Source organism: Lichenostomus cassidix, chromosome 9, assembly GCF_008360975.1.
Source record: "Lichenostomus cassidix isolate B80296 chromosome 9, HeHo_3.0, whole genome shotgun sequence".
In the NCBI taxonomy this organism is placed as follows: Eukaryota; Metazoa; Chordata; class Aves; order Passeriformes; family Meliphagidae; genus Lichenostomus; species Lichenostomus cassidix.
This window is the reverse complement of record NC_139490.1, coordinates 17,250,094-17,538,451: the sequence shown is the minus strand read 5'-3', so window position 1 is coordinate 17,538,451 and position 288,358 is coordinate 17,250,094. Positions and strand designations below refer to the sequence as shown.

At 41.6% G+C, this 288,358-nt stretch overlaps 1 protein-coding gene and 3 long non-coding RNA genes across 8 annotated transcripts; all 4 read right to left on the bottom strand.

Moving 5' to 3' along the window:
- Positions 1 to 43,813: 43,813 nt before the first annotated feature.
- On the bottom strand, positions 43,814 to 64,810 carry LOC146433385 (uncharacterized). The gene is made up of 5 exons (XR_014853940.1): positions 64,748 to 64,810; positions 64,465 to 64,593; positions 54,846 to 54,941; positions 52,686 to 52,811; positions 43,814 to 45,155 (listed from the first exon to the last, which is right to left on the bottom strand). It is a non-coding gene; the product is annotated as an uncharacterized LOC146433385 (long non-coding RNA).
- A 13,807-nt stretch (positions 64,811 to 78,617) lies between these two features.
- LOC146433384 (uncharacterized) lies at positions 78,618 to 124,880 on the bottom strand. The gene is made up of 7 exons (XR_014854096.1): positions 124,754 to 124,880; positions 111,963 to 112,069; positions 104,242 to 104,338; positions 102,856 to 103,009; positions 102,354 to 102,447; positions 82,571 to 82,636; positions 78,618 to 82,177 (listed from the first exon to the last, which is right to left on the bottom strand). It is a non-coding gene; the product is annotated as an uncharacterized LOC146433384 (long non-coding RNA).
- Positions 124,881 to 136,919: 12,039 nt separating this feature from the next.
- Positions 136,920 to 155,844, bottom strand: LOC146433383 (uncharacterized). Of its 4 annotated transcripts, XR_014854095.1 has the most exons (7): positions 154,969 to 155,842; positions 154,039 to 154,374; positions 153,641 to 153,740; positions 153,099 to 153,163; positions 152,899 to 153,000; positions 144,885 to 144,995; positions 136,920 to 140,203 (listed from the first exon to the last, which is right to left on the bottom strand). It is a non-coding gene; the product is annotated as an uncharacterized LOC146433383 (long non-coding RNA). The 4 variants fall into 4 exon arrangements; XR_014854094.1 differs by having other exon boundaries at positions 152,899 to 153,163; positions 154,252 to 154,374; positions 154,969 to 155,844; XR_014854093.1 differs by having other exon boundaries at positions 152,899 to 153,163; positions 155,051 to 155,841.
- Positions 155,845 to 157,844: 2,000 nt separating this feature from the next.
- On the bottom strand, positions 157,845 to 261,942 carry EPHA4 (EPH receptor A4). 2 transcript variants are annotated; one of them, XM_085069670.1, is made up of 19 exons: positions 261,783 to 261,942; positions 260,788 to 260,855; positions 256,143 to 256,451; positions 255,788 to 256,052; positions 220,762 to 220,917; positions 205,594 to 205,932; positions 185,237 to 185,361; positions 183,881 to 184,040; positions 182,698 to 182,809; positions 177,487 to 177,545; positions 176,598 to 176,711; positions 176,232 to 176,417; positions 172,290 to 172,351; positions 171,538 to 171,747; positions 168,895 to 169,044; positions 166,316 to 166,509; positions 163,729 to 163,884; positions 162,562 to 163,439; positions 157,845 to 160,298 (listed from the first exon to the last, which is right to left on the bottom strand). In XM_085069670.1, the coding sequence occupies exons 1-18, from the start codon at positions 261,871 to 261,873 to the stop codon at positions 163,325 to 163,327; spliced, it is 2,871 nt and encodes a 956-aa protein (XP_084925796.1). In that variant the 5' UTR covers positions 261,874 to 261,942; the 3' UTR covers positions 157,845 to 160,298; positions 162,562 to 163,324. The 2 variants fall into 2 exon arrangements, with proteins under 2 accessions (XP_084925796.1, XP_084925795.1); XM_085069669.1 differs by having other exon boundaries at positions 255,788 to 256,451.
- Positions 261,943 to 288,358: the final 26,416 nt, after the last annotated feature.

Genomic DNA, 288,358 nt, shown 5'->3' with positions numbered 1-288,358 from the left:
GAATATAACCAAGGAAAGCAGGTGTTTGTTTTGGAGTTTCATCATCTCTGTCTTCCTAGACAATGTCTAGTTTTTATGTTTCAAACTGACTGGGAAAAGGTTGGCTTGTCCAGACAACTTCTTCTTTCCTATGAAGCCTAGATTTTAAAAACCATATCTGAAATCAGCTAGTTCCTGATGTTTAAACTTTCTGCTACTCCCAGCAAAATTATATTTCTCATTATTCTGTGAGGTTTAATAGCTGGTCTACTGCTGAACTCATTCATCAATCTACCTTGGATTTAATAGGAGGACCCAGCTGTGCTGCCACCAAATTCAAGGCACAGCTCTCAATGATGGACACTGCTGGTTGCCAAGGAATGCAATGTGCTTATAGCAGATGCCATTAGAATCATTTGGAGCTTTGCACACATACATTTATATAATGTATAGCATTAATTTCTTAGCACTGGTAGACATGAGCCTAAATATTGTCATTCCAAAGCCACAGTAATCAATAATGATGATAAATGAATCACATAGAACTTAATTCAGGAGGTAATGCTTATGGAATTTTCACAAGGAGAGCTTGAATTATTCAAATACACACTGGTACATGGAAAACAATGTGTTTGTAGCATCAGCCAAATACTCAGAACCCAGGCTGTCTTTGGTTTTGAGCAAATTAATTACACAGTTCCTTACAGAATGAGCATCCTAAAGCCTTTCCTGTAAATCTCTCGCAGACAAACATAATCATGGAATGACAGAATCACAGAATCCTTTGGGTTGGAAGGAGCTATTGAGATCAGGAAGTCAAACAACTGACCCAACACTGCCAAGTCCGCCATCAAACCATATCCCTAAGCACCACATCTATAGGTTTTTTAAACACTTCCAGAGACAGTGACTCCCCCATTTCCCTGTTCCAATGTTTGATAACCCTTCCTGAGGATAAATTTTTTCTAATATCCAAGCTAAACGTCCCCTGGCTCAACTTGAGGCCATTTCCCCTTGTCCTGTCCCTTGTTACGTGGGGAAGAGAACAACCCCCACCTGGCTATACCCTTCTCTCAGGTGTTTGTTAATGATTAGATAAGAGAATGATTAGTTCCCCCTGAGTCTCCTTTTCTCCAGCTATACATCCCCAGCTCCCTCAGCTGCCCTTGTGCTCCAGAGCCTTCCCCAGCTCCGTTCCCTTCTCTGCACTTACTCCAGCCCTTCAACATAATTTTTGTAGTGAAATGCCAAAAACTGAACAAAGTATTCGAGGTTCAGCTTCACCAGTGCTTATAACTGGAATTAATTCCATTTTTCTCTAAATCTGGTAACAACTTTTAGAACTTTCCTGTTGCTATTTGGGTCCCTTGCAGACTGGATTCTGGGTTTTTTCTTGAACAGATTTTAAATAAAGTCAACTACTGTAATCCAAGATTTTCTCTTACCTGACTGCATGACACATGACAGGAGAAGGATGAAGGTGCCCCAAAACTGTCATTCCTCATTGTTCTCCCTCCTTTGTTTCCTCACCCCTCTTGTAATCCACAATAAAACCCCTATTGAGAGCCTTTCTTACACAGTTCACAAGTCCACCTCCAAAGTTTGTCTGAAGCTGTGGCTCAAACAGCTAATTAGAGATCTCACCTTTCATAGTCTCCTCTACCCTGTAGTTTGCTAACCCTAATCAGCTTTGCCCATTTCAATGCTCTCCCACATCCTCCACTCCAACTTAGCTGACATTTTGTCAGGCTGGGCAGCTTCTTACCTTCCTTTCAGTCAAACTTGATAATTTGCTCACACAGTCAAGATACAATTACTCTGCAGGCAGGAACTGCAACCCTTCCACAGTTTACTTTGTCCAAAAAATACCAGTATTTGAAAAACCTTTTAGAATGGGTGAGATTTTCGTATGACTTAAAAGTGAAAGGCAAGAAAATATTTAAGAAACAATCAAGAAAAATCCTGTTCTGAACCCACTATTAGTTCAGACACCATTTCAATTTATTAATTTTATACTTTCATCATGCCTAGCTCAAAGAGGAATACAGCTCTAAAATTTGACTGCGAGACTTCTTATTTCCGTACACTTCCTTTCAGAGAAAGACAGTTTGAACCAGAATCACACATCAGAGGAAAAACTATTAAAGAGGTTGGCACAATTTAGTAGCCAGGCTAAGTTTTTCTTATTGTCAGTATGAAATAATTTCAATTGAATTTTTCAGAACTGTTAAAAATTAGCAACTCCCCTGCTTCCCTAAAATAGCCTCTAGAATCCCAGACAATATGAGCCAAACATTTAGAGCAATTGATTTGCATCGTTTCTGCAGAGGAATGTGACCACTGAGACATTCCCTCTCCTTTATTTGGCAGACAAGGACAGAGCTTTTAGACAATTGTCTTCATCTATGCAGATTACTGACAAAGGATGTTAAAAGGTCACTCTAAATGGTGTCCCTTCAGGCCATGTGGGCTTGAGTGGCTCTGTCCACAACTTATTTGCTATAGCCCACTGCTTTTAGGTAGATATGAAAAGAGCTTTGTGCAAAGCTCATATTAAGACATCTCTGCATGACCTTCCTTTACTTTTTTCAAAGATTCTGGACAGACCTCATCTTTGTGGCAAAGGTCAAATGGGAAACATCTTGAAAAGAGCTACTGAAGCAGCAAGTGAATGTGAATCTCTGTGCTCTTCTGCTCTCAGCCATGAAGCTACTGTACCTTATGAGTAAGTTCATGGTTCTTTGTTCCTTTGAGACTATTTATTAAAAAATAAGCCTTTGAAAGCCCTCTTTATTTTCAGTTTGAATCACATAATTAAGGGGAGTAGGTGGAAGCACACTTAAAATATTTTCACTGGAGTCACCTTTGTTGGTTGAGGGGAAGGATCTGTATTTACAAGAGATGAAATACAGGACTGTGAAACATAATCACAGAGAATGTATTGGTATTTGAAAATGACAGTTGTACTGAGAAACTTCATCTAGAGTTACATTTTATTACAGGAATCTGACAGTTCAGAAGGCTTGATCACTTGTGAAGCTTTTCATACTACATTTCTATTCTCTTCTAGCATCCAAGACAAATAGAAAAAGAGACAAATCACTCCAAGCCTTCCCAGCTTCACAGATTGTAGAACATTGCATTATTTTTTATAGTTTGAGATCTTATTGATTGCCTTGATACATCCTCATATCCATTCCTTTTCAGAGCAATCAGTTGTTTTGCTGTTACAATTTTGCTCTCAGTCTCAGAAGAAACCCCCCAAACCTCTTTGAGATAAGCAAGCTATAACGTCACACCCCAAGAAACACTGCATTTATAGGAAATATGCTGCTATTAAAGATACCCCAAAAAAGCTCAGCTATGAAAACAAGAAAACAAGCAGCATTTCCATCGCTGGCCTGCCTGAAATGTTAAAGGCAGGGAATGTTGTTAAAGGCAGGGAAAGCACTTCAACAAGAAGAAGAAAGTTGCTGCCCCAGGCTAAGGGCAGCTTGACAGAAGTGGCCATGGGAGAGACTTTTGGGTGACAAGATCTGTCCTCCCCTGGCCAAGAACCACCAGCCTGGTTCTCACCAGAGCTTCATTTGCAGGCTGAATAGGAACCTGTTGTGCCAAGTGAGAAATATATTTGGAAACATCTGTCTGAAATGGACAGGTTTCTTTTGAAATTTCTGTACCTTTCAAACAAATTCTTGCTGTCACGTGAAGAACAGGCAGCCTTTTGAAAAACAGGGGTAGGCCTTTTTGTAATTTGCAAAATACACAGTGGTGTTTGTGATTTCCATTTTGTAACACACACAGAGAATATTTACTTGATGTAATGTCAAATGTGAGCTCTGCAAAATTTAGCAGTTGTAGAAATGTGTCAAGAAAATGTGCTCATCTCAAAAATCCAGCTGGAAAACCATGATCTGGCTTTTAAGAATCTGCCTGTGCCAATAACTCAAGTTCTTTTTCCAGTATGAAAAGCAGGATGTGCCTATTTAGTATGATATGACCATAATGTTATCTAACAGAAGTTCACAAAACACATGAAACATTTGTCTTACAGTCCCTAGGTGAACACATTATCATTTTCTTCTTGTCACTCAACACTGAGCATGTTAGATAACAACCTATAATAGAATTTAATATAATGGTTTCTCCAGTCAATACTGGGATGAAGACTGAGATTTTTCTAATGGGATCTGAGTAGCCAAATCCCCTGGGTAGCATGGATGTTCACATCAGCCTTAAAATTCAGTCAAGCAAAAACATAGTGTCAACATAATTTTAATATTGGAAAACAGTCCTTGCCTTCACTACCTCAAAATGAAAATTCTCACAAAGAGATGTATATTCAATAGAAGGTTTTTGACAGAAACATTCTTTCCTCAAGGAGTTTTTTAAAAGAGAAATATCTTCCCAATTCACCTAATGACACTTCAAGGTTTTGCATCTCCCTTCCTTTTTCTATCTTGCTAGGAAAAGGGCAAAGAAACAACAAAATATAAATCTGAAATTAAAAAGTTACTTTGATTTTTTGTTTTGTATCATTGAAATGGGAGGAGGAAGGGAGATTTTCTTCTTCACATAAGCCCCACCAGCTCAAAACAAGTAAGTATATTAAAAAAAAAGTCCCACCAAGGGTTTTTTAATGGGAAAAACCATATACCCCTTCTGTAACAATGTCCAGCATGAGCCTGCCCAGGGCTGCACCAGCACTGCTCAGGTAGCAAATCCAACGTGCAATTAGTTAGCAAAAGACTGCAGATCCAGGCTTTGACTTCAGGCACCCATGAGGAACCAAACATCCTCTTTGTCTCTTTGATCTAGTCCTTAAAAATAAGCAGGTGATGATAGTACAGTCCCACCTATTGTTGCCTTTCCTTACACAACAATCAGTCACTCTAACAGAATTCAAGCTGATAAGGCAACTTTTATCCTCAACTTTTCTGGTTCAATTAACTTGTAATAACTAAAACTCTCAAGGCAGCTGAAAACCAGTCAGGAATGATCTTTCATGTACACTAACATCTGATTCCTGGGAAATGAACTGTAATTATTGAAAATAGCTCTCCAGCCGAATCCATATACTGACAGGAGGCAAATATACATTAAGAAGTTAATTTAAAAGTACCAGGGACACGGAACCATAAGCATAAATTGATTTATGTGAATTTAAATGTCCCTCTGCACATTATAGCTTGCTTTCCCTGATATGTGTGTAGAAACATCTTACTGACAGTATTTTAATAATGCAAAGATGTAATCAAAGTTCTGACACTTGAAAATTTTGAATTATTCATATTAGTTATTGTGAAAGTAAGCATCACTCAAAAATCTCTATGCATTTATACTTACTTTTCATGTATAATATACAAACAATAGTGATTCTATTACATTATAATGAATAAATACATGCTATAGTATATAAACCTCTACATGCAAATATTTTTGTTGAGACCCCACTTTCAGACTGGAAAAACACCAACACCCAGTTGTTAAAATGATGTCTTCCAGTAAGACCTTACAGTATAAATGGACAGTAAAGACAGGGAATGGAACAAAAGAAAGCCTTGTTATGAACACTTTATGATCTGAGGCACCGAGGGAGTAAAAGATTTTCCCCACAACACCATAAGAAGCTTCTAACAGAGAAAAGAATCAAACCAGAGCTCTTAAACTGCAGTCTTGTGCTATAACCACATGGCCAAAATGTCTGTAAAATATTAAAGGTTTAGTACAAAACTATGTTGTGAATTAACATGAGGAGTTGCTAATACAATAATTGAGTTTATTTTGCATATCTGCCTTCTGAACCCCTGGGCATAGCAAAACCCTGCAGGGTGTGGGTGACTATGCCAACAAAAAGAGTAGACAAGTGTATTTCAGAGACATCTTTTCAAATCACATGGGTTATTTATTTTTTTCCCACTGACCTTCCTGAAGGTAACTTAGTGCTGACGTGTTATTGTTGAATGGTTTTCTATGAGAGAGAGAACAAAGCAGAATCTGGATTGATGAAAAAATAATTTGCTTGAGGACTGAGTACCACAGGAAACAAGACTACCTCTTAGCAATTTGCAAGAGATTTTACTCTGGAGAAAAACAAGTGAAAAATAAAAGAGGAGGATTCTGGAAGGGGTGAGTACCCCACAACTGTAATGGGTTAATGACACAAATAGGCACCTTTGTGACTAACACTGCCCACTAAATGCAGCTGCTAGAAGATTTCCTGGCTCCCCTTTGGGTATGTTACATTTGACCCACATTGCTGAAATGCTGTTCCAAAATGAGTCATGTCTTATGGACCTCTTACAGGTTAGTCTTAGACCAAAAAGCATCACTAAAAGCAGTGATGAGTTGTACCAAAATAAGAAGATAAGTGAATGGAATCAGCTCCTTCCCCCTCTTCTCTGTCACAGAGACACACACAAAATCCAAACCAAAACTCACTGCTGTAGAGGAGATCCATGTGGCTGTTAAACTCTGCATCCTCTAGTCACAGGGGCTAAAGCCCAGCCACACCTCAGCAAAGTCCCTGTCCAGCTTTCTCCTGAAAAATCAGCCAGTTTGCTCCTCAGGCTTCTCCTGGCTCTGGCTGTGTACACCTCAAATTCCCTTCTCTGGGCTCCAAAACCAGAACAAAATTTTATTAGCATGAAATGGAAAGAAAAAGACTACAGGAAACATTAAAAGGCTGGGTGTAACCAAACTTAAAATAATCTTTTTGTTCAGTTTAATTACTGTGCTGGTAGAATGCATTACTGTGCCTTGTGAGTACAGTGCTGAGAAAATGAAAAAAGCCCCCAAAACTACACAATAGGAGTGCAGGAGGAGGAACAGAAACCAGATGCTGAAAAAAGTACAAGTAAGAGTATAATTTGTGGCACCATACAGTTATCCTCTGCAGCCTCAAGCCTCACTTGCCTCACCAGGTCAGTGTAATGCGATTGTCGCCTATAAAAATCACAGTAATCTTGGGTTTATACCTATCTCATTGCTCCAGGTTGTAGCTCTTTTCAGCCAAAATAACTTCTTTCACAGCATACCACAACAGAGATCGACTCCTCCTACATGCATCACTACCATTCCCAGTTATTTTAGGTTCAGTTTAATTTACAGACTTCTTGGAACAGAATAACACTAAAAACCAGCAGGTTTTTAGTGATTGTAGCACGTGTTTGTCTGTCTGACACTGAACAAACAATGTAATCTTAAAGCACCATATTTTCTCCAGCCTTTTATACAGGGGCTGAAGGGCTTTCAACTCCTCTTTACTCCCAATTTCTCACACAAGAATCACAGTCCTGTAAGTTGCCCACAAATTGCTGCTTGTAGAGAGCATAAAGCATCATACTCTAACAATAAATTGACCTAAGTAACACACTTAAGCCTGTATGTTGGCAAATATTCTAGCAGTTATTTTTGAGCATTCAGTTCCTCAGCAAAGCCTCCTGTCTGACAAATGAGAGGGGCTTGCAGTGGGGATAGGTTTAATGTTATCCCCTGCTTTTAGTGTTTAACTGGAAGATTTGTTTGTGAAATAATTTTGGGCAGCTTAAGCAGAACTCTTCACAGAACTAAATGTTTCTGAGGAGTCCAGAAGTAGCATCCATAAATTATTGCAGGACACAATTCTGCCAAAGTGGCTGATGGGCCACCAAAGCCTTACAATGATCAAGAAAGGAAACAAATTGTTTTGTTCTTTAAGCTTAGCAAATAATTGAACCATCAGAGTTAAGAAAAGTGGTATCTATCCCTGAAAAAAATCTATCTCAATCTTCTATCTTGTTCAAAAGCAGGCATAGAATATGTAAAGATTTCTTGATTAGCACACATAACCAATCCTCATGTCCTATGCATTTTCACATTAACTAAAATTCCTAATCTCACTGTACAATGATAAAGAATACACACAACATACTTTAATCAAAGCCTCGTGCATGCTGATAATGATCCTTAATTTTATGAGCAGTCTTAAGACATTTCAAAAAACTTCTTACTCTTTCCTTCTGCAGTAACCATAGTTCAATGACAAAAATTATTAAACTTGTCATAGAACCATTTGGTGGATTTAACACATTAAATTCTTTTTCATGTAAACTCACCCCAGAGGAAGAGACAATGGGATTTAACATTAATACAACACCAGCCTTCTCCAACTCTTTCCAAAACTTTCTCCTTGCCTTTCACAAAAGCAACAGATTTTGTCATTTTTCCATCTATCCTCCTTTTCCAGATCAGCTCTAGCCCTACCACAAAACTTTGTGATTTCCAATATAAAAGTTCACCTTTTATTCTCCCTACTCACATATTTTGTCTCACATGGTCTTTTGATGAATTACTGTACTTTGACTTCCTCACTTCTCTTTTCCTCCAGTCTCTTGTGATTTTACCTCTCAAAAACCTTTTGAAATATAAACAAGTTATACAGAATGCCTTCCTTGTCCACTGCTGCATGGATTCCTTCCACCCACACTAACAAATAGTGCAGCACCATGTTCTTTAGCTGAGCCTGTGGTAATGCATCAAATTTAAGGAAATGATTTTGAAAAATCTGAGTTCAAAACAGGGTAGGTTTTAATTATATAGGAGACATGCACTTAACTGGGTTTACTTTCTGTATATGATAAAAAGCTCATTAAAATATAGAAATTCAAACCTAAACAGATGGAATTTCCACTTACTGCCACTCATAGGGATATAGGTATCTGCATGTGTGTGTAGAAGTGTATCACATTTTGTTCAGCCATGGTTCCTCCTGCAATATGAGAATTTATTACAGGGAAATATATGCTCTCAGACTGACCATCAATCTTTAACCAATGTCATAAGTTACTGCTTCTTCTTTGGTAGAAGAAAGGAAAGTTGGTCTTAGCATTTGTTCTTAATTCTTGTTTTATGGAGGTTCAGTATCCAAAAATGCAAAGACTTTTCTTCTTCCTCCTTTGATTATAGGGTAAACTCTATTGCATCCATATTTGCATCTTCTCCCCTAGCCCATATCAAATGTTACAGCTTAAATACATCTCTGACAGAGATCTGGACTCTCAGCCTTCAGAAGTGAATTATTAGTCAACTATTCTTTTGTGGAAGGAGAGGCATATTGCTATTTGACATCTGGCAGTCATTTAAAGCACTAGCAACTCCTCATTCAGAACACTACACATATCTGATTTGCTTTCAATATTTTCTTGGTCTAAATGCCACCCTATTGCTTTTCTTGGCAAAAAAAAAAGATTAAAAAAATCTGTTGGGTGGAGCTAGATTTCCCCTGCTAGATTTTCTGTTATACTTCATACTATAACAGATCCTTTAGAACCATCTAATGTGCAAAATCTGTTGTTTATACAGATCTGCAGCTGGCTTTGTCCCAGTTGCTCGAGAGTGATATCTAAACATAAAATAATCTCTGTATAAACTGTGGGTTTGTAAAATATGTAAGCTCTCTGTGTTTGTTCAGCCCAGGTCGCTCGCTGAAAATGAAGGTTATGCCTGGGTGATAACAATCAGATGTCAGTTCAGAAGGGAGGGAGTCCAAATTTTTTCCAGAGTTTAATTATGCTCAAGTCCCAAGGACGTGAGCTGGGGACAGGTCGGGCAGAATTTTAAAGCATGCCATCAGCACATGCAAAAACTTACCCACGGTAACTTCACTTCCTTGAATTCTGTGAAGTCAAGCAAAGTAAACAACTTCTAAAGACACAGCTAATTATGAGATTGCACCCTTGGAATCATTAGAGCTGCAATCAGGAACAATGCCTCTTTTCTGCTCCCACAGAGCGATGATCCTGCTCTAATGATCCCGCTCTGATGATTAACTGCTGCTGAAGGGGAGCACAAGGTAAGGTTAAAACTGCTCTCAAAAAACTGAGGCAATGGTATGGACGTGACTCTTGAGCAGCACAACTTATCACATTAAGGGTCTTGTCTTGAGAAAAGTAGGTAAAACAGTCATTCTTTCAGTTCTGGTACAAGGTAATCTCACCTATCAGCCATAAAATCCCACACTGCCGCTGCATTTGGGGTTTGAAAAGTCAATCTTAGGATAGAAGAAACACATTATTTACATCAAGGTTTAAAAAAGCATCTTTCTGTATTAGAAGAGACTGCCATGTTAAGCAAAATATTACCTGGAAAAAAAAAAAGTATACATGCTCTGCTATTAATGCCTGCTTTATAGGAAAAGCAACCAGAAGGTCAGTAGGTAACTTTTGGTGAAATTATTATTTTAGGATTTTCAATGCTTTTAATCTGATATAACTAAATATATCACCCCTATGTCACCCACATAGATCAACATTTACTAGAGCACATTCCCTGCTATTAGTGGAGCTCACTGATCAAAACTAGCACATACAGCTTGGCAAAATTAATCCTTTCTTTCCTGATCCCTTCCCATAATCTTCTGCAAGCTCCAGAGACCGGAATCTCTTCTTATGTAGATGCCACTGTACAAAATACAGCAATAATAAATATTGTTTGTTGCCTTTACAACTGAAACTTGCTTCCCAGACTGTGCTATTTAACCCTCCAAAAAAGGATACCCAAAGTGTGCAATGGCCTCATTCCAACAGCTCACCTATTGCATCCATATTTGAAAACCTTTGGGATAAGATATTGATCTCTCTTCCATCTGTGTTCTCCCTACTTGCTGGAGTGATTTGCTCTTGAGGGAGCAGGAAGCTGAGGTGACCCAATTTTTGTTTCCATTTCCCAGTTAGGTTCAGAGTCAAGGTTACTTGAGTGACAATAACTGTATTTTGTACCATGTCATAAGCTTAACTATTTTGGGTTTTTTTCCTAAAAGCTACTCAGGTTTTCTTTAATGGGATTTGAAACACTACAGCATTTCTCTAAGGATTCATACAGGGAGCAGAAAAAAGGCTGAGGCAATCAATATTTTGTCTCAAAAAAAAGGAGGGGAAGAATATGTCTCCATTAACCTAAGAAATTTTGGAATCAGGTAGCTTGTTAGTGAATAAGGGAGTCAAGATTACAGTTGAGTTCCCTGTTTGGGAATTTCTAATATTCTCAGGTGGCTGTGGTTAATTCTGAGTTTTTACTTCATCCCCTCAGCCAGCAGCTGGCACAATTTCAAACAACAGAAATCCACAACTCTCAAACAAAAAAACAAGATTGACCATGATAATCAACACATTGCAAGTATAGTTAGAGTTCAGCGCTTGGATCAGAGAGAGAGCAACATCCTGACATGGCAGAGGTGCCTGTTGGGACAGCTGCTGCACCTGACAGCCTGTCCTTTGCCAGCTCCTGCCTGCCCTGAGCCTGATCCCCTTTGCTGCCCTTGGAGCTGTGATCTGTGCCTGCTGAGAGGAGGCCAGGCCATCTGCACCAGCTCTCCTCTGCACGAGTGCTCAGCCCTCACAATGAGCTCCTGATTTTCCAGAGGCTCTGGCACCTATTCAGCCATCTCAGCCCACCAACATTTGCAGAAGTGCTTGGCCACGAGCAGTTCCTGTTGACATCAAGCAGGTCTGGGTGCTTATCTACAGCTGTCCCCTCTTCTGCAGGTCCTTTAGCACCTCCTTTCCCTGGGCCTGTGTCAGCACAAAGGTCTATCCCATTGTCAGGCACATCTTTAGGATGTGAAGTCCCACAGAGGGGAGCAATCACAGTCCCAGCCAGCTGGTGGGGTCTGCTCTGCCTCACTGGGGTTCTGCCAGCAAAGGTGGCACAGCCTCAGCTGCAGAACAGTCCCAGGGATCTCACATTGCAGAGCAGTCCCATGGATCTCTCACACCACAGAGCAGTCCCAGGGATCTCTCACACCACAGAGCAGTCCCATGGATCTCTCAGAGAGTCCTGGTGCTGGAAGGTTCCTGGACTCTCCTCCCATTGCTCTGAAATGAGTGAGCCAGGTCTCAGGATAGAAGAGGCCAAAGAATGCAAGGTTAAATTATGTGTGGATCACAGGCTCAGCATTTGACATGTCCATAGCATCAGTTAAACCTTGACTGCCTCTAACCACTTGCAACTTTGCTCTTTACAGGATGACTTGATGGCCATTTGAAAATGGGTGTTAGCCTTGAGATGAGGTTCACAACAAATTGTCCACATTTATCCCTTCTTTGGAATGCCCAGTGCAGATTTTCTTCACACTTGTACCATGGATGTAGCACACAGGGCTCTCCCCAGATTTCTGAACTTTGCCCAGATAAAGCCAGCTTCTCCAGAAATTAATCATTTTTTTGAAATATTTTCACTGTATTTGTTAGGAGTGAGATTTCCACCTACCTAAACAAAAGCACAAGGAAATAAAGCCAAATTCCCTACTCCTCACAGGTAGAATGGGCATAGGCCACTACCTTATTGTTTAGAGATAATATTTTCCTTGCAAATGTGCCTCTCATAGTCTTGAAAACACGGAACCTCATTCCCTTCCAAATGCAATTAACATTGGTTTGATACTGCAGGTATAATGATGATCTGCTTTCCTGACTTTTCACAATGCACGGTAGTTTGGAAAATGCCAGTCTAACTCATAGGAAACAGAGAGAATACATAGATCCACTCAGAAAAGTGGACCAGGAAAGGGTGGATATGTAGGTAAATCTATTGTTACAACCCACAACAACAACTGAGCCAGCCTGCAGGACACAAAGTCTGCTGAGGAGCAAAAATACTAAACTACAAGATATAAACAACAACAGATCACTGAGTCCTCTGAAAAAATCTACACCAATTTTGTCTTCTAAAAAGCCATTTACTTACCTTCATCTTTGCATTTTCAAAGGTTATCCTTTTGTACAATGAGTAAAAGGAACCTCTTTAAAGTGATTAATCTGACAGTGTCATTTTTAACTTTCACAGCATCCCATGCTGTTATGACAAACAGTGTGCAGTTCAAAAGAAAGGAATGTTTCTATCAAAGTATTCTACACACAAAGAATACAGAGCCCAGCATGGAATAACTAATGGGCCAAACTACAAACTAAAGCAATAGTTGTTTTTTTTTAAGTTCTTCAACCTGAGAAGCATTCAGGTTTATCAAGCTGTGATCCAAATCTTTTCTATGCACACAGTGTCCCTCTGTCTGACTTAATGCTTGACTTTTTTCTAAGCACATCACATAGCCACACAGAGGTGGGGTTTTTTTAAGGGCTCCCCATTCAGCACCATCAAAATATGGCTTCAGAAATGCCTTTGCTTGTAGCATGTATTTGCTGATGATTGTTCAAACAGGCTACTAATAAAGGGTGCAGATTGAAAAGCAATTATGGAGGACGGTCCTCTCAGGACGATCTGCTTGAAAATAGTCATCAGTTTGAAGGGAGCTTTGAGGGGCAGCTATCTTTCAGTGTGGATTATAAAGGACAGCAAGCAGGAGCCTCAGTCACTGAGGGAGGCTCTTCATGCAAGGAATTGCTGGGAGAGGTCATGCACTGTTCAGGGATCATGGAGGTCCCTAACATCCCAGGTTGTCCTGCCAAAATCAGCTCTACAAATTCAGTTATTTCGGTAGGAACATAACATGATTTTGCCATGTAAAGCCTTAAAGATTGAAAACTATTCCTTGATTTAGTGCCTATTTTCAGACCACTTGGATAGTAGGTCAAATGCTAGAACTCCACACTTGGCTCTGGTACCACATTACTTTCCTAATGTGCTCAGCTATGCTTAGCTGAAGAAAAAGGAATCAATGGTCTCCACTCCTAACTAAACATAAAACATGCAGATGCTCTTCCTTGAAAAATCCCCTTTCTTTTCTCATGACATGCCCACTTTCTATCTGTGCAGTTCTGGAGATTTGTCCAAACCCCACTGAAATCAGCTCATTCTATTTCATCAGAGGGCCTATTTCTATTCTGACTAGCAGCACTTTCAGTAGACAAAATTAGAGCCACAGCACTAGAAAACATGTCAAATGAAGTTCCATATTTTCAGCTTTTCAATGACAGTGTCTTTTCAGCATTAAAAAGAGCAAAAGGAGTAATAAAGTTTTGCAAATACTAATATAAGGAAAAGGGGACTTAAAGAAAATGGGTTTAGTTATAGTTTATCAAAACATAAAATGATGATATTTTGCTTCTTTACTTGTTTTTATAACCAGTTCCACAAAAACAGAATCAGGAAATGAAGCTAAGGATTCCAAAAGAGAAAGTAGCAAATAGACTCAAACTGCAGATAATTTCTTCCCTACATTATTTTTCCTCACTTCCCCTCTCCCAGACAGCCAATTTTTTTACACTGGAAATCATTCCAATATAGGTCAAAGAGATCACAGACTAGTGCACTATGACTTACAAAAAGAAGGAAATGTTCATTGCTTTGTTAACATGCTATTGCCAGAAATACATTTCCAGCACGGCATTAAATCAAGAATTACCAGAATTGTTTTCTTATTGTCCTGATGCTCAGGTAGAGAGTTGCTTAAGTGGCCAATAAATAACTCCTTTTAATGAAAGCTGCACTGACCCATGTGCCATCGAGTGGTGCCCTACCAACCTCTCACTCCAGACCTGCAGCTACACTACACTACTAGAAAGCATTCCAGAAGTTTTTGTACATGTTTTAGGGCCACAAGAAATCTGATTGTGCAAAAATAATCCTTTGCATGTGGTTTTAAAGACAATGATGTTTCAGACAAAATGAGTAAATACAAGGCTGACTGATGACTTCTAGGAACTTCCAGAGTCTGGGGGAAATGGGTGAGCTGGGGTGAGCTTTGGATCCAAGGATGTAGTGAGGAGGTGCACAAGACAGTCAGAAATTTTACATTATTGAACACCTCAAGGGGCTACATGCTCTTGCCACAAGTTCCAGGCAAAGCCACAGAGTGATTTTCAGCCAAAAACTCCTCCCCACACTGGCCTACCAGAGTTTGTATTTGCCCTTCCCTGGATCCAATGTACCCTCTATTCTTTCCAGTGCAGGTGCTAAATTAAATTTACCCCTGTGCCAGCAGATGAAAAGCTGTATATTTTCTTTCACAAGTAGTGAAGACTTGGAAAGGAAGGCTGGATATTCAGGATACTGGAAGCAATCCAGAAGGAGGACATCTCCTGAGGCTAATGCAATTATGATTCCATTTTGGTTGGCTGTGTGAGCAGAAGGGATCATCTAACTCCGAGGAACACCAGGCAAAGGTTACAGTCCTAAGTCTGTACAACACGGGGTCAGTCAGACTCTGATTTCGTTAGTCAGTGAATTTGTGTAGGAGTAGTTAGAAAAGAGGGATAATCCTGACACTGATGAATCTGCAATCAGGGCAAGGGCTGGGAGTTCAAACACACAGTCTGAGCTGGCACAGAGCAGCTGCATGGGGACACACCTCTGCATCTCTGCAGAGCAGCCCGCTGAATCAAAGCTGAGTTAGTTTAGTTCATGGATTATACATGTATTTAATTAAATTTCTAGATAAATATTTGTAGCAATATGTTTTTGAAGTACTGCAAAGTTACATTGTATTAAACATTTATTGCAATCTTATGAAATATTCCTTGTGTTAAATATTTACTGTTATTTTCCAGATATTGGAATTGAGCTTATTATAAACATGGCACAAATGCAAAGCCATCTTTCTCAGAGCAATATACTTCCTGAGTTGCTTTTAGACTTATTTCCTGATGGATATTTGCCATTAATGTACTATGACTTTTTCCTTTATGAAAAAAGGCTCCAGCTCAAGCTAAGAGAAAGTTGTAATTTAAAAGATAGTTTCCACTGTGCTCAGCATTCTCCCAGTAATAACAGTTTGTCCTTTTTCTTACTGCAGCTACTGTATTAAATATTTATATTGATGTTGATTTTGTAAACAAAGAAACTGAATTAGACTAGCACAGGAAGAGCCCATCATGTGTTTTAATATCTGTATTTGTTTTATGTTGTGGCCATTTATGCAATTGATTCCATGGATGGTGTTAAATAATAAGTAACATATTTAAAATTACATGAAAGTATTTTTGTTTATTTGTTAGAGAAGATCCATTTTTAAAAAATTAAAAATTAGAAGTACATGCTGTGGAGAATATCCAGTCCCTAACTGTTTTATATGAAGTAACGGTAGTGGAATTACCAGTAAGTGTTTGGCTTTCTTGAAGACAGCATGAATGTCACAGTGTCCTTTGGAATTTGACCTAAAAGCCTCAACACATTAAGACTAGAGAAAGCAAAAAGCTTTTGTTCTGACATTTTTTGTGAGATTTTCCTCCTGATCAATAATTGAACAGTCCAGCCAACTCAAAGGTGCTACATGTAGAACAACCACTCACATTTATTTAGTTCATTATGTTTCCCATGTTATCTTGGGATTTCTAGAGAGTTTGTTTCCTATATAACTCTCCTGCTGCTTGCAGTTGTGCAGAATAGTGTGTTCTGGTTGGGCTGTGAGCTGGAGTGGGTATTAGGGAGGAGAATTCACCTGGCCAGACTTACAGCCCTGGGATTTGTGCATATCAGTTTCTTTGGCAAATTTTGCACAGCAGGGTCTTACCTTGACAGGGATAACTCCTCTGCACCCCTTGACATTGGTGTTAACACAGTCACCACTGCCCTATAAAATCTCTGGCCATTCCTAATCCATAGAGCACTTAGAAGGTGTCCTGCTGCCAGTTTTCTCAGTCATCCCTTCAGCACAGGTCGAAAGGTTGGATTTTCTTTTTCTCAATTATCTGAGGAATCTGACACTAAAAAGGTAAGGGAAATAAAAAAACAACCAAGAAACTCAATAGGGACAAACTGAGGAACCAAAGCATTTATTATTCTTCAGATAAGGTCGGTAAAGACTATCAATGCACCAACTGTTATCAGAGAAAAGGTGCTTGTGTTTTCCTGTCTAGTTAAAGCTGTCAGAACTCCTGACATAATGCACATTCCTCAAGCTCAGTTATCAACACAGCTCAGATAGACTTGTATATTTTTATGTTCCTGCTTTAGCATGATAGTGGTCTTTTGCTGTACATTCTTTAGATTTTGCATGCATCTGTTGGAAGTGTCAAATATTAGTTTAAAATTCTTAGATCTGTGTTCCTTCTCTTTTCAATCTGATGCTTAGTGAAGTACTGAAGCAACTGCAGTTACGTGTTTCTCCAAAGCTGACTTGAAAGGGGAAAATTAAACTTTAAAGATGTATCAAACCTGGGATGAAATAAATGACTCCAGGATTAACATTCACCATTTTTCAAGGTCTGAGATAAAGACAGTCCTTATATACAATGTACGTTACCTGCATGCCTACAAAACTCTTATATAAATGCTTTCAGAAACAAGAGAAAGATTTTATTCAATGAGTAGTAAGAGATGTGAAATGTTTCTTTTAGAGGTGATAGAATAACATTTGTCTGAAAATCCTGCACTTCTAGAGAAGTAATCTTGAAGTTCTTACATGTCTTCTGGTACAAAATTAATGTAATTTAAAGGAGAATTTCAGTGAATGTTCTCAGAATCATTGTGTGCCATGTACATGAACATTCAACTACCTGTGTGGTTTCTAATTAATTCATAATTAATTATCCCTTGTTGTAAAATATTGTTTGAATTCCCCAAGCACTTGTTGATGGCAGTTGGTTCATCTTGCTCAGTGCTGTCTTTGATGCCATTTTGCTGAATTCCACTGAAGAAATGAAGGCCCATTTCCCCTGTTAATATCGAAGTCAATCATGGGGGCTTCATACACTATCCAGTGAGAGAGCATCATAATCTTCTCAAATAAAAATAATGGATTGGGGTTTATGATGCTTTATCTGTTTTTGATCTTCTGTTAATCATTGGGCAGACCCAAGCTCCTACCTTCAAGCACTCTTTTGCTTGTGTCCCAATTTGCCAAAAAAATGCTTGTTCTTTTAAAAAGAAACTATAGATTAAATCAGAAATCTGTCCAACAGGAGTTAGCAGACATCACTTGCTCTGTAAAAAACATGAGGACAGAGGATTTTCCTCAGCTGAATGAAAGATACAGAAAGATACATAAACAAAATCACAGGCATTGTGTAGGTAAGGCACAGCACATCAGCAAGCTGCTGAATTTTAATTTGTACAATGTTTTACAGACCAGACTAAAATAAGAATCATTCATTTCCATTGACTATCAAACAGGACTTCTTTTAGCAAGATGTAACTTTTAGCCATTCAAAAATAGCCATTGCTTCTGAAGCAAAGCTAGCTTTATTAAGGAAAGGAAAGTGCCAGCTTTGTGCTTGAATGTAGGCCTCAGATTTCAGTAGTATCCTTTTGTTTAAAAAGGTATCCTTCCTGGTCCCATAGACTTCATTCACCCAGGAGTGAAATGAGCATCATGAGCAGGTTTAGCATGTGGAGTTAATCAGTTAGTTTCAAGGTCTGATCAGGAAAAAAAGTCATTGAAACTAAAATGAATTGGACTACAAACAAGGAATACTGATCCTGCTGTAAGTTCAATACACTCCAGAAAATTTAAAAAAAAAGCTTAGGCTTAGAACTGGTCTCTATCCACTGATCAAGGATTTCTGGGTAATTCCTTATCATTTTAAAGTTCAACAACAGCCTGACAGACTAGCCTGGCCTGTTAGCAGCAGTACCAGTGGTTTGCTTTAGTTACAATTTATTCTCATCATCTTCACATGAAACAGCCCAGGACCACCCACAAACATTTCAGTGTATACAGTGCATGAATGTTAAAGCAATTCATGGTACAAATTGAAATATCAACCTGCGACCCCAAGCTTTATGCATGAATTCCACTGACTGACAAGTTTAGGATTTGGGGTTGTTTTAGTATTTTGTTATCCATGTAAAACCACAAAGTTCCCTCAAGTGCTCATTATTCCCCTATCAGTAAAAACCTACAAATTATTAAAATATGAATTTCATACTACATATTTCAATCAAAATGTAATTCATGAGCTAAAAAATATGCAGCATATTGGTGATGTTCTTACCTTGCAGAGCACAGACTTCACACCTTCTCCAGTCCCAGGGATACACACTCAGCCTCACCAGAGAACCAAAGGGCACAGGCAGAAGCTGGATCTTCTTATAATCTGACACAAACCTGAGAAAACACTCAGGGCACTGTTGTACAGGTAACTGACTCCATTTGGAATGACAGGATCCTGGTGGACTTGGGACTTAGAAAAAGATCTGCAAGCACCAAACATCAGGCTAACTTGCACTTTTGACTACAAAAGTCTGAAGTGGTGCCTTTTTAGCCAGCAAATATTTAACTCTTAACTTTTATTGTTTCGTCTTGATGCATAAAAAGACAGATTTTTTGGTATTTCTGCTTTCTTGGATGCATTGGCACAGTTATTCAAGTCTCTTATGGATCTTCTATTGATTAGGCCTTGGACAAGGATCTTTCTACCCTGAGCAGATGAAATTTCGTAATAAAGAGAAGACACAGCCCGTCCTCAGGCAGCCCATTATCCAGATGTAGGAAATAAAGTAGCAGGCTAAATAAAATTAAAATGTTGTAAAGTGTATTCAAACAGCTTCCTGAAATATATTTAAAGATAAAAGAGGTCATACCTTGTCCTGCTCTATTAAGAACATATCAGCAATGAATGGGATGGCAGAATTTATGCAGAGAAGTATTTTTACACATATTTGTTTTAAACTTTACATGCTTAATTCTCCTTCTGGCTCGTTCTACAGTGAATTGCAGAAGGAAAAGTCAACTCCAGTGATAAATTGCGTAAGATACAATGAAGAGTATTCACTCCAAAAATGCTAATAGGGAAACCACCATGTTCCAAACACTTCTGTAACTAAGCCTCAAGGAAACAGCTCTTGCTGAACAATGTTGTTATTCAACATCAGACTCTGCATCAGAAACATTGGCAGTCAGGCAGTTCCTGCAGTGCTGATGTGCTGATAAAGTCATTCTTGCTCTTGGCTGGGCCAGGGCCCTAAAACAACATCACTGGCACTCAGAGGTAAACTCATGATGTGAAGGTAGAAGATAATGTTGTACCTACTAAATCACAATTTTCAACACAAGTCACTTTATGTACTCAAAGTTCAGTTTCCCTGTAAAGGAGCCAACAGGCAGAGCCATGCTCTGGATTCCTTTATTGCTTCCCAGTGGGTCCCAAATAAGTATGACACACTCCCATTATCTTTCTCCTGACCTTAGCCACGAATCTGTCTCTTTCCTGCAAAAGTACAAGGAAATTATACACTGCCAGGTAGCATTGTCTGATCCTAACAATGCTCTGGGAACAAATTTGCTCATCCACCCTAGACAACATATACTTGTGGTGCTCTTGCTTGTGATATGAAAAACACAATCATGAGAAACACAGCAAAGAGTGAAATTATATTAGCTTGAAGAAGTTTTTACAGAATTCTCAACTGCCTGATCTGACACAGTAGGTTCATTTTAGACTCTGATTTTCAGAAAATACCAGATGGAGCCTTTTCCCCCAAATTAGTCGCTGGTATCTCTTTTGAGATCCATCAAAATTCACCTTGCACAAGTCAGTTTAGAACTGAGATACCAATACTAGTGTGAAAACTGTGATGCTCCTTTTCTGAAAACAAGAATAAGGCATATAAAAGAAATCTTAACAGATTAAGAGAGCTCATTATTGCAGTGAATTAATGCAGGTCAGTTGTCCTGGTATTTCCCACAAAATCCTTGATCTGATAGTGATGAGATACTGAGAACGGCCTTGATTTTTTAGTTCAGAGTACCAGAGCTGACTAAGAAATGTGATGCTGTCTAAAGAGTCTTTCCAGATGATGACTGGAGAACAACCTCTCAAAATATTTAGAAGGAAGCCAACTGCTAGCACCATGTTGCAAGTTTTATTTCTTAACCGAATAATGTCTAAAAGAACATTTTATGCATAAGAATAAAACCAGAAAGAGAAGATAAAGGTGAAGAATGGGACAAAGAATTTCCTACAACTTTCTGCCAAGCAGCTTTACTCTGTTTTTCCTGTAGCATTCACTCAGTGGTTCTGCATCTTGAAATATGACACTAACTTAAAATGATGATTGTAATTAAAATACGTAGTCTCCATAAAATGAGATTTCTTATGTTTTGCATCCATTGTGTTCTGAAATAACCAGAAAACTAAAAAGAAAATTCTCTTCACCCTCTGCTATTCTTTTTTGTTCGAACAGCTCAAGAGTGATAACTGTGCACTTGACTGGGCATTTAATATTAGGAAAGTTTTTAAAGTATTCTGGTGCAGAGAAGAAATTGCTCAGAAAGTTTCATCATTGCAAAGATGCATAACTACATGAATTAGTTGCCAGCAATAAGAAAGGGGGAAATGTTGGGTGAAATTGAATGAGACAGAGCAATAGAGGGAAAAAGGAAGATGCTGGAGGATAAACAAGGGGTAAAAAAAGTGTCCTTGGTGCACACAGGGCTGCAGAGCCAACCCCTGCAATGCTGGCAGCAGCATGACAAAATCCTGCACGTGCAGGAGTGTGGAGGAAACATCACACTGGGCTGTGTGCTGGAGCCCAGGCTCAGCCAGAACCAGCAGCCTTGATTCCAAACTTTTAACATGCAAAGCAAAGAGAAAAGATCATCTTGGACACATAAAAGAAACAGAACTTTATTCTCAGCTGAATTTAGGGAGCTCTGGATAGGAATGGGTAGAGAAGACAGAGAGTGTTTTCCTGCTGGCTCAGGCTGAGCTTTGGGGGCTGCTGCAGATGGTTGCTGAGCTGTTGCTGTGTGCAGAGCACACACATTACTCCTCCACAGGGCCCTTGCTGCTGCCCCAGCAGCCCTGTGAGCCCCTCAGGGCCTGGGCTTCCCATCCAGGCACAAAACACACCAAAGCAGGTGCTGGGAGATGAGCTGATGCTCCATATCTCAGGATTGCTTTTAATAAGAGCAGACAAGGCGGGGGAAGAAGGGGGCAAGCTGTGAAGGGAAAATCACACAGCTAATTGAGGAAAAGATTTTCTTTTAATGCTAAACAACCTTGAAGAAACACGATGCTGGTTTAGCTGATGATAACACTAAATGCTGGTTAAGGGGAAGGAAAATGTTGTAAATACAAAGTGAGAGCAATAAAGTTCAGGGCAACTTGAGTAGATTAGTAGCACAGTTTTAAGTAACTGCAGCTCCAAGATGAAAGAGGCAATTTAATGAGACAACAAGAGAAGAAAATCGACATTGTCCTCTCTTGCAAAACACTAAGCATGAAAAGGCCCTTAGCCTGTTCATGAAAAAGTCTTCTTCATGTCTTCCACAGGCTGCTTGGTGGCAGAAAAACCTCCTATAGCATAAGCTGAACAAAATATTCATGAAAGGAATAGACTCAGGAGAGTTTAGTCCAATTCTATAAAAATGAGTGAAGATTCATTTGAAGTGCAATAAAAAATAACTGAGAGAATGTAATTTCTCATATTATGAACAGTGGAAATAGCAAGGCTGCTAAGGGTCAAGGTATGTATTTGGGAGAAGTAAATAGTGGAGTTCATAAATGGTAATGCATGAGGGGGGTGGGAAAAGCTACTTCTGTGTCCTAACTCATGTAAATGCTTCTGTATAAGCACAAAGCAGACCTTCAGACCTCAAGCAACATTTGTGATAATATCCAGATTGCAAAAGACATGTAGGTTTTGATGGATAAATGTGAAATATAAGAATATAAATCTAATAATTTGTCTGGCTTTCTGAAATTTATCAGTGCATAAGTTGAAATACTGTGCCTAACATAAATTAACTTGACACTAAAATATTACACAAATTAATATTTTGCTATGATGGGTAAGCAAATCTACAGTTTCACTGAAATGGATTGTTTTCCATTAGCTTTACTTTTTCTTAGCAAATGAATAAAGGCAGTAGAAAACTGCAAGCTCAGACACTTTAAGACTTTATTAACCACACGATTACTTATGGTATTTGTGAAGAAACGAGAAAAAACATCCATAGAAAATGCCAAATAACCTTAAATTATTCCAACACTTACCTATATAGTCCATCTCTCTCCAACACCACATTTAGTTAGATTTATACCTGCAGTACAGTAATACCAAAAGCTTTTAATTTCATTGTGTTGCATAAAATTATTCACAGTGCTTTTCATCATCTCACGTTATGAATGATGGAAGGGGACACACACACAGTATTTAAAATGCTGACTGAATAAACCCCATGAGTTATTGCAGGAGGAAAAGAAAAGTAGGGCTAAGGCTGAGAGACCTTATTCAGACTTAATTTTGGAGACAGTAATGCAACATGTCTTATTTGCAGCTGTATGAAAAGGCAAGATATATGTCTTCCAAACTTGGCATCTGACATGCTGGTCAAATCCCTAGAGATGAGCAAAGGGATTTTTTGGAATGAGATTATCAACATATTTAATGTCCTGAATCTGTATACATCTTAAGAATAAACTTTAGCATTTAGGGGATTATTTAAAACATCTGGTCTTTCCTTTGGTGTGCAGAGTCCACGTTTGCCTTGCAGTTGTTGATCCCAAACACAGGAGCAATGTGGGAGCTCCAAACCCCAGTGCCCAGGGCTGGGCTGGCTGGGGGACATGGCTGAGGCCACAGAAAAAGCCAATCTTTTCTAACCAAACATTGCCAAAACCATGAAAGACAGTGGGGTTGGGGTGGAAGAGGAAAGTGTTCCAAAAGAGCTATTTCAGAAGTTCCCACACATTCCGAATTAACAGCTTTTACTGTCTTTTTTCATATGGAATTTTAATTATTACATTTTTATGGGCTCTTGTGACTCATAAGTAGCATTACTACATATAGACTATATCATACTACTAAGTCAAGTTGTTAGGATGTTCCACATTAAATCTTTTTAAAAAAATAAATGCAGCTGCTCTTTCCTGCTGCTTGATACAACTTGTCTTTTCAAGTGTCCTCTATGTGTGTGGGAACAAAGTACTATCAGATTTCAGAATTACACAATAAAGAATTTCTAGGCCACAGACTGCAGAATACATATGTATATTCTTATTCTCATCACTAGTGAGGGGGAAAAGAAAACCAACACGTTTTAAATCAAAAATTTTTAGGTTTAGTCATAGTATTCATGCAGCTCCCAGGATGTCATACATTCTGTTTATTAGACACTGGGAAAGGGCTGGTGAATCCAAGCATCAGTAGATTTAGCAATAATATCCTAGATAGTAATCCTTCAAAAATTATTGTAATAGTAACAGCAGAAATAAAACCAGCAGCCCTTTTTGCTTCCCCCAATCTGCCAAAAAAACCACCAGTCTGTCTGAAGAATGTGAATACATAATCTGTCAAGATACAGAAGATCATGTCCAAATTATTGATTTTGATTCATTTCCTTCTGCAGCAAGAGATCTACAACTTGTATACATTGACCAAGTCCTGCAGGTCATTCAGATTTACAATTCTTTTTTCTTAAGCAATGTCCCATGTACCATCATGCACAAGTGATAAACGGCGCTTGTCAAACACCCAATTGGCAATTCTCTTTTTGACTTTAAGGGTCACACTGCAAGCACCTGGAGTAAAATTCTTCAGAAAACTCAGCCAGCCCTCTATTGCATTTCCAGTTACGTTGGAGTAATTCAGACAAGGAGAAATCTAAATCTGTTCTGAGCAGCATGAAAATGATACTACTGTGAAACACCCATGTGCACTGAGCTCTATTTGACAATCAGTGTGCTATTTCAGGGATTCATGGTGGGAAGAAAAGGAATGGGGAGGGTGTAATCAGTTATGAAGGTAATTTAAAAGTTATATATATATGCCATAGACAAAGACTTGGCAACAGTGTAATGCAGACATCTATGCTGAACCTTTAAAAGAAGAAAATGCCAGATCTAGCCGAAGCTACATGTTGTTGGAAGGTTGTCACTAACCTCATTATAAAGGCTGATACCTGCAAAGCTTGAACTTTTCTCGGTAAAGTAAGCTAGGAAGCTTAAATCATGACCTTTCAGGGCATCCTTATAAAGGTCACTATTTTGTAGCTCTGCAAAATCGATTGGTTCATCTGGTTCCCTAAAATGCATTACAACTGATGTCACATGGACCAGGGCAGAGCCAGGGACACAATAGCTTTGGCAAATGTTGTTAAAGTCCCCCTGTTTTCTAGGAACCATAATAGATGAAGTGTGAAAGAGCCAGCTCCCTCAAATCTGCCTGATTTCTCATTAACTCATTTCTTTGGCTGATTGGCAACAGCCCAGTTTAGCAATGGTTGTGTTATCATGCAAAGTCAAAACCTAAGGGCTGAGCTTGCCAAGAAGGTTTTGAATAAGGAGGTGGGAGAATGGGCAAAAAGGGCCTTTGTTCTACACCAAAATTAAATTAAAATAAAACATTCATATCCCCTGAAAGTAAATTTTCTCTTTGTGCCTTTCTCATAGTACAATATTTGTAAAACACAACTTGGAACAAAGGCCTTGCATGAGATGATTAGTTTTCTAAATTGAAAAACAATGTTTCATCTTTGTTTCTTCATACTCTCATATTATTTCTAGCAGTAGTTCAACATGGCAGATTGGGTATGTAAACTGAAAGGGAATTACAGATATTCTCACTCTTAAAAAGATGTACAAGTATTTCATGTAAAGACTAACACTCATGGGAGCATAAATATCAGTTCTGTGAAGATGCACAGACAATATATTCAGGGAACTCACTGTGTTATCAAGAAACCTCTTCATTAAAGGGACACATTTGTTTGGATTAGATTCTGCCAGCTGAACAGAGAGTTTTCTTCCTGAGAAATCCCCTTCATTCCCTGACATTTGTAAAGTGCTATAAAATGCTAATTGGTCTCATCAGCAAACAATTAACATTCTGTTTAGTTTTATTCTCAATACAAAAATTATAGTATGAAATAAAATGTCATAGAGCAAAGGGATAGCTGAAGACTCTAACAGGAGGCAATTTTATCTTCTTTTAGATGTGAAGTTAACCTGCATATGACCACTTGTTCTTCTGCCCTTCCAGCTATCCACAGCCTTAGCAGCCAAAAACAGTAAATGCTTCTGACAAATTGACTCTGGCCAGTGAAGTTTGCTGCTGAAGAAAAAATTAATATTCTAATAAAATATATGTCTTTTTTCTTTAACCTCTGTGTCCCTACCATTTCTTGCCAACCCACAGAGAGGCCTCAGCTGACCAGTTTGCTTCTTTGCCCCAAATTCTGCTTCCTCTTGTATTAATAAGCCAGGTCTATCCTTTCCTCTCTCCACCACCAGACCTTGGAAAGAGAAGCCTGTCTGCTTTACTGTTTTAGTACAAGATGCCTTTCATAGCTCTGCTAGGCTAAATACTGCAGAGTTCAAGCACAACATGGTATTTGAATTAAGCTAACATGTAAAAACATTTCTGGATAAAAAATACTTTATTGCCACCAATTTAAAACCATAAACATGCTTTGAATCCAATTCAATATATTTCTTATTTGTTCCTGATTCTCTCTTGTTATTATTATTAGAAGGCATAAATTTCCAGCAAGGCTTGTGCTTGACAAGGCTCCATTATTTGCACATGACAAGGTTTATCAAAAACAGTTGGATTTTTATGAGGAGTCTTTTATGTTTCCTTCATAAAATATAAATAAATGAAAAGGATTAGATGGAGGAAGCAGAGTGTAATTCATCACCAACGTGAAGCAGAAGGAGCAGGCTGCAGATGGATGAACTGAAGAACAACTTGGTGACTGGAAATCACTCTCTCTCAAATGTCGGGGAGCAAAAAGCATTATAAAGGAACATTGACTCTCCTTACCATTTCAAGGTGTCCCTAATTGTACAAAGTACAGAATCTGTCTCAGATGCAAACACACACACACACAAAAACAGTAGTACAGTTGTCTATTTGTTTGGCTGATATTTGTTTCGTGGTTGCAGAATAAATTCAAACACCAGAAACTTAAATTTGCTCCCTGTAGTTAAAAAAAGAAAAATAGGAGGAAAAAACCTTTTATAAGGTGGCAGTGTCTCACTCTGTTCACCATTATGCTCATGTCAGGCAGACAAAAATCCATTAAACTGCCTCGTATTCCCATCACACATTCCATGCCACACGAAGAACCTCCAGGAATGAGGTTGTTCTCTTACACAATTAGGCAACTGCATCACCTTCTGTGCCTCTGTAGGAATGGTATATACTAATTAGGCGCAAGGTAACTGTGTTTATTTGGAAAGAATTTACAGAGCAAACAACAAAAGTCTGATAAGAAAGGGGGACAAAAGCTTCAAGCATCAAATGGCTCCAAAATGCATCTTTCCAAGCCCAGTCGTCTCCTTCCAGCACAACTGAACTTCTGTTTCTCTTGAAACTAAAATTTGGGCATTCACTTTCGGTGGAATTCAGAATGAAAATATTTTTGCATATGGTAAAAATTCTAATATTTTGATTTAGTGAGGTAAATACAAAAGCCAGCTCACACACAAAATATTTTAATATAGCAGAAAGTCAAGATACCCCATTATCCAAAAAAGAGTAAAAGATATATTTATAACTAATTATTCATGGACTTTCTCCTGGCCAATTTTGTAACAGTAATTTTGTTCTCATAGAACATTTCTCTTTGGTGAAACTTCAGTGAAAAAGTTCTCAAAATGCTACAGTTTGAAGTGGGCATTTCCAAGAACCTTCCTGAAATAAAAGCTGATGTTCATCACAGTTATTTGGAGTGAAAAACAGGCAGTTCTTAGATGCAAGTGCTATGTAATCCTTTGGCAGATGAATTATGAAAACACCATCTTACATTAAACCATTGCAGGGTTTTATGTATTTTTTCCAAAGCAAGTAGAAAGACCCTCCCTCCCCTGAGCTAATCTCTTACTACCCCATAACCTCACCTATAAAAACTTCTGGTTTTTATCTATATGAGGTGTGTCTTTCTTCCCACACCTACACAGGACTCTGCCTGTCAGTACTAAATCTGTTTCCAGCAACAAAGGACTCGAGGGAGAATGTCCTTAGAGACAAAATGAATTATCCAGAATAAGTATGAAAGCTTAAGTTAAAATAATGGCTTAGAGAGTGATGGCTACAAGATGGAGAGAGACTGTCTCAAGGAGATAAATTTTGCTAACAGTTTTTCCACAGTGAAAAGGCATATATTATATTTAAACAACCCTCTGATTCAACTGTGTGAGAGCTGCAGTAGAAATCCAATAGAGAAACCTTTTCTGGCACTTTTACATCACACCCTCAAAGCAGGAGTTAACTCACAAGTGTTAATGTGCAAGCTAAAGAAAAACATTTTATTACTATACTTTAGACTTAGTTCAGAAAGATTACTTATATATTATATATTATTATATATATATTATTATTACATATTTTATACATATTATATTTTATATGTGTTAAATAATATATGTATTATATATTATCTATATTATAACATATTATATATATTTTATATATATTATATATATTATATATATTATATATATTATATATATTATATATATTATATATATTATATATATTATATGTTTTCTTCTCTCCTTCATTTTAGTATTCTCAATTTAGATCTGGGTCCTGCAAGCTTTTGTATATGTGATTTGCCATACAAGCAAAGCTTGTATGAAATTGAGAAATTACCTTATACTTTGCAGGATCTTTGCCTTACATTTCCAGTTCTTCACACGCTCTTCCACCATTGCTAAAGAGAGAAATAATTAATGGGACACAGGAAAGATTCAGGTGCCACTTAAGGTAAACTCATTCCCAGGAATTTCTTTTGAAGCAGGCTATGTAGCATTGCATTGCACTGACTAACTAAATCTCTGCATTAATCAAGTCTATCTTTTATTCATGGGTCTGAACGTTTTCATTTGTTGGAAATGACTTGTGACCTCCTGGTACCTCTCCCTCTACCAGGCCTTGTATTAAATGTGTTGTATATGCCCTGATTTAATCAAGTTGCACAAATCTGATTCAGATGATGATAGAATCTGACCAGATAGCCTCATTATTTGTTTTGGACTGTTGACTAAATCTTTGGCACACCCTGTCCAGGATTGTGCTATGGATCAAAACAGGGGGAAAGAAATGGTGCCATGAAATGATATTTCAATATATGGGAGAGCACCTTCATCTGATTTGCAGACATGCTGGTTATAAACACATGGCAAAATCCAGCTCTGGGCAGTGTGGGAAAGCTTTCCTGTGTGCCATACACAAAGGCATCAGCATTACATTAGTTCTTGCTTTTCCTCCTGATCATTCTAAACAACATGAGGCTGCTACAGTTTAGCTCCTCTGACTTGTTTCTGGATATAGAGCAATGATTTTCATGAAATCAAAATTAATGAACTCACAGAAAACTGATATTTAAAGAAACATGCAATGAAGACATATTAGCGGTATTAATGTCTGCAATCTGGGATTCATTCCCATTCAAATGAAGCAACTAATTAATTGAGAGAAGTCAGCAGACAGAGTCCAGCAAAAAGTAATTGTTATTCTACAGGTGACTAGAGCTGTCCTTGTGACTCTTTGATAAAAAAGGCAACTCAGTCACCATCTTTAATTTCAGCCTCTGCTGACATTCTGTGTGTCAGGAAAGTGCCATGTGTGATGTCTCTAGAGCATCTGAATCCCTGGGGCAGGGAGAGACATGCAGAAGTGACAAGGGGAGAGCTGATTTATGCACTTGCTCTCTCCCCCACATCAGACATTAACAGATTGTGCCCACTCCTCACCTTGTACCAGAGACAAATAACAACCACTGAAGCACCAAAACAGTCATCAGAGGAATAAAGTTAAACCAGAGCAAGCTCGAGTGTCCTCTGTGCTCTGCACTGAGATTTGTCACAGCAAGAAGGGCTTAGATAAAAAGACTGTTCTTATAGCATGGGCAGAGCGTGTTTGAAACAGTGGAACAGAGAAAAGGGGACAGGCAGAACTGAGACAAGTGGGCATCTACCTCTGTCACAGAAAAGGACGAGAAGGGATCAGTTCTGAGGAGCTACAGTTAAAGTTGGGTTTTTCTATTTGAACTCAGCTGAAGTGGTTTTCCAGAGCCAGCTCAGTACATTGCACAAGGTGAGCATTGCCATTCCAGGACACGGAGGACAGGGACTGAGCCAGTTTGTGCAAGTTCTCCTCAGACACATGGAGTCACTGCTGAACAGGACCAACCAGACACACAGGAAGCAGGCTGCAGGTGCTACACACACACACCAACATCATCACCTATTGCAGAAGGCTTCTGCTATCTCTGAATATCTGAATGTGTCTGAATACCACAGCTGATGAGCAGCTACTGGGCTGTGTCCCCTCCTGTGCCCATCCTGCCACACTGGGGCCATAAGGTAAGGAGGTCACCTAACAATGAGCAGAACTTAGAGCAGCAAATCTGAAAGCTTCATAAAAATGATTACCCTGTGAGCTGACTTCCTGATGCTTCAGTTTGCCACAAGAGCACAGGAAGGATCTGGAATAATTCTGGTACATTTCTTCTGAATCCTCATCACATCAATGGCTTTATTGCACACCAGGACAAGCCACCTCTGAGACTACCTCTCTGTTTGTGGCTGTGATTTGTCACTGCTTTCATTCTTAATAACAGCTTCACAGACTGAATCAGGGAATACAGAAAAACATCTCAGACCATCTGTTTAGAAGGTATATTTCACACCCTAGGGCTGATTCAAGAGCTAGTAAAAAGGTGACAACATCAGTCTAGTTCTTAGGATCTTCCTGTATTGCTTTAATGTTAACCAAAAGCAGCCTTTAGCTCCAAAATATTTCCTCAGTCTGAAATGCAGGGGTGATAGTCATGTATTAGGGCTCAGATTCTTCCCCACTAATCACACCAGATAGCAGCTCATTCCTGGCATAGGCTGTTATTTGAAGGGGATTCCTTATCAGCTGCTCCATTGTCATGGGCAGGATGGGAATACTACACACTCTAAATTCAGCCCATTAGTATGGACTAAAGAGGAAATGCATCAGAAACCACTATTATTATTATTATTATTATTACTATTATTATTATTATCATCACCTTCATCCTGCTTACTGAGAAACATAAAATGACATATTCCACTACTAAGAAATTCCAAATCATCAAACCCAAAGAAATAAGTAAGAGCAAAGAACTAATTAAAAATAAAAAATAAAAAATCCTAAGGTAATTGATCAGAACATCACTATTTCCTGTCAAAAAAAGTAAAAATTGCTTTTCCTCTCTAAGGATTGATTAACTTTTTGCAAATTTTGTACAGAGCTGTATCTGGTCTGTGGACACATTTCCATAACTTGAAAGTGTGTTTTTAAATAATAACTGTGGTTATTTTCATTAGCAGTCTGGTAAACAGGGATCATCTGCCGGAACAACAAGAAATTATTTGATTTAGGACAGCGATTGTTCACCTTGGAAACACAATTGTGCACTGAAGACATCCAGTCATGGCAAAGTCATCTGTCCCAACAAGACAGCTTGCTTTGCATATTGCTGCTACTTTAAATGTGCCAAAGGCACTTCTGAGCACGCCAAGCAATGTCCAAGGAGCTCCATTCCACGGAGAGTTACGGCAGTGCTCAGCTTCAAATGAGGGCAGATTTGATTTACTGATGCCCTGGCTGCCAGACAGAAGCTGCCCAAGAGATCACTAACATACAAAGTTTTGTAAAATGTTTCTCTTAAAAGCAAGCTTCCAGGAGGAAAGGGGGGGAAAAAACCCAAACTGTAATAATAGTTGTTCAATTAAAACATCCAGGTAACACTTTGCAAACTATTGAACAGCTGTCCTGCAGTGACTCAGAAAGCTGCCACTGCAATTTGCCCACTCCTAAAAATCTTCTTCTACACAGGCAAACTTAAGGGAAAATGCAATTGGTTCAGAGTATGTTCTCATTCATTTTGGAGTTTGACAATTAAACGTCATCACTATAAGCCTGTTGAACAGAGTGCTGCTTTCATTGCCTCATCATTTTCGGAAACCTGCATCAGAACAACCCCGAAATGAAGCAGTTTCACCGCAGCAGTATCGCCTGCTGTGCATTCAGACTAGTTTGTGTGGCTTTGCTCGGAAGGCTGTGCTCACATCTCAAGCCTGGAGCCTTGGCTCAAGAAGACACATAAATAAATGGCATGTGCTCCCCCCCAGACTGCTGGCTGGAGGGAAACCATCGAGTGCTTTGAAGTTTCTTAGAAAATGTAGAGAGCAGTACCTGACTCAAAGTGGGAATATGCAGATTAGAATTCCTCAGGTATTAAACTCTTCTGGCTCACAAATTGTTTGTGTTTGAATGCAGTCTAAAGGAAAGGAAAATAAAAAGAGCTGTACCATAACACTTTTTTATGACACAGTTTTGGAAACCATTCCAAATTCCTGGGTTTTTACCTAACAAGGAGTCCTTTTAGCATATGTTGGAAGCTGTTGTTTGATATCAGTAGATTTTATGCTAATTTTCTGCAGAGAACAAACTATGTAGTCATAATTTTTATAAGAATTTTAATTACCTGTCAAATTATTTTGTGTTTCACCTAGGGCAGGTGTGAAGGTATTTTTCATCTTACTTTTGGTGCTGTTCTCAAATTCTGGTTGCCACCATTTAAGAAATGTTAATGATGCAAATGAACACTAAAGGTCAGACACTTAACTTGTGTAAATTATTACAGCTCCGTTGGTTTCTGCACTTCTACTGATTTACAGTTACTGAGGACCTTAAGATCCTGGCATGGCAATTTATTAATCTTGGCTATGGATTTTATTCCATACATTCAGCTGTTTAGAAGTACTTACAGGGTCAAGTGAAAATGCAGGTTGATGCAGTGAATGTCAGTCAATGTGAAAAAACAACTTTTCACATTCATTTCCACTAGCATTCATGGCTACATAGTTTTGACACCAGTTTTGGGCAGGATTTTTTGGGTTATTTTCGATTTTTAATATGAACACACTCAAAGAGGTAAACCTCAGTTTAAACCCTTCAAGTCTGCAACCAAAGAATGAACAGTGCTTCACACATGGCTTCAGCCAGCGAGCCCCAAACTCAGTGGTTTTGATTTGCACACCCCTACACCTTGATATCAGACCAATCCGTAATTTCAGTATAAAATCATCATATGGCAATCTCACAACTGAGGCAATATGTTAAAAAATAGAGTAGATAAACCCTTTGGAGGAATGTAAATGGCACTGTATTTTAGCAAAACTCATAAACTATTTCATCCTTGTTTCTAGTTTCACCCTCGTTCCTGGTTTCACCGTGTGTGACTCCCCCAGAGATGTGGGGTTACCCTCATGCAGGACATCTGTGTCATGTGTTGGGTCATGATTCCAGTCCCCAGGCCAAAGTCCACTGCACTGACCAGAGTGACCAGGACCTCTGTTCCCTGTGCTACTGATCTCCCACAAAATTAGAGTTCTCCAGGACAGGGCTGTCCAGCCTTTCCAAATGAGTCTCTTTTTACAGCAGCTCTCAGCCACCCCCATGACACAGTTACCTGAGAGAAAATTCCTCTTTGTTTGCTCTTCAGCAGGAAGTAGAGGAGCAACACACAACTCTGCTAAGCAAAACAGTGAGTCATCTGAAAAAACAAGCAGACAAGTAAAGAAAGACTGTTGGCTAATTACTCTGCATGACATCCACACTTTCTTGAAATGGTCATCCAAAAGCATCACTAGATAAATAAGTATAGCCTAAACAAGACTAGAACAAGACTAGCTCTTCTGAGGACTAAAAAAAAAAAAAAAAAAAAAATCAGACATTTTACCATCAAGCGAAAAATGTAAAACAATTGCCCTGAAATATTCATAACAGGACAAAATATAAAATGACAATGATAACTTCCCTTTTACATCAGGATACACTGAAAATGATAGTAAATTTTCTCTCCTACTCTCATCAAATAATGAAAGCGTTAAGTCAGAAAAGAAAATAAGACATTCAATGTGAGATGTTTTAAAGTCACTGATTTGACTCTGACAGAAAAAGGATTTGGATACAGATCAAATACCTGAAAACTAAGACAAATGTTTTACTGTAGGGGCTAAGGAGGAATAATGACTGTGTAACACATTCACAAATTTATTTCTGGAGAAATGAAAGCAGAGTTTTGATGAAAAGTATTTGAACAAGCATTTGTCAAGAAATATACATTTTCCAATCCAAAAAGACACCCATCCAACCCTTCAGCCCCACATACTTTTGCTGTTTTCATTTTTACAGAGACATGTCCAGCTCTAGTTCTTAAACACCAGAGTCCCCAAGTGCACCTCTACAGCCCTTTCCAGGATGGTTCAGGTAGGGAGGAAGCAGTCACTGCTCCACTTGGGTATGGACAGTGAGTCTGTGAGTCTTCTGCCTCCCTTATTGCCTTAGCAGAATGTTATGGTATTACTGGCCTGGGTCAGAAAAGGCAATTAAGGTAGCATTCACTTTAATCAGCACAATTAGCTTTTCTAAAGAATATTCAAAGTTATATTTAATATTTTAAGCCCCCAGATGGAAGCTGGAGGAATCAATTGTTTGTCTTGCTCTTTTTGTTGATTTCATTTTCTTTATCCCCAGCTTAGGAATATTAGCCTGCAGCAGGCTGTGGTAATATAAAATGTATTGGTTCCCCCAGTGCAGGAACACTTCAGAAAAAAAGAAACATAACACCAAGAAGAATGTGCTCAGCAAAGGAGCAATGAGTCTGGGTGGATGTGTTGGTGTTTTTAAGGGGGGCCTGACATAACCTGGTGCTAAGGATACACCCAGTATGCTGTGAGAGGGATTTCATAACACAACTTAGAGATCAATGAAGGCAACCACCCCTTTTTCTGAAGGCATCAGAAATCCTGGAGGAGAAAACATTTTTAGCACAAGCAAATGGGAGATGGGGAGGATCAGACAAAACTCAGATGGATCCTTAAAATATTTTTTTCAGGGGAATTATCCGTATTACTCAGTTCAGAATTATACCAAAACAGGTTTATAAGCTGAACAGCAAAACACTCCACTTTTTAGAATTAAATAATTTCAAGGGGACCTTGGTTAGAACAGTGTAATGTGCTTGAAAAACTTCTTTCATAACTTTTAGAATTTGAGAACCCAATTTTGTAAAAGATGCCCCCTATTTCCCTCTGAGACAAGCCTTGACCCACCTGCTGACTGTGGAATCTGCCACCAACTCTGCATCTTGTACAGAAACTGTTGTACCTAACAAGTATTTGGACTTTTGTTACTGTCCCTAACAAGGAAAGCACATTAATTTGGAATATGCATTTTAAACCAGCTTCTCTCTCCTCTCCCACAAGGAAAGCACAAAGCTGCATTTTGCACTATCTCAGGGAAGCTGCAGGAACCCTTGAGCTGTGGACAATTTGACTGCTATATGTATTACTGTTGTCAGAGCCATGAACAGTTTTTGACTCCTCTTTTCAGTTTTTTCACCCTAAGAAGGTCTTTTTCCTGTCTCTCCCAAAGCTATGCAACACAAGAATTATGGTGGCAGTTAATTTTCCTTAGCTGCCTTTCGTCCTTAATCTGCATAACTGCTACCAAACAGTGGAAATGCACATTGTCCTGTGGCACCCATGACAGTCTGCTGGAGCTCTTCTTTCATTTCTATCAGTTTTAGATGAATAACACATGTTAGTCAGACTTCCATGCCTCCCACTGTCATTCCTACCTTGCCCTCCCCGAGCTCCTGCTGTGAGGCAACATGGCACAGGAAACTTTGGTACACTCACACATCATCTTACCACAGTGCAATAGTGCAAAATTAAAGCAAAAACCTGTCATTGCAGACAATTCTAACGTAAACAAAAAGAGCTGGCAGCATGATGTATAGATGACAACAGACAGGATTTGAAGGTTGAGCTGTATCAGACTGCGGATGCTCAGGGAAAGGTAACAAGGAGAGAGCAGACACCAATTAATCCTTCCCCAACACACCGCCAGCATATTGCAGTTGTTGAATATGTTCTACCACTAATAATCTCTTTAAATGAAATGCTGTGCTACACGTAGAGAGACACCAGGCAAATATAGCAATAGCAGTTTGACCCTAATTATTTCAAGGAAATCCCAAGCCTAGGCCTCTGCCACATGACACAATGTAAAATACACACAGGAGGAAACCAGGGAAGGAAAACGGGGAGAGTTTAACTTATTTGGGCACAGCCAGCACAACTAGGTAACTTTTGGACCAATCCCATCTGTCAGTCCAGAGCAAGGGCACAGTGAAATACCTGTGTCTACCCCCGGCACTGTACATCTCTCTTAAAATTGCACTCAATCCTTCTATTTCTTTGGCAGATAAACCAAATTTTCTCACACTGAGGAAGAAACACCTGCTGTGCAGCCTCTGCATTAATCCCTGCCTTCCTTCCCATGCATGCTCAGAGCCAGGAGGAGCCTCAGCTAACCCTACAGCATGGTCACACATGAAGCAACCTCTAGTCCAAGGTGGAATTCTGTGATGGCAAGAACAGGATGTTTTACTCTTCCTTCTAGTCAGGACATTGTGGCCATAATTATTATACATTACCCTTTCTGATACAAATCACTACTTACCCATGTTGCCCGGGGGAAAAGTTTTGGATAGAGAATCTCCAACATATCTGCCTGTACTTATTGCCATTACAAAGTTCACAGCGAGAGGAGGAGGCCAGAGCACCTCTGAGGGTTCTCAGGGCTGGTTGCACAAACGCTAATGAAATCCCATTAATCACAGCCCCAGCATGGCAGACTTGTCAGCACAGGAGGTTGCAGGCTACCCACAGCAGGTAGAGAGGTTAGAAAAACATGTCACGAGAAGGTACATGTATGACCTTTCCTGAGTCTGCAGTGTTGGTCAAAATATTTTTGTGCTGTGGCTAAACCGGAGATGGGAGGAAAATGCCATAGGGAGAACATCTGCAAAACTTAAAATGACACGGTCCAGGGAAATTCCATGGCTCCACTCTCCACCTTTCAAAGACTTGAATGGGAGGTATTTCGCCATCCACTCGCCAGGCAGGTAATTGTTGGTACTGCTGAGTACCCCTATTAACTGCACCTGCAAAGGAGCATTGCTGTTTTGTAAGTATTTTGCATGCAAAATGCAGCAGAGACAGAACTATTTCTCACCGCCCGCAGTAAAGCTCAGGTAAAAGTCTTAAAAGCAGGAGCTGCAAAACCATGATGGGCAATAGCTTTACTTATCTGTTCAGGCTTCTGTGCACTGCCTGTCCCAGCTGTGGCAGACACAGCAGCCCCACACCTGGCCAGGAGATCTGGCACCTGATAAGGTTTCACTGCTCACCCCAGGCTCAGGTTCGCTCAGGTGCACTGCTGAGCATTTGCCCACAGTCAGCAGATCCTCCAGCACAGCCTCAACCAAAAGCACTCTCCTGGCCTCTTGTTACTATTCTGGACACCTCATTATCATGAAGGAATTTAGTATCTCTGGAGCAGATCTGGTACGAGAAGGAAGCCTTTACTGTTCTCCTGTGCCAGATAAAGTGTCCTGGAACCTTCTCACAGATGCAGACTCCATCAGATAGAAGCTGCACCCCCGGCCCAGGTTTTCCCTGACAAACACAAGCAGATGTAGATGGCTGATTGAAAGCGTAATTTAATACCAGGGCTCTTTCCTAGTGTTCCCATAACAATATTTGAGGGCCAATTTAGAAGCTGTGGAGCATACAGCCGGGAAGTCACACAAAGGCTATTTTGGGAGCCTGAAAGACGCTTGATTTGTCTGTATAACAAGTCAAAAGTAGCTATTTTATAGCAAATATGAGTTTCTGGGTTTGTATCTCGATATTTAACAAGTTTGGGTTTTCTTTTTCTATCAGAATGGCCTGTACTTTTCTTTTGTCCCCAGACAGCCATATTCTGAAAACCTATGAAAAAAAAAAGAGTTACGCACTTTCCCTCCTATATATATTTACAGTGGGGAAAAGGGTATAGTGAAATGCAAGATAGTGAGGAAAATATATATTTTTGTAAATCACGTTTCTAAGTAATTCAGGGACCTTTGTTAACAAGAGACAGTGCTCAGTAATATATTTTATTTCTTTAAATTTATTGTGGTGTAACTTCTTTTGGTTAAAAAGGCCAAATTTACAGATTTTTTTTTTGTACAAACTTTCAAGTGATCATTCAATAAAGGTTTCAAAAAGAAACAGAAAGGCTGTATTCAAAGATTGTGCACAAGTGAATTCAGTATTTCATGTGGGATACTAAGACAGTAATTTGTAAACTGTGAGATAAAAAAAGAGATCAAGGGAAGAGGGATTGCCTTATATAACAAGCTTTGATTGTAAATAAAATGTCTGGGCAGGATGTTTAACTGTAATAAATTGGCTGTTTGGGTCTTTGCTGACATATCTTTCTAGCTTTATTGACATTAGCTATATTTGTATGGAACTTTATTGTATGGGAACTTTTTTGTTTGGAATTTGAAAAACTAGCTTACAATAGAGGCATCTTGAAAGCACAGAAGATAGTTTTGGAAAGAGACTGAGAAAGCAAGAAGAAAAGAGCTGAGTTTCTTGCATGCAAGTAAATGACAGACAAGACAGGAGATGGAATGTGGATATATTTAATTGCATTTCAAGCAGGATCAGCATTTGGTTAGATTTCTTTCACTGGCCATTTGTAATGCAGTAAGAGAAGGGTGGAGGGAGAATGAACCCTCTCCGTATTGAATTATGGAAATCTGAGCCACCAGTGAAACCAAAGGATTAGTCTTCGACTTTAGGAATGACATTCCTTCCATCCAGCCCTAGCATTTACTGCTAAATGAACAACAGCTCTGCCCTCAAATTCCAGGAATATGGAAGCAGTTCTTCAACCAGGGTCTGGAACAAGCCTAAATGTTATATAAAAGGATCAAAATTTTCCAGCCTGTTCCATTCAGCTCTTTGAAGAAATCTAGCATTTTCATATTCTTTTTCTTCTTGGCCATTCCTAATTGAAGTTTCCCCCTCCCCTTGTTGAATTCTTTTATGTTCACCTAGCAAGGTTCAAGAACATACACTTGGACAATGGCAGAGTTCCTTCCTACAGGATTTTAAGTATTTTCTCAACTCTGAGGCGAGAATTTTCATGGCAAGCCTAAGGAAACGATGGGAAAATCTCAACACTCCAAAACACAGAATATACATCAAATACATCGGGAAAGAGATCAGTGCTACTTCAGTGGGTCCTGTGTCACAGTAGCTTCAGTTTCTAAAATGAAATATTAGGGGCCTGAACAGATTAGAGAAGACTTATGGGGAAAGAAGGATCAAATTACTAGAATTTCTACCATTTTTTCTTTCAAAACCCACACTTTTTCCTTGCAAACAGGATGGCTAGAAATTTATCCCCAAATGTAGTAAGCACATGAAATGCACAGCCTTTAATGTGCAAATTCTATACTGCACAAGGGAATAACTAATGAGCCACTATTTTAATGAATCAAGTAAAAATGGCAAGGTGACATATCTCATTTAGGGGAATGAATTCTTAATGTCACTGTAAGATGAGCCCCTCCTTCTCCTGGGAAGGCAAGGCTATATTGGTTTGGGTTAAAGTCCTGCCTTTTCTGTGTTTGTTGCAGATTTTCCACAGTCCTTGGAAGCTCTCCATGGATTGTACCCTGCTGAAAAACAGTGGCAGTTTTTGATCAGGGAAGTTGATGAACATAATGAACATAAAACAAAGCCAAAAAATGAACATAACAAACAAAGCTGAACAGAACAAGCCCTGCCATGGGTGCCCAGAACCCTGAGGGAGCAGCAGAAACCTCTCATTTCTTTTACCAAACATTTCCTGCTACCAAAAACCTTCACGTGTCCCTGTGCTCCTCACATGACTCTTCCTAACCCACAGGTATTCCCAGAAGCAGGTCTTTGCTCCCCAGAATGGGACTTCATGCCAATCTTCTTAGTGGTTGGCAGAAAATCTTTAAATCTATGGTAAAAAACACTCCTCACCCTAATCCTTACCATCTCTTTCCACGTTTCTAAGTTGCACTGGGAGTGGGTGGCCAGGAGCTGTGGGGCTGCCTGGCCCTCAGGAAATTTGGTGCTGCCCATGGGAAAAGGCATCGAGGACAGGGTGGAACACTGCTTGGCAACTAAGGAAAAGGTTTCTCACAATGTGAGCAACTTACTCCTGTCTGACTCTGAGCATCACTTAAGACAATGATCTCCCCAGTTAATTAACCCAGAAATCCGAAAGGATCTGCACTAAATTCCTGCTCAGGCTCCCATAAATTCTTGATTCACATTGGCAGGTCTGATCCAAATCCCAGTAAAGTCAATATGAATCCTTCTATCAACTTCCCTGCGCTTTCTGAGTTATTTCAAAAGTCCACTGACCACACAAGTTTTCTCAAAGCAGTATTTGAAGAAAAAGTGTATTTGTACCATCATGCTTTCAATCTCCCACCCCCAGTAACTATAGAAGATTACCACAGAAACATATATCACTCAGTTTACTGAGCTGCTTGCAGACAATATTGCAAGAAACATCTGATACAGAAAATTCAAATATTTCTCTCCTAGTCCTGGCTGGTTAGCAAGGCTCTGAGCAGGCAGTAATGCACAGGATTCCCAGTGCCCAGCAGCAACACATGACTGTCACTGGCTGAAGGAAAGCCATCCCTCAGGATTGTGTAAACACTGTTCAAACGTGGCAAGGTGCTAGGGACAAGTATTTAAGTAATCTCTCCTGCTGGGAAGTAAAAGAGCCTGGAATCATCTGTCTGTGAAAAGGGACGAGGGAAGAGCAAGGCTTTGATTTACTGAGTGGGAAGGGCTCTGCAGATAGCAGATAGCTGATAACCTCTTTATGCAAAGCCCACAAGCTACAAAGATGGAAGAAGCAATGAAGGGGCATCCTGGAAATGGGAAAATAATTTATTCATAACCAATTGTCCATTGCTGTTCACAAAGAAATTGTCAGTCCTAGAGTCCTAAATGTATTCATTATTTCAAATTGTTCCATTTATTTCTTCAGCAAATAAGCTATATATTCTGAAGGTACTGAAGTTGTGAAATGTACCATTGACTATTCCATTCACAATCTGCTTTGTCTTGGATAGCTGAATTATTTGCATAGTTTAATTACATAACACAGGGCAGGAAAATTGAGCCTTTAATCACCATGAGTAATGCTTACTCAAGGAAGAAGTCCTATTGAAGTCTGAAGTGTAAAGACTTTTCAACATTAGAAAATGAGTCAGAATCTGGCCTTATTCACAGTTTGTGCTCTGAGATAGTTTTACTCCTTGCTTTTCAAATATGTATTTATTATACACAGTATTGCCAGGGAGAAGCAATAAATTCCTTTAGACTTGCTTGGCCAGCCAGCATAGCACCAATCCAAAACTGAAATGCTGAGAAGGATCTGAAGTCCAAAAACTCAGGTAGAGGAAGGAGAGAAAGGAAATACTTCTTTCTGCAGAGCCTCTATGGTCACAAAGTACGAACACTCCTGTTTAAAAAAAAAAAAATTATACAAAAAACCCACAAAAGAACTGGTATTCAAAGGTTGTTTTGAAATTTAGATAAATATTGGTAGGTCAAAGTCTAAAATATCATGCAGCAAATGAAAAATAAGACAGAACTGCACATGATTAGCTTTCAGAACCACCAAAGAAAATTATGAGCTGTTCTGTCATCATTTCTGGAGGTCTTTAGGAGGGATCTAAATTGCTATTGTGGGAAAAGCACTAATAGAAAAAACTACAAACATATGCTAACTTGCGGTGGTTTGTTTGCCAATTAACAACACACCAACACTCCCCAACAAATTAGACAAAGTCAACAAGCAATATTCTTTATTAAGACAAGTGTTTTAAGGAGACAGCAGCACAATGAGCTGACAAAACCCCTCTGTACCCTAATGAAAGTGGCAGCACAAATCTGAGGTGAAGCCATGGTGGAAACACTGACCAGCAGAGAGAGCACAAAGGACACTGCCCAGGTCCAGGGCATCTGTAATCTACATGTGAACCTGTAAAGGGAGAGCTGAAAGAGAAAAATAACCAAAACTAAGTTTTTCTATGAGTTTTTTCTTTTTACTTAAAAGACCATATTTTCCTAAAACTGTGCTTTCAGCAACAAGAAATTTGAGCTGAATCAGAATTCGTTTTATCAGCCATTTCTGTTAGATATCTCCAACTTTACTTGAGAAAAGGTGAAGAAAAAGTTCAAACCTACTTTGTTCCATTCAGAGATTGAGCCAAAGCAACACCAAAAGCTGGTCTAGCCAGTAATTTGAATGTCAAGGTATTTGCCTACCTACATTATTATTTCAGTGTGTACCTGCTTAGTAGAGTTTTGCCCACATCTGATGTGCTTGGTTCATTACAAGAGCTTGCTAATAAATACACTGTTTTAATAATAGAGTTTTGTGTCTTACACTACAACAAAGTTATCACTTATATCTTGGGCCTTTTATCCTCCTTTTATGTGGAGGATGGAAGTTGCTTTTGTGGAGGATTTCACAATTTCATTTTGTTTTCCTTGGGAAAAAACACTGTGAATTTGCAGACTTCTCCAGATATTGAAAGAATTCCTCTGGATCAAAATGTTTCAGTGTTGCTGGACTCAATGGGAGATGTTATTCAATAGGAGAAAATAGAGGACAAGAGGCAAAAACATTGTCAGCTGTTCAGATCCAGACACTACTCTCTCCAAAGCATTGAGGGAATGTGGCTTTTCTGGTGGCAGCAGTGGTTTGGGGTTTGTTTTTGTTTTAACATATTCCATCTCTTAGATTAAGCATTCAGACTTCAGGTCTCTGAGCGCTTCAGTCAGGCTTGTGCAAACGTACCCAGACTTTTTATGCTCTTCCCCTTCCCTCCTCCTCTTTCATTTTCCCTTCCTGCTTCCCCATCCTCGCAGGGAAGCCTCTCAGACTTGGCAGGAGCTGCTGGGCTCCAGCCAGCTGCTGCTCCAGACTCAGGTCGTGCTTTCAAGGCACAGTGCTGCAGCAGGGTGGGGTTGGATTGCAGAGAAGCCAAACTGTGCGAGGCCCTGGAGAGAACAACACACAGCTGCTGCTGCTGCTGCTGCTGCTGCAGGACCAGGAGCCTCTCCATGGTCACCACCCACACAGGGGACAGGGGACAGGGAGCTGACCCAAGCAGCTCAGACACCTGAGCAGCATTGTCAGCACCACCCTGTGCCAAAGAGAGCACATCCCATTTTGATAAAGCTGGACCAGACAATGATTTTCCACTGAAATCAAGCTAGTGTTACTTTTGCTTTATTTATGAATCTCAGGCAATGGTTGTATAGTTCAGGTCCTCAGTACTCTACCCCATTTAAAATGTCAACTTTTCTCCAAGATCTAAGGGAATAAACCTAGCTACAGGTGTTGCCTTTCAGCTGGTCTTAGAATTATGAGGCAGACACAGTTAAAGGGATAAAAGGGTTTTACCTTGGTATTTTAATAGGGTCCTAGGTGCACAGCTCTTCAAAGGTGGAACACACTGAGATGCACATGCCATGTAACATACATACAATTCTTATATACCTTACAAATTAGCATATCTACCTAGAAGCCCCCAATAAGAAACTTAATAAATGAAGTAATGTTCCTCTTTTCTAAAGAACCTCACCCCAAATAAGCTAGAGCCCAGCTTACAAGATATATTCCAGAGAGAAGGTTTCAACCGAGGTTAAAACTTCGAGTTTGAGATAGCATAGGGCTCTCTGGCCTCCTACTGTGGATGTTTGGTTTTTCTGCCTTGCAGAACCCCAAAACTAAGCTCGAATATTAGGCTACAAAAATTACAAGCATGTAGACTAAGGGTACAAAGAATGTATAAAGGGTACAGAAAATATATAAAAGGGTATATAAAATATATGTAAGGGTATCTAAAAAAAAAAGGCAAAAATCATCAGGCATCACAGGGAACAGAGGAAGCCATTCCATTTCCCTGGCTCTTCATCTGGCAGTGTTAAACCTCAAGGTCTGCTTGTTAAACCTTAAGAGTCACAAGTGCACTGCTCTCACAGGTATATTGCTTGTATAAGAAAGGAATGGTCAGATTTGATGGGGACAAATGGCAGATCTGCATTAAGTTCAGTCAAGCAAAACAAACCTATTTCTTAGCAACTCAATTACATTTTATCAGCTACCCTCTTCTTTAAGACAATCGAAATTAGCCACAGCAGAAAGCCTGGTGCAGAGAGGTGTCCTCACAGGAAAAATAACACCCAAGCCTGATGGAAATGTTCAAGAGCAACTGTCCCACCTCCTGACAGTTGGAATGCTAAAGAGTCAATCAAGTTTCTAAGATTTCAGTAAAGGAAATCACAGACTGGCTGTACAAGTGAATACACGAGATCAACTTCACCCTTTCAATGGAGCAGAATGAAAGAGTTAAAAGTTCCTGCACACATTCTACACAAACTTACATGCCCAAAGGCACTGCATTTGGCTTCCTGTAACTTATGTTTTTCCTTTTTACTTATCCCTGGTGGTTCATTATTGCAGGCCTTTCGACTTGTGAGAACAAGACTCACCATTCCCTCTGGGAGTTTCGCCGCTGCCCTCTCGCTCCCTGTTCCTCCCGGTTTTGTTTATCATCTTCCAACTACCTCTCCCATTCAGGTTGGGAAAGAAGGCAAAAGGCAAAATTTATATCATGATTTCTCCCTCCTCCACAGACTCATTTCAAAATAATTTTGCTCTTAACAAGAGAAGTGCCACCATGATGTGAAGGCACCCTGGTGTCTCAAGCCAGGCAGATTCATTCAGAAAGCAGAGAGAAGGAAACCACAGCCCGAGCCAACAGCAGAGATCCTCAGCTCCCTCAGACTGAAATTCTGGCTCTAACCCACCTGAGACTCCCCCTCCCTGTGAATAAGGCTGTATTTTAACCAAATCAGGCCTCCAATACTTCATGCCTGCAAGTCTCCTACACTTGCTTGCAAGATTCACATCCCTAAAAGAATCAGAGGCTGCTTTCGTACAGTGTTTGTGTTTGCAAACACTTTGTTGCACCCAGAAAAAACCCTCTTTTCTAATACAATCATTCAGCTGTTAGACACACTCACAGTAAACTAGGTTATATTTGCTGATTTACTCCTTTAGCACAGCTTTTCACCCTGCCAGTCTTTGTGTCTGTCTTACTGGTTGAAGGAACCGATTAGTGAATCTAGCAACTCCTTCTATAATTGCTGAAAAATATTTTAGTATTTCAGACCTTATTAGGGTAACAGGAGCTTCTTCCACTTTTGACAGGAAGCTGTGACACAAGGTTGAGTTGCATCCTTCTCTCATTTGTCCAGCCACCTTTAACTTCCACACAGGACAGAACGGCTGAACTGAAAGAGCACAGGAGGCTGAGCTCAGGAAAGATGGAAGTGCTTGAAGGAAAAAGATAAGAAATACAAAAATAATTTACTGCAGGATTTTTTCAAAGGTATCCATTTTTCTTGTGGATGCAAGAGTGTGTGCTGCACATGTTTTCTTTTCTTTTTTGAAAATAAATAATTTGCAGGTGCGTGAAGTTCTGCTACAACAAATATTTCAAACTGAAGCTACATTCTCTTCATATGATTAATACGTTACATTACAGCTTGCTTATAAATTAAAGGAGCAGAATATGATGTACTGCAAAGGAGTTGTATATTTCCCCTGCTAAGCTGCAGTGACTATAAATCATTTCCATCACACTTCATTTTTAATTTGAATTCATAAAAGGTTGTACATTTCTTTGTGGTTTTAAATAAAAAAAAGATTAAAGGCTGTAAACTTAAGTGTTTATTAAAGGAAAAAATATGCTGATCTGAAACTTCAGGAATTAAAATATATGTAAAATATAAGAAAGGAGAACAAGTAAAATTTCTAGTTAAGCCCTGGGAATTTAATGTGAAATTTAAGGTCTTCCACTATAAATGCATCTGTATTTGGTCAGGTGAGGGTGGTAGGGGAAGGCAAGGGTGAGGAAATGGAAGGTCTAGGACAGGAATGTCCCCAGCTCCACCCAGGCCAGGGATTTTGTGAAGTCAGGTCCCATGGCAGCTAAATACTCAAGAAGCAGAAGCACTACAGAAACAAAAAATATGCAAAAATAAAGTTTATTTCCCACAAGATGCTAAACCTCATTCCTGCCCATGTGTAAGCATAGACCTCCAGATGGGCTGGCCAAGTTGGACTTTGAGACTTCACCACAACCTCATGGGGCCAAACCCCAAGGGAACACTCAGATACCATTTTTGGCAGCATCAAGGTTATGCCTACAGAGAAAAGGCTCTGAGGTAGCCTCAGTGATGATTTTTAGGTGGAGCATCAGTTTTTCTGTAGAGATCATGCTTCTGTTCAGTGATCATGCTTCACCAATACAATACTGTATTGGTATTTGCTTATTACTGCTCATTTAATTTATGGAGAGATCACCATCACTAATATGATGACCAGCAGGGGGAAGTCACTTTAACCACATTAACAGCAATGAAATCAACATGGCATCAGGCTAAAATTTTGCAAGTACAGCAAACTAGATTAAAACTGTTTTTAATGCCTCTTTCAATAAGATGTTTTGCCCATCTGTAGCAATCTCACAGATCTACTGTTAATGGAAGCAATAGCCCTGGTGCCACACATAATAATTTATAATTCCACAAAAATTAGCAGCACCCCTGCCTCACCTCTCCATTGATTGATTTCAGTGGGAACATGCATTTAAAAGAAAGCATATAGCTTTTTTTATTGTGAGAGAACTCAGGTAAGTAGTTCAAGATCCTTCTTGTGTCCCACATGCTTTAATACAGACAGTAGTAGAACAAACTTTCAGAACAAGCTGGAAGGCTACATTTGAAATGGCACACCACTTTTTTTTCCAATGGAAACAGTCCCAGTTCACACTGTAGCTGCTGGGAGTTCCCAGAGAGCCCAAGTGCAATGGGGAAGCCTCAGGACTGCCTTGTCTTCAGAGCATGCAGAGAGTGTAACCCACGTGAAATAAAGTTTGAAATTTGTACTCTGTACAAGATGAGGATTGTCAACCCTCAGCCAGGATCACTAACCCTGCACTTGGTGTCCAAAGCAAGTGCAGGGAAACCCCAGCCAGCAGGACCCAACAGGCTGCTTGGAGAATCATATTTATATCAGGCACCCAAAGAATGTTGTTTGGCTTGGCATTTCCTGCTTGACTGGTTCTCTTCCTAACAACCAAACTTTGTTTGTCTTAATTGAAGATGTTTACTTTTGCTGTGATTACAGTAAAAGCCCATGCCCTCATAAGCCACAATTTGCAGAAAACAATGCAGGGCAGGAAATCAACTCCTGACAGTGTCCAACAAACCGAGCCTGTAACATTTCTGCTGGGGACAGTGGCAAATTAATGACCAATCTCCTAATTACTCAGGAGGTATTTAAGTAAGCACATTACCCCAGATGATGCTAAACTGACACCTCTTACAGGCAAACTGCTTAGTCACAATTTAACACAGGCAAGAGAGGCAAACATACGTAGGCTGTTCAGTCAATAAGCTTTCGTCAGTGATGAAAAAAAGGCAGACTTTTGTTCTTTTTATAGATGAAGTTTGTTTTGTCTTCCTTTATAGATCTATCCTGCTGTAAAGTCTGCCTTCCCAGCCAATTAAAGCCTTCCCCTGAGAGCAGTGGGCACCAGTGGGAAGAATAAAATCAATTCCTAAACTGAGGTCCAGACCCAGCAAAGTTTCACAGTAGCCCTCATTTGTTGCAGAGTTTATACATTTACTTCTGAAGACCACTTCTGTATTGAAACACCCTGCCACAGTTCAGAATTATTTAAATATTGCAGGGAGTACAAAAAATTCAGCCTCTTTTTTATAATCTGCCCACCACAGAAGGTGCCCTCTGTGCCACCACACAGGTCATTTATGAAGATGTCAGACAGGGTGGGTCCCAGCTCTGCCCTCAGCCATGGCAAACACTACCAGTGACCAGATCCAGATGGACTTTGTGTCCCTGGTCACAGCTCTGAGCCAGGCAGAGCAGTTCATCTCCAGCCCACCTCACTGTCCCTTGCTCTAGTCCATATTTTGTGGGTTAGCAGTGTGGATATTATGGGACACCGTGTCAAAAGCTTTGCATAAGTCAAGGCAAACAATACCCACCATTCTCCTCATCCCCTCAAAATGCTACTTTTCTGCACAGTTTCCAGAGAATACAGGATTTTTCCTACCCTCTCTTCTTTCCTTAAGCTTGATGTAAGAAAAGCTTTATCTGTCCACCATTAAAAAAAAATTATTGTATTTAAAGGGAGCTTGAATTATTTAAGATGCATAACTGAATATGTGCATTTTTAATCCTAACTACAAAATCAAATAATACAGATTATATAATACCAGTTCTAGTTTGGAAGTTAAATTGAAAATTAAGCATGAAATTAATATACTGACTTTCTCCATGTTCTACACTTAATATCTGCTGAAAGATCTAGTGCAAAATGTTCTCTTATTTATTTCCATGAGCTCAGGACCAAATCCTCAGCCTTCATTATCAAGCAGCTATCAGAAAATACTGAGTTCTTTACACACCAACTTCTAATAAAGATGGGGGACACTCTGGTCAGGAAACCCAGGCTGCACTCTAGAAATGGAAATGAGATCTATAAGTGATGACTTTTCTCCACAGAAACTGCAAAGTTCCAGCTGAATTGTGTTCAGCTACAGCCTGCTTGACAGGGCTGGAGTATCTAAGGAACAAGACAGGACATTGCCAGGGATGAAAAAAAATTGGATATTATCCAGCATAACCTGAAAGTATCTCCTCCTTTTCCAAAGTCCAGCCAGAGTGGAACATAAGCCTAAGTAAATCTGCTCACAAAGACAAGACCATAATAACGAAAAATGATAGATACGCTATTAAATTAATATTTGCTTCCCTTGCTTTGCAATTAAGCATTATTTACTAATAATTCTACACCATATACCCTGGCCCCTAAATGTGGATTAAAGTACCTTTAATTGCACACTGTCCTTGGTCATTCTTTTTACTACTTTCCTAAAAGCCAATGTTCAAAATAATTGTCTCCCTGAGATAGAGTGACTCACAGTATGACTCAGTGTTTTCTTTCATAAAAGGACTGCATTCCACTTGTTCCCTGTTTTAAGTTTTGTAATAGACTGTGATAGAGCTAAGATATGCATATTGTATAGTCACCACTTTGCAAGTTGATTTACTACCACACAAACCATTTAGAGTCCTCCAAAGAAGCTTTGAAGGCTTTAATATCAGAATCTTTCTCCAAGGCCTGCTTTGGTACCAATATTTGATTAAATTAAAGCCTAATTATAGTCTAAAATGAATGATGTGCATTTTCTCTCCATTAGACAGACCTATTTGCATTCCATGAAGACCATTGGCATGGCAGCGTGCCATTCGATTCCGTTTAAATCAAAGATGTCCCTGTGGAATTCTCTTTTTCCCTACCAGCTATATTTGTCTTTTCTAACGGGTGCCCAGGGCCTAAAGGTTTAGCCAGACCTCATTACCTGAGGTAGACAGTGCATGAAACCATTTAATTGGCAGTAGCCAGTCCAGTGAGCCATTCCTTTGCTTTGCTCTGTGCCCCCCTCCACGGATGCTGTTTACCAGACATTTTGCCCAGGTTTTGTTTCCAAGTGAGAGAGGCATTTCTCGGTACCTGAAACCCACCATTAACTGTCTTCCCCTTCAGGTGTTCTCTTACTTGTTCCCAGCTATTTTGTTGAGCAGAAACTCACTAAAGCATAGCAGCGTTCACAACAATTAGGGAAATTTAATTATCTTCATCCGAGAAGAGCTGTTCTTAAGTTGCAACCAGAACAATTATGGTGTTTTAGCTGAAAACAATGGGATGGTATTTTGCTATTTATTGCAGGTACATTTCCAAGGGGTTTCTTGTTTTAAAGCATGAATCCCTATTGAGTCGGTATTGATTCAGTGAGGAAAGCTCATCTGTGGCATAAAAAGCAGCACTGTTGTCTGTTTTGACAGAAATAATTTTAATTTCAAAGAGAATGGAAGTGGCTTGGTCATTTATAATAAGAGAAAGCAAACAAGGACAGAAAAGCAAAGCCCTGATCACTCTATGAGCCTCCCACACTCAGTCTTTGAATTTGTGAAAAAAATATTAACGCAATGAACATAAGTGAGTATGAGATTTAAGAGCCCACCAAAATTGCCATTTGTCTTCAGGTATTTTCTGCTTCTTTCCTTGCTCCTGGAGCACAACAGTTCTGTCTCTAACATGTTCTGGATGTCTGCTCACCACTGCAGGAGAGACTCCCCAGCCTAGCCCTTCTCCAGCCTTGGGTCCAGAACCTCTACACCCAGACACAGTTCCTGAGATGTTCCCAGCGCAAGTTTGCTTTATCCTAGCCATGATCCTTCTTTGTTTCTGCCTTCTACACATTTTTACCATTTCTTAGAAGAGAGACAGTGGACCTTTCCAAGCCACTTAGTCCTGCTTTTTTCCCTGTGTATCCTCACAAAGTGCAAAGAGGGGTCTCTTCCCTGTCCCAGTATAAGGGGCTGTGTCAGGCTGTAAATTTGGACCAAGCACAATGCTTTCCCTATAAGTCACAAACTGAACATCTAAGAACAATTTTCCTATTTTCCCTTCAGATTACACCTCCTGCAGAGCTTGCTCTAAGAGGCCATTGCAAAGCCTAGGGACCCTCCTACTGCGTCACATTGAAGCACAGGGATTTGTTGATGCACTTTGGTAATAAATATTTAGATAGGAATATTCCTCATTGCCTCTCTCAATTGAAGTTATAAACAAACTTTACACCAACTTAACATATTTCAAAATTAATCTATTAGGAAACTATTTATTTGTCTAATTCCTTCCATATAGGCTATAAAAGCTATATAAAACCTATACTGAAAGGACAATTGATTCTCAGCTAATGATTTTTTTTCTTCATACAAGTCACTGGAATTTTTCTGAATTGTACCTGCTTAGCCTGTGATGGAAAACAGTCAACTGAGAAAAATAAATATTTTTCTGTTAAATCATATCTTTTAAATCTCTATTTATTCTGCATCTTTTCTGAAAGGAAATCCATTGGTAACTCTTCTATGGTTTCTTCTTATAATACAGGCAAAATCTTCTTACTACTACCTGTTGCAATTCTACTTGTGAATCCAAAGTGTTACACATTGTTTTCTTTCAACATTTCTCTGCTGTAGGAAAGAGTTACTGCCCCCATTTCAGGTATGGAACACCAAGGCCCAGACAGGCCAGGTTAGATATCAGCCAGACACCAACTCAAGCTCCTGCATTGTTCAGAAACCAACAGAGTGGGAATTCCCTTAAAGCACTGCCTGCCACGGAAGGGCTGATTTCCATTAACAGCCTTATGCCAATCATCTAATCAGCTGTCGCGCTTTCCCTCACTGTGTGATAGCTTTCTCACATCAAGGAACGAGATTATTTGCAGGTTTCCAAGTTCATTTCGCTTTTTCTGCAAATCTAAATTATGACTGACTAGCAGGATCACAGGTCCTGGCTGGGACTGGGTGTGGAACAGGGCTAAGCCCTTTGAGGTGTCATAAAGATATAGAAACTGAGTGAGGAGCCAGACATGGATGGCTACTGGCAGCAGAAAGCCAAGAGGAACACTGCTATTTGTGGAGGGCTAAAGTTCATTTGGCAGCAGAGGGAGTTTCCAGGTTCCTGAGGGATGAGCTGCTGAGTGGGATGGGAAGGGAGAAAGGCAGACGTGAGCCTCTCACCTTGCACTGCCACTTTGACTGCCACGGCCACAGCAGACATTCTCCCTGGCCTTCATCCAGCAGAGGCAGTGTGGGAACGTTTCCTGGGCACTGCTGAGACACCTCCCGGTGTCTGTAGCACATCCTCAGCTCAGCTGAGTATGTGACACCTCAGCAGAGAGGCAGGGATGCGTGACTGCTGCGTGAGGAACGTGACAAGCTCTCCATAACATCCCCTCCATTCATTTCCGCTGCAATGGCTGACCTTTCAGGGGTTAAAGAGCCTTATTTTCCCTGCTCATCTCTCCTCCTGTCCTTTTCCCAAGGTTATCCGTGAAGGTGATTCTGCTTTCTTGCTTACACAACTTTTTCCGTGGTGTCCAGTCTTTCCTGAGCACTGCCATGGCCAGACCAGCTGATATGGGTGAGTGCTCCTAACACACAAAGGACACTCTGAGCCTGCTTTGTCACTCAGGCTCTTTGCCTGGCTGCTGTTAGGATTAATATAAATATGCCCTTGAGAAGCTAGAAAATAGCTGTGCCTGGTATGATTCAAAGAATACATAATTTTCTCTTATTCACTGGCCAGGGTTATGAACAAATGGCTGTATGTAGAGGAGGAATTAGATTAAGCTCATTAAAAATAATTTCACAGGAAAGAGAGGATTCACTTCCACCAAACTGGGCCATGAGTGAAATAATAAAACATACAGGTTATTGTTTAACAATTCAATGTAATTTCTGTTCTATTGCTGGAACGTTTTTGATACAGCACATGTATCTTGACAAAAAGCTCTGTCTTACGAGCATGCTCAGCATTTGTTCAAAACAAAGAAAGTAAAGACAGCATTTTCCTCTACACCTGGGCATGCTCTGTACAGGAGTCACCAAATATAATTATTTAGTTATTTTAGACTATAACTGATAGAAAAAACCCATAACTGGTATTTAAACTAATTCTGTAGGTAGTGTTTATTTAAATATTATCTGCCCAGGATGACCAGTTAGTTTTTACTTTTAAACTCTTGTATGAAGGCTAAAGTATTATATATTTAGTTATTTATATCTGATTCATTAGTCTCTCTTTCAGTTTGATAGCTGATTTGATATTCAGTGTATCAGAGATAACCATCTTGTTATAGCTAAATGAAATGTGCATTTGGAAAAGTTCATTAATACCATTATCATTAATTGGTTCTTACCTGAATCTCAGTGCTGCAGGTACTCTTCAAATTAAATGACAGATTGCAGCTAGCTTTATTAAATACAATTTTAAGAGCCTCCACACATTGCAGATGAAGTCTAATGGGCCAAATCCTGTTCTCCTACTGATCACAGAACAAAAAGAAAAAATAAGTTATAGTGCTTAGTCTAAAGTTACTTTACATGAAGATGTCAGGGTTTGGAATTGATCCCAGTTTGCTTTTTAGTGTTCAGTGCAAAATCACTTCTTAATCTTTGGGGGGAAGAGCATGCACAGAAATTAATCTCCCTTTGCCTTTTACCAAGCTCAGTTGCTGAGATGCACACGGGAACATGGAGGGAAAGCCTGAGCTGAGGTGAATCAGCAGCAGCCTCACACACCTGGAGTACTCTCTCATTCCAAAATCCCCCTGATGTCCTTGTGACTCCTCTGAGCATAGCTGGCATCTGCCAGCACAGTCCTGGCACTGAATGGCCCCTGAGGTGCTGCTGAGAGCAGGGAAAGGTGTGTTTTTGGGGATGCACAGGTGTGTTGGGGTGCTGTGCACACATCCTGCATGTACAGCGCCTTCCCACCTGAGCTGCACCTGCAGGGCTGCTGAGCTGCCAGGCTGTGACACAAACAGCACAGCCACTGCAACAGCAGCTGCCTTGTGACCCACCAGTGCTCCCTCTCCACAGCTCACCCTCCCCAGATTGTTCCTGAGCATCTCAGTGAAACACTTTCTAAAAGGACAGGCAAAGGAAACCACAGGAGTCAGGCTAAATCCCTGGAATACTGAATTTATTCACTTCTGCCAGCATTGAATGAGTCCTCAAATCACAATGGCTTTTGGACTCCCAGCCTCCCCACCAGAATGCAAAAGATTAAGCAGTATTTCCTCATACACAAAGCTATATCCCATCTGATTAAAAGCAAATTAGATTCCTGATCCAACTTGTAGGATTAAGTATCTCCTAGAGAGATGACATGAGGCCTACAACATACTTATTATTAATAATTTTCTCATAAGAGAGTCCACACTGGGATTGACTATAGGTGCAAAGAACTATTTTGTCTTGGTCAGCATATTAATTGACTTTTTGACTTCTCTCATGCAATGTAAATCAGCTTGCAGGCTGCAGCAAAGGCAAGGCAGTTAACCACCCAGCTGGTGAAGTCCTGCCTGGCAGACACCTGCATTTGAACAGCATTTTCAAAGAGTGCAGCAGGCATTCACAAAACTGCAGCAAAGGAGATTTGTTGAGAAACTGGTGAGTGCTGGTAGAGGGAAATGGGTGTTTGTGAGGCCAAGTGCATGAATGTAAAAGGAGGAAGGAGAGTCTTTTAATTGTTTTAATCCTGCAGGAATTCTCTACAGGACTTTAGCACATATTTTTATTTTCTTTTTCTTAACTTGGCAGATTTTATTCTGCCAAAATGACACCTGAAGCAGCATTTGAACACAAACCAAAACCAAAACAATACAAACAAACACAACAACAAACAGAAAATCAACTAAAAAACCACACACACAAAAAAAAGGAAAAAAAAACCCACCAACCCACAAAGAAAAAAAATCAAACCCCCAAAACTAATCAGCAAACAAACAAACAAAAAAAAAAAAACCCACACAAAACACTCTTCTTTCCCTTCCAAAACCCAGTCCTAGATTTAGAAAAGTCAAACCATTTACCATGTAGGTAAAATGACACAAATTAGTCACTTTTTCCAAATAAGAAACACTTCACTGATGGCAACAAAATGTAATTGAGAGCACTAAACATGTTAGGTACTGCACAATATGGTCTTTTAGACTCTATGAGAAAATCTAGTCCTAGGGTACAATATATAAATATGCCTGACACACAAGCACTATTATTTCCAATGAAAAAACAATAATAATAAAAAAGCCTTTCCTCTAATAAAATTACTAGTAAAAAATACCATTAATGGCAGGCTTTCTAACAAATTCTGTTGCCCTCCTGCTGTCCTCTGCACCTGCTTACTGTCTGCAGTAGCCTGCCTGCCTCCTGCCTTGTCCAGCTGTTTTAAACGATCCTTCATTCAACAATGCCTTTAATGACAGCAGTTCTGGGAGGCTGATCCTCCACGATGGCTGCTCGGTGTAAAACTGCCCCTCTTCGTCCTTATGGCACATAAAGGAAGCCAGACTCACCTGTTTGCTCCAATTCCTCGTTTATTTGCAGCTCTTTGCAGCCCCATATCATCCCAAATCGGCAGTAAACACAGCGCAGTTCATCACAGAAGCATTCTGCCAAAACAACTTTGGATCAAATTATTTTAGTGATTCCTACCTCGTCCTTGCTACCGCAATGAGTGTAATTGAAGAAAGAAAAACACGGTTTCTCAGGCTTTGCTGCTCCCCGGGCACTACAAAAATTAATTGGCCAAGCAGTGCTCTCAGCCTAGGTTTTGGCACGTTCAGACCAGGAGGGTGAAGGGAATAGTGAGATTCACCTTGTTGAACACAGCCAGTCAGTCTCTTTGTTGCTTTATTGCTGGTAGAAATATGACACAGGCACTGTTAAAAGGGGCTAAAAGGGTTTTACCTCAGTATTTTATAGGATATTAGGTGCACAGCTCTTTGCAGGTGGAACACAGAGATGCACACTTCCTCTGTAATGCATATACAATTTTATGGACTTTGCAAATTAGCATATATACTTAAAATTTCTCAATAAGAAACTTAATAAATGAAGTAATTGTCTCCCTATTCTAATCACCCCCACCTAAAAGAGGCTAGAGCCTAGTTTACAAAATACGTTCTAGAGAAAAGGCTTCAACCAAGGTTGAAACCTCAAGTTTGAGATAGTATAGAGCTTTCTGGCATCCTACTCTGAATATTTTTTTTTTGCCTTGTAGAACCCTAAACTAAGCTAAAATATTAGACTGCAAAAATTACCAGCATGCAGGGCTAAGGGTACAGAAAATAGGAAAAGGGTATAAAAATGTATAAAAGGTTATATTAAAGGGAAAAAAATCACCAGGCATCACCTTTAAAAGGAGCAAAAGGGCAGACTCAGAACTCAGCAGCTGGCTCTGAAAAAGTGAATGCTGAAGTCCCCCTTTGGCTGTGGTCCCTGGGGGTTTGTGCCCCACCAGGGAGCCCATCCAGTGCAGCACTGCTCTCACATGGGCCACAGCCAGCCCAGAGCTGGGCTCACTGCCACCCGACAGTGGGGAACACAAATTGCACCAGAAAATGGCCTTTTTAGCATCAACTGTCCTTCCAACCTGCTCTGATTCTGCTCTGCACTAATCCATAGTTAACAGCTTGGGGGACTAATTCCTCCCGATTTCCTGCCACTCTTTGCACCTCTGCAGCTGCCTTTAGAGATGTGCAATGAATTGCATGAAAATAGAGAAAGAGTGTATGAAAAGGATATGGAAACTACGACAGAGCAAGACCCACATTACAGGTGTCTCTTCCTCATTCCTGAGTGCCTGACACAGACTGTCTTTGTTTCCCAGACTGTGCTGATATGGCACAATCCCAAACTCATTTGAGAGGACAGCAACCCTTCTGTTGGCTTCAGCACATTTCAGAGCAGACGGAAGGCAGGAGAAGTGGTCATTTACAAAACAACGTCTTACTATCTAAAAAGGAACTCCTCAAATCCCACTTTCAGCAGAACTCAAGGAAGAACAATCTGTGCTGTACAGCCCTTTCCTCCTGAGGCCACTGCTTTATTTTCCAAGGCCCTTTAATCTTTATTATCTTTGTTTCAGATCATTCAAGATTTGATCTTAGATGTTGTTTAGGCTGGGAAGAGCCAGGAAATATAACAGTGTATTCCTGTATTAAAATGTAAGTTTGGCCTCCTTGCTCCTCCCAAGTTTAAAAGCTTTCCTTCTAAATTTTCTACTAAATTTCCCTCTTAAAAAGGCTGCTGCTGACACTTAAGGAAAACAAGCAATTATGCACTCTTATAATACTTGAAAGATGTAAAGCTAATCAAACATTATCACAGTATTTTCATGAAAGATCAGCTGACTTTAAGTGTGCATGTGCAATTTGAGTGCTCTAGGAAATCTTATCATCCTTCTTAGGGCTTCAGGAAAGATTCAGCTGCAGAACAGCCTGAATTTTTCTGTGCTCCAACTGAGTTATCAAGTATTGTTTTGGAAGCTAGAATTCCCTGGTGTGAGTTTTGATCAGATATCAGCCAATTTTTTGGTGATGGTCAGCTGAAACCACATGACAGCTCATACATTGTTGACACTGAATTTCCAGTGCTATTTCAGTTCTTACTTCTTGTAGTATTTTCTTTTTGTGAAGCCAATGTGTGTCTATTACTTTTAGCAGTTAATAGGTGTAATTTCAATATAATTTAAATGTGCACATCAAAATATTACTTGTGGGAAGAATAGGATTTTATTCCTCCCGGAAACGTGCCTATAAAAAATAACATTGTCTTGATTGTATCCCTTTCATAAACACAGCAGGATTGGGAAAGCATTCCAGGATATATATCTGTCACTGTAGCTGGTATCACCCTATAACTCTGCTAGTTAAAATCACTCTCTAATCAGAAAGGGTAATGGATTTCTTCTGCTGGCACTGGAAGATGATTGTGCAAGTGACAGATGTCAAAAACATCATTCTTTCTGAACACTCTCTTCACAGCTGAGATTAAATAGAATAGCTGAATTGCACTGCAGACTCATTTAGACTTCTTGGGAGCAGGTAGGATTTTAAGACTACAAGAATGTAGAATAGACATTAAGCTTGAGCATTGGTAGCTCGAGAGAGACAAAATGCAGATTCATTTGCTACCTTCTAGGGAGATTTTCAAAGCCCAATAATTTAACCAGGAGAATCTGCACATGGGGTTAAAATAATATGGCTTGAATAAAGGTCAGGCAGAAACATGACCTAACATTAAGGTCCCCCAAGCTCCAATGCTGCCCAAAAACTCGAAGCAGTGTCAAGGGCTGACCCTGAATAGGGGAAAGAACAGCAGTTTGGCTCTGCCATCACCTGCATGGTGGGCAGCAGCCCAGGCAGCTGCCTTTCTCCTGCTTGTGCACAGCAGGCTAAGAGCTGTGAAGGAAAGAAAATTAAGACCTATCAAGTTAGTTCCAAGGCAGTCAGAGCAGACAAAGGATCAGTTTAGTGCCTTTTTTTCTCCGCTGCAGTTCTGTGTGATGTCTGGGAAATTCCTGTTGGCCTCCCAGTCACAGAGAAAGACACTTCAGGTACATAAGGCACAAGTGTAATGTTCCTTTTTTATGGATTACATTTACCTGCAGGCTTTGGCTATCCTATAAACTAGCATTTAAGGATATCCTCAAGGACTCTCTAATCAGAAAAGAGAAACATATATAAACTTGTAGCTTGCTTGGTTTCTGCATTCTCTATCAGAGGAAACAAGCTGCCTCAGTCACACAAAAGGTAAATAGGTATTTCATTGTCGTGTCACTGTTAGCTAACACTGAGTTTTAAAATTCAACTACATGATCATACTGAGAGGAAAGAAAGAGGAAAGACAAGAATTCATGTTCTCTGAACCTAGAAGTCTTGAATTTCTACAGAGGAATGGGAGAAAGGGATTTGAATTAAGTCTTTCACCCAGAATTTACAGCATTCAGGCTTTGAGGTAACAATGAAAGAAAACACTTCTACAGACTGGTTGGAGTAAGGGGAGGAAAAAATATGAGAAGTCTGCACAAGAAAACAAATACCTTGCACTAAGTCATCAAGTTTATATCCTGTTAGCAGCCAAACAACTTTATTTTATTTTACAATTACTGGACGAGCTCATTTATGGAATAGCATGAGCTTTGCCTTCCTACAGTTTTTCGCATAACACAAAACTAACCAGAGAAAAGTGGCAGATGCAGTTTTTATCAACAAAGCTCTGCTTAGAGCAGTTGAAAATCTTTTCCTTTCATGCTTTCAAGTTCTTATTGCATACAATTGTTTTCCTCAGGGGATTATACCTGATCCCATGAAGCTTTCCCTGCCAAGACAGTCCAGCCTTTTTGTGGAATAAGAGCAGACATTGATCGGCAGGGACCACAAGGGAGACCGGGCAGCTCTGGGCCCCTCTCTCCCAGCAGGGTTTTGCTGCTCAGCCTGTAAGGGTCACCTGAGCATGGCTTAAAGGATCTGGAAAGAAGAGGATATCTGAAGGCCAAATATTTTAAAAATGCGAGCCCTTTGCCATTTCTTTATGAACCTCGCCCATCAAATAAAGTAGATTCAACATTGTTTGTTTCTAAATGTGCTGGAAATGAAAATAACTGCAGTTATTGAAGCTGTGGGAGGTTCAATGGATATTTCAGCTGTAACGGGATGAGAATGCCCGTTCAAAAGTTCCCTTCATGCTCTTTATAGCAGACAAATCCGCAAAAGAAAACATACTTTGTTAACTTTCATTTGAATACATCCTGCTCCAGCCAGACAGCCCACTTAAAATGACACAGAGGTAGTAAATTGTTCTGCTGATTGGTGAGCTAGAATTTAACAGCTTGAGCTTATCAGGAAGTGATAGGAACAAAAGTGTCAGGCATACATCGTTCAGGCAATACCTCCTTCCACTCTTCCTGAACCTCCGAGGTGAAGGCCTTTAATTACTCTTTGCAGTTAAAGATGTGTCAGGAAAACACTGGGAGATGGACAGAGGCCACCCAGGAGGGATCTTGCTCAACAAGCCTTGCATACAACATCCCACAAGAAACCCTGTAAATGTGAATTATTTCAATAGCTGCAGTGGTATATGGGTCCTTGTTTTTCCAAGGTAGTGTTTTCCTCAAAAGGTCCCTCATGAGAAAGAAACAACAGGAGATCTTGTCCTCAAGACTCTTCCAATATCTAGCAACCGAGAGATGATGAGAAGCACAGATTTCCTGTTATTTTGTTCTGAGAAATGGCACCCCAAGGCATTAAAATGCCCATGGAAATATGGAGGGCCAGCATTTCACAGGCACTCCCAGCCCACAGTGCTGAATGGAGAAATGCTCAGCTCCTGTTTTCTGGCCAATCCATTTAGGCTGCCGACTTTTGGCTCTGAATCCCCTCCAGAGCTCCATGGCTTGTTCCCAATAACACACACATGCCACTAAGCCCAGCATTGTCAGACAGCTAAAAGCTGATCAGAAGCATTTGTGGGTTTGGTGATTTGTTTGATGCTACAGTCAACCTTAGAATAATTGCCTCTGAAGAAACAGGAGTAAATAACACACATCCAGTCTGGCCAAAAGCACTTTATCAGTGCCAAAATCTCCACAATGTACAAGACTGTACAACAGGCAAGGACAATCCCTCAAAGGCAACTGTGATTATTGCATGAAAGGGTAACAAAGCTCAATTAACCAATTAAATTGTCTGCCAAGAGACTAAGGAATTCACTGTTCAAACATATACAAAATTAGGCTAAATGGGAAGTGTAGAGGTCTGGTGAGATAAGGTGGCCTTACAGGAAAGCAAATGCTATAGGTATTCATTGGTAAGGCTAATCAAACCCAAAACTGAAGGGTCATGAAAGGGCTGGAGAGACACACATTTGGTACATCTCAGTGATGTTGTTCATTTAATGCTCTGAAATAAAGGACAATATGGAAATCCACCAGCCAGGTATGAGCTCTCAGAGAGGCACGAGGGCAGGCTAGAGGAATGAGCCCAAAGGAATCTCATGAAGTTCAACAGTGGAGGATAAAAATTCCTGCCCCTGGGGAGCAATAATCTCCTGCACCAGAGTAATCTGGGGACAAGCTGGATGAAAAACAGGTTTTTAGAAAAAGTCCTGGGGCTCCTACTGGACACCAAGGTGACCACATGCCAGCAGTGCCTCTCTGCAGCAAAGGAGACAGCAACCTCCTTGGCTGGAGTAGGATAAACAGTGCCAGCACATTTTTGGGGCTCTGTGCCCAGTGCTGAGCTCCCCAGCACAGGAAAGAGAGATGCAGGGGCAGATCTAGGAAAAGGCCACAAAGAGGATAAGGCCTTGCAGCATTTGACTGATAAGACGAGGCTGAGAACATTGGGGTTGTTCAATGTGGAGAAGAAAAGGCTTTGGAGGTGGGGGAGGGTGGTGGAGGCAGAGAGAGCAAATAAAAATAAATACCTGATGGGAGGGATTAAGATAGAGCCAAGTTCTTCTTGGTCATATCCAGTAACAGGTGGCAGGACAGCAGGCAATGGGCCCAAAGTGAATAGAAGAAAATCCCATTCAAACATAAGAGAGGACTGTTTCTGGGAGGGGGGCAGACAGCACAAGAGGCTTCCCAGAGAGGTTGTGGGGCCTCCGTTCTTGGAGATAATCAAAATCCTGATTACAAATGGGCAGCCTGCTGCAGCTGATCGTGCTTTGAGCAGAGCTGAACTAGAGAGTCTCTGGACATCTCTTGCAACCTCAATTATTCAGTGAGAACATGCCAATCACAGTTAGAATCTATCAAAAATAGAGGGATTCGTAAAGACTCAAGTTTCTGTGCACATTTACTAAGAATGTATTTACTGCAGGTTTCACCTTTGCCTTGAGGCTCTCTGCAACTTTTCATCAAAGTGAATAACTCAGACACAGATACCAAAAGAGAAGCAAATCTTATGGCTGACAAGTGTAGCATTAATGTCCATGATGCAGGAGGTGATGGTGTTAAACTGAAAAGTTTTCAATGCAGCTTTTCCCTCCAAAGCATTTCCACTATCTTGAGCCTCACCACATATAGGAAATTGTATGTTTGTATACATTCACATACAGATCGCTGTGTATTTTAAAAAGGCTATGCTCCTCTGTGGGTTATGTAATTTGCTTGCTATTTTTGGCAAAATCTAGGAGGTATTTGACACTTCATTTCTACCAATATTCTCCCAGCTTACCCGTCCTTGTATAATATCTCTTTGCTTCTGATTTTTCTCTTTCACCTTTTGCTCTTCCCAGTGTGTGATTCCCAGCTAGCTGACATCTCACGATAGCCATAACACATCTGAAAACAATCCAACAGTCCCAGTCCTGTCAGCTCAGTGCCAAAGACAGCCACTCTGTGTACAATTTGGCAAAGGCTAATCTAGCTCTTCCCTTTTTTTCTGAGACAGGGGACTTGAAATAGGTACCTGTGAATCAAACTTCAGAAAAAAAAGAAACCAGAACCTCTTAAGCTAATTTACTGAGGTCCAGAAATGCAATCAAACTTCAGAAAAAAAAGAAACCAGAACCTCTTAAGCTAATTTACTGAGGTCCAGAAATGCATAATTGCCTGTTGCTGCTATTCTAATTCCAGACCTGGCAGTGCAGCAAGTCAAACCATGGCAGCTCAAGCACACAGAGTGATATAGAGAGACTCCAAGATGTCATTTATCCCCCAAACCAGTTGCAGGTATGTAGGTCAGGCTGGCTGTAGGTCTGTAAACAGTGCCTCTCTTAGAGGGAAACTCATCCCTAAACTCCAAACCAACCTTCAGAAATAAATTGATTGGAAGGATATGAGGCTAAAGGAAAATCTACTGGAGTCTGACCATTCCAGTACATGCAATGGTTGTAATAAATCCTCCAGCAATTTCTACTCTTCATTGCAGATGTCCATGAGCTATTTGCTTGTTTTCCCAAGGTATTCAAGATATCCAAACAGCTTTTATTTTTTTTCCGGAAATGCTGATATGAATCGTATGGACAAAGTAAACAGAGTACTCTGCTAGAGTTTCCCTTTTTACAAATGAGCCATAACATTGTCCATTAATCAGCCTTGCTTCCCCAGGGGTTGGGCTGCATTGTTGAGGTTTCCTTTTCCATTTCTGATCCTTGTTTAGCTGAGGAGATTACAAAAAGGAAAAAAAAAGAATAGGGCTTTGAAAACTGCCCTGCTCTCCACAGCCCTTGGGCAGAGCTGGAGTGTGTTCAGTGGTGGAGAATTCTAAATTTAAACATTGCCTGTTTTCCAGCCTCTACCTTCGAGTAAAATAATAGCCCTATCATGGCTCCTTCACCTCCTATCCAGAGAACACGGTGTTCCTATCTATTTAAATTACTCCAACAAGTTCCTTAGAACAATAAAAAGGCCCTTTAAGGTCTCCTGGGGTAAGTATCTACAGCCAGGGAATTAATGAAAAGCTGAGAGAATTTACTGGGAATCTGGCATTTCAGAGCTTTGCCTCCTGTTAATTCCTGAGAAAGGTGTCAGCTCTGACAGTGCCTGAATTTACCTGGAGGGCACATCCTTTTAATACAGGGCAGGAAGGAGTGCACATCTATTGTAGCTGTCACTCCTCCACAGGAGCAGCCAGCAGCTCCACTGGATCTCTGAAGATCCAACTCATGGCCCAGGACAGCCAGGGCTGCACCTGGTTTGGAAGGTGGGAATGGGGTGAGAAGTCAATCTCAGGCACCACAAGTTTTATACCTGACTTAGCTGAGTTTTTTTAAATAAGTAGAAAGCTCGTGAGGTTGACATGTGAGCATTGGAAGTGGTGTAAAACAGCACAGAATGAACAAAGTTCCCCTAACTGCACAGCCTGTAGATCTGGCCTCTAGCTGTCATAGATTTGTCATCTAAAAGCTAAAGCCTTTGTCTTCTAGGCATTAGATAATTTCAAACAAATTTACCAATTCATCCTGACAAAAATTAAAACTTGGTTTCTTACATTGCCTCTTCTGCCTTGCCTGTCTTTCACTCCCTGTCACACATTTGGGGGGAGATGACATAAGCTCCTTGCGGGGGTATATTTTTAGCTGAGCAGCTTATTTAGCATGCAAACCAAATACATAATCAAAGTGGTTTGGGCTTTTTTAAAGGGAAAGTCATCTCAAGGTTGACTGAAAAGCCAAACAGCTTTATCTCACCAAAGTCTCAGTTAAGTGCTGCAGTGTGCAGCCCGATGTGTAAGACGAGTGCTTTTTCCAGTGAGGCTGTGTTGATCTATGATCTAATCTAGGCTCTTTAAATAAGCTTTTAAGTATGTAACTAAGAACCCCTTTATCTGTTATTAATATCTCCTTCTGTTATCACTGCAAGCAATTTAAATATACTGGTCATATTTGATGAATTCCTCTACATATTTCCTTTCCCCTCAAAAACATACAAAGCTTGGTAAGGAATTTTTTTCCCTCTACATTCCTTATGAGCTCAGTAGCACTCTAACAACATTAGCCTCATGCACATAAAACCCTGCAATGTCTGGACATGCATGCAATGTGACTCACTCACACCTAGTGAACAAGTTCTCTCATTCAAAGGCTACAGAAGTGTGAGTTTCTTGAATCACTGGTTTTATTAGTACAAACATGTTGAACTTTACTGACATACCTTTTGACTTTATTGGTGTACCTTATTTTATGCATCTTAAAGACCTTGGCAGGTTTTCCACAGTTAATTTAATCAAGATAGCATTCGGGGCAGAAAATAGGATACCATGCTAAATCATAAAGGGAATTTCTCCTAATCTCTCTCATTTTAGTGGTGGCTGGCCCAAGAAGGTACCTGCCACATAATCTGCCTTTCTCTCATGGGGGTTAATTTATTCTTGTCTATAGCCAGCTTTTACCACAGCTGTGACTCCAGCTCAGTCTGAGCTGTGGGAAATGTCTGGAGTTTTCACTTACTGTAATACTAAAGCCCTGTGTCCTGAAAGAAACCTAAAGCAATACTCATTATGCATATTTGTATTGGCTTCACTGTCACCCAGGAAAAACGTTCTTAAAAAAGAGCAAATAAAAGAAAAGCTGCTGGAAACAATTAACTGCCTTGGGAACAGTACCTGCCAAGTCAGCTCTTAACTGGTGCATCCAGTTGCCACAGAATTTGATCAGCTCTGCAGCACATTGCATCTGACTTACCTTGTTGCATCCCAGAACTGCTGAGCCTTTTGTTGTGGACAAAAAGAAAGGTATCTCAAAGGTCACAGCTTCCCTTTCTAAATTTTCCAGCCCAAGAAAAGGTGCTTCTTTTCTTAAACACAGAGCCTTCTGCAATGACAGATATTTAGCTTAGTGGTGAGATAAATTAATATGCAAAAGTTAAAATCAGGATCACAGTTCTATTCTTGCTTAAATAAGACTACCCAATGAAGTATTTTATTCTGATCTTCAGCTGTCTTATCCACAATTGACTTAGCCTCACACTCTTTCAGCAGGTATTAAGTGGATGAGAACTTTCTGTGCCAGCTGGGAAGGCTTGAGCAAGTTTTGACTTCTTTGTTAACAAGGAAGTGCCTTTAGACAATTTCAGTCACAGCCCCCATTCCTCCCTCCAGCAAACTATTGCAAAACTGGCTGAGCAGTATGATCCTGATGCCTTATTTATGCCAAGGCAGTGACAAAAGGCAGCTCTAAAGGCAGTTAAACTGAACGAGCAGGTGTAGAGCATGCGGAATGAACCCGAGCATCTCATCCTACCATGTTTTTATATGGAGATATAAATCCAGTCAGGAATTGTCTGAAGGCTGTAATTCAGCGATATCTGGTTTTCCATTGCTTAGAGATTCAAGAGGAGCCATTTCATGTTGTTCACACTGACATACATATGCATGCACACATCCCTATACGTGCATGCACACACCCACAACAGAAAACATGGTTTAAAAAAAAAACCTCAATATGACATCAATAAACAGAAGGTGCAGAGCTTGGAAATGCTAAGCCCTGTGCTAACAGAGTTTATACTCACCCCTTTGTGAAAAAAACAGACCTGTGAATACTGTACCACATTTCTAAGGCACATTTTTGTCTCTTACTTTATAACCCTGAGTCAAAATTGTATCATAAAGGTTCCTATCACAATTTAATGTACCACCAAATGGTGATATGTCAAACTCCAGACAAGAAAGCATTGAAACCATAAATTCCTGCTATACTAAGTCTGACGTTTCAGAGAGATATTTCAGCTCATTCCATCCTAATACATAAACTCTAAGCAGTAGAAAATATAGTGTACGTTATAGTACAGACTTCTGAAGCAAGCCTTAGAAAAAGACCCAAGGATATAGCTAATTCTTCCTGATAGTCACCAGGAATGAGTGAATTCTGTACCAACATGTCTCTCCTCTTTCTAAATCCATTTTATAACTGTAAAGATCTCCTTCAATGCCCTCTTGCTTCCAGTGATTACTTGATTTTTTTGCTTTTTTTTCCCTTCTCTTTTTTTTTTTTTAATTCCTTGCTTTGTTAACAACCTTTACAATGCAGAGGGTCTTGCTGGAAAAAATACGCCTGGAGCTTTCATATCATTTGCATGTCATTTTAAATACATTTACATCACATTTTAATCAAGGCAAATGCAAACACATGGTTATAACTTTTTATTTATAGAGTTCTTATAAAGCACTCAGCAAAACATACAGACAAAATATGACCTCAGGGCTGAAAGGGAAAAAGTATCAGTGAGCAGACTGTCAGTATGTCTTGAAAATCCATCTGATAATTGTCCTGCTTTACATATAGCTATTATTGTTTGAGGCTATTTAGGAACTTGTAATGTTTTGATTGAATCAGTTTTGTGATGGAAAAATCTGTCTACAAGCACCCACAAAGTAGCTCAGGCACAGAGCACACATGACTCTCACTCCATTCTGGATGTCATCTGGCTGGGACTGAGATGCTCTGAGTCATGGGCAGATCCTTGACAGATCTCTCATGATCCTCACCCTCACATTTCAAAGTTCTGCTGAAAATAACACCCAAGACACCCTGACATCTATCGCATCTCCTCGGATTGCTGAGGTATGGTTCACCCAGCTACAGCTCACATTTCCTGCAAAGATGCTGCTGGGGAGGGCAAAGGGTCACAGGAATGAGGGTGACCAGGAAAAAGGTGTTCTGTTCTGCCTCACACCAGAGAGCTTCTCACCCCCAAGTCTGCCCACCCGACCCCTGCAGCAGCAGAAACCAGGAGCTCCACTCTTCCCCTCCCCACCTCCCACCCTGAAACCTGCTGAGGGTTTTTAAAGGAGGAAGAAAAAAACCAAAACCAGAAAACAACCGCTTGCCACAAGTGGAAAAGGGAGCTCTTAGAAAATAAATGTCATGAAGGATAGCTCATAACTCATCCCCTGTGTCAGTACCACATTATCCACTTTTTCTGACATTTTTCCCCCCTTCAAGGACCAATCCAGCAATAAATACTTTCAGAGTTCAGCTACACTTGATGATCACTGGAATGTCACTCTGCTCAAATATCTTATTTGCAGCTCTTAGGATGTTGTTCTTTTCCCAGCTGCATTATTCACTCCCAAGTAAGCTATGTGAGTGACCTCCACACAGATATGTGGAGAGTTCTTTGGGCTGCTGAGGGGAAACCTTCATTCAGGTATCATGTGACAGCAGCTGATGGTAGGCATGATGAAAAGAGCCATGAAAAAGAAAATATGTCAATATTTTCTTGAATTACCCCCTATTTTCTACAGTTACAAACCACTTTTAGGTTATAAAAACTTGGAAGATAACAGGTCATTCATTTTTTTTTTAATGTCATGTTGTTACCTGGGAATTCTTGCAGAAAATTCTACCTCCATGTGAAAGAGTTTGGAAAAAAGGACATATCTGGCATTCCATATTTTCTGAGTGGAATAAAAATTCATAAGAGATGTGATACAGTTCACCTACAAGTCAGTATTTCAAACCCAGCTGAGGCTCATAATTATGAGTGAACTTTGAAAAGTCACTTGAAATAACCAGATAGGCTCCATCCTGTTCCAAGTGGATATTCAAGCATCTAAACACTACTGCTGTATAATACTTACATATTATTAACTGTTAAAAAATGCATGGGCTGATCAGACAGTATAACATTGTCAGCACACAATTTTATCACAATATTCACTGTTTTGGGTGCTTCTCTTCAAAATCCCAGTTGTGACCATATTTGAAGGTCAGATTTCAAAACAATTTCTTACCTCTGCTTTTAAGCGAAACTTCATAGCTGAACCCTGTCAAAAAAAGCTCAGAAACCACCAAATGAGATGCTATAAAAACATATTGTTTTAAAATCTCTCTTGAAGGCAAAGACAATCTGATGATTATTATTAATAACACTACATGAGTGTAGATCAAACTTAAGGACAAGACTGCATTTTAAGTTGTGAAAGGTCACATTGATCTTGGTACCTGTACTTGCCAGGTTTATTTATATTTAATGCCACCCTGACTGCAACTTGTAAAGGGCATCTATCTTTTTCTCATATAAAAATATGAATGTAGTTTCAAGATTTATATAGAAGAGAAAGAAAATAGAAAAGTGTGCAAAACTTTGTGATTCATAAAAATAGGTTTATATTGCAAAATTAATTATATGAGTTGTAGTAAAAAAAAGTTGTATTTTATCCTGCATTTCACTACAATTTTTTTTCTGTGATTAATCAAAAACAGAAAAAACCAGAGCTTGCTACATTATCCTTGTTCGGTAAACTCCTCATGGTTTGGGTTTCTGAGCAAAAAGGTTAGATTAAGGGTTATAATAAAAATGTGAAATAGCATGAACTGGGCAGGGAAAGGATTTGCAACACCAACAGATAATCCTCTATTCAGTAATGGTAGAGGTAAAGAATCATCTCTGTCATCAATAACACTGTGGTGACATGGGGAAGGTCACTTTTACCAGAATTTTCATTTCTGCCTCCAGGGAACACGAAACACATATGGACATGATCACCTACTCTGCCTGTGATCAGTCATCCTTTCTGTCTCTTGAGAGGAAAGTGAAATTTTCAGGAGTCAACAAAGTCAAAAAGCAATTAATTCACGTACAGGTCAAGAATTGTGACCATTGGCATTATAAGTAAAGTGTGAGGGACTGTTCAAGAATCATTGAACAATTGCCTGTGCCAAAACATGGCAATTATTCTGAAGGTCTCCTTAAGCAAAATTGTCAATAACAACAATGTAGAAGACAAACACTGGATCCTTTCTTGTCTCTTACCTGTTGAAATGTGAGCTGCTTTTCTGTATTTCTGAATTTAGTCATTCAGTGACTTCTCCTGAAATTTCTCTTGTTCCAAGGGGTGCGTTTTTTACAAGTATTTTGTTCTAGGTGTGTATTCCTCATCCTTCAAAGTGGCTCTGATGTAAGAATTATCTACAGAAATGTTACCAAAATTACTTTCTTTTCTTTCTGTAACATGGTTCACTTCTTTTCAAGATCTCCAAACCTCAGTGATGGGCTTTGTCACAATTTAGAGCACAGCTCAAGTCAAGCATCGTGAAATAGGAAGAAACAGAAGTGAAATATGTCAACCAAAAAGCCTAAAATGTTTTTATATGTCTTGCTATCTATATTTGGTCGAAATATGCCATTTTGTTTAATATTTCAGCATGATCATATTGGCATGTTTTCCTTCACTTGATTGAAGAATTTTAAACTACAGGCAATACAGAATGTTAAACACAAGAAGCTTACATTGTCAAACACCACGAAAAATATATACACATGTACACATATAAAGCTCCTATTTCAATTCCACTTTAAGAAAAAGCCAAGCACATTTAAAGCCTGTTTTAATTATTTTTTGCCTTCTTGTTTTCTTCCTGAATTATGTTGAGAAAGAGAAAATGTACCTCCAATAATACTTTAATGCCATCATTTAATGTTCTGTCATACATCACCACATATTTCAGTTCCCAGATCATTCAGCACTTATACAGCTGTTATTTATGGCATTGCTACCGGTTTTATATGTTGATTATCAGAAAGGGAATAGAAGTTGGGCTTTTTTTTTTTTCTCTGGATTTTGTCTCTTCAAGAATGAAATCAGGAAAAAAACTTGGGTACAAATAAAGAGAGAAAGTGTTGCCCTGCCTTTGCTTAGTTGGGGTTATTTTTCTTTCACGTTCTCTTCCCTGGACTCCCACTGAAAACACATCTCTGAGGAGCATTTGCTAAGGCTAAACTGACAGGTTACTGGTGGCCTTGGTCTTCCTGTTTTTAACTGTTTTAATTCTTCCATTATGCCAACCACCAAAATATTCTTTCTGTATTTATATGCTGGTGTCAGGTCTCATACAGCTACACAAAACTGAAGTAGCATTTAATTATCTCTTTCTTAACAGCTCCCCTCTATCAAGCACCTAAGATAAGTACAGCTCCAAAGAAAACATAGTACAATATTAAGTGAACTTTAATAGTAAAGAGAAGATGGCAAGTGTTCTCCCTCCCCACCTGTCAAGGAAAAATAAACATTAAAAGAAAAGTATAATCATTTCAATTTAACAAAACATGAACAGTGACACTACATTGCAACATCAGCAGGCAATCATTAGCACGGAGGCCAAGTTAGCATAGGAGAAAGGAAAAGAGATAAATCATTTAAAAGAAATGGCCTGTTACTGGAAACACAAACTCATATGTGACAACAAGTGGCATCACAAGAAAGATCAAATTGCCATGCTCACAAGCAGAGGTTGTGGAAGAAAAATGGAAGCGAGACACTCTTAATGATAGTAAAGAACTGAAACAATCATGTCGTAAATATTCATTATAGAAAGATAGCTTCACTCCTTAGAAAACATTTCCAGGTTGCAAATGTGTAATTGAGTTTTTTCTTCCTTGTTATGAAGGATGAAAGACCCCAGCATCTGTTGTACTGCACAATCGGTCTGTTCACAACACTGAAGAGTTGGGCACTTAAAGGTGAAAATATGCAAGAGGCTTTTTTCTCATTACTCACTTCTGCAGGTCTGTAAAACTGAAAGGATTAAAACTTCACATCCATTGATTACAAGCCTAGGGAAAAGACTGCAATGGTGCAGTTAATACCCAGCTTCTTTTTAAATAGAAAGCCACAATGACTTACTCTGCCTACAGAAATAAGAGAATCTGGCTGGAAGATGATCTCCAAAATGTGAAGGGCAAATCTTAACAATGAACTTTCGGGGGGATTTCTATTCCCATGGTGAGAAAACAGCAGAGGTGTTAATTGTGAACTACAGTTCAATGTAAAGGCCCCACAGAGCACTTGGTACTCAGTTTTGTTTCTCATGAAAGGCCCATTTTTTTTTTCAGCTAAAAATTCAATCTCCAACCTCTCTGTTCCACTCAGAATTCATAGTTATGCCTAATCTGCTGCTTTTCTGGCTCTCTTACAGGCCCTGTTGGCAGGTAGTGAATGCAAAATAATTTTAATGGGGGAACCCCTGGGAACGGGAGCAAAACTTTTGAGCATTTGCAATTTTACAATGACGTCCAGCCAGCTGTTAGATAAAATAGGTCTCCAGCAGTGGAGCCCACTGCAATGGGAACATTTGCGTGGATGTTTGCAACTCAGCAGTCTGCTAAAGGAGGAAACTAGATCATCCAAACAGCAAAAGGACAGGACTGGCCTGGATGGATCGTGAGGACATATGGTACTTGTTAAACACATTGCACAAGGAGAATTCCTTCCCCAGTTTGAGGACCACAAACTGTCAAGGCCACAGACAACATCAGGGCCCACAGAGATTGAAAGCCAAGGGGATGGAAAAGCAAATAAAAGGGCTCAGAATGGCAGCAAGCAAAGGAAAGAAACCACTGGACAAGGACAATTGGATAGGTTGGACAGTTTGTGCAAATATGAAATTAATTTGGATAGAGTCCAGAGCGTATTTAGGGCAACACAATCAGACACTAATTCCCATCTTTTCTATTGCTTACCGTCCCCTGAACAATAGCTCTAAGTGATGACAACTGGTGCCAAGTTTAAAGAAAATGGACTTAATTCATTTCCCACTGAAATCAATAGAAATGTCTCCTTGTCTTCAGGGGAAGCCAGATTAATCCATTTATGAGCAAGAGTACCTGCTCATAGCAATCCTATTATAGAACAATTGGAAAAATTATAAAAAACTGAAGAATAAGCACTGAGGATAAGAAATAATAAAACCCCCTATTTTTAAATATGCATCATTCTCCCTTTGATACAAAAACTAGCCATTATACTCTATTTTACATTCATTTCTTCCCACTCATTCAGCAGACCTGTGGTTCCCAAGGTACCTGTTTACCTTGTTTTCCTCTACTTTGGTCTTCTCCAAGGAATTGTTCCCTCGATTCTTTCAAGTAACACAAATATTATTTTCATTCCAGTGCCTCCTAAAACATCCACAGGAACGTTAAAAGCAAAAACTATGCCTGAAAAATCTTGTCTTCATTTGTGTGTATCATTTTGTAAAGGGAGGAAGTGGCTTATAGAGCTGACCTCTCCTGAACTCTTTTGCAGGGGGTTCAGTTGCACTTGGACAGGGAGGAGAATGAACATTTATCAGGTGGGAATCAGCTGGGAGATGGAGGGACCAGCAGCTATCTGTGTATCTTCATCCTTGGAGGTTTTCAAGACCCAAAGGTTTGAAGCCCTGGGTAATCATGCCTGATCTCACAGCTGACCCTGCTTGGAACAGGGCTGGCCAAGAGAATTCCTGATGCTCCTTCCCATTTGATTTCTCTTGGGATCTTACTGAATGCACCTTCTTAAGCCCTATCTCCCAGCTGAGAGGGGGAAAAAAAGAGAAAAAAGTCAGCCAAACAGAGTTACTTCAGTTAAAAAAATAAAATGGAATCTCTCTCTCTAGTGGACATGAGAAATCCTGTAGCCCACATCCATTCCCCAAGGGAGAACTATGATATCTATATGATTCCTGACAGATCTACAGTTTGAATGTCTTAAGATTTCTTCTGCAGAGCCATGGAGTCTCAACGACCCCTACTAGCAATTCATTCTGCTATGCCACTATCCTTGTCAGGAAGGTTATCTTAACACTGTGTCTAAATATGTTTTGCTGCAATATAACTCCATAATTTCTTGTTGCAACTGCTAGACATGGAGGGCAGATTATTCCCTCCCTCTTTGCAGTATCTTGTTCTGCATTTCTAAATGAATCTCAATCTTTTATTCAGTCTGAACAACTCCTTGTTTCAATCCAAGTCAACCATAAGTCTAAGCCAGATGGTTTCCTTCAGAATTGGTACTATAATAATTTCTACACCAAATACTATTGCAGATGATTAGATCTGCCTAAATGTTGAACTTCCACTCTTCCTTTCTGGACAATATACAGACTTTTCCAAGTCCCATCTTCAGCTTTCCAAATAATTTGATTTCTAATTCAAATCTGAAAGAACTTCCAAGTCCTTCACAAGTCTATCAATCTCTCTATTGCATCACCTGAGTCTTTAATGAAAATATTGACCAGAACTCCAGAGCTGTATAACTAGGAGGAAGCTGTTATTTCCTGAACCTCTTTCCCAACTTCCTTCCTTCCTTAATTTCAAGTTCATTTCCCTCCTCCCTCCCTGGAGCTTCTACAGAGAACAGGCAAAGAACTAGAGAAGGCAGAATTCAGCCAGTTCAGCAGATGGAAGTGTAATTTTGAAGCAATAAAAGCCAAAATTCTAACTTATTCTGAATGAAAACAGAAACCTTGACAACATTCAGTTGTGTTTGAGTGCCTTCAATTTTGTGGTACTGCCAAAAAGCAATACCCCATTTCTAATTCTGTAATGTCCCTTGTAAGACAATGCCAGAGTCAAAGCCACAGCCAGGAGTCTTAATGGGAAGGTTTAAAAATATATAGATATATATGGGAATTATTACGACTATTAAAAATTAAGATATTGCTAACATAGTTCAAAATGGGAACTCGGCCCTTTGGAATAGAGATTGTACAACTGCAAATCACCCAGAGGTCAAGTTATAGGTAGATGCAGTTGACCCTGGCTCTGGTCAGCAGCTCACAATGATAACGTATCTCTAATTAACTGAAAAAAAAAATAAAAACAATTGAAAAAAACTCAGAGTGTTCCTGCAGTATTCCAATTTTAGGTTAGGTTTAAAGTAGTTTAATATGGTTTTATCAATCAGCAGTTCAACTACCCCAGTATGATGCTGGAGAAAAAGAGGATCACATAGGTGGAGACCTCTTGAAACCTTTACATAAAGATTTAATTACATTTCCCGTAAATATCTATCAAGGATAGCAAAACATCTTTGCTATTTTCCATCCTATTCAGAGCTAAAAAGGAAATAGTATTGCTTTCTCTCCTCATCAGAAACTGAGTTTTGTTCTCTGCACCCCAGTCAGGATTGGCTGTCTCAGATGGTCCATAGCATATATAGCATTACTGCAGGTGCATTGTTTTCCTCTCCAACAAAAAACATCTTCATGTTCCCTGAGTGTATCCTGTGCTAAAAGGCATCTGCAAAATCTCAGTGCAGGAAAACACAGAGGTCTAGAGAAAAAATATTCTTAAGACACAACTACAAGGTGCTCAACACTAGGCAAAAATAATTTTTTTTAAATGATTTTAAAACCAGAAAGGAGGAAGATTTCTGAGGCTTTCAGACCAAGGAATCCTTTTCCACTTAGTTTCAAGGATTGCAGGCTTGTCCCGGAACCTAGTAGTAGCATACAGGCAAAACATCTCAAGGTATCTTCTCCCTTTTCACAACATTTTCACAGCAATTCTGGGGTGTAAAAATGACAATATCCCTTCCCTATTGCCACTTCTTACCCATTGTACCACAGCATTAAAATGATTTAGCAGCAATTCAACAAGCAAGAACTAAAAACAATTCAGCCGAAAAACAAAGTTTACCAGATTCTTTTGAAGCCAAATCAATTCTTCAGTCAGGTTTACCACTTTCCTGTGCAAGAGCTGGTGCTAGAATAGCAGTCATGGACACAAGGCTGAAGAGTGTATGGGTTGTATTATTAGCCAAACTCTAACTGCAGTGTCAGAATCCCAGAAGACACATTAGCATATTTGGAACAGTAGGTTGGTGGGAGGCAGGAATCTGTCACTGAATTTAAGCCTGGTCTCACTCACACTAGCTGCACACCAACATGCTGCTCTCAGTTTTCATCCCTGTAACAGAAAAAAAAAATCAAGACCAATGAGTTAATGAAATGTCGGGTGAAGAATCAGCTAAACATGTCAAAATGCCACAAAAAATATTGCTCCCAGAAGAGAAAGAATCAAAAGTTCACCAGAAATGGCATATGGCTGGCAAGCATTATTAATAACCAATGAAAGGGGAAAAAAAATCTTCTCCCACCCCACAATTCAGTCAGATCCTTTCCCAGCTACCACCCTAAAGTGATAAATTACATACACTACAAAAGATTCCAAAATACATATGTCAGTCTCTCTACTTCAGGTTTATTGACAGTCTTCTCAAAGATGCAGACAACTGAGGAACCTCCCATATAGGTAAACCTCAATTATATTGAATCATTAAAAGTAACAGCAACTGATACAACAACAAATCCAAATCTCACCTCATCTTAAATGCCATTCTGTTATCATTCCTCTCTTCATTATTTTCTTCTTCCATGTCATGTTTTTCATTATGAATTCTCTTCAGTGAGCATAGTTCTGCAATTAAATTTACAGTGTTTTAGTTGATTTTCTTCCCCCAGCCCAGAATCACATATAGTGTGTCTTTCAGTAAGAAACCAACTTAACAGGGTTAACAGACACCAGGATGACACATCACGAGTGTGGAATCCAAATACCTAACAGGCTGTTGTATGACTACAGAAAAAAAAAAAAAAAAATGTAGCCTTCTCTCTGTATAACCTTATTACAAGACAGAACTGATAGAAAATGAAACGAGATGAATTTTAATATGCAGAAGACATTCTCTCTGCTGGGTTACAGCCTTCATATTTAGAAATCAAAATAGATTTCAAGTGGATAATCAAACTCTGAAGTTTAATCTTTTTATAAAAGGTCAGTTCACTAGTGATGTAAATCAGCTGAATTGTATTTCATACCATAACGTTTATCTGCATCAGTGGAGGGTCTGCAAACACAGGGAGAGTAGTCTTTAGTCTAGGAACGAGGAGCTCAAAATTTAGTTCCCAGCTGTGCCAACACTTTTCTGCATGAACTTCAAATGCAAATCCCCAAACATCTATTTTTGTTCCATAAAAACGAAACAAAACTTTTCTGGATAGTGTATTTAAATCGTAAGCCACATGAGGCAAGACAAACACTGTTGTTATCAAAATGATAGAAACATAGTACTCATCCCTTTTTGTCTCCAGCTACTAATCTGGTCTCTGTGGGCTAGTCAAATAAACTCTGTGATTCACCCTGGGACTCTGCCTGCACCAAAAGAGATTTCAAGTAAAACCATCTAAAAAACTTTCTCTAAGTTATTTCCAAATCCGTGAACCTCTGAACCACGAAACACTTCAGAACCAGCATGGGAATGGTGACATTTGTGTTTTCCCCTGTGCTTACTTGTCAGGTAGCACCTCAAGCAGTTTCTGACACAACTGATATGCACATGTTGAATAAATGCTGTTCAATAAATGCAGCCACCCACCTTTTTGATGTCAAATCTGCTTCATCACTGTCCAAAGCCATTCCACATGACATCTAAGCTCCTTCTGAGATCCTTCACAACTCACTCCCATCTTCCCTCTGTTCATGCTCCTCAGTTATTTGTTTGACTACCTGTTTCCTTTTCAGCTCCAAGATTTCAACTAACACAAGATGTAGCCCTCAGGCATGATTTACAGTTTAAATTCTCTCCAAATTCCTTAGCCAAAATAATAATGCTACTCTGAACCTTATGATTTTATTGCTACTATCTCCCTTGAGTGCTAGTCATTTTTAACTTCCATTAAAAGCTGTCTCCACAAGAAAAAACAAAAAGGAGAGTGCAAATAGTCCTTTAAGCACTGGAGAAGGAACTACTGTGACAAATGCAAACACAACAACAAAGCCTACAAATAGGAAGGCCAGTGAATTAATTTTAGATTGCTCATAGGCCCAAAACAGCGGTTTTATTCAGTCTGAGATGAAAAAGACACTGAAAAATATGTAGTTTTTCTCCCAAAAAAGCAACATTTTAAAAGACACTTATATGAAATAGCTTGAGCTCCTGATCTGGGGCTACAGAGATTAAGAAAATTATATCCACCTTCAAAGCTAAGGCACCCAGGGGAATTCGATAAACCAGTCAAAGATCTGACAGATCTTTCTAACAGGGTCATGTGAATGAATGCACTTGCAATCAGATGGCATAACTGTGATAGCAGAAAAAGGAAACTCAAGTTTCCTGAAAGCTTAAATCATATCTTCCTCCAGATAAAGATCCAGGAGAATTTGAACACCAGGTCCATGTGTCCTAGTTTTTTTCTTAGGACAAGACCAGGGAGAAATATTAAAATCAAACTTCCAAGATTAACTCATGTTCTACTTTTTCTCTCTCCCTTAGCCTGAGAGAACAAAGCCCCTGTACTAAACCATTTACAACGCTGCATTAGAATTAGAAAAGAGCAGATTGCCAGACAGTCTTGGTAAAAAAACCAATGTGAATGTCATCTACATGGAGCAGATTGTTAAAAATCAATCGGCCTGAACTTGTTCACACAGAAAAAAACTACATAATAAGAAAAACTAGGCAAGCAAATTGCAGCAAAAGATGCTTAAAGTATTTGCACAGAAAAAGGGGTAAAAATCTCTTAAATTTTCTGCTGTGAATGGCTCTGCTCCCAAGTTTCATCACCGCAGTATGTTCTACTGTTTAAGCAGGAAAAATAATAAGATTTCCAAAGTAATTCTTACATACCTCAGTAACCTTGTACTAATATGCAAGGTCTGGAAATCAAGCTGAGATCTCATGGCAGGACTGGTATAAATAGAGGAAATATTTAATGGCTGTAATGATTGGCTATATTGGTAGGGATTAATCAACAGTGAAACTTCATGAGCTTACTTCCAGTTCTGCAAGAACTTACATAATGCACCACACATCTATAGCACAATGGGACGAACCTCCCCTTATCTCATTCCTTTTAACAGAGTTAAACTCAAACTGATTTCCCAAATGTCTTGGATTATGTCATCCACAAAGCATTATATGCACAACTACTTTTTTGAGAAAAAAAGAGATTCCAAGGAGGTGAAGACATATCAGTGCAGCTGCAGGTGAGGTGTAAGACCTGGCTCCTCCTAACAGATGTACTCAAACAACAGTGACTTACACGTTTGCAGAATAATCTGACCCAACCAGATGACATAAGTAAAACATTTTATTGCTGCATTTTCCAGCAATAATAACCAAACCAACTCGCTGCAGCCCAGCATGTGCTTCTAGGGGTGATTCAGCCAGGTGAAGCTGTAAAGGAAAGTATATATGAGTAAAGCCTAAGAACAGAACTGTGTAAGCAGGTTCTTCAACAAACTAAAAATTGCTTTCATGTAATGAAATTCATGTCATTTTTTGTCAGGAACCCCACTTGCAGCCCCTCTCCTGCCCTGCAGCAGCCCTCCTTCCCTCCTGTTTTTGGGAACTGGAGGCAGAGACATCACCTTCTCCAGGACGAAAATGTTCATCTCAGCACTCAGGAATCAAACTCATCTCTTTTTCAACTTTTATCTAAAATTGCTGCATAAATCCTAGTCAAACTCAGAAACAATTTCAGAATGATTGAATTTGCATTGCTTTGGGAATTATTTTCTGGGAAAAAGTTAAATTAAAAATTAACAGTTCCCCTCTAAATAAAACAGCCCTGTATTCTCTTTCTGGCTATGCCACAAGCTTTTTTGTCTGCTTAGTTATTCAAATTCTCTTTGCCTGACTTGTCTTATTGTTCAGACACTGATCATGATGCTGCTGGTCTCTAAGGATGCTGCAAAGCTGCATCACTAATATCGAGGGTCTTTGAGACTTCTCTATGGAAGATATCATTGAAATGAAAAAATTAAGATTTTGCACTGAACAGCAATAATTTCTTTTACTCCTTTGACAATGAGACAGAGCGAAGAATCAAATATACAGAGTGACATTTAATTCCAGATAAAAGAAATTGAGAAAATAAATGCTCTAAAGAGTGTAACTCTATAAGGAGGATTGCTGTATCTCATAAACATTGAAATTGTCCTCCTGTCCAAAACTATCATTCCATCAAGCTTTTAACCCTTGCTGGAGAAACTTAAAATATTTATTTTATGATAACTTAACATTTGGTGACAACAAGCAACAATCTCATTTTAAATGGTATAAAATGAGTATTTAACTTAGATTTAACCAGAAATACACATGAGAAGTGATTGCTATGTTTGTTGCCAAAGGCCCCATCTAGCAGCTCTACCACCAGAGCATACAAAAATCAGCAGCTGGGGAACCATGATGTTGTGCAGAGCTCACTGAACTGCCTGTAAGGAGTCATCCAGACTATGAATATTGATACTTTTTTCTTTTTTTTCAGATTAATCCCCAACAGATCACATTTTTCCCCCAGGCTGACCCATCCATTCTGCAGGGGTGGATGGTGCTCTCGACTGGCCACGTTTCTCCCGGAAGGTCAGGACAGCCTGACGTCAATCTCCAAGGCTCTGCTCTCCCTCCACAAATGTCAGCCCGGGCAGGCAGCAGGGATGCAGCAGGGCTTGCACATTAGCACATGGCTGAGCTGATGCAGGTGGTCATAACTTATTGCAGATGGAGATATAAATTGCTGACATCTCTCCCAGGACCACAGCATTAAGTGTGTGTGCACAATACCATATGTAAGAGTTTGAAGCCGCAATGACTTCCTCAGGAGAAGCATCGTTTGGGGAGCTGAATGGTGGAATTTTTTCCTTTCATCTGGAGGGAAAGGGCCCAAAGGAAAAGAGCGATGAGATGTTGGTTTATCATTTTTAAATGAGCTGCTAGGAAAGAAGGCTGAAACATTTTTGTTCTGGAAACGAGAGACATTGTCTATTTTTTACTTTTGTCCCTTAGCAAGCCAATGGCACAAATACAGTAAGGGATCTTCACCATGCACCAAGACAATGGAGGTGCTGCAGGAAGAGGAAATGTGTCTCTTACCCACAGTTTAAATGAGGGAGAAAGCTGGTGGATTCTACAAGGCCTAAGTTATAATGTCATTATTTAAATTGTAACCATGCCCTTCCAGTTTGAAATGTAACAGGCTTCACAAGCTTCATAACTTAAACTGAGGAAAATTAACCACCCATAGCTTCAATCTGTGATTTCAGGGAAGAAATTATTGGAGACTGTGAACATAAGCACATCCTTTTGTGATTCCAAGGATCTCTACAGACCCCCTTAACCCCCCAAACGCTAAATAGTGAAGAAAGTGGGGATTTCCAGCTAAGCTGGAAAGAGAGATTTTACCCAGCTGTTAGTGATTTAGGAATGCAGCAGTCCTACAGGAAAGGTTACCAAACTGTCCATTCAGTTTCTCCCTGTACCCTCTGACTGTATCCTGCCTCCCAAATCCTGCTGAGTTCTCCAGACACCACCCCAAGTGCACAAAGATTGAATCTGCTTTTCCAGGCTAGAGAGCCTCTGTAGCATCACAGGGGTAATGCCTGGATTTGCTGCAAGAGCAAAGGAAGTTGTTCTACAGTTAACAAATATATTGGTATTTAATCCACCAAACATCGTAAACACTAGTGCAAATATTTTAATAAGCTACTGTGTAGTCATTAAATATTGAAATCTGTTCTTAATTAAGTGCTTGGTTTGACATAATAATCCTCATTCTCAATGCAAGATTTAGCTGTGTTCCAACACAAGGGCAGCAGCATGACATGATGTGTTGGACCATCTGTGTTTACAATCACTGACTTTTCTAATGTATATATGAAAATGAGGTCAAGCCTGGAACAGGTTGCTTTATTTAGTTGGAAGATAGCTCAGGCTGTTACTAGATACCAAATCCATGACTTTTCAGAAGTCTGACCAATTACAGAAGCAAACTGCTCTGTTGAAATAACACTTCTGAAAGTTTTTCACATTTCTTGGAAAATGATGCAGTGCTGCAGAAGTACTTAAATTTATCCAATTTTTTTGCTGCTACAAGTACCTGTGGCAATATGTGTGCTGAAAATTAGAGGAAAATAAAACAGCCATTTTCAGGATTTTATAAATTCTAAACCATGTCCTCCAAGGACTTTTTCCCCACTTTGTTCAGTAGAGCTGTACCTTCAAGCAGAATTTAGACAATGTACAATTTCACTTTAAAATTACATCTCCAGGCCCATTCAACTTTTAAATATCCTCTTACTAGTATTATTATTATTTTTAAACAAAAGGCTAATTGCTGACAGATTAATGGAAGATGATATTCAGCTGCACAGTCATTACCAAAAAAGACTTATACCATCCCAAGTTTTACTTACTTTGCATTAGTAAGGATATCACTGCTGAAAGAGGCCAAAGCAGTGGATGAGGAAGAGGTTTGGCATGGGAAGAGAAGGAGGACAAAGACATCAGAGCACTGTGGAGAAGTGTTCATGCTAATACCTACAACAAAACAAAGCCACTCCTTGTGAGAACTGCAGCCACAACCACAGCAGGCTGTGGGAATTCACATGGCAGGCAGGAGCTCTCCATTTCCTGTGGACTAAAAGTACCCTGGAAAGATTGTGCAATCTAAGGGATCACTTCCTGCAAACATACCTGTGTTGCTCAGCACTACAACTCTTCACTAGGGGCCATAAACCTCTCACAAGAACAGCAATTGAAACTGGGAGAAGAGTTTTCAGTGTTTACAAGACCCCCACACTGCCCAGGAGCTGCATTTCATGCTGGGCTTCTGAAACCCAGCACATGAAATGTGGAGGTGGCTCACTATTCACTCACAATGTTTGGTGGTTTTCTCTAAAATCATCAGTGCCTGCAGCCACGTGATAATTTGGCATTCTTTTAGAAAAACAGTTGTGCCTCTAGCTTTCGAAGTCTCAAAATAATGAAAAAAAAAAAGCTATACTGGCTTGCATAGCCAGATGGCAAATAAAATCTAAAGAAAGCAACTGAAATTCATTTAGAATCTCTAAATATACTGGGCTTGAATTTTTATCACTGTGGCTGGCAAAGCACTAACTTCTATAAATGCATGAAAGGTTGGGGTATCCAGGATGGTGAAGAATTACCCACAGTGACTCCTAAAATTATAACTAGCAAAAGCTGCATTAAATCAAGGTAAGAATACTTAGAAAAATAATGCCAAAATGTGAAAGATTGCAGACATCATTCTTAGTCACCATTTTTCTTTTCTTCTTCCTATGCCTTTGATCTAGAGAGAGGCAATAAAAGTAAAATGAGCTATGAAAGGAAAATCATATAAAAGGAGGCATCAGAGGCCCATTAAACACAATCAGTTACAGGGGATGAAGGACAATGCATGAGCAAATTTGAAAAAAAATTCAAATTTAGATTTTTTAATCATGACTTTTTCAAATAATTTCAGGCTAGTTTCTTCAGAACAACTGTGGTTTCTTGGAATATTTTTGTCCATTTCTAGACCTTGCTATATATTCTATCTCAAAATGCTTTACTATTGCACAAAGACTTTTCCCAAGCAATTTCTGGCCCATCAACTACTTGTTCCAAACTAGTAATTATAAAAAGTCTTTTTGCATTGCTTAGCATTGAACTTCTGACAGTGAAAGATAAAGAAGGAAGTACTTGACAATAGATCCTCAAACTATTGTTTTAGAGTGACCAGGCAGGGATGAATTTGCTTAACTGACAGCGCAAATAATCAAAGTAATGATTTATAGGAAAGATGTTCTACAGATGGCAACCAAATTTCCCACTGGGGAAAAGCAAGTATTTTCCTGTAAAAAAATAGAAAAAAAAAATTTTATCCAACAACCTCAGCTATGCTCACTAACAAGACACCTAAAAAATATTAAGACCAATCAAAGCAATCATTTATATATGAGACTCCTGCATTTAAGAACTCATATAATCTGCAAATGTAAAGACAGATCTTCCTAATACCAGTGTGTGTTCAAGAGGCTGATCTAAAAATACAATTTGATATTGCAATCATTCCCTCCCTATAAAGGCTCAGTAATATATCACATACATTGTTGAATAGGGTTTCTGAAATTCAAGCACCTCTGCTGTAAGAAGCAGCCTGAAACAACCACCTTTGTCAACATCCATGACAACTACATGAGAATGTTAGAAATCATGCTTGGTTACAAGAGAATTTTTAAACTTACCTGAGAGAAATTAATAGAGGAGAAAAACAGGTATGGAGATTCTGATGTGCAACTGACCCTGTAAATCTGAAAAAAAAATAAAGGAAGAAAAAGGAAAAAAAACAAACAACAAGCAAACAAACAAGACTTGCTGAGATTCACCTTTCTCACCTACAAAAAGAAATTAATTTAAAAATTAATAAATACATACATGCACATTGGTAATAAACTGATCACCATGAGCACTTAATCTATAGAACAGACCGTAAACATAGGTCCTGTTGGATTGCAGAGCTTCTCCTCCTTAAAGAAAAAAAAATATGGTGCATGGAACCACCACTAAAATATTAATTTTCTCAAACAGTAAAAGCACAAAGGTTTTACTCTTTCATTTGCTCATTTTCATATGCTACATTTAATTACAACGGAGCTTGAACTACTTATTAGTTTCTGTTGGATATGACCAGTCTGGGAATTCCCAAGAAGTGCCTGAATGAACACATCCCGTTCAATATTGGTGTTCAGCAGAGTGCAGAGCACATCCACACACAGCTTCTCCTCCTTTGTGAACTGAACAGCCATGGTCCCTGCAGGAGGATCAGTGGGAGCACCTCAGCCATACATTAACAAACAGAAACCAAAGTGGCAACTGAAGAAGTGAAATCAGGAGGTAAAAGCCACTTGTTGTTGTTCCCTGCACTCTATAGCACAACACAATTATATCATAGGCACAGTTCATTTCAGGCATCCCAGGTACAGGGTGGCTATCAAATCACATTCACACCAAGTGCTAAATTATACTGTGAGACGCCTCAGCACTTTCAATAGCATCATTAGTTGGATAAATGCTGCATAATACAAGCATTATTATTCAAATCTGCCCATAATTTCTAAAATGAGAAGTGATCACTTCGGGTACTTACTTGAAGCAAAACTTATTATGGTTAGCTGTTAGTATTACTAAAACTATCACTGAATATATACATATCATTTCATTTTAAAAAAATGTATATGTACAGCACGAATCTGTCATTTATTTGTCCTAAATGGTCTTTAAAATTCTTATTCAAAGCACAATTGACAAACACTTGGAGCAACCTTTGTGATAAATATATTTTGAAAAGTGGAGATCCACATCTAGAGTCTGAACTTTTATTCAGTGAACCTAATGAAACTTTTGTCAAAAATGTTAATGGCAGAAGAATCTGCTTTTTATAATGCATTGTCACACAAGCACTCTTAAGGAGGGATTGTGTTCCTAGGGACTGAAACTTCAGCTGCAGCAGCATGCTGCTCTTGTCTGAGCTCTGAGATTGCTTCCCTATCCCTCCCCCGAGAGTTCCATGGATTTGGTTCAAGCACCATTGAACGTGATGCTGTATTAATTGCCCTGGAGGGTAGCAAGGCCTTTGAACTGTGGCTGTGAGTGATATTTTGCTATAAGACATGTGTCAGCACTTGCCTGGTTAACTCTAGGGCTGGGTTGTTCAGCATGCTGGGACCAAGTATCTGGAAAACTACTTTGCATCCTAATCTTACATCTGTTTTCTATCATGCTGTGAGATTGACTGGCCATTCTATCAGAGAAGCATCATTCTGGAATAGACAGTCTAGGTGAAAATATTGTACTGTCAAAGAATATTAAGGATATGCCATCATCTGTTGTAGTTGATAAAACCAGCTGGCAGAAGGAGACTAAAGCTATGCTGTGGTTGATATGCTGTCCTTTCCCCCATGAGAAGAACAGTCTGGGCCAAACTTGGTACAGGAGAAACTAGAGTTCAAACAGTTCCACAGCCCTGCTTGTCTCTGTTTGGGAGCATAAATTTTCTATCACACATATCCCCAGCACATAATCCATTACCATCTGGATGAGAACATCACCAAGAGGTCACAGCAGAGCTAGGGCAAAGCAGACATGGTCATGCACAAAAGCAGGAATTGTAGGAGCATGAGGGATTTGCAGCAAAGCAGAACCATTTTCATGGCTAGAGGCATGTATGGAGGATAGAGGGACTTAAACTAACTTGTGGATTTAGTCAGGATTAAGATGTCAATTCCCACTTTCAGTGCCTAAATATTTTTTTCCTATTTTCTCTACCTTTTTCCTTCCTTTTTTCCTCTCTCCCTGCTTTTCCTCCTTTTTTCCCCTGCTTTCCCTTCACTTCCCTTTCTGCTTTAGCCCATTAGGAATTCTCTGACAAAAGAGGGAGCTAAACTTGCCACTGTTATCAAACAAAACTCTCTCTCTTCCCACAAAATAACATGAGCTACACCTTATTCCATCTCTGCTAACAGTAATGTTCAGTAGCAATACTTAAGCTCTTTAGTTTAGAAAGCTTACCTGGCATTCAAGGGGGGAAAAAGCAACCCTAAATTCACAAGATCTGCTAACAATGGTGCCATGCAGAAATCTACATATTGACCTGTAAATCATCAATTTCTTGTATAATTTCTTGTATAAAATAATAAACTTCCCTAGTAATTTATTTGATATTCTAAAATATCAGTCAAATGAAAACACTTAGTACCATATTAAATACTAAAACATGGACTCTTTTTTTCTTTTTTTGTTACTTCTTTAACCCATCACAGCAGAATATTTAGGAGAAAGAGATGTTGATGTCTGAAGCTGAATGTTTAACAAGAATGTCAATTTAGGATTAAAAAGAGAATTTTTTTTAAAATGTAAGATGAAGTATTTCAGATTTCACAGTCTGACAGGGTGCCAGAAAAAAGTACAAAGTATATCCACAGTCTTTTGATCTAGGACAAAGAGCTGTCCTTCACATTGCTGGTAATGACCTAATGATAAGATAATATTGCTCAAACACCTGCAGCTTCAACCAGTGGAGAGATGTGTGACTTCTCAGGATTTTATTCACTATGAGGTTGTAACTGTGCCTCTATGAAACAGTGCAAGAATTTGGGTGGAATCTTCAGTGGAAAGAGGTAATACCATAGACACAATTATACTTGGCCATTAAAAAGGTAAATAATAATCCCTTCCTAAGTAAAATGCCTTAAAGCCCACACTTATCTGCTTTGTGCAATTATTGAAGCTCATGGAGAAAGCTCCCATTAAAGCCAATGTTGCAGCAGAAATGATAATAATCTCCTTAAGAGGAGCAAGGGGTTCACAGCACAGGACACTCAGTGCCATTGCATTTCCTCCCCTGGCCCAGATCCCTGACTGGTGAGCAATTATCACATATCACAACTCATCTATTGACCTCTAGAGTCCATCTGTATGTGTAAGGAGTACTTTTTTATGTCCTAAGTTGTGTTTAGTTTCAAAGGGAAAAGAGCCTGGCTGGAAGCCTCTAAATCTGAACTGTCAAACAAGAAAGTTTTTGCACTAAGTAGAGTTTGTAGGGATTTATCAAGATAGCCCATCAGATTGACACTTGACATGTAAATTGAATAGCAAATCTGACAGCTCAAATATTAATGCATCCACCTAGCTCTGTCTTACACAGCTACTACTGCAATAGGCTTTTTGAAAGCACCCTTGATATCCATTTCAAATCTAGCTGATTTTTAAAGCTGACATCATATCAACCCGGTTTGTTTAGAACTAGCTGTTTAAAGACAGCTCAGTCTGTGATTATTAATTACTGATTCAAGTGACAAGTAATATTTGGTATTCATATGCCTCATTAGCTTTTAATCAGATGAAGAAAGCCCTCAACCCATTGAATATATTTGATTATTTCAACTGAAATCATTACCATGCTTGTAGGCCAAAGGATTGCACTGAACTCCCCCTCTGTTTGTTTGCTCTGCAGGACATGTTTTCTCCCCAGAATAATCTGATATCCAGAGAAATAATGAGTTAAGGCCTCCAAGGCCAAGTCAAACACTTGCATCCATCCAAAGGATCAGTTCTGCTGCGCTGCAAACAATGGGATTGGTCCTTTCAAAGCACTGGGGATATTTACACTTTCGTGTGCTGTGTGTGAGCTGGGGACTGCAAAAACAGAGCTCTTGCCATCCTTCTGGGTGCTGAGAAGTTTCATTTCTTGCTGGGAGCTGCAAGAACTCCTTGCAGCACCAGCTCTGCATTTTGCAGAGTAGATCAGAGTAGATTGGGTTTCTGAGCTGACCATAGTCTGGATATCTCTGAGTTCTGTTTTGACTGCAAGAGTCCTCTATAACAGTCAAGTTTAATGTTCCCTAGGAAGAATGGAAACAGCATTACTCTTAAATATGCCATGTAAATAACAAATTGTAGGCTGAGGGAAGATACAAAATGGGAAGTTTGAGGAAGATACACAAAGCTATTCTGCTGAATAGGAATGACTCTGGCCTTCTTTGAGAATAGTATTTATATTTATCACCAGACTGGACAAAAGAAACATAACTACCACTTTCTGTTCCCAGAACATGTCTTGAGTGCTGTCTTTAAAAACATTTTGACACCTACCTTAGACTCATTCTTTCATTTTTCAATTACAATTTCATAGAACTATTCTCCAGGAGTCATTTGAGAGATGCAATGATAAATAAAAATAGCTCCCACTGATCTCACTTATAACTTTTAAGTCTCTTCCAACCCAAGTAATTCCTTTGATTCTATGATTCTAATTGTATGAGACTTTTATTTTCTAGTTTCCTGTTTATTTATTTCAATTCTCTGACTCATTTCATATCTAGGACAGACATTATCATGAAAAATATATATTGCCTGTGATTCTAGACATAATCCACTTTCCCATGTTATTTACCAAATTACTCCATCTGCTTCTTAAGAGATCTTCCTACCCAAAGAAACATGGATAGAAATAAGAAAAAATATTTCTTGCCAATCCCATTTTGTTTTACCTTACAAATAATTGGAAGATACATAGAAAATGAACAGGTAGAAAACGGTATTTTAAGGGATCGCTATACCTTTAGGATATAATCTAATGCCAGGACACAGAAAAAAAGCAGGAACAGGCTTTAGGAATGCTGAAACACCAGCAGGCCACTGAAAACCTGCAGCCATGGATGAAGGTCTGACAGATCAGTGTGTTCTAGCTCAGGTCAGGTCCTCAGAAACTGTAATAGTGAGACACTAAATTTACTAAATTATTTGTGACCAGAAGTATTATACTTATGGCCACAAAATCATTTGTTTCACATATAAGAACCTCACCCATTCAATTAAAAAAAGATGAATTGCAACTATTAAACACCACTTTTCTCAGAGAGGGGATATAATTTCCTCTCTTCTGGAGTAAATATTGGTCATTCTAACAAATACAATAAATACATTCACAGAATAAATGTAATGTTGATCTGCAGTAGATACAACAAGCTCCCAGTTACAATAAATGTTAACTTCTGGCTTTTAGGTCAAGAGCTTCTGATGTGCCTAAACTAAGATTTCAATGCAGTTGGACTCCAAATATTATGTCACATGTGCTGCTTACCTTCTCTCACACCTTGACACTGTTTCTGTCCAGTCTGCTTACTCTCCTGCATTTTACAGGAACTTTCTTTTGCTGCTTGAGTAAATACAAATATTTATCTGGCAGGACCAAACTGGCTGTGAGCTTTCATTCCAGTTAATTCAGTTTAACCTCTCTTAAAGGAAGAAAGGTTGGTGGCAAAGTCTACCTCTTACCACCAAGGAAAACAGGGGGGAAAAAAGAAATATCTCCACTTTTCAGTTCTGGTTGATTGAGTCCCCCTTCCCACCATGGTCATGGGAAAGGCACTGCCTTGCTGTGTCTCCACACCATATGGCTGAAAGGAGGGCGATAACTGCTCACTGCAGAGAAGCAGCAGGCAGCGCCTGGAAGACAGAAAAAGGAGGAGGGAACAGCAGAAACCCCAAATATCAGCCAAGGAAACAAAATATGGCAATTAGGTTGAAGGCCTCAGGATCATTATTTAGAAGAATGCAATTTCTAAGTACAAATATAAAATAATTAGCATGTTAGAAAAACTGTTGCCAAGAATGAGGTAAACCTTAAATTATTTGGCTGGATTAGCAGGTAGGAGTAAACTTCTACTAATAAAAATTATTTTTGTGATGATATGGTGAATTCTGATGACAGTGGCAATTTTCTTGAAAAATTACTCTTTTTGTTTCAGTATCAATATTTGAAAAAGATGATCTATGTGCTATTGCCTCGTACAAGGCAGTCCAGCAAGGACCAGAGAAATATTTAACTCTCCTTGCAGAAGTCAGGTTGTTTCTCTGTTTGAAAGAATAAAAAAAAGTCTCAAATTTCAGGATTTATGCTATTTCGTGTGTGTACTTCCAACTTATTGAGAAGTAGCTCCAGATTCTGGGATAAAGGCTCCCAACAACCTTCAGAAATTGTCCTACTGAAAGCATTCAGAGCCCATCCTACCCTACTCTTGTCATCCCTGAATGACACAGATAGTTAATCCCATACCTATTTATCTGCATTTTGATTATAAACACAGTTGGGACAACTGGGACACTGAAGCAAATATAACCAATAAGACATTTCTCACGCTTTAGCCTGAATTTGTAGTGCCAATGACTCATGAGTACTAAACAACTTTTCTTCTATCCAATCAAGCACCAAATCTCTTCCTGCTTCAGGGGGTACACAGGAGAGTTTAGGAACATTTCACAGGCAGCTACTACAGTTTTCATCTCAACTATTGTATTCTGGTAGAAAGACAAGTACTTCTTTTCCCAATTTCTGCTTTTTAGCAACCCATTTAAAACAAGGTACTTAGGGATCTTGGGAAGAACTTGCAACTTTCATATCATCCTAATCCAGCTCAGTAAAATGCTCAAGCATGTACCTTTGGAGTCAGTCCTGGGGGCTTCTGTGCTTCCTTTGAGTACCAAGGCACAGCAGGAAGCAAGGATGGATCTCCTCTGCCCCTGGGGCAATGTGTGTATGAGAAATGCCCAAAGGAAACACTCACCCATGTTGCAAATGGATGAGCTCTTAAAGATGCACACATGCATCTTTGAAATTCACCGTGGGGATGGTAACTACAGAAAAACAAGGATAAAGTCTAACTCATTTGTTGCTTGTTGTTATTCTCATTTTCAAAGGCTCAGTATACCAATGCATTTTTTAGGTGTGCTTAATACAGCACAGCTAAAAATAAACACAGTGAAGTGAACAATGTCCTTCTAAAGTTGAAAAGTATATGACTCCATCCTTCTGGATTTTTGCTTTCAGCCTGAAGCAGATATAAGAAAAAGACCATTTCTAATGTAGTAACAGAAACTTCAGAGGGAACTTGATATCACAGGGCTTCTAGACTGTATCTGACTCCCATTCTAAACCTCAAGATTTAAAAGCTGACCAATTCACTGTCATCAAAGCAAGTCATGAAAGCACTGTCATCAAACCAAGAATTTTAGCTAATAAATTGACCTGACCTGAAGATACCTGTCCATTTAATTTATAATTTACAAAATCCTGTAATTGCTCTTTGTATCAAAGGTATATTGATAAGTGAGCTCACTATAAATGCCCATAAATGCAGTAGATACAAACTACCTCTAGTTAAAGGGCAGGGCTTCACACTGCCAGACAAATTACTACCTTACCATAGAAATCTTTACGAAACAAGAATTTATACTGAATTCACCTGCAGTGATGCAGGTTAAAGTAGGTCTACGGTGTATGCTGTGGGCAAATGCAAGCTTTGCCTCACCTATGCTGCAAGGCAAAAGCCATAAATTAGCCACTGATTAGGTACAATTAGTAGAGACTGACTGCTTTGCCTAATATATTCTCACGTCTGATCTATTCCACAATGCAGGTACTCAGTCTGCAGCTTATTCATGTCCCACAGGATATCAGCAGGGACAGAAAAAGTGATGTGCTGTATATTTCAGATGGATAACAGCCTTCAAGGGCAGCTGTCTAGCAACCTGCAGAAAGTACCAGCTTAGGAAACTTGATAATAGTGCAAGAAAACAATGGTGAAATTAATATCTGGGAAGAGGTTCTCTCATTTATCAATCAACATGTATTGATATCAGGCATGGAAGTTTAACTAGTGATGAAGAGACACTCAAAGACAAGTGTTTCTTAAAAGGAATTAAATCACAGATCATCAAGATAATGAATTAGGAAAAGTTCTGCAGTCAGCTCAACAGCTTAGTTACAAAACTCTTTACAGCAACGTCTTGGAAAAAACCTCAAACTTCCCTTGTGCCATGGATTCCTGAGCTAACAGAGTCAAATGTCTGAATCCAGGAAACAGACTGAGGCAAGAATTCATTCTGTGAGAATGTAATAGTGGAATTGGTACTTGAAATGGAAAGAGAAAATCTTTCTAAAACAACATCTTTCTGAGTTTGGAACACTGCTTATGAAAGTTGTGATGTCCTTCACTTTGACTTTCTCTCTTACCAAAAGTACATTACTTATGATCAAATGTCAGATTGACATAACTGAGTTGTGCTGATCTGCCAATATTACCAGCTTTCCTGATCTGATAAGATGTTCATTTCAAAAATACTTTACTTTATCAAAGAAAGATGAAGGTCTCCATGTCCTTTCACCATGTTATTTAACACTGAACATGCCCATGAATTCTTCAATATTGTTTCACTCTAAAGGCTGCTTTGCTCTCAAGATACAAAGATACCGCATTTTTTAAATAGAGATATTACTTATTTGGTGCTTTTTATTAATTTCTACCTGGTTTTAAAATAAGGATGAAAACACATCACTCACACTAGTTCACTTTGTTATTCCTTAAAATCTTTTCACGTCATTATTTGGCTTGCAAATATATAGGATAATACCAATGAAAGAATTTGGTGTTTTAAATTATCAAACTACTAGCTAATATACTAGAATGAAATTTTTTACTAGATTCAACTCACCAGTAAAAGGGCCACTCTGCTTCCTTAGTCAAGGGCAGAATGAGTGACCCTCACTCATCTTTCCATCCAGTTTAAGTGTACAGAATAACATACTTTTCCCCCAGGGTAATGTGATAAAGCAGCTCATCACGGAGAAGAGAGCCTAGAAGATTTACAAAAAAAAAAAAAAAAAAAAAAAGGCAAATCCTTGAAAAATGTGAAATAAAACCTCTGGGAAATCTACATGCCTACACAGTGTGTGGTTTTGTTGCTCATAACTCAGAAGTACAAGCTAGAGACTACAGGAAGATAAAAAATTTTAATAAAGACAATTTTAGAAAGTTCCTATTTCACTCAGCCTTGTTTCCAGCTGGTACCCATCAGCATAGCTAAAGACAATGAGTGTGCCAGAGAAATTTAGCACTAAACTCAGTGAGATGAGCTTCAGGTGGGATGAACCTGAGATATGTGACACAGAGCTGAGCATGGCTTTAATGGCCCCACCTGTCTTTCCTAACAGCTCTGTGCTCACTGAAATCTTTGAATAAACTCCATCTCTACTCAAGAAACTAAACCAGATTTGATTAAAACCAAACAGGAACTCGGGAGTTATTGCAGGGTCCTGTTTACTTAACTCTGCTGCAGGCCAGGCTCTGTTCCCAACGCCCTCCCAGCCCTCCTGGCCAACGCAAACCACGAGCTGCTGGTGACAAGCGCAGGGTGCAACCTGATCACAGCCTCCTTGTGTCCCTCTGCATCCTGAGCGCAGCCTGGAATTTACAGGAGGCACAAACACAGTACAGACGAGCTGGAAATTAACTGCAATTTCCACATCTCCAAGGTACGAGCAGCACCACAGCTCCTCTCCTAGCAGGAAGCAATCAACAGCCAGAGAGAGAAGCCGCAGAGCATTTTAATCAGTGGCATCAGGGCTGGTAATTAGTGCTGACTGCTCATTTTAAGTTTCTAAAGACAGGTGATATAGTTTTCTGGAAAAGGCTGAGCATGCAGGTGTTCAGAAAATATGAATACATTTTTAAAATGCATTCAAATATTTATAAATTTAAAATACGTAAATGCAGTCCAACAACATTGGACTTGAGGGACATAAAGTGTATAATAAAATATGACACATTCATACAATGAAAACTCCTTAAATTAATTTTTTTTTATCAGCCTCTATTTTCTGTAAGAGCATATTGATCCTAAATTAACTTTCTTTCAACCATATCAAGTAATTACAGCTTCTCTTTCAAAATTACATTCCCATGACTATCTCAGTTGAATCAAGAAAATTTTAGGTATGTATTTTGGGGAAATATTCTTGTGCTTCTGATTATTCATTAAAAATGAAAACAAATTCCAAAATATCAGGATGTTTTTAAAAAAAAAAAAAATCACACAAATTCCTTGTTTTACTGGCTCTAGTATTTGGAATTGTTTATTTCTGCACAATATAGAACAGCAGCTTAAAAAAATTAAAGGTTTTTTTTATGCAGATTATTTCGGCAGATTATTCCTCACTATGGAAATGCCAGTAATTTTTTTTTTACATTTCAGTGTTGCATTAAAAATTTAAAAGTCGTAAGGCTCTACTGGCAGAAATCTTGTTATATTCCTTTCATATGTAAGGACTCATAACCAAAAGAGTGCTACTTCACATAAAGCAATACAATTTCAAGGACCTCATTCTAATATCAATTTGCCATTATATCAGAAATTAATTACTATATAATTAGAACGACACAAAATGCAAATGGGATTTCTTAACACTATCAACAGCTGTTTGAAATGGCATTTATTTGAAAATGCTGGGAAAGCAGAAATGCTCCTTCACAAACATTGAGTTTGTCAGCTTTTTGTCAAAGTTTAGTGAGACCTCTGTTTCTTACATAAGCTGATCTGTTATAAAACAGACAAAACCAGGAATTCGCAGCCTGACCAAGCCAGCTCTTTCCCCCAACTCCTGCTAAGTAAGCAAGGACATGCAAGGGAAGCACGTCTGAAAGAATGCCAGCACTCATGACCCCCTCCGTGCTGGGAAATTATCAGAAATATCTGCCACGGGGAACCACTGAGCTAATGAAAACAAAAATGAATTGAACCTCAAGGATAATGATAGCTCAATGTCTAATTATCTGAGATGAATTTTTGATGACACCTCCTCTGGCCAATTAGTTTGCCAGTCGCCAAAGAGTGCTTTTGGCAAAGAGGGTGAGACAGAAGGCTGGAAAAACAGAAAGAGAAAATAGGAGTGAAAATGCCCAATTCTTTGGCCACTTCTCTCTGCAGCAGAGGCAGGCTCTGTGGGAGCCAGGAGAGTTAAAACAGGTTTAAACCAAGGTGAGGAGGAGAGGAGAGGAGAGGAGAGGAGAGGAGAGGAGAGGAGAGGAGAGGAGAGGAGAGGAGAGGAGAGGAGAGGAGAGGAGAGGGAGAGGAGAGGGAGAGGAGAGGAGAGGAGAGGAGGAGGAGAGGAGAGGAGAGGAGAGGAGAGAGGAGGAGAGGAGAGGAGAGAAGGAGGAGAGGAGAGGAGAGGAGAGGGAGAGGAGAGGAGAGGAGAGGAGAGGAGAGGGAGAGAGAGGAGAGGGAGAGGAGGAGAGGAGGGAGAGGAGAGAGGAGAGGGAGAGAGGAGAGGAGAGGAGAGGAGAGGAAGAGAGGAGAGGAGGAGAGGAGAGGAGAGGAGAGGGAGAGGAGAGGAGAGGAGGGAGAGGAGAGGAAGGAGAGGAGAGAAGGAGAGGAGAAGGAGAGGAGAGGAGAGGAGAGGAGAGGAGAGGAGAGAGAGGAGAGGAGAGGAGAGGAGAGGAGAGGAGAGGAGAGGAGAGGAGAGGAGAGGAGAGGAGAGGAGAGGAGAGGAGAGGAGAGGAGAGGAGAGGGAGAGGAGAGGAGAGGAGAGGAGAGGAGAGGAGAGGAGAGGAGAGGAGAGGAGAGGAGAGGAGAGGAGAGGAGAGGAGAGGAGAGGAGAGGAGAGGGAATCACCAGACTGGCAAGCCTCCCACAGCATTGAGGGTGAAACCCGGTCTGAGCTGAGAGCTGCAGCCTTTCCCTGTGACCCACAGCATCAGTGCCACTGCTGCTCCCTCCGTGAGCCACAGCATCAGTGCCACACTGCTGCTCCCTGTGACCCACAGCATCAGTGCCACACCGCTGCTCCCCCTGTGACCCACAGCATCAGTGCCACACTGCTGCTCTCCCTCTGACCCACAGCATCAGTGCCACATGCTGCTTCTCCTGCTCCCCCTGTGACCCACAGCATCAGTGCCACATGCTGCTCCCCCTGTGACCCACAGCATCAGTGCCACACTGCTGCTCCCCCTGTGACCCACAGCATCAGTGCCACATGCTGCTCCCCCTGTGACCCACAGCATCAGTGCCACACTGCTGCTCCTCCTGCTCTGCCCCCAGTCTGAGGACAATGCCCAAGAGCCCCCTGCTCCCAGGTGCACCTCACTGGGAGCTGCTCATGGCATCAGCACAGCCCTGGGGCTCTGTCCATCATGACAACCCATGACACTGAGCTCAAGCTTTGGCCAGAAAAAGATGAAAGGAAATCACTTTGGCTGGCAGTCAGCAATAAAATAAAATTTAAAAAAAGGACCTATAAAACAGTAGAAACTAGACATATGAAAGGCCTTGTACTCCACATGTATAAATCAGCATAGCTCCATTAAATTCCTCCATAACCATCCCAAATGCCAGCACGAACATCACTCAGAATTTAACTTGCACAGCCCTCCCAGGCATTCAGGACACCATGTGGCAATAGCATTAGTTCACTCTTAAAATCCTGCTCCTTGTGCTGGAGAAATAGCTGGGAAAAAGTGAAATGGCAAGTGCTGGAAAAGACTGATAGAACTTTCATTTACTTGGATTTAGAAGCCAGATTGGTGTAGAACAGTTCTTGTGCCCTAAAGAACACCCCTTTGCAAACCATTATGCTTGTGTGAGAAGCTGGAAGAATGGGACAAGGCAGGCAAGCAGAGAAAAAAAACAGCTATGTTTTTTCTTGATTTTTCTTCTTCCTCTTCGAGTTTTACAAGTTTGCGACAAGCAAAGGCCTGGTTTTTGATCTAGAGCCAGATAGACAATCTTTTTAACCAGAGCCAGCATTCACCATAATGAAAAAATATCCAGCAGAACCTTGTATCTTGTCATTTCCAATAATCCTACTATATCCTACCAGGATTATTTTTTCCTAGGCCATAAATTTGTTCTCACCCAGTAACCCACCACCCGCAGATCCCCACTATTTTGGAAGCCTGTTACAGACAGATTTAGTTACATTTTTTTCCCCCCTATTTCATGAAACAGAAGCACTATTTCCTACCTGCACAATGCATTGCTCATTCCCTCTAAGAAACTACTGAAACATCTGGTACCTCACTGAGATGTTTATTTTAGATTTTTCTCTAGCAGATAAGAGCAGTGCAGCAAAGGAGAGGCATACAGGAGATAAGGGTGAGAACACACTAAAACAAGCCTAGAGAACATCTGAGCATAACCTGTTCCTCTGTGCTGGAGAACATAAACAAATCAGCTGTGTTAGATTTAGACTTGCTTGGCTTCAAATTAATTTCTATTTTATTTAGAAATAGAATACTAGTAGATAGTATTTATTTCAATACTATCAGGTATTCGTGCTGTGATTTCATAGTGTTTGAGGTGCTCTTTACATCTTGCACACTAGACATAACCAGAGATTTTATTTACCTTCAATACATGGAGCTGGTTGCTCATTTGGGAAGCCAAGGTGAGCCAGTGGAGACAGTGTCACCTTATAATATTTGAAGGTTACTGAACAACCACTGCAACACCAAAACAACTCCAGAGCTGACTGACCTGACTGCAGCCACCACCTGTATTAGAAGGACTCAGTGCAGCTCTGTACTATAGCTTTTTATCAGCCATCTCATGCCTCATAGGCTGGCTGTGTAGTTTGGCCATATAATGCAAAAAAATACAACAGTTTAGGTTGGAAGATGCCCTGAAGGGCAACATCTTCCTCAAAGCAGAACTAACTTCAGTGTTGGATTGCTCAGGGTTTAGTGCAGGTGAGTTATGAGCAGCTCCAAGGATGGTGGTTGAACAGCCTGGTGGGGCTCTGTCCCAGTGTTTGACCACCCTCATTGTAAAAAACAAACATTTCTCATGGCCATCCTTAGGAAATAACCTAGTGACAGCAAGACCTAAGAAAGAGCAACAAACCACGTCAAAAGCTGTGAATAATTTCATGATATAGAGCAAAGACTCTGCTGGTAAGCAGTGGCAGTAGAATGACTTCAGGGTTAGTTGATGTTTGCCCTGCTGTCACTGAGCACAAACACAATAATTATGGCAAGTTCATGCTCAACTGTTCATTGAACAGCACTCGTGGAGTCACCATTCTCCCATTCTCAGCTGGGCCATCCCACATTTCAGTGCAGCTGCAACTCAAAATATTCTTCTTATAGTTTCACTATCAAGGTTCTGCCTTTCAGCTTTCCACATTTTAAAAATTATTTTCCCTCTTCCAGACATGGGAGTATGCTAACTTCCCTCAGGCAGCAGGCAAAAGCTGGATACCATTGATATGTTTATAATCTAACCTTACACCAACAAGAAAAAGCAAATTAACTATTTGGAAAAGCAGTTATTTGATACAACTTGATTCAGTTGTGTTTATTTCCAAAGAATGCCTGGAGTAGGGCTGATCCAAACCAGTGACAAGCCCTGCTTTCTGCTGTATACCCAAACTAAGGCTAAATTAACAAACTCTTTCAGTTTGTAATCAGGTTATAAAAATAAAGTGCGTCAAACAGAAACCAACCTGTTTGTTTTGCAGAGTAATGTATGTGCTGTATCCAGGCCTTAATTAGACCACATAGTAAGAGACTTTTATAGATGGATTTTTATAGACACTTTTCCAGACATGCTGCGCTCTTGATATTCCTCCCCCAAGCCCCAATCCACACCTTGCTAAATAACTTTTATAGGTCTAATTAAACAGGCTGGTGATTCAGTAGTAATCCTATTAAAACAACAGTACCTGAGCACTGGCATTCTTACTACAGCATCCCTCTTTCTTTCAAGTAGCATTCCATAAAAAGAGCTGCTGGTAAGATCTCAGAGCATTTCTATCTTGCATAATCTGATGACATCTTTGAGCACCACACCTAGGTCTGTGTGAGCTGGATTATCAGCCCAGCACCAAAAAAGCCCCATTAACTCTCCTGCCAGGAGCACTGTGGCAGCAGCAGCAGCGTGGCTCTGCACCAAGGTAATTACACTCCTCCTTCTTCTGGAACCAAGAGAGCAAGCATTATTCATCAGAGACACCCCCTGAGATCTTTTATGTCTAATATCATTGAAAGACGAGATAAACCTCCATCATTGAAATGTTGCCTAGAATTTAATAGGAAACTATAAAAATTACCCTCCAAAATAGAAGAATTCAATTGAGGGTGTTTTATTTCATTTTATTCTAGTATTATTAAATTTAAGGAACTATTCCATAGAAGGCATGCAGGCCCATAAAAGTTGATAACAGAGCTCCTGTTATTGGAATTGAGGCCACAATTCCCTAAGATGACTCAGAAATCTCAGAGACTGGTTATGATATTCTATTTAACTCCACAGGCATTTTCCGTGAAGAATGAAATATTGGAAAGCCCTCAGAAATTATTACAAAAAGCTGTTCATGCTCCAGGATTACCACTTTTCTAAGAACTCCCTTCAGCAGCAAATATGCCTCTCACCTAAGGGTTTATGTCTGCTGAATACTCCACTGGCATTATCCAGGTAATGCTGGGACTCCTGGAAGAAGAGAGGTGGTTGCTGTCAGTCAGTCCTGCTCTGACCTTCCATCACATTCCACGTGGAACCTCAGGAATGCTTCTTCTAAATCTGGTCCTATTCCCAAGCTCTTAGTGCACTTCCCACAAAAAGATTTTTCTGAGCTCTGTATTAAATACAAAGTTACATGCCAAATTTTATTCGCTGTTTATATATGGGTGGCTTTAATGTTCATATGTGTAATTTTTTTGCTATTCTAATGGAATAATTTCAATGCTGTGAGAGATTGAAGAAGGCTTCCTTTCATGTTTCCAGCAACATCTTTAAATATGTTGAACTCATCATCATGCTTATCCCTGTAATAAGTTTTTTCCTGCATCAATTTTATCAGTAATTTTTATGCCAGAAGTTGAAAGAGCTTGAATACAATAAAATACTTTCACCCAAAACTACTTCCATATTTATAAAGGAAATCTTGTAATTCTAATTTTAATTATAAGATACTTGTTTTACTGTGGTTGAAACAACAGTGGATTTCTTCACTGCCTTTCTGAATATAGCTGGTAGATGCCGCAGTCTAGAAATTATTTGAGTAATTTGAAGAAAACAAAGTTGAAGAGATGATTTGGGGCATTAGCCACCCCAAAAATGCACTACTCCCTCATCTTGAGTCAAGAAATAAATATGTTTATTCATAATCTCCTGCAAAATCCAATGCTAATCCTAATTTGCAGTTGGCAACTAAAATTAGAGGCTGGTCTGCAGCAACCCCAAGATCACAAAACAAACTCTACATTACCCAGTTTTCTGAGCAAGCTCCAGCCAACGCAGGGTTAAGCACAGTGGCAGCAAAACACTTCCTATCCAGGCAATCCATGCCACTAAAATAACAATTCCTCTTATTTCCACCCTGCTTCCAGGGAACCAGCAGGCCTTTTGCTCATTATTATTTATTTCTTTGATCTTCCTCCCCCTCGAACCTCGCTGCACTTCCTTTTACAAGCTCCGCGGCTCTTTGGCCAAGGTGTGCATATCAACACCATCTGGCTGCAGGCAAGGCGACACCACTGCACACATCCCTGCAGACAAGCCTGCTGTGCCAACCCTGAGCCACTGACATGATTTCCAGCTCAGCACTCCACAAGAGCTCCCCTCCAGCACCATCGCTTACATTTCCGCACACAAGTGCAGAGGGAAAAAAGCTCAGCCCTCCGCGGGATCTGTCATGGTGGGGAATGTGTGTCTTGTGTTTTATGACACCAAATTCCAGGCTCAATCCCTTGGTACCACCATGAGCTCTGCCTGCAAGCCACTGCTCTGTTTCTGATCAGCAGGCAGAAATACAATGAAGGACAAGCTACTGGTGTTCTGAGCTGCCTTTTCAGTACTGCTTTCTGCACACCAGGACCATCATGGGAAAGGCTTTGCATCTCAGGAAGCTTGTTGGCAAACCTAGTCCGTTGTTACTAAGTTCTACCAAAATATTTAGCCAACTGAGTAATAATAACCTCTGTTTATCATATCCACAACTGGTGAACAATTCCTGCTTTACAGCTGTGGATTTATGACAAAGTAACGTTAGAAGCAGCATTCTTAAACCAGAGCCTGTGCTTTGTTAGTTAATTTCACATATTTGTGTGTCTAAATATAAAAGTCAAGCACATATTTATGTGTCTAAATATTGTAGGCAGGACTGCCATGACAAATTCAAGTTAAGGAAATTGTCTGTATATATCTCTTAGGTTTTGCAATTTAAATAATATTAGCACTGCACACAATGCTGAATGAAAATTCACTGGGAGCCTTTTGAGTGCAGCCCTTTCTGCAGCTGGCTACCTTTGGCTATGCAGATTATATTCAGAAACTACCCTTCATTAGGCCATTTTGACTAATTAACCTAACTATTACATTGGTTGAAATGTCACAATCTGTTCAAGGCAAGCTCAGCTTAGCCTGAGACTGCTGATGGGGATCTTCGGGTGAATACTCTGAAAGAAATGTATTTCCATCAGAAGATATTTGTTAAAAAAAACAAATAAACAAAATATTTTGGAGAAAAATTGCAATATACTGGCTGGATGTGCATCTTGGGGACTGCGTTTTTTTTACAGAAAAACAATAATTCAGGGTTTTGCTCCTCTATGCCAAACTGTCCATGACCCAGGAGCACGCTGCACTCTCACACTAGCTTGGTGTAATTCCAGTTAATAAATTTTGGAGAGCAAAGGTCAGCATGGGATTCAAAATTAATCTTCTGCTCCACTCAAATATATCCATAAACATTCCTCTGCCTGTACATACAAAGTAGTAAGCAAAGTAGGACAGAAAATTCCAAACTAGTTTAAAACCTAACTGCACAAGTTGGGTTCCTGAAACCTGATAACCACCAGAAATGCAAATAAACTTCCTCAACCATAGAATTTTCCAATAAATTGTGTTTAAATTTGCCATTTGTATTCTTCTAAAGCTAGAAACCTGATACTGTACATGCTTTATAATCATACTGAAGAAATATAGACCTGTGCTTAAGATGTGCAAGCCAATGTATCCTAAATAAAAAGACATAAAAAGGCTCCACATTAATAACCCCGAAGACAGATATTACCTTATTACATTGGGCAGAATCAAGCACAACAGACTCCCATAAAAATGCTATAAAAATATACTTTTTATTGCAAGCCTAGTCATTGACAGTGAATTTGAATGCCAGCTATGCACAAGTCATATCAATACTCTTTAATATCTTGTTTTTACACTACATTTCTGTGAAGTTTCAAGCTTCTTACTAATTCTTTAAGCATAAAAACACCACCAGGCGCCAAATTAAATTATCAGGCAGCAGGTTTAAAGCAAACAAAAGGAAGTACTTTTTCACACAATGCATAATTTAATTGTTGAATTCCTTGCCACAGGATGTTTTGTGTGCCAAAGTCATAGGCCAGTTTAAAAAAAAAAAAAGCATCCAAAAAAAAAAACCAAAAAAAACCAAAACAAAACAAAAACCTACTACAAAAACCACCACACAATTTAGAGAACAGATTTTCACCAAGGTCTATTATATAAATAAAGCAAATATTATCTGCAGCTCTGGATTTGCCAAAACCACAAAATACAGGAATTTGGAAGACTAAATATGGAGAAATGTCATTGCACTCTTTATTTAGTTTACTCCCCAACCCCTGTCAAAAAAACCCCAAAGCTTCTCTTATAGGTACCATTGGAGGAAGGTTTTTGGTGCCACATTTACTGTGGCAATTGGAAGCTCAGGGCATGATTGGCTCCCAGCTCACTCATCATTTTTGCCGCAGCAGATGCTGCCGTAATTCTTTTTCATAGCATCACCTTCCCTGTTTTATCTGCAGAGATGACTGTCAAATTTATCTTCTGTTTAGATCATCAGCAACAGAAATCAGATGCTTTTTGACAAAAAGCCAACTTTTTGAGCCAAGTGAAGCTTGAACATGCTTCAAGCTTGTTTTATTTTTCTAGCAGAAAACTACGAGTACACACATGTACTTTATAAAATCATGAAATAGCATAATTCAAATTCTTTGCATTTTGTCAAGTTTTCATTTTTTACCGAAGTTTCAAAGTTAGCAAGGTTAAACTGCTATGTGGAAGCTCTCCTTTAGAATTAATACAAAGTAAACCAAATGTGTTTTAATTTACTTCCATTTCTAACCTAAATTAAAGCAGCTTTAATTTTGAATGAGGCTTGCGAGAAAGAACTGTTGTCATTTATGCAATCTACATTTAATTCCAATTTAATTCCAAGTCTCAGCTTAACTTTCCTAATACACACATATCAAAAGGTCATAGCTGCTTTTGAAAAAGTAATGGACTTTAATAGTGACATAGTAGATTTTTCTCCAGATTGTTTTTCTGCTACTTTGTTCAGATTTTTAGCATATGGGACTGCAAACCAACCAAGTTAGGTGTAATTTAGTTCTGATTCACTTGCCCAAGCCATGCCTGCTTTCCAGTGAAAATTCTGCCTGCATGAATTTGTGGTTCACTCAAATATTTCACTCAGTGACTATTTTTGTGTGAAGAGCTTCAAGTGATACAACTGCTGACTGATACACTTGGGATTTAGGTAGTTTTCAGTCAAACCAAGAAAACCATATTAAAAAAACCTTTAACTATATGTTTTTGTCCACAGTGAATAGCTGGATTATTCATTCTCTCAGCACAGTTAAGAAGAGAATATTGCAAGCTTTAAAAACTTACCAGTGAATGATGATGTCTACATTCCCAGAAGAAAATCATCATCTAGTCCACATGTTGCAAACTGTATGGGCATTTTTAAAGCCAGATGGACTTCCTGTGATTTAAAACAGTAGAATTCTCTCAAGAAGAGGATATAACTCATTCATAGACACAGGGTATGATTTGAGCTTTTCTAAAAGTGAGGATAAGAAAATTAACAGAGTTTAAATAAAACGAAAAACAAAACAACAAAACAAAACCCCAAACTTGAAGGGAGTGCCCTGTATCCAAACATCCAAATGATAAGTAAATTGATTGGAGCCAAACAAATCTGAAATATAGTGAAATCTGAAAGGTGTTGGGTTAAAAAGTAGGAAAAATAAGACTCTCCTTCTGTATTCTTCTCCCATGTTTCTGAACGTGTGCATACAACCAAAAACATAAGGATTGACAAAGGGGTATTTTTAGTTGATTTTCTCTTTCTTAGCAAGAACAAAATCAGAAGAGGAGTTTTCCCACTCACCTGCAATCTTCAGAGTCTGTAATTGCTTGTCAGCTCTTGCAGATGTGACCTCCTCAGCAAGGTTTTGGTTCACCACAATGCCCCAGTACAGTCAGTGCAGACATTCCAGCTGATTTTTAGGGGTCCTGTGAATGTCAGCCTCTCAGGGAGGGACCTGAGAGAAAGAAAAATTTCACACATATTTATAGGACACAAAACTCCTACAGAAATTCTTCAATACCAGCGTAAAAAAGCTACTTTTTGTTTTTAAGTGGGCAGCTACAACACAGCTCGCTCACGTTGTTAAATGTAGAGTCTGCAGAATTTTACAGTGTACACATCTTTTAGCAACGTTTTATATGTATGTGATTATTGTAGTTTAAACACTGCATGTGAATTTAGCCTCCATGAAAATGAAGAGGCTGTTAAAAAGGCTGGAACCCACTGGTCTTTGGGGAAGCATCTCTTTATGACACTCCTCCTCTGCAAATGGCCAACTACTGCATTATGGAGCCTTTCTTGAATTCCTGCCAGCGACACTGGATCCTGTAATGGGTTGGTAATGAGGCTAAAATCAACACCTTTAAACTAAATGGGGAGAAGACAAAGGAACTGGGACATGGTGAGAGGAAATAGAGAGAGGACAAAGTCGTTTAGAAGGTCAGAACAATGTCCTGTCACAGTGAACAGCAAAAACACCCCCATGCTAAGCTACTGATTAGGAGCAGAACCGCAACATCAGGAATCCAGAGGGAACACAGTCTGCCCTCCCATTCAGAGCTTCCTTACCAAAACATTGCTCTCAGAAAAGGTTAGGAGGAGAAAAATGGTTTGTTGTTATGATGATGATTATGGTTCACCTATTTCACAATCACACTCTTCTAATAAGAGAACTAAGAAGGAAGAATGTATTCTTCAGCAAATCTAAGCACAAGGATGGCTGTCAAACACACTCTTCAGAAGCAGTTTTGTTGCTATAAGACAAAAATTCGGCTTATACTGTATAAGTCTGTTAGAATTTGCACAAAATCAAACTTTTCTTTGTTAGGAATCATCTTCTCCAGCTGCTTTCTATTGCACCTGAGGTTATGATCTTCTTTTCCCATCCTTATGCTCAGGGGACTGTAGAGAGGAGAGGGTAAAGTTTTCAGGCAGCAAGAGAGTTTAAATCTCTTCTCACAGGAAATACCTATTTTTCTCCAAGAACCATAAACTAGAACTAGATTAAAAAGCAGGATTAAGACATTCATCACAAACATGTACAATGGTGGTCAACAAAGTCACTGGAGACAAAGCCACAGAGAAATCATAATGGAAAGAAATACTGTATACTGACAAAAATTCATTGCACAGGAATGTGGTGCTAGTTTGGGGAAGAAAAGGAATTTGGAAAAGAACAGTTTTTACATTCTTGTTTCCACTTGTGGCACTGTTTTTCAGGATGGCTGACCCTTCTCCACTTCTCTAGTCCCTGGTTTGTGCAGAGTGAAGACAATACTGGGATCTGGGAAGAATAAAGTATGATTAGATAAATAGCAACATCACATTTAAGCACTTCCTTCTAACTCTAACTTTTCTCATATCATCATCCTCTACAAAAAGTCACCTCGAACAGTTTTATTTCAAAAAAAAAAAAGCAACAGTTTCAAGTGATTACATTTATAATTTTAATAATGTAAGAGGTTTACAGTAAGACACCATGCAACCAAGAATTCATTACTTTTCCTTTCAGATTTTAATAAAAGTACAGTATGAATTATTTAAACTATATGAAATTTGTCAAGATAAATTAATTTAGTACGTGCTGTGATGCAGTATATTCTGGCTTTAATTGTGTTTGCTGCTTACTGAGTATAGCAATTCAGAAAGCCAAACAATATATTTTCACAGCTATTAAAAACAAGAACATGACAGTGTTGTATCATTTTCCACATTTTTTTCTCAGAGATTTTCTTTACTTATTTTTTGATGAAATTTGAAGTTAGGTTATTGCATTAAAAGGAACAACTTATGAAAAAAATAGTGAAAACAATGAAAGATTCAGGGGATTTCTCATATACCACTTCTAATACAACCAAAGATAACCTCCCCTACTACGCAGGCAAAAGTCATGCAAATCTCATTTCCAAAACGCTTTGCAGCATAAATTTCTTGCAAGATCAAGTTGCAGAAAGCAAGATGCTCCTTTGGAAGTTCCATACCTTCCTGAGAATAATATTTGCTTCTAAAAAAAGTAACAATCAAAAATTCTCATGAGGTCTTGTCTCACTGTGAGCTTGTGGAGAGATGCGCTTGTCCACTTTTACTAGAGTAGGATACTGCTCTAGATTTTTCACCTTTTAATGGAAGCTGTGAGTTCTGTACATGTCTAGAATCCAGACTAAATGTACTTTCTGGTTTGTGCTAAAAATGATGGCTGTATTGAAATTTCTAGGGGAATTCATCAAGAAAATATTATCAGGGAGGAAGCAAGCTCAGTTTAAGAAGAACCGTGAAATAACCTTCCAAAGTCAATTAACACTTGCTATCCACAACAATGACATTTTAAATTGCCACAGTGCTAAAAAGCTAGAAGCATATTGAAAATAGAAGCTCAAGTGTATTATCAGATTTTTCACAAGAAGTTAAGAATAGTTCTTATAGCACATATCATCATAATTTTAAAATTAAATTTAAGCACTACATGCTGTAACAAGTCTATACATAGAATAGTCACACAGCACTTTCTGAATTGTTCCCAAGGCATTAGCTTGTGTTTACTTATAGACCACACCATTCAGAAAGACTGACTGGGGTCTTGATACAGTTAGAAATTTCACCACTTTGGCAGAAAAACACAACATTTCAGCCTTTGCAAGCAGCACATATATATTTAAAGGTACTGAACAGGCTCTCTGCTCACTGCAGTTGTCTCTGTGGTGGCTGATAGAAGAGTGACTGGTGTGGTACAAGAAAGAAAATCTTCCCTGCATCTCAGGGAAGAGACAAACACCAGGATATTTCATACTGAATTAAAGGTTGGTCATAACAAGCTCACATGCCAGGAAAGGGGAGGATGAACAAAGTGTGATTCAGAGCAAAACAACTTTCTCCAATATACTGGGATCCCACAGAGGGGTGAGCACTGAAGGGACTGCATTTCCTTGCAAAAGGTATGTCAGGAAGTACTTGTGCTATGACAACAAAAATAACTTTTAGCATTTATTTATTTTGGAGAATCCCCAAGTTCTGCTCCTGGACTGGGAAACAGTAGCCCCAGTACATATTGGTGTATGAGAGGGAAGAGAAGAGAGAACACCATATCAAATTGATACTTCAGGGAGATTTGAGGGAGAATGAACACATATTTGGAGATGGGCCAGGACACTGGGGCTGCTGTGCCCTGCCCTACACAAAGAGCCATTGGATTGTTAATAACCATGAGCAATCAGGCTCTTCGTTTTATGTCTCATCAGCAAGACTACATATCCATTTAACTCACACTTGCTTTTAAGTTCTCTCAGCTTCTATTGCTTGTGGATTTAATTCTGTCATAACAATAAAGTGCTTTCCTTTACTTTTTGTTCACTGGAAATCTGTGGGTGACTCATCCAGTGCCACACTGATGAAATTGTAAATGAAGAAATCTTGCACTGACAGAAAAAACACACATCAAGTACTTTAATGTGTTCTCAAGTTTTCTGATGTTAAAAAGCTTTATTCTCTTCAGTGTCTTGATAAGCTGTGACAAACTTTCTCAGTTTGAGGAGTTGCTCAATCTTCTGTCTCCATTCTTAAACTGCTAATAGACGTGGTACTAAATTAACAGTAAAACCAGCATTTAATTAAGTGCTTCTGGAGAGAACATTCTTCTAATATAGCAAGATAAAAACAAGGTGTAACTATTTTAAACAAAAGGTTTGTCAGGAAGCAGCCTGGAAAAAGCAGCCCAGTTGTGCATGCCTAAAGTTTCAAATTTGTTTATTTTTTCTGTAGTCCCTATTTAATCAGCAGAGTTGTATTGAAAATGCAAATCTTCAGAAGTGCCTGAAGATTAATTTTGTGGTACTCAGAAACCTTCCTGTTTGGCCTCTCTTTAGAAACACATCCACTACATCGTCCAACTCTTACCAAGTAATATTTTCCAAGAGGACATCAATAAGTTCCTTTGCCATGTGTGTTTCCCCTGCTCTGGGAAGGAAACCTGCATTTTCAAGTATTCAACTTGAATGATGACCTTCAGAGAGCCTTCTACAAACATTCTGCAAAGCTCTGGTTTTCAAGACATCTCTAGTTAGATATACTAAACCTTCTTGGTACTTTTTGCAAAGAGCACACATGCAGCTCTTGCAGTGCAGCTGACAGACAGAAACACAAAAAGTCACAAAGATTGATCAAGGCACCAGCAAATCACAAGACTGCTTTAAAAGTCTTGCTGTTAGCCAAATAAGACCTGCCCTGCTTGATCACATAACATTAAACAAAAAAAAAACAGTTTAGTGAACACCCTCTTTGAAAGAAGGTTCCTGCTTTTATACAGTCCTGTACACTCCTTGAGTGGCGCACATCTACTCACCTCCCTTGATAATACAGTGAGTTTCCAGGCCATGCTATACTTTCCAAAGTTTTGGTCTGTCACCTTCCTTGTGAGCTCTGGAATAGGAATGAAGCATAAAATGACCAGCAAGACTCAATGGCTAAAGAGTGCCACTGTCAAATCTATATCTGTAAAGCTAATATCAGGAGATAGAACTCAGGTTTCCCAATTTAAAAAGGTATTTGTCAAGTTTCCAGTTATAAGTTTATTTATGTGCAGTTGAGTAATATTAGCAGTCTTACATCCATCCTGTCCCAATCCCTTATCAAATCACCAGGGCCATAATAAAGTTAGATAAGGTGATCATGGTTTTAGAGCTGAAGAACCCAGTTAGACTCTCCTGCAGCAGACAACCCTAATTCACACAACCACCATTTCCTTTGCCACTATGAGGTTCATCTCTAGATGAATCTCCAAAAAACACAAAATTCTGCAAAGCAAGGTGTGTGAGCGGCTGTGGGACTGAACAAGGACAGCTGTGTCTTCTCTACTCATCTGAAAATTCAGTGGGAAAGTCCATTTAATGTAGGACATTCCACCAGTTCTGCAAAGGACACAACTAAAAGGAGATTCCAAAGGCAATCCAAAGCTGGGCGAACACCCTGTCAGGGCAGCACCACTGGAAATACAAAGCTTTGGAGGGGGAGAAATGGTATAAGAATATTCTTATACAGTTCTTTTCACATCACTACCTTCCTCTAAGTTGTACTCTGTTGAGCACATCCAGATTTTGCACGATCCTGTAAATTAAACAATCCTATGGGAACGCAGGACAGGATACAAACCACCTGGAAGTGGTGGCATTTCAGGTACACACCAAGCTGCCACAGCTGAGCACTGGATCCCCAAAACTGAGCATGCTGAGACTCTTTAGTTTTTTCTGTACTAATTAAAGGGAAATGGTGATACTTTCTGCTTCAGTAGATACAAGTACTCCTAGCACATCCCAAGCAAAGGAAAAGTAGCAGGTATCCACAGCAGCTTCAAAATTATATATAATGTACTGTAACAAAAATCTTTCTGATTACATCTAAGGGGGCAAGCATTGCAAATTATCTGAAGCAACAGCTTCACTCCTGTTATCACCATCCTGAGCTATTTATACTTACACTGATTGTTATCCTGTACTCCTTGCCAAGAAGCATTTTGAGAGCCCTTTAGCCACCATTCCTCATCTCTTCAAGAGCTAGGTCAGATTCTGAATATAAATAAACAGCCCCTTTGTGCCTGAACTTGAAAGAGAAATCAGTCATCTGTATATGATCTGTGTTAAGGAAAAATGTAATTTTTCCCTTTGACAATGTGTGTATGGTTGTTAAGCTATCTTGATTGCCAAGAGAAATTTGTTTTCCACAGAGGCTTCTATAGCTTAAAATGTCACTGGTTTTTCCCCTTCCTTTCTTTTTCTTCTTTTTTCAATTGATTTGCAAATTAAGTTGATTCTCTTCTAAGTAAAAAAAAAACCAACAAAATAAAAAAAATAAACCCAGATTCCTGAAAATTAAAAGTCTGGCACAATCCTTTGCTAAGAGGCCATTTTGTCTTGTCTTCTCTAGAAAGATAGCTTGCAGATTCTGGCAAAGATCCCATTTCCAGTAATAAAAGTCCCCAAGGACTTCTGGTACCTAAGACCTCCTTTTCCTGGATCCTGACCACATTGCTGTGATTAAACTGTCTAGTACAGAAAGTACTTCTATTATTTGTATTTATTATTGCAAGAGGAAAAGAGCACAGAAGATATTTGTACATTAAAGGCTGGATAAAATTGTCACTGCAGTACTTGAAGTGACTCTGGGAGCTGTCATACAAGTTCAAAGGCATTTATCCTCCCTACAATCTGCATTGTTACTCTGATCTGAGAGGGGTTTGGTAAAGTACATGCAGTACAGGCTTTGCCTGCCCAGCACAGCAATGGAATAAGGCAGATTATACAGAAATTACTCAAATATTGTGATCATCCACACATAGGAGTGTCTGCATACAATCACCTCTGTGCAAACCACCTGAAACAGCACTTGTTACATACAAGTACAAAGTCTGTAGCCTTATCTTGCTCAGTCTGTGCCTTGCAGGGAATGACTTCTCAGGCACATTCTCCCCACCCAGTTGCCAGCAGTCCAGTGTGCACTGCTCCCTGCCCCTGGAAGGATGAGGCTCTCCCAGGGACACCAAACCTTTGTGTTCCAAACATGAAGAGTGCTGAATTCTCCGTGGCTCCAGCCAAAATCATTACACCAAACTCCAGTAAAACCATTACACCAAACTGCTTCATCTTTCACAATGCTGGGGGATAAAGTGTGTGTGAAGAATTGCCTGCTTGGGGCCTTTTCTGAGCAGTGCTGCAGATGGGGATAGCTGGCTGTTCCAAGTCCTTGGGACACTGTCCTTTCCTTTGACCACAACTCCACTCATTAACAGTATAATCTTCCATTTAGCATGGGGTATGCTCATAGAAAGCCATTTTGTCAGCATGCTGGTGACACTGCAGTTGAAGTGTATATCAACTCAATCATTCATAAATCAATGTGTATATTCTTCTTAAGCTCTAATGTCATGTCATCAATGCACTCTTTATTTTGCAGGTATTGATACTAAATTCCAACACGATTACAAAATCACATTTTTCACTTTATTGCATTTTGAATATTGAAGGGTTTTCCCCTTTATTAAATTACCCTATATTACGAGAGTCTGAGAATCTTCTGATGCATGACCAAGTACAGAGTTCCATCTGTTTTGTTTTTCTCATTCATGACCGAGATGGTTTTGTTTTAACCAGTACATGTATTTCACTTTAATTCCACTTTATGTCTGTCAGGTTACATCATTCGTGATGTGTGGATACTCTGCTGCAGAGCTTTGCAAAAACCATTTAAGTTTAAAGTAAAACCAGCTTTCTGCATAGCTCAGGTGTTCGGAAATGAGATATGGCTACTTAAGTTACCAGTTTAAATCGAACACATGGCACCAAGCCATATCAAACCTGGCAGGACCAAACATCACTGCTGTTTGAAGGTTGCCTGGTAGCCTTTATAAAATGAACAAATTTCCTAGCTGCTCCTTAGAAATGCAGGTGTTTACACAGCAAAGCTGCTAGCACAATTGGGGGATTGTCAGCAGTCTCAGCCCAAATTCCAGGTGTCTGACTTTGAACTCAAACACCGAGCAGTAGACCAGGAGAAACTCTGCTCTGTGGCTTAGAGCTACAAGTGCAAGTTTATTGTTTGTATTACAGAACTTAAAAGGCTGTGTAAATGAGAGAAAAACCTGTGGCATCAGGTGCTGGACAAGGCTCACAGGTGTCTAAAGAAGGGAGAATTAAAAACTAACTGAAACTTAATTTAGAAGCCTGGTCATCTTCACACAACTTTCAGGAGACACCCATGGAAGAAGAGTGAGATTGCAATAGGCTGAATATCCTGAATATCCTCCTATCCACCCACATCTCTCTATGAAGCATCCAGAGGGTTGTCATATACATGGATCACAATAAATGGACAAACCCTGAGTTCATCTGTTTTACAAACAAGTCTCCTAACCTCAAGTTTTCCGCACTAAAAAAAAACCCAAACAAGTGAAAAAAAAAGCCTTAACTTTTTAAAAATATGCCTCCCTATTATGTGAGATGAATTTCAAATTTCAAAGCCATGGAGAGTCATTGACCCAGACTGCTGTACTACCTCTGGTGACCACATTATCTCACTGGTGTGACATACTTTGATTCCAAAGTGGCCACATAGCAAAAGAATCAAACTGAAAAAAATCCAGGAAAGCTTACTAGAAACATCATGTAAATTTTTTAATTCCCTTTTTTCCTTGTGAACATTCCACTACATTAAAAACTGGTCATTAGGTGCTATAAATAAAATATAATCATGCCAGTGTTGATCAGGGTCTTCTGATATTTTCCATACAAGCAGCACCTCCAGAAGCACGTTAGATGGGGAACTAAACAACCACTGGTATACAAGGATTTCAAGGGAAGTTTTTTCATTAGTCACTGGTCCTGCCTCACCACAGAACAGCAGGTAATCCAAGGGCTTTTGTTAATGACTTATTATTTACAGCTCATAAGCTCAACATACAGGCTAAGAATTATTAGGCTTTGTTTTGTTTCCAGGAAAAAGCCAAACAGACCAAACACAAAACCAAAACTCTACCAGGTCTGTGTTTTAAGGTTTAAAAGGCCATCATTGTAAAAAAGAGTCAGGGCAGATTCTTGTCTGCAACAAAAGGGGATTGGGTAGGAAAGCAGACAAGAACAAGTCACCTCCATGCACAAAAAATTACCTTCAGTTATTTGCAGGATCTAAGCTGAAGCAGTGAAATTCTCATTTCTTCATCTTTCCTGCCCAGGTAAATGTTTTTACTTGCAGGACACTTTGAGGAATTCCCTTTCAGCAGCAGGTACCTTCCATTTGTAATGCTGCAGCTACACACGTCTGTGTCTGAGTCCATAGGTAAATCTATATTTGTTTTCAATAATGCTGAAGGTAGAAATCGATATACTCATTCTTCTTTCCCTCTAGAGCACTATTAACAAGCAACATACCTTTACACCTCTTCAGAGAGGGCAAATCTGCAGCTGGAGGGCAATAAGAGCATCCCACAGCAGCAGAGGGAATCCGTGCATGGCAGAGGCTGGGCTCATGTACACCCCTGGTTCAGAGAATAAATTACAAAACCATAAGTATGTGAGCTCATAAGTTTACAGTGTAGTACCCTTTCTCCCCGCTTAAGCTACATTTAGATCAAAGCAATTTAGCTTGAGATGGGATTTCTCAGTAGGACAGGAACAAAAATTAAATATACCTATGCCCCCTGTTCCCTCTCTGCTTCTTTCAGCATTTTTGCACTCCTCACCAGAGGAGAAACTGCTATCTCTATAGCACAGCAACTCTTCTCATTCTCAGTTCAGCTGGGCGCAGCCATGTAAGAATCAAGTGTTAAAATGAATTACTTAAGACATTACTGACTATGTATAGCAATATCCAAGGATCCTCAAGCATTAACTGTTGAACACATTCCCCCCCCACTGAAGAATAACATTGTTTAGAGCCCTGTGAGCAAAGATGAACATTGTGCCAAAATCAGTATGGGCTGTTTTTCTGGGTTTTCTTTACCAATATAGCAAAGGGTAGAACTTATTCCATTAGCCCTGATAGCAAAGGTCATTCTCACAAGTATCTGCTCAGAGATTGTCCTTCCCAGGCATCACCATTGCAATTTGCCTTGCTAAAGTCATCAGATGTTGTTGAAACTTGAAGAAAACAGCAAAAGCCTATTCGCTTCAAGGACAATTCTCTAACAGAAGTGTAGTTTTTTGGTTTGGGGGTTTAGTATTCTATGCACCTCTGTTCAATATCTTTGAACTGTCACATGTATGAGCAACAAAAATTCAGCATCAGGGTTATTACCCAGGAGATACAGGTGGGTTGCTTTCCTAAAGCAACCATTTCCCAACCCATTACTCCTTCCTGTAACTCTATAAATAATTAAGAGAATATGTCTGTTTCACAGGAACAGCTCACTCTCATCCAGTGCCAGCTAGAAAGGCCTCCACAGCACACCAGAGCTTGTGCTACAAACCAGATTGCTTTGATTTTCCCTGTGTGTGGAAATGTTTGGCTCAAACACACAAACATAAGGTGGCATACACTAAAACTCTAAGTCTGGGGTACCTCCACTTGTAAACTAGTTTTACAGCTGTAAATTAAAGGGATTTAAAGGCTTTTTACACAGATGCTAATAAATTCCATTCACAAAATCATTTTTCCTCTCTCTCCTTTGCAGAACTCTCCCATGTGTTTTCATATGATACACCTGTTCTCATTATGTGTACCTTTGTCCTGTGGTAAAGCATTCCTTCGTCACAGAATAATTAAATGTCACATTTCTCTCATTCCTCTTGACTAATCAGTAAATCCCTTACAGCAACAAGCCAAATTGCAGCAAGTGGATTGCACACTGTAAGGTACACTTCAATATTCTGAACAATATCTGACCACAACTAATTAAGAAATTTCCTTCCAGTAGGAATTTGAGTATGCAAAAGTATGAAACACCTTATTTGTAACAAAAAAGTATAAGCTTTTCCTAATTGTGATGATCCATGAGACATAAGAAACCAGTTAAACCCACACACATTTGAAGCACTGAATGTGGTTCAGAATGTTGTCCAGTTAGGAATGGTTATACAGATTGGTTGTGACTGAGGCACAGTCTTAGGAACAGCAGATGATGAAATTTTTGTCAATTGAGGCTGTTGACTCTTGCTCAGTAGCATAAGACTCATATAGAAGGACATGTTCCTGTATGAGTATATGGCAAATGCACAAAAATGATTGGCAGAATGAAGTGACCCCTCTGTTTGTTAAAAGAATAACTCCTCATTCTCTATCATAATATTTCTCTTAAGCACAGCTCAAGGCAGCAATAAGCTCCCATCTCCCTTTTAGACAAGTGTCATTCAGGTTTCAGAATGATCTCTTTTGATGGTCCTGTGGGTTTAACTGGGAGAATGATTTCTGCAGTCAGGTCTGTGGGGCAAGGAGGGCACCATCACAGCAGAGCTGTACCCAGGAATTTGGTGCTGGAAATGTCCCTGCACACATCCTGGGAAGGATTTCACTGGAGTATTTTATCACTCAGACTGAGGTGTGCAGCTGGTGGAGGTTGTAAGAAGATTGAGCAGGGGTTTGGCCAGCTGGACACACATGGAGCCTACACAAGCAGAATCTCATTCTTTGAAATAGGTAATGCATTCACACTTGAATAAGCACCTGAAAGACATCAGCAGTGCACAGACATTTTCCAAGTCCTCTGCACAGGAGTTGGCCCAGAGAAGATAAATGTTTTTGCATAAGCAGTTCTACTTTGGGGTGTTTCAGCTGCTGGATGCAGCATTTCAGAGGCACAGACACTGTTTCAGTTTCAGATCTCAGCACCAAACATCCCACACCATCCCTGCCCCTTGGAATCAGTGGGGTTACAGTGGCACAGGAGAGACCAGAAATGCAGACAGGACATATTTTCTAAGTCTCATCAAGTGAGAACAAATTCTGAAGGCAAGGAAGAGCAGCCTCTTCCAAAAATGCAGGAGAAAAGGAAAGAAATGGGTGCAGCTTCAATCACACGTTTATAAATGCAAACATCCTCACGTTATCTTTATTGCCAACTAAATGACGAGTGTTACACACTAGTAAGACCTATATGTGCTGGAACAGGAAATCAGAAAAACAGTTTTCTGTCAGACATTACATCTGCTAGTGCCTCAGGACACTCAGACTGACTGATGCTGCTAAGGCTGATGTGTGGCAGTCATAAGGAAATTACTTTTTTTTCTGGCTGGTTTATTTTGCTTAAATTGTGTTAAGTGCATAAATAAATAGCTTAAATGTTTTCTATCCAAGCAAACAGGGGAGTTCTTCCACAAAAATGAAAAAGAGTGATAGCCATGGATTCCCTGACTGGTGGGTGTATCTCCATGGAAGCTTGCATTTTAATTGCCATCGAGTGGTACAATTATGTCACGTTGCTCTATATTCATATATATTTACTCTACCTTTGAAAACTACTGAGAAATCTGAGCAAATCTCCTTTGACAAAATGAATTGGCAATCCTAAGAAGAAATATAATTGCTTTGGGAAATTATTCCTAACCCTTAAATTTTAACCATTCTCATTACTTTAATTAATTATGGTTAGGCAAAGTAAATTGAGAAAAAGTAAATTGACTAACACTTGAGAGAGTGGTAGTCAGCTACTGCTTTACCTCTAGTCCAGGTCAAGGACTCAACAACTGGGATGCTGCATTATTCCCTCTCACTGAAATGTGATTCTCTAATCACATTTTCTGGCCTAAGTGCTTGGATTAAGAAGAACCTGAGTGATACCAGAAGTCCTCCAGCAAGCCTGAGCAAGAAACCAGGAAATGTTAATCTTATAGGTGATCTGGGAGGTGAAATGTGTGACATCCACTGCACTGTGGGAGGCAGAGACCACAGATAACTTCAGTCCACAATCACTCTGGATCCACCACCTCGTTTTTGGGATGAATAAGATTTCAGCCCCCACAAAGAGAAGTGCAAAAAAGGACAGATAGATTTAGGGACAGATTTGTTGTTAGGTGGAAGCTTGGTGTAGTTTCATTTATCTTTTATCCATGCCATGAAATCAGCAAGAAACCAGGTACAGTTTATCCAACTATTTCAAGTATTTTCACTTTACAAGCAACCTGTGTATTTCATAAATACTAACATCATAATCCCTTCTTAATCTGGCAAGGGGTGGATGTTTTCATCTTTTGGTGTGCTGAAAGGTAATATTATTGGAGGGTTATTTGCCCATTCCCTGGTGATGGAGTCTGCAGCATTCAGAATTTAACTATGGAAGTGGAATTCTTGCCTTTCAGGCTTTATTTACAGATTTTGCCAGATGAATGTGTAACCTGTGAACTATAATTAGGGATTTCCAGCTGTTACCAGAAAGCCTGGAATGCACAGCTTGCAAGCTTTGAACATATTTTAAAACCACTACCCATAATCCTAAAATATTATTAAACTGCCAGGTATGGAATAGCAAATATTTAAATGTGTATTAACCCTTCAGTCACTAAAATTATAGCACATGTATATTATAGAATATACATACAGACCTTTGAGTCTCTGTGGTGCATTAAATCACAGTTTAATTCAAGTACTGCCAGCTCAGTACTGCATTTCCATTTTGGCCACTGGGCAAAAGCAGAAACCCCTGATTTTTGTTTAGATTGATTGGAAATACTGTGTGGAACCTGGGAGAGGTAGCCTTGTTCCTTTATCTACATATTAGCTAGAAAAGCCAGTGAATAGAAGAGGAAACAATCATCTTCATGCATACCTCCACATACTGCATTTTCTAGAAAACTATTCCATAATATTTCTTACCTTACCCATTATAAGGGTTAATCTTCAACAGATTTAGTTTCAAATACAAATTAGAGTTTTCAACATTTTCCTAGAACAACTATTTTTTTAAAAAATACCCTAACATTTCACTTGTTTTAAGACAAATTTCCTCAAAAAAAACCCCAAATGCACACAACAAAAAGAGTTTAGGTCAACTGGAAAAGTCAGTTGTGAATTAGGAGACTTTGAGAATAAACATATTAGCGTATGGAAAAATGTTCTAATATTTTGGTTCATAACCAGCTCATGCCCTGTTTGACACCAAGCCCCTCAGCTACACCCTAACCCCTCCCCACACAAAGAGCCAGTGAAAGGCCCATTTTTTTAAACCACAAACAAAATCACAAGTTCAGAGAGATTTGAGTTCTACACCTCAGCATTAGTTAAGAGGGTTTTTTTGTCTAAAATCTCAGAGATCACACAGCTTTTCAAACCTATCCTGTCTAAATAACCCTTCAGCCAGGGAAAAGTATATCCTTGGAATAAATAAGAGGAAAATGTAAACAGCTTCAGATTAAATAAGACAAAAATATAAACATCATTCTTGTTAAGAGGCAATTCTGAATAGTTTCCATCATGTAAAATCATGATAGCTTCTCTCCAAAATCCAGCCACAGTCCTGATTAATATTTATTCTGAGACCATACACATATGTTCCTGGTGCTGGCCACTTAAGTTTGAGCTATCTAGTTTATTATTTTTTCTCATATGATTTCTAGTCAACAGTTCCAAAGAGACATAAAACAAAAGCAATCAAGAGTTCTTTATAAAAAATATAGACATGTGTAACCTTCTATAAATAATTTTTTCCCCCTCAAGTTACTAAGTACAGTAATTCAAGCTTTGGCTGTCTGCCTAAAACTACAGTTCCCTTAAGTCTGAATTCAAACTTTCATCTATAAAATTGATTGTGCCATTAAAATAAAAGTGACATAGTTACCAACTACTCTCTATAATTAGATACTGTTAGGTGCTTCCTGCTACTTGAAAAACATTCTTCATTTAATATACAGAGAGAGGTAGTGTTGACTAATGAGCTGCTCCATTACTAACTTTTACCAGTTAGTAGTAAGAGTTTTATCAGAGCTGCAAACACTTTTGAATAGCCAGCTCTTTGTTTTGGGAGCTGAGCTGAAATGTTCCAACTACAGTAAAACTCTGGAGCCCATGTACAATATGGATCCTTTTTTCACCTCCTATTGGGGCTGAGAGAGACAACCTAGACACAAATGGCCACTTGTTCTCACTACTGATCCCAAGGAATATTCTGAAAGAATGCAGAAATTAATCTAAGTATCCTGGCTATGTTCCAGCTTGGATAAATACATCCTCTCTGCCCTAAACACCCCCTATTTCTCTCCATTCTTTCACTTGATTTTAATAAATTGCTCATTTCCCCAGTAATAAAACATTCCTCCATGCTGCTGATAAAGAATGACTGCCATGGTCCTCTCTGAGGATGGAAGGAGCAGAAGGACCCTTCCTTCCCCAGGGTCAGCTGAGCTGGGGAGACACCATCCCACCCCTTGTGATGCCCTGAGATTTTTAGTTTCTATGTTTTTTGTGTATCTGTAATTTCAGTGTATAACTCTGGACTCCATACAGGGTGCTAAAGCTGCTGTTCCCAGCGTTTTAGACAAAGCTATTCCTCTCAATTGGAAAATCCAAGGACACTTTGCTGCCTCAGAGCCCCAAAATATGTAAACAACAGTGAATTGGGGGGAGCAAACTTGGAGTAATTGACATCATCAGCTGAAGGTGTAATTGGAGGATTAAGGCTCAATATATTAATGGACAGAACTTATAAACTATGAAAAACTCGTGATTCACCTTCCGTTTTGGGTGTAGCCTCTCAAGTAGGCTCTGTCTGGCCTAAATGCACCTTAAAGGCCTTTAATAAATTAATCTGCTTTTTATTCTCCTAACTTTGTCTGGCCTCTGTTTCAGGTAAGTCTGTTCAGGCATCACTCGGATTGCTTCTCCATTAAAACTGCTAAGCAAACAGAAGAGATGGACCAGAGCTGGGAAGAGCAAATTTGAACCAAAACATTGCACCTCTCTAGGCAGGAAAGGGTTCAGTGCCACCTGAAACCACAGGTTGTGTTGCAGTTCTGGAACGTTCTGGTTGCAGTTCCATGTTCTCATTGGACTTTGGATGTCTTTAACTCGAGGCTGTGGCTGCAAGTCCTTTCTCCCATCAGCTGTGTCAGCAGAGGTGCCACCAGCCCCTGTCCCATCTCAGCCTCCCTCAGAGCTCCCAGCCAAGCTGTTTCTGTCTGAGGGCTCCTTCCAGCCCAACTAAATCTGATTAGCACAAACAGCTAATTACAGGTCTTGGCTAGCACTAATCCAGTCCCCACTGCTTGGAACCAGGTTAGGGAGACTGTCACAAGCTGCCACATCCCAGAGGACAGGGCATTCTTCAGGGGGACAAAGAATACCTGGAGGCTGGGCTCTTCTTGCAGCCTTCTCTGCAGCCCCAGAAGGATCTGTGTCTCCTGTAATGCTTGTCTTTAGCCAAAAACAGGTAAAGCAGGATGCTCTGGCATCACACAGGCATAAAGCAGAGCTTTTGTGATTGGGTTTATTCTGAGATGACCTAGCCACACATAAGGGCACAGGAATAATGATACATAGGTGTATAAGATCAAAGTCTTATCTGAAGGGATCTGGCTTATATCAAACAGGCCTTTCAGAAACTCCCAGAAAATTCTGTTGCTCAAACTGAAGATTTCGTCTTTTGCCATATCCTACTAATGCTGTTAATAAGGAGGGAAGGGAAGTGGTTGCCAGAGCTGAGCAGAAAAAAAATCATCCAAATACCATCCAGTACACTACAGTAGGTATGCAGTGCAAGTGGTTATCCTCTTTTTCTAAAATCTATCCACATTTTCAAGAAGTGAATTATACACCCACAGCCAAGTCCTTTTCTGTATTCTACAAGCTGAATAATCCTGGCTGCAGGATCTTAGGCTAGACAGAGCTCCTGAGTGGGATTGAGAGGTACAAATGTTAACAGGGTGCAGCAAAACAGAGAGGAAAAGAGTTGTCACTCTGCTGCTTTTCCTGACTGAAGTGGTACTGATATTTCCCTGCCTCTCCAAACTTTGGCATCCACCACCAGGCTCATTGCAATTTGGAGTTGCACTTCCAGCTTGTCAAGTGGCCAGTGTCTCACATGCACTCAAATATTCAAAAAGCTCACAGCAAGCACAGTGTTATCACTCCAAACAAGGCAGCATCCTGGCTTTGCCAGCATAAAGTTCATTTAAGCATCAGTTCAAGGCTGGAAATGTTTAAAGCTTACTCTAGGAAAAGAAGGTTGAATACAGCAAGTGGATTGCAAGTTTGGAAACAAGACTGCAAAATAAAAAAGCCAAGCAGAGAACTTTAAAAGCCTCATTTCTGAGCCCCTTCCTATTAAGCCTCCATTTTCCTTCTTTTTCTTCAAAACAAACTCCCAAACTATTCACAAGCCTTTAAGCAGCAGCAGTTCTGATAGTTCACATTTGCCTTTTAATTGTGAGCCTGGCTTCTCCCTTTTTCCTTTCAGTAAAAGTGAAACATTTGGTGACTGATGCTGGAACCAATTCAAGGCAAATCAAACTTAGATTAGATTTAGGACATCTCTCAAAGGGAAGACAGATAAAGGGGAGAGGGGAGTAAACTTTCAAGACTGTTATAAAAAAACAATTTTATGAATCCTGTACCATAGGAAATGTTCACTGGATGCACATCCTGTCCCTGGCTCAGCTTAAGCTCTCTGCAGGGACCAAACACAGCACATTAATAACACAGATGACAGAACTGGCATGTACAGTCTTTGTCTGAACTGTATTCCCTGCTCTCTTCTTGTCAGCTTGGAGGCTTGCAACAAGTGGTCGCTTCATCCATCACCCTCTTTTATATATCCACAAGGCTACATCCAGCAAAACAAAAACTACTTCATATATTTCTCTTAAGCATGACAGCAGTATCACAGCTTAAGATGTTTCTCGTTTTCTTTTCTCTTTCTGTTTTATGTACTTTATCTGTGCACCGATTTTCTATTGTTTCAGTCAAAAAACAAAATTGATTTTTTTTTCTGCTTTCTCTGTATAGCTTTATCCAGGCCCAGGCTTTGATTTGCAGTATCAGTGATCATCACTAAATGGATACATAATCCAGTCTATAAACTGGGATAGCAGTCCAGTTCCTTAACCCTTTGTTACAGGGGACATTATCCATGCTATCCTAGAAAGAAATCCTCCTGTGACACCATAAAGCCCTGAAAGCTGCTTCCTAACTCTCATCCCTTCCTCTCCCTCAGAGCAGCTGGAAGGTTCTGCCTGTCTGGGCTATTTCTTGGCTCTTACCTTCAAACAGCTGAGCACCCAATGTCCTTCACTCCAGTTAACCCTCACCACATTCCCAGGGAAAGCAGTGCCATAACCTCCACTGCACCAACAGCAGGCACAGAGATGGATCACCTGCTCTAAACACTCACAAGATCTGTGGCAGAGGTGAGATTTCAGTGCTCTCTTTGCAAGACAAGGCTTTTATCTCTTCCAAAACCAGGCAGCAGAGGAACTTACTTGCTCCCTCCTGCTTTTCCAATTTTGCTGGATAGGAGGGTCACATGTTGGGCACTTTTCTAGGAAGCCCTTATTTTGTGGGCAGGAGAAATAAATGGTTCTGTGTCACTAAAGGAGATGTTACTATCGGTCCAGCGGGTCTGTGAACACAGTTATTACCTGTAACTTGTGTCCCTCAACCTAGCTAAAGTTTTCCCCAGCCACAGAAAGCCTAGGAATACAGATAAATACCACTTCAGCCTGTCTAGATATCTGTCTTCTTTGCCATCAGTTCATCATTTCACAAAGAACTAGATCAAACACTCAAGATCCTCATTTTGTATAAAATTTGCCAGCCTCAATACAGACTCATAAGGAAACTTATGCATTTGCAGGCATCTTGCAGTTATGGCAATTTAACTCAAAAAAAGTAAATGTCCTGTCACAACTGAGACCATTCATCATTGTACTGAAAATATTCTGTTACAGACTTGCATTTATAGCAGCCTAAGCACTCCCATCAATAGCCCCATAAGCAGTTTTCACACTTGTACTATCCAATTTAGGTGGAAGTGTTGGTTTCATCTCAATTATTTTCTTTAATCCTCTATTTAATCCTTCCATTCAGGTTTTACTGTAATTTATTCTATTCAAACTCTACCTTTCCTGTAAAAGGATATTACTTTCCAGCAGGGACATTTGCAGTGCATTATTTTCTCCTTGCATCACACCAGACCGTTTCTAGACTATAAAAATTCCCCAGCAATTTTTCACATTGTTTTAAGAAATGAAAGTAAAAAAGCTAAGAAAATTGTCCTGTGGGTGCCACAACTAAGGAAAGCAAGGTTCTTATATGTTTTTGTCCTCTGTCTTTAGCAGTTCCTCCTCTCCTCCCCACCCTTTCCATACCACTCCTGCCTTCTCTCTCAGTTCCCAGAGAAATTTTCCACCAGAGTGATTTGTAGCTGCTGTCAAGCTCAAGTTCTGTGTGTGGTGAGGCTGCTGCTGCTTTCTGGAATGGCTCAGAAGCCAAGCTATAATCATCCTGCTTCAAGGGAAGGGGACATGCAGCAGCCTCTTCTGGGCACTGCTGAACACCTTTGAAACCAATTTCCCTCAGCCAAATTTGGCCAAAGGTGTCCATTAAGGCCAAAGCTACTGAGGACTGGGAGAGGGACAGATTGACAGCAGGGCTGCAAGTTTTTGACTTGAAACCACATCACATCTCCCAGTAACCATCCAGCCATCAACTGCCTCTAAATTCAAGACAAGAAGTCAGGTTCAATGACATTCCCATTCTGTCAAAAGACATAGATTTTAAAAGCATGTGGTCAATCAAGGATGATTATCCAGATTACAGTGAGGTCAGGGGATCTGGTTACTGCTCTGCCTGGGGGGTTCCACTCACTCCTCAGAAGCACCAAGGGCTGCTGTCATGGGGAAGCTCCACCTTTAACTCATTTTGAAGCTCAGAAAATTGTCTCATCTCCCTCTACATCTCAGAGACTGCAGTTCTTTCCCACATGCACACTTTGCCACCCCCAACTAACTGTTCTGCCAAACACATTCCAGTTGTCATTGTAATCCTGCTGGTGGGAAAGGGGAGGGGAAAGATTGTTTTAAAGAAAATCCCTCTCTAAGCTTCACTTAAAGGCTTCAGATTTAGTTCCGAGTTATCTTTTCATGTCTCTTTTAATTTCTTTCATCTGAAAAAAACTGCTTGCGATTAACAGAGAGGGGCAAGCACTCCAAGGATGGTAACTTATCTTCAGAATTAACTACTAGAAGCATTCCTAAAGCCTCAGTTACCTTTCATGTAAATAATACTGAATCAAAGTCAACCTTATCAAATCAAGGTCATCGTGTTAATGATGTATCCACTCCATCCAGACCTCAACAGCCACTACAATGAAGCCAGGCTGTTTAAGTAGGGTATGATCTGATAGTAATAAAAATAATCAAAAGTAGGCACCTTCTAACCTTTCTACACATTCACTTTGTTTCCTTTGCCTACACATCTTCCAGTCACAGGTACCTCAGGAAGGTTTTCTAAGGCAGAAATTGAAGTGAGGTAGCAAAGCACAGAGCAGTTTCCAGGTGAAGCAGCAGGACTGAGAGGCATCTCCTTGGAGAAAAGCAGAGGACAGTATAGTAGGGGGAACAGAAAAACTTGAGCATATAACTCCTCAAGAAAGAAAAGAAAAAGAGACAGAAAAAAGTTAGAAGTTATGAAACAATAGACTTAAATCTCTTTTTTACTTCCACAGAAACAGAGAAAGATGGAATAAAGATGGGACACTAATAAGTCTGGCAAAGTTTTCTGGGGTTTCCTTCTCTCATAATTTCTGAGCACCATTTTGGAAAAAGTTTGCATTTGAAACTTTTCCTTTGTTAGACTCTGACAAAGAGTGAAGCACTCCCCCGTACCAATGGGGACACAAACTTCTCCGAGGTAATCAGGATTTTGTCGAGGCTTGCAATGCTGCCAACAGACAAGACTCACACAAAGGGACAGCTTACACTTTCTTAATTCCCCTGCTAAGCAGAACCCTTAATGCTGTTGCCATGCACAACAGAGACAGGTACCTCTGTGCTTAATCCATTGGTTTTATTCTCACGAAAGGAATCCTCTGCTCCTTGATAGAACACTAATCTTCCATAATCTTACAAGATCAGGTTACCTGTTTATGCCCAGAAACTGTCTCTATCGTTATCCTTGCTTTCTTTCATGTTTTCTGCCTTTCTGAACAAATGCATTGTTTTGTGTCTGAGCAGGGGCTTACAAGGTATTTTCTCTTTTGAGTGGTATTGACCCAAAGGCACATCGCACACACTTCACTCAGAGCCTGAGCAACGTTTAGCATCACTTAAGAAAGGATGGCAATAAAATCTGTCACCCACAGACAAAAAAACACCCAAAAAAGCAAAAAGGAGACAAACTCCAAATAAAATGAAATTACAAAGAGACAAGGATCAGCACATCTCCTTAGATTTACCTGGAGGGGGTTTTAAAAACTACAGCAACTTTTGAACTGAGTGAGAGGAATGAAACAGAAAATGCAAAGAAAGAAAAGTTCCTTGTAGTGTTAATTTCCCTGACTGCTTTGCACACGTTTTGAGGAAGATACAGGGCAAAATCGTTTCAAGATCACAGCATTTTGATGCAATAATGTAGCTCATTTTGTCACCACTACAGATGGCAGGCTGTAATGAGCCCACGTTAATGACTGCTATAGATATTCTGCACACAGATACGCAATGGCGCACTGCGAGATGGCAGCCAGCAAAACAAACGCTCAGAGCCTTGGCCTCATTGCAGATTTGGTTCCAAGCACGAAGCTCAGACCTGCTTTGCTCAAAGGTGCACATAAGATCAGGATGTCAAGAGAATTTGGGCCAATTTTTTAATAAAATAAAGGCTGAATAATAGGTTTGCAGCAAATCATTTTTCTCCCAGATAAAACCAGGTGAAACTCAGATTTTTTTTTTTTTCTTAGCTGCCACATTCATTTTTGAAAACAATCTGCTCAAAACCAGAGGACAAACCTGGAGACTAAAAAGCTAAAACTCAGAAACTTCCCTGCCTAGCTTACCTTTAACCTGACAGAGATGCCCTTTCAGCACATAAACCCCCACAGAAGCTCACACAAGCACACATTTCAGCTACAACAGTAAGAACCCTGAGGACACCAATAGACCCTCCCTGCCCCAGGACCTGCAGCACAGCCAGGAACAGGAATATAATTTAAACTCAGGCCTAGGCTCACGGCCCCAGCCCAGGTATAGCTGCTGCCCTAAAGAGCCGCTGCTGTTTAGATTTCCCACCCCAACCACAGCCTTACTCTCACTGATAATGGCTACGCTGCTGCTGTCCCTCCTCTGCTCTGCTCTTCTCTTCTCCTCCAGCTCAGACCAGCAATGAAAGTCTCAGTTTGACCTCAAAAAGCTCCTGGATGCCCAAGGGAGGGGTGAAGGTCTCAGGTGGTCCTCATCAGGAGAATTAAGGCTTATTGGTGCACTCAGGACATATAAAAAACTTGTGGAGGTTTGAAAAAAATATAAAGCAAAACCAGCCAAACAAACAACAAAGTGATAGATATCACTTATGGTCTTTCCAAAGAAGGTATTTCAAAATTACAACCTCTAGTCCAGGGATGATAGAAAACAGCAGATAGACACGGTGTGGGGACCAGGAATTCACTCTTCCTTTTGAAAAAAAGGTCCTAATTTCCAACAGCAGCCAGGTGAGCCATGCTAGCACAGTGCCTCTGACTCAGCAACAGGCACACAACCTGGTACATCCAAAGGATGTGCAATTATGCATTTCTCTGCAAAGCTGAAGTTATCTTTTCAGCCCATAGGTCCTTTCAAGGCCAACACTGGTTCTTCCCAAAGTGGGAGGTCTGTGAAGGCCATCCCATGTTGGCTGGATACAGCATCCCCAAAAGATCTATCCCACAGAAGAATCAAATGAAATTTGGGTTGACAGCCATGCTCTGTGAGATGAAGGTAATTCTGAAGGACAAGAGTTTGTCACACCAGGACCTGGCATTTGGGATTAGCAAATGAAGAGAGATCATTTGGATGAACTACCAGATGGGAAACACACTTGTCATGAAGGTCTCCTTAATTGGCTCCAGCTTGAGGCTAATCTGAAAAAATGGGTTTGGGCACAGCAACAACCTGACCAACAAGAATCAATAGCAGAGACCCAGATAACAGCCCAGGAAACAGCTAAATTAACATGATGCAGGATTGTAAGGGTGTCTGATATCATAAAATTATAATGGAGGAATTATTGACCTTGTATAATTTCTGCCTAGAGTAGTCATAAAAATCTTATAATTTGTCACAGCCACAGGAGCAAAATTAAAACAATGTGAGAATACAAACTGTCTGAGAAGATTTGTGTCACTATGAAAGTGCATTGCCTTCCTATTAAAAACATCTTCCACCTCCTACTGTAAATATTTTCACAGAATCATGTTCTCCTTTATCAAGATATCAACTAGGAAAGATTCATATCTCATTTCCAGTATCCTTACATTGATGTCAATCTTTCAATGTCAGTGGAAATAGTTCCAATTCACTGATTGACCAGAAGAAAATCTGATGCATTAACTTTCCAGGAATGATATCCAAACATTTCCAGCATGGCCAAAGAGGCAAATTCATTAAATGAACAAATAACCAATTTTATGTTCTTCTTCCAGCCACCACAATTTACTCCCAAAATACTAATGGACAAACTTCTTACACACTACCTGAAATCCTCTTGAGGGAACCACTTTTTTCTATCCTAGCATCACATCACTGTGTTTCAAAGAGAACATTGTTCACAAAGCACTCTTTTTCTGCTGAAAAAAAAAAAAAAGCTCAAGAACCTGAAACCCCAGCTTCTGCCTGAAATATTTCCCCAAATATTTATAGTCCCTCCTGTATAATAGGTTTCCTATAAGAGACCCATGTTATACACAAAAAACCCTACACTAATTGGTTTTTATTATCTTAATAATCTTAACATTTCCTCATCTAATAATGGTTAATTTAATGTGCTCCTATAATGTACCCCTAAATTACTAGTTTATAAAACAAACAAACAAAAAAAGCCAGTGCTGATTTCAAGTTTCCACACATTGCATTAATTACCTGAAAATGTCCCCAGGACTTCCTAGGGCAGATTTTCACAATCTCCTTATTATCCCTGTACAGACATTTTAAACTTACTGTAGCTACTCTGAGTTCATCATGCTTGTAATTTACACAAACCTTGTAAGTGATATTTGTAAGCAGAGAAAATCTGGAAGTGAAAAGTAATATTAGATGGCCTCCTGCTTTTAGCTCACAGTCCTTCCATGTGAACAGATATATTGGTGATATAAAGAGAAGCAGACCTGCTCTCTGCTGAATCCAGGCCAGACAAATAAAGTAGCAACCCCAATTCCTTTCTTCTGAGCACACAGGTTACTTTCAGGTTCTTGTTTGCTGTTTTGGGCAAATTTACTTGCAAGCCCAGCAGTGAGCAAAAATAAAGGAAAAATAAAGGAATAAGATGGGAGAACAAAATAATCTAAATAATCTAAAAAAATGCATTCCGAACAGAGCAGAAAAATTATTGTAATCATTATCAGGATTCAGAGCATGCAAAAAAAATATTAAAGCTCAACCCAAAAGGTATAACTAGAAAATTCAGCTATTATAAATGAGTGTTTTCCTCTCTGTCCCTCTACCAGTGAGAGAGCCAGAAGCCTAACCTTGAATTTGCTACATAAAACCACACAGACAATCACACAGCTCAGCCTAGCCTGGACATGAACACCTATCAGGAAGCAGAACACAATGGACAGGATCATTATATCCCAGTGTAGCATGGCTCTCAGGGTCTCCTCCACATCCCATTTCTCTAGTGGTACCAGAGTTCATGTTCTCTGTCCAGGTTCCTTTAGACATTCCATACTGAGAGGGTGGAATGTTTCATATCAAATTCACTTATTTAAGGATAGCTGGTGTAGCAGAGGATTTCTTGTTTGGCACACTGCTCTGGCTAACTCAGGGAGACACTCACAATCCTTTAAGGAACTCAGGGCGTTTATCAAAAACAGAGCTCTGGACCCTCTGTGGGTCAGTCCTGTCCTGTGTTATTCCTGAGCTCCACATCCCCCTGGCACATCTCCTCTGAGCCTTCTCTCTTTTCCAGGGGGTCCCAGCAGTCCCACCAGGTGCACACACAGAACCACTGCCTTCTGGGCAAGTCACAAAGGAAAGGGAGGCTGCACAGCTTCCACCCTCTCTGTCACGAAACAAACTCAATTATCATGCTTGAAAAGCCACTTTTATTTGCTTCACCAAAGACACATCCACAACCTCCAACGCTTTCCAGAGTTTATCACCCATTACAGTGAACAGTTCACACAACCCAAATTTGGTTTGTGTCAGCTGCAGAGCGAGAAAGATGTTCCTGGGCATCAGGTATCCTTCAGTCACACTGTGGCTTGGGTCACAGGTCTTTTTTCACAACTTTGAAGAACCCACCTTGGTAAAATAATTTTGTTAGGGCCATGACTTTCAGACTTTTTGGTCTATGCCTAATAATTTGAGTCTTAATCTAGCTGTGTTAGTTGCAAAGATGTGGATTTGAGGACAGCAGCAATACCAATTGCTGGATGAACAAGTTATGTACCACCAGAGGATATGTTCATGCAGTGACCAAAGCTTTTGTGCACACCTGACTGTCAGGCGCAAACACCTTCCAGCATCAAGCAAGTTTTTAGCAGCAGAGCACTGCAGGGGCTTTCTCCACCACACCTTTCCCAGGGTCTTTCTTTCCAGTTTGCCTCCAGCTGCCCCCAGAGGTTGCTGGCAGCCTCTCACTCTGTTCCAAGGCAAAAACACATTGATAAGGCTGCCAGATACCTCTGGCATTCCCGTGGGGAGTGTGAGTCATGGCCACACACAAGCCATTCAGGTGATTTTGTGAGGTGTGCCCCTGCAGATGTGTCTACTCAAAGAGTAAGATACTCAGCTGCCAAATTCAACAAATATCTATTTACTCTTGAAAGTCGGTGACAGAACAGTTAGGAGAAAGCTCTGCAAACAATTTATTTTGTAACTCCAGCTGAAACACGCAGCAGTTTGGGTTTACCAGTGTCAGAGGCAGGGTCTGCCCTGTAGCAGCTCCGAGTCAGGTGGGAATGCTCTAATTGTCCTCACCCAGGTCCTGAGCAGTGCCAGGCATGGCTAGGAAAGGTTTCTCTTTGTCACCAGCAGTCCCTTGGACTATGACCCCAGAAAAATCCTGACAAAGCTTAAATTGTATCACTTACAAGATGTAGCTCCTTGCTTCCCCTAATTTTATTACCCAGGACAATGTTATATTCTCTTGGTTTGATGAGCTCTCAGAACAAGCCTGATTTAGGAAGCTGTACCAGTCTGGATGAAGGAAGAGAGATTATGTTTCTTCTTACTGGAATACTTGCAGAAATTGCAGGGAGAGAGAAAAAAAAAAAAAGAAAAAAAAATTAAAGACAAAATAGGTCCATTTAGAGCAGAACTAAATATATGTTTGCACATTAACATGGCCTGAACAGAAACATTCCTGATCAGCAGCACACAAACACCTGAGCAGAGGGATGCTACATTGATAAAAATAAATGCTGAAATACAGTTCTCTTCTATATATAGGATATTCCAATTTTCTTCAATCAACCACAGTGTTCAAGGTGTAGTTATGATGGTTTGAGGCTCTTTCTCCCAAAAATGCAAGGAAAAAAATGAAGAAATTACTGAATCACAGGAGTCTTAGAAACTAGCAACTGCATACTGGTGAGTCTGTGCTAGCCAAGGCACACAAATCCTAACAATTGTTCTTTTTCCACCCACTGGATTGATTTCCACATTCCAGGTTTCTTTCTCATTCCCACCCTCCTTCATATTTCTTTATGCTATTGTTATTATTCTCTTAGCTGCTGAGGACTTTGTCCAACTTCTTTGAAAAAGTCACCGTCTGTATCTCATCCCTTTGTTTTGATCTCACTTTAATTGTCAACTCTTCCTACCTTTGTGACTTTCATGTACTTGAGTTTTTCATTCCTCTTTTCCAGAAAATTTGATTTCACAATCACACTTTTCTATGGAAAAGCCTCCCAGAGTTTATCAGCCATGACATTGCACCAAACCAGTTATTTGTTAGACCACAGAATTTAATAGGAGAAACTGAGCCCTGCTTTTTATGCAGTTGGATTGTTAGGCATGGTCCTGTTGTTTTGTTGAGTTTTTTTAATTGCAGACTCACAAGGACACACTAGCCTATTAAATGCTACAGAATGACCTGGAAAACCTCTTAAAACATTCACACAGGCTACTAAATCATATAAAGCTGCTTATATCACCTTCTTTCCCATCATATCTGAGTATCTTATAATCAATATCACAGCTGTACCTGCAGCATGGCATAGAGCAGGACAATATCCCTGGTTTAGAGCTGGAGAGATGCAGCTCTCCGAGCATTAAAGAGGATGCAGCTCTCCATGCATTGAAGAGGATGCAGCTCTCCATGCATTAAAGAGGATGCAGCTCTCCATGCATTGAAGAGGATGCAGCAGCTCCTGGGAAGGCAGGGCAGGCTGTTTGCTGCTCTGGAGGTTGTGGCAGTGCAGCAGTGACCCTATTTGCCAGGTCTGTGTTCCCCCTGGCAGTCAGGCTCTTTTCTCCCAGGGCTCCCAAACCCTGGGACAGACCCTGGGGAGATGCACAGGGAATGCTGCCAGGGAAGCTGACCCCCTGAGCAGCCCTTACTTCTTTTACTTGGGGGAAAAGAGCTGCAGGAACCTGCTGGCTCTGTCTGCTCCCTGCTGTAACTTCTGTGATAATCATCTCATTGCAGCTACATTTGTAAGTGCAGAAATAGAACTCCAAAGAGCATTTCCTGCAGATTTCAGTCAAGCTGAGAAAAGAAGGATGTCATGAGACCTGATCCTGAGAAGAGCTACATCATGGTGTCTCCTTATTAGACAGCAGGGATTGCACAGAAACTTTATAAATGCCCAGCTATAAGAAGAATTCATGCCTCTCAGATGCTGAAGGGCATGAATAACATATTTGTACAGGAAAATGTAGGATCATACTCCATAAGGAATGATGTTTTACTGATGGCGGTGCTCAAATAATTGCATAATTGCAATTGCTGTCTGAACAAGTGAAGACAAAAAAAAATTTATTCAGAATGGTTCAAAATCAAAATTCTAGCTCCTGAGAATCTCACAAAATAAAAAAATGCTAAGATCAAAGTATTTTGTGTCAAGATGAAAATAAATATTCTTTTTAAAGACATCTAAGAGAACATACTTTCTTATTCACATCGAAATTCACAACAAAAGTGGCATTTTGAAACTGTACTTTCTTTTGTCTGAAACAATTTGCCTATTTTGACCTCGACTCAGTAACTATTCTGCTTGAACTCCCTTTATCAACAAAATCCCACTGGTCTTTATTTTTCATACAGCTCTATTTCACAGCATTTGAAAAACATCAGTTCTGAAAAGTACATTTGCTTGTGCCTCACTGGTCATTTTATCCTATAGACTGAGACAAAAAATATCCCCAGAACAAAGCATGTGGGGGGAAAATACTGCCCAGTTCGACCTTCTCAATTACCAAACAGGAAAACAGAGTGAGATCTTAGGCTGAGCTTTTCAGAGTGCATTTTTCATCCAGTGCTACCAGTGTGGCTTTAGATCACACAGTGGCGATGTTAAAGCCACTAAAATCTCTCGTCTTTATCTCCTGCCTTGTTTTCCTTCCCCCTGTTCACAATAGCAGCCTCCCCAGTGTGGGATAATTCCTCATAAAGATCTTTCTTGCTCCCTGTGTCCTGGGTTGTTTCTCTCTCTTTTCACACCACAAGCATCCCTTGAGTGGAATAATGCCCTGTAAAAGCTTAATAGTGCATGTGCTACATGTTGTCTATTTGTGTTTAAAATGCCTTCCCTGGTGTGGTAAAATACCCAGTAAAAATCTGTCCTGTCTTTGTGTTCTGCACTGCTGTTTTCTGAAACCAGAGAATTCTGCATCTGAGCAGGGCCAGGTCCCTGTAAATATCAGTGACATAAAAAACAGGTACAAATACCATGAAAACAGATTATATCCTGACATGTTTCTCCTTAATTTCTAAGAGAAACTGTACCAATGAGACTAGCTGGTGTTCTGCATAAAGCCCCACTAGTGATAAGTTCCTGGACTGATAGGAGACTGAGAGACAGGTGCTCAAATACTTTGGAGATGGACTTTGAAATAGTGTGGGAATACAAAGATCACACCTTCTCTCATCTCAGTTTCTGAAAATAATGATAAGCAAAAATCAAACACCCAGCTGTGCTTACTCCACACAGAGAGCAGGGGAGAGAAGCAGAGGGTTTGATCTGTGATTTCCATTGCTATCTTCTCCAGCCTGCTGCTCAGGGAGCAGAAACACTGAGTACTAGGGCTGCACACAGAGGGCTCTCCCTAATCCAGAGGAGCAGGAAGCCTGGAAACGGCAGATAATGCAAAAGCATGAGCAAAATAGGTGCTGCATTCTGCAGAACATGGTGCTGAGACCTCAGACAAGCTCAGGTCCACCAAAGCTGCTTAGCCCCTGCTCTGCCAGTTCCCCTATCACATTCATTCCGCTTTGCTGTGCCCCATTCTCTCTATCAGCACTGTGCATGCTCATTTTCTTTTTAGCTAAAAACCCTTCATCACCCACAAACATAAAAAACAAGTGCCAGCAATACTGGAGTTTGATGATCATTTTTAGTTACACGTTTACTGCTTTATGTATTTTCTGTGGCAAATCAGCATTTATTCAGAAGTAATTATCTGGCCTAAGCTAACAAGCACTGAGTGTGACAAATACTGCTGTTAGTGATTGTGCATTTTAAGGTAATTTCAGAGTGCATGATCTCTGTGGGAATTGCCAAGCACATTTTGCTTCTCACGTAAATATAACTTCAAGTCTCAGTGATAAAGTCCCATTAAAGATATCCTACCATCTTGACTGAGGTTTTTATCTTTGCTAATGTATTGCTAGTGGCTCTGATGCAATGTGGATGTCCTTGGATGGATTTAATTGGGCGGAAACCTTTGAAATATGCCACAGGCTAATTCACTTTGAGGGTTAAAACAATGAATCCCTGAAGAAAATAATGTATTAGTGGGTAAAAAGATGAATTAATGGCAATACTGGAATACCATTTCTACAGCAACCAGGATGGCTGAATTAATGACATACTGGGGGTGTTTTATGGCTCGAGAATTACAGCTGTGATGACACTATGAGTAGCTCAGCCTCCCCCTTTATTGTACCTTTGTAGACACGATAATCCTTTGGCCCCTGGAGAATTTATTCTCTCGTGATGATCAGGCAAGGTTATTCCATTTCCACGATCATCTCCTCCCTTAACCCTTTCTCTCCCTCCTCCCTTTCTGTCCCTCAGGTTCACATACAGGTCATACACCAAAGTTACACCTGGACACATGCAAATCAGTAGCTTGGAACTGTAACGCCCCGACTTCAAATCATAGTTTTCAAGGGAATAAAGCTTTAATTCTGGCCCAAAAAAATTACTGAAATTAATATATAGGCATAAAAAAAGAGTTCTTTCTAATAAATACAAAGAAATGAGGGAGTGAACTCTCCTGTCATGGGCTTGGTGAGAAGCTGGAATGGCTTTCTTTTCAACCAAGTGAAGGATATCAGAATTACACTGGAGTAACAGTGGAAAGACAGCAGTGTGTGTTTCTATTGCTTTAATCTGCTGACATTGTTCAACAAAGAGGCCTCCTTGTGTGCATCTGACACTGGGATATTTATCTTAATGTACTTTTTTTCTGCAGCAAGAATTTCAGGGGAAAAATCCTTCAGCTACAGCATTATCTTCAGTTTCCTAAGTGCTTCCTTGATTGATACAAGTGCCATCTTACATCACAGAACCAGGGAGACATTTCCACCAATATGTCTAGTTCTTGAAAGTGCATGATGAGGCTGTTGAAGACTACAGACATCTGCTAATATTATCTGTCACTTCAGCACAGAACTTTAGATTGTTTGTTCTATGAATTTGGTCCAAATACTGCGAAAAAACCCAAACAAACCTCAGAAATCTAAAAGGATGTGATTAACTTGAGGGATCAAAGGGGTAAAGGTTAATTTACCATATTTTTTAAATCTCTTTTTTTCAGTCTGTTGAAGGCAAGGGCTCTGCATTGGGCTGACAGTACCTCAGTTCTAAACTAGTTTGTTTGGGGGTGAATTTTTCTAATTAGAAAAGGAAATCCTTGGTGTGCTTAGGAATTTGTGCAACTACTTTTGACCAGCATGGAATCATAATCTGAGCTGAACAGAGCTGTAGACAGAATTACCATCCAGCTTCCAGTCCCTAGAAGAAGCTGACAAGAAAGGAGGAAAAAGACCTGTAAAAAGCAGCAGAGGCAATGGTGGAGGGAAATTAAAAGAAAGGAAGGGAATTCAGTGTGGTACCTTCACCTTTAAAGCAAAATTACTTTCTACCACACATAAAATGATGACTTGGCTGTGGATATTTCTATTTCATCCACATTTCCTGTAAATGAGAATTAGGCCATTTCAATCATAACTTGCTCACATAACAACTACTCAGGCAAAAGTGCTATTAAAATCAATGGGAGAGTTTGGACCATTTAGGGAATGCAGAACAAAATCTATTATTGTTAGCATTTTCCTCAACTCATGCTGTTAGCGGTACTGAAAGGATCCTTTTACTGAGCAGGGTTTCACAGGGGATAATCTCACCTGTAAAAGGCTGCTGTGTTCAGAGCAGAGCAAAATGAGAGGCAAAACCAACACCTAGAGCTCTCGGGCTGGGAGCACAGAGCTCAGTCTGGCTCAGGGGTTTCCAGGCTGTTGTCACTAACCCCACGTTGTGCTGTCACCAACCTCTCTGCAGCTGATCCTCCTCTGCTTCATGCTGGGTTAGCCCTCTGAGACTGGTTCTTCTTCAGAAAGCAAACTGTGTTTGTCTACACTACAGGCAGGCAGGAGTCTGGAGCCTGCACAGACACACCTGAGGCATCACCTATGGGAAGAAGTTATCTTGTGTTAATAACAGCAGAAAGAGAACCATAGAGAAATGCAACACCTAGAAATTAGTAATCCAGTCTCTTCAGACTAGAACTAAAATGCATATTTTTTTAATAGAGAAGCTAATTAAGTTGTTAGAAGACATTACCAGAGGCATGGTTTTGTTTCTCAGTCACTTAGGTCTTTGAACTCTTTGCATTTGAATATGTTTCCAGGACTTGTCCCCATGTACAACTCTTTTCTGATGCAGTATCACTCCAACTGAAGTGGTAATCTTGATGCCAAAACTCCTAGTTCTTGTGTCCTGACATATATGTCACATTACCAGGTACACATTAAAGGTTTCTTCTTACTTCAGAAACTAGGAATTTGCTAATTAATTCCTGACTGAAGTTCCAGAGACTGAGAAAATCAGTTTTGTGGATTGACAGTGCCTGGTATTTTGTACAACTGTTTGAATTCAGGTTGTTTATGCTGAAAATCACCTCAGTAAACCTTCTCATCAGTTGCCTACATCCATACAAGGAAATACCTCATTTACCTTTGCAAATAGATATATGCAAGATTGAAAATCACATTAGAATTGAGAGCAACAAGGCTCAACAGAGAGAGAATATGAGAATTGTCACTCATTTGAGATAGGGCAAAGCCATCATCCCCTGCTATTATAAATCCTGCCTGTGTCAAAGCAGTGAAATTATATCCCTTGAGCAGAAATGTGAGTTGCTGTGAGGCTGCCCCAGGTCGGTGCCATGAACAGCTCATTGTCAGCGCCGTGAGTGGAGCAGGAGGCGGTAATCTGCAGAGATTACAGGTGAGGGGGCAGCCCTGCCACTTTGAACCAACAAAATGCGTGTTTTTAGCTGCCAGCTCCTCACAAACACTGCCCCCCATTCATTTGCAAGCCATCCTAAATCGGACCTCCAAAACCAGGTTTTCTTTGAGGTCTAAAAGTTGAGTTATTGGTCCTCCTTAGGGGAACAGATTACTAAACTTTCTCATCGCAGTAATTCAGAGTGTTTTGCATGCTGTTTTCAGGCCAGCTAGTTTGTCTAATGAATGAGATGTGACGTGAGTTCCTAGGGCTCGGCAGAAAGCTGAGGGAGGATTTCTCCATCCCTCTGAAGCCTTTACCCTGCCCAGGCTATTGCACTTCAGCGTGTAACAAACACCCAGACACACCAATCCATCACCAAACCTCCTGCAAAGCATTAGCGGCCAAAAGCAAGGGAAAGGGCAGGATGGCTGGATTCTGAATTCCAAGCATTTTTAAAGAAAATAAAGGTTGACACTTGAAGCTTTTGCCAGCATAACAGTGTCTGCTGGGGTTCCAAGTGTCTGTGCTGAGAAAAGCCCCATGCAAACACAATGTAAGAAGTCCCCAGGGCTATGGCTTGTTTCAATTCCAGAACTACACATGAAATAAACTGGAAAATGCACTTTTTTGCTGGTATAAAGTCTAGACTATGTCTGTGTGCCTGTGCAGGCATGTCAGTATTGCTAAAATACAATGAAGGTGGTAGAAACTATTTTCAAATACCACACTGTGAACCTTTGCCACAGCCAGGTCATTGCAGGAACTGAATGAGGACTCAGATTAAAGAAAAAATAGGTTCTCAGTTGCAAACTGCAAATGCTTTGTCACTTATTTGCATACATAAATGCAGAGCAGAACATGTGGGTGCCACCCTAATATAAATGTTCCTTATAAGCTATAACATCATGATTTCCATATGTAATAAATGTCCCATGCATAAGCACTGAGGAGCTTCTCCCCAAATTCCCAGGCCTGCCCCTACCAGCCAAGCCAGGCTCTTTCCTCCTCATGCAAATACTGCACGAAAAGGGTGTGAGCAGAGCAGGGAGCTGCAGCAGAAAGATTCCCCAGGCCAAACTGGAGCTTCAGGAACATCTGTGACAAGGCTGGCTCTATGCCTGCAAAGTCATCCTCCTTGCTATTCATCTGGAGAATGCAGGACCTGCTGCTGGCTCTCTCTCTGGAGCTATTGCAGTTGGCAAGGATGGAGAGATCAGAGAATTCACAGATAACTCAAATGAGGGAAGTCATCAGATGTGGGGAAAGGCTTATTTTTCTAGTAGAACAGAGAGAAAGCAGGCTTTAGAAAAATCAGAAAGGTGTAAGCTTTTTGAAGAGAAGGGAGGGAGGCAAAGCTGGCATTACTGCTGCCTCAGGTATTGTGCTTCTCTCTAATTACCAGGGAAATTGTTGTCATCAAATGCCATCAGTCACATTTATGCATTAGATATTTCTAGAGGAGTGAGATGCCCCCCCTTTCCAGACAGTATAAAAATCACATTTTATCTTCACAATAACAGAAATGTCTAAGATCTCTCCCAAACAGCAGATGGACAACTACAACCTAACAAAATCATTTATTAAAACAAAGCTCCATCAAAAGCATAGCACTCAGAGCCAAGAGTGATCAGCACTTAAAAAACCAAAAGCAACACTGACTGCAGCTGCCCAGAAAGTTCCCTGTACCTCAGATTCACCCAAGGCTCATGGTAGAGATTTTACTGGGGCTAATACTTTTAGGATTTAGCAAGCTGCATTCTGCTATGGAGCTCAAAAAGAAACAAATCACATCACTTTTTGAGCAACTCTGAAACCCAATCCTTCGAGTATTGACCATCATTTGAACTCTCTCACCACATAGCTCTCCAGCAAGTAGCCTTTGTTACTACAGTCACAGTTAAATAGTGATCCTATTTGTCATTTACACTTCATAGATATAGAGGAGTACAGATAAAAATCTTTTAGTACTGTATGGCACCCAACCACCATTCACTGACAGTAATTAAATCCTGCTGTAAAAGTGCTACAAATATTTCCCAAAAGCAGGAACAGATGTTTTTTTGCAACCAAGCAACGACGAAAATCTAACAAGCTCCATAAACCAAAGACATGGGCACTTCAGAGGAAAGTTCTGTGATTTTGCTACCATGCTGTCTCAATTTGCCAGCAATATTACAGAGATAAAACATGACCATTTTCTAGTATTATTATTCTTGTCTTTAGTAACACAATAAGTGTCAAGGGAACTGTGGAGTAAAAAAAATAATAATGGTAATAATGAGGCACAACGCTTACAAATTTACAGTTCTATTTCCAAACCATAATAAATTAGCACAATCCCTGAGACTTAGTTACGATTCACAAATCACATCCTCATGTGGCTTTTATAAACTATGATTGTCTAATTAATATTGGTACTTATAAACATCTCCTGGTTATTCAGTACCCTTCTTTTTTTTGGAGGTATTGAAATTCAATTACAGCACATGAGTTTCTCTGCTCAGTGCCCAAGCTGTGAGACAATGTATTTGAGGAGGGGTATTTTGCATTTTCCTGGATAGAGCCTACTGCAAAGACAACCTTAGCCTTTCATTCAAAAACCTCACTAAGTCACCCTGGAGAATTTACAATGAAGCAAACCTCCTCTGCAGCTCCAGAGTGTGTATATCCACGCCGTTGTCATGATAGGCTGTCAGTGGGGTGAGATGAAGAGAGCTATTTGATCTGCAAGGACCTAAATTGATGGCAGAGATGTTGTGCTCTATCAAGAGTCATGGCAGTGAATGGAGAGCAAGATCCTCGATCGAGCTGGCTTTAATCCAGGGAAATGCAGTTTAAACAAAAAGGGGAAGACACAGACAGGATCTCTAAGAATGCTCAGCCCCCCCAGCTGGGGCAATATCTTTAAAGAAGCAGCTCGGATCAGAGATAGGCACCTGTAAAAACAAAGGGTTCTGCTCGGTGTCAAGAATTTATGAAAACTGGGCCATTTGGACGAAATGTCTTAACAGCAACTAAGCTGCCTACGAAACCTGACACGTAAATTACCCAGAAAATATAGTGCCTGCATAGGTTCTTCACTGAAAAGCATGATGACACCAGCTACCACTTATTTAAACGAGTGCATTTCATTATGTCAGGGCAATTGCCACCCTGGTACATATCTTATTAGCGCTTATTTATTATCAGTGTTAAGGAGGTTAACTGCACTGTTATTTCCTCTGCTACTGGGCTTTATTGCATGTCTGAGGCACAGAGTTCTCACTAACCTCAGGCAGCAAAAGGAAAAAACAGAGACTGGGGCTTAAAAACAAATATCCTCTAAAAGACTATAGCAATCAGGTAGGGAAAAACAAAGCAAATATTTTCTGAGGAGTATGGAGAGAGGAAACCTAGAGCACCACACTGATGGGACCTGGATGAATAACCTACAGAGGTCATTTATCTGAGAAATTGAATCTGTTTTTTTCTGCTGCAGAGTATCTGTGATCTTCACTTGCTTGAAAAATTCCCAGTATTCCTTGATTTAACATTATGGGTTGATTTCTATCAGTTGCTGTGTAAAGTCATTTCTCATTGCACAAGCAACATTAATTAGTTGCTGCCTGGTCAGAAAAGTTACCTTGTACTAGTGCTGAGCTGTCATTGCATGACCTCAAAAGCACTTCCACTACTGATACTCACAGCCAATTGGAACATCCACGTGTTTAAAAGCTTTCCCATCAATCCTTCAAACAATTGCCAATGTGATTACAAGGGAAAGGGATATCAATAGGAGTCCATCTTTCAGAGGAAAATTAGACAGAAAAAAAGTGATGCACTAGTGTTAGCATTTTTGCATTATCCATCCATTTAACAGAAGCTCTGGTACAAGAAAGCAATATAACAATTAAGTTACCTGAACACAAGTAAAGATGCATTAAATAGATCATAAACATTTCAAAAATAAGGAGAATAACTACAACGTTACTCAAGCAGCAAACCAACAGCTGCAATTTTCTTAACGTTTCCAAACAGTTAATGGCAAGTGCTACGTTTTAAATTCCTTTATATATTGTAAAAATTAGATTAAATCACATAGATTTTTGCAAAAATACATGGTCTCATCATTTCACAAAATGAATCACTTGTTCATTACACAAAATGATGCTTTACCCTCTCACACTCTGAAGTAATTTACCTAACACAACATTTGGGAATATATTATTGAATTTACTGCTACACACTCAGAAAACACTTTTTATCTTCACTCCTCTCAGCTCGATTCCCTCAAATACATGAAAACATATATCCACCTGTACACAGGTCTGTAAAACAGCTCCTCAATCCCATCAAACCCCAGGAGAAATAAAAAGAGGAGCAAGTCTCCCCAGCCTGAGGGAGAGGCACCCACAGCTGGGAAAGACCCTGCAGAGGCAGACAGGCAGCTCCAGAGGTGTGTGGGCTCCAGCCCTCCTCTGTGGCAGCCCATGGATCAATTCAGCAAAAAGAGCTGAAGCAGGGCAAGGAGACAACCCCCTTTGCCTTCAGGCAGCACCCAAGCATTTTGCTAAACCCTTGGATGGCAATCATTGTGTGCTGTTTTGCTGTAGAGCTGCCAATGCCTCAGTGGGTTCAGCTACAGGAGCACACATTTGTCCTCCAAGCAGGTTTCTGTTGCTTTTTCTCTCTCTGAAAACCCCTGTGGTGCATTTAGCTTTCTCCTTCCTTGATGCTCTTCTCAGCAGGGCACTGCATTGTGCCTTCTGCTATCCACCCATCCAGGTGCTTCCTTCCTTTGCCCTTTTCCATTTGGCATTGCAGGGCTGGGGGACTCAGTGTTTCATCCACACTCAGGTCACCACCTGTGCTGAAGACATCACTGCTGCTTTTCTCTTTCCTCTGCATGAACCAGAGGAGATAGAGACAAAAAAATATTGCTCAGATCATTTGGGCAATCCCTCCAGGAGAGATAAGATGGCTCTCAAATGCAGGTTTATTGGCTCTTTAATTAATACCTATAGGATCAATTTTCAAGAATCCCCCACAGCCTCACTTGGGATGTTATTTGAAAGGCTAAAGGCAGTTCAGAATATTTTTCCTAATATTCAAATTAGTTTTTTCTTTTCATGTTCATTCTACTGCTCCAAATTATATCACAGCTCCTCTGGTGTGACTGAATCCTTGTTTTTCCACTATATACATCAATTACATTATTTTGCATTAATTTGCCACTTAGCTGCTATCCTGCTAAGCATGTAATTTTACCAGAACACCTTATGTTTACCTCTATACAGCAGTCCTTCCAGACCAATTTATTTCTCTGCCATCAGTATTTTTCAGGTCACTGATATCTTTACAAGACATCCCAAACATGAGGATGCATACAGAGTAATTGAGGCCCCAGAATATCACTGAGAGCTGCTAGTTTGGGGAGAGAAACAGGGTATAAAAACCCCAAGGAGTTAAAGCAAGAGCCAGTCTCTGGTTTATTTGCTCCAGGACATGTTCCAATCAATGCAGCCTCAAACTGTGCTAGCCTTTCTTCCGGTTATATCACGTTGCAGATCAAAGCTAATTTTATGGAAGCAATCAATCCCAAGTCTTTTTACTACATCATTTCTTGCTATATCCCTGCCAATTTGGAGCATGCTGTAGAAAGGTCTTGTGCTCATATATCTTAGTTTGCATTTTCCCATGGTATGTTTCACTTTATTTTCAGTTCAAGAGTTACATCTACCTGTGGAAATAACAGCTTTATCTTGATAAATCAGATTTTGACCATAGACAGAAGTGGAGTGGGGTGAATAATGCAAAACCACTCAAGAAATAAACAAATCTCATAAGGATATTCATTTAAACACAGAGATGCTCCATGGATATGAGTATCTGTGATACCTCTGCTTTCTACAATTACTATGGAAATTGAGTTTTGTAAGATTTTCTCTGAATGCTTGGGAAAGCAAATCTTAACTTTCTATACATGATCATTCCCACAGGAATGTGATTAGGAGGGTTATGTTCATCTAGTTAAGATGCAAAAATAATACCACACATTCTGTATAGACCCTTGCAGAGCAGTTGGAAGTCAATTCCTTTGACTGCAGGACTGATTTTGAAATGAACAAACAACCTGATAGAGACTGCTAGGTATTGCAATAGTTAACTAAAGTGCAAGCAAAATTAATGAAGCATTTAATCAAATAATTTCAAAATATGAATGACATTTAAAAATCAGCAGAGGCTGTATATAAATACTGAAAAGGGAGAAAGTACACTGGAAATATACTTTTCCTCTAGTTTTACATATATGATTTTGTGGGAGGTTTAGCTGGGCTACACAGAGTTAAACAACAGTCAAGTGAGAAGACTTGCGAGGTATGAAAGGATAAGACTAGGGAATAATAATTTGATCTCCTTGATTTGGATGAGAGGTGTGAGGTGAAATAGATGAGGGGAAAATCATCCTGAAAGTCTGGCCAGACAGTGCCACAGAGAGATTTCTAACCCCAGGGGATGCCCAGCCCGGTGCCATCATGCCAAGGAGCACAGGGATGCTCAGCAGCTTCTCTCACCTCCCTGGCATTGCAGGGATCTTGCAACTCTCTCCCTTTAGCTTTGCTCCCTGCCTTGGATACAGGAGCAGGGCTGGACCTGCCCTGGGAGAAGGCAGATAAAACTTATAGCTAAATGCAGTGCCCAGGTTTCCAGGTTTTATCTCTTCACAGAGCCTGTGCTCTGCTCACCTCAACAAGCTGGTGGACTTCAAAACTGGCTTGCTGCAGACAGCTGCTATGCAGCAGCTGAAATCCTGTTTTAAAGCATAAAAAAACCCCAAACAAACTGGAATAATGCAATAGAAAAACAAATTTGGAAGCAAATTGTCCTGCTAGGTTTAAGGCTTTTCTTTCAACAGAAGCAGCCCAGCTGTATCCCGACTCCCAGCCTATGGAGAGTGTGATCGTATTACCATTTCTCTCCTTCCCTATTTAAAATGGACACTGGATACAGAGAATGTATCTCTCAAGCCATTATGGATCCTATATGCTGTAATGGAATACTATTGCTGGGACATCTCAAAGGGGACATGAGATACCCCTTGCTTGCCATTCTTAGGTGACCATTGTTAAATAATATATAGACAAATGGGTGGGTTAGCCCACAAGAGGGAAAATATCTTTTTCTGTGACTTCCAGTGTTACCTCATTGAAACCCTCATAGACTTTATTTATTCAGGTGCCTTTAGTAGGTGTCTGAGCTCTTCCATCTGAGAAAAGAATGCACCAGTGTCCTCTGGAACAGAAGCTCCCAAACTGGGGTGATATTGTCCTTAAAGGACTTGTGCAATTCTGTGTCTTGCCAGCCCCACAGCAGTGCTTTGCATTGCCATACAGGTGATTCCAGGTTTGATTTTCATTTCCCCTTCCCCACGGCAGATGAAGGTGCCAAATCTGCTTGAAGATAAGAATCAAAACCACATTCTCAGCTCATTGAGCCTTCAAAGAGCAGCGTACCCCACTGTGAGGCCAAATTGGCAGGGGCTGTAGGAAAAGGCCTGGCAGGATGAGAAACACCCTGCTCATAACAATCCTCATTCTGCCTGCTGCTGCAGCACAAAGAAAGGCCCAGGAGAACCGAAGCAGCTCTCTCTCATTTCATGCCCTGCCTTGCTCTGTGCAATACAGAGCTGAGGAAATCACTGTTTGGGAGCCCAGCTGATAGCACACAGATTAATCACATGGGTGTGCAAGAAAATAAATAGGTGCATAAATGCTTCAGCTATGCTGTGCATTTCCCAATGCGGACTTCCCTCACTTGAATGCTGACAAGCTCCTGATTTTTTTATTTTTAATTATGAACTGAAATCCCTTTTGCTATCAGTCATATATATAACAAACAGTCTGCTGTTTAACTTCAAATTCCATATCGCTCATGCAAGTTGTAAGTTTAGTCAGCTTAGTATCTCTGAAATGAAATATTTGCCGGCAGGAAAATGAAAGGTTATCTCATATTAAATAAACACATAGTGATATGACTTGTTAGTGAAAATTCCAGCCAGATGACTAGTGTTAATCTTGTAATACCATTAAACAAATCTACAGTCAGGAAGAGTTTCTCAGCCTTTTCCAAACAGTAAAAATGCAGAAGGAAAGATATCTTTGCCATTAAAGAACAGGTTTGATATCCTGAAGATCTGACTTCTGTTCCTGGCTTTGTCACATACTCTCTGGGTGACCTTCAATAAAATAACTACCTCTCAGTGTGCCTCAATTCCTACTTTGTGAACTGGGAATTATGAAACGTTCCCTTTTTTCTAAATAGATGAGAGTTTCTTTGGTAGAGAAAGCATAACTGATGTTAAATAACACGAGGGGAGCCTCAAAGAAAGACTGAGATCTTCCAACATCTTATCAGAACTAACCTACAAAAATAGTAAGAAAATTATCACTGTTTCCATCTGGGGCGGACGGGTTGTTAATTGTGGAAGTTAGTAAGCTGATAAATGACCCTTTTCTCATCTGATGCCATCCCAAATGTCAGTGTGTCACACAGACCAATCCATTCAGCTGCTGTGGAGTTTGTCTCTGCCCTGCTCTGAGAGCCAACCTTGCTTCTCCTCCTTTCCCTGCCCTCCCCTCTGGTCCTTCACCTCTGTCTCCTTCTCTCTATTCTCCACATTGTCAAGGCTACAAGAGGTTCACATTTGAGAACATTTGACACACTCAGAAGTCATAAAAAGAGGATGTCTGCCTTCTGAGAAGCAGATAATCTATCATTTTTCTTAGGACAGCAGTTTTATAAGAACTTGCTTTAACACACCTTGTCAGCTTCTGGGATCAACAAATCTGTGAGAGGGAAATTCTGTTACCAAAAATATCTTAGGAAATCTGACTGGCATCCTTTTATATATATATTTTTTTTTTAATTTAAGGAGGAGGAACAGAAAACCTAGCCAAACCCTTTGCTTACTTGACAGACATGCTGAAGGAAAGAAAAAATGTCTCCAAAAATGAAGTTCTGTTGAAAGGCAGTGCAACACCTCACAGCTACAGCGAGTGGCAATAGGCAGCATGCAGGAAAACAAGCTCGTCTTGAATTCATGAATTGACAAACTGGTTTCTTACAATAATTATGAATCATCATAAATGTTAAACTTCTAACTCATTATATATTATTAACTGCTTATTCAGCTCCTCTCTTTCTTGTCTTTTGTCTCTTGGGAGAAATGGGAAGGCGTTTCAGAGCTTCCCTGGAATCTCTACATTATAGTTCATTACTCCAGTGCTATTCCCAGGAGCATCTGGTTACCACCTCAAACAGGGCTATTACTCTTAATTTAGGAGTATTAACAATTCTTTTAATCTGTCTGTGTTGAAAAAAAAATGTGTCCAGATAGCAACTGCACACACTGATAAGGAAGTTTTTATAGCAGAAATATGTTTTCATATCTATTATTCTATTCTGAGCTTTTGAGGGCAGGGCAAACCAGGGCTTTGTTATGGCCTTGAAATAGGAAATAAAATGTTTACTAAGCAAAGGTGAGCCTTCCTGGGACTCCATATTGTTAATCACCAAACCTCACCCTTATTCCAGAGAACCAAAGTCACAGAGCAGTTTGGGTTCTGTTTCAGGGACAGCAAGGCATGGTCAGGGTCAGGAGGGCTCTCCATGATCTGTGGCACCACCTAAGTAACTACAAACACAAGTAAACAAGAGATATTCTTTTTACTACCAGTGAATATATTTTCTTCAGAGGATAACTGCTTATAAGCTGAAGTTTAGGGAATAACTACTTACAAGCTGAAGTTAGAGTCTGTAATTTTTGCATTTTAAAAAACTTGTCACAACAGGTACGCTCACAAAAACAGAAAAGGAAAAAAGAAAGAAATCACTTCCTGCCAGTGAAGTCAAGCAGGTAAAGACTATTTTCCAGTAATTTCAGAGAAGGGAAGCAAGTCCTCAGACCCAGATGTTACATCAATTTAAGCATCTAACTCCAAAAGGTTTGAAATTTGAATGAGGTTCTTAAAAACATAGAGGCACCTAAACTGAAAGGGTTGATGGATCTAGAGAGATGTGTTTCTGATGAGAGAAACCACTCAGGTTCTCTCCTTACCAACACTGCCTTGTCAATATTGGTTTGCCAGCATTTATTGTTCTTGGTGCAAATCTGGTTGGAAGTCTCTTGAAGGATCTGGAAAGAAGCTCATCAGCTTGATTTCTTTGGATCCTGATTGAAGGAATACAACTCTTGCAAACACTCTATTTTTAAAAAGTTATAAAACTTAATTAAAAGCATTTATCCTCTTCTGTTAAAATGAGCAGCAACATAAAGTGCTCAACTCACCAACCAAGGAACAAAATCAAAAAAACCCACAAAACCTCTTTAGCTCCTGAAGGCCATTTTGCCAAGTAGCACATGAAAATGTAAAGGATTATTTGGAGTCGAGAACATAAATGTTTAAATTAAAATTGGAGCAGTGTTATGTGGAGCAATGGCCTGAGCATAGCCACCTACCTACAGATCAAGGAACAAAAAGGTGTTTTAAAGGCCCCTAGATAGGTAATTTCTATTACACCAAGATGAAGATCAATCTCTTTCATATTGTGTTCATTAGTCTGTTAAAATAGTCCATAACAGCAAAAAGATTAACTTCAAGAAAGCGTTACTTGTCTAAAAGTGTTAACAGAATTAGTCAAACCTTTTCATTTCAAACTCTATATATATTTATCTGAATCTAAATATATCCCTGAGACAACGTAGCTGCAGTGGTATGCAATGACATATGCAAGTGAGGTGGAAACAAAGAGGAAATGAAGCTCCTTTATCTCATTATCAGCGAGTGCTTCAACTGTATCATGTCACAGCCTTGCCCACCTGTACCAACACTTCTGTAATTGATTCCTAAAAGTGCTCATGTGCTGTGGCTCCTCGTTCCTTTTAAATGCAGATGGGAGCTAATGGAAGGGCTGCACATTTCTGAACCAAACTCAGGGAACATATTACTTGCCTATTCAGCGATCTGAATGCTTTTATTCTTCTCCTTAACAGCCTTTATTTTGTTGTGTGTATTTTTTTTTTTTTTAATTTAAACAACATGGGCTTTTTCCACACTCTGTTAAAAGAGGAAGGGGGAAAAGAGCTAATTATATCTGAACTGAAGTGTAACCATGGCCCTATTAAATAGGTAGCAGTTATGGGCTATTGATCGCAGTTCACAGGAAAAGCTTGTCATGTAGTGTCAAGAGGTTAATGTAATTACAAGAGTGGGCAGCAGGATCAGCTGTGTCCTCCAATAGGCGAATAACTAAAAGCTGCTTTAGAGACACATAATGTTGTCAAAGCATAAATAATTCATCCCAGCATTCGAGAAGAAATTACTGCTCTGTTCCAGCGTATTATTCAGCCATTAAAATCCTGCCCTTGTAAAGTCTTTTGATGTAGTCATATTTTCAGTTCTAAGAGCAGTTTTGGAGCATTCAGCTTTTATTAAGCCTTATATTGTGCAGTTTTCAAAGTAGTAAAAAGGATATGAAATAGACTTACAATTTGTTTAATAACTGCATTGCGATTCAGATAAGAGGGAGAGAGCTGTGTGGATTTATGGAGTGGCTGTGCAGCACGAAGAGGAAGCTGTGGTGTGATGTGATGGAATTTTTAACTCCCCTAAGCTGGGCAGAATTAAAGGGGCTTCAGCTATTTACCAGCATTGATAGCTGCAGCAGTGCTCACAGGTTTTTGTGACCCATTTCTCAAGAGCTAAGCAGGAGCCAGGAGAAGGATCTGTGCGCCAGGCTGTTCTTGACTCTTTGCTTGTCCTTATTAAAGTCTGTGCCAGTTTGATGTTGAATGGTTTCCACATCTGCAGTCTGAACTGTCTTGCTGTTGGATGTGAGTTGCCCACGTTTGCTGTCAGGGGTGTGGTGCTGATTTATGCTGAATTACAAGACTATCCCAAGTAATGGTTTCTCCACCAGGCTCTAGCTCTCCTCAACTCTCCTGTCCCCACACAAAGTTTATCTGATGCCTGGACAGTTCTGTTACACTCCCCAAGGTGCCCTTCACTAATAACTCCTAAATTAAATTCCCAGAAAAAATTGGCAAGTAAAACACCTTTGGGGTCTCAGCCCATCTATTCACAAACTTAGGGTTGCTGTGACAATGCATGTAAATTAAAAAACTGGAATCTGATTATATAATCCTGATCTCCCTGATTGTTTTTTATTTTCATATTCAAACAGAGAAAACAATTGTTTGTTAGAGAACAGACTAAACAGCTAAGAGTTCCAAGGAGAAGGGATGTGGCTTGGCAGAGAAAACAGGTCATCACTTCAAGCTGACCAAAAGGAAACTCTTCCTCTCCACACCCCCAGCCAAGCTCTCCCCACTGTAATTACTCATCCTGCTCTCCTGCCAGATAGTCTTCCTGTTCTACCCCAATTTTCCTGTTCTTCCCCTCCCCAAAAAGGTGTCTAGGGCTGGAAATCTACAGCTGGAGGCATGAGCCTCCATCTCTGCTAACAGCATTCCTGCAAGAATGCTGCCAATATCAGGATGTCTACAGTGAGCTTTCAGATAATGATGGCTGTGGACCACTGCTCATTTCTCATCAAACACAACAGCAGCCTGTATTTGGTATACAATTACAGAAAACAATAATGGGATGAAATATTGCAGCTCTCAGGCACTACAGGGATTGGCAGCAATCTGACAAAGAAAGGAATTGAAAATCTAGTTACTAAGTCAGTACAGGAACAAAGGGAAAATAAAACAGAAACTAAAGGTAATGCTGAGAAGACCACAACTGCGTGGAGTATAAGCTGAGAAACAATTTCAGGGGAAAGGTTCACCAGAAAAGGGAAAAATACAAAGAAAACACCAAGAGGACAAAAAATTCATGTCTGTTGTCTTTTACCTTTTGAAAGTCCTTAAAATACCACTATTCTGGCACAGCAGTTACTATTCTGGTTTATTTTCAACACATAAAAAACAAGTGAATTCCTGCCAAAAACTTCTATTCTAATTTTAAATCTCCTTTTGAACAGAACATCCCCAAACAGCAGATATTTTGCCAATGCCACCTAACGAGACCACATTTCTGTGACAAAGGAGAGTTCGCTTCTATCCAGTCATTTCTTTTCAACAACAAAAAAAGAAACAAATTTTCAGGAAAAAGACTCAGGGCAAGCAAGCTAGTCCTCCCCAGGAATATCCTCATGTTTGAGCCATGTATACACTGCTTTTCTGTGCCTGTTTCCCGTGCAGCCGTGTACGGATGTGTGCTGGGCTCTGAGGGGAGTTTGTCTTGGCTTTGTGTGTATCTGTGTGGTGTTGACAGTGGGATTTTGATGTTCCTTGCACTGTTTCAGCCAGAGCCTGAGGAGCAGAGCCAAGTTTATTCCTCAGGGAAGCTGAATTTAGTATCTTAAATTCACCATACATGAGTAGGATAACGAGGAATGTGTCGATATTCTGCATCCACAGGTTGCAGCTCCACACAGTTCATTAGGAGGCTGAGCTGGAAATTGCCAAACCAAGCCTGAATAGCAACCTAAAAGCAGCTTTCTGATGGTTCACTAGTTACAAGCCATGGGAAACAAAACCCACAAAAGATGCAAAAGAGGAGCTTTATGCTGTTTTTCTGTCCCTGAGGGTTTGTGTGGCCTGTGGCATCTCTGAAATCTCAGCAGTGGTGCTCAGGGACAATCCCACATTGACTGCACCAGGTAGACATCTAGTCCAGTCAAGGACCCCACTTTTTGTCATTCCTGTCCTTAAATCTCATCATCCCCCATCACCTGGCCTGGTTTACACTTTGCAGTGGTGTTTGGATTCCTTGATTTTACCTCTGCTAAGCCAGGATCAGCGATTGTCCCCATGCAGAGCAGGCAGTGAAGATGAGATGTGTGCAGTGCTGTGTGTGTGCAGCAGGAGCTCAGCTGTGTGCCCTGAGTGTGAGAACACAGCATTTAGGACTGGAGCTTGGACACAGACCCAAACTCTTCTCAGGAACAAGCCAAGAGCTGAAGTTTTCACCTGGCTTGGATTTGAAAATTTTGCAGTTCAGCAGTTTTGAATAGTAGCTGGGAAAAAACAGAAACTACCAAAATTAGACAAAGGCTTGTTTGGAAGGTTTTTGACAATTTTTCCAGAGAGCTAGCTCCACATTCCTAGTTCCTAAAGCAGCCTGACCCCCACTCCTCCCCCAGGGAAATGCTGGCTGAGCCCAGTTCTTTTGCTCTTAAGAGATTCACTGGCTAAGTGAATAAAATAAGACACAGGTTGCAATCTTTCTTCTTTTGAAGACAATGATAAAACTCCCAGAGGAGCTGGGATTTAACTTGAGGATTACAACTGCTGTGAATCAATCCTCTACCAACTTTGGAAGAGTTGGACCAATTAACACCAGCCAAGGGCTCAGTCCTTTCATTCTACCCAGAAGGCAATAATATCCATTATTGTTTTTCCCAGCCAGGACTCTGCCATTCTTTTTCATCACAATTTCCCCTCCATCTCCCACTTTTTCTCATTTCCCAGTTCTGACACTTGACTTGCAGAGCCCTCCAAACCCTTAAAAATATTTGCTCTCTAAAAAGCAACAGAAGGAAAAATGTTTGGATTTTTGCTTTGTCAGGAATCTGCTTTACTCGTGTCCAATTAAAACAAATATAAAAAATAATCTCCTCATCTTCAGTGAGGAAGGAGCTGGGGTTTTTAAAAATATACAAATCAAGTGAAATAACAGCAGAGACTGCCAGCCCCAGATCAGATGTGCATGGAGGGACATATGCAATGCATTACAAACATCCACTCCTCAGGCCACATCCAGGGATGTCTTGGGTCCAGGAGTGTTCTGAACTCCTTCACACACAACAAACTTTATCTTCTTAGATTATCTTTTCTTTTGATACTTCGTAAACACAGTTATGTGATTTTAATTCATCAGAGAAGAGTGAACACTATTAATTTGGGACTTCACTTTTCACTGTGACAACCCTAAAAATGAACAAATTCTCCACTTTGAAAAAGTTGTAACGTGTTCTTTTCCATGTTTTTGTGTTAGAAGTTTTTCCTCTGCCTTTTTTCTCCTCCTCTTTCCTGGCCTGCCTTTTGTTTCTCAGCCTGGCTGCAGCTCTGTCCCAGCTGCCTCCGACTTTCAGACCAACTTTTCCCAGCCTGGAGCCCAGACTGAAGCAGAGACAAACTCCTCACTCACCAGGGCTGCTCAGATTTATACCTGCTTACAATGCTGGGACTGAACTAAAGTGCTGTAAGACAAACTGCACTAACTTTGTGCTATTTCATGCCAGGAAAACTCCAGCTGACTTCTTAAGCCATCTTTAACACTGCTTTGCACTCCTAAAAATCCAGGCCTCAGAATATAAATAGGGTTTTTCAGTTTTGCGTGTTTTTCTTTTAAATTACAGTTTCTCACTGAGAAAGTTGGATTGATTCAGGCAACATAAAGGAAAAGATTCCATGCAACTCAGTTGCTCAGTCACACAGTGAATTTCAAACAGCAGTGAATCAAAGGGGACAGTTCATGAGCTGAATGCTTGGCTGTGCTCTTCAGCAAACCCATTAAAACAATACCATTTGGTTTACAAAATGATACATAAACAAAAAGAGCAGCACCACTGATATCAGATATCATCTACAAACCAGCTGAAAGGCAGCTGCTTTAGCTGGGTTCCACTTGAACCAAAGCCCCAGGACACAACACTGAGCCAAAGAGGAAAGAAAAGGCTGCAAAATGAAACCAATGAAGCAAGGCAGCTCCAATCTCACCAGTCTGATATCGCCCTTGGTAAATACTGCACTGCTAGTCACTGCATCTGCAGGGAGGAATGCAGTCCATGCAGTTACCTATGGGAGAGACACAGGGGATTTTCTGCACTGATTCAGACTTTACAATGAACACAATTTGTTCACAACTGAGACCTTCAGTTGCTCAATTTAAGATTCCATATGCTGTTCCTGCTGGTAATGAGATATTAAAGATTATGAGATAAACCAACATGGCATTCTGATTCAAAAAAGTAAGCTTATAAATCCTTGGAAATCCCTTTTTAATACAAGCAGAAAGGGCTTAGCATTAGTACAAGTCCATTCGACAGTCAATACAATTAGACCCAATGAGGAAAAGCATGAATGAGCAAAAAGATTTCTATTCCAGCAAGAAATTAAGGGTTAAAATTAGAAACATTTTCTGGTGACTTGTCTTGTGCTAGGGAGTTGTTTGGGTTATGGGGACACTTGGAATTGCCTGGGCAGCCCTGAGTCTGCTGACAACACCACAGAGAGCTCCTCAGCCACACTCAGGGGGCAAATTCCTCCTCAGGACACAAACCACACACAGCAGAACGTGCCTGGTGTTCCACAAATGCCTTGCCAGAGAACAAAGGGAGGAAGTGTTCCAGGGCCTGGCAGCACATTGTCTTTATTTCCTCCGTCATTTAAGGAGAGCTGCTTTTCATTTCTCTCCTGAAATGTGTCTCTGTCTGCAGGGGTGATGCTCTCTGTGTGTCATTGTGACAAGCATGAGCCTCTCCAGCCCTGAGACTGCCAGGGGATCACAGGGCATCCATGGCTGGGGAAAATGGAAACTCCTCACCAATGGATAGTCAAGAGTGAGGGATAAGGCAGGTTTAATGAGGGAAAAGAAAAAAACCCAAACACAGATAGGAGCTGAAGAACAGGAAGTGCGATTAATTTGGGATGAACATAGGAAGGAAGCAATCAGATGACCAATAAACCAGGACTTCATCAGAGAAAGCTTGACTTGAGCTTGTCTGCATCACGAAGGAGAGCACAGAGGGACTGGAGACCCAAGCACAGGTGAAGAAACTCAGCATTGGCACTGCTGGTAAGAGGGTGGGGAGTAATTAACAGGTAATGTAGTGAAAACATGCAGGTTTCTGGAGAGAGGAGAACGTCAGGTAAAACCTGCCAAGGGCACCTCCTGCCTGCTGCCAGCCCAGCCCAGGCCCTGCTCTGTTCTCCCTCTGGTTTCTTTGATCAAGGCAACACAAAACAGAGCTCGTCCCAGAACTGGCCGTGTGTGCTTTTAGAACACAAACAGATTCTGCTCAGCTTTTCTTCCTCCACTCCCAGTAACAAAAGCTTATTTCAGTTGGCTCAGTGCTTGACAACAATTAACTTTAGAAGGCGGGAATGGAGACCATGTAATTTTTCAACAAACTGCAAAACTGTAAGCCAAGAAAAAAATATGCCCCCACTTTCATTTAAAACACACAACATACAAACTCTGCATAATCTTGCAGGTGTTTCTGATTTAAAACACACTTGTTTGTAGTTTGCTGCTTTCCCCAAGCAAATGCCAAGCTAAAGGCTTGCTGTGATATAAACCTACCACAAAAGCACCAGGGCTGTTGCTCCCAGCATCTGAGCCCAGGAACAGAATCCCTTGGGATGTCCCTGGCAGGACTCAGGTGCATCCCTAGCTGAGCCTGGAAGCACAGTGTGGCCAGCAAGGACCTCAGTAATTTCAGCTCTTAATTCTCATGGAGACAGCATTTGCTGATATCATAACAAGCCCCAGACCTGCCACCCAGCCCAAAGACAGAAAAATGACCTTGCATCCTCAGGGAATTGGCTTCTTGTGAGTTCTTCTCCCCTCCCGAGCAGCTGCTGGCTGGCTGGGGAGCCAAGAGCAGGGGAGCAGAGTAATTGTGGTCTGCAATTAAAAGATGCCCAGCAGCTGGGTTACACCTTGGATGATTTGCACAGCTGGCAAAGGCTGGATACACATTGACCACTGCTGGCTTTATACACCTTGGAAAGGTCATGTTGAAGACAACCAGTTGCATTCACCACACATGGAAGCAAAAATAATGCAGCTGAAAGTCAGGGTAGAAAAGAGATGCAACGTCAGCAGTGTATTTGTCGTTTTGCTGAACCAGACTACCCCTATTCACAAGTAAAAAGTGTCCCCAGGGAAAGTATTTTACCAACTGAATCTCTTTCATTTTAATACATCATCACTCCCATCCCATCTCTCAAGCCAAGCTCAGGAACAGATTGATGTGACTTATTGATGTTGTTTTATGGCAAAAAGATATTATTTTTTATTAAAATACTCCCAAGAAATTTCTTATTGTTATAAGAAAAGTGGTTGACCCAGGAATAAGAGTGTGCTTTACCGGAAAGGTGATTGCTCCCAGGGACTCTGACTGTTTATAGCTAAAATTACCATGTTCAGGAGCATTTTTTCAAAAGTTTTCAATCAACCCACGAGAGCCCTGGTCTCAGCCCATCACCAGACACATGTGAGAGCTGAGGGTGACGATTGAGCCCTGCTCAGTGAGGGGTTGTACCTTTATTTGGATCTGAGTCACCTTCTGACAGGTTTCTCTGTATCATACCAAAGGCATCTCTGTGCATTAGGCACATTTGCTGCCAGCTGGAGTTGTCTTACTGTGTTGAAAATAAAAGAATAATGACATTAATGATTTGCCCTAGAGCACATTGCTGGATGCTAGATCTCCATTGCTAGATGCCACTGGGCAGGATTACAGGAGCTTTTAACTGGGAAAAACTCCTCAACTTTTTTCAAAGGATCCATAAACCTATGCCTTCCACTATTTAACTTGTTACTAAGCAAGAGGAAAAATCCACCCACTAATCCAGCAGAGCTCTTGCACACCCATCTGTATATTTGGCTTACAATACACAGTGCTGTTGAAGTCAAACACAGGTTTAACACATCACTTACAAGTTATTCCAAGAATTGAAACATTTGTGTGGATTTCCCTGGGTTTCAGAATAGCTCCTTCATAGAAATGCCACAGTCAATCAATTAAGAAAGCTAAAAGTAATCAGTCACCCACGGTTGATTGGATTTAGTGCTTGGTGAATGCTTTTTTGTTCTTGGATCAACTACACCCACTTTCAAAGCTGATTAAAAATTGTTGATGATCTCTTCCACCTGTTCAGGATGATAAACTGGCTCCAAAACGAATCACTTCCAAAACCCTGGGTAAGTCAAAAGCAGCTCCTAACAGGCTGCAGCCTGGTGTGAAGACAATGCAGGTGAGAAGTGAAGCAACACCTGTGGAAGAAATGTTTATAGACATTTTTTAATGCACACGAAAGAGAGCAGCCTCCCTGGGCACAGGAAAAGCAGAGCTGCTGCCTGCAAATATTCAGAATATTCAGCCACTGCTCAGGCTCTCCTCCCCCAGAGCCACCCTGCAAGTGCATAGTGCGGGACAGAATCTCCAAAACTTGAAACAACACTGCCCTGCTGGTGCTACTGAAAACACAACAGAGGGCTTATTCAGGGGTGCAAAGCCCTGAACCCTGGCTCTGCCACACCCAGGGCTCCAGAGGCACACAGGTGTCCTGTCCCTTCAGCAGCCACAGTGGAACACTCTGAGAGAGTCTGCAAAAATGACAAAACAGACTCTGAAGATGTCATGTTGCAATCCAAACTTTTTGGGCAAATAAAACCCATCTGCCATTGTAACATGAACCTGAAAACAAAGGCTGACAAAGGCAGGAGTTGCAGGACTCCACAGAAACCCTCCTGCCTGTTGTTGGATACCATTATTTTGTATTGTTCAACACGTACTTCAAATATTTGTATGAGTAATGAGTAATGATCATTGCACATAAAAAAAAATCAACAGACAAAAAGACCAACCTGAATGTGCTATCACTGCTTGAGTCACTGCCAAACCACACTTTAAAATATATTTTCTGGTGAAATATACAAACAAAATTACCCAAGTTTCATGTGGCACCTAGATAAGGACTAGATGCTTAAGCTGATGCAAGTCAGGGCGCTCCCAGTGAAATCAGTTCATACCACCTGCAGGCTCAGATCAACTCATTTATCCTTATTTCCTTAATTGTCAGTGTCACCTTTCCTAGGCCATTCATTTATGCTGCTTTAATCAACCCAACAGCCTCTTTAATTGTGGAAGAATATCAACATTCAATTTTAACCCTTTTTTTTGCAGAAGCCTTTTCTTGCAACAGGATTTTAACAATTTTCTGAAAGGGCAAAAGTAAATGCTCTTTCATAGTTTGGGAACTTTGGGAATGTGGTGGCTGGGTAAGGTCTCAGACAGAGGTTAATGTGGCCAGCAGATGAACCAGGCACTCCCTGTGCTGAATTTTTACATGTTGAGTTTGCAGGTGATCCCAATGGCACATGGCAATGGGAGGGCACAGACCTCCACAGCTCTTCTGAAAATGTGAGGCCAGAATCCTTAAGGAGCATTTGGATTTAAACCTACTGGAAACTGGCAGCACCTCCAATGCCCACTCCTCAGGCAGCTCTCCTAGACTGGCTCAGGGCAGGGATTGCAGCAGAGCAGCACAGCAGGTCCTTTCCTTCCCTCCACAGCTCTGCAGCCTCTCTGAGCTCACAGGCTTCTTGCTGTGATGGCTGCCTTCTGATAAATCCCTCCCCAAGGTGATTAGGATGGAGTCTGGGGAGTTTCATCAGCAGGATGCTTAGTGCAAGGCTGAAAATCCAAGTGGGAAGCAGGAGTTCATTACCTGAGCTGCTGTACCCCTCAGCATCATTAAAAAGTTGGCAACAGGCAGCCACCTGCACCTATAAATGCCCATTAACCCTGGGGGAGGCAGGTTACCTCGTCAAAAATGGGATGGGAGCTAGGCTCCTCATGATGGCTTTGTTCTGCTCACCAGTGGGGTTTGTTTTTGTTTTTTTTATTTTAGAAAGTCTTCCAAAAATGAATGTCTCAAAATGCCTCAGCCCATTTAATTAATTACAAGATTTTATAGAACAGAATAATGAGTAAGTTCAAGAGCACCATAAAAACAAGGATTTATATTATCTTTTGTTGGGGTGGTTAAAGGCTAGTAATCCACAGCAGATTACTGGGATATAATTGCCCCATATATATAAATACATGTATATGTATGAAAGTAAGTTAATGTAGAATATTGCTGTGGCTACTCTCTCCATTCACCCATGGAGAATACATTTTACTGAGCTGATTGGAATGAAATGCTTTAGGTTTTAATTTTACTTTTAAAAGCCTACATATTCATGTAACTTTCTCGGAGGCTCCTATAAACAAAGAATTATGTTCAGGGCCACTGCCAGAAATAAGATATGTCAGGGGTCTGTAACCCATTCAATAGAGGATCAGTCAATGGCCCAAGGGTACTTCCCTGCAAGGGAAAGGGTAAAATAACTGAGGTCAAGGCCTCAAACGCAGCTCTAGTTTTAATCATGTTGCTGATTTAGAGCATAACATGCCCTTTTTTTGCTTTTGCTTTGCAATTGTCAAAAAACATTTTGTTTTTCCTGACATGTCTACAATGACCCCCACATCTGTTTTTTGCACGACTCCACACTCAGCTCAAAGACAGGGATATTCATCATCAATGAAATGGAAATATATAGGCTTTGTGTGTACATAGATTCACCTGCTTCACGCTACTGTATAAATGTATGGAAAGAATGAGTGGCAGGGAGAGAAAAAATGTCTTTTTGGCCAGGAAATCTTTCAGTAAAATCCATATGCTTGGAAGTACATGATTTGGGTAAAATGTTTTGAGAGGATTTCTCAGATTTGGCAGCTAAAAGGGGAAAATAGCAACAAATCATCAAAAGAAGGGAGAGGACCCAAGTGTTTAACCCTCACTGAATGAACATTTTGAAACTGATGTTACCTAAAAAAAAGTAAAGGTTCTTTTTAATTTCACAATGAAACTAAACAATTTGTGAAACATCTTTGTGGGTGTGAACTGGAATCTGTTTTTCCACCCATGACACTTAGTATTTGAGTGGCTGAACCCAGGCACCCCAGAAACACCCAGCTGGCTGCATTCCTCACCCAGCTACAGAAGGTGAACTTGATTTAAACTACAACCCTCCAGTGCTAGCAGCAGGGCTTTTGGGGACCAGCGCTGCCTGATACTGTGCTGATGGCATTGCTGGGATCTTCCCAATTCCAGTTTGGTTCAAAATCTCCTTCAAACAGCTCAAAATTTGAAGAAATATTCCCCAAGAGCAACCGTCCTTTCTTTGGTTGCACAGGAGAGGTGCCACCCTGGCCCAGAGGACACTGATAGCTGCAGGATTTCTGCCAAGGTGACATCTGACCTCAGCCAAGGTCCAGGCTGGGGAACAAGGGAGGGAGGACAATGTCTCCAGCCCATCACAGCCATGGAAATGAAAAATTACAACCTCGTAGGCTCTTCTAAGGCATAGTGCCCAGGGGTACCACCTGGTCTCCATGGAAGTATCGCTGATAATTAATAATAATTAATAATTAACAAGGTCAGCCTGACTGCAACACCTTTCCCACATCACAAGCAGCACTGCTCAGGACAGCAGCAAAAACAGTAATATGCTTTAAGGGACACATGGGAGCTGCACAGCTCAAATGAACTCTGGGAGTGCATTCCTGTGAAATCTGCTGAAGAGAATAAACCCCTTTGGGGCAAAAACCAGCACTGTTACTCTGAATTCTCCATTTGTATCTGTTGTTGATAAACTCTAAATTAGAAAAACATGCAATAATTACAAATAGTCCATTTCAGGTTTGTACAGCAACTACTTTATTATTTTCAAATGCAAATGTTTGCATTGTTTGCTATTTTACAATTTTACAAACTAGGTATAAAAGACCATAAATAAATGACATAAGTTATGTGTACCTAAAATTCACGGAGGGAGAAAAAAATTACAAATTAAAACAAAATAGAAAAATCTATATATCTAACCCAGAGATCGTTCAAATGCACGAACCAAGAAATGCTGTTAGATTTTTTCAGTATGAACTAAATTATAATATGCCTCATACATTCTAATTTTAACCACAGTCCTTGCATATTCCAACATACTTGCAGTGATACAAAAAAATAAATGCACTCTCTTTTTATTCGTCTGATTAGTATTTCAGATTTTTTTCTTCTGGTTATGAAAATGTCACATAAAAGAAAAATACTGCTTTTTAAGTCCTGTTTACTGGTTACTTACCAGCTTTTTTTTTTGTATTTTATACATATATATTTTTAATACATAAGATCCATCACAAAATTAGCACAGCAAGAAACCTGGACAAACATCAACCAGTGGTGTGTGAGCAGGACGACTGAACACACTTGTCGTGGGGGACAGGCTGGAGGTGGCCTGTCCCCAGGGGCAGCAGTGCCATGTGGCACTCGCCTTCCTCTCGCTCCAGCTCTGTCTGGAGCAGCCTGTGGTGGCCCAACCCGTGGTGGCCCAGCCCGTGGTGGCCCAGCCCGTGGTGGCCACCCACAGCTGGCACCTCCTGGTGCCCTGCCATGCCCAGCCTCAGCCTCAGCACAGCTCCCCTCGTGTCCCTGCCAGGCGGAATGACCACGGGGAGGTCAGCGAGGAGGGACAAGAGGAAACAGGAGCAACTTGGGGACATCCTGTCACAGCTCCGGGGCAGGCTGTGTGTCCAGGCTGCCCCAGGGAGCAAGCCCTTGTCCCAGGGCAGGGAACAGCCCCAGCAGCCAGGGAGCGCCTGGGGAGCACCTGGGGAGCAGGCAGCTCCCCTGCCCCACGCCAGGCCCTGGTGGCCCTGCAACCCCGGGTGTGGCACTCAGCTCCGCTGCAGCTGCCTCACGCCACACTAAGGTGAATTCTCCAAACACACAAAGCTCTCCTAGGCAGTGCCAGCACACTGCAGCACTGTTCCTTGGGCTGTGGAACAGAGTGCCCTTTACTGCACTTCACCTGCTCTTTGTCACCTGCACAAGGAACAGGACACACTGCACAACTCTATTGCTAACTATCCTAACCTTACAGTTCTTGCTGCATTTTTGTTCCCTAACTGTGCTGGGAACCAGGGAAGTGTTCTGATTATTACGTTGCAAGATTTCACAGCTTGCACACAGAGTGAGGTGCTTCTGTGAATGGAAGAATTGCATATATTTGTTAGCATTCAACAAGTCTTTAAAATCCTACTTTTGCAGATAAAAAAGGCTACGTAAGGATTCAGTTCAGGAGTAGCAGTGGATGGAGGTGCAGGTGTTGCCTCCATCACCTTGCCACTGAGAAACTGGTTGGTCTTGGTCATGAGCAGGGCACTGGTAGGAATAAACAACACTCAACACAACCTTCAGCACCCTTTAGATCCCGCCATCCGTAACTCCAAAACGAACTCGAAATTGCCCCTGTTTCAGGCTGCAGAACTACTCAACGACGTCAGGGGGGCAGCTAAAAAATACACTTACAGATACAGAAATTGAAACGTTTTTTAATGTGTGTGTTCTTGCTCCCATTTCAGACACGAGCTATCGGCCTGGCCTCCCAGGACAGGGCACTCCTGCTCTGGCAGAGGTGTTTGGGGCACATTCACAGGCAGTTCTACACACAGGTGACTTGCACGCATCACGCACACGAGCACACATACGCACCTTGCGCAGGACATAATAATCCGTTATCCATTCAAGGAAAAAAAATATATTTATATCACTGCAATGGCACCTGTAGTGTAAAATGTCACTTCAGCAATGTACACAGGCAGTTCACAGGAACTGGGTTCTTTGCTGTGGCACCTGGCCTGGCGTCCATGGTAAGATGTGGAGTGCTCTGTCACCTGCATTTGTCCAGGATGCAGCAGTGACAGCCGGGGGATGAGGAAAGACAACAACAAAATATATAAATAAAACCAAATGTAGGCAGAGAGAGCAGAAGAGGAGGAAAAAAAAATATCCAGAAGTCTGTGGGGCTTTGACACAGTACATTCCTCAAGTGACAACTGGGTGCTGAGTCTTAACGAGTTAGTTATCGCTCGATGGAGAAAAACAACGGAGTGGGTGGCCCAGGAAAAAAAGAGAAAGTAAAAGTCACACTCTCTTCAGGGACCGATGAGTGTTCAGCATGTGTTTTCCAGAATCAGGGCTATGGAATAAGCAACCGTGGATCCAGAAGGCTTCGTGTCTAGTCTGTGTTCCTCCATGGTCAATGTGATCAACAGGATGGGCTACGAGGCCGTGAAAGCAAAATCCATTGCCCTGCACAAGAAGAGAACCCAAATGAAATGTGTTAAACCACATGCACCAAGACAGACATCCAGACCTGCCTGAAGGCAGTGCTCAAAGGGTGGGAACCCTCTGCCTTTCCTGCCTTTTTTCCTTCCCTCACACTATGTCAAAGTCTTGTTTCCATGGCATACCTTATATGCCGATATGTAATTAATCAATCAATCAATCAATCTTTCTATCTATATTTACATAGGCATTTTATCTATATACACATTACTTTTTTTTTCTTCCATCTGCTCTCTTCCAGCTAAAATCACATTCCAGTGGATGCCCCTCATTGGCCATATTTTATCACAGGAAACACAACCACCAGTGGCAGTGCTGAAAAAACCCAGCATCTGAGCTGCCTTCACAGTTTTCATTCTATAGGGACACAGTTTTCCATTTTGTGTGGAAAATATTGCACTGTTTTGAATTACCACTACTAGACTCCAAGACAGCAATTTAACAAACTGGCCAGGAAACTGGGTGTATTTTGGTTTTAGATAAAAAGATGATCTCAACAGAACGCAACAGATTTACAGCAAGGAAACTTCAAGTATCTCTGCACTTGAGATGCAGAAGCGTTTTTCCTGCTGAAAGTACAAATGTCAGGTCTTTAAAATGAGTAACTACTTCTTATGTTGCCTGGCAAAGTGACATTAAAACATGCTGGTTAAAGTAGATTTTTTAAAGAAATCTTAAATTTCTTGAAATGGAAAAGCTTTTATAAGTAATACTGCAGAACAGTTTATACTGAGCTGTCATGACTTGACAGGATCCAAATTTAGCATCTCATATTCAGAACAAGTTGTTCTCTGAGAAAGTTGGGAGTGAGGGAGAGTTAGTGGTTAAAATCAGCAAGTTATTGTTAAAAGTGACAAAAAGTGATGTGAGTGACAATACAGTATGTGCGATTTGTCCAACTGAGCGAACTGTTTTGGATTTAGGATAAACTCAATTATTAAAAAAGTCTGACATATAAAGCCACTAAATCATTTCTGAATTTGCTGTCAGGTGTGGAGTAGGACCAAAATATTACAGACTAAAGAACCAGTCTTAGTGCCATTAAACTATAAATCTCACCTTTTTGACATTGTGCCTGGCACAGCTGAAATGCAATGTCAGTTCTAAAGGACATGTCAGGAAAATCCTCCTCCTACTCAGCACAGAGTAAGTGGCCTGTCTTTTTTCTAAGGGCATCTCATCACTTTGGTCCTCAGAAGGACTTTAAAGGAATCTAACTTACATACTCCGTTCAAAAAAAGTAATAAAAGCTTATTTATAAATAAATTCAAGCCTCAGTGTGTTCAGAGCTTTGCTGGATAAAGCTTTATCCTGTGTGACCTCCTGAGGACAACCACACCTCCACAGCAGTCTCCCCCATCTAGCAACCCAGGGGATGCTCTCACTCACTCAGTTTCCATCCCTTCCCTAGGGGAGGCAGAGGGCAGCTTTTCCATGCTCCCTCCTGCTGGCCATGCCTGCAGAGGGGTGTCAGCCCCAGCTGTGCAGTCTGCACCTGACACTCACACCCACAGCTGCCTGATAATCCCCAACACCCACCTACGGGGCTGGTTTCCAAAGTGGCTTTGGTTCCCACAGATGATCCAGCCAGATCACAGTGCCTGAACTGTCCCACTGCTGCCCTGCACAGAGCTGCCACCATGCCTGACACCCAAACTATACAGATCCAGCAAGACTGCATGCACAATCCCATTTCCTTCTGCTCCCCTTCCCATAAAACCAATGACGCCACAACTGAAACTGATCTTTCTAAAACCCAGCTATTGTACTGCTGTTCATGGGAGTGCAGGAAAAGTCTTTGGTTCTTCTTGGTGCATTTATGAGTATCTGTACTTTACAAGGTTATTCTTGCTTTCTATGGGATCCAGATGTGTTGAGCTTTTCCATCCAAAATACAAAAGCATCCCAACTGCTCTCAGTGTAAAGTGGGGTAAAGGTCTCAGCACTGAGCTGAGCCCCAAGACACTCCTCCACCTTGTTTGCACACCCTGACAGGCTTGAGAGCAATTTGAGACAGTGCAATTTTCACTGTCATCAAATGGAGCAAACAATGGGAAAGGCTCAGCAATTAAGTCTGGGAAACCAGCACAGGTTCTTACAAACCAGTTGGGAACCCCAAATAATACATAACACAGCATTTTTTATTTTCCCCCAGCAACAATGAAATCCTAGCACAGTTTACAAAACAAAGCACCACTAACATGTTGGACACTGTACTTCCACTGACCTTCCGTGAGGCAAAGGGAAGAGTTTCTTGAAAGAGAAAAGAAGTCTGAAAGCTCCACAGCCACGATTGTCACAGCTGGCTACTGGCAAGATGGTCACAAATGTCTTTCAATGGTTGGCTTCAGCACGGCACAACAGCCAAGAATCTCCCCAGAAGTCCAGTTCTGCCCAGTAATCCACAAGGTGGGTCACTTCACGTCTCAAGCCCATAAACGGGCAGATCACTAATTGGCAGGCACTGATTAGCCACATGATATTCTCACTGAGGTTTCTGCAAGGTGTTAGCGATGCATCAAGTCTGCAAAAAATATCCCAGGGCAGGCTCTTCATTCCAGTGAAAGATGCACAACGGTGGTTTCACCCACAAATAAAACACTATGCTTGTAATCCTACGGGTCACGGGGACAAGGAAAGGAACGCTGTTGTTTTTTAAGCACAGTATCTGGCAGCAAACATAGCATCAAAACTTGAATGTGACTTTATATTTATATAGATAACGTGTATTTTACATATCGTTGATCAACAGAGAAGTATGTTCCAAGAAACAATTTGTTCCAGGTCTGGTTTAAAATGACAGCTTGTCATTTCTGTAGGCCCCCCCTCCCAACACACACGCTCGGCTTCCGCAATCTGTACATCAAGCAATGCTGCAGATCTTTATTTCGACGGGCGAGGAGACGAAGTAAAAAAAGTGCAGTTCTTCAATTAAAGTGCATGGATGAGGTAAACTAATTTCAAGAGTTTTGAGTTTATTCAGTGCTGGCTCAGACGGGAACCATCCTGCCGTGCATCTGTTGCATTTGGGTGCGCATCGCTTGGACGCTGCTCAGGATCTTGTTCTGGTGAGCCAGGGCTGTGATCCCGATCCTGGCCAGGTCCCTGGGGAAAGCAAGAGAAGAACGAGGGGCTGAGAACCGTGGATCAGATGCTGGTGCAGAGTAAAATATTAAGAGTCAACCGCAAGCAGCATTAGCAAAAGCAAGGCAGATGTACAGAAATGTTTAATTAAATAAGTGGAGGCATTGTGGAGGCATTTTAAAGTTATCCTCCATCCAAATGAAAGGCATTCCATTCCTTTAATGAGTGTAATGATATGCAGCACAAAGCAAAAGAGGCTGATTAAATCCAGATTTACCAGTTTTTTTTTGTTATATCGCTGAGTACTTACTCCTGGTTCATATGCACCACAGCCTCTAGGGTGGTATAGCCAGCAGCTGTGAAGTTATCCTTGTATCGCTCCATTTTCATGGCTTGGAGCCAGTCACTGACAGAAACAACCGCCGAGAACTCCGGGGAGCTGGGATCCAGCAGGGCTGTGCTCGGCCTGGATGCCAAACAATGAAAGGACAGAGAAATGGTGTCAGCTGGATCATGAACCACAAACCAAAGTTCGGTCTCTGCAACAATTACCCTCAATGATGAGGGAAAGAGAGGGCAAGAGGCTGTGCCCAGTGAAACTGGTGGCTCTGCACATCAGCTCCCATCAATGCACGAAACTGAACAGAATGCAAAGTAACAGGCCAAATTTTGCTAAGAATGAATGTGACCTGAGGTTTCTGGTTTTGGTTTGAGATCTAATTTGAACCACAATGCCGCTCACAATGTCCACCTCAGACGCGACCAACTTCATAGAAAATGCTTTTACTCCCCAAAACAAAGAAGATGGCAATGCTGGAAGGCGTTCAGCCTGCTGGGTCTGTATCTCACGGGCAGCAATGCCAGACCTTGCCAACCCTGCATGTGTCAGACCTCAGCTCAGCAGCTATAGAAACACCACTGAAGTATGTGCAAAGAACTGGGAGCCCACACCCTGCCAGACCGGTTGGGAGGGTAAAACTAAGGGCGGGTTCAGATAACTCCTGCTTCCAGCCAGGTCTGCTCAGTGCATTCAATCAAACTCAGGACAGCAGGGAGTTAATCCCCTCTTTAATCAATCCATTCCTGACCGGGAGTGTGTGCCAGGAGTGGCGGGGATCACACCAGCTTTGATCTTTGTTTGCACTGTGGAATGTGCTTCTCATTTTCCCGTGCACGGTTTTGCCAATAATCATTTTTACAACATTTTCTTCTCTTATTATTATTGCATTTATTATTTCATGTATACCATAAGCCACAGTTTCATTAAAGTGTTATAAATTACTATTATCTATCTAATCAAAACAATTATCATTTAGCAATTAATTTGAAAATGCACATCATCAAAGACTAGGTGTGCAATAGCACGGTTAGGTCTTGCCTGAGGCATCGAGTACATGCTTGGTCCAACCCTTTTACTGCTCTATCTAACACAAGACCAAGGAAGGCAACCTATTTATATATAATTATGCTTCATGTGTAAAAGTCATATATTAATAATGTTATATGCATATTTGAAATTCATATTCTGAAGACAAGAAAAATATTTATCAACAGCCATGAACATGAAATGACCTTGGATAGGCTGTTAATTTACATACACACACAGAGTGACCTTGAACATGCTATTAACCATTGTAAAATCTACGTATTTTCAAAGAGCACCCGTAAATTGAAAAGAAAGCAAAATGGAGAAGTTCATACTGTGATCCTTCAATCAAATTATCACAGCAGATCATATTGTGATTCTCACCACGTAAATTATTTAAGCCTCAATGGAGGATACATTTTTGCCAGGCTCCCAATGCAATTAGGGCAATCTGGAACACGTGGTGATAGTGTCCTCACAGGGTTAATGATCCCTCTTCTGGTGACACACATTGTAAGCAAGACTCACAAAGAGACATAGAAGTTTAAAAAAGGATGTTGTTCTCTTGGAGGCTGAGACAGAACCTCTGTTACTCCTTTACTCATTCAAGAAACTTAATTTTGCATTGCCTAATGCGTAGTTTTGTACCTTCCCTCCTACTAAAATTTTCCCTATTATCTTCCTCGTTTCTTTTAGGCTTTTTTTTCCTTATGTGCTGTAAGCAAACCTACCTGACAAAGCAAAGCCATTTGAAAAAAACAGACCAAAGCTGGTGTAGATTACTAAAGCTCCTATTACTTCAGCGGTGTTTCAGCAGCTTATACAAACTGCTGATCTGTCCCAACAAAGATATTTTGGTTTTACCCTACAACTCTGGGAGTTTCCTTCCTGCTGCACTTCTCTTGCACGTACCAGGTACGCCATGCTTAGCAAACAAAACAAATGTAATGCGGGATCGGTGGAGACATGAAACTGGCTTTCCACAAAATTAAATTCAAATTCACATAAAAATTAATCCACACCTTCCCAGTGCCCGCGAGGCGTTGGCTGTAATGCCGTAATGCTCATTTGCAAATCCTACACAAATCTAGGGTTTATAAAACTTGATGATGTGCTTTTCCTGCAGAAAACCACATCACTGCTGTTAGCTGCACTGACTGAGGTGACCCTACACGTTCAAGCCCTTTCACCACGGGGGGAGAAGGGGAAAGACACACCAAACTTTGCCTTCCAACAGAGCTTGCCTGCGTCAGGACGTGCTTGAGGCTGTGCTGAAAACCTGCCCAGCGCTGGTGTGATCCAGCAGCAGCTCTGCTCACTGCACTCTCCTCCGGGCGGGGCTGGGTGCCCTGGGGGCCACACCGAGCCAGCAGAGCCCTGTGCTCGCCAGAGGAGCAGTGGCTGCTGTGCAGGAGCTGTGCCACCTGCGGAGCTGTGCCACCTGCAGAGCTGTGCCATCTGCAGCTGTGCCTGCCACCTGCACTGCTCCTCTCGTCCATCACCATCACACAGCATCCCAGAGCACGCTGACCTGGAGCTCTCGCTGCCTGTCCTCTTGAGGCTGTTGGGGTTGCGGATGAGCTTGTCCAGCATGTTGACGATCTGTCCGAATTTGGGCCGGTCGCTGCGCTCCTTCTGCCAGCAGTCCAGCATCAGCTGGTGCAGGGCGATGGGGCAGTCCATGGGTGGGGGCAGCCTGTACCCTTCCTCAATGGCTTTAATCACCTGCAAATGGCACGATTAGAAACACATTAGAGAACATCAGACACGGCTCACATCCACCAGCTGAGCACCGTTTATCCTAGGGCCGTCCAGGCTATGGTGACAAACCCACAGCTAAGTGATACAACATGGAAAATTGCACTCAGGCAGTTGGTGGTCTCAGAACTGTCATTTCTCCTCAGCAATACAAAACTAAAAGGGTACAGCATCCAAAGCAGACATCAGATATGGCAGGGCAATGTGTCACAAAAAAGCACATGGGATACAGGGGTGACAGAATAGCCCTGATTAGAAATAAGCAACTCTCCTTGTTGGACAGAGGGCTGGAGAGGCAACAGCTCTAAAGCAAGTCTTTACTATCTGTCCATTTCGGGTGCAATATGTTGAGACTGTATTTTCCCCATCATTTTTAAGGTACCCCCTTAAAAGATCAGCATATCACCCCCTCCCCCTGTCCTCCTGGGCTAGCTCATCTCTGTCAGTAACAGAGGCCTTGCAGAGAACCTTTTCTTTCACTGCTCTGAGCCAAGAAATGCAGAAATCCAACACAGCTTAAGTCTGTATTTCATATTTAACAGAATCCAGAGAAACTTGGACTGCAGTCACTTCAAACCCTCCAAAAAGCACTCCAGAGGCTCTAATGGCCTCTTAGCTCTCCCAGGAGAACGGGACATGACCAGAACTCAATTGTGACATGACAGGGACATGACCCAGGAGCCTTCAGATCTGAATTAATCGATATGACACTGCTGGCAGGACTCACCATGAGACTAGAGACCACGAGTGCTCAGAGACTGAGTTGCACTAAATTCCCTCCTTCTGGACTTGTCCAATTAGTGGCTAAAATCCACTGGGAGGACAAGGTGAGGGATATGCTTGCATTATTAGCAGCTATTCAGTGACCACAAGCAAAGTGGCTCTCACTACTCCAGAAAGTATGAAGATCCTTTTGATTTCTCTTGATCCAACAGACACTGAGTATAATTTGAAATCCACTTCTGCTTTGTAGTGAGAAGCACTGCTCTTGCCATCATTAAGGAGGAAAAAAGGCATGTCTGTGCCATGTACTGTGAAGAGTGTGCAGAGACAGTAATATTGGCTTTCCGTATCTCGTTCAAGCCAGCTTTTCAACATGGTCTAGCAGTGCACAGTTGCATTGAACACCAGCCTAACATAAACAGCTCCAATAAAAACAGCTCTGTTTGTTGCAGTGAGCTGCACTGTGCTGTGCAGACATGCCTGATATAACTGAGACACATCTGGTGTTTTATTTTCTTGCTAAGTCTTGATGACTTCCTGTTAGCAAAAGGAAGGCAAGATTGGGTGCCAGAAGAGACGTTTCACATCAGAAGGAAATTAAAATTATATCCCCCATTTAGATTAAATGCCATCCGCATCTAGACACTCTTTGAAAACGTTCAGCTCTACAGAAGAAAGCAGATGACTTGTAAAATGCCTTAACCACTCCCATGGCTGTATATTCAGATTACCATTTTCTTCTTCCTTTATATGCTTGTAAATCCCCTGGGAAAAGAATTACGGATAATCTAGGCCTCATTTTCACTGGGAGATTTTTTTTTCATTTAATAAAAATTCTATTAGCAAAAGCTCTTATTAGCATTATTATTAAACACTCTTCTGGAACAGCAGCCATTGTGCACAGTCCCTCTTGGAACACACTGAAGTAGTCCAGATGGTACAGTTAAACAGGACATGCATAATTTAAGAATGGTCATTTACAAAAGCTGCTTTTTAATGCCCTCAGGGGGCAACTATGCCATTGTCACAAGGATGCTCTGACTGATAATCAGAATTGGATTTCCTATGTGTTGATTTACATATTCCACAAGAAATAAAATCACCTGGAAGAGTTACAAGCATAGTGGACCTTCAAGAATTAACTACCAATAGGAAGCCAAATTAAATTCAAACGTTTTTCTCTTAAAGACATTAAGTAAACTCAACATTTAATATGAACATTCAAACTTTCCTTCTCCTGACAGTATTATGATCTGACAGTTTAAATACACTAGTTTTCCTTTCCTCCATTTTTCTTTAATTATGTATTTCTTTAATTAAAAAAAACCAACCCAAATAAATGCCATGCACCAGGAATCCTGGTCATGGTCACCACAGGAATCATAAGTCATCCCCTATTCCATAAGCTCAGACAAAGCTTGAAGTATTCAAGGAATTTTAGTTCCAAAGATGCTCCCTGAGAAAACAGGAGTCTACCACCCATATCCTTTTAAAAACCTGGAATAAATGTCTTATAACCATATAGCAATTGCCACAGAAACACATCACCAGGCATCGAAGGGCACAGATAAAGGCATGGGGAGGGGGAAAGGGAGAGCAAAGGCAGAGGAAGCTCAGCAGGAGACTCACATCTTGATTGGACATGTCCCAGTAAGGTCTCTCCCCGTAGGACATCACCTCCCACATGACGATGCCGTAGCTCCACACGTCGCTGGCCGAGGTGAATTTGCGGTAGGCGATGGCCTCTGGAGCTGTCCACCTGATGGGGATCTTGCCCCCCTGGGGAAGGAACCACAGCCTGGTGAGTCACCGACCCGGCAGCGCGCGTGCCTCACGCCGTTCCACACATTCCAAATACAACATGGCTTTTTGTGTACAGCTCCAGAACCCTTCTTAAAAAAGGCATCCACTTTCTCTGCCGCTTGCCATAAAGCTGTCAGATCCGACCAGGAGGCAATGCTGCCCATCTGTTTTCTTTAGTCACAAGGAGGCAAACCAGTAAATTGTTAAATGTATTTTTATCAGCCCTCCAAGAGATCTCTGCTTAGGGCTATGCTGAAGCCTGAGAACAAGCCAGGGGTTTTACAAAGTATATATTAGAGATTTAGTTGACAAAACAAATAAGTACATGCTGTTAATTACTATTTCCTTGCTCGCCTGTCTGACCTGTTTGGCCTGTTTCAGAAAAATGGGATTATAAATGTTTTGCTTTTCAAAAAGGTAAAATAAAGAGAGGATAAACTGGGAAGATTTATGAATACAGTGGTGTTTCCCATGGGCAATATCCCAACTCCTACCAGAGATGTGAGAGGGCAAGCAAGCCTCTGGGCTCTCCCAGACCCTGGGGGAGTTCAGTACCAGACCATGGTACGAGGTTGCTTTTGATACCTGTTGGAGAAAGCTGCCTCATCTTACAATACTCCTTTTTAAACAAATAAAAATACTTGGGCATCTGATTTGGGCCACTGAGGCCCTACACTGTTCAAAAAGGAACTCACTCCATCCTGTTTATCTGATTTTGCTTTAGCTGAGTGATCCCAGGCCAGAGATTTCTCCTTTTGTTTACGCTAATATGCAAGGTGTTTTTAATTGAGCTTTTGGTTTCCTGCAGTTCCATCTGGGGAATGACTTAAGCTGAACAAAGCTTTTTGGGCTTTTTTTTTTCATTTGCTTTTATGCTTTTTTGATTAAGTTTATTTTGGTAGTTTTTTTCCCAGCCATCTCCTAGATAGCTTTTATCCATAACTGAGTGCAGTGTGTGCATACTTAATGGTATATTGTTCTACTATACCCCTCAAGTGTTTAATATGGACTGGTTCCAAAGCCAAGGGAAATCAAAAGGGGTCCTTCTCCCGGCTGCTTCGGCCTTTGCATAAGCCCCTTTGTGAATCAGGTTGTGGCAATATGTGCCTTGTGTGACTATAGGATGCTCTCACTTTAATGAGTAGCTAACAGGAGCAGAACACATCATCCTCTTAAAAAAGGTTTCTTTAAAAATTGCTTTCTGTTGCATCCTCTCTGGTTATGCAAAAGCTTTATTGCTCCTTTCAGACACAGATGCACCAACATTGTTTATACATGGTTGTCATTCTAAAAATTGTCAATAAGCTCTTTATATTTAGCTGCTTCAGCACAGTGGAGTTAATCCAAATTTTCCTGATCCTTCATTACTGATACCAAATGAAGACAATGACTGCAAAGCAAATGTCATTGATTCTCTCTAGTTTACTCTGAGAGCCAACAATACCATATCTCCACTTGCTAAATTCAAAGAGAAGCTTTTCAGTCATTTCTGTCTTGCCCTTGTGTGCTTGTCTAAACTCTGATTTCCCTGAACACAGCTTTTCAGACCTCTGCTTCTGCTCCTTCCACTCTCCACCATTATGAGTGAGAGACACCAAGGCTGGCCAGCATTTAGTACCACATAAGTCTCTCCTTCCCTGTAATGAGCTGTGAATCCATTAAAGGATGAGTGCTGGGATTAAACGGCAAGATCTGAGTGCTGCAAACAAACTCAGCACTAGGGAGAACAGATGGAGAATGGCAGATATTTTAAAACGAAGAAAATAAGCAATTAAAAAAGGAGACTTTATAAACTAACATTTTTTGCTTTACGTGTATGTTAATATCAGAGGTATTGGTACAAAGGCTGGCAATGGCTGGGATGTTGTTTTGTGGCCAGAAGTACTTGCATTAGCCCTGCTCCATGTGCAGCGTATTAAAATGGCTTTAGCAAAATTACCTAACAGTGGGATGCTGAAATATAGATAAAATGGGAAAGAAACAAAAAATGGGAATGCAGGCCTAACACTCTTCCCAGTCCAAATTATTTAGGTCAAATTTATGACTAGGATGGGCAAAAGTGGGTTTATCTTTTTCTTTTTTTTTGTGGCTTGTCTACACCTGCTGTATCAAACATGAGAAGGATCAGCCACTTGGAAACCATGTTTGTGGATATCAGGAGGAACAGAAGTCCAGGCTCTAATTTCTGGCAGCAGATTCCTGTCACGTGCTCTACCATGATGAAGGAACAAGAGGAATACATGGGTCCCATCCTCAGAGAAGAAATATTGCTGTGGCCACTGCTGTAGCAGCAACAGCACATCAATTTACTGGAGCTATGGAGCCTGGGCCAATGTTTACTTTTAGGTTTTGATTTAGATTTTCCCTTGTGACTGAGACTATTTTAAAACAAACCACCGTCACCTCCCACACAGTCAGACAAAACCAACACACAGGCATGACAACATGGCCATTTCCTTCCCTCCTCACCCGTGTGGTGTAAGCTGCCTCAGGGTCATCCTCCAGCACGCGGGACATGCCGAAATCAGACACCTTGCAGACCAGGTTGCTGTTGACCAGGATGTTGCGCGCAGCGAGATCGCGGTGCACGTAGCTCATGTCAGACAGGTACTTCATCCCCGAGCCGATGCCACGGAGCATCCCCACCAGCTGGATGACTGTGAATCTGCCATCGTTCTTCTGCGTGGGGGAAAGGAGCAAAATCACAGAGCATTAAGCTAAAAGCTGCATTATTGCCGCGGCTGAAATTGGCTAAGAGCAGAGTGGTGGATTCCCATCTTCTCTCAAATAAAATGCAATGTTATTTCCTCACTCTCCTGACCAGTGTCTATAATTCAGCAGTAAAGCAAAAACCCAGAGGTTTTCTGTCACAGCTTTCAGTGATGCAGTATCCAGTTTGCAATGAATCTGATTTTAATGAGTCTACAGCACTGCAATGCTTTCAAAAATGGAGCAAGTCAGAACTGTTCACATTAAACATGGATTATTTAAGATCCTGCTATTTTTAAAATTCATTTATTCCATATTCTTCCATTTTACATTTATTCTGGTTTTCGATAGAAGCAACACCAGAAAACAGAATTTTCCAAGTACAAACATAATTTCTTTAAAACTGTGCTAGTTTCAGTATCTTTCTGAAAAAAAAAAAAAAAAAAAAGAAAGAAAACCAAAAATTTTTTTCCCACTATAAAATCTCCTTAGCTTTTGAAGAAATCACCTACCCTGAGGAAGGCATCCAAGGAGCCATTCTCCATGTACTCAGTTATGATCATTACCGGTTTACCTAGAGTGCACAGAAAGAAAAACACAATTCCTTGATGAACACCAATGTTAATGGGATAAAAATGGCTTGCACATGATTTTACTGCCAAGACACCTGGCTTACACAATCTAATTTAATTTGAAAAGCACCAAGCTTATGCCTCAGCTGTGGGGAGCAAGAGATGAAATATTATAGGACAGAAACATTTAAAGGGCCCATCTGGAAGGTTAACCCTTTTGTTGACTCACTGACAAGGTCTTTAACTAAAGTGGCTCCTGTTCTCCAAGGAATATATGAATTGATAATTGAGAACTAAGGAACAAAGATCTGTCCAAACCTGACAAAAATCTTTAGTGTAATTAAATTGCTTGCAGCGTAGAAAAATGGAATTTGTGAATGCTTTGGTCTCTCTGCCTTTTTTTTGAAAGATCAACACTTTAGGCGAGTTAGAAGCTGTCAGGAGGCACAAGGTATTCCAAGACAACTGGGTTCAAGAATAAAACATACAGGCTGTTCCTCTCAAGCTTCTCTGTCCCAAATTTATGTTCCATGTCTCTCGTTATTTATAAATAAGCCAAAGCTATTTGCCTCCTCAGGTCAACCAGGGGCTAAATGATTCAGTGCCCTGTGTCACACATGGGGCATGGTGCTCAGCAGCTCCCAGGGGCCAAGCTGGGCTACCTGAGGAGAAATGCCATTTTACTGACAGGGAGATGCTTTCTAGGTACTCTCCTGCCTAAAAAAAAAGGGCAAGTGCACAAAAGTAATGCTTGATGTTGTCTTTAAAAGTTTTATAAAAGTAATGCAGTGCTGAAACTGGAAACTTTCAGGTACATACAAGGAACACTAATTATTTCACAGAATTAAATCCTACTGCGTATTTGGCATACAGGTGTTTGTAGAAATAGATCTAATAACATCTCAAAAGGGAGCAATGGGAGAAGTAGAGAAGTGATTTATCAAAGGTCAAATGGCAAAAGTCCAGTCCCAAGATGAACACTGTTAAGATGAGCACCTGACAATCAATACTGTCTGTATGGCAAACCTTCCTCTCTTTTATGCTTTACCTACAGGAACTACAGAGTTTTCTTCCCAAATAAAGGGTGGTGTCCCAGAGAAAGTCAACTTTTACTTCCTGGAGCAGCTCTGAATAAAGGAACATTATAGGGAAAGAAGGTTTCAACGGCCAGGTCACTCAGGCCATAGCTAGCTCAGCTGTGTCTTGGCATGAGAGGAATCACAACTACTTAATTTTTCCCTGCTTCTGTCACCAGCAAGTATCTGCTCCAGAACAACCATCTCTAAAAATTACCCTACCGTGAAATGCTGCAGCATTTAAAGTTCCCCTAATAATTTCTACCTCAGTGCATCTTTCACCAAGATGCTTTTCTCTTCATTTGTCAGGGATTTCTGGTTCTGAAGTAACCTTTTTTTAATTAGAAAACCAGATGCTATAGGGACTGACTGTAAGAACATTTTACCACATTTCACTTAGGCCAACATCTATGTGCAATACATCACTTATTTCACTCATCATTACTTATTTCACCTTTCCGGTCCCAACCTATTCTTTGCAGACCTTTTGCTGCTCCTGCTTTACTTCCCTTCCCTGCTGATACCCAAATTCTTACTGTTTTGGAGCCAGGCAAAGCCAGTGAAATGCCATTATTGACTACTGCAGAGAAGCAACGGTATTGCACAAAGCAAACTGCTTGGGAAGAAGGGCTCAGTGACCTTGGCTGAGCACATCCTTAAGTAAAAGGGTGTGAGGAAACATCAGCTTCTCTCTAATTCACCTTTGCAAGCATTCTTTGGTAAAAACAGGAAAAACCTTTACCAAATCTGCATATGGCACTGTTTCATTTATCCTTTGCAACTACGACAGCAACCCTTCCACTGAACAAATACAGCTAAATGAGTATTAATTAACCTTCCTCAATCAAAAGATACTATGTCAACGTAGAAGGGGAAAAAAGGGAGACTCTTCCAGTGCATTAACATGTAATTTCATTACTCAGGCACTTCTTTGGCAGGGGAGGGGGGATAGAGAGGAGGGAGAAGTTACCATCAGCGAGTCAATTATTAAAGTACTTGACTAGCAGCCAATAATTTATTCATGGTTTTTTGCTGCCTCTCTCAACCCCCATCTATACCACTATTTATCTCACATTTTAATTTTCAGTTTATTAAATGCATCCATTTATCACAGCATTCAGAAAACCTATGGAGAAATTGAGATAAATGTGTTCTTAAGTAGCCCTGTTTCCCTGGGAGCCCAGCTAGGAGGTAAGAGAGCAGGGCTGCTGCTGGAGCATCACTTACTGGGAGCCAGGAATGGAGCACTCCCGGGTCAGGCTGCCACCTCCTCGGTGAAAATTCCAAATCATTTTAATTCACTGACAACTGCATTATGCAAATATGGTCATTTATAAGTGCTGGAGCTGTAACAGCTCAGGGGCTTCCAGCCTCGGTGGGATTTCAACACAAAGAATCCCCTGTTGCCTTTCTTTTACTGAGGTGCTAAAAGAATCACTGTCTGGGGCAAACACTGTGGCCTGATCACAGCCTTCCTCCCCTTTGTTACAACAATCTCAGACACTCAGGCCTTCCAGATTTAAACAGAGGAGTTTATTTTAATCTTAGTTTTGAGGGAGGCTCTCAGTAAAGGATGGCCAAGATTAGTCCAAACGGCTATTTGCCCTTAAAAGCAAATTGCCACACACTGTATGAGCCATTTTTGACTATTGAGAGAAGGCAGACCAGGAGACAGCAACACAAATGAGCAGGGGTAAGATTTCCAGGAAAAAAGTGGCAGAGTAAATATCAGCTCTCACTGACATTCAACAGGGACAAAGTTTTACAGTGAAACTGATGGTTTTGATAATCCTCTATGAGAGGTTCTTTGTTCTTCTAGTAATACTTTATTTTTTAACTTTTCATCCATCTCAGATTTTAATTGCTCCCACTATTAATACCCTGCATGCCTGTTCCTCATGCTGCAGGTGAGCTTCACAAGTTCCCCTCTTTGACAGCAGCTCACAAGATCACTGTCTGCTCTCCGTGCCACCCTGAGCATGAGCCCAGATACCCAAAGGGTCTTTTAGGATTGGCAATCCATGCCAGGCTTTGCCAAGATGCTACCCAGGGCAGCTGGAGCAGAGACAATCCCTACACCATGGCAGTGGCGCTTTATCAGGTCAGACCCAAGCAGTGTTGTCTCACAGGTGCATTTTCAGCTCTAGCCTACAGACAGCACCCAGCAAGCACTCTCACTCCTTTCTAAGGCACACGGAACACTGACAGACTTAAAAAACCCCAGACAAAGCAAGCAAAAAGATCATCCAGGTAAATTCTACAGAGTGAAATCAGCACACCTGTAAATCAGAGAAAACAAACAAGCAAGTTTCACACTAAAACAGCCCACTTCATTTCAAAGGCTTGCTCCTTACAGCTGTGCTTTGTACTTTTAACATATGACTGTGTAGTTTTGTTTTGGTATTTTTCCCCCAATGATTTTGAATTCTTCGCTCACCATCTGCTTTTGCCTATCCTGTAACAATCATCTCAGTCTAGCAAAGATGTGAAAGATGCCTGCTTGGCATAGCAAGAAGGGATAAAAAAAAGCCAACCCCTGCAGTATTAATTCCCTCTACAAAATCTTGTACAAGCTGCCTACAGATAGAGTATCAGTTGAAACCATAAACCCATTTATAGCTGACAACAAGATTAATGACTTGTCCTGCACTGATTTCCTCCTATTAGCTATCAGTGGATCTGTTCCATCTGTCATTTTACAGGAAAGAGGGTAAGAAGAAAAAAAAAAAAAAGCCAGCACACACGACACAGACTTAATTTCTCATTGACTCCCAAATTGGACTTGTCATGAAAATGGCCTACTTACATTTGGTAACTACACCTTCCAAGTGGATGATATTGGGGTGGTCAAATTGTCCCATGATACTGGCCTCACTCAGGAAGTCTCTCCTTTGTTTATCAGTGTAACCAGCTTTTAGAGTCTTGATAGCAACACAGATCTCTCTTTTTCCTGGCACTTTGAGACGTCCACTGCACACTTCACCAAACTCCCCTGAAAGAAAAAGGCGCAAGAATTCATGGTCGTGAACATGAAGCGTGCACTTGTGTTGTCAAACTGTTATGTCAGTACATTTGGGAAAACTGTCATACAAAAATCATAGGATCACACGTTCCCTAAAAGCAAATTTAAAAGTGTATTTACAGAAAAAAATGCAAAAGTTCTGGCACTTACCCACACCAATAACTTTTTCAATCTTTATGCAGGAGGCATCAATTTCTTTGGCAAATTCCCTCACAGCTTGGTTTGGATCCTCATATGTAAAAGGATCCACATATGTTCTAACACCTGCAAGGCAGAAATGTTTTATTTGAAGTCACTGATCTACATGCTGCTGAACACAGAACATATGAGACTGAAGCCTTAATGATATACAACAGCAAAGGGAGTGTACAATAAAGATGCACTGTAAGCCAGGAATGACTGATGAAGGAAGGAAGGACTTCAGTATTTTTCCCCCAGTGCAATATTTTTAAGTGTAAACATTTAATATTTCCCAATATTGATGTAAGGAATCAGGTTTTTGCCAATTAATGACCTTCACAAATCACTGCCACCACTAACATGCCAATAGCCAATAGACCTGTGAGACTAAAACACATCCCTTTTTCCCTATGGGATCCAGGAAATTCTGAGCTCAGGCCCTGGGTTTGGTACATAGAAGTAACAATAGGATTCAGTGCTGGAAAAAAATCAGCTAAGTTCACATTCCCTTTCCTGCAGGATTACCTCTGGTCCATTCAGAAACTGCTTTAGCTGAGTTATGTGGGGAGAAATCCTGCCTAGACACCAAGAGGCCAAGAACAGGTGTCTCTGAGTGGCAAGGAACAATGGAAAAATTTCATAATCCTTTCTCCTTCCTGTACCTTCAAAACATTTTACCATATAATTCTGTTCTTCTTGTTAGCAAAGTAAATTAATTTGGAAGCAGGATGTTTGCAAGAGAGGAAACCAGAAACATATTTGCCTCAAGAGGAACGCGATCCCTTATTTCCCAAGCATCAGAACATGAGCCATTGTTTTACACCCCAAACCAAAACCCTCAAGCACCAGGGCCTTTTACCTTGGTTCAAATGTTTCTCCTCATCTGCCTCTTGCTTCGCTTTGCTGTACTTACTGCGCCTGTCAGAACAAAACACAGAGTGTGAGCTCAAAATAAGGATCTCACTCTCAAACGAGCTCGCTCGTCCTGACCTGCAGAGACTCGAGCTGCTGGCACCTGCCACAGCCATGACACAACACACAACCAGGGCAGGAGGATCCTCACACTCCTCTGCGTGTTATTGGCATCAACACAGCATCAGAGGAAACACAAATCTATTTGCATCTCAGCGTTTAAAGAAAGAAAAAAAAAGTTCATGTTTCGGCTGCTTTTGCTTTAAGCTTACATTTGGAATTGAGGGGCCAAATGGCTTTTTAGCCCCACCACACAGGGATTTAAACACAACAACGGAGGTGTTTTGGTAGATTGATTTTCAAACACCATTAGGCAAATGCCAACATCAATGCATTTCTTTAACTGCAAATTTAAAACTGAAAACACGTCTCCTAACACAGAAATCAGGATCTCAGCAGAAAAAAAAAAGAAAAACCACCAGCCCTGACCATCAAAAATGAAGATCCCAAGGATTTTGCTTATTCTTTTAATCACTGCTTAATTGAAGGCGTTGAAGAACTACTCATGGCAGAGCTCCTCTACTAACTCTCTGAGTTGGAGACAATAACGTGGCAGAGTATGTTAATTCTGTAGATTACTACTTCTACACCTACACCTGTGATATTGTAATCTAGTTATGTATTTAATTAGTTCAGCTTTAAGCTTCAATGGACAAGTAGCACTACAAAAAGGTAATACAAGAAGTTACTCTGTTAGGGAGGATATTGAGGAGTCAGCTCAACCAAATGTGCAGGGATTTGAAATTGCCCAGCATGCAGTGGTGTGTAGATGCAGAGAATTCATTTGGGCTTTTACCCACCCATCCTTGAATGTTCAAACCAAGCATAGGAACAGACTCTGCTGAAGAGAAGGGCTTACTGTTGCTTACTCTCACTTTGCCTGTTCGTACAAAGTCAAGTTTCCCAGTGTGTCAGGCCCAGGAGAGCTGCCTGCCAAGAGGTTGGGCTGGAGAGAAGAGGGAAGGCAGAAGGAAAAGCCAAGCCTGGAGAACAGGAGGAGGCAAGACTGGCAATCTGCAGCCTGGAGTGGGGCAGGAGACAACCAGGTCTGCCAGGGACACTGGGGTGAGACTGGGTTAAAAGGATGAAAACGGTGAATAAGGAGAGGAAAATGGGAGCAGGTGTGAAAAAGACCTGTAAGATGTGAGTTAAAAGGGGTCAAAAAACTCACAGATAACAGGAAGATGTAACTGAGAGCCTCACTTGCTGCAGATCTCCCTGAGTCTTAGCATACCTCTCCTGTCAGCAAAACCCCTGTGCCCCTTAGCAAAAGGCATCTCACTTCCCACTCTGCACCTGCCCTGGGGGAATGGCAGCTTCCCACTGCTGTCCTGCAAGGCCATCTCCCAGCCTTTGCCTCTGCAGTCTTACTGCCAGGTCATACAACATGCTATGCCAACAATAAAAAAATATAAATTAACCATGAAACAGAAGGAAAAAATCCTTTTTGACATGTGAAGACAGCCTGATCTTTGAACCTCGTGTCACAGCTCCCAGCACTGAGAGGACTTAGGTTCAGGCAGAAGCAGCAGGTACACATCCAACCATAAACCACTGGGAGCTTCTCTTCTTGGTGCAAAGAACTTAAACACAAATGGCTCCAATCATAAGAAGAGCATTATTAACATCCACAACATCCAAACATCCATTTAAGCAATTTATTTTCTCCAGAACTTACAGCACTGGTATAACAGAGCTGAGTTAAATAATGGGATTAAGCTCTGCTCCCAGCTGCTGAACTGAGTAAGGAAGAGGCACCACAGATTTCACCCAGTGCCACACGGGACCAGGTCAGCTAAGGGGACTGCGGAGATGGTCTCAGTATTATACAACTTCTCTCAGAGGAAGGAAAAAAAGGGAAAAAAAAAGATTCTGCATTTTAATCAGGACCCTCCAAATTCGTTTTATTAATGTTCAAGCACAGATGGGAAATACAAAATGCAAACAGACTTTGCATGAAAGCACTTTAAGTATGAAAAAAATTCTCTTTATCTTATTTTTAAAAATAAGTACAAGCACCCTAACAACAGATTAAAAAATAACCTTCCCCCACTAAAACTCAAAGACATGCAAAAAGCGAAGGGAAACAAAGGGATTACTGTTCAAGCAATATAATTGTAGCTTATTAAGTTTAAATAATACCTTCCAAATTAACTACCTACTTCCACTTGTGCCCATGTCACCTGTTGACCTCTCCTGCCTGGCTCTGGGCAGGACACTGCTGAGTGCCATTGTCCTGGAGAGCAGCCCAGCAGCTCCACACCACGGGGCACAGGGGCTGGGGCTGCCTCTGGGGCAGCTCACCTGAGTGGCAGAAGGGAGCCTTTGTCACAGACCTGAATCCCCTAATTACAGGGATTTTGGCAGTGGTGATTAAGTCGCCGGACTTCAGGAAAAGAACACAGAGGCTTTCAGGAACTGCAGGGGTCAGAGACAGGCAGAGCTACAGGTGGGGCTGGTGATGAAGAGGAGTTAACAGCAGGGGGAATTAGCAGGCACTGAGGTGAAACAGCAGGACCTGGCTGCCATGGCCCTGCTCCCAGCTCCTTCCCACACAAAGAGGGGCTGGGGGGCTCAGGCACCAGGCTGCTCCAACACCACTGGCACAAGGTGGGCAGATGCGTCGGCAGAGCAAAGATAAATCACTTATCAGCTGGAAGAATTTCTAAGAGAAACTTCCAGATGAGCAGAGGATTCGCTCAGACTGTCTTACTCCACACAGGCCCTTTCGGAAGCTGCGTCTCTCTGTTTTACACTTCCCCGAATCCTTTACAGCTCATTTTGAGATGCTGTAATTTCCCTCAGCATTCCCGCAGAGCAGGGCTTAGGAACACCCATGTCATCTCCTGCCCGCTGCTCCGTGATGTGCCCATCCAAACCTCGGGAAGTTTAAACCAGCATTAGGCAGATTGGTTCTCATGTCAAAGGACAGAACCAGACAGCTTGAGCTGCCTGAAGGCAAAGTCCTTTGACTAATTCTGCTGTATAGATGGATTTTGGGATTTGAACAATGGCTTGAAAAAAATGTGATGCTAAATTACCAGTAATAACCCGGTGTTCAAAAGTGGGCACCCACAGCATATGCCCAGCTCCCACATTTGGCTTATGGATGCAGGGAGGCCATGCCTGCAGGCCAAGGCACAGGTTTGATTGTACAAATATGACTTTCAGGTCATGGCTAGATTACAAAAACTTCTCACGGGGACTGTATGGACAGAAAAGCTTTTTCTCCTCTGAAGTAATTTTGGAACAAAGTATAATTATTTTGCTATTAACTTCTGCTGGCGTAGGAACATCGTGAAATATCCCCAAAGTCCACACCTCTAAATGACATTGTGATAGTGGTTAAAATCATTAGAGCAACAGTGAATATTAAAGTAGATTCTGTTTATTGAGAGCTACTTCCAGCTACTGGAGAGCTGTGTATTGAGGGCTATTAATTAGAAAGGCACCATGCATTAGTATGCACAGAGCAGTGTCACTGTCCTAGTATTTCATTCATCTTGCTCTGTCTTTCCCCTTCCACGGCCTCTCTGAGCACTCCCAGAGCAGAGCCACGGGACATCCCTGAGCCCACGGCCACCAGGATGCTTTTATCTCCACTGCCACCAGAGCCTGGGCCAGGCTTTGTCCGTGCTGCCCACCTGCTCTGAGGAGCCTTTGTGTGAGCTGCATACTCTGGGCAGAGATAAGCGAGCAGACAGCCCCGAGCAGAGCTGTCTGAGCCCAGCAGGTCTGTCAGTACCTGGCTGCAGGCAGCCTCTCCTCTGACAGCTTTATGGCCGATCCTAACGACAATCAATACCGGGGCAAGGGGTTGACAGTTCATTTTCTAAAGAGTGATCCATTGAGGGCCAATCACCAAGCAGTGTTTATCAGCCTTGGGAAGAGACATTTTTTTATAGGGGGAGGAGGGGGAAGGAATCATCTCAAAGCAGCTCGACAGGCTCAATTCTCCAAGGTGGCGACTCATAATTAGAAATCCAATGTATCCTACTATCAATCCTACCTTAAATAATAAAGTGATCAATACAAGTGGAGAGGAGATTAAGTCATCAAGCTCAGTGATGCTATTTTCTGTTGCAATGGCTTTTAATAAACCTGTCTCTCCACATCACATTTTCATATGTTCTGCTCTTCTTTCCTCTTGCCAGCATGGAGGCTTTGAGTTGAACACCCACAGAAAGCGATCACAATGCATGTCTGCTTTCCAGATTTTACAATCATAGTCACTTAACTGCTCTCTAGGACAATTTAAAGAGAGCAAATGAAGAGGAGTTTGAGAACATTTGCAGCCGATGCCATTAAACTGACCAACAGAGAATGACAAAATGTGCATCCCTCAGATCCCAGGCTTCAGAAGCAGTAATGATACAACCAGTTTTATCTCGAAATTACACTGAAGCAAGATCATGCTGATATTTTTAAATGAGATTGAACACAAAGAGGAAGACAGAAACGCTCACACTGTGTTTCTCCTACACTGTCCTCCCACTCGCAGGGTTGCTCCTGGTGCCTGGGTTGAATTTGGGAGAATGAACAAGCCCTTGGTAGAAGATTATGGTGCTGCATCGATGAAATAGCCATCGATCCAGTTCTGCTGTGTCACTGATGCTGAATGACTTTGCCTTCCATTTTAGAGTCATATCCCCTCACACAGGAAGGACTAACCCGAAACACCAATGCAGACTCATAGACTAACACAAAAATCATCAGCATGGCAGTCTGATGGCTTAGTTCACAAAAGTGCCCTTGTTTATTCCCTGTCTATCAGGAGTCAGTCCAAGAAAATCTACTGTACCCCTACCCATTAAACTTAACTTCAAATTGCACTAACCACAAATCTCTAGCTGGCTTGCTTCTCAACGCCAGTTATTGGAATCAGCTTTGCATTTGAAGGGCAAATAGAGCTGGAACTATTGCCATTACATCACATGCTGCTTGGTACTAATGTCGAGAAGATCAAAGCTACATGGGAGAAGGCTTGTAATGCAAATGTACTGTTTATGATGCTAATCAAAGAATTTAGCTTTGTTTGGAGGAGACAAAAAGCTCCCTCATGAAAGAGAGAGAGGGAGAGAGAAGCTTAAGTTCTTACCTCCTGCTGATGACAAAGGCTGCAATGAGAATGACCACAAGAACAACACTGCCAGCCACTGAAACAAGCAGCACTGTGGGATTGGTACCATCGCCAATGATGGGGGAAGGAACTGAAAACAGAAAAGGGAGCATTAGTGTCAGACAACCTCAAAAAATCAACCCAGGTAGCACTCAATGAGCTTTCTGGCTTGTGAAGGCAGTTTAGAGTAGCACTCAAATCTACTTTCAGGTCTTTATTACATAGTCATTTGACGCAATTTTCCAACAGGGTGCTAACGAGCTGAAGACATGATGTCTGATAATGATTTGGGGAACTGCAGTTCACCAGGAACAAGGACTCCCTCTCCTTCTCCCCTCCAGTGCTGCCCAGAGGGTATAATGACTAAATTTTTTTGCCTTTCTAATTGCTTTCCACACTTCTTTCCTCCTCCTTTTTCTCTCAGTGGGGCCAGATAATCACTCCCCAACTGACACTAAGAGAGTAAGTTATTTTAAAATGTCTACTCTCCTCCTGATGGATTGTTTTCAGCTGTTAGCATCCTGAATGATATTGCCACTAACTGGCATGACCTTAACTTGATTTAAGGAGACCTGCATGTCCAAAATAAAATAGGCTTGGTCACAGTGCCTTTCTGCCACCAAAAAGCAATCATTTTGGGGGCTAAATTTGCATGTTTCCTTGAGCAAAATGAAAAGCTCTACTGACAATGCAGTGTGAGCATTCTTTTCTTTATATGCCTGTTTAAGGAAAAGTGCAAATACGGGAGCTGATGTAGGACACCTAACTGATCTATGTCAATAGCTTGTAAAGGGGAGTAACAGGGTTCTATTCTCCTTGAAATAAAACATTCCTGCAAAGTGCAAACGTCTCCATTGACAGGAAACAGAATCTCTGAAGCATCAATGGCTTCCAAGCGTTTCTGGGGTACATATTTCCTTATGCCTCAGTGAAGTGCTGTCATTGTTGGAATCCAGAATCCAGCACATCCAAAGAGATGTCTGGGGTCAGATTCATGGCATCACTAACAGGCATGTGGCCATGGAAAAACATGGAGGAACATTTTCTCAGAGCAGACACACCACAATCCAAGCATCCAACGGGACACTCCCAGCACGCAGCCCAGCTCCATCTGCATTCTCTGCACCAGGAGCAGCAGAGGGATGCCCTGGGATGCCATTACCTGTGTTGGTGGTGAACTCGAAGGGCCCACTGAAGTCCCCATAGCCTGCTGCCGTCCTGGCCCGCACGTGGAACACGTAGGAGGTCAGGGGGTTGAGCCCTTTGATGTCCGTGTTCCTGGAGGCTGTTTTCACGATGCGATAGCTGCGCTCGTTCTGGTCCTAACAACACGAGAACGGGGAGTGAAAACGCTGAGTGAAAATGACTCCCTGCACTGTGAACCTGGAACCACACTGCCCTGCCAAAACTGTCTGATGAAAGAGGATGAGTAACAGCGATGGAATTCTCCAAATACATCCTGAGGGCTCCTGCTGCTGGCCTTGCTCAATCCCCCTCAGCACTGTGTGCTGCACAGAGCTCTGAGCAAGCCAAAAAAGGAGGATGAGGTGGTAGGTATGGTGCTCATATATCACTGATTATTTAAGAAATCACACAATGAAAACCTTGGGAAAACAGCCAAGCATTCAAATAGGATCCTCTTGATGAACAAGCACATTTTACTCACACATGCTGGCACTTACTTTTTCTTCCTACCAGCCAGAAGCCATATAAAAAAAAAAAAAAAAAATAAAATATTTTTTAAAAGAAAAGACTTAAAAAATGTCTTCCAGAAAGTCCTTTATTAAAAATGGTTCTATTTTTGGCTGGAAAAATGTATCAGAAAATGTAACAGTCTAGCTTCCCTGCAAATCAGATGCCTTTTTCTGTATGTGAAAAGCAAGTAAGTGATTTTCTTTATAAAAAAATTAGAAGTATGAATGTGCATGTGAGAGACAGCGCACACAAGCAGGAGCAGGTAATTGTTCATTTTTGCAGAGAGCCTTCAAAGAAAATAGCTCTTTTCATAATTCCCTACTTGAGAAGTTACTTGAAGGAATAACATCTCCTTCTAACTTGGAAAGTATGAAGAATCTAATTTTCTTTCCTTATTCTCTATTAAAAGCCAGCCAGTCCACACTATCACTCTAAGCAGAAGCTGTCAGCAAACAGATCTTATTATTATGACTCTGTTATATACTTCATTATTGTACTTCTGTCTATGAAGTAAAGCTAATGTCTCACTTCTGTCCAGCATTATTGACTTTCATTATAAATGTGATTGCGATAAAAGCTCAGTTTCTAGGTAGGAAAGAAACAACAAAATAAACTCATACCATACAGATGGAACAGCCTATGGGTCTTACTCTTTCAAGCAATCATTCAAGTGCATGAAATCCTTAATTGGATTTTATTAAACTGAATCTATTTGGTTTCAAATGATGGAATCCTATCTGGAAATAAAATGCAGTGGAATGAAGTAAAAAAGCTCTGCCCAAACCCAAAGGGAACTCCTTGCTTGTCCATTTTTAAGCAGTACCTTTTCATAGTATTTGACTTCGTACTCCAGGATGACTCCATTTGGCCTGTCAGGTTCCAGCCAAGCCAAGGCAACGCTGTGCCTGGTTATCTCTTTGGCCTGGATCAATGCAATTGGGGACGGAGCTGCCAGAAGAAAAAAAAAAAATTATAAGCCATAATTTAATGAGGAACATTTCTAGTTGTACCTTTCACAACAGGAGCATTTTCAGAAACCATGTTTTTCTTGGGGGTGGGGGTGAAGGGAAATTAGAAGCAACACATTTTTCCTGTTTTCTGTAATAAAATTACATTTAATCATTGCTAAGAAATATCGGTTTTGGATTCTGGACAATACTAGATAGGTGAGTTTTGAAGTAACAACACAGTTGTCTAAATACTGCAATGTTCATGATGCCCAGGTAAAAATCTTCATAAGAGATCAAGGTGCTAAAAGTATCTCTTATTTTAATCCTGTGTCATTTTGGTCCACAGTGATTCTCTTCTTCCATCTAAAATTAACTGATGTTATTTCATTAGCTATTTACTTTACAGGAACTACGAAGTTCCTGAGGTTCCAATCTGCTTTTTTCTAAAGCTGAGAAAATACTGCCACTGAGTTAAGTAAGGCCAGAATAAAGCTGAATACATATGAGTTTGGGCCTTCCCATTAAAACCAAGAAACTTGTATTTCAAGAGTCTGAGCCAATTTGTGCCTCATAACTTGCCCTGCTTACGCCTGAATCTGTGAGCAGCCCCTGGAAAATGGCCAAGGGCCAGATTCTGGCTTTGGGAGCTCCTTCCCAGCCAAAAGCCACCAGAGCTGGTCCCCTGTGCCCCAAAATGGCATGGCTTGACCCTGTCCCATGGGCACTGCTCTGATGCCATGAATACAGGGAGCAGGACTGCACCGCCAAGGCAAAGGGCTGCAGCATTTTTGGGAAAACTCTACCTAGCAACAAGCTCAGCTCCAAGATCCTTTAAACTGTATCTGTGTCAGTAATAAGGGCTGCAATGAAGAAGATAATGGAAAGCATCTCTTTGTGCAGCGCGCACTGTCTAAAGAGCCCCTGCTAATGCTGAAGTTCAGGTTTCTCACTGGCTGGAGGACAATGCCTTCTCCCTTTGCCTGTGATAGCAGCAGATTCATGGCTGCGCTGGGGAATGGGTTTTCTGAAGATTTATGAACCCGGCTGCCCCTTCCTTGCTGTTGTGTTGCTGTGTGGTCACGTCTCTAGCCAGCTGTTATCAAGCTCTTTTGATGCTGACAATAGCTGGTATAAATGGTGGAGTCTCCAGGGATAAAAAGGGACATTCATGAAATTTTTAATCTTATCTAACAAAGCTGTCCTGTATAACCAGAGATTAGAGGTCTTCCTAAATTGAATATATTTCTTCTTTTGTCCCCTGATGCTGTAGCTGCTCCTTTTTCCCCATTCTCCTTTCTTTTTGTTTCTTTTTCTACCTTGAACTTTGGGATGACGATCCATGAAAATGTTATAAAGTTAAAAGTATCCTTGAAAACGGGTATCCTTGAAAACTACCAAGAAAGACAAATAAATAAAACAGTCACTATAAATGAAAGGAAAATTGAATGTTGAAAGCCTCAAACCTACTTGACCATATCAGACAGTTCTGATGGAAGTGAAAATAACCGGTAGACACCGCAGTCACAAAAGGGTGTCTCCTCTTGATGTGAAACCATCAGGGAGCTGCTTCCCGATTTACTATTTGACAGTTTGGCATCTCTGTTAGAAATGCCTCCAGAACCTTTATCTCTTTTTTCCTTGTCTGTCTCTCACAGGCAAAGGCAAATACTGAATGACAGAGGAGACTATAAACACAGCCAACAGGGAGGATCCAGGTGTGCTCCATCAAATTAGATCTGTGGCATGACTGCAAACCTGCTTAATAACCTCACACTTCCTCAACAGAGAATCAAACCTTTTTTTAATTCCCCTCTGCAATAAGAATACTGCTCAGCTAATAAATTAGAAATCAGATTTGTTACCCTAAAACACACATGCACACGCCATTACTGATAAACCAAGCGGAGAGAAATCTGCTTAGCTAATCAGTGCCTCACGCAGGGCAGACAAGCAATTCTTTTTACTGAGAATCTGTCACTTATGCTGGCCTGACCTCAAGAATTGTAGAGAGAAAGTTCACTTTCTTTCCTTTATCCTCTCTTTAACCTCCTTGGTTTCCCATTTCATTTCGGCAGGCATCTATATTGGAATTTAGTGAGTCCTTCAATATCGGGCTGGTAAGTGCTGTATGAAAACACATTTCTTCTCCGTTGTAAAATGGCTATTTGCAGCAGAAGAATTTATATTAACTAAGCCTTCTTGTGAAAGATGCTTAGCTTTATATAACTTAACAAGTGTTTTCTCACGTCTCCCAGAAATGGACAGCTGATCTTAGGCACTACACCACACTGGAATAAGCAACATGCTCCTGGCCTCCAGCACACAAAGAGCACTCGTACATCAATTCCTTTGTTACTCCTCACAGTTTTAAGAATGGCCATATTTTTTCCTTCCTGCCCTTTATATGCAAATTCATCCTCCTTAACTTTTAGTATCTTCTTTTGTCCTGCGTTCTGCAGATGAGCCGTTTGTTTCTGACTTTGTTGTGACTGTACATCCTGCCTCCCCATATGCTAGACAGAAATCTTAAGAATGCCAAAGTGCAGGTACAGGAAGGAGAACCAGAACTGCAAGAGGCTCTTCAGCAGTGACATTTCTGCATCACAGACCTACAGTGGTATATGCAATAGCATGATGAGCTGAAACTCTGAGGACCTTGAGGACCTGGGCTCAGTATCCACAGGGAGTACTACAATTATCCTACAATCCTCAGTTACCACTTCTCTTTTCTTTCTGCAAATAGCCATACAAATCAGGTTTATTTGTTTCCTTGTTTTTCTGGATCCACCATCTGACCTGAAAGACTGGACTCCTGGAAGAACAGCAGTTTCTCCTTGCACAGGTATTTCCCAAAGGGCCCAAGACTCTGGTCAGTACTGTCCAGGAAAAAGAGGACATCAGCACTGCCAACTCAACACAGCACTCCAGGCAGCAGACACAGCCTTCTGAGCCAGCTTGTGCAAAATATTTACATTCTTTGTTCTTCTCCCTTTTGCCTTTAAATTGCCTCTTAGGGATGATGTGAAGATAAACACGGAACAGGTTGTAGAATGATGCTTTGATCACAAGCAGAATAAAGGACGGAATATTCTCTTCTGTGTGCGTGGGCTAACAGTTCATTAGATACACACATTCCTACATAAAACACCTTGAGGACAGCTTGACCAAAAAGAATAACGTACACAATTAAGATGTTCACATTAGGATCCCATGAAACTTACAGAAGGGAGCAGGAGTTCACTTTTTCTTTCATTTTTTTGCACTTTCCTCCACCCTGCTCCCTGATATTTGGAAAGGAGCACTAAGCACTGACTTGTTTCTCAGTCATCACTGCTTACAACAGCAGACTTTCTGCCACACGTGCACAGGCTGCACATACCAAGCACCAATCCTACCAGAACAGCCCACTTCACAGAATGAGGTATTTTGGTGTCTAAAAAGGGGTCCCCCCCCTTGAACAAAAGCATCAAGTGTAACTTTCCTGAGTTCAAAGCTCAGCAGTTCTTCTCCCTTAAAAACCCCACTCCCTACTGATGTGAATGTTGCAATTTTCTTTCATCTACTTCCTCAATAACCTGCCATTAAACACCTACTAGTAGTTTTATTACCTCAGTTCTGAGCTTGCGGCCTACAGAGAGAGAAAGAGCACAGATGTACTACAAAAACTTCACCCAAATGCCATAAAGCCATATCCCAAGGCTAGCGAGTGCTGAATTGTAGCAGTTTTGAGGCACTTTAAGGGATGGCAGAGGCAGAGTGTCAGTTTTTCATTACTGGTTCAAATTAGGAGGGGCGGGGGGAATGGAAAGAGGAAAAAACCAGGAAATAAATAGATGCAATAAAGTCTCTGGCATGTAGGCATCCATGAGTGAAAACAGCCCTTTATAAAACTACAACACATGAGTACTCAGATATCAAAGATACACAATGCCCAGTGTTTTATTGAAGATGCCTTCTTACCCACAGCAGGGTTTACTTTCCACTCCCCATGATTTGAATTTAAATGGATCATGTTTACTCAAGGGGTCTTTCACTGACTGAAAAATATACCCACAGTTTGTACATTATCTCAGCTAAATTCAAATAACATATTTAAATTTAATTACTTGAAGCTTAGGGGTTTTCATGCTTTTCTTTATTCCCTCAATTGCACACAACACTTATTTGTTCTTATCAATGGCTATGCGCTTTGTCAAGCATCAAAATTAAATGCTTGAAAGCACTAATGATGTTACTGTGATTAAGGGTTTTTACCTTCCAGGGTAGATACTAAAAGCCTGCTCCATTATTAATTACTTTAAAAAAAAAGAAGAAGAAAAGATTTCTGAGAATCTAACACTGAAGGAAAGTCCTCCTAGAAACCAAAACAAGACAATAAAATATCTTCCACTGAAAGATCTTCTCCTGATTAGGGCACAACATATATTAGGGAACCTGGCATATTTCAGGTTTCCTCTTTGACTATTTACCTTGTAACACTGTGGGAGTTTACACAAGATTTTGTAAATTATATTAGTAAATAATATCTCACAGCAGGAAAAGGCTATACAACACAAAGAATCAAATATGGTTTTAGTAATTTCTAAAGGCAACATTCTCTGGGCCAGATTCCGATTATCTAATTCATGGAAGAGGGCATCTTAATTGACTAGCTGTCCCACTGGCTTCAAATCGAGGGAAGAGATTTGAAGTCACATGCACCAGAATAAATTAAAAAGGCAGTTCTCTTCCACAGAATCACAGAATCATTAGGGTTGGAAGGGACCTCTGGAGATCATCCAGTCCAACCCCCCCTGCCAAGGCAGGGTCACCTGGGCAGGTTACACAGGAATGCATCCAAATGGGTTTGGAGTGTCTCCAGATGGGGACACTCCATGACCTCCCTGGGCAGCTGTTCCAGTGCTGCTCTTCCTCATGCTGAGGAAAGTCTTATGTTTTAGTTTATGGCCATTGCTCCTTGTCCTGTCACTGGGCACCATTGAAAAGAGTCTGGCACCATCCTCTTGGCACCCCTTTGAAATATTTCTGTGCATTAATGACATCCCCACTCTTCTCCAGGCTGAACAGGTCCAGCTCCCACAGTCTCTCCTCCCAAGGAAGATGATCCAAACCCCTCGACTTCTTTGTGGCATCCACTGGACTCTCTCCAGTAGCTGCTTGCCTATCTTGCACTGAGGAGCCCATAACGGGACACAGCACTCCAGATGTGGCCTCACTAGGAGCAGAAAACATCTTAGCGTGACCGCAGTTCCAAACATATGCAAAGCACATGTATGAGCCATGTATGTCCATCAGGACAAGCCCATGAAAGGCTCCTGCACACGTGTGAGGCGATGTGCACTCACAGATTAGATGTCTGCACACGTCTGAAGAACCGAGCTGGGGTCTGGCATTCCCGTTCCTCACTGTCAGCACGACAGCTACGCCTTCCTGCAAGGGACCTGCCAGAGGCTGTGGGCTGCCTGTGCACTTTAACAACTAACCACATGCATATTTGGGGCTTTTTTCATTATTCCCTCTGTAAAAGTGGAGCAAACATTTGTAGTAGTGATGATTGGACCAGGTTAGGACTTGGACAAGGATCTAGAGGGCTGATTGCTCAACCGAGCCACTGGAAGCTTCCCAAGACATTCCCGAGTCCTCTGTCTTCCCACCGTCTGCCTCTCCTTCCCCCAGGAATGACGACTGGCAAGGAACACCTCCCAGCTCGGAGAGTGAGACATGCCAAGATTCAGGCCAGCATTTTCAAGCTTTTAGCATTTCAAGCAAAGACTTTAAATCTCCGCCTCTGGAGTAAAGCGCCCAAGGTTATCCACCCACACGTGAAAATCCTGGCAGGCGCAGTGAGAAGCAGCATGACAGCTGAGCTTGGCCTCCTTCTCCCAATCCCTTTAACCAGCCCTAATGCTGCTGAGCTGAACTTCCCCTCCTTGTTGCTAGAAATTGCACTGCTCAGGGAAAGCACCAGCCTGGCCACAGGACAGTCTCACAGGACACTTTCATCCCAAAATGACAGGCACAAGGGATCTTCCCTTTCTTTCCAGGCTCTGCAACCCCGTCACAAAGACCTCTGAGAAAAAACAAGTGACAAGCTCTCAAACCTAGGGACCAGCTCACATCAGTTGTGTTTGTAATGATGTGTTCGTAAAGAAAAGGGCTAGAAAATGAGATTTTAAGGACTGTTAACACAGTATTATTATGTTTTAAACATTTCCTCTGTTTTAAAGTTTTCATTTCTTGCCTCTCCCAAAAGAACCTGTGCTGCAAATCCTGCCAAACCACAAAAGCTGGCTCTGACTTGCATCAAATCAAAAGCTTGAAGGAAAACCCAGGCTCTTAGCAGCAACAAATAGTAGTAGTTGAGGATTATTAGAGTGCTGTATTTTTACCCACCCAATCCAGCTTCATTTCTTGGCGACTTGCAGTGGCTGCTGAGGATCCACAAAGAGCCTGTGTATTTTCTGGGCTGCACATCCAGTTCTGTGTCACTTTTAGCACAGACTACTGCAGCATACCAGAACTGCTCTAATTTAGATCAAAACTATTATAGGAACTGAGATGTGACCACAGCTCCCTGTGGTTCACATCAGAAATGAAAGGAGGATGAAGAAGATTTTGCATGCCCAGGAGATGGCTCATTCTGGCTATTAAAGAGGGCCAGCTCTTGACAGCAATACATTATTTTCAGGTACTGGCCCCTCCAATCTGAAGGCCAAATAATGATGTCAGCTCATGCAATGCAGGTCTGGAATTACTCCAAAGATCTGAATCTGCAGCCTACAATGCCAAAGACTGCCTTAAACCAAAAGATTATAGAATCTACATAGCATTTAGCAAGAGATCTGTATTACAATTCAAGCATGAGGTTTGTTTCGTCTGAAAACTGCTTGTTTTCTTTCTGCTAGCTTGCTAAGAAATCCTGTTGGCATGTTCTGACAAGGATAACTTAATAGTTGCCAACAGAAACATGGCAGAATACCGTGTATTTCCTGTATGTATGAATGCCAGCTTAAAACAAACAGGAAAACAAGCCTTTCAGTTGGAAGGCAATTTATAAAAATCTATCTGAACATCACAACCACTTAAAAACCCCAGCACCAAAACATTTCTAAATGCTAGGATGATTAACACGGAAGGGTGAACATACTTAGTGCTGTGAGCTGCTCTAGAAACTTTAGAGCTATAAGTAATTTGTTAGGATGGGGAATTAGTCAGCAGCTGTCTGACCCGAGCAGGTTTGGAGCCGCTGGTCACAAAGCAGGTCACGTTGCAGTTACTCTTCCCTCTAGTTGAGCTTGGAATATGACCCAGTATAAACAACAATAAATTCTGTAGCCTAAAGAAGCCAACACTGATGCTTCACTGCATTATACTGGATTGAGAGCAGCAGAAAAAATGGGCCAGGCAGTCCAGACAAAGAGAGACTGCTGTGGGTCAGAGGTAGGACCCCAGGACCTGAATTTGGGTGGAACACTTGTGGGAAGCTCATGCTGTAATCACCCTCTTACTCCCCAGATGCTGGTCCAGCAAGCACAGACCACCAGAAGCCCCTGATGCTGTGACACAATGTACAGCACCCTTCAGGACAGTGGCTCTGGGGGACCTGGAGCAATTAGAGACCATAATCCCTAATTACTAAAGCAGATAATAAAGTTGGAAATGGAGCATTCCCCAGCAGTTCAAAATAAGTAGTCTGGAGTAAAACGACCCATTTTAGCACCATCCCCTCTGGGCAACTCTGCCTCCCCCACACACCCTGCTGTTCCTCCCAGGAAGCCAGAAGTAGCCACCAGAGCCAAATCCTCCTCAGAAACAGCCTGTCCTTCACCCTTGCACTGCTGCCCAGGAGGAGGATCTGCTGAGCTGCCTTCTCTAAACAAACTCCACTCCTCCCCACCCTTCCACCAGGAAATCAAAGCGACCCTAAAAGAAACACCAGTTGCCCTCAAATGAGACCCCTGTCCTGTTCTCTAAGCCCTTCCCCGAGTCAAACAACTCCTCCTTCATTTTGCCATCCTCCTGCCCACAGCCAGAGCAGTTAAGACATGTTTACATATACATCATGAGTCAACAGCCATGAGGGGAAGAGCTGTTCCCAAATTGTACAGGACCAGTGAAATAATTCACTGTATCTGTGCCCTGCAAACCACTTGTTGCATGCAGCTTTCAAACCTCTTGCAACTGTTTTAACAATCCATCAAACAACATAAAAAACATTGCCTCTGCTGTTGCAATATCCCAAAGGGGCAACCCTTTGTCTCACAGGGCTCAGGACAGCTCTCTCCTGATGCCCCATGTCTGTATTTGTAACAGAAAGCCTCATTTCTGCTCCCTGGTCCATTCTGATACTTACCACCAAGTCACCTGAGCATGTGGTTACCCCAACAGTTATGGCACAAAGCTTAACCCACTATGGGGCAAATATGTGATTTGGCACCCAAAGCAACACATCTCCTAATGCTGTTCTCCTTGGTTCTCACACAGTTACTTTTTATTTACTTGAAACATGGATGTCTAGATGATAGATATATATGTGCTAAATAACCTCCTTTGTCACTTACTTTCAGCATTAAGAATATTAGATTTTGTAAAAAGCACTGCTTAAAAGCCTTTTTGAAATCCAGACAAACAAAAGCCTCTGCCCTATTTGCCACTTAGATGCCTTGGAAATACTGAAGTATCTTCTGAACAAAATAAATAAATAAATGGCATGACTCATTTTCCTAAAGCAGCAGTAGCTCTTTTAAAAAATAGATTTGGCCACATTGCCTCATCCTGGCTTCTGAAGTGCTTCAGTAATAGCAGAGACTTAGATTTTGCCATTTGGGTTTCTCAGATCAATCATCTAAAGTCAGAAATGGCAAGATTCTTGATGGAAGAAAAGGTAATAAAATTATAAACGTTTTACTTCCACTGTGATCCACAGCTCCACCAGCATCTGCAGGCTGGATCTCAACCATGCCCTCCTGAGCCTGTGGCACTCAACAGAATCCAAACCCAGGCCTCACTCAACAATACAAATCACAATTCCCATCTTAACACTTGAGAGCATGAATTGTTTCAAAGTCACCGAAGTTAAGGAACTTCAGCCATATTTACGTTCAGCTCCATCACACAGAAGAGGCTGCTGCAGAAGGTTTGCATTAACATGTTTACATTTCAGCTGAAAGAGCTGTACATTTTAATTAAAGTTGATATTCAGAGCATTCACTTGGAACTCCGGTGGAGTATATTCAGTACAAGGGTTAGATGGGTTTGACATGATATGATTTCTGTGTCTGTGCTGTTGAGAAACTGCTGAGATTGAATCAAGGTTTGGGCTGTGAAGGACACAGGTCTGACAGCACTTGGAGATCCTCACTCTTCCAGGATGCTGAAAGACACCCTGCCACACTCCCCATCAAAGCTCCTTTCCTCCAGAGGAAAAAGATCCTCTGTGCTTTTGGAAAGTACCACAGAGAATCACACTGCAGCACACTTAACTCTCACACTTGGAGCTCTCCTACCAGGTCCTTTCACTGGAACTGAATTAAACCCCCTTTCCTTCACCCACAACGGGCAGATTTGTTCAGGAAATTAAAAATCATTAATAGACCCGAAGAGAGAGAAAAAACTCCGCACACAGTGTTGCTGCAAAAAGCAAAATTACCTATGTTTGCTATTCATTAAAAAAAAAAAAGTGATGAAGTACAAGCTGGGGAAGAGTCCTAAGCTTCTTGAAACACATAAACCTTAAAATTAAAATCTTAGTTCATGATGTCAGTAGCCAATTACATCATAGATGGCACATAATTAAACTTATAAAGGGGTTTCATTATTTTGGTTTTATGCTGGATACTGAAAACCAGTGCATTATTCGTTTTAAAATTGTGTCAATTGGAAAAACCCCAAGTGGAATCAGCAATTAAATATTAAAGGTGACTGCCTCAGTGTAAAACACTCTGAAGAATAATTGGTTTCCTGTGCAATGCTAGTACCATTACAAAGTCTAAAAAATTCCAGTCCTAAAAATAAATAAATAACAATTTTAAAATAAATCAACCTCATGAGGTTATGAGGATTTTGAGCTGTACAAAGAAACCAGCCATATTTACATCCTGGAGGAGTACTGAGCTACAGTCTGGGCAAATAAAACCCATGAAAACAATAATCCCAAATTTGCTCAGCAGTCACAAAGACTGGTCTGTATTCTGAGTTTGGACCCTCATTTCCAGTCCCATATTCCAGCAGGTAAGAAAGAGGACACTGAGAGGATCCCATCCCAGCTCCTAAGGTGATTTCTCCGGCAGGGCTTTCCACCACACCGAGGCCAGAGCTCCTAAAGGGTACTGAAGGGTGGAACTGAGACCTGTACAGGACACGGACTGAAAGCTGAAACAATCCTCCTTCAAAACCTGCCATTCAAAAGCTATTTATTCTTGCAGCAGCACGCAAAGCATCTTTCAGTGTTATGTCTCTCATCCCTGTACGATTCACTGTTATGGTTTTAGCTCCTTTATGTCATCAAGGCGCAAAAATGTTATCATCTTCTCATTCAATCCAGGTGAAGCTGGTACCTTCCATTTAAGGATAACTCAGACAAAAAATAAACTAGGGAAGCCCTGTGCTACAGAGTCCTTCTAACCTGCAGCTTGTCAATGTAAAGAATATGAATAAAAATATTCTCTGGTTAAAGCAAAATGCCGTTTGTGCAGGCAATGCTGAGAAGTCTCCCTTTGAGCCCAATCCACCCTCCTCACATCATTCTTTCCCATTCCTTCCAGCACAGGAAGGAAACCCTCAGCACAGGCAGCAGTGAAAGCAAGAGGCTCTTGCAAAAGCACCGCTGGCTCTGCACCCCAAGGGTGAGGCACCACGGAGAGCCCACAAATCCCTGCAGCTCCTCCAGGCCTCCCCTTGGCTGCCCAGGGAGCTTGAAAAACACAGGATTTAACACTCAGCCACTTACATATTCCAGTCACTTTCTGCCTTATTTATGTGCATGCACAATATCCTGATAAACTATAAGGGAGGCTGCGGCTACTCCATCTGCATTCCCTTTTATGCTCGAAAGATAAATTGGGGCTGATTCAGAGGACAGATTTAAAGAACGCAGTCTGTTACCAAGACAAGCACAATCTTCCCAGGGAGCCCTTGTAGCGGGTTGTCTCCAGATCATGCCTTGATTTGTTTGCTAAAATAAATGGGACAGCACACAAAACCCAATTCATACATGAGACACCTCTTCCAGCCCACTATACCTTCCAATTTTGCTTTGTCAAAACTGTCTTGTTCTATTATCTCTTGATAGGACCACTTAACGGCAACACAGAAAATTAAAAATAATAAAAAGCTAATTAAAAATTTCAATGCTTTCCTTTTAGCCTTCGGTAATCTGTGGAACTGAAAGACATTTATATCCAAAGCACATTACAGTTTAAGGGGTTTTCTGTCTGTTATAATCCATGGATACTTTCAATGGATTTTAATACAGACAAAACCAAAGATATTTTATGGAGCAGTAGAAGAATTTAATAAAAAAATCAGAATCAGTCAATCGTCTTTTTAAGACTAGGTGATAGAATTCGATAGCAGGGATAAAAGTCCTCATAAACTCTGCAGGAACAGTTCAGAAGGCTGAGACAAAAGCTATCATTTCCTTTTAAATTAACAGTAGGATTTTTCCATAAGGCATGGTTTGAAATACAAATGACCACAGGAATAAAATACAAATGCTTGAGCCTCCTACATCTCTCTTGACTGCATTAAAAAAAATAAATACAAAACCATGATCAACTTTTGTTATCACCGGTTTCCAAACCGCAACTTTCAGAGACCCTGAATCCATTCTCGGACTTTCCTTGAAGTTCTGGGGCTCTGGTTCTCGAATTTAGTAATGAAGGCAGATTACCTTAATCTGAGGAGACGCCATGAAATCCTTCAAGTGGATGCAGAGAGAGGCTATGCATTTGCCCACTTTATTTGGGAGGGGAAGCCCACTGGAGCCCTGCCACAATAATAAAGCGCTCCCTGCACACCAGTTCACACGTGGGGCTAAATCTGAAGTGACATTTCTCAATGAAAGAAGCAGTATTCACTCGTGTGCTCAGCATTTTGATGTCCACCAGAAGCTGGCAAACATGATTATAGGGAGCCAGCAGGCATGCCACAGCTCTATTTAGTCCTCGCGGTTTAAAGCAATGCTATGCAACGTATAAATAAAATATAACGGGCTGCCTTGGGATGGCATTCTGGGAGTGGGATTTCATGCATATGGATGGATTTGACACACATTTCGCAAGGACAGAATATCTGAACCTCAGTGGGCTGCTTTACCCACTCTTCGGGGTCAGCTCAGCATCCTGCCCTCCAAACTATGAGCCAATGCAGAAACTTTTGGGCTTCAGGGACTAGCGATGTTTATTTGTGCTACTCTGCATGGCATTTTAATTAGTAACTGTGTGGATTTAAAAACTGTGAATGGACACACAGGGGCAGTTGTGCAGCCTAGCTTTTGTGTTTCCACTCTCTCAAAAAATCCTGTTTGAGGACATCAGCAGGGGGTTAATGGAAGCTTTGATAAAGTTCTCTGAAGCCTTTTATTGTTGCTGAACTACCGACTGGACTCTGCTGTCTCTCTGGCTGCTTTCCAATTAATTTAGTCAGCTGCAAGAGCAACCAGAGAATTTAGAAGCCCATCTAAACATTTGGTAGCCACAAACATTCTTGGGGAAATTCTCTTTCCACATGAAAATATTTCTGTGCCAGTTGTTTAAGAGAAGTGCTCACACTGATCGTCAAGCTCCATGAATGGGAAATGTCAGTGTGCTGCCAGGGAAAGTGAGCACGCAGTTAAATAGTCCAGAGCAAATAAAAGCTGTAGGACCACATCTCCATCTCTGTCAGTTTGGTAACTATTCATCTGTACCAACATCCCTGAGACCAGAATTTTATGCCTCCTTGAAGTAAATTTATACGATTTAAATATGATCAGTGCTACCCAATGCTGAAATTAAGCGTCTCTTTCCCTGGGATGATGTATAACTCACCTCCATTTTCCATAGCAAACCACGAGATCTTTTTTAAAAAGTGACCAAATTTTTATTTAAATACTGCAATTACATCTTGGCTCTATCTGACACGCAGCTTGTCTAAGCTGTTCGCTGAACCCTGAAGCTGGTTATTTACTAAGGATCTTTAGAAAGCACTTTTTTTTTTTTCCTTCCGACCAAGACTTGTATCCCCCACCTTGAATACAAATTCATGGAAATGGGTGGTGCAGACAGCTTTGCCAGAAAGCAGGCAGTTGTTATTTTAATTATTATTTCTTTGTGGAATGCTGCAGTTACCTTAAAATAATAATTTAATCCTTCCCAACAATAGTTTTCCCGGTCTTGTTTTTAAGGCGGGAGCACGTATGCATATAACTACACATTTATTACAGCCCATCAGTTAAAGCCTCTGCAAGAACACAGAGTTGTTAAGAAGAAACTCCCACTTGCATCTGCCAGCTTGGAGAAGCTCCTTACTCAGACATTTAAACTTATACACGTAATTAAACGTGCAGCAGCAGAAGAAACCTGAGACGGTCAACAAATGACATCTTCAAGTCTCTGAGAAACCTCACATTCAGTGCTGAAATTTGCCCATTCAAAAGTATTCCCCACTGTTCATTTCCATGCAATTCCCAAATTTCCAGTGCTAGGATCACTTTTCTTTCTGGATCTCCCACTGCATTAATAGTTGAAAGATCTGTGGTTTCCCAAAATACATCATTTGGTTTGCTACAGAAGTCTTTGCAGTAACTCCTTTCAATATAAATCTTCAGATATCAACAGCCAAACTGCAAGTCCCTTGGAAAACCAAAGCAGGGGCAGAAAAGGCAGGTGGCTGTCCTGCACAGCCTGGCAGGTCACCTCACTGATCACGGCAGGTGAAACCCTACAGTCACTGACAACTTGTTCAACCCTCCTGCTTCAACAAGTGTGTGCAGGGGGGATTGCTGCTGGTGTCTAGCAGAAAAATGTGAAAGCCTTAGGAAACCCCACAGATTTAGATTCAAAATGAGAAAGTTGCTTATAATTAGCCTCGAATTCTGCAAGATGCTGTAACAAATCACTGAGAGTGTCAAGCTCACAGATCACTCCTTTTCCAAGTTCTTAGTTTTGATTTTCTTTCTGTACTGAATTCAGGCTTGACACAGCTCCATTTGGGGAGTAAGGAGACTGCTGATCCATCATCCTTAGTGCAAACACCTCAAAGCAAAGTAAGAACACCCCTTTGCAACTCCCCTTTTCCATTACCCTGGCATTTTACAGAAAAAAGAACACAGCAGTTTAGTAGAATCACACATATTTCCCATGCTCTGGATGGCTGGCATGCATCCAGATGTTTGCCAAGGGATTATTTTAAATCAGGCTTGTGGGGAACTGGGTGGCCAGGGTGCTGTGACTGTTTATACACACCCAGCTACGTGCATGAGTTTCCTCACGGGTCTGTGTGCCTGAAAAAGGACTACTGGAACAGGCTATTTGTATCCTTTGGCTGCAGGGAACAAGTAACTGGAAAGGGTGGGACTGTGCTGGTAGCAAGGACTTAGAATAAAAATAAAAAACTAAATTGACTCCTGGATGCCTGTGAAGGCTACAGCCAGGTCCAGCTGTGCCCAGCTGTGCCCAGCATCTGGAGTGCCACTTGCTCCTGTGCGGAGATACAGAAAATGCCAGAACAGAAAATGACTTATTTTGCCAGCTTATACTATTTTATAGGGTCTGTGAAACCGTGACACAAGTGTATGATGAATTCTGTCTTCACGTTCACAGAGCTCTTTCCCCAGCTATTTGGAGATGAAGTCTTCCTTGGGGTTATACAGCCCTTCAAAAATTATGTTTCTACACAACAATAAACAGCTCTTCACCAGGACTGCATTAAAAAAAAGGAACATTTTCTGCAAGAGCTGAGCATAAAACCAGCAGTCTGAATGACTACAGACCTAGCTATTTTTAAAATCAAAAATTAACTTCTTTCAGCACCTCCCTATCGATAAGATTCTTAATATGCACATAAATATCACCACACACAAAATCAAAAAACGTTATGTTCACTCTCAGCAAACAGAAATGATTTACTATTACTTATACTGAAACCAGGACTATACTCAAAGAACATGAGGGAGCTTAGAGAATCAGATGGATCGATCAACCTTCAGAGTAACTGTTAATTTTATTTTCCAGTGGTAGTTTAAGGGTGCTCATGCAGTCACCTAAAGAAAGCTCTGTGAAAGAAGTAGAAAACTACTGTGAAAGTAGAAAACTACTTAACAATGTCTTTTGATGTTTCACTACAGAGCAATTCTTTAAAGATAAGTTATAAATATCCAGGAAAATAGTACATAAAAAAGAAAATACTAAAATCCTTAGCTTTCCTGGCCTTGGCATGCGTTGCTTTTGATCTGCCTGAGCAACTATTATTTTTTCGACACGAGGAGTGCACACTGACCAAGGGCAATGTATGTCCATGAATTTTTACTGACTGCAAATGCAGCTCAGCACAGGCTAAACCACACTGGCATAATGTAAGACCTTATATGCATTTTCTGTGCTGTTCTGTACAACACGTGAGGAATGTTAATCAGCATTTGAAAGGAAACGTGGGCTTTCAAAGAAGACCCACCGAAATGCAAAATGGGAATATATATTCCCCTACCAAAAAGTCCAGTAGAACTTATGAGTCATCTGGAAGCAAAGAATTTCCACTTCTTTCCCCCCTACCCCTGCCATTTCTGACTTAAACACCATCATCCTCAAAGGATCAGGATCTTTCTGGTTGGTTTTTTTTTTTTTCTTTTTAGTAAAGGAATTAAGAACATAAACAACAAACAAACCTAAAGGCTGAATAAAACTGAGTAACAGCTGACATTTCCCTTCCCTGCACTGAAAGGCAGTATTTTGGGTTCACTGCAGCCTGTCCCAAAATACTGAATTCACACAGATCTTCTCAGCGGTGCTCAAGTCCTGGTGACCCATTTTAGCTCCTGCCTGGAAATGGAGATGGATACTGAAGCACTGCAGGGCTCTGAGTGACACTGAGGGACCAGCTGGACAGGCCAGAAGTGGGGAACCTCGGAGACAAAGGGGCAGAGGAAGGATGACTGGAGGAGGAATAAACGGGACAAAGAGGCTGAGGTATTCTCAGGAAAGATCATTTCTTGATCCTGAGCACAGGCAGCTTGAAAGCATCCAGTATGATGCAACGGGAGAGAGAGTAAGTTTATTTATTTATACTGTATTTTCATCCTAATTGGCACATCCTGCATCCATATCGCTCTGCTGTGCACTTGAGGAAACACTGAGCCCAAGGTAACCTAACAAGGTAACAAATCACCAGGCAGGCTGTTCATTCAGAAAATCAACTGCTCCAACTCCAACAAGCAAAGGAGCAAGCAGGACACCCATCCCTCATCAAACACAAACAAAACAAAGGGAGCCAAGCAAGCAGGATAGGAACTTTGGATTTTAAATCTCATTTAAGCTGTGTAGGCTCTGCCCCCCGCACTGCTCCCCTGCCTTCCAAATGCCTTTAGCATCCATGCAAAACCCTCATCCCTGCAGCACTGCCCCCTCGGATGTGCACAGAGGGACTGAGCAGGGAATCTGCCTCTCAGGCTGGAGACATAAACAGCTCAGCTGTTTAATCCTTAATAAAAATATAAACTGTTCTTCAGAGCCTCTTCAAAAAAAACCAAAAAAACACACAAGCTTCCTGCATGCTGTGAGTAAGATCTCTTTATTGAGAGCTTTACTTTTAATTTTGAACAGCTTCGCAGCATTATCCTTAGCAGGAAAGTTAAAAAAAAAACAAGCCTGGAGATTTTTGAGCTACTCAGTCAACAGCCTGATAGAGTTCCTCATTGGAATTAGCTTCTCCTAGCAGCATCACATGAGAATTGCTGGTCTGCATCTCTTCCACAAGTACTTCCACAATTTTTTAAAGATGGACAACGTGCTGATTTCATTTCATCAGAAACTGAAAGCCAAAAGGCCACCACTGCTGGTGGAGACCCCCAACATCAGCACTTCCAGTACTCACTGTGCTAACGGCACTTTCAGCAGCTCAGTGTTAAAAAAAAAATAAAATACACAAACCAGGCAGAATAGTGAGCTGATGTCACCATTCAAAATTATTAAAATGTCACAACACTGAGGTATTTCACTAGGACACAAACAGTTTTACTTTCTTCAAAGCCTGAAATTTAGCCTTTTTTTTTTTTTTTGGAAAAAAAAAGCAAGCTATAAAAAACAAGACCTTTTCCAAAGAAGCAGAAAAAATACTTTTCAAATGACTTTTGATCCTGCTTTGAATGGCAAATCTTATTTTCATTTAAACACTTTTCTACAGTATTGGAAACTGAAAAGAGTTTCTAAACAAAGAGTGGAAAGTAAACTGCCTCATTTCATTATCTCCGGGAGTAAAATGACAAAAGCAAACAAAAACCCACCTGTGCCTTTCAACTGCACCTTTTATGTCATTGCAATGCATTCCATCAGTTTTGTGCTGAATATGCCATAAGTGATTTCTCATTGCTTTCTGCCTGTCTCCAAATGCACACCTTCCACAGGGGGTGGCACCAAGGCCAGCAAAACACAGATACCCAGATTCCTGATTCTCACATCAAAAACTGCTTCTCAAATATCTGCACATTTTCTTCAGATTATATGGTTGCAAGGTCAAGTTGTTAAGAGGAAGAATTCCCTGGTCTCTTGCATCCTTATCATTTCCACTGAATTTAACTCAGAGATGCACCTCTTGCAAACAGTTCTAGCAAATTCTCCAGAATACAACCCAAAAGCACTGCTCGTATGTAAAGAACTAAAAAAAACTCCCCACATTGGCAACATTTTTTTTTCCTATCAAGAGTTGGGAAGCACAAGCACACAGAGCAAAACCAATTAAGCAATTTACAAATTATCAGTGTTGGTGGTTTCATTTTTAGTAGTAAAACAGGGAAGAAGAGCCACTATGGGAGGAGCTTGGCTGTAAGCTGAATTCAGAATTGCCTTAAAGAAACCAAGGCAGCTTTACATTCGCGTAAGAAAGGTGCAAGATCAAAACCAAGCCTGTGGCTGTGCTCCATCATGACATGATTTCTTTATAATGAAATATAGTGAAAGAAAATTAGTGGCACAAGGATTTTAATGCACCCCAGACACACATTTACAATGATTAAACAGATCAGTACTTGTAAAACCCAAGGGTCTAACTTTACAAACCTTTACTCAAGCAAGCAGTTTCACCAAAATCAATGGGATTATTTGCATATGTAAGGCTATTTATCTCAGCTGGGATCTGTAGGTTTAGGCCACACATTTCTATGTAGATCTTCTATGCAGCAGAAACCACAAAGTTGTATGAAGAACAGGAGAACACTGCACCTTGGAGTTCATTTTCATTTATTCCAGTATAATTTTCTCCGTCCCTCTGACGCATTTGATAAACTGGGCATGTTTCAAAATTGGGAAATATTGGCAAAAATACAAATTTCCTGATGGGAAGAATACTACTCATGGATAATAAACAAAATCAATTCTTATTTGCATATTCAATCAGATTTTGGTTTGCATATAAAAGCATAAGATGGTAGAATTTTCACACGGTAGATGGATCCTGCTCACTTATTCATGCATATATGCATCCACTAATCCTTACACATGCCAAAATCAGTCAGAAATATTCTCTTTGCGAGGCATTCATAGCACAAAAACACTGTCCTCACTGCTGTTCTCAACCTTCCCTTTTCATATAGCGTATGACAGCACTCTCCCACGGCTCTCTCCCCAGACTCCCTAATAGCCCCTGCTCTCTATTAGTCTTCTTTTCACTAGGCAAAGTGGTAGTTTGAATTTTTGAATCATAATTTAAAAGGGATGCTGTCAACTGTATGTGAAGAACAAAAAACGCTGGACCAGATTTTCAAAGGCGCTTCGGCATGGACTTGACAATTTCCCTTGTAACTGTCACTGCAAAATTGAATGTATCTCTCACTGGTAATACTGACAAGTCCTGGACTATGGCTAAAATTTTCAGATTTGGACTATACCTACCTATTTTTCACACACACCTACTAGGAAAAAGAATTCCAAATATTGATGTGGACTGGTACTATCAAAATACACAATATTAATACTATCTCACACACCGTAAGCGCAGTGATAAATGACACCCTGTAAGCAACGCTCCGAGGTGCTGAATGCCTGCAACATCTGTGGGACCTGAAGGCAATCAGCACTCTGAGCCATCAGATAACAGGTTTGACGGTCTTGTAGCCAGTCTGACAGTCTGGATATCTAATTTGCATTTAGAAGAGTGTCATATTCAAATGTATATAATTTTGTGCATTAAATTAAAAATTCAACTGGAACCCTGTGCGTTAAACCCTAGCTGGCTGCAAACTAAGAAATGTTTTCATGTAATTAAAGGAAAAGATCAAACAAATTAGCATCAAAACGAAATGGCAATCTGCTGCAGCAGTCTTTGCCCTTACTAGGTCAAGCATTGGGTACCAAAGAAGCAGAGCTGCCCAGGGCATCTGAAATAATCTCGTATACACAGAAATAGTACTTTGCTCTCCCAGATGAATGAAACGCAAAAATCAGTCAGCATGAAGATGAAAGCCCATATAGGATTTCTACAGCAATGCCAGCTCTGATCAATTGAAACACTGTCAGCAGCAGGTTAAGGAGGTATTTATTTAACAAGGGGACAGAATCTAATTGACTTTCCAAGAGAGGAGAGCGAGCAGGCAGGCAAGCGGGCGCCCGCTCGTTCCGCTCGTTGAATCTTACACAGCCCTTTCTCAAAGGGGGCAGGAGCACAAAGCGTGTTTTGCCCTCTGCAGACACCAAGGACATCCTGGTGTCCCTGTGCAGGGTGTCCCCTGCAAAGGGCAGAGCTGCTGGTGGGCTGGGGGGACAGGGTGGCTGTGCTGTTGTGCTTCTGCAGAATGCCTCCCAGCGTCCTGCCCGCGTGCTGCAGCACAGCTGCTCCTAGACACAGCACCCAAACCCTCCTCTCCCTCCCCGCCTCTGAAGAATTTAAACTATCCATATAAATCACCAGAAAATAAGGGTTTGACCCAGTTACTCATCTTAGGGCTCCTTGCATTCATTTGCTAATGCTAAATGTAATGGAAATCACAGCTTTCTTAAGAAACAGGCAGCACAGAGAGGAAGGGAATTGCTGTTCATGTTCCTACCTGCTTGGTTAGTTGTCACAGTGACCGACACGGCTTGGTCCTGGCTGGGGTTTTGCTTGGACACTCCATTCACCGCCCAGACCTCAAAGGTGTAGTTGGTGTGTGCCAGCAGGTCGGTGATGGAGACCTTGGTGGTTTTGAGGCCGTTCTGCTGGGGGCTGAAGTGCACCCCACTGCCACAGGAGCGGCAGCGGCTCAGCTCGCCGGCGCCGCAGCGCTTGCACACCACGTTGTAGGAGATGTCCTCACGGCCACCTCTGTTCTGGGGGGGACTCCACTCCAAGTTCACTGATGTCTCGTTGACGTTGGAAATCAGGTTTTGGGGAGCAGATGGAGGGCCTAAAAAGACAAAGTGCACGTGTTTTTAGTTTAAAAGAAAACAAAACAACTTATATAGTAACAGCAGAGTTAATGGTCCCAGACCCTGTGAAGCTCCCATTTAAGTCAAGGACTGCAGAGACCAACAAAATTTTACTTCTTTATGTTCTTAACGAAGGCAAAAATATTAATTCATAAGTCAAACTCTGATCTCTTCATCTCATGAATTAACAGTATTTTCCAGCTCTAAATAAGCCTGAAAGCTCAGGATTTCAATTAAACAGGAGTGGGACTTATTTCCTTTCACTATTTATACTTGTTATGAAAAATGTTAAATTTACATATTTTACACTCATTTTTTCCATGATCTCCTGAGCAAAGCATCAAATGCACAAACTCCTGCTTCACTTGAGATTTTCAAGGTCCCCCATTACCTACAGGCAAACTCTAATATAGAAATATCTCACTATATATTTTTCTGAAAAATATAAGCGCAATATTTTCCAGACAAGTTGATGTCAAATCACATTCAGTGAACACTGAAGCCCATCAAGCAGGGACCTGAACATGACACTTTGGGATGCAGGATGGCAATTTAAGTAGAAAGCCAGACACAGAACTAAGGCTTTGAAGGATGTGGAATAAAGTTTACAACAGGGCAGTGCTGGAGAAAGTAAAAGAATTGGAGAGGAAAATATGGTGAGCATCTGAAGGGAGAACTGATAAAAGAAACCTGGTCAGAAACAAGAGACCAGACAGAAAGCTTGGCAGTAAGGCTGAATCCGAGACACAAGGTCAGCTTTTCCACCACAGGGACAGGAGACTTCAAGACTCACAAACATGCTGCCAGACAGCTCCCAGCTGGTTCCAGCACAGGGACTATGGGATTAGGGCACAGAGGCAGGACAGGCTGGGCAGAGCCCAGGGCAGCAGCCCCTCCTGCACCTCCAGCACTCAGCAGAGGTGCCGTGGCCAGCACTGCCCAGCCTCGCGCCGACCAACGCACAGGCACAAATCCTACTTGTGTGCTTCAACCCCACAGGCCCCAAACCCACAGGCTAATTGAAAAGGCAGGAGAGCTAATCCTGCGACTCCTAATCTAATTTCAATACAGCTGAGACACACTTTTTGTACCCTTAAATTTAAGAAGGATGATTCAGAGCGAACCCATGAGAGAGATGGGTATTTTATACATCCCAAAAAGCTTTCCTGGCCATCTCAAGGCAGCCTGCCCTGGGGCAGAGCACACAGGTACTGTGACTACACACACAGGGCTTTGGGACAGGGCTGCAGGAAAGCACTGCATCGAACAGAAATGAAACAGAGAGAGAATGAAGCTTGAAAAATAGAACAATCCAAACAGGAACACAGTAAAAATAGCTGTGCTTAGTAACTGCTGATACTCAGAGCTTTACACTATTAGAAGAAAAATACTGGATATAGTTTTGTAGAGAGTCACAAATTCAAGACACAAGAAAGCTCATGGAAGCTTCTCAGACTTGATCAAAATGCATTTGACGGCTGCAATTCAAAAGAAGTTCAACCAGATCTCCTGGCAGAAAAGGAAGAGAAGGAGAAAGTTCTGGCAAATTTGTGAAATGTTACGAAACTATGAAACTGGCAAAAAAGAATCAGCCAGCACCAATAGTTTCATTAAATGTATAAATAAATAAATAATAAACTCTCATATGCCAAAGGTACAAAAACAGTCATCATGGTAAGACAAGAACCAGATACACTAAAAATGTGAAATTCTACTGAAATTACAAAGTGACTCATTAAGTGTAACAGCAGAGAGGTTAAACTGTTAAGGGATGACTGTTGGGAAGATTAATTGTGGCTCCCTCAATTCATCAGGTTCATCTCAAAAGAAGCCTGAGCAGGCTGCACAGGACAAGGTTTTGAGGGCTGCATCACCTCCTCAGGTCTGTGCTTGAAGCCACCAGGACACAACACATGCTCAACAGGAGACAGGACTTTTATTTTAGGAAAGATAAGTAAATTAAGCAGAGAGTCTTAAATGATACAGAGGTCAAATGTACCTTCAGTATCTAAATGAAAGGTCTCTGTTGCAGGAGCAGCTAAGCAACGATTGTTTCTCTGTGCTCACTTCAGAAACACAAAATTAATACATTAATTTTGAAAGGAGGGAAATCCTCCCTTCTTGCCAAATCTTTGAAACACTCTCTGAGTTAATCGGGGTTGACAGGTAGAATTACTGCAAGAAGAGAGAGCCGAGTCCAGCTCCTGAGCCAGGGAGCCCTCCTGCCTGCTGCACCACCATGCTGCCATTCATGGCATTTACTTATACACTGGCAGCATTTCGGACTCCTGAGGACAAAATCCTTTTCCTCAAAGATCAGTTACTGCACACAGTAAGATACGTTTCCTGATCCAAAAACTAGATGAGAAAGAAAAAGGAAAGAAAGTGGTTTTAATCTCTATTCATCACGTGGAAATGGAGGCAGAGAGAGATGTGGTGAGACAAGGGCACACAAGATGTGCTTTGCACATCTAGGCCATGGTCAAAACTGTCCCGAGTCCCAGACCAATGCCTCTGTCCCATAACCAGCCCTCCTTCCCCCAAAAGCTGCCTTTGCCAGCTCCCCTGGGTAGGAGCAAGCGGTCTCTGCTTAGCCTGCAAATACACGAGCCTTCTTTTCAAAAATACACTCGGAGTGCAATGAGGTGGAAGACACTCCTGAAATCGTGAACTCAAGCGGCAGCGCAGGAACTGCTGAGCAGGAGCTGAACCAAACTCCCTCTGCCCCAGACCTCCCCAAACTGCCTCACACCTGGGCTCTCTCTTCAGGGCAGGCAGGTGCACAAGGTGTCCACATCTGCCCCTCTGCACTGTCAAGGGAACGGGAGAACCAACAGAAGCCTCCAGGGGAAACAGCAGCCTCAGCAGGCTGCCAGCCCAGGTGCTCATTGGGCTGTCCACCTGCCCTGGACAGAGCAGCAGCCAGAGCCAGTGGGAGCTGGGGCTGTGTGCCCTCCCAGAGACCAGCCCTGAACAGAAACTGCTGCTGTGGGAAACATCATTTGCCTTATAGCAAGAAAAAGCAAAAGGCATTTTCTTACAGAGTGTTCACTTGCTGCAGTCACACACACGAGAGCATAGACTCGGAGCACAGCCAGGAGAGCTGAGATAATACTGTGCCAGTGCAAACACCTCCTGCCCCAAGCAGCATCCAGCTCTGCCAGGGCTGAGAATATCCCCATTTCAGGGGGTATTCCTGAAGCAAAGACCTCCGTGGGAGGAGGGCTCCTACTGCTACAGCTGCGGTCTGAAAGATGTGCCTCTTAGCTCAGATACAGCAGCCAGTTTGGGGTTAAACTCAGGCTTAGCCTGGTGTCCATTAAGATATTTTCCAAGGCTCTAGGTCCAGTTTCACATGGGAAAATGTGCCAGAATGAATCAAGCTCCTCAGAAGCAAGAAGTCAGTAATTAGTATGTGGGACAGGGCACTGCAGTGTCTAAACAGAGATGCGACCAAGCGGAAAACCAGGGAAGCAGATGCTTGCAGGTCACAGAGATGAGTGCACCACCTCCAGCATGAAAAGGAAGATGCGGGGGAGTCGCCAAATGGTGGGCTGACATTACAGTGAGGGGAAAAGCAATTTCTTTTCTTCCTGGAGCACAGTCATCAATGGAGCTGTTGGCACTGGGAGTGGGGAATAGCTTCAGATTGATGGGCCTGGTTTCAGATGTTGAAACACAGGGCGTATCTGCTCCTTCAATGGTGATCAGGATTTGCTTTGTTTCTGACAACAGAGCCGCTGCCGATGGATGAGACAAACCCTTTCAGGGCCGTGGCAGACTGCAGGGGCCAGGACAGTTCCTGGATGAACCCAGCATCCCACAGGAACAGCCAGACCATTGCCCTCACACAAATCCTGTGTCCTCTGGCAGAAGAATCTAGCTACGGGGCAGAGGAGAGGAGATACAGGGACCTGTGCCTCTGAATCATCACCACCATCTGTAATTTTGTCACAAGTCCCATGAGCTGCAGCGTTTTTCATAAATCTACTGCCAGTGGAAGCATGCTATTGCATGGGCTATTTGGCAGGCTGGAAGCATGGAGCTAATACTGCCACACTGCCCAGAACAGCTTAAAAACGTGACTGCTCCTACAGGAAACAGAATTTAAATCTAAACATTTCAATTCTGAAAACCAACTGATTTTAAAATTCATTTAATGATGTTAGGAAGACAGGGGCTGTTGTTTTCCCTCCACAGGACAACAGAGACTCAGGGATGGATCTGCAGAGCTACTCAGTCTTCTCATGTCAGGGATTGCAAAGGGGACACAGTTTGATCATGGGGCCAGAAAGCCAGATCCCTCCCCAGCCCCTTTAACCAGCACCCTGAACGGACACGGGGGACTCCTCTGTGGGAACACAGCGAACGGAAGTTTTTAATTTTATTCCTTCCTGGGGCTCCGTAAATCTCCCTTCACAATAAACCCATCAAAATCAAGTGAGCCATGAAGCAAATGGAAAGGCCCTGGGTGGAGCAGCTCATTGTGTGTGTCAGGGTTGAGGGAAACACTGAAGAGTCTGTTTAGCAACAAATAATCTTCATCAAACTAATCTCGCTATCTTCCTCAACCCTCCTATTAGATTTCCTTAAATGTATTGGGCAATGCAGATTGTTTGGCTTTCGCTTGCTGCAATAAACTATAGCCATTGCATCTATCTGTCTTTCATTCACAGATAGAGATCTGTCTGTCTAGAGAACAATGTTGTACCCTATGTCAAACAAACATTCAGGCAAACAAGAGCTTTTAAGGGGTTAATAGCATAAGCATTACTTGTTCTAGAAGGACTGATGAATTTTAGCACTCTTTCTACAACTTCGGGCAGCGTTTTAACTTCTCATCCATCAACATTTCTCTCCCTCCCTTCCTACACTCACGTCTCTCTCCAGTCAGAAGCCTCCCACACGCCAAGGACCTGCTGAAAACCACGACAAGGGCACACATCAACACCTGCCTGTCTCCCTCCTTCCTTCCAGACCTCAGGAGATCCCTGTGTGCTCTCTCACCTGTGTGCCAGCTCTCTGTGGCACACTTAGGGAGCCTCATGATGCAGAGCAGGGATGAAGCCTGGTCCCAGCACTACAGTGACTCACAGCTGCAGCAGTGGAGACCCAGGACGGAACCTGCTCTCCAGGACTGAAGAAGCACCTGTGGGGTGCAGGTGGCATGGGGACACAGCTGGAAAGAGAACCAGGCTGCAGAATAACACTGGGCACAAGGACACCTCAGCAAAGTGCTTATTTACGAGCACAGTATTTCCCATTTAAATCAGCTGCCCTAAACACTAAGGGGTATCAGAGAGAGTTGAGTCAAACATCAACAGGTTGTTTGGATACCATCCTGCTCAGAACCTTATCCCAAAGCCCCTTTCTTCCTCTCCCCAAAGGACAGCAGTACAAATGTAGGAGATTCAGCCTCATGAATCTGGCAAAACCATTCTGCCACGGAAAAAGAATCTCTACCCCGATGCAATGAATGATTTCAAAGAAAGATAGCACAAAGAGGATTAGCTGCAACTGAGTGAATATTCCTGCTGCCCCGAGGGAGCACCGTGCCCAGCCCTTGATGCACACCACAGGGAGAGCACAGAGCCCAGGACTGTGGTGTGCCCAAGGATGGGGTCCAAGCAGGGTGTGCCAGGGCAGCACCACCCCAAAGGCACCAGTGGGGAGGAGAGAGCCTCTCCCCTGACAAACGCCATGCACCACAAACCCACACAAAGCTCCATGCTGGAGCTGGAGGGGCTCCAGGGAGACAGGCAGGTGGGCACAGCTGGTTGAGGGTGCAGGGAGACTCCTGCAAAGCCAGTCCTCCCTGCAGCTGCAAACCTGATGGATCTACACAACCAAAAAACATCCCTGAAAATTAACCCTGAGATTTGAAGGTAGATTTTTAAGTGCACTGTGTTGGGGAACTGTATTTAAATGGTTATGACAGAGGTTTTAATATCCCTGGTTTTACATCTTCCTTTTTTATTACTGATCTGCCCAGCAAGGTGTTTCTCTAAAAGTCTCTGTGGGTGTATGCGGTAAATTCAATTACAGTTTTCTACAAGGAGACCAGACAGACTTGTTTGACATACAGAATACTGTCTTCACTAAACCAGTTAATTTAGTTCAGCAGCAGTGTATGGTTAGGAGGCGTGGATTAAAGCACAGAGAACAGAGATGAGAAAGAAATGATTCCCAGCAAAATACCTCCCAAGTGTCTTTGCTGTCCCATAAAATGACAAAAAATAAAGACCTTGCAACTTGGTTCTCTGCTGCCCCAGGTTGACAGAAACCCACTTCTAGACAACTAGCAGCTCCAAATTTTGGGCAATCAACATTTGTTCACCAAAGGTAGATGTAAGTAAAGAAATTCCTTTTTCCTTTTCTCAGAAGTCCCATGGCCACAGTACTGAATAAAAAAGTTGTGGGGGCTTTGGTTTGGCCAATTTTATCAGACATGAGTAGCCATTATATACTATTTTCTTGTGCTGAAAAACAAAAATATCCCAAAACAGAATGCACTTCAGCACAGGGTTCTGACACTTAATTCCTTTAAAGTGAATGTAGCACTTCCAAGCAATCCACTCTGGTGGCACCCAAAAGAAAGCTCTCTAGAGCCACAAACGGCTGCCAGTCTGCACGTTTCTGTCACAGCCTGGCAGAGGGCTCCTTTAGGAGCTCCCTCTTTCATGCCAGCTTAGTCTTCAGCCACCAGTGGTAGTGAATTATTCTGGCAGCAACATTACCCATTAAGGACTGAACTGATATTATCAGTTTTAGGATTGTAACCACATCTGTTTACTACTAGCCTATGGTATAGTTAAGATTTATTACCTTGAAAGATCTGGCTGTGGGAGGAGATCTATTAAAAACGCAAACTGAAACCCACACTCTCCATGGAAGTGCTAATGGAGATATTTCAAATATATACCCTCAAGAAGGCAAGCCTTTGTTAGGAGCATCCTGTCACTCACCAGATCTGTGCATTTAAAATATACCTCCTTTAAAAGAAAGATGCTCTCAAAAGATACGTATATGACTAAGTAACAAGCAGGATGAAACTTCTGAGCCCTGGAAGGAGAAAATGATTAAAAAAATAATTTCCTCCGTCTGCGTGGGCACGTGTGTAAAAGCACATTTCTCCAGCAGGTAACAGATGTCTCTGCAGCCAGGGCAATGGATAATTATTTTCAAGTGGGTTGTCACACTGCATTCAGCCTGCGTTTGCCTGACAGTGTGAAATCGGAAGGAAGCTTCATTGGCAATTCCCACCAGACATCAGAAAACCTCTAGCATGTAGAAAAGACTTTAATCTTCTTTAACCATTCCCGCACTCTCCTTGAAGAAAATATCACCTCTTTTTTGAGGCAGAAAATGCAGACCTTAGCTTGAGAAGGATTTAAAATCAGTTTAACTAACAAAAAATACTAAAATATTGTATTAAAAATAATACAATAACCTCCTGCTGTTCGAAGCTTTCTAACATCACCCTAAAACTCTGAAAGCCCTACCAAAATACTGTTAAATGCAGCTGAGTGCCAGCTATGGGTGTTTGCTAATCAAAGTCAATCAGGCAGACCAGCAGGCTTCAATGGGCTTTGGACCAGGACTGACAAAAGGATCCTCTTTATGAGAGACACTGACCCTCTTCATCTGCCGTGATTTCAAAGGGAGCTCAGGGCATTCAGAAATCTTCAGCTAATTTGCTACCTAATAAACAAGATTGGTACAACAGGGCAGGTTGCTATGACTCACCGTCGTTTAAAAGGAGCCTAGGATGAACTGGCCTGTTTTGAATCGGCAGCTCGGCCTTGGCTGCACTACAGAGGAGCAGCAAAGTCTTTGATAAGTTAAAGGAGCAGCAGGCACCTGGGAGCAAACATCCGACTGTCTAACAGCGAGAAAGCCTGGCTAGAAATGCACTATCAGAAGCAGTGAAAAGTTTAGCACATCTGCTACACAAGATCTGAGAGCCAGCTTTTGTGTGTAACACAGCGAGAATAAAGAGACCAAATAAAGAGGTGGACAAAAGGAAAGATCCATACAATGAACGTTCCCAAAGATCTTTGGGGTATATCTGCGGAGAGCAATGAAATGCCCATGGAAGTACATCAGGTACCTTTGAAGGGGCTGGCTCAGGCACAGAGAGGCAGCACCAGGGCTCTGCTGAGGCTGCCGGTCGTGTTGCCAGCTTCACCCGTGGGGTCACACTGCTGCTTTTGTATGGATGGCCTTTGACAACTCTAATCAATGCTCTTTGACTTGATCATGAGCCTAGCATCATCTCCCTGGGGGCAGGGCTGAGCATGATATAGAGAGTTTACTATTTTCAGAGAGGATGCGAAGAAAGTAATTATTAAATAATCGGTGTCTTTGAAGTCCTTAAGCTCACTCACTAAAATGTCTGGCAAATGGTGTCAGGCACAGTGTTCAAGAGGAAGCACTCTGGCCTCCTCTCTCCACCTCATAAGGCTTCATTAATCCTGTACAGCAGTGCAGCTGTCAATGATGTTTCAGCATGAGAGCTGTGATCCCCTTCAGATATGCCTTTGTTGTTGATCTCTAACCATCTGAAAGAAAAGTTCTAACGCAGAGCAAATACCTGGGCTGTGTACGTTTAAGCTTACAAATAAAGCCCACACTTTCCCATGACAGTTGTGGATGTTGCTGCCACTAATTGCTGCTTTCAGCAGTTGTGGACAGGTCCCTGTTGTTGTGGGCTAATTTACACAAGCACTGGTAGTTCGGACAACCCTCACTTTTTGTCTGCCTGTCTATTCCTGACCGTTTATCATTACAGATTATGTGTTTTTACAACTGGTGAGACCAAAGCCAACAGGCTGCAGGATGCGGCAGCCACTCGAAATACCAGTCATCAGCTCCATTTCCACCCCCTCTCCTCTCTGGGCATAGTTAGCTTTACAACTGGGTTATAATAAGGCAAATGATTTGGTAAACAATTCTTCTATTTATTTATTTGGGCAAGATTCCTTTGACTTCAGCGAGAGTCCTGCCAAGCTAGGGATCCTGGACCGGTGCCAGTGATAAAATGCCCATTGCACTGGAATGTACGATTTCCTATTTACTTGCCAGAAGTACCCTGGTTACCAGCTTCACAATAGGCTTTGTTCCTTTCACCCGGAGAACAATTCACTTAATAGCTCCTCTCCTAAAGAAGTTAAGCAAAGAGGTCCAGTTACCACTGGCAGAGGTGTGGGAAAACTGATGCTTGCAGGTACCACTCCTTTGGGCTCCAGGCTTCTCTTCCAAGAACTGCCATATCAGAACATTTTGCACAGTCATGTATGCTAAGACATGTTATCACATCTACTCTAATGCACTGTGCTGCAGACAATACACCTGTGTTCACTCACTCTTTCCAGATAAAAAGAATTCCACTGCGGATACCAGAAAGTTATCTGACAGTCTGACAGGAAAGAAATCCAACCAGAAAAATAAGTTGTTCTGTAATTGGCCCAACTGCTGAATTTCTTATTCTGTTTGCCCTCTAATTTACTTCAAGAGCTCTACAGAACTGGGTCCTGACTAACCAAATCAAAGCCCCCACTTAATTGAGTAAATGTCTCTGTTAATTTAAGGCTCTGGCCAGAAAATCAGAAGACAGCTAATAAACAGTTGCTGTATTTAAAGGAGTGATGATTTTAAGTCTACTGATTATAAGCACACACTGTCAAATTACTGCCGTCTCTTCTCTCCCAGCCATAACCACTCCCCTTCTTATTCAATTCCTTCAGCCCGTCACCACACACAAGGGGAGACAGCTTTCTCCTTTGAGATTCCCATCACTCACAATCCCTTTCTCTCGGTCTGGCAGCGATGCAGCGATGGATGGTCTATTTTCCCAGCCTACATGGAGAAGAAAAATCATTCTCTCCTTACAGCCTACCCACTATTCCCTCTGCTCTTGCAACTGCTGTACTCCAGCTCAGAAGGCATTCTGATGTACTATGTACATAATGAACAATCTCATATGATGTTTTAAGAACAAAATCATCTACCGAAGGTACAGACATATATATAAAGACTGGAAGAGTCATAAATTTAAATTCTGAAGATCAGAGGCTCAACTGGCATGCATTTCATTTTATAGAGAATGGGATCCAACAGCAGAGGTTGGACTGCAGTAGTGCCAGCACAGGTGTGGAAGTGTGGCAAAGTCAGTGCAAAGCCACCTACAATGCAGCAACTGTGTGGTGTATTCTACTTTCTTTTCTCCTAACAGATACAACAGTGATAATCCATGTCCAACTGGAAACTTAGAAAAGGAACAAGTTGAAGGAAAAAGAACATATTTGTTTATTTATATTGTTTATACTCTAAGCAATCATTATAAGCATGTGCTCAGATAACCAGCTCCTATGTAATTACTCATTTGCAGCCACAGTTATTAGGTAGGTAAATTCACTCTTTTTTGAAAATGCATGTCAAATATTTATCTCTGAGATATGTTAAAAGTAACACAAGATTGTGATAAGGGTGTATATTAGACTGCAACATTTACAAAATTGAAGTGTGTAGACCTTTCAGACCTTTTTTAAAGCCTTGACCTTGGAAACAAATAAGGACAGTGTTATTTTAATGTGCATTCAAATTTTAACAACACAGTCACACAACTCTAGTGGAATTCACATTGAGTTTCCACTGTAGATTGCTCATCATTTCATTATGGTTCATTATGCTGATAACTGTCAGAAAGCATTAGAAGCAGGAGCCTTGAGTAATAGCACTGAAATGGTAATTTAAAAACAATATACTTTCTGGAGGAAATACAGCAGTGCACTAAATTCAATTAGAAGAGGGGAATGTAAAGACAAGTAAGTGATGTTTGCCGTTTGAAATCAGGCTATTCAGTTTCTTGATAACCTAGACTGGAGAAGGTCCTTTTAAAGCAGGCACTCTTCTCTTGCATCTCACTAAATCTGCTCCTATTATCTCTAAGCTCCTCCAGTATAAACTGTCTTAAATGCAACCGTTTTTGAAATATTTCAAGCATGACAATATATCAATCAATCAATCAGTCCCCATTTGGGTGGCACAACTGACTAAATTATTCAGGGTCATTTACTGAGGCAGATTTCAAGCTGGACAGTCCATGATGGTAATCTCTCTTTTGTAAAGGGCTCCCAATTAAAAATCATTAATAATTTGAATCGAACAGACAATATAAACAATACAAAGCCGTCCCATTCTCGCTCATAATGTGAGCATTGTTTGTTAAGAGTTAGAGAGCCCAACTCATTAATGGTGGGGACTCAGGAGCAACGCCCATTAATTTGGGTGGGAACTGCACCTGCCTGCACCAGGCTGCAACTCACAGGATATCTCCTTATGGAGAAGAGAATTCAGGGACAAGGGCCATGATTGAGGCTGATTTGTTTTCCTGCCTCGTGGATTCGTGTGTGGGTAAGGCAATCTATTCTCCATTACATCGCTAACCTTATGAAAGACCCTTCCTCTCTGCAAGCACTGAAATATAATGAAGGTCTGCAGAGTTGCCTTGACATTACTCCTGCAATGGTTCCAAAAGGGAAAGGCATCCGTGTTTTCCATGGCTTGTGCTCAGGTGTATCACAAGTCAATCATCCCAGCTCCATGGCCAAGCACACAGCTGACAAACCCACTGTGCTTCAGAGCTCAACGAATTCCCAAGATTCCCCCAGATACCTTCAGTGGTGACAGACACATTGATGATTATCCCCAGGAGGCAAGTTTGAGGGGAAAGATGCACCAGTAAATATCTGCCTGGCCTTCAACACAGCCCACTCCACTGTCTCTACACCCACGCTCTGCCACATTCTGCACTTACTTGTACAAACTATAAGCCAGACACAACTACTCTATCAGAGCTGACATAGAGCAGAATACCAAAACCAGATTTTGAGTTACTTGTTTAGGAGCTTGATGCCTGCCTTACCTAAGGTTGGGCACATTTTACAGCTCAGCAAGGGATGGTGATGTCAGAGAGTAGTGTTAGGGAAGGACAATACTCTGGAGCACCTCTCCTGGCCAGAACACCAGGAAGCAGCAACTGCTTTTGTTCCTTATCATGGGAATTGCAAGAAAGGAAAAGGAAGGGGAATTCTCCAGTTCCCTTTCATCCACTAGTACAATCAAGCTAATAGAAAGTCCCAACAGTTCCTCCCCCAACCTAGGAGGAGAGATAAGTGACAAGGCCAGCCAGTTTACTACAAAAGGAAATCAATAGCCAAGGGTCAAAGCTTTACAAAAACACATCTTAAGAAGGCTGAAGTTCTTAATCTTAAAAAGTGTTTAGGAATAATAAAGAAAGGATCAATCCACAGTCCATTCCAGGTGTTCTTTCCAAATTATCCAATGCTACTTTTATTCACCTGGTCTAATAGTTCTCCAAGTGAACAGAAACCTGATTTTACAAGCCAGTGGAGCAGAGTCTATCTTTTTGCTAGAAGAATGGATCTCAGATACTGTGTTTTATTTCTTCATTAGTGTGCCGTCACACTGAGCGATTACTAAATGCAGGCCTGAATGAGAATACCAGAGTTAAAGAGAGCATAATGAACAAAGAAGGTGCCTGATTATTATGGCTGTCAGCACAAGGGAATTGGGTTTGTCACCTGGCTTAACCAACTGGTAAGAACTGATTACAGTCTGAATCTGCCTGAAAGCACCTTTGATGTTTATGCTCCCTTCTGTCTCCACTTCTTGTCAGCTAAGTCAGACAGACAGGGACCTTCTGAAGGGTCTTCCTTCAGCAGAGGCCCTCTGAATGCTGTCACTTGCCTCAGGTACATGGCCAGAAGGCCACTCAGAGGGGGAGCCTGGCAAAGGAACAGCTCCAAGAGGGGCTGCCAGCAGGCACTGCAGGCACTGGGGAAGCACAGCTGCCCACAGGCCAGCTCCAAAACAACTCCTGCTTCATCCTTCACCCTGGATCACAGAAAAAGAACCCCTGAAGCTACAGGAAAATTCCAAGCTCTGAAGCAGGACCTCCAGAGACAGAGCTGTTTTCCAAGAGGAGGTGTCCACAGGACTGTGCTGCTGGCTGCTCTCTGCACATGGAGTCCTCCTGGGACTCTTTCAGTCCTCCTAGGTGAGCACCACAGCCTTTGCTCCTTCCCTCTGTATTTTCAGGGTAAAAGACCAAGATTAGGAACTTCACCTCTGACTGACCTCCAAAGCCAGGAACGGGGAAGGATGCCTGCAGTAGGCCCAAGATTTGACAAAAAAGGGCTAAGCTTGCAGGGGTACATTTTGCAATGCCAGCAAACTTATATATCATTTGCTTACAATTTCCCCATCTGGAAATGTTTTGCTCTCTCCTCATACTTCACTGAATGCACATGCCTATTTAAATTCAACCAGTTGATTACTAATTTGATTTCAATTTGGTCAAGATATCACTCACAGGGCTTTGAAAAACTTCTGTTGGTATAATGTTATTTAGCGTGTACATTCCAAACAATAGTTTTGTTGTTGCAGAAAGACATTTTTCCTATCAAACTGGTCACGTTTTAGATCTCCTAGTGTAAATTGCATTATAGAAAGCATGTTCCTGCCCACTTAGGCAAGGTTTCACAATACAGTTGGACTCCATTCCCAGGCAATACTTGGCAAGTGATATATGCACCACTCTGCTTCCTACTAAGCAAAAGCAGCTGCTCTTGGCTATGCCCCTCAACCACCACCCAGCAAAACTCACTGCTGAAAAGAAGGAAATGACTGGAGAACAGCTGGAATCAAGGGGGTGTTGGGAAGGGATGAGTGCTAGCTTAGTTATGGACATACTCTGTTTCTGCCTTGTAAGGGAGAAATTAAGGTTTATTTAAATGTGAGTCATCTCTCACAAAATTAATTCGCAATATATTAAAATGTTACAAAAGAAATATCTCGGCCTTCCCTCACTCAGAGACACACACACTGTGCATAAATATACAGCTGAACTCCAAAAATCTGGAAACACTTCCAATAGCTTTCAGGGAAAGCCACACATGGATATCCCTTGGTAAAATACAGCCCTTTCACTTATTGTTTCAAACTGCTCTGCTGCTAAGAAAGGGAAAACTAAAGAACTAGATGATCACAATTTAACACCAGGACATGCCTGGAATCCTAGGTCTTTGACTGCATGAGCCATTAACCAACATGTAGGATAAAGAGATTTTCCAGCAATCCTGTGACTGTGCTCAATGCCCCTCTCCTTCTCCCTCTTGAAGGCCTTTTGGTAGAACTAAAGCAAATTCCATCTGCTGTACATGATGTATTTATCTACAAAGGATAAAATAAACCATGCTTTGGGTCACTGTTTCATTACAATTTAAGATTTATTCTCGCCACCCCTTTCAGATGAACACTGAGGTTCCCAAGGGTCACCAGGCATATTTCAAGCAAATTACAAATAAAATGAGATTATAAATATTGCCTGTTTACCCAAGGTCATACAATTACAAGGAAAGCTTGCACGATTTCTACAAATATCCATATTTAAAGAGATGAAAGGTGATGTGATCGACTGGCCAGGTGCTCAGACTGGAACTTCTGCCTATGTTACTGAGGTGTGCAAGTCCCTCTTTTGTAACTGTGTCTCCTGATTTGTTTATAATGAAAGCTCTCAAGGGTCAGCACAACCATGCCACCATCAGGAACTGAGGGCTGAGAACCAACACCTTCACTCAGAAGCATGAGCCCAAATGCAAACTGCACCTGCAAAGGGCCAGAAGAGCTCCCGAACGCTGCTGTCGGAAGCAGAACGCTTTTTAGAGACACAGAGAAGAAACGGGTGATAAAAGGGGGAAGAGATTGTTCAAAGATCAACTTACGAGTGCAGGGCATGGAGGCAGCATCGTTTTCTGCTCGGAAAAAGCCGCGATCGCAGGTGCAGGAGGTAGAGCCTTCCCAGATGGAGTAGCTGTGAGGCGGGCATTTGGCACAGGCAACATCTGTCGAGAGAGCCTTGTAGTATCCGATTTTGCAAGCTAGATGGAGGAACAGGAAGGGAGAGTGTTACTGGCCCAGGCTGTGATCATAAATTGCTAGCTTACTTATTCAAAATCAAGGCAGGAGACATTTCAAAGGGATCTAATGATGGCCTCTTAGCCCCAGGTGAAGAATTAACAATCATCACACTCTTAATGGGTAATCCTATGTCAGGGGATACTGATTCCTAATTCCCACAAGAGCCCATTTTAAAAGCTGGCTTAAAGATGGCCAAAAAAAAAAAAAAATTATACTCTTCTGTTGCCACTGCCAGAAAATCAGCTGCCTCTTTTGTGCTTACTGTGGAGTTTCATGTGGCTTAACCCATGTCCACCTGCAGCCATGCACACACACAGAGCACCACAAAAGGGGTGCAATTGCTTTATTCTATGACCACTTAAGGAATGGCAGCTGACAGTCTGACACTGCCAATTTTTAAGAGGGAGTGGGACAAGAACCCAACACGCCCGGAAATGGCACATCTCCCTCCTGGCAAGGCAGAATTCATTTGGCTCTTTCTTCCCAAGGGAGATCAGCAATGCTCTCCCCTCCTCGAAGCCAGGGCACAGCAGTGACTGCACCACTGCCACCACGTGCAGCTGGCAAGCTTTCGGTGACATCAGTGCTTACACAAATGGCTACTTTTACATCACTTGGAAAAAACTCATTAGCATCATTAATAACACATTTTCATGGTGGCTAACAAGTATGTCATCCTAGAAATTTCTCCCTTGGCTAGAGATAAAAGTCGACCATCACCACTGGCTTTTAGCAGCACGGAGAAGAGAGAAAATTCCCAGGCATGCAAACCAGTAAAAAGGAAAGGTTGTTCCTAGCATTTACTGTGTGACTCATTCCCACATCTTGTCATTTATCACCTACACTACCTTTAGGGTTCCCCTGCTACACACAGGCTCCCATTGGGAGGGCACAAGCCCCCCACACAGCCAGGGCTCCCTCATGCTGTTTCAGTCTTCCCTCAATCCCCCTCACTCTTTCTCTCCTTCCCTTATGAAGCCCTCCACTGGGAAATGGAGAGGGATATTAGTAACACATTTATAAAAGAGCAAGTTACTTCATTCTGATTAGCCAAAGCCATTTATGAAATGTCCTTAACAAGTCCTGACTTTACGATGTGCCACACGCCATCGGTGACAGCGCTGGGACATCAGCCCAGTGTCACTCACCGGGGCTTTCACAGGGCCTTGTGAAAACACATGGCTCAAGTGTTTGGGATTGGGATTGATGCTTCCAGAGTTTACATGTATCGTGTTATTAGATAAGGTTTCCTTTGTTTTTTTCCAAATTTACCAGAGTGATACATGTCAAAACTGCAAAAATTGCTCTGAAGAATTATGGAGCTTCAGTCAAATCTAGATGTAAATTTTCTCAAGCTGGTCTTCAGACTCCATTTTCACAATAAAACTTGATTTTCAGACTTAAAGCTTCCTCAAAAAAACCACACTGGCAGGGTGTGTTTTGGCCATGCTTCAAACAGCCTTGGGGTTTCAATGAAAACCAGCCACCACAGCTCTGGCAGGGAGAATGGCAGGGGTCAAACCCAGCCTGCCCACGGCAGGGACAGTTTTAGCCCCTGAACACAAATACAAACCCACCACGTCTGGCCCATCAGGCACTCGCAGGATGCAAAAGCAACTTCTGGAAAGCAGCTCGTTCTGCTTGGGATGGGAATTGCCCAGCGAAACAAACAAACTAATAAGCAAATAACCCTTCATTTTTTTTTTAATATATAATTTGCACTGTCTGGTGAGCAAGTTGCTATATCACTGCATGTCCTGGTTTTAACAGCAGCAGCAGTCAAGCAGTATTTGCTGGTCTTAGATATTACTCCTGGTTTTCACTGTCAGAGCTCTGATGAGAAATATGCCTAAGTCTGTATATGACCAGGACAGACACCCACAGGATGTTGCTGCAATATACAAAGACAAGGTATTGAAAAACAAAGTACAAGAGGAAACCAAGCTGACTGCTTTTATGTACAAAATTCTTTCTATTATTCAAGGTTTTAGAAACTAAACATGTAAACTCTAATATTACTCTTAATAGGAACATCACAGGCCACAGAAATCATTAAACAAAGAGCCATCTTTTGCATATTCATGACATTAAAATACTTATATATTCAACAATCTAGCTCAAGGCTGAAAATCCTGTTTGGGTTATAACATGCTCCTAGAAAGACAAGAACATGTCACAGGTAAAGATTCTTGTTTAACATTCCTCCCTGTTTTTTCATACTCCATGGTTTAAAAGGGAAGAGATGCATTCAGTGGGTACTGCAAGGTCAACACTCTGTAACTCAAGTATTTTTTTCCCCCTCGTTTCATGCACTGTATTTTGTTTTCTACTATATTAAGCCAAGATCATTAATATTTCAAGACCTGAAGAAAGCTCTCCAAACACAGTGGCTGCTCCTAAAGCACACACAGCCATTTTGCTTCAAAAACCAACTACTCCCAAAGACAGTTTTCTTCATTTTAGTGTGCTCAGAGATTCACCACATTTCACAACAGACATAACAGGGCATTAGAGAATGTGCTGCATTAAACCAGCAGTTCTTTGCCCCCAAGAGCTCCATGGTACTGCCACTTAAAAACTCAAACCTAATCCTGTAAAAGCTGTTCTTAGCATGAAGTGCTGCTGACACACCTATTACAACCACGGATGGGCTTTTTTTTTTTTAATGATTTAGTAGGCAAACAAGAAGCCTGTACAGAACTCATTCCCTGGAAGTCTTTATTGCTTGCTCATGACAAATCTTCACGCGGCTGCTTTTCGAGGAAGGATTTGCTGGGTGAGACCAGCATGAATGGGGTTCTTACACAGTTTTCGCAAGATGCCTTTGTGAAAAGATTAGTTCACATGTGCAATGCAAACTTTGGGTCCAATTTCTTAGCTTTGCCTTAATTAGTTCTTTCTGTTAGGTTTTTTTCTTTAAAAAAAAGGAGAAAAACCTTTTCTCACATTCAGATCACCCGCAAGCGTAACACGGTTACAATCGACTGCACCACATTCAAGGGAAATGCGCAAACAGAAATATTTTCAGTTCACAGTTTTTGCTCAGAACAAATTAAACAAATCACGTTAATTTAAATGGACATCAGCTCGAAATAATTATGCTGATGGCTTTGGGTTATAATATTAAAATCTATTTGATTTCTATTTCTCTTAAAGTGAGACAAGATTTGGCAAACATTGCTGGTCATTATTAACATGCCTTTTTCCTTCTTTTTTCCAAATTTACCAGAGTGATACATGTCAAAACTGCAAAAATTGCTCTGAGGAATTATGGAACTTCAGTCAAATCTGGAAGTAAATTTTCTCAAGCTGGTCTTCAAACTCCATTTTCACATTAAAACCTGATTTTCAGACTTAAAGCTTCCTCAAAAAAAAACAGAGAAAAAATGCATGTGTGGGCTGCAAAGTCTGCTTGCTTGGTCTTTCCAAATGCTGAATTTTCTACTAGAAAATTTCAGACAGCAATTTCAGAATTTAAAAACTCATCTCATAGTGGATGGGACTGTAATCACATTCTTTTTAAACACAGATACAACAAAATATCTGTATTAAATTGGTTTTAGCTATTTTTAAATAAACTCCGTTATTGAGGTTTTTTGTTTGGGAGTGAGGGAAATATTTACAAAAATTCTTTCAAATTTAGAGTTGTTTAAAAAAAATCTCCCAGTACTTGCTCTTAAATTGTTCCTTTATCCTTGTGGAAACAGCAATGACTCTTTCCATCAGAGTTTGGAAAAGCCTTGACATACTTAACAGTCCTTTAAAAAAAAAATCATGTAATGTCTTGCAAAGGTTTGGATGAAGAAATCATCCCAACCTCCTTGCAGACAAGTCCCTAAACCATTAAAAATGCAGTGTGTATTTTAAAAACATCTCAGGCAGCTGCAGGCAGAGGCTCTGGCAGTGCCTGGAGGCTGAGCAGGACTGAGGCAGGGATGGGAGAAAGCCCTGAGCCCACAGGGCTGGCTGGGATTTGAGCAGCCATGGGATGGGGAAGGTCCAGGAGGGCTGGGAGCTGCTGGGCAGGAGCTCTGGAGCAGCCCTGGGCACCAGGGACCATGGCCAGGAGAAACCCTGCCTGAAGCCTCTGCTGAACAGGAAGATTGCAACCTAGAAAATAGTGATTTCTGATTAGGACCTAATAAAGTGAATAGGGAGAAAAACAAGCACAGAAACGTGGCTTTGCTCAAGTAAATCTAGTTACGTCAATTAAGTGATATCAGAAGGAGATGTGCCGTGGATGCTGCGAAGTGCTGACTGAGCAAAGCCCGGTGGGATGCAGCCCTGCACAGCCCAGCAGCACGGGGACAGATCCTGTGCCACAGGCTGAGCTCTCCTCACCAGCACCACAAGGAAAGGCTTCCCAACCAGGACAGCACCACAGCCACACTCCAACCACGCTCCTGGCTGCACCCTCCTGCCCAAAGGAACCTACCTGGGCACAACCAAGGGCATTTATTATCACAGGCAAGTGAGCAATGCAGATAAAAACTGTGGAGTCAGCTGAACTGTCAAGAAACTACGCATTCCAGTTTCCTTTTTTTGAAGCAGAAAAATGTATTAGCTGCATGCTCAAAACTGTACAAAATTTTTGAAGAAAACTTCAAAATTCCTCAAGATGCAATTTTGAATCAAATCTCCCTCCACACACAACAGAAGAGGGAAAACTACTTTTAAGTCAATGATTGTAGCCAACTTTAAAGAAAGACTCTAAAAAAGTGCTCTTGGTGAAATGAAGGACAAAGCAAATAATTTAATAAGAGATATTTCAATGTCACATTTTTACATTTCAGTGAGAAAAGAAATTTGTGTTTAAAGACTTGAAAAAATACTTTGATAGCATATTTGATGTCTTTCATCACTGGTTACTTTTTCTACAGCTCTTCTCTCTGGAAATATTTTAAGCTCATGTTTTAACTGCACCCTTAGGAACAAAAAGTTACTTTTACTTTTCGCCTTGAATGTTGTTCTTAGCCTTTAAGAGGATGGATTTTCTCTCTCGGATTGTAACAAAACCACATCTGCCACATAAGAAGGCAGCATCTTCTCAGCTTTCTTTTACTGTTATTACCATTTCTGAACAGATTTTTGTGTGTTAATTATAGAACTCAATTGTTTGGATAGTCTCTTTTGATGAGCTTTCTGCCCTGCACCATGAACCCCTCCGTTATTGTACAGCTGTTTTACTTCCAAATGCTCATCAGGGTTTTCTAATTGTCAAGCTGTCCCAGCAACTAGTTCTTTTGACCTAAAAGTCAAAGAAAGGGAGTCACCCTTGTCTCCCCGACATGAATGCTGCAGCAGTCCCAGTGGCCCCCCCAGTACCTACGAGACAATGCCTTTCCAGATCATTGCCACTACAAGCATAATTGGGTTTTGGGTGAAATGAGAAGATTTAAAATAGGATGAATTAATGAGTTTCTTGTAAAATTAAGTCGTTCTCCTGGTCCAATCTAATTACTCACTGTAATGCCCCTGAGTGTGATAAATAAAGATCCTTAGAAGCCAAGGGGGGTGGGGGAAAAAAAGAAAAAGCTTTCTCTTGAGCATTTCTTAAAAGTCAAGTTGTAGAATGTGATGTGATGTACCAAATGCTCTTTCCAAATAACGTCAGAATCCTTTGATGTTCGCACTGTAAGATCTTTGCCTCCTGTTAATAATGACTGTACTATTGCTACACATAAAAAGGAGCTCCCCATCTTTAACTCGTATCTCTGATGAGAAAACCAGTATTTCTACACACTAAGCATGTATTTTTGATGCATGACTGACACAAGGAAACACAAACACAATCCCACCAGGGAAAGAGTCTAGACTGTTTGACTGCAGAGCACTTTTACTCCATGATTGGGTACAAACCCAGGAAGTTCAAAATAGAAATAAAGAGACCTTGGAACACAAATGGAGCATGATTTGAAATCCAAACTCTGAGTATCCAAGCCACTGGACCTGTACATGCAGGTACCCTGGCAGGTTAAGCACTCAGATCTCCTTTGCAAAGCTGCAGCATAAACCAAGTGGAGGAGCTTTTCACACATACAATCTGAACAACCATAAAAACAATTCAAAACTTTGGTTATTTTTTCCCCAGCTTAGCTAATTGGGTTACAAGTCTGCAGCTAGAGCTGTGGTTTGCTGGTTTTAAGGCTGGGGACTGATCCCGTGATGCTAGTCACAGCAGGACTGAAACACCTTTGGCAATCCAAGAGTACCTTGCCTGATATGCATCCATGGAGACATGATCATCACCTCATTGATAGGTATCCAGACTTTTATTTGGCTCATGGGAGACTAGAAATTCAATTGCCTACTTCAGTTCAAGATGTTTAAAGAAGTGAGGAGCTGGAGCGATCTTTGTGGAAACAAATCACCATAATGCTATCTTGCTGAATCCTCAGGAGGGAAAGGGATGAGACACTAACTGCAAGGTGCCCATTGCCACAGCCCCTCAAAGACAGCAGGGAATGGCTGTGCACTGACATCAGCCAAATCCTTCTGCACCATCAGGCACAGCCCATCAGGTCCACTTCACTAAAGCTCCTCTGCACTCAGTCCTCACCTGGAACACTTCACTTCCACAGACTCTGCTGGAGCTGGAAGGTCAGCCAGCCAACCCTACCAGTGAAAGCCAAGACAAAAAGGCATTCGGTACCTCTGCCATGTCCTTGGTCACTAGGTCTCCTCCCCCACTGAGCACAGGGACCATGTTTTCCTCAGCCTTCCTTCTGGCACCTGCAGGAGCAGGTGTCCTTAATGTCCTTCATATGCCACACCAGACTAACTCCAGCCAAGCTTTGGCTTTCCTAACACCTCCCCTGCATCCTCAGGCAATGGCTGGACTGTAGAATCCTCCTGGGTGCTTCTCTTGTGTGTCTGAGCTGTGCCAAGGGCTCCCTGCCCATCCACCTTGGCCTTCTGCAACACCCCTTTGCCTTCTGCAGCTGCAATGGGTTGTGCATGTGCTTGCAGCAGCTTGTCCTTTGAAACCCACCTGCTCATGCAGGCTTCTTCACTGCCAGCCTGATAAGAAAATTCCTAAACAAGCCAAAATCTTCTGACCCCAATTCCTGAGCTGTCATTTTATGGTTTTTTTTAAAATATACATGAAATCCAGGGAGACAAACCAGGAAAAGTGAAGTCTCCAGCTCAGCCAAGGGCACAAGCACAACAGGACAGGACATCTGATATGGCAATCTGTTCGAGAAAGAGCTACAGGCACTAACAAAACTCCCAGATGTATAATACAAGAACCAGAATGGCCTATTAATCCCAGCCAAGGAGGTCCTGCTCGCCTGGGTATCATCTTCCTTGCACAGCCTTCAGAGCCAATTGCCAGATGTTTTTGCCATGCAGTCCCACACTTGGACACAGACCTGCAGCACTGCTGGCACAGCCACACTGCCAAATCCTCTGTGCACAGACAGTTTGTGGCTTGGAGTGCCACTCCCAAGCAGCATCAGTTCTCCTGGATTTTACACAGACAACTGCTTTGCTTGTCTTCTACAGAAATATTTCAAACCAACTTGTACCTCGCGCAAAAGAAACATAACTACGCTGATAACCCAACCATTTCAAAAACTGAAATCTGCTTTATCAGTCACCTTTTTCTATATAAACTAGTCAAAATCATAAACCAAAAAATTAAATACATATACAATCCATATGTTAAGTTTAATAAGTACGTACATAGAAAACCCCAAAAATGAAAAATTAGCGTTTTTTCTTAAAAATCATTAAGAATTATTGTGAACTTTGCTACATAGCTGATAGATCACAACTGCTAAAAAAAAGACTCTTCTTAAAAATAAACAAATTTGAAAATCTCACATTTCTGTGTATTAATAAAAGCAGCTCACCTATGCAACCCTCATCTCTGCTACAGCTGTGACAGGGAATAGCTGGGGATAAGCTTGACACTTCCCACATCATGCTCTCTCCTGGTCTTTGACAGCACCCTGGTCTCACATTAGCCCTGTAAACCCTGCCAGCACACAAAGCTTCCAGCCCTGCATCGGGGGGGAACAGCTGGAAAATCTCACCAAGGCATCTTGAAAGGAAAATCAGCCCCTGGGCAGAACATTTGCTGCACTGGGTTTTTTGTCTAAAATTAAAATAAAAATAAAAAGCCAAAAATTCAGGGACTAGGTGAAAAAAACTCATTACTTAAAATAACTGGCAAAAATCCTCTCTCAGTGAGAAGTCAGCAGTTTCCACAAGGAATGAAAATCCCAACCTGCTCTGCTCTCTACAGGAAGATATTTGCTAGCACTGGCAGTGGCAAGCGAAGCGGCTGACGGCCACCAGCAGGAAGCACTGGGGACACTGCTGCACAGTGACACCAGGAGATGTCCCTTCCCTCCAGGCAGCAGAGCCCTAAAACCACACACAACTCCACGTTTAGCGCTTTAACAAAGAGGAATGTGCTGCTGAGCTGGGGACTTGGCACGTCGCTGCTTGCATTTTTACTCTTTAAAAGTATTCAAACAATAACCAGATGCCCTGGTATGATAAAGCTCCCTGTGCTCAGGAGCAGAGTGTCCTTTTTGGGAGCAGAGGGCACCAACACCGCCAAAGGGCTAAGGGCATCTTTAAAAGTGCTCTCTGAGCCAAGTGCTTCTGTGTTCTGTGCTTCAGAGTGCTTAGCCTGTCACTCTGCTCTATCACAGACTTCATCTAACTTTGAAAGTTTAATCACCTTTATACAAGCTGTGAGATTTAAGGGATGAGTCAACTAATCAGTTTCAAATAATTACTCAATTAGAAAAACAAGGTGATGGATTCCCTTGAACAGAAGCAGCACAAGGAGAATCCCAAAACTGACAGATTTTCAAGCAAACCTAAGACATTAAGGTGGGGGGGCTTTTTATAAAAAAATGCACAAAATCGTGATTTTTGCTCTTTAGGAACTACATTTTACAGGAGATAAAGAAATCCCTGCTGAAGTTTTATGATATACTCCCGTGAAAGCTGATTAATTGGCCTGAATCTCCACATTAACAAGCCCTAATCCTCTTGTCAGGAGACCTGCTTACAAGCTTCTCTCCCCAGTGGTGTAAAAGCACTGATGAGAACAGAGATCTGTATCTCAAAAGCACTGTCCAGCCAGCCTGGGATTATCTCTCATCTCCTAAATCTTAACAGCTCTGTAGAAAGGCAATTAAACCTCCAAAGTTAGATAAGTCTGGGATAGAGCACAGTATCAGCTTGAGCACTTTAAGACAGAAAGGTCTGACAGAGAACTCTGACATTATTGTTTAAAATGTCTATTTGCTCCTCACAGAGCATCAGCTGAGGGTCCTGAACTTCGCAAAGAGTGTACTTGTAATGTATTACAGAGCACCTAACACGTTATTCCCAGTTATTTTAAAAGATCTTGTATTTTATACAGACTAATGAGACATTGCAAGTTGGCTGAAATAATTATTACATTAATACCCCTTAACAAATTGCCTATTGTCAAGAATTTGAGGATTGATCCTGTGCGTAAATCCTTTAATGCTGTCTCCTTTGTGCAAGTGGAATTTCACTCTGCAGCAGAAGAACAGCATAGCTGTAATGTTTTCTGCTACTGTTTGAACTTGTATCATGAGTGTGATGGAGACACGTCATACCAGCAAACTAAAAACTACACTGTTTTTCTGAGGCTTTTTTATTCTTGGTTTAACTATGAACAGCCTGGAACACAATTAAACCTCCTATCTCCACAGCTATAGCCAAGATGTCTTAATATGGTTTAATCATCACATCCTCTCTAGATGGCTGTACAACATTATATATAAACAACCAAAAAAAAAAAAAAAAGCTATTTTGGTCTCCCCAGAGAATTGCTTGACACAAAGGTTTTGGAAGATGCCTAAATATAGACAGTTCTGGTGAGATCCGGGTCTATGCAAGATAACAACTCTGCACTATTTTTGACTGTCTAACAAAGATGCTGGGAACACAATGACTTCAAAAAAACACTGCTTTGGCTCTCCCCAGCACTAAAGAAAATAGATGAGGTGCTTACAGAGTCCATTTAGGTTAGGAAAAACCCGAGTCCAACAGCTAACTCTGCACTGCCAAGTCCACCACCAAACCATGTCCCTCTAAGTGCCACATCTACACATCTTTTAAATACCTTTGCTTCTGAGAGACTCCCATCAACACCACTGCAAAAAACTGTCAAACCTCTACTAAGTAGAACATCAATCAAAACAGTGGCATGCAAATCATGATCCATTAAGGACTTCACACTTGATTACCCACGACACTTCAGAGGGTCAAACACTGACGAGTTGCTTCTCTCTTCTTTGCCCTTCTCTGTTAGGAGCACATGACCACTTCTAGTTCATTACCAATGCACAATTTAGCACAAAGCTCAACTTCAGCAAGAGGAAAACAGCAGCTCAGTTGCTTGTCCTTTTCTCCCTAAATCTGCTCAAGATGCATGTTTTTCTATTCTACACAGATCACACCTTTTCAGAAGTGTTGGACTTGAGGCACATGCAGGTGTGCTCTTGTTTAAACATAGCATTCGCTACCAAGGAGGCTCTAAAACAGGAAGACTCAAACTACCCAGGATTTCCCTAGATGTGTTCTTTCCCCCCCAACTCTCTCCTAGATGTGAAAATCAAGCTGAAGTTTCACAGATGGGTAAGGTTGGAATGGAGAATCACTGGAGGTCCCCTAGAGCACATTACTCAGGATTGTGTCCAAACCACTCTTGAGTATCTCCAGGGAAGATTTGCCCCTCAGTGGGCTAACCTACAAACCCCCAAACATGCCAGGAGCCATCTGGAAGCCATTTCCCCGTATTTGTTCCCACTTACAGCCCAAAGCTTCCCAACGAGGTGCAATCTCACAGCTACATGTGAGACCAGGACAGGTGTAGTTCCTGGCTCTACCACAGAGGCTGAGAACAGCCTGCCTGACCTGCCTCTGGCATTCATGGGCACAAGAGTGTGTCACAGTTTTAAAGAGCAAAAATCATTCCTTTTCCTCCCAGCTTGACTGGCCTCACCTTCTGCTCACTAACTTCCAGCTCATCTCTTTACAGATCATGGGAGGTTCCCGTGTATGAATAACCCTCTCACAGGAGTTAATGGCATGAAAGAAGCAGGGAACAGTGGAAGAGAAGGCAGGGCTGTTCCTCTGGGCCCCCTAAATTCAAGAGTGTAACTACAGACACCCAGAGTGTAAGCTTCAATATCCCTGCCTCAGTTTATCCACTTGGAAAGTGGCAATAAGATTCACAATAGATACGTCTAAAAGCTGTTGTGAGGTTTAATTAAGCAATAGAACACTTGGAGATCTCCAGATAACAAGATGCCCATAAAACAAGAGGAGGTGATTATTTCTGATGAAACAAATCAGGCAACAACCTGGCTCAGCAGGGAGAATACCCAGGGCTGTCTCAGCTCTCCTTTTACAGCCCTGATGGAGGAAGCTTGTGGAGATTGTTTACCTGCTCTTTTGCATCTCAGGCTTTGGCAGGATGTTCAAGAGGATGCAGCGAAATGCCTGCATGGGCTGCAGGCTCAGAGATGTGAAATACAGCCCCTATTTAAAAATCAAAGAGCTGGGAATCTTCTCCTGTCAACAAGCCTTCCAACAGAGAAGAATAATTTAGCAAGAATAGCTGAAATCTCCCACCTTAGGGTGATCTGGGTGGCTGTGAGGAGAAACGCGTTTTGGCAGTTCCCACATTCTTTTGTCAAACTTCTGTTGTCTGGGAAAGAGCAGAGTGCCAGAAGCCCTTGCAGGTGAATACCTTGGCTGTTTCATGCTCACTTGATTCAGAGCAATAGCGTGTTTATCTAGATGTTTGGAAAGTTATTAATGAGATCAGCGAATCCTTTCCATGTATAAATTGTAAATCACCTTCAGCAATGCCATGTAAATTATCAAGTCAAGTGAGAACATGCTTATTTATCTCTGATAGTCTTTTATCACCAATAAATAAAAGCAAGACAGGGAATTACCTCAGGAGAAAATAGCTCTGAAGCACAGTCTGTTAGGTCACCAGCAGAAACACCAGCACAGCAGAACCCCTGTAAAGCTGTGTATCATGACATCCTGAAGGACATGCCACGGGTGGCACTGTGCCAATCCAGATGGAGAGGGAAAGCAGCTCTTGCTGCTGACCCCATTCAGGTGCACTCAGAATGCTTCCCACCACTCTGGAGCATCAGCAGTTGCTCTGCAGAGAGCAGATGTCTCCCCCAGGCCTGCACTCAGTGCCTCTTTTCATGCTCACACATCCCTACAGTGAGGGAAAGGCACTAGCTGTACAGAGGCTGGTTTGGAGGACCTGCTGTCACAGCCCCAGCAAGCAAGAGGTTCAGAAAAAGAACAGCCACAGAGAGACCAGTTTTATGAGTGGCTGCTGAGAGCTCTGGATAAGAATAATTACAATTTGAGCTGGACTTAGCTTTCAAATCCTCTGCTATCCCAAATTCCTAAGATGTATAGTATCTTTATATCAGAGCTCTGCCCATCTATCTTCCAGATCCAGACAACCCACAGATTTACAACACAGCTGCTGCTCCAGGAATACAGGATTTGGCCCAGTTGTGCAATGGGCATATCTCCTGGTAAAATTTTAAAGGAGGGGTTTTTATGGAGGCAGACATTTAATAAATGCTTTAAGCCAAGTTTTTCTTCAAGAGTCCTGCAGAAAGTCACCCTTTGTATGAGAAGGTAAATTAGAGAATATATGAAATTAAATAAAGTCCTGGGGAAAAGAATTGCAGAAGACAATGCCAGGCATAACCAAAAATAGTTGTGATAGGTCTCTTCTCTCCCAAACTCAGTCTCTGCCAGACAGTTGCAGGGAGGCTCCCAGCAGACACACCAGTGAGCAGTGGAAAGGATGGATCACAAGAGGATGGCAGGGTCCTGTCACTCGCTCCAGGGAAAGCGTCCGGAGTGTGAATCCATCTGTACCAGAGCAAAGCCACAGCAGCTGGAAGCCCACAGGGTGGAGGTGCTGCTGCTCCCGTGGGAGATGGAACTCACACACTGGGCATTTGGAACACACAGTTTCAAGACAAGACCAGCTCCAGCACCAGGAATGAGCCCACAGCTGAGCCATCTGATAAAGCGAATAAACACTTCTCAGGTGACTGGGTTAATGCCAGCCAGAGCTGATGAACAAATGAAGAGTTTCCTCCCTGTCTCCATGCAGATCCCACGATGCCAGCCCCATCCCCAGAGGGGCTTTGCCACATTGCCCTGAGCCTCCTGCAGCCCTGGTCACCAGAGTGGTACGCAGAGGGCACAGCCCAGCCCGCAGAGCCTTCCCTGGCAAGCTTCCCTTCGAATTCCTGCTGGGTGTCACACAGCTGAAATCAGGAGAAAGTGACAAACACAGTTTTGCTTCTAATCTGGAAAAGCATCTGTGTCCAACAGAACTTCTGGCAAAGAAATTTAACAATAACATTCTATTTTGGCTCAGAGGCCCCCATGGTTGACATGATGGAGCTATTTATTCAAGCATCCAGGTGATACACCAACTACTGCAAGATAATAAAGAAATTAACTGTGGTAACCATGGAGCTATTCAGAAATGGCCAGGAGCACCACTGACCAGTCCAGGCCACAATAATTTACCCCAGCACAGCAATCTGGTGGCGAGGCTGGAGCTGGCGCGTGACTCACGTCCGCCCCGATCGCCTCGCGCTCTTCCTGATACGATAAGTTATCAGCTCGGAGCTCTTATGAGCACCACTTTATCTACTCTCACTAAACCATATCAAGACTTAATTTTGCCTCAACAATTAACAAAATGCTATCACCAACATCCCAACTGTATCTAAGATAGCTTATGAGAGTGAGGTTTTAAAATACTGTCGACAAGGTGATCTCGCAGAAGTTAAGTGAATATACTTGGGTATGCAAGACAGTCTATTTTCAGCATTTCTCAGTTTTCAAGAGATCCCAAAGTCTCACAGAGTAACCTCCACTGCCCACCTTCAGCCAAGACAGAAGACCTGAGGCAGAAATGGATTTTTTTCCCCTTTTTCTCTCTGCCTCTGTCAACTACCAGTAGATTCTTCCCAAAATTGAAAAAAATACCTTGCAGAGCTTCACTGTCTTCCTGGTGTTTCCCTGACTGTCACGTTTCATACAGTGAGGCACCTTACAACTACACATGGATAATCCTTAAGAGCAGCCCCAGCAGCCACCCACGGCCAGGAGAGCCTTCTCCCCTGTGCCCACCCCTCAGAAGGGTTACTTGCACTCTTTAACCACTAAAACTGAGTTCCCAGAGGATTTGTTAAGGTTGCCCCAGCAAGGAGTCCTTCAGGGACCACCATCTGCTTGAATTTGCAAGCACTGTGTCACTGGTTTACCAAAATTTTTATTTGACTATTAAAGAACCATTGAAGAACCTGCACTTTCAAAAACTAATGCTCAGATCAGCATAGTAATTTTCCATGTTCCCTACTTGTAATTACTTAGTGCTTTCTCTTGCCTGCATTCATTAAGAAATATAAATTTAAATAAACAAACCCTGGATTTTCTAGCAGAACCAAACCATTAAATTTGTACATAATCAAAACTTGAGGCAGTTAAGCAGAACAGGAGGAAATGTGCTGGCTGCAATGAATTAGTTATGGCATGTCTGATGTGCCAAGTTTATTTTCTAGACATATTTTTCCTATGTGAAGGTGCAGCCAAACAGCAGCCACTAATGGATCAGTAAATCTGCACTGTGCCAGGCAGAGCCCCAGATACATGAGATCAGCAACCAACTGGGGGAAGAAGGGAGATGGTTGTTTTGCTATATTTTATTCTTATGTGTTTGCTTATGTTTTGTGAATGTGACACTTAGAGCTATTTTTGCAGTTGTACCCAACTCATCATGGGAGATAAGCAATCTTTTATAAGACCCATATGAATCATTTTGGTCAACATTGAGTGGATTTTGGTATTGCAAGCACTTAGTGACCTCATTCAGCCATGCACCAAAGAAGCCAAGGCCAGAAAACAGAGCAGCTGCTCTGGTATATTAAAAGAATTCCCAGAAATGCTGTCAAGGAGCAGCCTCAGCATCCAGACACCTCAGTAGTTACCTGAACACTCACAGAGCTGCTGCTGACTCATAACCCAATTGCACTGGAAATTCTGCAACTGGGGAGCACAGGCACTGCCTCAGAGCTCCTTGTTACACACACAGAGCCCATGACAAAGAGCCTTTGCAATTCACAGCACTCACAGATTCAAGGTCAGAGTTTCCAAGTTTCAAGAATTCTTCACAAATGCAAAATCTAAAGCACGGATACCAACAGATTGATTTTTTAGCATCTGCCTGAAGAAAGCGAAGATGAAGGCTATCATTAGTTCAGCTTCTTGAGGGGGACTTCCCTGTCAGTGTGTGTTAGTGACTCGTTAAACAAAATGTTTTGCAGTAAATCACATGGAAACGTGAACTCAGCAAATGCCAGAGGCAATGACAGGCGGATATGAGTGACAATCAGAAAGGTGTGTCCGGATGCTCGAGGTATGAGCCATGATAAAGTGCTTGTGAAACTTCACCTGCCCGCATTGGGACAGAGGTTGTGGCCTTCAGGGAAAAAAAAAAAAAAAGGAAAAAAAGAAAACCAAAGGAAAAAAGCACTTGATGTAATAATTAGAGAGTAAACTCTGTCTGAACAGACATCCAAATATTCCAGCCTCAGTGGGGAATAAAACCTAGAGATTGTGGGAATTAGTCTAAATCAGACCTCACTAAATGGTCACGGCAAGGTAGGAGGAAGACAGTGCAAGCTAACAGTTTCTGCAAGTTCCTCTTTAGTCAGAGGGAAGACTGAATTCTTTTCACATAATCATTCATTTGTCATCACAGGCTTCTAAAATAGATTTAGCAAACCTCTGTTCACTTTCTCTGAGCTGCTTTTGACTTCCTATAAAAGACACAGGGCTGATAACAATCCTTGCAAATTTTGAGGAAGAAAAGCAGACAGACACATACCTTAGCTGATTAAATGTTGAACATTAACAACATCCATTACCATCACCAGCAGCTAGAGATGACTAACAAAGAGGAACATGAAATCACATTACTGCATTCAGCAAACCTTCAGAAAATGCTGCTTTTCACAGTCAAAAATAGCATACCTTTCCAGCCCAGATCTCATCAGCCCATTCTGTCAGCAGTAAAAGCTGCTTTCTAGGCCAGAGCATTTTCCATTAATGCAATCTGATTTGCCATTGCATTTTGAGAAAGCTAAGGTGAATGCGTGATACTGAGAGGGGATGGTTGGTAATCCAGAAATGAAAGTCTGAAATTCCTCATTTAGGGCAGGGTCACAAAACAGCTGCCCATGGAAAACACCATACAGAGAGACTTGCACACCATGTTCTACCTGGTATTCCCCGGAGTTTTGTATCAAGGGTATTTTAAATAAACAGCAATATATGTCTCAACAAATGATTTAAAAAATGTGGAGATAATGACTTCTCATATGGCTTTATTACCGCTTGCATTTAGAAATACGTCACCTGGGTAGTTTTATCTCCCACATTAGTTGATATTTAAGAAGTTCTGATTATTACTCACACTGTTCTGAGTGCTATATCTCTTCCTAGCAACTGAGAGGGGGAAACAAGCCAAAACAAAACACAACAGTATTTTTGAAGCCACAATGTAATAGTTACCTGGAATAAAACCCTGCCTGTGTGTTTCTAAGAACTGTGGTACCATAGAGAACTAGTAATAAAAGAGCTAGTGGCAGTTTTTGTTAAAGACTACTATCTCTCATAAGCTATTGGCAAACTAAACAAAAATTAACAAGCTCCATAAAGCAATTAAAATCCGAAGTGTAAAGCAGATGTAATGACTCAACAGCCTGATCACTGCTCTCATAAAACCACCCTCATAATGCATGGCCTCAGTCTCCTCACCATGATATCACCATAAAATTAAGTAGCAAATTGAAATTCTCATCATTAGTGGGGTTTCACTGATAAAGAAGTTGTAAGGCAGGAGAAGCAGAGCCAAAGGCTGTGCACTGAGATGCCTCACAAGAAAGCAGCTCTGGGCAGCACAGGATGTCTGAGCTTGGCTCCATCAGGTGTTCCTGTATGGGCAGAGGTCAGCTATCAGCACTGCACAGTCTGTACACTGTGTGCTGCCTTATCAATACCACTCTCTACAGACAATTAAGAGGGCACTGTCACTCACATCCCAGAGGCTAAGCACATCCCTCCTGGCAGTGAAAGGAAGTCTGGAATGATTCTCCAGTGGGTTTATAAAAAAAAGCAACAAAACAGAAGGAAAAAAAAAAAAGCCAACTAACTAAATAACCCCTACCCCGAACTGCAGAAGGGAACAAATTCTTAATTTCTGCATTTTAAACCTGTCTCATTATTGGGTGGACAACCCTCCTCTGTCCATCCTGCCTTCTGCACTGCCAACAGAATACAACTTGTATGTGATTCAGCCTTAAGAGAACATTCTCATTCTAGACTTGTACTCAGCTGAAAAGTTTCAGAGATGTTGTAAGACTCAATACAAAAAAACAACTGTCCTTGGTCTCCCAGATAACAAGGCTTTTTTTAGTGTTTAAAATAACCAATACGCATTCCATGCATATTTAAACACATCTTTGTATTATTCCTTTATGAAGACAACTTTGGCCCTCACAAAAGAGGCTGTTCATGGTCTTAGGTAATGCAGAGTATATTAATTGGTCAATACCTCACACTTATTTTGGAATGCTAATTCAGAAAGAGCCCAGCTCTCACTGCACCGATTGTCACTTGCTGACTCTTTAGAGGGGTGGCAGTGAATTAGGAACACAGCAGCACATTTGTGAGGTGAATTTCAAGCATGCTTGGGGGTCACCGTATGGCTGAGTGCCCCTGAACCACCAAAGCTGATGGGTTGAGATTTAATCACCCAGGTTAGGTGGTAGGTGTCACTGGCAGCTTGGGATGAGCTTTTAACTTTGGATGGCGTAAAAGAGTTCAAAAATTAAGTACATACTCCAAGCCAATAGCCACCACCAAGCCTCCGCCAGGAATGAAGAAACTCTTATTCTCTGCTTGCGCAGCTCATATCAAAGTTAGCCCTTTAATTCATGATATTAAAGAGTCCATGCTCCATACAAATTCGGGACACCACCTGCCTGCAGAAAATACAAGCAGGCTGTTTAAACAAATGGAAGGAGCCATGAAGCACCAGCCTCCCCATGAAGCTGGGGTTGGAACAGAGCAGCTCAAAGCAGCCGAGGATTTGCATGGATGCCCCTGCAGCCCTCCTTGGTGCTCTCCCGCAGGCATTGCCGAGGCTGTGCCCTGGGACACGCCGCAGGAGGGCTGAGCAGGGCAAGCCCAGCCCGGCTCCAGCTCCAGCACCACCCCTGCGGTACGAGCAGCCGGAGGGCAGAGCGGTGCCTCTGAAGCTGAGATTGCCCAAGGAGCCCGGGGCTACAGCACGGAATGGGGCAGCCTGGGGCTCCTCTGGGTGCTGGCTGGCACTGTTTCTCAGGGCCACAGAGCCTGCTGATTGCCTGCACTGCCCTTGGGACGGCAGGCTGACTCAGCAGGCTCGGGGTGCTCGGGGCTCAGAGCAGCCCGTGGGAAAGTGAATGGCTTTACTACACCTCCAGAGCTCTCTTCAGCACAGCCTGGTCTGCAGCCCCACCCCTTCGCTTCCCGGCAGGATTCTCCGAACTAGGGTTAGTCAAATTCTCTTGCTATCCTGAGCAGTTTAAATACATCAATTTGCCAGACTTTGTCCCAGTAAAGCCAGCAGCGACATACTGTGACTTGCAATGTTACCTCCCTTATGCTGCCTTAAGGCACCCTTACCTTGCCTTGCTTCTTCCTCAAAATGAAACTTGGTTAAATCAACACAAAATTAAACACAGACAACCAGAAAGACCCTTTCTTCCTTTATACACTTTCCACTAACAACAGACAAGTATTTTTGATGACTGACTGAGTTGGGCAATCACATACAATTCCACAAAGGATCTCTTTCAGGTTTTATTTCTGTGCTTCTTTCTTACACAAACAGATGCACCGGAACAGAGAAAAGCTCCCATTGCCCACAGCCAAGCCCTGCTTGCCCGGCACTCGCCCCACGGTGAGCACCATCCCCGGGCTCAGGTGAGCACTTTGGGCACTGCCACCTCTGCTCGGCTGACACATCCTTGCTCACCACATGAAACCTCACTGCTGACCCCAGCCCTTATTTCCTGCTACTCCCGCCCTGTTGCAATGGCATTGCCAGCAAGAGCTTTAAATAACAGCCTGGGGTACAAGAAGAGTGACTAACTCTTTACATTTCCAGTCACACACGGTGATCTCCCAACAGCAACAGCACTGACAAGCCCTTCCTGCAATACTCTATTTAGCAGAGGTTTTTTCTGCGGAAAGATGCTCGTAATCATATCTTAGAGCAATTAGAAACACAAATTGTTTTTGCCTTTCTCCTCCCAGGCACTGGCTGGCTGTGCCCTTGAAGTACAGGTAGGGCCAGTGCTGCAGGGAGCAGGAAGGGCTGAGCCCCAGGGGATGAGAGCTCAGCTCAGCCTGCTGGGGCATTCAGGATTGCCCTGCAAAGGAGGGCAGAAATGGCTGGGTCAGGACCAGAGGAAACTAAGATGAACAAGAAAGGATGACTTTTAAATGGGGAAGAGCACCCCAGTGACCAGGGCAGGTGACAACCGACAATGAGAAGAAGCTGCCCTCATTGCTTTTCAGACAAGGTTTCCTGGACAGGAATTTCTCCCACCTCACAGGAGAAAGTGAGTTCCTAATGCAAGGTAAAAAGGGTCACTGTAAATTCGTCATATTTTATTGACTTAGTATTGCAGACACCCATGAGAGCACTACAATAGTCTTTATGACTCTGAGAAACTTCAAAATGTTGATACTAAAATCAGCATGATCTCTCAGCTAAAAAATATACTTCCAGTTTTATTAAAAACTAAAAACCCAGTGATTTGCTCACATTCATATAATTCAAAGGAACAGTCCTTCTCAGGCACTTCCCTAAGCTCAGGAGTTTATACTAGCAAGCAAAATGAGTGTTGTAGGTTGAAGTAACTCTTTGATCTGGTAAATAAATCCATAGTAAATTCAGGTTCAATTATAGTATTTAAATTTATGACATCTACAGTGCTCTAAGAAGTTAGTGACAAATGCCAGTTTCATATAGAAAACATGTATTAACCTGCACAAGCCACAAAAAAAAAAAAATCAATTGGCTTTATACAGACGTATCAAAATGTACTTTGACAGTTTTATACAGTCTTTTACATGCATTTGTCAATACATATGATTGCAGCTGTATATACTGTGCACAACTCACTATTATAAAGAAATTTCAAGTTTGATACACTGAAAAGTGAAATTTGCTTTACTGATACACCTACATGCATATTCACCAATGCAGTCATTGTTACTGCCAAAATTTCATTTGCATGCAAAATACCTCTGGTGCAAATTACCAATAACATAAGGGAGCCCATGAAATGTTAAAGACTTCAAAGGATGAGAGAAAAACTATTTGCATTTTGGGCCTGATCCAAAGCACATTAAAGTCAAGAGGAATCTTTCCATTGGCCGCAACAGATGTTCTGACTCGAGGAAGTTTTGATGCAAGTTATTGACATAACAGCAGACCAGTAAGACCACAAAATCCACTTTCTGAAGAAACCGAAAGTAAACTTTTCTAAATGCTGATTTACTGCATGGCAGCTGTCTCTCAGTTTCTCCCAGGACAATCTCTGCTGCCTCTCCTGCTGTCCACAGCACATCTCTCTCTTGGACAGCCCACATTCATTCAGTTTTTACACATACACTTTCTTCTCCCTTGTTCACGGCTTTTAATTTCTTTCTCATTCTGCAGATACATAACTTCGCAATAATGTTAATTCCACACAAGTGACTTATGAGACAAGTCAGGACAATATAAAAACTGTCAAAATATGTTTTGATAGATCACTACCTATAGAGCATCAACTGCTTTCAGTCCTTGAAAAACTGCTAGTGGGTCTCCTAACAGATGTAAGCTGCTCTCATCTGTTTGAGAATAATCAGTTTAATCAATGTTGATTCAATGATCTCAGCTCTATTCCAATATGTTTTAGGTGCATATTTTCATATGGCATGAACATCATAATGGCTCCTACTCCAGGGCAGAAAAAAACCTATTCCCTTAAAGGACAGGAAGCACAGCTTTGTAAATGAAAACAAGTGACTGGACTTGCAACAGTGCAGGTACCACGTAGATAAATAACAGCAAGTTTATTTACATAAACTTGAATAATTTATTCTTTTTAGAAAGGAACATTTTTCCTAGCGTGACCCAAAAAGAAATGAACTAGCAAAAGGAGCATTTCTCTAGCACAAACATTATTAGCAAATGCCATATCCATTCTATGCTTTTCACCGGTAAGCAAAAACAAACCCCCTGCAATAAAACAAAAGCAAAAAAAAAAAAGTACTAGGACATAATGCACATTTTTCTTCCTCTCTATACTTCAAAATCATAAGCACTCCTCATATTTCACGGTAAAAGGTTTTATTTCTTGGTTCCCGCAGCTCAGGTAATGATATCGTAACTCAAAGGTGGTGCAAGGCTCACTATAGTTCTGACCTCGTAAACAATTTTAATATCCCTTCTCCACATCCTAACAGATATAGGACTGCACCTGAGCAGACAGTATCTCCTCAGGAGTTACTTGTTTATTCCACTTGTAAGCGAGCACATGTGCTCCCCATTAAAACCAACCTGGATGCAAAGAGAAGGCTTCTGTCGGCATAAGGGGACCATCTTTCACCAAGCTGAGATACATCTGCCAAGTACCTCAGGTGAGCAGGAGGGAATGCAAAATAAAGCCAAAACACAGCCCAGACCCACAGAGCAAGGAGTGCAGCCCCACACCTGCTGCACAGATCTACTCTGGGCTGCTCTGGCTCTGTGGAGGACTGGAACAAACAGAGAGGTTATCCAACACACCTAAAGAAGGTTCTGTTTAGCTGAAAGTAGCTGGTTAAACTGGAAAGCCTAAAGAAGGTTCTGTTTAGCTGAAAGTAGCTGGTTAAACTGGAAAGCTGAACAGCACAGCAAGAGCTCTAGCAGTCAAGAGACCTCTTCAGACTGCGAAAGTTTCTCTTGAGGGAAAGAAGTCAGGAGACAGTATCATCAAGTCTCCCTTTCTAGGTCAGACCTCAAGAGCTCCTTTTCAGCTGTCAGACAATGGTGATCCCATAACAACTGTACAAGAGCACTTGCCACAAGGGACACGGGTGGAGATGATCCCAGTCAGCCAATTCCCAGCTCCACAGGAGGATAACCTGTAGTTAAACCACGCTACTGGATGTCTAACTTATTCTGAAAATCCTCTGGTACTGAGATTCCCCTACATCCCTGGGCAATCTGCACTGGCAGTACAGATCTCAGTAATTATAATTTTTTTCCTTGGGTCTAGCCAAACCTTTTGGTTTTGCAATTTAAGTCCATTATTTCTTGCCCTGTTTATCAGCTTCATGTTTACAGCCAACTTCTGCACACCTCTGGCTAAAGAAGAAATGTGAGAGACATTTCAAGATATCTTCAACTTTAAGCAAGGCCGACCTTTGAACTCCTAAAAGTGAACTGGACAGTAAGCCCTAACATCGGCAGAAGGGATGCCTTAGTGTTTTAAGCCTGCTAAGGGCTACAAATCCATCAAACAAGCTCTGGACTACTTAGAAAGCCACTGTGTAGTGTTTCAATTATTTCCTTCTGGAGTAAGGCCAAAATAAGCTTGTTGATGTGAATAGGTAAAATAGAATCTATTACTTTCTGAAAAAATCTCTTTGAGAAACAAATTGAGAAGTACTCTCAAAAATTTATTTCTCTTTACCTTACCAGGAGGACTTCTTTGTTATTGAAGATCTGCCTTCCAAACTCACGGTGCTGAGCTCAGTGCAGCAAACAATTTATTTTGAGAAATCACAGACAGACTGAACGAAAATACAGGAATCACAACCTAATACAGAAAGGTCAAATCAGCACTGGGCCCTCTTGATAGTATCTCTACAGAGCATCACTAGTGATTAATACACTTGAACTTATGTCATACTTCTGGCTCTTCAAAAGGCTATTACATAAAAAACAGCAAGAAAGAAACACCTGGCAGAGGACAGGGGTTCTTTTCCAAAAATAGTAATGAGATCTAATTTTCTATTCATTGGCACAATTTATCCATAGCCTCACTATCTGGCTGACAGCTTCGCTGGACAAAATCAATCAGAGCAGTGGCACCAAGCAGGGCCAAGGCTCCAGACTGTGGAAAAACTCCTAGGAAACATTGGGAGCCTTTTCCCAATTGCTGCCAACACTCTGGCAGAGAAGAAGAGGGGCTTTCATCCTTTTAATCATAAAGAGTTGTAGGTAAATTGTCAGGGTATCACGCCTCCATGTACACGTCAGACTTTTTCATAATGGGCAAATTCTGCCCTCTTCTTTACTCTGACAACCCCTACTAACTCTGAGTGACACAGATATAGTATTTGACCTAATTGCATTTTAAAGCCCAGCTAAGGTTCTTGCACTCTTAAGCTGAGACAGACAACTTTTTTCTCTGCCCTACCCACAAGTCCCTGTGACACAATACTTCTGACACATTGCAAATTTCTGAAGAATTATTCCTTCCAAACAAGTATCTTCCTTGTTATTTAGCCAGGCTGAAGGGCAGTTCACTGTCATTTATGGCACAGGCACAGAGAGGAGTGAATAGCAATTACTCAGCATTTGTTAAAGAGAAGGCCTCACCTTTAATAATTGCACAGTCACATCTCTTTCCACAGGGTCAACCAGAACTCCGGAAAGGAGACTTGCTGATTGACACAAATATGTTTGTATTTCAAAGGGCAAACTACAAAGTCAAATAAAAGGCAATGTTTGCACAAGAGTTAACTTTGTCATTCGGCATTCTCAAAGAGCTCAACAATCCCATGGAAAAATGCCTATCCTTTGTTACAGTACATTTTTGACTCAAACTTTAATACAGGTGTATGGAGAGGTCAAATTAGCATGATTTTAGCTAGAAGGCTAGCTAAACACACAGGCACAAGAAAGAGAAGTTAGCATGATCTTTAAAGAAGCAGAGGAACATGGTGGGCAGAACTCCTGCCCCATATCCCCACAGTGAGCTGGGAGCTGCCAGAAACTCAGCACAAGTTAGAGCAGCAGGGTCTTCTGATTGCACAGACAGACAAAACAATGCCCAACCAAACAGGAAAGAGGGAGGAGGTCTCCTCTTGCACACTCTCATACCCCAATTACAGCTCATCTTGAACTAAAAAGACCTGCTCTGCACACTCAACATCTCAGCGCAGCCTAATGGGAAGGAGATGAGATAATAAGGCCACATACTGCTCTTGGGATGCACCACTCCTGTTAAGGCAAGGGCAGGTCCCTGCAGTGCTGGACCCACAGTGCCCCTCCAGCAGCCTCTGTCACAGCCAGTGCTGCTCTTCCACAGTGGACAAGGTCTCCTGCCCCTTTCTGGAGCTGGCCAGCTGCCCTCCTCAGCCACGCTGTGGCAATGCTTCCTCTCCTTCTGCTGCGAGTGATTGTAGGTGGATTCGTGTTCTCCTTTCTCCCACAAATTAAAGAATCCTAAAGCTACAAATGTGTGCTTTTACGGTGCCCACAACCCTTTGAGCTCACTTTCCCAAGCTATTGGGTGTGTTGAATTCAAGGTTACCAAGTCCATTAATTCTGGGCACATTAAAACTGGGCACCAAGAGCACATCTTCAAAGAGCCACCGAGAACTTTAAGGTGAATCAGCTAAATGGATAAAGGATCTGCACAGAGGTAGATTCAGACGAAAAGGATGGAAACAGTCTTGCAGGGAATTAGTGATGCACCTTCACTTACACATGCTGACTTCACCCCTTCAGCTGATTGCTTTCAACTTTCTTCCCCATGCAGAGAGAGGCCTTTGAACCTCAAAGCATTACAGAACCATGTACAGTATCAGCCACGTCTACATGCATTTGTTATACTCAGCATCCACTGCACTGTCATGTCCAGGTTAAATACTTGGATCCAGCATTTTAATCTTGTATGGATTTTTGGAAGTAGTCCAAGTTTGGGTCAGCCTGACAGAGCTGCACCTGGGAGTAGCAGAGGTTTCTACTGTGCCATGGGAATGACTTCAGCAACAAGCCACAAAAAAAGTTCTTTCACATTAAGTGTAACTATTGCTACTCTGAGATTAAATATTACCTGGAAATTACACTCATTAACTGCAGAGTCCTTGATTAATGAGCAGGTGGAGTGTGCACAGGGACCTGGTCCTCATTTCAGCTGTCTTATTAGCTCTACCCTGGACACTGCTGATCACCACAAAAATAAATGAGGAAATCCAAGTACTAATTATGAGTGGACAAAATGTGTCAACTCAATAACTGTGTTAGGGTACTTCAGAGATTAGGGGCAGGCTGGCAGATGTGCAAGATGCAAATACTGAAGTCACTAAAAAGAAACAGCAACAGAACTTTGCTAGCTTCTGGTATCGCCGGTTAGTGAGACGGCAGAAACCTCTCAACAAACAGTCTCCATTTCAGAAGAGCTCCAGAGCCATTTTGATAACTGCAATCATTTGTTTGTTGTTTTAACCGTGATGGACAGAGGAGGAACCTCCAGTGCTCCCACTCCCAAGGCAGGGCTGTCTCTCCTCAGGGAACAGACACTGAGCACTGCCAAGGGCCCAGGGAGCAGAGGCTGGCAAAGAGAAATCAAGGGCAGCAGAGCTGCTGCTGCAGGTGTGCAGGCACACGGGCTGGGGCTCACCCGGGGCAGCAAGAACCACCTTCTGCAGTTTGTCGGCAAACACAGCTGGATCTGAGCATCTCCTGCTACACTTACCCAGCAGCCACTGCCTTTCTGTGAAACAGTAGGGACTGCCCACACACCCTCTCTTTAATTCGTGTTTACTTATCTCTTCAAAAAGCCCAAAGAAATCTTCTACACACAGCAGCTAAGTTCAACAAAACTCAAGCATCAGAAGAGGAGTTCAGCCAACTTGTGCCCTACGATTGATCTCCTATTTCTCCCTCCACTTTCCCTCTAATCCTGTTTATAATTACACAAGCTGTCTGATCTTCCCAAAGCTATCAGTTCCCTCAAATCCATTTTCAAATTGCCATCCTTGAAAGAGCCTGGGCCCGGGATCAAGCAGTCTCAGCTTGACGCACCCCGTGCCACTGTTGATGGCTCCCCTGAAATGCAGGGGTGCAGCTGGCCAGAGCCCGAGCAAGGGTTGCCAAGACCCAGCCCCAGCAGAGATCAGGCCAGGAGAAGGTATTGATCCGCTCCTTTTAACATGCTAATTTGCCCAGTGTCTGCTTCAGTCATTGCCAGGCTGGACACTTCAAAAGGAAACTGTTTTCAAAGCAGCGATGTCTTTTTCAGCAGCATTAAAACTTAAACTGAAAACAAATGAATTCAAGCCCCAAGTTCACAGGAGCACTCGTAGGTATTCTTCAGCTCCCCAGACGGAGATGTTTGATGTATGGAAAGACAGACTTGTTAATTAGGGTTATTAAAATGTGGCCTGGCAAAAACCCTCTGGGACTTAAAATAAGAAAGTCCACGCCCTTTAAGTGCACACTTTAATATAAAGATAGCCTGTGCTTGTATCAAAAATATTCAGCCGTAACCTCTGGAAGTGTTCCATTGATTTCCCCACACACGCACTTCTTAGGAGAAGAATAAAATGTTTTTAAAATTAAATTTCTGTAATTCAATTTTTCTAATTCAGCATCAACGCTGGAGAACATTTTGGCCTTTCTTAGCATTGATAATGGGGCAAATAAAGGCAATTGTTCAATCCCTTCAGACTGCTGAGAACACACAGTGAAGGCCAGACAAAACCCTCGGTGTGACAGAGACCTTATTAAAGTATTTCAGGCAGCAGCAGCGTTATTGACTCGCCTTTGCTACCGACACACGGCTTTCAATCACGGGCTAAATACAGAGTGAGGAATGGATACAATGGCAGGCTTTAATTAACGATCTGGGCAAGTACTGAAATATGTTACACACACAACTTTTGCAGGCAGAACAGAAATCAATCGAGTGTTTCATGTCCGTGTTTGTTGCTCGCATGATGCTCCTAGGAAAACCTGAGAGGAACAGTGAAAACCAGGAGTGCTCTCCAAGCTAAGGGAGATAACGAGCTGTAGCTCTGACCCACAGCATATTACCCTGCTTTCAAAGAGTAAAGAGCCAAAAACTTGAATTTCCCTTGAAATATGTCTTTATTTGCAAATGCAAGAAGAGCTTCAGTCACCAAGCTCAGCCTGCTCCATGCCCTCTGGACCCTGGCTGGGGCAGCCACAAGCCACAGAGCCCAGTGCTGGCCACACCAGCTGCCCCTCCACACTCACCTGCCCTGGCACAGGAGGGAATTCGGGATGCTGCTGACCTCCAGACCCTGGCTGCAGGGAACAAAAAGCTGTGGGAGAGAATAGGCAAACCGGGAGAACTGACTGTCAACCTGACATTTGCTCTGGAGCAGGCAGCAGCATCACAGCAAATTCATTCACAGAAACAAGGCATGAGGAGATAACACCAGAAAACACAAGCAAAATGGAACTTGCTTCCTTGCCACTAAATTGTCAGCTTTATGGGACTTCATGCTGAACAGTATGAAAAAAAAAAAATCCAATTTGCTTTGAAGCACATTAGTCTAACATCCTAATTATTGTTTACATTGCCATTTGCCTTCTATTAAGAATTGAATAATTACCCAGCACTCCATAGTTTAAAAATACAAGCAAACAGGATTATCTGGGTAATTAAGACACTGTACTGCAGCTTTGTAGTGTGGCTGTACAAAGCTTTCCCATATACAAGCAGAAGCAATAGGTATTGATCGCATCAGCTCAAATAATGTTTTAAGGATGTGTAAGATGGGTCCCTCATTAGGGAAAGGTGAGCGATAACTTTGGGCAAGTGAGGAGGGCAGCAGCTGTCTGCAGCTAGGACACTCCATTCAGCCTTCAGTCTGGTCTAATCTCAGTCACAGACATCCTGTGTGCCTCTGGAAGAGCTACCCAGTGTTCCATCCCTCCACCCTCCAGCTGCTGCAGCCCAGGAGCATCCCCGTTCCTCCTCCTCCTGCCCAGGAGCCCAGCTTTGCCCAGCCTGCTGGACCTGCTGCTTCTTCACAGTGCAGCACCAGGCCCCAGTGAGCACAAAGCCTGTTTCCCAGCACACCTCCTGCAGTGGGTTTGTACAGATTAACTCAGCCTTAGTGAGGTTTAAACCCACCCATCTAAGGGAAGTATAAAAAGCAGACCAGCAAATGGAGTTTTTTTCTAGGCACCCATGACTAAATGAGCCAAAGCAAATACCAACTGTATAGCATAGCTTTTTTTTTTTTTTTGCTTTTTTTCCCCCCTCCAAACCTTAATAGCCTATCCATATTGTACTTTGAACAGCATGACCTCCCCTTCTGGGTGACTATTAGGACTAAAGCAAAGTTTTTGCACGTTCCTTTGTTGTTTTAAAGAGCCTTTCCTCCATTTAATTACGCCACCAGGTTTCACACTGCGCAGTTTACTACCCCTGTGAAATTACCTTCAAGTTAAACACTAATTGGACATCCAACAAAAACGAAAACCCCCCACAACCATGTTTTTCCTTCTGACTTCTTATAGGATGTAGCCCCAACACGATTGGGGTCCCAATTTCATACCACTGATTTATAAAGACACAAAATGAAAAACAGTCCTTTAAAGAAATACAGTACATTCATGCAGCATGTGTTCTAACTTATATCAATAAACCTTTCAACAAATCCATTCTGAACAAGCCTGTGTTTTGGGAGCATTTAATGAGCCTCAGCTTTATTTCAAGCCAAAGGCAATTTTAAGTTGAAATAAAGAAAAGTTAAAAAGAAAAGAAAGCCACTAAAACCAAAAATAAAATAAAATATGGGTTCTTGTATAATCATGAGGCTTAAGAAAGCAGAACTTTTCTCACAGATTATTTTCATTCAATAAATAAAGACAGCAGAGCATTTCTGCATGTTTGCTTACCCAAGTGCTGGGAGCTCCTTTTCACCACACTGTAACCATGGGCCAAGCCAGCCCAGACAGCAAAGGGAAAGGGCACCAGCCCAGCCTGAGCAGGTACTTGGCACAGAGCATAGGAAATGTCAAAATTCAGTGCTGCTTTCTCATGCCCCAAGCACAAACTTACAGCCCAGAGGGGATCCCAGCTCCTGAACCTCATCATTCCCCCCAGCTGAGGACAGAGGAGCTTGGTGATCACTGGGGAACATCTGCAGGAGGTGACACCCCAGGGCTTGCACCCCTCCAGGCACGAGAAGAGGTTCCACACCCAGCCATGGTTCCACAGAGGTGCTCAGGGTCTGAGCACAGCACTGTCCCTCACACCAGCTGGGAGAGAGCTGCACACTGGGCAGGAGTGACAACCAACCATGGTCAAGCCATGAGGAGCACACTGAGCAAATATTCCTGTCTCTTAAACAAAGAGATCAAAAAAATCAAAACAGAATCCATTTGCATAAAATCCAAATCTTTGAGCTCTGCATAAACAGAAGGAGATTTTGGCTGGCGTTTCCAAAGGAAGCTCTTATCTCCTTTGTGAAATGGGGAAATGGGTGTGCTACTTTGCATGAGGGTGTATACAAAAGATGTAAATGAGGAATTTGCTGCATGCAAAAGGCAAAGCGGCCGACAGCTGCCAATCCCCATTCACAGGGAGAGCTTCCCTAGTCTCTAGCAGGAGGAAGGAGAAGGGAACCAACATGTTTGCTTCCCAGGGAGGTGAAGCAGGCTCTGAATATTCATAAAATGGCCATTTAGTCATGGGAGTGTTAATTGTCTCTGATTCACAAAACTGGGTGACCTCACCTGCTCCCTCCAACATATGAAAAGGATGTGGCATAATGGGACGAAACCAGATAAGATATTTATCTCACAAGTTTGGGGGGCTTTTTGATGCAGTCTCCAAAGACCTTAGTGTACTGCTGAGCATTTCTTTAATCACGTCTCACAAGCACAATAAAGACCAAGCTCAGTGGAGCATATTATTAGACAGATAATAACCCTTACCCAGCCAAGATCTAAATACTGAACTTATCACACACTGGATGAGCTGTCTGGAAAGTTTTTGGTTTTTTTTTTTTTTGGTCTTTTTTTAAACCCTAAAAGAACAAACAAAACCCAGAAGATGGGCTGAAAGTCCCACAAAAGACTACCCAGACCTACCATGAAATTCATACCACCACAACAGCTCATCTGGCTTTGATTCTGGGGACTGTGCTTTTTACCAGTAACACACAAAATAAGGACCAGATATTGCTCCCCCGTGTACTAGCAGAAGCTTTGTCAGAAATTCAAAAGAAAGCAAACTACAGCTTTTCTCCAAGCAGTACATGAAGGGACAATTGCTTGACAACTTGACTTCTGAGGAGGCCAGGCAGGAGAAAAGCAATAGAGCTCCTGTAATGACATTTAAATGCGGATTTTGAAATGCACCAGGTGGCACAAGAAACTCACAGAGGGAGTAACCCTTGGAAGATCTATTGAGCTACTTGAGAACATAACATAACCAAATCAGCAGAGAAAGGAACCAACTAAATTTGGTTCAGACAGACTGTGTTTCAGTATCACTCCCAGGCCCCGCCTGTAGCTTCCATCTTCTCAGCTCTTTTTCAAACGTAACATGTTGAGTCTGTGCATTTTTTCCCCTGCCAAAAATAATCAACCTGAAAAAAAATCCTTCTGAAATCTCAAATCTGCACAGTCTTAGTCACCCTTCTGATCACCCTTTTGTGCAGCCAGACTGTACATCAGTGCTATTCTGACAAAAAAGTTATCTGTGACTAAAATGGGAAAGTACACACAAATTACTTTACTTCCCCACCCCTAAAATACCCACCATCCAAAACCCTTATCACAGAAAAACATATAATTAGACTGTATCCTTCTGATGTAAACTGAACTGCTGCTTTCAATGATCACAGTCAGTCTTCAAAGCCTCCGAGATAAAAAGAATCTTATCATACAAATTATTACTTCTTAGGGATGCTCTTATCAAAGTTCGAAGGAAAATTCTAAAAACAGCAGTGATATGAAACCAGGACTAAGCCATATTTTAAATGACACTGGATTTTCTGCCAATTGGCCAATTCACAACTCAGAAAAAGCAAGTGTAGATGAAGACAAAGCTGTTGGCTCTCATAACCTTTACAGTATCACAGTAAAAATCTCAACTGTCTCACATATTTATACTAAATGGCAGGTCTAAAATTGAGATTTGTAATTTCACAGCATCAAAATCATCACAGATGGCTACAGTCTATTGCTTCTTTAATCTGTCTTTTCTCCCTTCCTGCTTATTTTCCCCCTCCTCCTTTGAGTTAGAAAGATATGAGTTTTATCATAAGGAAATCATGACTAAATCCAAACCACATTTTATTAATGTGTAACAAAACAATTTACATAACAATGATGTGTACAAGTGAAGTTTAAAATTACTTTATGTCTCAGCTTTGCCCTAAAGCACTAATTGCCTTAGCCTTGAGATGTGCCACTATTTGGGACAGTCATCTTCCATCAACAATATTCCACATTTATGCTCTTCTAAATGGAGAGCTACTAACACAGAACATTTGAGATAGAATAAACAGTAATAGAAATAACAAATTGCAATTTTTTTTGGCATCAAATTCACAGCTGCAAGTTTCATCTGCAAGCAAAGGGTCAGAGCTCACCTAAAATTTCTACTGATCAAGACCAATTTTGCAGAACCACTGTTGTGCCACACCTGTGAAGCTTCCCAAATAAATAGGCATTAAGTACTTAGCTCCTTTTCCTTCCTGCCCCGGGTTTTTGCATATACACACACACACACTTATGGATGTTCAGTAAGACAATCATCATCAATAAAGTCAGCTGGGAAAAAAGTAGCAGTCAGAGAAAGGACAATTTTTTGTCATCATATTCAAACACCTCCATACCACTGACACAATCTTTTAAAAATCCCATTTGAGGTCAGAAAGTCATTAACTCCCACTAAGAGAATGACTTTAAATCAGAAAAGGCTTTCCATTACACTTCCCACACACATATCAGAAATTAGGCAGAATAATCTCAAGGAAAACTTATTATTTCAAAATTGGGAAGGTGAGCGAACTTGAAGCAGCTTGCAGGAGAAACAAGGGAGCAGGTCCCAGGAGAGGACAGGGAGCTCCAACATCAACTGTGCCTCTCCCAACAAGTGCAAAGCCCCAGTCCACTGCCCCAAACTATTCCTGCCCACTGAGCTTTTGTCAAACATTTAAGATCTTAATCAATCCCAACTCTGACCCTAGGATCACAGGGGAAGATGGATGAGGAAACCGACAACCTCTGACCTTCCCTTGTATTTGTCCTGCCACAGTCAACCTATTGAAAAACAATTGAGGTGGAACCTGCTCACAAGCTCCAGTCCCAGACCAGCATCCTTTCCCAGCCTTTCCCAAACTCAGTCTCTTCCCCTGCCCCCAGTCCTCTATACCAAAACCACAGGAATCCTCCTCACTTCATCCCCCTCCTCCCTTCCAAAAACTTGTCAGAGCAGAACATTTGCTAAACGATAAAGTAGAGAGGGGAAAGCAAAGAGGAAACCTCATTCAGTGGTGTCAAAGACCAAACTGCTTTAACAGCCTCACTGGAAACCAGAGAGAAGCTGCACAGTTCTGGTAAGCTTCATGAATTCATCAGGAGGAGCTTCCCAGTAAACTTTCCTGGCTGGAGAATGGCAAATGTGAGAAGAGGAAACCACAAATAACAGCTGATGAAATGGGTTTAGCACTTTCAATTACGTGCTGGCTCCAATGCTCTCGAAATGACTAGCACAGGCCAACTTCACTCTGGAGAGCCCCAGAGACAGAACATTTCTAACACCTTTGTCAATGTGGCATCACCTGATCTTCCTTTTAATTGGGAAATGGAGAATTGGGTTTCCTGAGCCCAAATGTCCCTAGATGCAGCTGAGAGCCTTTAGCTATGCTGACAGTCATCTCCAAGGTCTAGTCCAATGCTACAAAAATAAATTTTAAAGAGTATGCCACTACAACTGCTGCCCATCAGCAAAACCTCAAGAGATTTCCCCTGAACAACACAGGATTTGTTGGACAATTAGTTCACCTCATCTGGGCCACTGACACTGAAAAATAGATGATCTGTGTCAATCAGAGTGACCCAGTGCTGACCTAACAGGCCTTTAGGAGAAGGTGGAATCATCTCTGTGCAATAAACCAATAAATGCTTTCCCCCCTTCACTTCCTCCTCTCACACTCCAGGCTGGTAAGGCGTTGGGAAGCTTTGCTCAGAAGTTCCTGAGTTGTGAAAGAGTAAAGCATCTCTCCAGCCACCAATGGCTCCCCAGCAGCACCCAGGCAGGACCACAGCCACAGGTTCACACACTTCATGATAAACAGCTTTTCAAGTTTCCATCTCATGGGATGGAAAAACCCATGAAAACAGCCCAAGAAAAACCAGAGCATTTCACCCCAGACAGGATGCCCTGTCACTGCACAGCCCATGGCAATTTTGTTGCCACTATGCTACACTAAGCTTCCGCCAGAGAGCAAAAGCTCTGGAAATTAAACTGAAGTTCACACGTAAAGTTCTTTCCTACCTAAGTTTAATTTCAATGCATAATAATGAACTTCATATTGACTGTAAATTACCATTTAAAAGAAATCAAGTAGGACATTCAAAAGACACCATTCTCTTAAGAATCCATCACAAAAGCAGCCAGTTACTTGCTTTGCTAACTTGTTCTCAGTCTCAAGATGACAAAAATGCCCTGGTGAAAAACATACCAAGAAGATGTGAGGCAACTGGCTCCAAAGAACATTTTCTAAAAACATGGTTCCAAATCCCCTAAGGGGCAGAGCACCTTCCATTCAGCACCCAGCAAAATTAAGCTCACTGACCTGTGCAAGAATCCATTTAAGTTTGATCTTAATTTATGCTTACATGAGCAAGAGTTTCAAAGCAGAGGCTAAAGATATTTTATTTATAAACTCTCTTCTCTCCTCCCCTAACCTTCTACAGCTTCTTTATCCAGAGAAGGAAGGCAAAGAGAATTTAGGTATTGAAGTTTTTTCTTTTAGGCGAATCTCTCTTTTATACAAACTTTAATCCCTAATTCTGCAGCACACAGGATGGTGCGTGTGTGGGAGGGTGGGGTGGAGACTTTTAGCATTTCTAAGAGTATCCTAGCACCTCTATTATTTAACTGACAATAGAGACTCTCTGAGAAATGAAAATATTTAACAAAGGCAGCAGTGTCAAATATCAAAGGGTATTTAGTGCTAAAAATTTGCAACAAGTAAGACACCAAAGACTTCCACTTCCCAAAGTGGGAAAGTAATCCAGCTAAAACTCCTGTCCTGCCTCCCAGACTGGTTCTTAACCTACTGCATTATCTAAAGTCGCCTTTGCCAGAATTTCCTGTGCTTAACAAAGTTCTCTTGAAAGATTTATCTCTTCAAACAACGGTAGCTCAACTGCACTGTTTTGCAGTCATTCACATTTTGGTGACTATCCCGAGCCAAATCAAATTTAGGCGTCTGCTAGAAAATGTGTTTCACCTTCTGCCTATTACAGCAGTATCATTTGTTTTGCATTATATAATTCTTAGCCTTGCCACCTGGAGCTATTGGACTTGTTCATTAAACCCCTCTGTCCCACCACATCCCACAGGGCTGCTAATCACTGGCTTTACTCCATTTCCTCTCATCTCCCATTCAATTATGCATTCCACTAAGCCCCAACGAAGAGTCCAATATGGCTCATCCTACCTTGGCATTCTCCGTTGCGCTCCTCGTAGCCAGCATTGCACAAGCAGTTGCCAATGGGCACCAGCCATTCGCCATCTGCCCCACAGTACATTTTTGGCACATCCTTCTCTTCCGAGTTGTTGACACAGGAGCCACGAACCTCCACCAGAGAGGAGGTATCAGCCCCAGTAATGGTGTCTGGAAACTGCGCCAGGTTCCGAACTGTCAGCGGGCACTTCTTGTAGAACACACGGACAGAGACCAAAGCAATGCAGGCACCAACGTCCTGAAAAGCCAAATAAAACCCTTTCTTGCTCAGTGGTCCCACATCCCGTATCTCTGTGTTCAGCTTCATGATCCTGTCGCCGATGTCCACCTGGGTGAAGCTCTCATCGGCAGCAATGGTGTCGATCTTGGCAAACTGGCTCTCGCGAATGAAACGCTCCTTATCGTTGTTTGATTCGTAGTAATAAAGGTTAAAAGTCTCTTTGCAAGTTCCCATGACACCCGGCAGGCTGTTGCAGTCTCTTAGCGTGAACTTGATTTCAATGTAAACCCTCTGAGCCCCCTCTCGGGGAATCCAATCAGTTCGTAACCAATTGTTCTGGCTGGGCTCCATCACGTTGCACACTTGATAGGTGCGGATCGGAGTGTTCTTCTCATCCATGATGCTCACTTCCTCCCACTGCAGGGAGGGAAAGGGGGAGAAAAACACATCAGTGTTAAAAGGAACAACAGAGCTCCACAACAAACAATATGCACTTGTTCCATTATCGGGAAACAAACAACCAACCAAACCAGCAGACCAAGCCATAGCCAGGACCTCATCTACTTGGACATTAAAGGAAGCATCTGCTCAGGAGAAACAAATTCCAAATCCCCTCATGCCCCGAGGAGCAAGCATGTGTTTCAAGAGCCCTCTGAACCAATCCAAGAACGCTCCATCGGCTGACTAGCTTTATTTGCACTGCAGTTCAGCCCCCAGGAGCCTGCCTAGAGCAGGGCTGCATGCAGGACTTCACAGACTCAGAGGAGCACTGACCTGCAGAGTTTCCTCTGCAGCAGATTCCTCGTGGACCCTGCCTTGCACACGGGAATATCCAACAGGTGACACAGCGGGACAGTCACACAGAGAGAGTGACATCCACATTTTGGGTTTCACTACCACTTATTTTAAATATATCTTCTTGTTTCTCTAAGCTGCCAACTACTTTCCTGGGCTACCAATATCCCAGACAGACTCAGCAAAGTCTTTACTTTGGAGCTGAGCAGAAACAGCTGTCTACAGAGAACTGGGTCCTTGACTTGGGTAGCTCTTAGAGAGGGAAAAACAGGTAAGGAGACAACATCATCAGTCTACCAGCAACACCACCATAACTTTGTTATCCAAACAGAGTTTCTTACTAGTGGGAAGGTAAAAAAAGAACTAATACTACACATCATTTTTCCGGAGGAAATTTCAGGAAACAGCTAAATTCGTATTATCAAAATCCTAAAAAGGTTAGCATGGAGGGAAAGTGCTGAAAGATCAGGATAGCAGCATTCTTCAAAATTGTAACACCCCTCAAATCAAGTTCAGGCATCTTCAGAAGTGCCAAACAGGCAACATGATTATGAAACAACAACAACACAAGTAATCCAAGGCGGGTATGGAAGGAGGAGATGCAGAAGATCAGCATAATGAACTTAGACAAGGAAAGCACACATACCCAACAGTTCTGAAAAAAACTGGTTGAAGTATTATCATAGACAGAAGAAAGTTTCACAATGCTCTACTGGCAGAGAGAGAAGGGAAAGTAGATGCATTAGGGAAATAAATCTTTCCAGAAAAAAAAACGGCAAAACCATAGCACTTCAATTTGTATTATACAATTTATATTTCTCTAAAAAAATATTAGATAATGATATGCTGACTAGGTTTGCAGGCAATACAATGAAGCATAAAAAATTATGCTTAGAAAACAGTAATAACTTTAAAGAGACTTCTCAGAAGTGCTTTTCAGAACTACTGAAGCCATGGCTTTGATAAACAGAAGCCTTCTTAACATGAAGGGGCTTCTTGTATAATATCCTGCATTCTTCTCACAAGGATTGCTCTTATGCAAGTGATTTTTACTTAAAAAGCTTCCAGCTTAGCTGAATCCGTTTATAGAATGACAGCAGTTAGCACCATGAGTCACTAGGAGCAGAAAGAATAATATTTTATTTGCTGCCTAGAGATAACTGCAAATTGAAATGAAGGAGGGGGGAAATCAATACACAGCATGTCACTCCTTTCCAGAGAAAAGGAAAAAATAAATCTTAAGAAGTCATCTATCAATGTAAAGTGTAACATGTTGTTAGTAAGAAGACAGAGTTGTTTAATTTACAGCACCACAGAGCTAGTTTACTCTTACAATATTGTCTTTATGATCCATCACTTTCCATTCTGCTTATCTTCAGATTGTCTACGCTCCCAATATTGTGTGTGGTACAAGAGAAAGGAAGAAGCAGAGGGAAATAATACTTGTTGATGGGATTTCCTTTAGTGCATTTACACAATGGAGGATGCTGCTAGAGGATTCAATAGAGAGACCGCTGAGGTCAACAGACACACAGCAACTGAATTCAGCAAGTTTTTGGATCAGGTTCTCAACACACCCGTCTGCTGACCAACACACAAACGCACAGAGCTGGGCTTCTTATTTCATCAACACACAAATACTAAACAAACCTAACTGCATCTTTCTGACAGAGCTGAAAATAACTACAGCCCAAAATTTCCAGCCGCTGTAAATGACTTATAACTCTAAGTATGTGGTCAAAGCTGTAACTTTTTGCTTTCAAGCTGAAATTAAGTTTTATAATTCAGTTCTTCCCACAGTTTAATGATGCAGATTAAAACATTCTGGGCACAAAACCTGCTTTTCGACTGTGAAATGCAAGAGTAGATCATTAATTACATTTATAATGCAATTCATTAATTCCTCCAGGGCTACTATATAGCTAGTCACTGTTAAATGACTACGTTTATCTCCAGCCCTTCTTATCCACACAACCCTCACACCTCAGGAGTAGTGTGGCACAGATCTAGAAAAAATGCCTTTTTTTAAACGGACAATAACATATACACAGGTAAAGAAAAATACTGAAGGACAAATTCTTCCCAGGCAGATAAAGGAGTTTGTTTGTGCTGCTTGAAATAAATCTGCAGCATATGAAGTTAAAGTAAATGCTTTCCAAGCACTGTGTCTCAGAGACAGACCATGTACTCTTAAATTTTTCACTACAGTCTTAAAAATAGAACACACGTATGTAGGTTCAGTGAAACGAGTCACGTCCACAATAAGAGCACACATTTTCCCTTCTCAAGCTCGCATAGTGCTTTCAGAAAAAACACGGGGGGAAAGGGGGAATCCAACAGCCATTAATAATATCCAGCTGTCCTCTGATCATTGATTCCACTGCTGACTTATTAAAACTTGTATTTCAGGTTCTGTTTTAATACACAGCGTAGATATCCCTTGGAGAGCCGTCTGAAAGAGCCAGTCTCATTAACTGACATTTCCAGGGTGCAGGATTAACAAGGAAGCCCGACTCTCACCGAGATAGAGCTGTACCTTTCCACACTGTCAAAAGATGAGGGCAATTGCCTGCAATCAGCACTGAATGTGCACCGTGGGCGCTGCCAGAGGCCTGCCAATCACCTCTCTGCTCTTTGAAAAACCGAGTTTTGGGGACAGCACAGTGTGCTCAGGCGGAGCACAAGCCAGGACTGTAGTCAAGTTCACCCAGAACAACAATGGGGGAGCAAAACAATCCCCCATTCTCTCGTGTTATGGTTATTCAGAGCTTATGCATAATGCATCACCAGCCAATGCAGCCTCGGATTCCTTCCGCTCACTGCTGTTTCCTTAGCTCTGCTTCTTCTAATTACAAGTGGGAACGCACACAAAAAAAAGTAAATTTGTAGGTTTCCTGAAGAACCCAATGCTTTGTTGTGCACAGGTCCTAGTCTTTCAGCACTTTCCTTTTTCAAATACTTTGACTTAGTTACTTTTGCTTAAGGATTCCAAGCTGCTTTTACTCCCTTAATATTAAAAGGATTTGGGATTTTTTTTTTTTTTTACATTCATGTTTAATGTGCATTGCTGGCATTTTTGCTTAAATGGTTCATATGAAGGAAAAAAAGCCTTTCTAATTGCTTATTAAAAGAAAATCCCATGAAGTACAGTCTCCTCCGAATCCCAGTAACTCCAGAGCCCAACACTCGAAGGAGTTTCCCAGAGTGGCACTGAGCACCCTGCAGGTCAGGGCACAGATGAGGGAGCAGCAAGGTACCCATCCAGTAATATAAAGCTACACCAAAAAATAAAGCTACCTTGTGCACAGCTCTCTAAGCAAAGGGACTCTAAGCCCCAGCAAAGAGCCTCTTAACATCATCGCATCACCACTGGGCAGTGCATTCGAGCAGCCTTCTCTTCAGTAAGGCAATTGTAAAAGAACACAAAAAGAAACTCCAAGGAATCCCAGTCAGACAGTGGGTGCTGCCGTTTATCTGTTCAGAAACCAAAACACACGATGTTTATACCCTGAAATAGGACAACTGTCCCATCACAACAAAAGGTCTATCGTGTGTATTGATCCCTACTCCTTCATCCAGAAATAGAACGCCAATTGCGCTGAACATCTCCCAGCCGAGACGGTCCACAGATAAAATAATAGCAGTCAAGAATGCCAATTCAGTCAGCAGATCACATTTCTTGTTGGTATTTCAGTTTTAAATAGGCATCTAAGCCCATGCCTCAACCAATCTCTTAATTCTGAAACCTCTTTTCTGCCCTTTTGGTTTCCACTTATTCCATGACAGAACTATCCAAGGGGAGTATAGAGTTTCTCCAACAAAGAGTAATTCACTTGGTAAGCCAGGGAAGAAATCTGACCTCCTCACCACAATCAACAATAATCGAGCCATTAGGACTCTCTGAAAGTTACTAATCACCCCCTTTACCCTTTTGATCAGATAGCGGTTTAAAACTTACCCCTCCTTCCAGGGGACTTGCTATCCACCCCAGCTCTCCCTGAACTGATCTGGAATCCAGCAAGGTAACTGCAGAAAGGTACAAATAAAAGAGATTAAATTCCAGCTGCCAAAAGGCAATATTAAAATAAATGGTTTACCTGAACGTTTCCATATGTGCCGAGCACGATCGCATCCACCTTCCCTTTGAAATGAAATGTTATTTCCTACCGCGCCAATATCTTAAAACACTTGGAAACTCGGAGGAAGCGCACGCTCATTGCCCGGCGCGCTGGAGCCGCTCAGGGGCGCGGAGGGGAGCGGCGGAGCGGCGGCACACCTGCGGGAGCGCCGGAGCGCCTCTCCGGAGCGCCGGCAGCGCACCGCCCGCCGCCCGGCACAGCGCGCCCGCACGCCAGCGAGGGGCTCAAAATCGCTACTTTCCGGGACCCTGGGAGCACGGCTGAGCGCCGAGAGACCCGGCAGGGGCTCCCGAGGGGACCGGCGCCCCACGCCCACACCGCGGGACGGCCGCGGGCTTCCCCCGCGGAGCCGCCGCCGGACCGTCCCGCAGAACGGGCTGAACCGGGGCCCCGGGGAACGGCGCGGAGCCGCCGAGAGCGGCCGGGAGAACCGGTTTCATGAGCCTCCCTCCGATCCGGGGCCGCCCCGGCGCCGCTCGCGGGAGCGCTGCACCTCGGCGGCCCGGCCCGGCCGGGGCAGCGGCGGCTCCGCGGGGCGACGCGCGGGTCCGGCGGCAGCCGCTCCGCTCCGCTCCGCCCCGCGACACCTGTGCCGGTTCCGCGGGCAGCCCCCGCAGCGCCGCTCGGGCAGCTCCGCGGTGCCGGACAGGCAGCGACCGAGCGGGGCAGCGCGGGGCCAGCGCCGTCCCGGCGGCGAGCGGAGCGCCGAGGCGGGCAGGGGACGGCACCGCACCGCCGCTCGCCCGGGGGCACCGAACTTCGCCCCAGGCGCCCCGCCGGGAGAACGCGCCGCCCGGCCGCCGGCGAGCCTCACCTTCGTTGGCGGGATAGACCCGGGAGCCGGTGACGGCGCCGCAGACGCCGACGAGGAGCGGGAGGAGGGCGCAGATCGGGACCCCGGCCATGCCGCCGCCGCGCTCCGGCCGCGCTATCCCAGCGGAATAACTGCCTACATGGGGCGCGCGGCGCGCGCTAGACATTGCCAAGGGGGCGGGGCCAGCCCGTCCGTCAGCCGCCGCCGCCAATCGCCGCCCGCTCCGCTCCGCGCGCCCCTCCCTGCCCCGCCCCCGCGGGCGCGCAGCACAGCGCGGGCAGCTGCGGAGCGCTCCGGCCGGGGAGCGCAGGCACGGTGCCCCGAGCGGCCGCGGGCAGCGAGCGGCCTCGGCCGGCGGGAACTCCGTGGGGGTCTCTGGCCGTAACAGTGTGCGAACTCCCTAAAATGACGGAAAAACGCGAAAAAAACAAAGTTAGGAGAGGCAGAGCGACGGGAGAGCTGCGGCCGCGCCGCGCACACGGACCTGCCCCGCGCCGAGCCCGGGCGGCCCCGCGTCCCGGGAGCGTCCCGAGAGCTGCCGCCGCCCCGCCCGGCCCGGCGCCACCGTTGAGCAACAGCGCCACCTGGCGGGGGCGGCGGGTCCCGCGGCACTGCTCCCCGGGCCGGGCCGGGATGGACAGGGACGGGCGGGGATGGACAGGGACGGGCCGGGATGGACAGGGACGGGCGGGGATGGACAGGGACGGGCCGAGATGGGCACTGCGGGCGGCCGCTCTCGGCGGAGCTTCCCCGATGACCGGCAGAGAACAGGCCCCGCCGCTCAGCGCGAAGGTGCCAATCGTTCTCGCTTTTATGCACCGGGGCATCGGCCGGGCGGGGTGGGCTGGTGGGAACGCCGCGTTCGGAGTGGTTCCCTCGGAGCGCTAAGGTCCATCGGGACGCACGAGGTCCTTGTGGGATGCGCCCAGCCGAGCCGTGCCCAGGGACACCTGTGGTGGCTGATGGCCTCAGGCTGCTCCCGGGAACCTGCGCTGTGCAGCCGCAGCCTCGCTTTGCTCTGAACGCTCACAACATCCGACTTCTGAAGAAAAAATACTCCCTAAATGCGCGTTGACAACAAAATCGTAGTTGTTAGGAGGCCGCAGAGCCTCGGGTGGGTCAGGCAGCATCAGTGGGCTGAGCAGTGTCCTTGAGCAGTCCGTGCTCAGAGAGCTGCCCCCGGACCCGTCTGTCTGTCTGTCCGGCCGCCCGCGGCAGCGCTGCGGGACCGGGGCAAACCGAGCAGCCCCAGATGTTCCGTCCCTCCGCCGCTCTCGGTAGCGCTGCCTGAGCCTCGGCAAGCTCCAAAAGCGGCCGTTCCCGCAGCACCTCCCTCTCCGGGCGCCGACCCCCCCGCGCTCCCACCCGCGGCCCTTGGCGGCTTGGCTGCCTCAGTTTCCCGCAGGTTGGGAGGCGGTAGCACCCCCGTTCTCCCGTGGGTGCAGCTCTCTCGCCCCGCAGCGCCCTCTCGGCACCGCCGGCGCTGCCTGGCTCCGTGCGGGACACAGCTCCCTGCCCCGGCTGCATCCCAGCGCCCGCACTCGGGGAATAGCATCCGGACCCTCCCAGGAGTTCTCCTCCGTCTGCGATGAAACGAATCCTTGCCAGCGTTAGCTGGAGTTTCCGCACAGAAGCCCTGAACAGGCTCGATTAGCTAAAAAAAATACTTTGGAAGCAACTTACAGTTTGACTAACAATTCCGTGCCTCGGGAAACATGCCTGCCCAGAACCTGCTGTTTGCTCTTTAACTCACTCTGCTTTCCCCCAAATTCAAATATCTGTGCAACATAATACTTACAAACACGCCCTTACTAATACTTTTTGCTTAAAACATACAGAGTATCTTTCACCTGGTTTAATTTCAGGTCAAGATCTAGGGAGGATGCAATTTTTTGGCTCTTAAAACTGCTGTAAGAAGGTTTATTAACACAGTATTTACAATGAGGCTCCTATTTCTGAGGCTCACATTGTTTTCCTTTGCCTTGAACATTTCTTTTGGAGCTCCCACTGGCAGAGCCTTAAAGATAACCCTGCAAAGATAGCTGGCGTGGTTTTCTCTTTCCGTAGAAAATAAATCTTTTAAGCGGCTGCTTGGATAATGGGCGTTAGAAAACAGTGCAGCACAGTCAATGCAACTGTTAAAACTTGTACTTCCTGACTTTAATTATCTACACGAATTCTTGGCCTAATGAGAAGGAAGAAAAGGTTTAATGCCTTTTTTATTATTTACACAGAAATATAGGCAGTCCTCAATTAAAACTATGTGAATGTTCCTCTTTTCACATCTTTGATGCCTCTGACAGATCTGCTACAAGTCAGGATAAACTTTATGGGAATGGTGGAGCATCAAAACGTCTTCTTTTTTTAATTGAAGTTATTTTTGTGGCAATGCCAGAAAAGTCAGTCGTCATTAAAAATATATAAAATGCTTTGAAACCTTTAAATTTTTTTCTGCAATTTAATGCAATTTTAATTTGTTAAAAAAGTCACAAAATAAACACAGACAATGTTAAAAAAGGCCTGCAAATGTCATAAAATAAAATGTTTGCAATCCTACCAAATCCACTGTATTTTGGCTCCAGTATGTGGGGGTTTTTTAAGAAGTCTTGCCAAAATAATCACAATTTCCTTACTTTGTGTCATTTCAACGAATCGTAAAAGCCCAGCTTGGTTTTAACAGATGTCATTGATACTTGGACTAAATCCTGTTCTCAGCTTCAGCCAGTAACTCCACCCTTCAACAAAGTATCTGACATCAAAATTTATTCCTTAAAATTTTGTTACAGCCGTTGGAGCTGTTACATTTTTCTTAAACACCTATTACCTGAGCAGCCTGCACTGCTGCCAACCTGCCAAGTTATGTTACTGTAACTCACTATCAGGAGTGCTTTGGCTTTGATGGGAGCTAATCATGTTTGCACCATCATCAAGTTTACACCATTTAAACGGTCAATTTAATGCAGCTCAATAAAGCACAGCCAGCGTCTCTGGTATTTGTCTCAGATCTTATATTTGTCTCAGCTCCTCAGTGAAACTGCGTTCACTCACAGCAGACACTGTAATAATTATGACAGTGTGTTAAATGTTTGATCCTGTCTGCTTCAGAGAGGTCAACCCTGGCCGAATTATTTAGAGATCAGGACTCGAGTGGTACAGACAAACAGGCACATCAACACACAAACACGGAGCCTCTGAGAAACTGTAAATCATCTCGAAATGCAAGGAGTGGAACGTTGTTGTATTTTCTGCTCACTCCCAATTTGTTCTCCTTGTATTTTAAAGCACCGAGGAAATATATTAGTGTATAAATAATTGGGCATTGACACAAGGGCGTTGCCTTGGATGTATTTCTGCATTTAGTATAATTTCTAACAGCTCACTCTGAATGGATATCAAATGTCTCTCACACATGGATGCTTCTATACACAGAATTGCTTTACATTTTTTTCCAATCACAAACACAACATTTATAAGTTATATTACATCCCCTGAAAGGGCTGTGATTTCGGATGAACATTTGGTTCTATTTTTACTTTATCTTTTCATTCTCCATTTTTCTATGTCCACCTACTCATGCTCGTCCATCTCCCCAGAAGCTTTTTGCTGTCAGTCAAGTGACAACCTCAGTAGGAAGCTCTGTGTGTTCATGGGCCTCCTGAGGCCCAGCACTACATTTAGATGGGGAAAGTCAAAAAAAAAAAAAAAAAAAAAGGAAAAATAAGAAAGCAGGGGGGAGGAAGCACAAGCCCTTCCTTTAGTATGCAATTCCACAGCCTGCAGGAAAAATTCACCCATCTCCTCTGAAAAGCCTTTTCCGACAAAAATGCAATCCTATTTACTCCACTCCCACACAACTTCCACACTACTTGGCTATTAGCAAAAGAGTGTAAAATAACCCCAGGAAGTGTGACACTCACACACAGAGTCTCATTGTCAAAGGGAATAATGCCCCAAAGGTGCACTTTTATCAGGTTTGGCACCAGGGAGTCACTGCCGGCTCCTTCCCAGTACAAGTGCTCAGATGTGCCCAGCCTTTCCTTCCCTGGATTTACTGATACTTTTGGATCTGTGAGTATTAAACATTTGCCAGTAGATTTCTTGACAAAATTTATTGCTAGCTATCTGAAAACAAGAGCTTTTTATTTGATATGAGTAAGATTTCATTCCTCAGGTCATGTTTGCTTTAGATGAAGTTGCAGGCTGTAATACTGAAAGCCATAGCGGGAGAACATCTCCATAAAGGTAATATGCATTTCTATAAACATCAAGCTGGCAGAATGATTTTGTTTCAGCTGGGATTAGGAGGAGTTTTGCTGCTGACCTCAATAAGAAAAGGATCAGGTTTATAGCTCACTTGCAAATCCACTCTGCAAAAAAAGTGAGCTTTAGCCACTGTAGATTATTTACACTTCCTTTTGTTAATCGTGATCATCATCACAAGATTTGCCTATTCATTACTGCCTTGATGCTGATTACAGGACCTGTGACAGTGTCTTTATTCAGAGCAGGCACACGGCGTGACTTGACAGTATACAGACAGACAGATGCATAGATTTTTTGCCTTTTCTAACCAGGAAAGCTAGAGAAGCATAAGTGAAATGTAACAGGATTTTAATGACAACTGGAGTAGTATCTTTTATTACATTGGTCCTGACAACACAACTCAAATCTTGCAGTTAGTCTAAAATTTATAATATGCCATTACCAGGTCCCTGAAAGGAAATCCTATCGCCAAAGATATTTACAAATCCAGAAGTGTTTACGGTGCAGATTATGTTTCCTAAAATAAACAAACATAAAAGGGCACTGGCAAAAGGTAAAATCTCAAAAGCAGTAGGACAGAGCAGAGAAATAAATACACCAAAATGTCCAAACAGGTATTACTGCTTTTCACTGAAAAGCAGATCAAGTGTAACAAACCCAAGCACCCACCTCTGCAGCAGAGGTGTCGGCTTAGCTCAGGGCAGCTCTCACCCTCAGCAAGGCCGGGGGCAAGCAGAGACCTGCAGGTTTTTTCCTGTGAAAGTGTGACCAATAAACCAGAGCAAATAGCTGTGTAAGGCTGCAGGTTGTTTGCAGTGCGAGCACAGATGCTTGGCAACCCGGAGAGGAATGTGCCAGCCCACGTTTCGCTGAAAGGTTATTTAAAGCTGTGGAGGTTAACAGACACCTTAATTATTACAAACTGCTTTCGAATATCTCGGTCTTTGTGCTGCCTGTCCTCGGCAGCTGTGCTTCTTGCTCGGCCAGCATCATTTGGGAGCAGCGGCAGCTCCCAGAAAATCAAAAGTTCCCGGGATGAAGACGTCGAGCTGGCGCAGGGGTGGTGACAGAGCTGGTGGCAGGGCCAGGGCCAGCAGCCAGAGGGATGTGCTGGGCAGCCTCCTTGAAGGGCTCCTTGGAGCAGCGTGTGCCATCAATAATGAAACACGTCAGGCAAACAGCCTCCGCCAGAGAGTGCAGGGAATCTGCCTGTAGCAGTGTCGGAGGAGCCTTAGCTGAGCTGGAAAGGTAAAGCTGAAAGAACAAACTGCATTCAGGCTTCTTTAAAAGCTCCCACCCATTTTTCTGCACTGGGGAAACAATCAGGCAGGCAGGCTTAGATTTTCTCTGTCAGGAATGGGGTTGCAGTTTAAGATTCTGAACTAGATTCTGGCCTGTTCTACGATAAAGTTGAATTTTACCAGCAGCTTAGCTACTAAGCTTTAATAGGTACACAGAATGGGGCCCTTCATGTGAAACTAAATAAATCTAAAATTAATATAAATGAAAACAAAGTGTTTCCCAGATTTTTTGTTTTCCATACTGGAATTTTGTGTTTCCTGCCATAATTTACTGCAGGTATTATTAAAAAAAAATACAGGATTACTTTGATTGCTCCACTAAAAATTCTGTATAAATAAAGATAATTTTTGTGCAAAAACCTTTGAATTGTTTTTTTTTTTGTAAAACTGTCAAAAGAATAGAGTGTCAGAGCTCTAATTCATTTTTATTCTGTGTGTTCAGAGACAGTGATCTTTTCAAAGATTATTTATGCAATGATGGTACCAATCAAACTGCACCAGAGACAGGTTCCCTACAGAGCACTGAAGCTTTCTGGCACTTCTAATAGAGTGTATTTCCTAATTAACTCAGATTAAACCATCCTATCTGAGATAGTCCACCCATTATTATGAACAAAATATTAGCAATCATATAGGAGAAATGTGTGTAAAATAAGAAGCAATACCACCCCTCCTTCTTTTTTAATGTGTGCTATATTTAATACTAGGGCAGATTCTCTGTCCTTCTTTAGAATTAAATTAAAAAATCATTTCTTTCTGTTCCAAAAAGTGGAAAGTATTTGTGCATTTTTTTCTATGCATACAGGCATGGCTGATACATTCACAGGACAGGAGAAAGGTTAATTTTGAGAATTTACCTCTGGGAGAAGGGCTCTGCTCCAAGTTCTCAAACAGTCACTGCAGCAACACTTTTGAAGCTGGATGTGTGTGACTCTCCACATTAAATAGTGACACTAAAGAAATATTAAGTCAGAGATCTGCAGGCATCTAGTGCCTCTTGTGCCGTTGTTGCAAAGAATATGGAGATGTGCAGTTCCTTATGGTAACATCTGCAAGGAAGTGTGGAACTTGTGGTTTAGAAGTTGGCCAGCCTTGAAGTAATGATGAGTTTCCCTCAGGATCTGAAGTTTTCTGTGTTTCTCTGTCCTGATTTCAGGTTACCAACAGATATGAAAGAATGGGTGTTTATTATCTAAGAAATTATTTGTCCTATTTTAGGGGAACCATTAACTGGAAGAAGTGAGTATATGTGTGTGCTCTAGTTCAGTATTTGCACTTATTTTATAGTAGAATACTGCAAATTCTGGATTAACTTCATGTAAGCAAAATAGTAGGCACAGAAATGAAAAGCTTCAAGGACAATGGGAAAAAAGAAAAAAATCCCTGGCTGTTATATTAGAAAAGTGGCAGCCATTATTTTCCTCAGTGTTGTCACTGATACTGGAAGAGTTCAGAGAATAAGGTAGTTTGTTGTGCTGGGAAATGCTGCCACTGTATTTCCTTGTTCTCTTTTTATTTATACCCATCTGCTGGGCCTTGTCATGCACTGAGATATTCTTGTACAGCTTTTAGCACAACCAGACCTCAAATCCATGCTCAAGGAGCTGAACATCGCTGTTGCATTAGAATAAAAGATGTGCACAGGTCTGTACCTGCATCTCATGTTTCACAGGCATGAGCCTCATTTTGAGGATTTTTAAATTTCTCACATGCCAATCAGTTCCTCCTATTTCCTACACCAATGGCACCATGAACAATTTTTCTCCAGCTGCAAACACTCTTTGTGAGTCCCATTTCCCTCCAAGTATTCCTTCAGCATCTCATCCCTTTAGTGAAAGTCAGACCCAAACCCTGAGCGTATATTCTTGTACACAGATCTGTACCAACAATAAAGAGCAGGGACACATCTCCCTGAATTCTACCTTAAGGCAAGATTTCCATTAGAAATTACTCGTTGGTGTTGCTTTACCGACAGTGGATTGTAAGACTTTCTTAGCACATATGCAGTTGATATTTCCAATGCTATTTCTTTTCCCTAACAAGTCCACTTGCAGTATTCTGAGATAAACAGCAGAAATATTAAGTTTGGGGAGAAATGTGCAACCACTACAGCTTTTAGAGGCACAAAAATGCCACCCCTTCAGCTACCTCCCGTGCCCACTCACCATCACTAATCCTTATTCACACAGCCACACTGGCCACAGTTTCTAACGCAGACCAAAATTAGTAGTGGAAAACTTGCTTGCCTTGCTTGAACAATGGATTAAATTCAAAGAAAGAGTGTGACTAACTATTTGCCTTGACCCACTGTGATCCCTTGAGCCCCATTTCCAGGGCTTGCATGGGACCAGGAAAGCAGCAAACAGTCATTTTGCAGTGTGTTGGAAACAAAAGGAAAGGATTCTTGGTCATTTTTTGTGTCCTCTCCCTTCTGCACAAAAGGAACACCCATAGCAAAATTTATGGATTTTCTTCCCTTGATGACTATCTGAGACTTTTATCAAAATATATCTTTGGGAGAAATCAAGTAAAAGAAAATACAGATTTGTTTGAGTTTCACATACACACACACCCCATTCCAAAATATCAAAAAATGCCAGCAAGATACTCAAACAAAGAGCAGTAAAAGTAAAACAGATTCCCAGTGGTGACATCTGTTAGTGTAAGGATTATTCAAACATCTCTAGAGTTTTCCAAAGAAATGCCAGGATGGCTTCCTACCAAAAGGCAGCTCAGTCTAATATCCTCCTTGGCTAATCTACATACAAACCATGTTTCTATATTCTGTTGGCACTAAAAAACCCACATGCTTGTCTTGACATGGAAATAAAAAGAAATTCAAAGGGAATCTGAAAATGTATGTTCCAGGGAACCAGCTTAAGTTGACTTTGGGATTAGAGAATTATCTTTTTTGTGAAGCTGAGCACAATTGTCAATGCATGGTTTGGTAAGAAATACATTTCTTCTGAAAGCAACTTTATCATCTGGTGCAAGACAGTTTCAATTTAAGAGGACACCAGCATGACAAGGTGCTCTGTAAAGAAATGTTTTCAGTCTATTTTGGATAAAAAGGCTTGTTTTACCAATAAGCACAAACATGCCTGCAAACATGTACAAAACCTGAATAAACACACTGCCAGGCACATAGATGGAAGGAAAAACAAAAAGGACCCACTGGAAACTGTGCTGTAAACAGAACCAGAGGCCATAAAGCGACTCCAGGGTTGTCTCAGACACAGCACTCTCCATTTCTCTCCCACTTCTCAGGTGGTGGATGCAGACCACCTACACACTGAGCCCCAAGCTCTGAGCAAGCTGGGTACCACTCCCTTTGCATCAGAGTAAGGTCTCAGTGCCAGTGGAGTTGCACCAGGAGTGACGTGAGGTTTGGCACAGCAGCTCCACACCCCACCTGGGAATCCCTGATGGCATCATCACACTGGGAGTTCCCCAGAGCCCATAAACTGATGAATAAACTCTACCTGAGGATTGCAACAATATTTATAGCATTCAGAATGAATCCACTGGAACTTGGAGTTTCCAAAGCTTGAGCGTGGTTACTGAGAAACTTAATTTGGGAGACATCTACTGATACACCAATGGAATCAAAAATAAGAAGACAGCATTTAACCTGATTCCAGCACATGATATTTGTGAGTGCTAATGATTTTTTCCTCCTTTAATTAAAATTCACTTTAAAGTGTTCTTTAAATAAAACATTGCTGAAATAGCATCTCCTTCAGAGTCTATCACTCACACTAAGCTTTCAGAAAAAAATCATCACAACTTAAAAGGCACTATAGGATATTTAGACTAGAGTTATCTCACAACATGTTCTCTGGCTGCTCTGTTATTTGAGCTCTAAATGTTAAACACGTGAAAGCAACATAAAAGGATCTTCCCTTTAAAGCACATTTTCCAAATTCTCTCTATCTGTTATTTGGAACCCCATAAAGATCTGTGTGTGTCTACCCATCTGCAACCACATTTATTTTTGCATGTTTTTGAGTGCATATCTCTCAGTGTCATAAGGTCTTCATAAATAAATCAACCTACTTAGATCTGCATGCTTTGAATAACAAGTCAGCCACCAAACCAGCAGATGGATACATTTTTAATTAGGTAAGCAGTCAATGCCTGTTGGTTTGAAAACTCTCTTGTTTCTCTTAAAAAGACGGAAACTAACCAAATTAAATCCAAAATTGCAATGGGACAGCATAGTGGTTTTAATCTGTATGTAGCTGCAAATCAGCTTAGATCCCAGCCTGTGAGACAGCTTGAACAAATGCAATATTTTATATCAAGCAAACCTCAAAGTGAAATATTTAAAGATCTTGCAAGAATACGTTGTAAACAATATGTATTTTTCAATAACACATGCGGTTACTTATGCAGTCTTCTCACTTGAGCAAGACTCTCTGATCTTAATTCATTTACTGTGTTGCCTTTGCAATCTCTCAAGCAAAATATTTTAAAGCAGAAACTTTTAATTTACATAATCAGACATACTTTCCCAAATAACATGGAAGAAACTCAGCATTAACATCTTGTACTGCTTAAATAATCCATGAAAAGAAACTTCATCAGTTCCAGTTAACTTCTTCCCACAAAAAAAAGTTTTCAGTTTTGGACTGGGAACAAAATTCAGCATGACAGATACACATCTCACCCCTACCAAGCTTTCCATTGGATTTCCCTGGCTCCTGAAAGTCCAGGTAAAACTCCAGAGAACTCCAGGACAGGGGGGAGGCTGGGCCTTGGCAGAGAGTCCCCAAGGAGACCTCTGTGTACCAAGGACTTCCAGGACAATGGGTCAGCCCAGAGCCACCTCTCCCACTGTCCCAATGTCACTTATCCGTGAAATGTTCTCCCCCTTGGCTCCCATTAACCAAAACAAGGCCTTTCGTGTCCATTTAGTTCTTTTTCCCATGATAGTTTAGAAGTTTTCCTGTAATTCCCCAGGCATCTTCTCTCACTCTTCTGAGCTAGTGAGATGAACCAAAGGAAACAGCTCTCAGCCCAGAGAAGGCAGCAGAGCTGGCAGCAGGCTGTGACTTCAGGGCTGTGAGGAGACACCATGGCACCTGTGGCTGCCCAGACAGCCCTGGCACTCCCACTGCTCCTCTGCAGACAGAGAAATGACCAAGAGACAGCGCTATCCCACACCAAATTACAGCTCAGCTGTCTCCGTGGGAGTGGGAAGTGCAGGAGTTTGTCCTTGGAACCAAAAGGCTGCTCTGGCAGGAGGAGAGCCAGGGCTCTCCATGGGCAAACAGCTGTCCCTGCTTGGCTTAAACCACCCTGAGCCACATTTGCTGTGCACACTGACCCTAGCTGCTCCATCCCTGACACCCTGAACTGTCAAAACAATTTCAGGGGCCAACATGAGGGTCTTGTGTTGGTACTGAGGCGACAAAATAAATTCTTCTTGATCCTTATTCAGTTTTATGCTTAAAAAAAGGAATAAAATTCACAGAGTAGAGAAAATCTCCAGACATAAAATCTGATACTTAAACAAAATAGCTTAAAAGTAAATGGGCCAGGTTTAATCTTTGATGTCACTTCCTTGGATTTCATGATACAACACCTGAGGCGAATTTTTTCCATTTTACTGCAGCATGCTCTTTTTCCTGTGTGTGCTTATGGTAAAATAATAACCAAGTTTCCCATATGTTAAATAGTAAAATTTCCTTCTATCATTTCTTTCTCTACCTTTACAGTTCTCTTAAGTTGACTAAATGGAAAATACTGTATCTCTAGAACAGGCTGGAAAAGAAATGAAGGTCTGACTCTCATCCCAGTTTTATGGGATTGTGCTGATGTAATTGTACTGATTTCTAGGAAATTGCTTGAGATTTGTGCCATTAGTTAGATCAGAATCTAGATGTCAGTGCACCCTGAAAATACCCAGCTCTGCAAAAAGGTTCAGGATTACTCTCAGAGTTTTACGTCCTGAAGTCTAATTGCACTGTGTAAAATAACATTTATTAAAGATCAGATATGAAACATAAAGATGGCAATTATCTGAAACTTTAGGATGTAATATTTGCCCACTGATCTACATGGCCCATTATGCTAAAAAACTGTAGCAGTACAGGAAATAAAATTTCTCTTATATATGGCATGACTTTATATTCTTAGTTGAAGTGAAAATAGTGCAAGATGGATAATATTAGTAGGGCATGCTGAGGCCAACTTGCATTGTTTAGAAAATCTTTTTAGCTGATACTTCCTGTCCTGTGCTACAATTTTCCTTGTGCCTAGTCTGAGATATGTGTTGTAGCTCACAACTGGGAGGGAAGGAAAATGCTGTAATTTCACAGTTGCTAATGATGAGAACTCACCACATTTATTTGGAAAAGCAGAAAATTACAGTGGGCTATGCAGAGCCCTACTGCTCCCATGTAGAGCATCAGTGCTGAAGAGCTCAAGCACAAGTCTTGGAGCTCTGTGAGCTGGAAAGCAGGTGAAAGAAAAGGGCAATGTGCCCATTGGTGATCTGGGGTCCGAGGGCTGAAAAAAAATGGGATGAAATCGTCCTTGAAGTATTTCAACTCTACGCTAGCAAGTTAAAGCTTAATATGACAAGATGAAGGATAACATAATCTGAGTCCTGTGCATTGCAGTATTTTTGTACTGGGCCCTGGAGCCTTGTGCTCAGACTGCCCTACAGAACATTCAAACAGCGTTGCCCTGACTCAGAGGAATAGACCCCATTAGACAGCCACCACAGTCTTTGTTTTACCGCTTTGTACAGTTTCTTGGAAGGAGCTAGGCAGCCAAAAGTTCATGGGTTTTTTATGGGCAACAGTAGAAAGATGGAGCCTTTCTATTGAAATAAAGGGATTTATGATTTACATTGATCTGTTAATCAATATTGGAATAAGTTAAAGGAGGATTATGCTTGTTTCATTTAACAGGACTTCCAGACCAGTGTTTCAAACTATAAGATGTGTAAATTTCAAAACAGTATTTTCTGTGCTTATCCTCCAATTCTGTTCTGACCTCTTCTCCTAGATTCTCTTAAGTAAAAGTGTATAAAAGCCTAAAGAATACAATGCTATTGCTTAATTTTGTCTGCCTTTCATTAACATTTATATGAGTTTATGCCATGCCTTTTGCCGTTTTCCAGCCGATAAATGTTTTTTTAATATTGCGCACAGATCATTTTGCTTATAATCAAGGAAGAGAAATTAAGTTTAACATCTGAGAGCTTTAGGCAAAAATGTCAAGCGTGGACCAGATGACCACATGAGAGCTGCAGCCTCTCTTTGTGCCCCAGCTTGGCTGGTATTGTTTGGATGCTGCTGCACTGGAGCAGGAGCACTAACGTAATTATGAGATCAAGCAACATCTGGCGGCTTTGGCACCCAGTCACAATCGCTTGTTGGCTCGGGTCAGGGCAGGAATGAGCCCCAAGTGCACGTTAGGGTGCGCAATCATAAAGCGGCATTAGCCGGCGAGGGGCAGCCCCGCATTCTTGGGTTTCATCGCCCCACAAAACGCACAGCCCACAAAAGAGCAGTGGCACAGCACACAAAAGTGACGATGCCACAGAGACTGACGCGCTGCGGGCGGCGTTTGACATCCCCTGGCTGTGGGCTCTTGTGTGCTGTGATTTATGTCACCCTGATGATTGATTACTTTCAGATCATTCCCATTCTACCATATCTCTGAGAATTTCCCTCTTCTTCAAACATCTTTTTGTTCCACCAGCCCTAGGCTGCAGATGGCACCAACCCACGCATCTCCATTGTTTGAAGCCTGCAAGAACTCCACCATTCTTTGGGGGAATGCTCATAGTCGAGTAGCTGGTGTCCAATTAAGTCCTGAAACTGTGGCTGCGGGCACTTTAACCTTTTTATCCCCTTGCTCTTTTAGGAATTTCATTGCCTGTGACAGCTGCAGCTCAACAATACCTAAAAAAGTCATCAAGAAAGAAAATCAGAAGGAGACACGTTTTTAAGGTTATGGAAAAGTGCTTCAAGTGATGGCTACAGCTGCATCTGTCACACCTCCATAAAGGTTCTTCTGATCATGTTCCGCAAAGTGAATTATCATCTCTGGCATGCAGCATTACAGCAGACTCTGTGAGAAGACAACAGGCTAAGGCTTCTGCATGCTGGGAAGCCAAAAATGCCTCTGGGATGCTTATGCAAATGATTTGTTTTCTCTGATATCTCTACCATTCTGTGTGACACATAAAATATCAATGACTCAATATTCATATGACAAACACAAGAATTCAGGGCTCATATCAAGAAAATGCTGAATTTTTTAAAAATCTTTTTAATTTTGGCAAAACTAATAGGGCACAGTATCAGGGGAATTAGTATAGTGGATAGTGAATATCTTAATTCTTCAAATCACAACAAGGAGCTACAACAGACTTTATTAGTTTGTATTTCTTCTTTCATCAGAAAGGAGCACCACCAAAAAGAAAATATTTCTGAGTACTTCAGTCGCTGATAAGATATCTAAAAGGACTCCAAGTTGCCCCAAAAGGCTTCTTCTGTCACTTTGTACCTGCAGTACTGCTGCCCAGTGCTCTCTGGAGCTCTGTGTACTCTTTCACTTTTGGGAGCCCTGGGAAATAGGAAGTGGTATAACACAACTCCCTAGAAATCATTCCAGCTTCATGTTCCACAAACAGCATCAAACACAACTACTCAGATACAATACCAAAAAGTCTCGGAAAGAGCTTTGACTTTTGTCCCTCACAGCACAGCACCCTGATTTGGGTCTTAGGTAGGATGCAATGAGCTCTATAATGCACTTCATTTATCAACAGTACCTGTAGAGGGACCAACTCCTGTGTAAACCTAGTCAGGATTCAAGGCACAGGGCAGACTGAGGCCCACCAGTTTCAAAGGGATTGGGTTCCTGTCCTGTGGACAAGCACTGTGTGTCTAATGCAGTATTTCCTACCTTCTGTCAAAAGCCAGTGAAAATTTTCAGCTGGACTGGGGACATCTGGTGATACCAGACAAAATACCCAAAGGATTCACATTGTCCCAAAAGGAAGAAAAAAATTACTGGAGAAAGAGGGTAAGAGCAATAGGTCACCTTGTGCTGGCTAAAGTTACAACTGATTGTACTGTTTCTTAAAAAAAAATTATCCTAAACTGTGGCATTTCCATGGACAGAGTTAATTTCTCATATCCTGTGCTGCTCATCTCTTGCTTTGTTTAATTTTCGTACAGGTAACAAGGGATGCAAGATATCTGTCAATGGCTCCAAGCCTGGATGTGTCCTCAGAGTGAAGATTAGAAGCACTGATCTGTGTTTTCCTTTCTTTTTTCTTGTTTTTTTTTAATAAGTATCTGAGGAGTTCCTGTGAAAGCATTTTATGTAACTGGGTCACAAAGAATGAAAGCTGTCCTTGGACAGCCTTTGAACAGGCACAAATATGTTTTCCTCTTTATTTCTCTTTCAGCAGAATAGAAAACATAAGCCCCTTTCCATAAGCTTTATTTCATTTTTAACAGGCTCTGCAACTCCTGAGAACCCATAAACAGTGCTGAATGTAATTCAAAGAGTCTTCGATACACACACTCCAGCTCTGATTCCATTTAAACTAAAGCTTTGCATTATCTTAACATCCACTGTAAAACTGCTTTCATTGCTGGAACTGCAAGGAAGGGTTTAATTTTAGGGAGAGGGCAGATCAAAATGTTTTGACACTGCCAGTTCAAACAGGAGGTCCTGTGCAGAGACAGCACTGCCACCCACTGAACAAAGGTCTGACCCAAGCTTGTATTGAATCCCTGTATTGATCCTACTGTACTGAAACAGCTCGCATTGGTTTATTTATTTAAATGCTGTGGATGTGTAGAACTTTTTAGATGCAAGAAAAGACAGTGAGTGTGTTTTTAAAAGGAGGCAGATGAGCCCACGTGGCCTGACGTGGTGAGTGATCCCAGTCCTGGTTCTCTCTGCAGGGGTGGGACAAGCTCAGTGTCCCAGAACATGCTGCTATTGGCTCTGCGGCACAGGAATATTAACCTTATCAGTTAGATGTATTCAATATAACCTGGATGTAATGAGTAAAAAAAAATTAAAAAGGGATATATATTTGGAGAGTTGAGAGCATATCTATGGCTTTGCCATACTGCATTTTAGCTGCCTTGTGATGCCCTGACAGCTGGTCACAGTTGCCATGAGCTACAGCAACATTCAGGTAATAATAAATTATTTGAACTGACTGAATACTTGAATAGCAGGATGAGGTGATGGGGAGGAGAGCTTCTCTTCAGTTGATATTGGCCCAGAAAAAAAACCCCTAAAAAACAAAAGACCCCCCAAATAACTATTTGGTGATTTGGCAAGATGGTGTTTGTCCAAAATCCAGCCTACTTCATGGCTAAGTGGTGAATTGCATTTTGAGAGATAACTCTGCATCAATGCCTACAGTATAAGAGTTTCAAAGGCTATGTAAAAGGTAGAGACTCACATGCACCCATCTCTCTGCTGCACAAACTATGTGTTTTTCCCAGTACTGTTTTAGTGAAAATCAGGAGGATGGCTTTTATTCAGCCAAGCACTGAAGTATTGAGTATAAAAGGATCTCACTTGACTTCCTCAAGATTATTCTGTGCTTCCCTTTGGCATTTAAGCACTTTGTTGAACCAAAATCCATAGTATTAGCTAATGAAAATAACTGCATACACTGGACTGAAACACTCACAAAGTTTGTGATCACCATTCCTGTGGAGCCCATTTTGTAGAATGGATAACATTTATAGAATAAAAGAGGACAGTGGTTTCTATTGCTCTATCACCTGAATCCCAATGAGGAGACTGAGGAGTTACAAATAGAGAGTCACAGCCTGAATGAGACTGGCAGGGACCTGTGGAGGTCATTTTATCTAACCCCTTTCTCAGGCAGAGTCACCCACTGCAGGCTGCCCATGACCGTGGTCATACTTTTTATTTTGAAAGCATCTGTAAATCCTAGAAGCACCTCCAAGCTAAAAAAAAAAAAATTAAAAAAAATAGAAAATTATATTATGAGTGAGTTTACAGATTTCTGAGAGAACTGAAGTCAAAGCAAAGGCTTGCAGGAGAACAGAAAGAGTAGTGAACATCACAAAGTAAACTCTCCTCAGTCTCCAATCTGACAGCAACTGATGATCTTAAGATAATACATCATACATCATAAAGCCTGGAAAGAGCACTTTTTGTGAAGTAACATCTCCTGCAAAAGGACAGAACATTCTCTCAATTTTATCTCTTCACCTCTGTTCTGTATCCCTCTATTTCATAAAGATCATGGGGATACAACTGAATGCAGAATTGGGCCTATTCTTCCAAAGAAAATAGGAGAAGCTGTACATTTTTTACCAAGTAAACTAATTTTTTGCCAATGAAAATGATACAGTTTTACTTTTCTTGTTATGCCGTAAAAATTCTACAGTACCTGCAAAATGTACCTACAGAAGGATGAGCCCACCTTTTTCTCATGGAGGAGGAAATGTGCCTTGTGCAGAAATGACCCTTTGAAGGTATTATCTGGCACAGTGCCACACCATGTCTGCTGATAGGGATTTTGCAATGGAGACAGCAAGTCCATTGTCATGGAAAAGTAGGATTTTCGTCCCAGGTTGCACAGTTCACAGGTCAGTGTGAGATCTGACACAGACAATGGTTGTACTTCCAGGGTTTGACTCAAAGTCACAGACAGCACAACCTATGGACAGCAGTGGGCTCTTCCCAAGAACAAAGCAGTCAGAAGAATGGAGTGGAAATACTCATTTCTGGACTGCACATGCTTTCCAGGTTCCCTACAGGAGGTATTTCTGGACAAAGATGAACTGACTAGGCTACTGTTAAAATAAAATCATCTACATGCTAAAAAGAGTTCTAGTAAAGTTGCTGTGAAAATAAGCCTTGAGAGTAGGCTCAGCATACGTGATTTCCCTTCTGACCTCTCTCCCCAGTGAAAATAAGCCTGATACACAGACCTGTGTCTGAATTTCTATTTCCTGCCAACAGAGAAAGAGAGGTAGTAAACAAAAAATCACTCCTAAAACTTAGTGAGTTTCCACGCTCTAATCAGGTTTGAGATATTCATGGCAAATGCACATCTTATGTGGAAACATAGGAAGGAGTAATCAGTGTCCAGACACATGTTCTTGGGAAAAGAAGAAGAAAGATTTCTTTTTTCTCTCCTACCTTTAGTGGCATTTATTTAGTAACTCCACTAAAAACCAAACAATATTCTTGTATCTATGACCAGCATATTGCTCATAAAGAAGAATAAGCAGTTTGCAATTTCAGCTCAGTCACTGTAACTTTTCTTACACTCTCTTCTAGACAACTTATTTATTTATTGCATTTCTAAGGATTTTCTGTTAGGGCCTGTGGACACGTGTGCATAACAGCCATAAAAATCAAAAATGCAATCACAATCCCTGACCAAACAGGGTTAGTGAAAAGAAATGATTTATGCTCTGCACAATTCCTCTCTGTGTTAAACTTAACAGAAGCAATTGTTTTTCTTCCAACTGCACTCTTAACACAATAACTACATTTGCCCTTGAAAATATCTGCCTAAGAACTCCACACCTCCCAGGGTTAAAGAGCTGGGGTTTGGGGTTTTTTTTGCCCCAGATCAGAATCTTTTAACACAAAAGATTCAGAGATTTCGTTTGAGCTCCTTGGATGGCTGCAGCCCTGCACAGGGTCAGGCAGCAATAAGCAGCCCTGCTGTGATGGTGGGTTTTGTGCTATTCCCCCTCCAGTGCAGAATAAATGTCCTTTCGTCACTCTGCGGAGCACTCGATTTCCCACAGAATGGTTTATTTCTGCAGAATTCTCCAGGCGCACAAACCATTCTGTTCTGGTGAGCTCTGCACGTCTTATTCATGGTAATTACGTTCACATCTTTGATCTCAGATGAGATCTCTTGTGCATATTTTGTTCTATTTATGTCTTTGATCTTGTTACTTGTTTTTCCCCCTTTTTTTTTCCAGTTGCCTGTCTTTCCATTTGAAAGATATTCATCCTACATCACTTTAAAGACAAAAGGTGAAACAGTGCCGTATGCATCCTGAGTAACCTTGCAGAATATACAGGAGTACCGAGCAATTTTGTGAGCAGAGCACATCAGGGGTTTGTCTCCCAGTTTAAATGAGCAGTAGCACATCATGCTGCTGACACCAAGAGTGTATCCAGGCAGCTGAAAACAAGACGTGGTACAGAGAAGAGTATATTAAAAAAAAAAAAAAGAAAAAGCCCAGTTATTGTGATGACCACGGTGACAGCAGATTACCCCGGCAGAGAAGAGCCACACGGGACCCATGAGCATGCAGGACCAAATCTGCTCTCCATGGCAACAGGCAAGTGGCGGGGGACAGCGTGGCAGGAGCCCCATGTGAAGCAGGGACACTCTGTCCCACAGCCCCCATTGCCCAGCCAGGCTCCACAGCCGTGCCAATGCTGGAAGCTTCAGTCTCCAAAGCATCTTTGCAGTAGACTTGCCCCATCACAGGCATTTACAAATAAATCAAAGGAAACAATAAGTACTTGTGTCTTTTCCAGTGTTTGTACTGTTAATACTAAGATCCTGAAAGCAAAGGTGTCCTGCTTGCATCCTGCATGGTGGTGGCTCTGGTGCTGAGCAAGGAGCTCGTCAGTGGGACACAAGCATGTGACAGCTCTGGCACTTAAAGTCAACAGGATCTAGACTTATGGTGGAGAGTAAAAATGCAATATGGTTTCACTAAAGCCGGTTCTTCACAAGCTATCAAAGCAAAACAGAAGAGTAACATTTCCAGGGCTCAGAATTACCATAGAAAGATGACCTGAATTTACTGCAGCATTTCATGAGGATTAAGCTGAAAGACTAGATGGATGTCCAGTTATGACAGAAAAAAAATGCATGGACAGGTCAGAGCTACTTAAAACAACTATCCCAAATCCCAAATTCAGCCAAAACTCAAACCCACATCTTTACTGTGGAACAGTTGCATTTATCATTCCCCTCCACTATGCTGGCTTGGCTGAAACAGCAGAGCTGACAGCAGATCTATGTTGTGACACAGCCATGGAAAGATCCTCTGCTCTCCTTTATCGCCTCACAGACAACATTTCATATCAGTAATAAATACAGAATCATCACAGAAGGCTACAGGGCTGGTTAAGGGTGAATGACAGTCTCTATCTGAGAATTTCTATGGATTAATCAACACTTTCATGCTAAAATTTCTCAAACTATGGGAAGGATGTAGATGAGGGGCAGAAGACTTCCTTGGGAAAGTAGTTTCTAAATGCCTAAGTTTATCTGCCAGATCTCAGTGGAATTCTCAAGCAGCCAATATGTCCATACTATGTTGTAGCACTGAAAAGCTCGTAAATCCCTGCTTGTGTTCCTCTGAAACACATGCAAGTTATGCCAAAGTGACTATGCTATGGTAACATAGAGCTACCTGTACCACAGTAACTGCCTGCAATGTGTGTTGCTAATTTCTCTGAGATCTCAATTACCTCTCTACTCATCCTGTTGTGAAAGTGGAGTTATTACCTCAGCAGGGAATGTTAGTGTCGCATTGCTTACTTTGCACAGGTTCCTCTCCACATGACTAATCCTTCACCCATGGATATAAAGGTGCAGGGATTGGTTTCTGAAAGCCCTGTGAAAATAGCAGACAGAAACTGTAACTCCCAGGTCATCCCTAATCCAACAGAGGTGTCACAGAAAGTATGAACAAAATATGTTCTTCAGGTTTTTTAATTATGTGTAAGCAAGAATTCATTAAACAATTAAGATGGTGAACAAACTTTTCATTAGGGTAGAGCTAGGAGGGACACAACATTATTGGACTATTACTATTTTGAAAAAGAGAAGACAGAGCCTTCGAATTATTTATTCTCTATGTGCCTTAATTCCAGCAACACAGAGCAAGTGTTTCTTTGGAATTCATCCCGATCTCCTCAGAAGCTGCTCTCCTATTTTCTTCTGCCTTCCAAAAACATAGCAGAAATCTCACTTCCTTAATGTGGGTGAGCATTCCCAAGCCACTCTCATTTTAAAGCAGAACCAGTGAATACTTTGCAACCAAAACCTCTGTGCTGGCAGGATCCCTCCCCCTGGAATTGAAATGCCTTCTCAACCTGAGCCACAAATTGTGCAGCAATTATGTCACTTGCTGTCTTTGATGATGTGCAGACATCCCAGTCTTTTGCAACCCAACACAATACTCCATGGGAAAGTCCTTTCTGTTTAAATTTAAGGTAAATGGAAAGAAACCTTCATGTGTGTAATCCCATTTTAAAAATAATTGTATGGCATGGGAGCCTGGAAATACTTGTTAAATCTGAAATTAAAAAGCAAACAGAACCAAGAAGATACTCATATTAAAATATATATTCCTGTTTAATATAGATGAATCTACATTCTATATTCATATATATATATATTCTGTATTTGCCCAAAAAAAAAAGGCTAAGGCACTGCCATAACTAGAAAGTGTTTCAACATATTTTCAGACTCTTGCCATAACAGAATATTAACAAGAAACCGAACTCTCATTTAGATGAGAGTTAAAATTCAAGTCAAGCAGATATATATGTTTTTTCCTTCCCAGGAAGAGTTGTGGTCATTTTAGACAAGAGCGAAAAGTTCAGTCCTCTCAACACCAAATTTTGTGATTTTTTTTTCCTCTATTGCAGAGATATTCAGTCAAAACATTTTGGCTGCAAGGAAAGGGGTTAACAACTGCTAATACCTTTCAACTGCAAAGATTTCCATCATGATCATTTCTTGACTATGTGAATTTCATGTCTTAGAAAAGTATCTTAATTTCAGATTGAATACAATGGTTCAGCACTATAATTACACCCCCCCTTTTCCCTTCTCTTACGGAAAAAAAAAAATCATAATTCTTCCTGTCATTTTTACATATTATACTCATGTCACCAGGAGTTTTAAAGTTTCCCCTTTTTTAAGGTAGTTACTGGTGGTATAATAAAAGAGAGAAAATTAATTTCCTGCAGTTTGAATCAAAGTGCCCCAGTGTCTCAAGATGTGATGTTGTAGTAAAACCGTAAAGTTAATGGAATATTAAAATCTGTCAGTTGAGCTTCACGGGGAAAAATAGTTCATCATCTAAAGATTGAGAGCATGATAGTAAAAGGGGCTATGTATTTCACCAATTAACTGCTCAAAATTAAAATGAGAGAGGACCTGTCCTTTCTGTTTACGGAAACAAGAGCTGTATGGCAACAATTAAAAGCTCCTTCTCATTTTCAGGTAAATAATAATTACCGATTCTTTTTAAACATCATCTGACAATAACAGCGCTCCAAACACAAACAGTTTTTCCGTTCCTTTGCTGGAGTGATTAAAATGTTGAAGGCATCCCAGCAAGTCCCTGAGCTCCTTGACAGCTGTCATTGCTATTGAACACAACTATAACAGGCAGAGAGAGCTTTATTGGTAAACTGTTCTGCTTTGCCACAAAGGCAATCTCACAGGCATCTGCTGCCATATTTCGGAGCTTTATTCCTTCTCTCTCAGACGGAGCCGGTGGTTCAGTGCCATGTGCAATTTCTGCCTCTTTATCAATACCATTTGGTGAGGCTTGTGCCACCAGAGCCCAGGAGGTTTTGTTTCCAGGAAAATGAGCAAGGAAAATACATTTTTGCCGAGTATAATGGCCTCTTTCTGCGCTAGTCATGTGTAACAATGGAGCCGAGGGCTTTTCAATAGGGAGTGGTGTGACTTCAGTGTTTAAATATAAATGCACAGAGTTTTTATGAGAAGTGCTGTACCCTTCCAATTTACATCTTTTTTTTTATGGTAGGCAGAGGAGAAAGCTTCTCCACAATGAGCTGCAGGCTCAATAAAGACAGGTCAGCCGAGCCCACGTCTGGCTGAGCACCATGCAGCCTCAGCCCAGCAGTGCCAGAGCCCCCTGCCAAGGCAGCTCCTCCAGCCCCTCTTCCTTGGCTCCCCGAGCTTCCCTGCTGCCCACATCCCTGCACCCCAAAGCTTTCATCCCCACAAAGCCCTCAGGCAGCAGGAAGCACGTTTGCTCTACTTTCTGTATTTTACTGACAGCAAACTGAGGCGCAGTGAAATAAGGTTACCTGCTCGTGCTCCCCCAGGCAGCCTGTGACAGGGCTGGGAGCTGAACCTCAGCTTCTCAAATCCCTTGTTTCACAAGGGAGCCATTCCTGGCCCCTCTGATGGCCTGTCCAAGCATCTCACCTGCCCCCCAGGCTGACCAAATGAACCAAGTGCCCCAGTGATAGGCAATACTGTCCTACACCCTGCACCCAGCTCAGCAGCCTCCTGCAGGTCCCCACACCCCCTGAGTCCCTCACCAGCACATCCCAGTGTGCAGCAGCAGCTCCCTTGGCCCTTCAGCAGCTATCCCAGGCACATTTAACACCTCCTCCTTCCTTCCCCACACCTCCACATCTGGAGAACCGTGGAGCTGCAGGGATGTACCTGCAGAAGGTGGCTTCAGGTATCAGGAGGGACACAGCATCCCAGGGAGCAGAGGAATGGAGGCTGGGACAAGACCTGGGATTAAGCTGTACTGAATATTTTGGCGAGGAAAGAAGTGATGGAGCTCAGCTGTGTCAAAAACTTTTGGATGTTTGTGCTGTGTGCTCCTGGAATGATAAGCAGATGGGTAGGGTACAGGTTTCATCTGCTAACAGCTGAAATACCTCTTGGCTTCTCCTCCTGAGTGGAAAATGGGAAATCAGGAAAGTAATGTCAATCAAGAAGACAAGGACTGCTGCAATATCTAAAATATGTATACATCCCTGGGTGCTGAAAGCAGTTAATATCAACCTGCATTTATATAGTTCTAATAACCCAAAAAGAAATCTTAAGAACAGCATGATTCAAACAGGCATAAAAGGAATTTTTATTCTCTCAGTCCAGATAGTGCAATTCTTCAAGTCTCTTTGCATAAAACAGTAAGCAATTCTCTTTTCTGAAGAAATCACTGCCTGAACAACACTTTCAAGTTAGAGAATTATGATGTCTTTCCTATGTTCTGCACCTTTAAATCTGTCAGACTACTACTATCCATTTTAGACTATTGTGTTCATTCATGTGTGCAAACACACACATTGTGTCATGGAGACTGCAGCACGTTCTTTCCTGTTTGGTGTTTTTAAATATAAAAGTTGTTCCAACCCCAATGATCTATTTACTGTTCATTGAAATATATAAATCTTTATCCAGCACTGAAATGTGTTTGTGCTTGAGGTTCAGTGTGAAAGCTGCTCAGCTGCACAATGGAACACCAGCACTAGAGCTGGTTAGAAAATAGATTTTATGTCCTGCAAAACAGTCCAAAATTCCTTCTTCTTTGTTGTTGTTGATGTTCTGAATCAGGGCAAAAATCTGTATTTCTAAATGTTTTCATTTGACCCAGTTCTACAGGAGGGAAATTATTTTTTGTTTGATATATCAATTATCTTCACTTTTATGTAAAACTGGTATTTGAAATAAAAAGCATTTTATAGCTATATGTTTGCCCTTAAGAAATGACAAAACCTGGTACACTTGGATTCCTCTCAAGTTCCCACTCCCTTTTTTCTTTGTCCAGTCCCCATTTTGTGAAGAGGGCCATTTTGTCAAAATACTGTTTTTTACCTAGGATGTTTTTTCAAAAGAGAGAAAAAAAAAAAGACCAGATTCAGGTAAACAGAAGTCTCTGAGCATTTAAAATTGCCAGCCCACACAGTTAAAATGCAAGCATGGAACCTTAACATCCACTCTTCCCTAATTGCCAGCTACAGCCAGTAACTCCTTACAACCTGTGAGAGGTATCTAAATGTTTTTAGGTGCTCCCAAGAGATCCCCTAACGTCTACTTTTATATCTGTTCATTTCACTGTTATGAAGCCTCATCTTAAATTTTAGACTATCTCAAAAGCCTCCAGGAAATTCAACACCGTCCCAAAGAACCAGCCCCCACAGAGGGTTAAAAAAAAAAAAGTGAACAGAAGTACTGTTGCATTAAAATAAATGGCTAGCAAGTGGTCTAAATAAAGCATTGCTATCTGATGCCTGAAAACAGATTTGACTGAAAAGGTATGCTTTCAGACTAAGAAAGCAGAAAAAACTAATTAGACAAGAAGCAACCGTGAACAAACATGTTAGCAGAATCAATAACTGGAACTGATCAGCTATTTCTTTAATTGTGCCAGCTGGGCTCTAGCGATGTGCTTAGAGGAGCATAATTACCCGTTTCGGTTGTACAGCAGAGTTCTTTTTCTTTCCCTATCCTTTTATTCACCCTCCTTTCTTTCTTTTTACGTTAGGAGCTGGTCATATGCCATTAGAGAAAGAAAAACAGGGTTGAGAAATTAGTGGAAAATGGGCCATCCTCATCCATAAGACAATATTATATGAATAATTAGAAGTAGCCCTAAACAGTTATACCAAATGTAACCTAATAAGAAAGTGAGTCATCAAGGAAACGTAACTCATTTCTTAATGCGAAAGGACATTGTGTATGCTGTGTGCAAAGCAGCGCTGCAAAATAAAATGAAATAAAATAAAATGAACTAAGGACCGTTCTCTCTCCTGTTTGGACATGCGTACCAGGGATTGTTCTAATTTGTAAGGCTGTGACTGATCCAGGCACAGAGTTCTGCTGCTAAAGCACTGAAGTCCACGCTGTACAGCTGCCTGCTACTATTAGAAAGAAACCAGGACAGACATAAAATAAAGCACAGAAAGGAGAGGGGAAGCATAGAGGAAAGAGGGAAGGGGCTCAGTGATTAATTAACAAGCAAAAAAAAACAACCCACCCTTCCTTGACTGATGTTTACCCATCTTTAATTGACAGCAAAAGAAAGGATTTAATAACTACAAGGCTCTTATGGGCAGCTCCATGGAAAATCCATAGCAGCACAGAGCAAGCCTGGCTTTTTTGATCTATAGCAATGGCTAAATGGGTCTCCATTAGAGCGATGGCTACCCCAAAAAGTGAAAATTAAAAAGTGAAATATACATTTAATCAGCAACAGGCTAATATATCAAAAGCATCAGCCTATCCCAACCAGGGGCCTGATCCAAAACACACTGACGTGAGCAGAAAAAAGATTCATGCTCCACAAAAGCTTGAGCTCAGAAACTTGTCCAAAGCTGATCTAAACCCTTTATACAGCTGAAAGCCTCAGAAACCCACGACTGGTCCTATTTTCTGGTTTCACGCAGGTCACCTCCCTGTTCCAGGAGCAGTCCTAATTGGTGGCATGACCAGAGGAGCCCAGCACTGTGCTGGGAGGATGGGGTGGCTTGGCTGTCCCCACCCCCTGCAGGGCTCTGGGGCACTGTCCCCAGCACCAGCCACCTCTGCCCCCTCTGAGCACAGCGTGGTCTCTGAACACTGACCACATCTGCTTTCTGCAGCCCTCCTGAAGCTGCACACTGCCCACCAAAGGGAAAAAACCCTGGAGTGAGGTAGGAAGCTGGAGGGAATTAGAAGTAGGAAGGAAATGAGATGCTTTGGGATTGCCATGTAAGAAGAATAGGCACCAGTAGCAGCCAGCAGCCTTCACTCACAACCTGAGGCTCAGGACTGTTTTCCCAGGAAAGCCATGGAGGGATGCTGCTCTCAGAGTCCCCTACAGCTGGGGCTCATCCTCGAGGAGGGTTATTTTTTTTGGCTTAATTAATCAGTGAGCCCCTTCTCTCTTTCCTGCATGCTTTCCCTCTCCTTTCTGTGCAGCAGAATGCAATCAATGCAGCAGTCCAGGCTGGCTTGTGTATGCCAAGAGGCTTGTGCAGGTTGGTGTTTTATCTAAGACAAGTATTTCTATTCTTATCATTTGCCTAGCTGAAGCCATTTAGTTTTATTGTGTGGCACATATGTCTCTTGATATGGAAAGAAACTTGTGAGGCAATATTCAAAGGGGTCTGCATTTATGTGGGCAGTTAAGTCTGGCAGACATCAGTTCTTTACAGAGAGGAGTAGCAGGATTTAGAGCTAATTAGGGAAATTATAAAACAAAAAGGTATTCTCTAACAATAAAAGAT

Coding starts and splice junctions, on each gene's coding strand:
- EPHA4 (XM_085069669.1), bottom strand. CDS start 261,873: ATGGCCGGGGTCCCGATCTGCGCCCTCCTCCCGCTCCTCGTCGGCGTC. Junction 177,546..182,697: donor GCCTTTGTCATCAGCAGGAG/GTAAGAACTTAA, acceptor TTGTTCTGACAG/GCGCAGTAAGTACAGCAAAG. Junction 172,352..176,231: donor GGAAGGTGTAGTTACCAAAT/GTAAGTAGGCCA, acceptor TGTGCACTCTAG/GTAAACCGGTAATGATCATA.